The sequence below is a fragment of the Falco punctatus genome (assembly GCF_963210335.1).
Source record: "Falco punctatus genome assembly, chromosome: 5".
Taxonomy (NCBI): Eukaryota; Metazoa; Chordata; class Aves; order Falconiformes; family Falconidae; genus Falco; species Falco punctatus.
In genome coordinates this window covers 45645452-45855365 of record NC_137584.1, presented here as the reverse complement: position 1 = coordinate 45855365, position 209914 = coordinate 45645452, and the positions used below count along the sequence as shown (strand labels likewise).

At 42.6% G+C, this 209914-nt stretch overlaps 3 protein-coding genes across 6 annotated transcripts; 1 reads left to right on the top strand and 2 right to left on the bottom strand.

The window, feature by feature from the left end:
* Positions 1–1774: 1774 nt before the first annotated feature.
* Positions 1775–63502, bottom strand: IYD (iodotyrosine deiodinase). Its single transcript, XM_080389657.1, has 6 exons — positions 21283–63502; positions 20524–20749; positions 11132–11326; positions 8941–9100; positions 6295–6451; positions 1775–4326 (listed from the first exon to the last, which is right to left on the bottom strand). Exons 1-6 carry the CDS (start codon positions 21295–21297, stop codon positions 4144–4146), a joined length of 936 nt encoding a protein of 311 aa, XP_080245783.1. The 5' UTR covers positions 21298–63502; the 3' UTR covers positions 1775–4143.
* Positions 63503–75416: 11914 nt separating this feature from the next.
* On the bottom strand, positions 75417–140311 carry PPP1R14C (protein phosphatase 1 regulatory inhibitor subunit 14C). 4 transcript variants are annotated; one of them, XR_013928510.1, is made up of 6 exons: positions 139681–140311; positions 137242–137367; positions 97012–97095; positions 95600–95632; positions 81181–84909; positions 75417–80578 (listed from the first exon to the last, which is right to left on the bottom strand). XR_013928510.1 is itself a non-coding variant. In XM_080389660.1 (5 exons), the coding sequence occupies exons 1-5, from the start codon at positions 139954–139956 to the stop codon at positions 84835–84837; spliced, it is 594 nt and encodes a 197-aa protein (XP_080245786.1). In that variant the 5' UTR covers positions 139957–140311; the 3' UTR covers positions 75417–84834. The 4 variants fall into 4 exon arrangements, 2 of the variants coding, with proteins under 2 accessions (XP_080245786.1, XP_080245787.1); XR_013928511.1 differs by having other exon boundaries at positions 75417–82918; positions 83504–84909; XM_080389660.1 differs by having other exon boundaries at positions 75417–84909.
* Positions 140312–140444: 133 nt separating this feature from the next.
* Positions 140445–207652, top strand: LRP11 (LDL receptor related protein 11). The gene is made up of 7 exons (XM_080389653.1): positions 140445–188581; positions 192015–192175; positions 196093–196234; positions 198298–198423; positions 199167–199376; positions 205837–205938; positions 206217–207652. Exons 1-7 carry the CDS (start codon positions 188047–188049, stop codon positions 206369–206371), a joined length of 1431 nt encoding a protein of 476 aa, XP_080245779.1. The 5' UTR covers positions 140445–188046; the 3' UTR covers positions 206372–207652.
* The last annotated feature ends 2262 nt before the right edge of the window (positions 207653–209914 follow it).

The following is a 209914-nucleotide window of genomic DNA, read 5'->3' as shown; positions in this document are numbered from 1 at the left end:
CAGCAATGCAGTGCTGTGGCCCTGACAGGGCACAGTGGGGCCCGAGCCCAGAGCCTGCACCAAAGGGGGTGGTGAGAGAACAGTCCCTGGAGCCCGCTTGCTGACCCAGCCTGCTGCCTCAGGAGACTTGCTGCTTGCCAGGGGCAGCACCAGGAATGTTGCATGGCACCTCGAGCTGCTGCCTCTTGCTACTTAACCATGTGGGCACCACTAATGCTGCCAGGGAACGTATCAATCAAGAGTGACCAGGTGGCTCAGGGAGCAGGATGAAGGGCATGGTGACCAAGGCACCGTCTCCTCTTTGGTGAGGGAGAAAGGCCTGAGCAGAAGCAGACTCCTTCAGTGGGTCAACGTTTCCCTGTGTGGCTGGTATCACAGGCAGGGCTTGGGCTTTTCTGGCTACAGGACACTCTCTGGTGAAGAAGGTCTACTGAACAGGGATGGGATGCATCTAAGAAAGGGGGTAAGAGTATGTTTGGAAACAGGGTTGCTAACCTAGTAGGGGAGACTCTAAACTAGATAAGCCTGGGGAGGGTTGCCATAACCTTGTCAGGGCAAAAGATGACACGACAGAGTGCACTCTTAGCAAGTTGGGGGATGACACCAGACTGCAGAAAGTGGTTGTAACAGTGGAGAATGGGGATGCTAATCAGAAGGACTTGAACAGGCTGCAGAAATGAGCCAATAGAAACTTCATAGATTTAATCAAAAGTAAATACAAAGTCCTGCATCTGGGATAGAGTAATCCAGTGTCACTGTACAGGCTTGGCGCCAGCTATCTGCAAGCAGATCTTCAGTACATGTAGGGTACATGGTAGACAACAAGATGAACATGAATCAGCAGTGTGCCCTTGCAGCAAAGAAAGCCAACCACATCCTGGACTGCATTACTAAAAGTGTAACGAGCCGGTCCAGCAAAGCAATCCTTCCTCTCTACTTGGCACTTGTAAGACCATGTCTGGAGTTCTGTGTCCAGTTTTGGCCTGTTCAGTACAAGAAAGAGAGTGACATGCTGGACCAAGTCCAGCTGATGCCACCAAGCTGGCCAGGGAACTGGGACACAGAGCTGTGTTTAGTCTGGGGAGGGCTTGGGGGAGACCTAATTACTCTAATTACTGCCTGCGGCTACCTAGTTGGAAAATGTAGAAAAGACAAAGGCAGATTTTTCTTGGAGATGCACAGCAATAATTCTTGAAGCAATGAACACAAGTGGAAACATGCAAAACCTCAATTAGATAGCAGGAAAATGCTTTTTTACCACGGAAGTAACAAATAACATATGGGCTGATTTGACTGGACAAGACTTTGACCAAGCTGATGTAACCAGACCTGCTTTGAACAGAGGTCTGGAGAGAATGAATGTTGGAAGTCCCTTCCAACCTCAATTATTCTGTTATTCTAGAAAACGAGTATTTAGAGCTCAGTTTTCTAAAGAGCTCAGTTCCCATCTGAGAGGTATGGTCGTTTTCTAGAAGAGGTGGGTAGACCTAGTCCAGAGTCTTTTGGAGACATGGCCATAATGTATCTTGAGGAGAGATGCCAAGTTCCAGCATCTTTTGCTAATCCTGTCAAGTTTTTAAGGTTGGTTTTAAACATAAGAAGGGGAGGAATATAAAAATCAAATCCCTACAGGTTGTGTGGGAGACATTCCTCCCAGAATGTTCTCTTCCCGAAAAAACATTGTTCACCCAAACAAAGGAAAAAGCCCTAGTTAAGTGTAAAACAATTTAAATGCTAACCCTAATTTTATATAATAATATTCTTTATGGAAAGGTAAAATTTATTCTTATTTAATTTGTATTTAAGTAAAGAAAGTACATTTATTAGAGAACAGTGGCGATTCCAAGTACGCTTGTCACAACAGAGGCACTAATGTGATTTATACGAGACAGCCATATTATCAGCAGTTGTGATACTGCTGGAGTATTTGCATTTGAATAAGCATTTGTATAGGAGAAAAAAGAAAAGGAAAAAAAAAAAAAGTGCTTATATTTTGTGTTTCCAGAATTCCTTTCCTGGATAGAATCTTTCCCATCTAGCAGGTGTGAAGGCTTGGGTTTTTTCACCTACTATGTCTATATTAGTTTCCAGATTCAACACGGGGAGGAAAACCCCACCATTATCTTTGGTATAAAGAGTTATATTGGTATATACTGATATATAATTATTATATATTATTGGTATATATAACAATAACAATAATAATTTTTATTGTGATGATTTCTTGTATATTTTTAAAGTGGTTTAGTTCTTTGTTTTTTTTTTTTAATTATGAAACCATACTAGAAATCGCCTTATATATGCAAGCTCCTGCTGTTTGAAACATAATTCATTTTGTAAAACTTCTGAGTGCTGTTGTGGAATAAACATGCCATCTATTTTGCAGACCCAGGCCAGGCAGAAGCAGCTTTGTTTCTGTAGCTGTAGGAGAGACTTGCAAAGCAACACAGGTTCAGTACTGCGTTAACTGTTCCGTGAACTCGGAATTAAAACAACGTAACAGGGCTTATGTACATTTACAGCAGGTACAAACTGCTTTGTGAAGGGGCCTGATGCAGCAGAGCAGCATCTGCACAGAAGGAAAACTTGCTACAGCAGCTTTAATATGTATTCCTGGTAACTGGGGACCTGCAGCGGATCGGCCTTGGCTTGCTTCAGCTCATCCCTCTCTTCCTGACTAGTTTTCAGACCTTGCAAGCATGTAGACACAGGACTTCTGTTTATTTTAGTATACTTACAAAAACCCATTTCAGACTAGGTCTACATGAGAAGCTCTTCCTGCCATTGCTGTACCACTGAGAATGTGAAACGGGGAACAGGTGAGCACACAGCCATGCCTGCTGAATACCTGCAAAATGGACTGCCGAAGAGGAAAACAGTTTTTCTCACCGTGCCTCAACAGAGGCATTGACACCTCAAAAAGCTGTACCTCTGCAAAATATTATGCCTTCCACTTGCTCAGGTGACAACAGGTCATGTTAAATAGGGCTGACTTCAGACAAGGTGCAACAAGTCAACCTAAGCAACCCCAAGGAAGGCTGCAGCCAGTTTGGCTGAATTTGCCTGAAGTTACATGCAGCAGAGAGCAGGGTGGAAAGTATTTCACAGAACACAGACAGCTTCAGGGTGGTTCCAGCTTGTGCTGCTCACAAAGCCGTCTGGAACCTCAACCCCACGAGGGGGCTCTGCCCGCACGGGTATCAGTAGTACCAGCCCTTCCAGTGAGCAGCTCCCACTGGTGTCCAGTCACATCTTGCCTTTGAGTAAGGAGCATCGCTTTTGTGGGAAGTGGCCTTAAAATAAACCTAAATATGCCTGATTTGGTGTGACGTGAAAGCACCTCTCATATGGCAGGGTCTCTAAAGCAGTTTAAATTTCAGGGTGTTAAACTGGTATAGTTGGAGGTATAACAGGACATCCAGAATAGTAGTTCCCTCTGGGCTGCTTCCATTGGAAGCAGCAAATATAGAGGGAATGACTGATAGCTGCCATATGATCTAACTGTGCCTGGAACATGTAGAAAGAAATGGTAACAAGGAAATTAATTGCTTGGGTGCCTTGTTCCTACTAGATCTCCCCCAGTCCAAGACACTTGCACCAGCAATAGTTTAAGAAAGCCTGGTATAGACAAGTTTTTGAAATCAATCAAATAGGGAAAATGCTACTGTATATGAGGAAAATAGCTTTCTCCTATGCAGAATTGAACAGAGTGAAGGGGAAAGGGGTATTTAAATAGCCCACGCTGATCAAGATAAAACAGCTGAGTTTGATCTCTATATCTTTTAATACAACCTCCATTAAAATTCTGAAGTGAAAGTAACTGTGTAACGGTAAACACAAAAGTATAAGGAGAATATACATTACAGTTCAAGGAAAGATTTGTCCCTACAATGCATAAGAAAAATCAAGTGATAAAGGTAATTTAAATTGTACGTGTCCCCTGGAACAACGCCTGGTCGCTTTGGTAATAGCACCTGTCAAATGCACAGTGCTGGACTGCTCAGTATTAGTAGCTTACTAGCACTAAAAGAAATACAGGTGCAAAGAGCCAGAGCAGCAGTGGTGTAGGCGGACAATACACAGGAACAGCACTGACAGCTTGAGTGGGCTGCTGCTTACAGCTCCTTCCTCGCAGCGCTGGGCTCACATGACCACCATGACGTCTTCCAGTGGCTTTCGGGTCAGCGCAGGCACAGTAGCATCTTTCTTGGGATATCCAACGGGGAGCAACAAGAGTAGCTTCTCGTTCGCTGGGCGCTGGAGCAGCACCCGGAGCTGGGGGCCGCAGTTGAGGGGTGTGGATGTCACTGTGTACAGGCCCGCATTCTGCAGCAAGACAGACAGCAGCAGAATGAGGCAGAGTTCTGTGCTCTGTGTTTGCATCTGTTGTTTCCACCAGACCTGTACAGATTCCCCTATTGACTAGCCCAGAAATGCTGCTTCATTAGACTCTGCTGCAGGCTTTAGAACATCTGATTTACTAATAGCCTCAACGGTACCATAAAAGGTGCCTGCTTTGCTTACAGAGAAGTACAGCATTTCTCCACTGCAGCAACAGCACATTCTGCCTGACATGTCTGTGTGCTGTACAGCAGGAGCCTGCCTGCAGTGCTCAGTGTAATGGGGTACCCATGGCCACAGTGAAGTTGAGAGGCAGTTGTGGGGATATCACTGGAATATCATCCCATGAGGTTCCTCTGGCTCATACGGGGAAATGTTTCAGTCCTTGCCTCCATGTGGTTGGCAGGAAGATTTCTTACAGCTTTGTGAACATTTGTTCCTGCTCAGGAGCTGTACCTCACAGGTACACAGGGGATGGGGGGTACAGGCTCTGCCTCAGAAGATGTCACAGGAGTCTGTTGTGATCTTCTACAGTGGCCAGTGTTCTGGCTTACATCAGAATCCCAAAATAAGTGGAGGTATCTCTCCTCCCATGATACAAAAACTCATAAAAAAATCTAAACAATATGACAGACAGTAAAGACCTCACATTACCCAAGATATGACCACATAGCTGAGGTGCTTCCTGAGAGTTGCATATGTGGATTTCAGTCTCTCCCTCTATGTAATGCAAGCATTTTGGGAGGCTTTGCAATATAGAAGTCAGCCAGGGAGAGATGCTTAGGCAATGGGCCTCTCACGTTAAGTAATCTCTACCATCTTCTGCAGAGAAGAGCTTATGGTAGTGGTGCTGAACATTATGAGTCCATCACACTGTGTCCTTTAGTGTTCTCAATTAATTTCTAGGAGCTGGGAAAGAGACAGCACTAAGGAGCCTGAAAGTTAAAAGATAGCCTCAGAAATCCCACGAGTGGTGGGCTGGCTCAGGAGAAAGCAGAGACTTGTCATCCCTACTGCTTCTAAGGCGCTAGTGACACAGCGCTGGTCCTGCCCCATTCCCTGTGCATTCCCTTTGCTGCCAGCTCCATGGAGGGAACATACAGAGTGCTGTGCAACTGCAGAGCAGCAGCACCCCAGCAATGTGTTTCTGTACTGCTCACTTCTTAGATTTCCCATCCTGAAGATCCTCCTGAGGAGCAGCAATGTGTGTCACAGAAGGGAAGTGTCACTCAAAACAGAATGGAGAAGAAATGGCAGTTCCTGGTAGGAAATTGGCCTAATATAAGAGGTGGCAGCTTGCTGTAATCCTGCTGACAGGCCAAGTTAACTATCAGAACAGCTTCGCTATTTAAACACTTGTGTAGCACATCAGATACAACAAGCAGAACTGAGACTGAGAAAGCACTGAGAAATTCCAACTGACAGATATCAAACACATAGAGATTTAGAAATTGGTTCACTTTCAGAAATGCCTCAGAAAGAGTGATTGAAATAAGTACAGTCTGTTCAGTGAAATATGTCCCTGAGGGTTTCTTTCAGCATTGTGTACTAAAAATTATTTGAGGTCAAGCTGTTTTATTAGGAATTACTGAAAAGAAGGGGCCAGTGTGGCACTGCACAGCCATGCTTGGGTGGCCTGCAGACCCTGTCAGCCCTGGTAGCATAAGGCAGAAACCACAGGGGCTGAAGCCTGGGCTGGAAGAAGGTTGACAACTCTGGAACTAAGCTGCATTACATTTTTCTTCTTGTTAAGCAGTACTGAGGATAGGAATCACCTTCTCGGATGTAAGGCCTGTGCAGACTAGCTTTAAACTCAGAACTAAGACATATTGCCAGGAGTTGGAGTAATCCAGAGGACTGATAATGTTAAAATCTAAATTGGGTTCCACCCTCATTTGGGCAGAATAGCTTTGGTGTAACCCAAACCCCAGTGTGTTGGTTCTGTCGATATACCTGTAAGGCAGCAAGCAGGATACCACAGGCAATAGAAACACTGATTTCATTGTAGTAGTGGGTCTTCTTTTTGCCATTTGGAAGCTGCCCATATACCTGCTTGAAAATGAGGATCAGATATGGAGCAGTGTCCAAGTACTCTTTGATCCAGTTTGTTCTGCAAAAGATAATGTTTAAGACATTTATTCTGCAATTTTTTCATTTTCCTGTAAGTCACATCTACTGTCTGCAGGGGGACACTAAAGGTACATGACAATTATAGCAGTAAAGTAAAGCTTAGAACATTCACTGCAAAGGATTAAGTATTGTCAGCTTAAACAGAAACATTTCTGAAAAAATAAGCTTGAATAGAGTGCTCAGTTTTAACAGATTTGGCTAAGCAGTTGATTCACTCATTCTGAAGAGTGGAATTGCATATAAATAGGAGGTATGTCTTGCCCTCTTACCTATGAACTGGCCTCATAAGCACTTGCCTTTGAGATTATTTAATTCCTGGAATTTTGCAGACTTGTAGCTCCACCTGGCACTAGCAACGCCAACTTTTTTGTGATAGCAGGGAAACTTGTCCAGGTTTCAGCTGGGACAGAATTAATTTTCTTCTCAGTAACTAGTACAGTGCTGTGTTTTGGATTTAGTGTTAAAATAATGTTGATAACACACTGATGTTTTTAGTTGTTGCTAAGTAATGCTTATACTAAATCAAGGACTTTTCAGTTTCTCAGGCCCTGCCAGCGAGAGGGGTGGAAGGGCACAAGAGACTGGAAGGGGACACAGCCAGGACAGCTGACCTGAACTGGCCAAAGGGATATTCTGTATCATGAGACATCATGCTCGGTATATAAATGGGGGAGATGGCCAGGACCCGCTCATCACTGCTCAGGGACTGGCTGGGCATTGCTCACTGGTTGAGCGATTGTATTGTGCATCAGTTGGGTTTTTCCCCTTGCAGATTTTATTCCTCTCTCTCCCTGTCTCTCTCCATCTGATTATTATTGCTATTATTATACTTTTCAATTCTTAAATTGCTCATTAAATCAAATCTCAACCTACGAATTTTACCTTTTTCCTGAATCTCTTCCCCACCCCTTGGTGGGGGGAATGGGCGAGCAGCTGCATCTGTACTTAGTTCCTGGCTGGGGTTAAACCACAACAAAACGGCTGGCAGAAAATTTCAAAACTTCTTGGTCTAAGGTGTAAACCTAAATATATTCTCACAGCAAAAAATGTTATTCTGCTTCTGACTATTTCAGTCAATATTTGGTTCCCAATATTTTAATATATACAATTATGAGGTAGGATTTCAATAAGAAAATGTGTGCTTTCTATTGTACTCACTCAAAATACAAAAAATACTATTTTCCAGTTGTTTACATAGCACATACATTTACATAGCATGTAAGCACCTGAAAAACACTAACATTATGAAACAAGTGGGGCAAATCAACCCTATAGAAAGCTTTGCACATATGCTTCAATTAACAAGCCAAGACTCAGTAGAAGTTTTCCCATTGTATGAAGTTAAGCAAGTCAGTCAGACTTTGGAACAATTAAATATTGCATAATTCAGCACTTGCATAGGGACCAGCCTTGGGGCTGCCTCAGTCAACAGCAAAGCTCCCAATGACTTTGGGAGCTTCATTGTTCGGCAAACAGCAGGAAAATACTGGGACAAGAGTTATGGCAACAGATGTTACATAGGAGGAAAAAAAAAAACCCAAACAACAACAAAAAAAAAAACCAAAAAATTGAGACAAATGCTTGGAAAATTTTCAAGATTGAGAGCATATAATACCTTCTACTGGAGGCAATTTTATGAACCAGCCACCAAGGCACAATTCTATACATATTTTTAAGTTTTTCTTTCCAAACATGAATCTTAGAAATATATTATAAGCAAGAGGGAGGAAGAAATAGAAAAGGATACTAGAAGAATTTAAGACAAGCTTCTTTTACAATTTCAATTTTCTAAACTGTGGTGCTTTCAGTAAGATTCCCATCATCTTGAGGATCAAGATGGAGCCATGCAACAGGAAAGAGTGTGCTGAACATCTGAGCCACTTATTTTATCCTTCTTCTTAGTAAGATTGAAGGACACAGGCATAGCGAGCTTTTCTTTTGTGTGTATCAGTCGGGTGTTGCATCTCACCTGGCCCTTAGAACAAGGCAGTCAGAATTAACATATAAATAGTAAATCCTTTTTTTAACTCCTGCTAGGTGGGAACTTCCCTTTCCTCAGAGAGGAGTTTTTTCTTCCCAGCTGTAAATTAGCAAAAGGACCACATTACAGTAATTCTGGCAACTCTCTGGCTGGGGCAGTTTCTGCCCCACCTTCCTTCTTTTTCTGTGATCAGGACCTGGGAAATATTTATAGCTGCTTTCCTACGCAGCACCAGAGAACTGGGGAGAGTTTAAGGAGCATGGACATGAAAGAATATTTTGAAAACAAGGGGTTTAAATTGTTGACATCATTATTTTCAGTTGTTTCTTTTTCCTTCCTGAAAATAAGTGGGGGGAAGGATGAAAAAAGAAAAAAGAAAAAAAAAGAAAGAAAAAAAAAAGTATCATGACTAAAACTTCTCAATATAGTCTTTCCTAGACTAAAACACAGCTCCGTTCAAAACCCTTAGCCAAAAGACTTTTTCATACCTCAGTCTTTTCAAGTCATTAACCCATCTGTCTCCCATCCGTTTTTTGTAATTGATTTCTTCTTCTTCTTCTACGATCTCACGAATCTTATGTTTTAAGTACGGCTCTTGCACCACCACAAAGGTCCAGGGCTCAGTGTGTGCTCCACTGGGTGAGGTACCTTCATACAAAAACAAGGAAAGCTGAGAACCCAGGAAGGAGGGTGGGCAGTGAGATCCATCAGCTATTCCTGATGAGCAATTAGAAAGCAATTGGATGAGATGGGAAGAAAAGGCAGAGCAATTGGATGAGATGGGAAGAAAAGCACAGAGATAAGTTCTGGCAGACAAGCCTGTTCATTTCTTTCTCTAAGACTATGAAGTCCCATTCAATGACAGAAGTTAGTCCTTTCATACAGCCATTTTACAGGAAACCAAAGTTACGGATTTGTAAGAATTCCTTTGTGGTTCCTATGATGAGACAGTATTATGGTGCGATATATGCACACGGTAACGTTATTGCACGCAACACACTGTTTGAACTTGCACCCAGCTCCGAGGCATGCTTTTAGCTGGAGGGCAAAGCTAATGGCTTTCAGGAAAACAAGGCTAAGTGACCACCCGCAGGAATCTGCCACTGACTGACAAAGACAGGAACTGCACAATGCCGACATCTGCCATATAGCATACAGGTTTGAGTCTGTTGTCCTAAAGACAGCTGGTGTATGTAGGTATGCACGTATTAAATCTGCACTTGCTCATTCAGCCCTGATCATTACACACCAACACCGTTGGAGAATATTTTAGCTGCCCAGAGGGTGAAAGCCAGAAGCTGAAGAATATATATAGTCATCTGTGCAGGTTCACAGATAAATGGGTTAAGACGACTGTTCGTCTTAACCCCTCATACAAATTTTTAAAATATTTGAAAGTGTTGAACACATATAGTATTTGCTTACTTAAGCACTTATTTCAATTTGAGAAACGCTGGATAAGCATCTTGAACTATCTTTTATATTGAAATGTGTTTATATGGTGAACCTCGCCTCTCCTCATGTCTCGGTAAGAACCGATGACATTTAGGTTTTGCTTTGTTTTCTTTTCCTCTACACAGCCCAAAGCTTTCAGGGTTGCTAAATACTTCATCTGCACTCCAGGCTTGTTCGCTTTGCTGCATTTGCCAAACCATGCTCAGTGTTTTAATGACTCCCAGCTAATTAGAGGAAGATGGAGACTCATTACAGTGCAGTAACAAAGCTGCATACAGTTTTTAAAGGGAAAACAATGCACCTCAAATGCTAAGAAACTGTATTATTAATCCTGCTAGAGGCTACTGAACTTTTGTCTAAGGCGGCTTGCGAATATTTTCTACATTAGCAGCAGCTGGTTCATAGAATGAGATACATAATGAAGGACAAAACCCACTCCTGGCTGAAGTCAGTTACTAAAGTAGAGATGAGATTAGGCCAGGACATGATGGCAAGGATTTAAAACACATACGTTCTCAGAAAAAAAAAGAAAATTCATTTTTGACATTCAGTCAAATAACTTCTATCAGGGTCCTTAGCACAACACTCCAGCTGTATGCAATAGGGGCCTGGCACTGATCTGGAAAGGACTGGCAAGTTTTTTGTCCTAAACTGAAACTTTATTCCCCTAATAAATCCCAACCACTTGTGTCAACTGAAATAATTCACATGGCTGAAACAATTTCAACAATTGATTTAGGGGGGAAAAAAAAAAACCAAAACCAGACAAAACTCTGCACATGATAAATATCATCAAAATACATGGCATTTTAAAGCATGTGAAGTACACATGGTTTAACATTTTTGACAGAAACCACTTCAATGTTTCTATTTGAAAGACGTCTCACTAAACTGTACATCAATTTTATTTTAAATAACATCTTTTAATGCTTGAAAAAGAAATGTTTCATTTTGTGCTGTTGAAATGCTCTTTTTCCATTCTGGGTGCACTGCAAATACAATGGGATTGGGAATGCTCCAAACTAGTCCCCGACATATAGTTTTTCAAGCTGAGTAATTTCCAATCAGTCAATGGGTGCTCATTTATTATGGGTGACAGGTGAATCTAGGAAAACCATAAGCCAAATGCCAATTCCCTTGGCTTTTCCATATCACTCTTACAGAGTTGAACAGCAATGCTGATCCTCTTCTTTTTTTCAGACCTTGGACCACTCAGTACCATACCTGCTGTTCTGATGACATTATCGATAACCTCCCTGGGGACAGGCTCATCACTGAGAAACCTGACAGACCGTCTCTTGTTAAGAAGCTCGTAAAACATCTGTGACCTTTTGATCATTTCAGCTTCAGAGTAGCGCTCTGCAAAGAACGGGACATGGGCAACATTTTCTTCAAGTCCTTGCCACTCTTCATCAACCACTGCAAGAAAATAAAAGTGGTTAGGGATTTTTTTGCTGCAGACCGCTATTTATACCTTTAGCATCTACCACTGCAATGCACTTTGGCCTGCACTGGCATACGCTGCACCACTGGAAAGGCAAAGTCTGACATTCCAGTTGATGCAACCCATTGATCCCTAGCTCCAGATACTGAACACCTTGTTTAAATACCAAGAGGCAGGAGGGTCCTGGCTGGCTGTAGCAAGTGTGATCCACAAAGAAGTTATGGCCTTCTCCAGTTTGCAAGCCTGCCTGTAAAAATGGGCTACAAACTGAGACAGCAGTCAAAATGTGGCCAACCTTTCAGCCCACTTTTCTCAGTAAGTAAATGTGAGCATGTGTGTTCCTTCCTGAGCAGTCTAATAAGAAAAAATTAATTAAATTACTGAAGTTAAGGAGAGGGCTTAACTACCAATATGTGTAAAATCTCCTCTGAAGAGCTGAATGTCAATTTCTTCCATACGCATGTCTCATAGCAGAAGCATTACAAGTCTAAGCTCTGTGCAAATGTGACTTTGTGGTTAAGTTCTTTGGTTTCACGACACTTTCAGCATAAAAGGAAGTGGATGACAGGCATCTATACTTAGGATAACAACATATCAAATGTAGGATATTGTGTTTCTTGTCTTTAATTTAAGAACTCAAAATGGTTCCTCATTTAACTGAAATCTGTCTCTCTGGCTGTTTTTTTTTATACCACAAAATGCATCTTACATAGTCTTTGAGATCTCTTCTTTCCTCCCTGCGTTCCTAGAATCAGCAGGGATAGCATTTTTTGCAACTATGATGTGGAAGTTAAATCCATTTAAATTCTGCATTTTGACTAGTCAATAGTCAATAGCAATCTGCAACAGAGGGCTGAGTCAGGAAAAAAAATATTCCAGTTCTTTTTCAGCCACCGTTAGGCTGTTATTCTGGAATCACAGCAATCTCCAGTGCAAATTCAAACAGCAAATATTTCTGTGTTTTAGTAGTATGTGGTTGCCTTAGAGACCAGGCTGATTTTTTGTTCATTTTACGAACACCAGTCAAATATTCACAAGTGTGCCTCAGCATGTGCAAGAGGCTGCAGTCTCTCCAGTTTCATACGTTGCATCTAATCAGAATGATTCTGGTCCTTGAACAACATACATTTCATTTTGGATACAAAGAAGTCACTCAGAAAATTTATTTTGTTTAGCATTTCATGCATGTGTTAAGCATTCTTGGTCACAGACTGCAAGGACTTTGCTCCAGGGTAATGGGAAGCAGTGACCCATTGCAAAAATTATTTTTGTGGCCAGCTTGCACACTCAAACTGAAAAAGGAATGCCTCTTCCTAGTGTTCCCTTTGTGGTTTACACTTAGTAAATTATTTACTATTCAATACGGACCTGCCAATAGCAAAGGGCCTACAGGACTTGCCCTTTGCTAGGATTCTGGTAATCTTCTCTTTCAGAAACTTTAACACCCTCTTTTTTGCTGTTCCTCCTCCACACTCAGCCAAGGGAATACCACAGGGTTAAAAGGCTATATTTACACTAGCAAGCAGTATGATGCAACAGGAGGTTGAGAGGAAGAGCTTCTGCTGGGAACCCAGTGTTCAACATCCTACATGTATAGAGTGGTAGGGTACTGGGGGAGGGGAGGCAGGGAGACAGAGATCTGCATCTTTCTCACCTCTTCCATGCTATGCAACATACCATAGGATGCCATTTTCAAGGACCAATGTGTTATGCTGGTAAAAGCTGATATGCAAAACCTTCCACAGACAGAAGTTGACGCAGTGATGACTGGCAGCCAGAGGATTTGAGAGGAAAAAGTGATGACCCAAAAATGTGTAAAACTCCAAGGGAAAAACAGGGAGTTTGGAGATGGCAACTCATCTACCCTTTCCAACTTGACTGAGGACTGTCTGACCAGTTAAGAAATTCAGGTGGTGTCCATTGATATAGACATGACAGAAAATCATGTCAGCTTTGGGCACGTAACCTCTCCAGCAAGCTCCTCTGGAAGAACTTCCAGGCTTGGAAGCTGAGTGGCCTTCTGCAACTGTCTTGATTCGTCCAATAAAATTAATTCTCCCTCTCCAAATCCATCTTGTGTATAGCAGGGCTGAAACTACAACAAAAATATTTGTTGCTAAACCAAGATTTAGCAGTTACACAGAATGATGCACATCTCACACCCTCAAGTAAGAGGAGTTTCTAAATGGAAGAAATATTTTTCTTATGATAAAAAAACCACTTCCTGAAATCAGCTAAGGTTGTGCCTTGTCTATCAGAAGGCAGAATCTGACCAGAAAACTATACTGAAAGTAGGTATTGGATTAGTGTCTTGCTGAAATCTTCAGGTCAGACTATACAATTTGTGCTTCTGTCAACGTGCTGAAGTGATCATCCCTATCTATTTCACAAGTTTACAATGTTGAGTGTCCTAGGAAATAGAAATAGATTATTTCTAGCCTAGAAACAGTCAAATAAAACTAACTCCAGGACTCAAGAGTTCTTATGTTCTCTCACTATTTACTTTCTTATTATGAGGTTTTTATCAGAGTTCAGAAAGCAGGAAATAGCATCCATTCAATGCACCATACCTTTTATTTAGCCACTGAGGGAGGAGACTTGATGGTCCAACCTTGGCTCCTAAGCAAATCCAAGCCCTGCTTGGTCATCTTTTTTTCTAGCATTATTGCAAAACTGTAAACAATCATTTTGAGTTAGAGATACTGAGACTAGTCTATAAAATACTGAAAGTCTTCACAAAGGAGTTTTGTCAAATTGGAGTAAATGCTGGGGGGAATTTGTGTTAATCTCTGTACCTGGTTTTGAAATACAAGGAGAGGAAAGTCAGGTAGGTGATAAATCATCAATACATACATACATGAGCTCTGAGGAACAGAAGGATGAAGAGCAAGATTAAATTACTTGTATGGATGAGGACAGTAGTCAGACAACTGACTCACATGATGTACTTAATCCAAAGAGGATATTGCTTGAGGCCAGTTTAGCGCAGAAGCCTAGACAGCAAACTGGACAAGCTATCAGCATACAGAACATGAAACAAAATATGACAGGGAGGGAAGAACGAAGATGCAATAACAACAGCAATACCTGCTTTGACATGTGCAGGAAGCATACCAGTAAAAAATAGGTAATAATTGATATTGTGGTAGATTGTAAAGAAATAAAAAAGTAGCATGGCTAAAAAAAGTGTTGCTTTTTGAGATACACTGTCTTCTGGGATAGTGTCAAGCCTACAAATTCCCCCAAGGTTACATCTAAACCAGGACACATCTTTAAGAGAGTCATATTGCCTCATCATTGTTATGAAGCACTGGTGGAAGCATAGTTTCCCAGGGATAGAACAAAGAGGAAATATTATGATAATACTAGAAACCAGGCTTCCCAGCTGAAGCATCTAATACCTTGATCAAGCAACCTGTTCTTTTTGTGCAGTGACTCTTTTAGCTTTGGTTTCAGTGAGACAGGACGATGTTACCAAAAAAAACAACCAAACAAAAAAACCCTCTAAACTGAGATTAGTTAATTCAATTTAATTAACTAAATGAAAGGGTAAGGAAAAGTAGGCCTATAACTGTGGCACTCAATTTTTAAGTGAAAAAACTTGGGGAAAATTTGGGACTAAGAGTAATTAAACTGGAGAATTCAGATTAAAGAATTCAGGGATCAGGAAGCACAGATATTTGACATTTCTTTAAATGAGAGGTATAAAAATAATCTTAGTTGTAACTGGTTGAATAAACATCACAATTAAATGATCTGCAGGCAACTAGGAATGGAAGAAAAGGATTAGTTAGCACAGAAACCTAGATGTTGTAAGACAGGAAGTCTAAAACTTGCAGTACTACCTAAGGTCAAGCCCAGTTAAATTTTGAGTAGTGTGTTTGCTTGTTCTGTGGTTTATTTTTTCCCCCATGTAAGTAGAAGAGAAGAAAATAAATGAAGCTACTGCATAGTCAAGATGATTCAACTTAATAATAACACGGTGAAAAAATAAATGTATTTCAAAGATTTTGAACTTGGGACAAAGGTGAGATGACTGATGAGAATGAAAGTGTGAGAATCAGTGTATCTAAGCCTAAGTTTTGCAAGCAGAACTTAAAAATCTTAATATACTCAAAATGGGAATGCCAGCTGAGGCAGGAGAAAGACCCAGAAGTGAGAGAACGGACAAACAAAACCAGAACTCTCCTGGTAATTATTTTTTTTTTTAATAAATTCATCTATTATTTATTCTTTTCCACCATGTGTCTGCCATTCATTCTTAGCAGTTAACATTACCCATATGCTAAGCTAAAATCATTATCAGCACCATCTGTTTAGTGCATGTTCTCTATATCTTTAATTGCTGTGTTTAGACATATTCCTGTTTGTACGGTCACATACTACAATGTCTTACTTACACCTCTGTGTATTCCATCATTTGATGGACAACAGACATCCTGCTAGTCAGTCTATTATCTTGTTAGCCCCATTCTCAAGATTGCCATCAATTATGTTGTACATTTACAATAGTCATCAGGCTTCCTGCTATTTAAGCAAATCTGAAACAGTTTTGGCTCAGACATCCTAGACATCACAGAGCAGAATCTTATTTTTACAGTACTATTTCTCTAACTATCAGAAATTCCTCTCTGGATACATTTTAGGATGATGTCTGTATTCTTCCCAGCAGTTCATATGGGAGGCTATAATCAGCCTAGAAATTGTAAGAAATTTTGCCTCAGTTTGTAGCAAAAGTTCTTACTGTGAGTTTATGCTATTAGGAACTCACAGTTCCTAAACTCGCATCATTTAATTTCTGTTGCCCACTTGTCTTACGTACACTGACATTTCCCTGTGTTGTTGGCTTCCAGTTGTATGTCATTAAGAAATTTTGCTTGTACACTCCTGGGTTTTAAGCAAAGACCACTAGATAAATCGGTCCTGAGACTGATCTTTGAGAAACCTCACTGGTAACCTCAGTGTAGACCAATGTGTTTGCTTTCCAAACCAGCTCTTCCAGTTTCTTCTTGAAGAAATTTCTTCCTAAGTATAGAATTCCCCTCCAGTCTTCTATTCCAGTAGTGTAAGGACATGATGCATAGGAAAACAATTAAATGTATATAAAGAAAGCTTTCAGATCTTTGGATTTTAAATGCTGAGCAACTGACTCTTTGGGTTTTTGCTTGATTAATGATAGACTGCTACATAATCAGCCACTACAGGAATCCTAGTAGTGAATCCAACCCTGAACTGAGCGTGTTCTCACTGTGAGTAGGAAACTAAGAGATGGAGTGTCTTACTAGTGGATTATAAATAGCAGTTAGCAGGCTGACCCTGGAAACCTGAAGAGTTGGTCAGGGACCTTAAGCAACAGAAGTATCAAGTGGGAGAGGTAGACCCTGGAAGAAGGAAGCCAGCATCAAAATATTGTGGCCATTGCCTCAAACTGGAATACAGTTGCAGAAGGTTCCTTAAGATCTTCAAAGGAATAGAGTGGCTGGTTTATAAAGAGTTTTGCTGGTTTACCTAGTAAAAGGAAAGCTGAGAGGTAATCTAATTGTTGTCTGTAAACCACAGGAGGATACACACAAGGGCTGGGAAAATATCCTTTAAACTAAGAAGAGGATGGAACAGAAAAAATGGGTATAGAGTAGTATTAAGTAAGTTTGGGCAGGCAGAGCAGGATTTTTAACCCATAGCAGGAAGTTCTGGAATAGCCTTCCAGTAAAGTTAAAGAAACAGGGTCAAATAAGGCCAGCTTTCACGTTCATTCAGCTGATGACAAAGGCTGGAGGTGTCTGCAGCAGCAGGGAGGTAAACACAATGATGCATCATGTTCATGTAAGTCCTGCATTCCTAAATGACACAAAGCATGAACTGTCATTGAATTGGAAAACTAAACTGCTACTGCCTCATTCTTGTCCGTAATATTATTAAAAGATATGGGAAGACTTTGAACTTGGGGAGAGAGGAAATACTTCTAAGAGGGAGAGAAGAAATACTAAGTGGGAGAGAAGAAATACTTCTAAGTGGGAGAGGTCTATTTTAAAAAGTATCACCAGGAACAGTGCATTTTCAGAAAGGATGGAACATTTGGGCCTTCATACACTGCTTTGTAGTCCTTAAGTAGAGTACATCACCAAAGTCCCTACAATTAAAAGTATAGTAATAAAATGCCTTTCCTATTAATGTCTGCAAATGATGCCCAGAGTAACAAGGATACAAATAAAATTCAACCTCATCCTACACATCACTGTAAACTGGGTCTGTATTTACCTTATCCATCAATTGTATTGATCTGAATATATGACCCAGAAAGTGACCAATATACAATAAGTTCCCTGGGCTAAAGACTGAACTTATCTTTGCAACAGTGCAGATCTGAAGCAGTGGGAGGCGAGGCACCACCACTTTGGGGATGCTCACTACTAGAAGACAGCCCTTGTGACTCATCATTCAAGACAAGGCTGAAGAAATATTTTTTTCATCTGTATCTAATTAGTAATTGCACATGGCCCAACACAAGACAAGGCCAGATACACACGCATACAGACAGTTCTTGCCAATCCACAGCACAACAATCTTACATCCTGGATCTCATAAATAGAGTAAAAAGTTACAGGACAGATGGGTATGCAAACAAATCTGAAGTACTGCCAGTTAAGGGTTTGAACAAACGGACCGAGTGAATGCTTTGCACTTAACCAAAGAACTGGGTTTCTGGTTGCTCTGAGAAACATCCTTCTCTTCAGCTACTGAAAGCATAACACAGACAAGCTTGGGAGCACTGCGCCCTCCCCCTTCCACCCTCCACTGCCAATAAGTGACTCTACTGGGTCTCTCCAAGCAGTTCAGCTAATTAAACGGAATGCTTTGCTGCTCAAAGGTATGCCCCTCTGAGGGGCAACGTCAGGTAGGTTCAGTGCTGTTCCTACAGAGCACTCCGCTCTCCTGGCAAAGTGCCTTCGCTTTGGTCATGGACATGGATCAAAAGATTTAGTCTTCAGCTACCCCTTCCTGCCAGGGGGCTTTCAAGATTCAGCTTGTTCACCTATGGCAGCCCTAGATTCTAGTTTTAGACAAGACCATCTCACCTAACTCAAATTCTCTTCAGAGGAACCTTATAAGCCGGTTCAAGACATTTAAGTAGAAATGAGCTTTTCTGATACAGTAAGATACATTAGTAAAGTAGCAGAATTTATACAACAGGTAAAATATTCTTCATGATTAAGAAGATCTCTGTTTATGTTCGTGTTCCTATTTTAACATCTAGTGAGTTGGTGAAAATTTTAACACTGACAACAAGGTGAATAAGTTTTGAACCTTAATTACAGCACTAGCAGAGTAGCAGATACTTGCCACTGTAGCCATATTCTCTTCTTACTTAGGCTGGGCTTTCCCCTGCTGAAGAAAAACCTCCCTAAGCATGATGTCATTTATTTTTTTTTTTTCTAGAGAGAAAAGACATGCTTGTTTTGCAAAGATGTTGGTTTGAATCGCACACCATTAAGGGAAAGATGATTATTTGTTGTTAAAAGCAACATAGCAAGAAAACCTAATTTAATGTTGGATGACATAGTACACTGAGAGAGGTTTTATTTTAAAATAAACACATCTCCTTTTAGCAACAGCACAAACATATCTATCCACCTGTCAATTTTCTGTAAGAAATTTTAAAGTAGTACAGTTTTGAATTTAGCATCTGAATAAAAGGGAAAACAACTAAGACAGAAAAAAATAACATTTTATATAGGGAGCTGTGGCAGTGAGGCTCCTTTTTAAGAGCTAATAGGTTTGTTTATGTAAGGGTTCTAAATTTTTAAACTGATAGAAACAGCTGTAGTCAAAGATGTCACTGATAGTTCACAGATTATCAGTTGAACTACCCACAGGAATTTTAATTTGCAGCAGTTTAACTGAACTAGTAAGCCATTTGTGACAAAGGAAATATGGGATATTTTTATACAGAATCTATTCTGCATTGAATAATGGAGGATACAACATCTGAACTAATTTTTAAAGAAATTTTCTATATTTGGGAAATAGTCAACATGGTTTAAAATTTTCTGAATATAAATAGTTTCTGGAAACTGATACACAACACTAACTTAGAGTGCTCTGAACACTGAGAAATAAAGAGAAATAATGGTTCTTAGAAACAGCTACAAGTACAGAAAAACAATATAACAAAAGTTTCAAGATTCCTAGAAGTGGACTTGTGGAATGTGTCATTATAGGACAAAAAACACATAAAAAGCCTTTGAAAACCACCTGGGGGGGGGGGGGTGGGGTGGAGAAGGCTGTATTAACTGCAAGTTTAAAAACTTCATAGGATCAGAACTCTGTAGCTTTTTGTTTCACAAGGAAATAAAGGGAGCTTATATAAGATAGGAAGCAAAAAGAAGGAAAGGCACATTTTGTGCTTAGACTTTTGTCCAAGCTGTGCATCAGAAATCACTACTGGAAAAAAAGGCATTCTGTACAGGTTCAGATATGTGGGTGAGTGAACAGATTAGCCACACCATCATTGAACCATCACCACATTTCGTTCTCTAAATATTTGATCAACATGGCTCCCAAATGATCCCAGTGTTAATCCAGCTAAAGCTCTTACAGACATTCTTAGAAATCTCAAATGGGAGGCTTTTGTGATAACTGTAATAAACCCATTTCCAACTTTTCGGGGGGTGCTGGGACCAAATATGTAGCAGTGGACGGTGAAGTGGGATGAGATGCCTGTGAAATCAGCTTGCAGACAGAAACTTTCCGCTCAGGTCTTCCCTTTGCTTACAGCAATGAGGCCTGGGAAGAGGCATGGGGTACTTCAGCAGATATCTCCATCCCTTCCCTACACTGCCCACAGAGCCCCTCATGGGTCTGAGGTCTGCTGTGCAGAGGGACAAACAGACAGGGGTCTTTGAAAATGCTGCCCTCTTTTTTTTTTTCTTTTTTTTCTTTTTTTTTTGGTACTCTGATTTGCAGCATCTAAAGAAAATACACATTTACACCAAGAGTGATGACATGAGGAGAGCCTCCTTCCACGGAGCTGACAAGCTCAGGGCACAGCAGCAGTGTGGTGTTAGACATTGCTATCACTGTGGAGAAGCCCAGAAGATCCCATCTCCTTTATTCACATCAGCAGATAGGATTCAAACAACGAAAGTGCTCAGATAGATGAGATTTTTCTTACCTTCTTCCTCTGAGTGGTGGTCAGTGCCATCTTTTAAATCTTCATCCACCCATGGGTGAGATAAAGGCTTGCTTTTAGTCTCATGTTTTTCCTTCTCTCCATTAGTCTTCTTCAGTATTGCCCCAATCAAAACACATATAATGGCTATAAAGACTGGGGTTAGGGAAGAAAAGAGTGCCATGACTATGGAAATATGTAACCTTCCTTCCAAGTTCAGTAGTTTCTCCTGAAAAAGACGGGGTGAAAAGGGAAGAGTGGAATAGCAGTAAGCAGAAAGGGGCGGACCCAAGGTTCAGTCCTTGACCCTATCCTGCTTCTATTTTTCAGCCACCACCCCCACAATCTCACCCGTCATGTGCTCCTGCTGTTAAGCAGACCCAGGTTTATATATTTTCTGGGAAGAAACTGCTTATAAACAGCAAGCAGAGGCACCAACCATATAAAAATGCATAAATGCTGTCCAGTGCAAAGGAATAAAAATGTCTTCCAAAATCCCAGACTAAGGCAAAAGATTTCTCCCGCCTTATTTTTATCATTTATCCTAGTAATCTTGCTTGTAATGATGATTATGAGAAAGAGCTATGTGGGAATGTGACTTTTAAAAACTGATGGCATCTCTTCAATGTTTAACTCACAAAATTAGTCACATTGCACGTATCCCAGAAAATCAGAATATCACCAACTGAGTATCAGTTTGCAGTGCAGCTCTTGGCTATGCAAACAGGTCAATGAAACAGGTAAGTAAAGAGACAGCATTACCTCTGTGTGAAGCATGAATGAGATGATTCACAGAACCTGGTATTCATCCTGGATGTTCTGGGGGAAGAAAAAAGAATTCAGGGAACCAAAGAAATATTTGGGGGCTGCATATCTATGCTGCAGTTAATTTAAAAACTGGTTCAGCTGTCTTACCAAAGGAAAGATTAAAAAGTGACAGGATCCTGGTCTAATCCAAGAATGGTCAATGTCTAAATACTTAACTTGTTTTCTACATCAGCCAGCTGCTTGGGAACTGAACCGGCACAGCAGCACTGAACTGATGTCTTTATCTGGGATTATTGGAACATACTGGATAATAAAATGCCAAATGGTAGTGGGTGCTGAGGGGTGGGCTGGAGAGCAGAGTACGGGGGTATGGACTGCATGCAGCAGCCAGCACCCATCAGCCCTTTTTAGTGCCAGCTAAGTACCAGCCCTGTCAAGCCTTATCTCATGCTGCACATGGCCAGGTATGAAGACTCTGCATCCATGGCAAGTTGATCTGCATTTTGGATAAACCCACCCAAGGTAAGTGGGAGCAGTTGGGGCTGTAACCATTCCAGGAGACAGTGTGTCCCAGGGCTGTGTCACATCACGCACTATGACTAGCACCTGCTAGGGGGCAATGGGGCGGTGGGGGAGAAAACATTCCTCAGGGGGTTGGTATTTGGACCAGCACTGTTTAACATCTTTGTTGGCAACATGGACAGCGGGACTGAGTGCACCCACAGCAAATCTGCCAACACCACCAAGCTGTGTGGTGTGGTCAACATGCTGGAGGGAAGGGAACCCATCCAGAGGGACCTTGACAGGCTGGAGAGGTGGGACCATGTGAAACTCATGAAGTTCTACAAGGCCAAGTGCAAGGTCCTGCACATGGGCCAGGGCAATCCCAAGCACAAATACAGGCTGAGCAGAGAAAGGATTGAGAGCAGCCCTGAGGAGGAGGACTTGGGAGTGATGGTGGACAAGAAGTTCAACATGACCTGCCAATGTGTGTTTGCAGCCCAGAAAGCTGGGTTGCCTCAAAAGAAACATGACCAGCAGGTTGAGGGAGATGATTCTGCCACTCCACTCTTGTGAGACCCCACCTGCAGTACTGCGTCCAGCTGTGGGCCCCCAACATAAGAAGGATATGAACCTGTTGGAGTGGGTCCTGAAGAGGGCCATGAAGGTGATCAGAGGTCCAGAGCACCTCCCCTATGAAGACAGGCTGAGGGGGTTGGGATTGTTCAGCCTGGAGAAGAGAAGACTCTGGGGAGAACTTGTAACAGCCTTCCAGCACCTAAAGGGGACCTACAGGAAAGCTGGGGAGGGACTTTTTATGAGGTCATGTAGTGATAGGAGAAGGGATAATGCTTAAAACTAAAAGAGGGTAGATTTAGATTAGATATTAGGAAGAAATTCATCACTATGAGGGTGGTCAGATACTGGAACGTGTTGCCCAGAGCAGCTGTGGATGCCCCATCCCTGGCAGTGCTCAAGGCCAGGCTGGATGGGGCTTTGAGCAACCTGGTCTAGTGGGAGGTGTCCCTGCCCATGGCAGGGGGTTGGAACCAGATGATCTTTAAGGTCCCTTCCAACCCAAACCATTGTGTGGTTTCATGGTTGCAGGTCCTGCCTAGGGCACCCTTATTTCTTTAACGTGGAAAACGGGGCACACAGTGGAGCGAGAAGTTGGGGTACACACAGGTTTCACCCTGACAGTTTCTCATTCCATACCCTAGCCACTGACACCTCTCACCCCACTGGTTTTGCAGCACTGGGCACATCCTTATTGGTCACGTTTGACACTGCCACTCCAAAGGCTCCTTACTGTCCCATGCTTCAGTGCATACTGCCAGTGGCCTTGAGGAAGGGTCAGTGTGTCAGGAAGCACAGACTAATGACCAGGTTGCTGCAAAGAAAGAGAAATGTGTGGCCATGCTGGCCGGCCATGCACAGTAACAGTCCAGCTGACAGTCTGGTCACGTATCCTCTTTTAGTACAAGCTCTGAGTATTAAAAGAGGCAAAACCAAGTGAATTTCTCAGCTGTGCACCTATTGCCTAGATGTGCTTAGAGACAAAATCAAACTGCCTCACAACTTGTGCCCAGGCTGGGCTTTCTCAGCTGCCCAGCTCAGATACAAAAGATCTGCTGTTCCAGCATATCCTACTCCAACACACAGACCCCGGATCCCATTAGGTCCTGGCCCTTCCAGGCAATGAATGGGGTCTGTGTAAGAAGAGTGGCCCCAGAACCAGCCAAATGACTGCCTAAGTTCATCAGAGATGAAATAAAGAGGATATGCAAAAGTTGTGCTTAGGTTTCAATCTAATCCAGTAAAGTTGGCAATAGACAGGCACCTCCCTCTGGCTAAGAGGGCAACTTGCTTCAAAACCCAAGCCATGAATCTTCTCTTCCCTGCTCTCTAGTCAAGTTGTGACCTGGGGCACCTGCCTGGGTCATTGGTCTTGGGCTGTGTGTAGAAAAAGCTGCAAAACCCATACACTGTACAGGAATAGAAAAGATAACAATTATCATGTGGGGAAAAGAGTTAAATGTATCCCCTCTCCTCCCAGCTTAGAGCAGATATTTAAACTCATTTGTCCTGCCTGCTGGCCATCCAGTCATGGAGAGAGATACTTCACTTAATCGCAATTAGAAACATTAAACATGTTCATGTGAGTAGAATAGGAACCTGCAGTTTCATTTTCAACAGCCTACCCTATGGCAAGGAAGGAAAAAGGAATGTGGCAGTGACTGTTCCTCCCACAGGGAATATATTCTTGTTAACCTTGAATATTCACATACACGTAAATTGGGATTTGGATGTTTTGCAGCTGAGAATCCAACTTGCAGAGAGACAGGTCTGTGCTGAAAGAGCAAGAGAAGCAATATAGAAGCTTGAATTCTATTGTTCAAAATAACTACCTCTATTTGCAATGCTGGGAGCTTTGTAATCTCTCACTCTTCTGGAATAATTTTGAAAGGTGATGAGATATTACTTTTCCTCTTGTAATGCGGAGAAAGAAAGAAAGCTAAATAGAAGTCCCTTTGGTATTAACTTCAGCAAAATCTATATTTGCTGTTATATATTCAAGACTGTTAGCTTGAACTTCAGCCCCACAGAAATCCCACAATACCTGATTTTATTAAAGCCTGATTTAGTTTCAATAACTCCATAGTGTAGACATTCAAAATATAAACACAGTGATGCTCTGAGGAACTGTGGGAAGGAGTGGGTGGAAGCAGCCAATTTTTGTACAGTAGATTATAATCAGTCTTTCTGCTGCTTTTTTTTTTCAATCCAAGCTTTATAGAAATGTAATTATTATTATCTTGACAAGTTCAAGCAAATTTATTACTATTAATTCTTCTGTTCTACAGTAACCCTAAAGTCTAGCTGGATATTATTTTTTTGTTTTGTTTCAAAAGTCTCAGGAGAAACATTACAAATAACCCTACTCCTAGAAATTAATGAAGCTTTCCTGACAGATGTGGAAAGAAGCTAGAAAATTTTGATAGAAATACAGTTATTAAGAACACCAAAGTACTCAAGTATGACTGCATGAACCACTCTTAAGGATACAGAACATCATACTAAAAGCTTTTGGACCAAAAGTTCTTTCTTTGATGGTTCCCATTAAGCTCTATGCTTAATTGTTATTGTTCTGAAGAAAAAAAAAATGTACTCAAGTATCAAATATAGCCCCTTATTTTTCTCAAAGTAAAAACGTGTGACAATCAAATGTCATTTATAGGCTACAATGACACGTCTAGATAGTACCATGCAGTGTGTTAGCTCTGCACTGAGCTCGTGTGACTCTTCTGCTGAGGGCTGTGGGACTGAATTATTACCTCTCCTGTTTTACCACCCTGCTGTAGATGCACTGTGTGAAAGCAAAGCCACCTTTCAGCACCCAGCCACGAGCACAAAGTCCCTCAGCACAGCCCTCATATCCTGCCTGAAGGTGTCTTACGGCGTTACTGTGAGATCATCTCACGGCTGGGCTGGGGCAAGTCTCTTGATGTGTTCTTACGTGCATACGGGGCCTAACAGAAGAGTTACACAAGAGATGTAAATTATAGGAAAACCTCCAAATGCATAAATTACCAATGAACACAGTATTTTTATAGGGCGAATGTAAGCTATATAAACACAGAGAGGCAGAAGGGAAAGGGACTGCGAACAGTTAGGCAGAACCAAAACCGTCAGCCCTCACAGCCTTCCTGCCTGTGTTTTTCTATCAGTACTTCATTGGACAACTCTTAAGACTTCTTATGGGATGCTATAGGAAACCAGTAATACCTAAACATTCAAAAAGGGATACAATACATCTGTTCAAGTTGAATTAACTATCAAAGGCACAGTATGGTAGTTAAAACACCTAATTTAGAAAGTCTCTGAGACTTGGAAAGACATATAGAAGGAGGCACCCTTTCGCGCAGCCCTTATCATTCTGTTTCTCCCTAATCATCTACCCGTGGCCATGTACAGACACAGGCTATAGCGCTAGATGGCCTCAGGTGGGTAGGACTTGGTACGAGAATTCTTACTTTAGTCAAAAGCAGATCTGTGTAAAGGAGAGCAGTAACAAAAAAAAAAAAAAAAAAAAAAAAAGAATGTTAACAAGGAATGTACGAAAAAGCAGAGTAGGATGAAGGAGATAATTGCAATAAATATAGCACTAGTCTGTGAGAGAAAACACATTTTTGGGTGCTGATTACAGCTACCATTTCACGTGTCTCTTGCTGAACATTATCAGTTACACACCTACAAGGATCACATGCATTATTTCTGCTTCTAGCCAGTGCATAAGCCACTGTCAGAATCCTCAAATGATATACCAGTATGCGGTGATGAAAGCGTCCACACAGAAAACTTGCTGTGTTCATAGTTAGAAGCAGGAAAAAGTCACCACTGAGTATTGTCTAGAGATGCAATAAAATATTCCATTGGCATCAGGGACAGAAGTGAGTTTCAGACTGGAGTTGGTGTTTACTGAAAAATACACACACAAAAAAAAAGACCATTCCAACGCCACCCATGATCAGCCCCCAACTCAGTATATTCCTGCTATGGGCAAAGCAGAAGCACACCTGAACTACTTAATCCAATTTCCCAATAAACACAGACACACAAATGTCTGAGATCAGCTGAAACCTACACATCATCAGGCACTGGCATTGCTAAAAATATCATTAGCTTGATAAGCGTCTTCATCTCTGTGATACATCTCACACATACCCTCCTGCCTCTGTCAGTGACCATCACACAGTGCTTCTGAGCAAGGTGACCCTCACTTTTCTGCTGTCTCTTGCCTCCCCTGCACTCCACACATACAACTGCCTCCTCCTCTTCCCCTGAGTCAGCTTATGATCTCTTTATGACCCCTGGAGATATCAGATATCTCACCCTGTAGCATTAGATTTGATTATCTTTTTCATTAACTTAGCTCAGATTGCCACAAATGTTATTACTGCTTATGAACTAGCCTTTTGAAATCTGACAGTACAGCGGGTAATACAATTACATCCCATAGCAACGAAAGCAAAAGACAACACCACACAGTGCAAGAGTAATTCTTCCAATTTGTCCTCAGTATACCGCCCTTCAGTTGCAAGCTCCTTGTATTTATATATTACAGGGGAAAAGAAATAAGCTAGCAACAGACAACATGATTCATTAATATCTTTCTAAATAGAATAATCCATTTATTAGGGCCTGTGGTACCAGATAAACCATTACTTGTTCTCAGCAGGGTAATAGTGGTCCTAAAAATATTTCTGATTTGAGAAAATACCTTACATTTTAACCCAGAGACTAATTTACCCCCAGATTCATACCAGAAGGAGCAATTTGCTAGTGCTGTAGCAGTGTTACCACCACGAACATGTAGGAGTGAGTTTACCCATGGCAGGAGCCTAGAAGACATTAGCAGTACTACTCGTTGAAGTAAAGCTGCATGAATACGTTTTCAGGAGCTCAGTAAAAGTTTCAGCTCCCTAAACAGAGATTGTGAAAACATCACTGAATTTACATGAAAAATCACCAAGGGTCTGCGGATAACACAGACCTTGAAAGTTATTTGTCCCAACTATGGGGGTACATAAATACATACAGACAAAGTACTGTTTTTCCATAATCACTTTTAGGCATAAACTCATAAGATGCTATGCTAAAATCTGTTTTATTCTGTGAATTACCTTTGATACAAGCCCATTGGGAAAAGTAAGAAAAAATAAAGGGCCCTTTCTGAACAGCCACGTGGTAGGTGGGAGATCACAGCCTAATAGAAGGTGTTATAACCTCTTCAGAGTAATGGTGTAAGAGGAAGGACGGGTAGCAATGACCCACTTCCAATAGCCAGCAAGTTCAGAGTAGCCTCTTCTAGGTAAAATATGACAGCAAATTAATTCTCTGCATATCAAGCCAAAGAGGCAAAGAAGGCAGGGGCAAAATGCAGAGACAGAAATTCAAAAGGCAGATTAAGTCCATATTGCCCGATGTGTGGGGCCAAAGAATGTGTATAGGTAGACCTGAACAAGTCCCATCATCAGAGCCACATAGTTACCATGATGCCAAAGGCATGAGGTACCAGCTTACCCACAACTCTGGGCATGGAAGTACTCAAGCAGCTGCCCATGCCTGATCCCCTGCAGCTGCAGCTCTCCAGCTTTCATCCCCAGGTACAGGTACACAAAGCCTACACATGCTCTGCCTGGGCTTCTGATTCCAGCACAGGCAGCATCCCAGATCTCTCTTCCCAGTCAGTTCATGGTGCAGGAGGAGCGTTTACAGTGATTTTATGGCAGTGCCCCATATGATCAGATTTTTCAAATCACAAGGTCAAGTCAGAGTTAGCAGTAGAGAAATGATAACTGGATGTCCTTTGCAGCTGATGCATCAAAAAGACAATAGCAATGCTTCTTGCAAAGAAGAAATATGGGGTGGGGGCAGGGGAGAAGGAATGGGACATGAATAAAAAAAGGTTACAAAAAATAAAGAAAAATTAAAGTCCCCTACTTTTCAGAGGTGGATTTTTTACTTCCAGTTGCTAATATACTTTTTTTATGTGTGCTCTACAGAGAGGGAAATTGTCTTTTGTTCCATGCTGTTATGACAGGACAGCTGAATGGCAGCATGCAGCATTTAAAATCAGCATTTCAAAGCTTCAGCTATTCCTGGAATAGCTATTCCTATTACTTCACTTATTTGCACCAAATCAAAACACTGCTAGTTTATTTGAAGAGTTTCTTAGCTGATTACATCTGAGCCTCTAAAAACTTCATCTAGGAAAACAGATTCTAGCTATGAATGTGAAGGCAGCCTTGAATTCCTATGTAATCATAAACAGCGATGTTCAAAGGGTTTGAGCTTTTTGTGAGGCTTTTTGGGGTTGTTTGGTTGGGTTTTTTTTAAATTCCTCTTTACATGCTTTGAATGAATTTAATCTTCCAGCCTCCTGAGGAAATCCATCACAAGGCTGAAGACCTGTCCTTACTGCCAAGGGCATCCACAGCCTCCTCCCTTCCATGAGGTGGGTTGGTGGGTCTACTCATCCCTAGTTCCAATTCCCCTCCAACTTCTCTCCTTCACAGGGGCTACCACACTGTCTATAGTGTTGCCTGGACAGTGGATTGATCACACAGGCTCCTTGCCCAGTCTAACAGCAAGCATCTCCCCTTCTTTGCTCTCCCTAAGGGGCTGTTGCAGCCCCCTGGAAATGCCTCCAAGCAAAACCTTTCCTCCCTTCTGATCAGTAGCATCAGTGGCCAAGCATTAACTGTCACCATGACTCTGGTTCAGCTGCATCAAGGGTGATGTCTTCCAGTATTTCCCTCTCCCTTGCTCCAAAGGAAGCTTGCCAAAGAAGGTGGGAAGTGAAGATTGCCATATCCATGCATACACAGAGTCCAGATATATATGCTGACCCAGCTGTCAGGTAAACCACAGAGGCATCTCCCACTGTGGGAGACATTTTCAGGGTATCTGATAACATGAAATATCTTGGTATCCAGGGACAATGGGATAGCTGGGTGGTCGAGTCAGCATGCTCCACAGGGCCCCTGAGGCTGGAAAGCCACATGCCAAGGGATGCAGGATTACAGATCTCCTTCCCATCTCAAGTGACCCTTTCAAAGAGCAATCCCAAGCACAACAAGCGCACAGAGAATTTAAAGGACCACCAATGAGAACCCAACAGATATTTTCACCCTTTTCCCTAAGGCCAGAAAGAAAAACACTTTTCCCCCCAAATCACTGATCTAAGACTTCAGGAGATGCAGACCTCTTGCCCAACTCTACTGTTACTTTTACCCTGTGTGTAAATATTTATTTCATGACCTGCCATATCAGCTAATCAGCAAATCGCTCCTCTTGGATTGCAGTCCACCACCTGACAGGTTGCCAAGGGGTGATTAACACTTACTGTCTTCCCTCCTAGAGAAAGATGCTGCAGCTTTCCCTGGCTGATCCACAAAAAGGCAGCGTTTCTCACAATGACTCTAAGTCCCAGTGCTGTTCAATCAGTTGACTTTATTCAGCTAACACTTTCTTATAGACAGTCATTCTTTGAAATGAAACTGGGTATTAGTGGACTATTTGAAAAATGCAACTATGTGGCACAACTAAACCGTTTGAAGTTTGCTACTCCACCAGCCAGTGGATTTTACATGTGGTTTCTCCAGTGGGCTTAGATCTGATTCAAGCATACAAAGCTTGGAAAGGGGCTCAGCTGAGATTTTTCCTTCGGATCTAAATTCTTTGAAAAGCTCAGACTAATTCCATAGGCAAAATCCTCTCTGCATCCCACTGTGAAACTCTTTCCTTTGTTGTCTCATTAAAACAATATAAAAGCTGAGGCCACGACAGCCATTTGAAAAGATCTGCTTTCTGACTGGAAAAAAAATATCTGTCACAAAATAGGAACATGAACCTTGACACCAGTGGAAAAGTTCACAAAGGGAAATGATGATCAGTATACGAAAGATCTGGAGGATCCCATGTTGCCCCACCACAGATATATTACAGCTCTAGCCATTGGTATGAGGAATAGGAGGCTCAGACTCCACAGAGGTTATTTTACTTAAAAAATTATGAATGGGTGTTTCTAAAAAATATAATGTGCACCATGACTGAACAAACTCAGAAATCCAGGCATTCTGCCAGCATCCTTACCCTCACCTTGTGGTGTCACCGATATAGTGACAGAACAGCCTGCTGCCCTCCCTGATGCTCCCAGTTTATCTTCCAGCAACAGATTCCTTGTTTACTGCACATTAAGTTCCGTTTGGGACAGCTCTGCATGTATGGCTGACACTCTTAAAGATCGTCAAGGTGCCACCCCAGGACCAAGTGTCTTCCCACCAGCAATCAATCTATCTTACCTTGCAATCGGTGTGCTGCAGTCCATTACAGCTAATCAATGCTGGAGCATCTTCTCTGTCCAAAAAGATAGGTAAGATCGTTTTTCAATATTGACTGCAACTGTCTGCTTTTCAGCATGATTTCACTGCAAAATTAAAAAAGAATTAGGACTTATATACTGCTTTCTCTGTGCTACGGGTTCCCCCCGCCCCTGCTAACTGTGAAGCACTCTGTCATTGTGGAACATGCTTTGCCACCAGGTACACACACAGAGAGGATCCTGCTTTAGTGGTTTGCCAGTGATTCTTTGTAGCTGAAGAACCTAATTGCTCATTTTAGTCAGGTTCCGCTCAGTAAATAAAAAAGTAGCAGAGCTTTATCTATGAAACCAGGCAGGGGCCCTGTCCTACCCTGCTGTTAATTGAGGTGATTCCTGAGTAGCTTTACCTCACACCCAGCGCCAGCTGCCTTTGAGGTCATGCTGACAGCAAAAACAGAGCTGATATGTGACCAGCACTTGGTTATTTTCCCTTCCTCAGCCAATGCCTTATTATACAAGGCTCTGAGGGACGTGGCTGTACAACTAACAATCTGTGAAAGCATATTTCCCCAGCGGTTCCTTCTAAAGCAGCACAGAAGTGTCAGATGAGGACAGAAGCTGGCGTTATGCTACTGGCAGGGCTGAATCGCAACAGGAGCTCTGCTGTTAAGCATTTGACAGTCTAAACGTATTGTACTGCACTGTCCTGTCTGGTTTCTGCCCGGCATTATTCCTGTCAGAGAAGGTTCAGGGAGCTAATCATCCAGCAAAACTGTGTGATGAGCCTCTGAACAGACACCACACTGACAGATCCAAGCAATGGTCCAGCTGTTCCAGCATCCTGGCAACAGTCACACAAAATACCTCAGATGATGCTAAATCCTCATCTCCTTCAAGACCAGGTCCTTTCATGGCTGGTTCCTGCAGATAACTGTGACATCTGAAAATATTTCAGTCTTCCCTTCAGAAGGAAAAGGCCTGAATGACCATGACTCTTCCATCAATGAGCTTCTTGTGCTAGTAGGTGGCATAAGAAAAGGTTTCTTTTCCACACTGGTCATTATATTTGTATCAAACCCTCCTGGGGATACACTGACAACATGCTGACAACAGCAGTCATAGCCCAGAGGAAGGCAGTAAGTTCAGACCTCCCAGAGACAAGTTTCTCTTCCCCAATGTCATCCTCTGGGAGCCACTTAGCAGAAAGCAGCTCCACTCATTTACAATCTGCTTGCTTACTTGCTCCATCCCCTTGTGCTCTCCTGCTTCTCCATTTTCCTCTTGCTTCAATCCCCCACCTCCCCTCTCCTTTCATTCTTTGCTGTCCAATTCCATAACAGGTTTTCCTTTTCAGCCTCCACCACACATCCCAATACTCTTTAAAAGCACAAATACTGCCTACCCTTCCAATTAGGATGTAGGGGTCAGTGAAATCATAACCTGACCTATCTGGGTGCTGGCAGAGGAGCTCACCTTCAGCAGTCACCACCCATACCACGGATGGCCCCCAGGAAGCACCGCAGGTTCCCCAGAGCTGGTTTGCCAGAGCTGCACCGCCTGGCAAGACCCTCCTCTGAGCAAAAGAAGGAAGAAAGCAATAATGTAATGCCTCTCCTGTCATCAGTTCCCCATTAAACCCATACCATAACTTGATTAGGTAAATTAATAGTGACATTTGGGATGAGATGAGGCAAACTTCAGGGAAATTCTAGCGTCGCTGTTAATTCGGGGACCTCTATTGGTTTCAGGAGGGATTATTCTAACATTATTCTGACATTCTGCCAATAAATCTGACAAGAAACATGTCACACTCTCCTTTTCCCAGCCCCCTGGTTTACAATTATATTGGTCTTATTATTTCCACAGTATTATTGCTTAGTGCATTGCACTACCTTCAGCCACAGCAAGATTAAAGGTAGTAAGAATGTAAACTTTACATTGCATTGCTCTTGTCAGTTCAAGTTAGCTACACAATGTCATTATGTTTTTATAAAATACAGGAAAAAAAGTTCTTTTATTATTCCTTTTAACTAATTTCATTCCTTTTCTAGGCAGAAGATAGTAAAATCAATGTCTGTTCTCATAATATTTTATGATCTTGAACATCAAATATTCCCTGACTCAATCAGGATTCATTGACTCCTTATTAACAGTTTGCAGGGCATGGGTTCTTCAAGCAGACGTTTATAATAAGGCTTTGACTGTGAAATCATGCTAGATAGCCAGGAAGTCATTTAAGTTACATGCAAGATCTGGTTTGCAGGAACTAAGAAACATGAATACATTTATTTTCTTCAATGCACTGATGTGGAATACCAGCTAAAGTCCCCATAGCGTAACTTTAAAATATGATTCATCACTTTCATATATTCCCTTTTATTATGTGGTTCTGTTTCAGGTAGACGGAAAGACAGACAATCTCTCTGATCATCCTTTGACACAAGACATGAGGAAATTCAGGGTCTGTAAATTTTCAGAGAATATTTTTAGGAAATACAAGTCTCTAATATAAGTGGAACATTCCCATTAGCAATCTAAATGGTTTCTATACATAGTAATAGGGACATCTTCATTTACAGTTATATGCACAGTTGCACGTACAGTTATACAGCCTATCATGAAAAGCCCTGAAAAACCTTGCTGGATACTTTAAAAACAAAAACCAACTCTGTACAGAAGCCCATACAACCATTGTTGAAATGTGACACTAATATAAGATATTTTATGGACATTTTATGTTCTTCTACTTAGAAAGTTTAAGAAGAAAATTAATTTATCTCACTTATGAGAGCATGACCAGCTCCAGTGGTGATTAGCAACGTAAAGCAAATGAGATTAGGATCCCTGCATACAATGTGCTTCTCAGAATATGTGTTTCAGAAATAATTGCTCTCTTGAAAGAGTTAAGAGCCTCTGTCCCTTTCTAAATGCAGCACAGTAAAAACACTGCTCTCTCTCTTGCTGCAAGTATGGTTCAGTAATTGTAAAATCATTTTAAATTCTAATTCAAAGTAATTTGATTTTGAGGAAATGGCAGTAATTATGCATGCAAATGCCTCTGTTAGGTGCGGCTGGACTAATGCACAATCCACAGAGCAGGGGAGAGCACACACTTCAACGTGCCTCAGAGAGTCTGTGATATCTTTCATAATACTGAGTAAAACAATTATTTTTTTTCTGCAGATCACCACCTGCTGAAAGTAATTTCCATGTGGAAAAAAGTTTAGAGGTGTGGTTCAACATAAGGAATAACTGTACTCAAACCAATTGGAAGTACTGTTCACAGACCTGCAGCCAACATGCACTTCTGTGACAGCCCAGACCTGCTGGTATGTGTTTCACAAGCCTGGCCCTTTCTGACATCCCAGTTTCACCTCCAGATCATGAAAAAAAATCCTTCTGATCACCAACATGTCTGAAGGTATGGGTTTACAGTCTGAAGTAGGGCCCAAAAGTTCTGACTTGACAAGGGGTCAAGTCAGACAAAAATCTCCCTGTGTGAAAAGTCCTCTGTAAGGTGATGTTCTGACAAGGGAAACGGGTGCCTGTTCCATGAGGAGAGGCTGACCCTGCTGTGCTCAGCCAGGGCTTTCCAACTCCCTCCCCAAAAGACATTCCTTGCGTGTCAGCTCTCACTCAGTCATACAAGGTTAGCAACACTTCACTGCTGCTGCATGTACATTCTCCCGCCTATTTTTGGCACTACTACGGCACCAATTCCACTATTAAATAAGGTCATCGCTGTTTGCAGTCTATTTATCCAACCTTAACTCTGTGAGCTAGGAAAATCCATTATGCCCACAGCACATGCAGGGGAGAGGGGAGGAGAGAGACTAAGCTGCAGCACAGTAGGGATGGAACACCTCCCATCCCATGTGAGCACTCAGCCTATGTTCCCTGTCTATGCTTTAAGACAAAAGATGCTGCACAATATGGCTGTAAAGCCCTTCGCTCTGAGCACAGTTTTTCACTTGAGCTCAGTGCGGTGTGTCCGCACAAACTGGCCAGAGAAGGTGCCAGGACACCATCAGGGTGCTGAGCTCCTGGAGACTATCCCTTCAGCTTCAAGGTGCATTGCAACATTCAGCCACGGTTATAGGTGCAAGTGACACCAATTTTTAGAAAGATATGCCTGTCCTTTGAGCCAGGACAATCGGGGAGGTTGTAATAAAGAATAAATTCAGTGGGCCTCTGAAGTACAGTCTGCTTGGGATGATCACACCAGGAGAGTTAGCATGGCTTTTATACAGAGAAGGTCTGCCTTGGTCTCCCTGGAGATCTGCAAAGGGATCAACAAACCTGTGCTAAGGGTGATCTGGCTGACACAGACTGCCTTGAATTTCAGAAATATCTTCCAAAGGGTTAGGAGAAACCAAGCATCCATGGAAGGAATTGGCACAGTTGGGAAACACAGTAGCAGCATTTTCTCAGTGAAGAGTAAGCAACAGTTCAAGAAAGGTCTGTGCTGGGACTTGTGCTGTTCTGTGTATTTACATGCAATTTAGAAAAGGGTGAAGTGGGAAAGCTCAGCAAGAATACAAAGTTATTCAGGGTAGCAATGACTACCACCAGCCATGAAGAACTGCAGACTAATCGTGACTGAGCAAGAAAATCCCTCACAAGGCCAGAAGAACTGGAAGATATTCAGAGAAGGCAGGAGAGAAGATCAGACAGAGAAAGCTGCTGTACAAGGAACAAACCAGTGAGGTGGGACACAGCATTCTGTTAACAAGGTGACTTCTGGTTACTTGAAAAAAGCCTGCAACACCATGACCAGGTGTATGGAGGGTGGGCAAAGACTGTTTGCCCGCTTCCCTAACAGTACCAGCACTAGGGGGCATCAACTGAAGCTTATAGGAGCAAAGTTCAAAACAGCAATAAAAAAAAGGCAGCAGGAATGCCTTGACAAAGTACACTGCAGATTGTATGTTTCTGTGGCTTCAAAGGAAGGCTGGACATATTCTTACAGAGGGAACTGCCCAGGGACCACATCTAGCCATGAAGTCTCAGAGCTCAAAAAGTTGAAGGTTTGGAGATCATCAAGTATCACACATGCTTGTCTTGCTCAGACTCTTCTGCAGGTCTTCACCTATAGACAGTGTTTGAAAGAGCGCTCCGGGCTCGTTGAACCTTGGGTCAGATACCACATAACCAATGTTATCTTCTAAACCCACTAAAATCTCTCCTACAATGAACTTTCAACATCTTTATGGATTAACTGACCTCTGGAATTCTGCGTTAAATCTGCCATTTTCCTTAGCTCCTTCCCCAAACGTTTTATAATTCTGAATTGCACATTTTTTAAATGTTCATAGCTCTCTTCATAGCAGCAGCAAGCTTGGCTGCACTTCCCAGGTTCAGAAATAAGAACGCAAACACAAAAAAGAACAAACACAATTTCAACTTAACTCACAACTTCTAGGCTACTCTCCTGACGCTTTTAAGGTTTGGCAGCAGCAATAAAGGTCTGTGCACAGTTCAATTTAAACAAAAAAAAGTCCTTAGAACCAGAAAATCCTGGCACTGTGACACACTGTCTCAAGGATGCAAAAATGCTCTGAGAAAGCTGTGTGGCACACATAGGGACAAGGAAGATCTCTAAGATGTCCAAGAGATGATTTGTGGGCCCTATTTCAGTCATTCTCCTTGGCTAAAGGTTGAAAAGAGGAAGAAATGCTGTAGAAATGTGACACTATTTTACACAAGAAGTGTTTTGAGACTGGGGGGGGGGGGGGGGGGGGGGGGGGCAGGGAAATAAGTGGTCCCGCCATGATATAGTGCTGAGCAAGGGCTGCTTGTAGTTAATGATTTTTTTTCCCACTGAATTTCTGCCTGGATTCTCCAGCAAATCAGTATGCCAGGCAGGGGAGAAACCGTACTGCAGCAAGAAAAGAAGAAAAGGAAAAGGTGGCTGTCATTTTCTATTTCACATTTTTGATGCAAAAGGAGAGATACCATAGAGGTTACTCCTTAAAGCTGAACTCACTTGGTGGGTTTGGTTCTCTTCTCACAACCTTCACAGGGAAGATAAACAAAACAGCACCAGGCAGAGCTTCTGCAGGAGCGGCTGTAATTGGAAGACATCTTCCTGCTAAGCAGCAGCATCCCACCTTCTTCCCCTGGAAAAAGAAATAAAAAGGAGGGGAGAAAAAAACAACAAAAGAAAAGCAATTTAACAAAATTCTGACACAGTTACAGGTCATGATTGCGGGACCATGTGAGGTGGCCCTTGTAACTGGATGATGACCCTGGCAGCAGCCACAGGGCCAGCACTGCACAGGCACAGTGTCCAAGGAGCATTGCACTGAGATGCAGGAGAGCCACAGTGCCCAGGCTTTCCCAGGTGCCCCTGCACAGTCCTGGTCATGCCCTCCCAGCCCTGCCTGCTCTGCTCTAAGAGCCTGCTTTCATCCTCACGTGCTTTATTAGTGGAGCGAGGGAGTGGAAGGGGGCTGAGGGGGACTGAAGTATTACTTCACATTCTGGAGTGTGGAATAACACATTCAAATTGTCCACATAAATGCACAGAGATTCATTCCCCAGCTCGCTTTACACAGGATTGACAAATTCTCGCATTCCCAACAAGATTAAGAAAGCTGGGCTCCTGCTAGTTGATGTCCTTCAGCCCTAGCAACCTCTTGGTCTCAATGCACCACCTCCAGCCTGTGGTCCCCACACCGCAGCGACCCCCTGGAGCCTCCCCACACCCTCCTGGCAGTCTCCACATCCCCCCACTTCATCCTGCTCCCCTCTGGCAGCTCAACCCAGGGCAGCACGTGCTGTGAGGGGTTTGAGCCCTACACCCCGTGGGGGGAAGCTGCTGTGCTCCTGCAGAGCCTCTTCGTTCCTCCCCTCTGACTGACCACCTTCAGAAAACTTGAAACAACTCCATGTCTTTTGAAACACCATGTCTCCATCAGATTTGCTCAAGTGACCAGCGGGCTCAAAAGTTATGCCTGGCAGAGGAGGTATAGGCAGTCTAGAAAGACAGTGTAGCTGTGCAAGCTTCATTTCGTGTGGGAAGTTTGGGTAATGTTCCCACCCATTAGGTCTAGCAATCTCATTCAGCTAATCATCCAATATTCAGCACTCTAAATTTTTTAAGGGTATTATTCCACAAACTTGAATATCTTCTGCTTCCCTAGTGCTTGAATATACTCTGACTGCTGAGTTCAGACAAGGTTAGATTCTGGTGAGCAAGAGGAAATACAATAATTCTCCCTGTTTTCCCATTTATTTCCCTTTTAGAAATCCCGGTAAGAATAGAATTCTCTCAAGGAGGCCTCCAGAAATACTTGAGGTTCTTTGTTATGAACTGAAAGGACGTACAGAAAAAAAGACAGACATTTTTCATTTAGAAAAATGACACTTACAGAAAGAAACATGCAAATCTGTAAGCAATCAAGCCACATGCCCTGAAGGCCATAATTACACTGCACCTAATTTCAGCCGAAGGCCACTTCACAGAGATGTCTGATTTACTCTAATGACTACTGCTTAACTTGAGCTCTATTAGTAGAAGTCCCATGTAATTGGGGACACGTTTTTCAGGAGCCAATGGACTGTATAACATTTAGCCACGTATTAAGTAAGTGAGGAAGTTTAATCTCTTTTTGATTGACAGAGGAAGCAAAGAGCCACAAAATAGCACCGGTAAAATGCAGTGAATTTCACATTTACTCTTGGTTTCTTTTAAACTCCTTTATGTTATTTTCATGACCTTTAGGCTTACTCTATAAGACTAAGCCTAAAGTATAGGAGGTCAGACTAGACGGTCACATCAAACCCTTTTGAAATTGAAGTCTGCATAATCTCAGAAGACACTACCCTTAACTGCACCCAGGCAGTGGTGGGAAGGATTTGCATGCATATGCACCTCAGACAACAGGCTGAATGCCTACCCTCCATTGTCAAAGTGTGAGCACCTGCCGCCTTCACCAGAAACCAGGGGTTCATTTTGAAAAGCTCAAAGGCCAGGTCAGTCGGTGCCTGTGTCCCACAAAACCCCAATGGCAGCTAAGCAGATAACTGCCTCTTAAACCTTGAAAGTCCCCTCTATATCCTAAAGAAACTGATTTGGTAAACTTTGGTAGATCAACAACAAAAGCAGGGAAAAACCTCTAAGCGTAGGGGGTAAGAAGAGTCAAACCAGGCTGAGGTACAGCCACATTACCTAACCACTGCAACAGACAGTGCAACCAGTAGCCAAGGAAAAAACCCAACTGGGACCTTCTTCCAGATTCAGCACAAGAAGTCAGAACATCACTGTCCATTAAAAGCACAGCTTGCTTCAACCCAGTTTTGAAAACCGAGAGAAAACACCTTGTGTTTCTCTCCTTCACAGAAACCTTTTCCAGGCTAGCCTCCAGTCACCTAGAGTGCATCCATGTCCACATCCCTCTCTCCTGAACTTGCTCCTGCTTGGTGCTGCAGCCATCTCCAGGGAGCAAGGCCCACAGCTGTTCCTGCTGGCTGCAGCCAAGCTGTGGAGCCAGTGCCAACCCCTGCAGCACAGCCTGCCGCGGACAGGTAGGCAGTACCACCGACTCTGCATGGAAATAGAGAACACAACAAGCAGTATCAAAGAGAGAAAATTTACCCTGAAATAGAGAAGACTTTATGCATAATTTTAGGAGAGTTCTTGTCTGTGCTATCGCAGTAAACATGAGTGTTATAGGAATGCCAAGACCTACAAGTGTAGAGGAAAAAAGTGTCCAGAAGGCAAAATTATCTGTAGTACTAGACACTTGGAGTTACTCTGAATTAATGAGTTCTGCAGTTCTCAACCACTATTTAAAAAAAAAAAAAAAAAAAAAAGAGAGTGAAAAAAAGCGAGGAGGCAAAAATAAAGGCAGGGAGGGAGGTGAAAGCTTGGCAAAGTAACCATTAATATGCTGTACATTGCCTCTGGAAAAGGCAGTGTGAATGCAGCGTATGTAATGAGTTAGTCTAGACTGGGACCCGACTTCATGCTTTATACAAGCATACAAGACAGGTTTGCTCCTGCCCGGACATCTGTAGAAGTGCCTCCCTTAAGTTCCATTTGCATACTCCTGAGTAATCACACCCATATGAGGGGCTTTGTTGGGATGAACAAGGAAATGAGGTGACATTGATGCTGCTGAAAGATCATATGTACACTGAAGGAACATGTCTTTTTATGTTTCAACTCTATACAGCTAGAGGATGTGAAAAACAGTCCACAGGAGATGTTCACATTGCACTGGAGTTAAGGTGTGAATAGCTGATAAATGACGTAACCGTTAAGGTAAGCAAAATTTAACTAGTTGCCAACATCAGAGTTCAGCCAGGACACACAAAAGGAAGGAAACGCTGGCCTGATTCAAAATACGTTTCCTTAGATATCTGCAATAATTATGAACATTGAAGCAAATCTCCACAAAATGGATATAATCATGGCCTTTAAGGCTCAACCATATACCTGCTAAACATCAATACTAAATTCAATGTTGAGAAGTACCAGCTCCATTCCCAGGGTACAAGTTGGCATGATGAGAAGCAAGGTCAGCAAACAGCACAGGTTCTCTGGAACAGATCTTTTGAGATGCTTATGCAAAACATCATCAGATGTAGTCAGAGCATACAGGCAGGTGGGAGGTGGGGTGAAGTGGAGTTTTAATGAACAAGGTGTAAAAACCTGTTGGTTTCATCAAAGTTGGGGGAAAGGAAAAGAGAGTTTCCCCCTTCTAGGGGTTTAAAGCATCCCTGCTCTGATAAATACTGAATTTGAAATGCTCCAAATAATATCAGAAAGCAAAGACTGGTACCTGAATCTCCTTCATTCCTAATTGGATAAATACATTCTTGCGTCCAAAACCTGGAATTTTGGAATAGAAACCATATACAATTAGGACAATTACAAATTTTCAAACACAGCCTAAACATTTGGTTTCCAATTTGATATGGAATGAAAATGGTTTCAAAGTTGCCTTGAAACTAATTGCTACTGCCCAGCCAGCCCTAGTAGTACCAAGGAGCAGCAAACTATCTCACAGGAACCCATGGAAAATTTGGCAGGAAAAGATGGGTGCTGTGGAGATGTCCATGAGTTTTTGCTGTAAGTAAATTTTTCAGGTGTGGCAGATATAGGAAGGAACGAGTTAGAGCTTTGCTAGTTTTTTGACGTTTCTTGTCTCAGCTGATGTTTTATTTCATATTGGAATCACTCTTTTATTGCCTGATTTTAAGATTTGTTATCTTTTCTAATGATTTTTTTCAGCCTTGTTTCAGCTTTCCCTCTTCCTCTACCAAGTGTGTGCACACAGCTGCATATCTACCAGCCTTGCTTTCTTCCAGTACTTCTCTGCAGCATCTCTCTTCTACTTTCAATCCGGTTTTGTTTCTCTCTATCTCTTCTTCCCAACTTCTTTTCTGCTTTGTTCCAGCCCTCCTCCCTCGACTGATCATTTTACTCTTCACTGGCTATATTTTTTCTCTCGTAGTCTAAGATTTTAGTTCCTTTTCATTTTAATTTCCTAACCTTTCCTGCCTTAACATTTCCATCATCCACCCCCAGTATCACACACAGAGCAACCCAGGAACAGCTTTTGCAGCTGATGGGCTCCTTCATGATAAAATTTACAAGGTTTGGGCTGACTCTATTTACAATGTGTCTTTCAGAAGCAAGGAAGAGGATTTTTTTTTTCCTTAAAAAAATAAAAATGGAATACCTTGTTCCTTCATTCTCCTTAGCCTTATCATCCATCAAAGCAATCAGCCCTTTATAAAATGAGCCATGGGGGGAGTCTGTTGGCAGGGAATCTGCTCTGGCTGGGAAGCTGCCAAAGGCAGCAAAAGCACTGTCAAACATTACGGGGGAGAGAGAGAGGAGGAAGCCATGCCCAGTGTCTCAGAAATGGGTTAGTATTACAAAAGGGAAAAAAGGCACAGAGATGTGTTAGAAAGAGTTAGTGTCTCTAATGCAAAGCCATCACATTTTAGAAAAAGAGTGATTTAGAAATGATTGCTTTTCTCAGCAGTTCCCAGTCCAGAGCTAACACTGCTCCTCTCCCCTCCTTCCAGCCTCAAACACAACCAGCAGCTGCTTTTCAAATCCCTGTAGTGTTGACAGAGCAAGAACTCGGCATCAACCAAATTCTCTTCACTTGGAAAACGCCCTTCCGTCAATAAGTATTTGCAAAAACAGATGTAAAGAGTCTCCCGGAGATAACTAAATTATAGTATTTAATTCCCTCTAATTTCTTTTATGTAAAATTCCACTTGAGTGTCTATCCAATATGCCACACGCTGACATGCAGGGAGAAAGTGAGTAAAGCAAGTTAGAGAGGTGACATTTGTATGCAAGTACTACAAATCATTCGAAGCCATTTAGTTACATATGCTTCTGGCCTCCAAGTGTACATCTGTTCCCATGGCTACTTTTTCCATTCGTGCTTCTCCTTTCTTTTCAGTAGTTTGCTCTGTCCATTCATAGTATCTTGGCTTCATTAGGCTATAAATAATTTGGCATCCACTGCCCAGCACCTGGCAAACTGGGACTTCAGCACTGACAGAAGTCTGGGGTGCTATAACTCTATGGATAACTGTTGAAATAGTACATTTACTAATGAAAAAGTTGTATTTAAAAAAAAAAAAAAACCAAAAAAAAACCAAAAAAAAACCAACCACATGAAAATAGAACAGCATTTAACCCCATGCCCTTTCTTTTTCCTCTCCCTTTATCAATGCAAAGAAAGAGGCTTGAGTGAAACACATTTTTAGTCTGTACCCTGAGAGTTGTCTGTGCTCTTTATCCCAGTGTCAAATCAGTGTGAAGTTCTTATCAGTCAAAAGGGTCTACTCATTACCACTAGCAGTAGCAGCTGGGAGACACTTTGCCTGAGAGGAAGGGATTGCATGAGATGAAAGTGAGTGTCCCCCCTTTCTGGAAAGAAAACTCATAGTAAATTTGGGGGTTTCAGCTTCTCAGGAAGCTGGTTTGAAAAGCCCAGCATCCACAGAGTGCACTCAGGGTACTGTGAGGATGATCTGGCTTTAAATAGGAGCAACATAAAGGATGATTGGGAAGGCAATAGGATTTGAGCTCACTTTCCACCAATAAGCTGAAGAAAGCTCCACACATGTGCAGAGCAAAACAGAAGAAACGTCTAGGTCTTTTGCCTCCTCCTGCAGTTCACAGAGACAGCATCACCATGTCACTCAGGTCCAGAGCCTTGAAACAGAGCACTAACTAGAGTAGCACCTCAGGTAGGGACCTCTGGGTCGGCTGATGACTAATTAACAGGATGCTCCTGGTACGTGTAGAGATGATCTGTCAGTAAATCTCCATTCATGTGTCACATTCCTGTGGTGGTGCTAAATATTTTCCCTTTCAAATCTGAAGGACAGAAGCCAAGACTCAGTTAAGCCACCTCTGTCAGGTCTTGCCATGGATGTGGAGCCTCCAGCCAAAGACAACCATGAGCTGCAGAAGCTGAATACTGAGCAGATGTCCACAGGGCACTTGAATCCCAGACCTGAGTGTTCCATTCAACTGGTTGTGCTCTTTATTATGGCACAGTAATGTATTACTGGGCATACGGTATTTCTTTCTATGCCTTAGTTATTCCCAAATGATCCTTAATTTCCTGAAAATTGCCACACTTCATATTGGTTGCCCTCTTCAGACAAATGCTTCTCCAGCATGGGGTCTGTTCACCAGGTTTAATAACTGGCTTTAAATTTTTCAATGGTAAGTCCCTAGCTGCTTAAGTCAGGAATATGGTTTCTGCCCTTTTATAAAATATGCTGAATCTTTTTAAACCTCTCCTAACATAAGTTTCTGAACAAATAACTCATGACACCATCTAAAAACCTTTCCTTTCCACCAAGACTAACATTTGTGTTGATTTGTATAATATTTAGAGTATTTTTTCCTTCAAATTGAGTTTGTATTTAAAACAGATCATTGTGTTTCTGCATATTTAATGACAGTGAGTCACATAACCTATTTCATCTGAAGGTTTTTTTGTTATTCTCATGCGACTTTGCTGTTGTTATTTTTGACTACCAAACAAATCTATTTTGGTGAGGAAAGAAACTCTGAATCTTCTGGACCTCAAAAATATTTTAAGAAAAGTTAGTGTTCATCCAGGTATACATGAATAATTCATAATGCAGCCTCATTTTTAGCACCATAAAGTCAGCCTATTAATTTGTAAATCCATTTTTGCATTATTCATTTTCTTCTAATTGCAGAAATTCTTAAATAAAGTACGGAAATACTGCAGTACTAGGAATTGTTAGAAGTTAGAAACAAATATTTTTCATTTAGAACTAAACAAAGAACAGAAGCTCATTTTCCAATCTGTGATATTTGACCTCAGGGCTAAACACAGATTGACCTTTTTAGCCCAATTTTTTGTGGAAACACAGCTAGTGCAATCATACTCTTTGTGTGAGTGTGTATGTGCTAGGGGTTTCTCAAACCCACAGGCCAAGTTCAATCAAATTTAACAAAAGAAAAAAATACCCTTAAGCGGACTCAGTAATTTTCAGCTATTCCAAGTGGCTTGAAAATAGATAGCCACAACAAATAGCCACAAAGAGAGCAATTTTCTTGCTCTAGCTGAATATGTATTCCATTAGAAATTAGGAAAGCCCTATTGAAGGGAGCTAAAAAATGCCCCACTTACAAGAAAAGCTCATTCACCACTACTGACTACATCAGAAAGGAACACATATATTGGCAGGCATCAACTCTGACATATATTCACAAACATCTGGGTTTCTTCTACTATACAACCATATTCTCTGGAATAAAGCAAGCTATTACATGTAAAAGTAATGCCAATGACAGAGACTTACCCTAGTGATGCTCACCCTCTGAGTTCAGTTGCAAGTATTTCTGTCTAAAATGCAGAGACCAGTCAGGCAGTCCATATCATTCCTCCAGTATCCTGACCCACTAAAGCTGGAAGTCGCAGGCAACTGCTGCTGAAGGGATCAGGCAGGCCAATGACTCCTGATAGGTCACTCTTGTTGGCCTGTGGGCCATCTACTTTAAGCCCAGATAACATCAATTTATTGTGGCAGTAAAAAAAAACACAAACAACAACAACAAAAAAAAAAACCCACTGGAAAAAAAAAGCCCCAACAAAAAAAAAAAGACCCCACAACCCAATGAAGTATGGCTTTGCAACGAAAGCAGTGCTCCTGCTATAAAATGTTTTGTGAAGATCCTTGTCTCACACAGCACTACCTCAGGATTACACTGCGTAGAGATTTTCTGCCCCCTGCAGAAACATTTCACCAAGAAGCCCTATGGAAAACCTGCAAGCAGAATGCTGGGAAGCCTTGAGGAACTCTAAGTGTTGCTTTCAAGAAGGTGGAGAGATACCAGTTTGACTGTTACAATTGCTCATGACTTATTTAGCAGCACCTCAGAGAAGTCAAGATGTGAGTTCTAATTCACACAGGGCTGTAGCTGTATTCAGCTATTTTGGCAGCCAGCCAGGGTTACCAGAAAGGATTGATATACGTGTACTCACATGCCAGCTGTGAAAACTTGTTGAAGGCACTGGGGTAAGTATCAACTGCGTTTTATATCTGACAAAAAAAATAACAGTAATTTTAACAAACACTGAAAGCTATACCTCAGGTCTGCAACTTTGTCCCTACTGGCATCCACAGCAAGATTACCATGAACCTGAACAGGATCTTACTTTGGGCCAGTCACAGGTAATTCTCCATACACGCTGCACAGTGGGGTCAGACTCAGTACAGCCCCTGTCTGTGAAATCAGGCCAGATTTCTCTTAAGACTAAAATATTCATTATTTGTATGGATTTTGCATATCATGCTAGCAGTTAACATTTTAGATTTTCTCTCAGTCATTTCATGAAGAATAGCATATAATAAAAATGTACAATAAGAGTGCCTGGAAATATAAATGATCCATACAGGTGTATATCTAATAAGAAGTAGTATATTACTTGGAATCTGGCCCTGTAGGTCTCTGTTTTAAAAAAATATTCAGGTTGGAAGAACTCGGGGAGGTAACGGGGCTGTTACTGGCACTGTGTTGCTGCAATGGTAGAAGCACAAGGCCATGACTTGCCTTTTATTCCCTTCAGGGAGGGTGGAACCAAGAAGTAGCACTAAGTGCTTGTAGTCCTGGGTTAAACACCCCTCCCCTGCAGCCTGATCTCTTCCAGTTAAAAATATCCCTGGTTTCCCTACAAGCTAACATTAAGCTTATGCTTTAAGAAAGCATTTGGAAGAAGTCAAATGCAGTTGCAGCATTAGGATTTTGAGGGTTAGGCACCACATCTTTTAAAGAGAACTTAAAACTGATTCTCTACCTCACTCTGCACAGCTCCCACCAAGGGGCATTAAGCCTCGAGAGGCATGTCTGAGGTGTTCCTAAAGTGGTGAAAACCCAGCTTCAGCTACTACAAGGCAGTATGAGGGCCACAGATGTAGACAACTGTAAATAAAACTTTTCAGGATATGCTTCAAATGCAGAGCATACCATCCACTCTGTCCTGCTGCTTTCTCCTCACTGACGTCAGTAGGAGTAACGAACTCTGAGACCAGTGTGAAGAACACTGTCCACCAAAACGACTTGGAGGGCATCCAGGACATACCGTGTATGCACACGTGAGGAAAAACTGGGTCACTACTTCTCCTTCCTCCCTTTTTTCTTCTGCAGGCACTCTGCAGCATGAGGTAAAATCCCGCAACTAGATCAGCAGGATAACAGCATTACAAAACCCATCAATAGATCAAGTGCTCAGGGACATAGAGGCCTAAAACACATTGTGAGAGCCTTTTCTTAGCCAGCAGCCCCCCATTCATCTTATCTGCAGTTCAGTGAAGCAAAGTATTAAATCAGAATTAATTCCTACCACACAAAATGTGAAAGACTGTACATTTAGAAATCTTAGCAGAGCCTTGTATCAATAACAGGATAGTTTCTCTGCATTAGATTCAATTGCAAAAAAACAACAGAACACACAAACAGCTCTCATAGTTCTTTTGGAAGAGCCCTTCAAACCAGCTACACTTGGGCAAAGCTGCGGTCATAAAAGTGCTCTTGGTTCAGAGGATGCTCCACCATCACCCACACCGGGAAACCCCCCACAAAGAGCATCTTTTTTCCTCCTACTATAGAAGGGGCAAACGAAATATTTCTTCAAGATCTTAGTGCTTTGGAATGACTTTCTTTGGATGTGAAAATCCTCTGTGCTGAACTGCAGTTGGAAACATTTGCTGAAGGATCAGGGAAGGGGAACTGCCTACGTATAATACAGGAGTAATTTGGGTTAGCTATCACAAAAGTCCGATTTCTTTTTATTAGTAGAAGATGAGATACAGAGTCTGGGTTACACTTACTCTGCATGAACAGAGCAGGCTTTTGTGCCTGAAGGTCTGAATGTCTCCGCAGTCTCCAAAATGCTGAGAGGCCCAAGGTGGACCCCATGATATAGCTGAAGTGGCCACCTCATCCTGCAGCACCGAACACAGCCTCAGCAGTGATGCTGCAGCCTCAGCTGCTGGGCCCCCTGAAAAAGCAGAGTGAGAGCAGGCTTTTCCACCTGGAAACCCTGCCCTTCTCCTGCCCTTCAAGGTAGTCCTTGTTCCCCACAGCCTGGCCTGTGGGGCCTCATCTGCACTAGTCTCAAACTGAGTAACAGCATTTTGCATGGCTTCCAATTTTTCCTTCTGCGTTAGTTTGAGGAGGAGAAAGTACTCCATGTTGGCTTAACCATCTCCATGTGATGCAAGTGACAGAAGGATACAGGATACGGGTGAGGGATTCAAGGAGATATAAAACCCTTCCTAAAACCTAAATGCCAACTTTGGAAGGTCATCATTTGGAAGGAAGAAATCCTATATAGAACTGAAACAGGGCTGAGCAGGTAAAGCTTACATACATTTTCTGCTTGGCTGGAAAAGAACAAAGCTCCAAATCACATTTTTTGATAGAGGCATTGTACCAGGGTAAAAAAGCTTTTTTTTTTTTGCACAAATTTCTTCACTCCACTCTTCTTTATGTGTATTTTTCTGTTGTTGGTGGTTTGTTTTTTTTTTGGGGGGGGGTGGACGGGACAGGGGGGATGGGGACAGGACAGACACACACACATTTAGCTATGTAAGTAGCATTTGCTGAATTCAGACCAGAAACCCAATCTAAAACATCCCAAGGGCAAGCTGAAGGTTGTATCAGAATACTTCAAAACACTTCCCTTTTACTCCCCTCCCCAACTCTCTCTGCATGCACCAAACCTGTACCATATTCAAAATCAGTGCCTGAACGTGAACAAACTTGGCACTGAAGATTAAGGGTGTTATGCAACCTTGCTTCATGGCAAGGAGGCAAGCTGCAGAGCTGCATCCACTCCTCTTCAGCACATCACACAGGGTGGCCCAGTTGGAGGCTACCTGGAAGCCACAGTCCTTAGGAGAGTTACTGGCAGTCCAACCAAATACCAAAATTTTGGTGCTAGGCTGTTCTGAAAACTCATGCTAGTAATTTAATCTGCCTTCTAGAGTCAAATCACCACCCAGGAAGAAAACCTTATGCACTGACCAAAAGTAGAAAATTCACACTTGAAATTTCTTTCAATCATCTGCAACTTCTACTTAATAAAACCTCCAGTCATTTCAGATTTCTGAATGGCTGCCTGGTGCAGTTCAGTGAGTGTCCTCCACATAAAAGCAGTTGACACCACACTGGGGGCACGCACTGCGAATCTGTCCCTTGCCTCAGGTCGAAACAAGCCATTGGTTAAAGTCTGAACATGCTTGGGAGGGCAAAGGAGGCGCCTAATAGCAGGCTGTTTTCTGTTCATGGTGGGAGAAACTTTCTTAAAACACTGTGATGTTTGAAGAGGTTCAGTTGACCAAATCTCTTTGAAACTTAGTAGGATTTGCTAGTTACCCTAAAAATGCCAGTCACAGCTAATTAAGTGATATATATGCAATTTTACAAGTATGCGAATCTGAGGTAAAAATATTAGTTCATATAGAAACCCTTCTACTCTATGGCACACACTATGTAGAAACAAAAGTACTGGAACACTTTTTTTATGATAGCAGTCAGATATACTGAAGGCAAGAACAACACTCCACGTACTTAACATTTACAAGCTGTTCACACCACAATTCTCACTTCCATAGCCATCCTTCAGGAATGTAGATATTCAGTGTATAACATGAACATAACATTTGAAATTACTTCATATTATATTTGGGGAAAGCACTGATTTTTCTCCCATTAGCAGTTCCCATAGTAACTCATGTTAGAGTGAAGGAGGGAGAAATCCAATGCCACAGGAACCTAAGGCTTTCACATACATGGGCAAAGAAGATAAAGAGGAGGCAAAGACAGAAAGGTTTCCTTCAGAGCTGTTGGAGAGGCTGCATCGCTCTCTGCCAGTGAATAGAAGTTTGTCAGGAGAGTTTAGCAGGGGAAAAAGCCTGGTCACGTAGTTGCGTAGGCAGTCCAGCAGCCAGCACAAGATTGCTCCCTGAGCAGACTTGGCAGAGCTTTGCCTGAAGGAGCCTCCCATGCCTTTCCCACTGCCTGGGGTGCAGCACCCTATTCCAGTTAGGTTTGTGTGACTCTTGGCTCCTGCTTTAACTCTAGCCTTGAAATGCAATAGATGACCTTATGCAAGGATCATTTTAAAACAGAGTGGTAATGGTTGCTTTAGAATGTAACACACTTGTGTAATGCACTGCTACTATTAGCCATATTGAGAAATCCAGCGTTGTTGATGGCCTTCACTGCAGAACCTAGTTATTCCTACCAGAAAGCTAATCTCCATCTCAGGTCCTTGAGGCAGGCAAGAAGAGAGACAGAAGTGCAGAAGCAGAAGATTTGACTGGGATGGAACTGAAGGAGTTAGTGAATCCCAGGGTACACGTCCATGAAAAAAATGCATGCTTACTTTTGAACAGCTATATTTTTCAAGTACCTGCAGAAAGCACCAGCCATGTCCAGGAAGCTTCATGCAAGTCTTGCTTTCTTTCCACTTAAGCCTCATGCTCTCACACAGAGCATCTGATATAAATTGGTTGTTAAAAAGAAAACAAAAACCTAACAGCCAAGCAAACTAAATAGCGGAGCATCTCCGAGTGCCCTTTCAGAGACCTGTGGCACGGCAGTTGTGGAGCTCACCCTGTGGCTCCAGTCAATGGTCGTTCCACATGTCAAAACAGAAAATGCTAATAGGACCCCATAAATAAGGCATCTGAGCGGGGCTCTGCCACAGGCATTTTCTTGCCTTGCAGCACTGACTTCAAGAAATGCAAGAAGTTAGAAAAGGTTATCACAGCCACTTCTATCCAAAACAATTCCCTGTTTTTTTAAGAGCAGCCAGCTACCGTAATTAAGCAGACAGCCTATTACTAGCATTGCAAACATTTAAGTTATCTAATCATACTATTGTCTATCAAACATTCTGCACTAGGTTCAGCTTGAAGCCCAGCAAACAGATGGTCTTGCAGAATTTGGAATAACTCACACTTATTGTGAAGGGAATTACAGACTCAATTATTTAGCAGTCATCAACTCAATATGCATTACTTCAGTGCAGATATTTAAGTCTGAAGTACTGTTGTGATCAAGAAAAATGCACTGAAAGATCAACAACACAGTTGCAAAATGCAGCATCAAATTTAATACAGAAACAAGATACAGGAACTTAAGCAGGAGAAGCTAAAGGTCACTAACAAGGTGATACAAGCTCTGTAACATTTCTTGTGGATTAAGCTGGCAGAAGTTGCCACAGAGGTTTGAGCACACCTCACCCATTCATCTGTCTGAACGTGATGAAATATATACAGAAAGCATACTGTGCCTTTATTTGGCTGTGTTCCCTCTTCTGAAAGGAAAGCCTCCAGACTTCTGTGCACCTCAGGGTCACTGTACGGGGAGTTCTGAATGCGCATCAGTCCTCATACAAAGTCACCGGCTGTCCCTGTTTCCTGCACACCCACCTGCACGTGCACACACACGCCCCCTCCCCATCACTCTTGGATCCCAGCAGTGGCTCGCTGCTGGCCCCAGAGCTCTGCCTCACAGAACAGGCTGAGCCCCATACCCCGCACCAGCCCGCTTCTCTCCTGAGACTGAAATCTGAACTCTAACATCTGGTTCCTTTCTAACACAGTTAGAAACGAGCCTTGCATAGGAGCAGATCTGGTTAAATCGCCCAGAAGGGCATCAGTAGCCAGAGGGATTATGCCTGGAATCGCAATGGATCACCCAGAAGAGAGCGTTGCAAATGGCCAGTCCAGTGGTTTTATGAATGCAATCCGCAGAGTCCCCAACTTCTTTGCTTTTTCTAAAGCATGCTGTAAATCACTGCCATCTAGTTCAATGCACATACTGAAAGAAAAGGTTCATTTCTTTCTTACAGTACTGCCTGAACAGCACAAGACTCCCAAGGGCTAAAAGAAGACATAATGCATTCATGCACAGAAGTATTGTAATGGGTGCTAATCAAAGCAAAACCACAGAATGGGGGCACTTGCTTGCCTGAAATAATTGATTGAACATCTTGTTGTATCACTTGAATAACCTGGGGTATTTCCCCTCTCAAAAAAAAAAAAAAAAAAAAAAAAAAAAAAAAAAAAAAAAGCAGGGGGGAAACAGGAGGCTTCAGTGCTAAAAAACCCACAGAATGGCTTCTCAAGTCAATTTAAATCATAATAATGAATGTTAGAGGGGAAAATGCTTTGACATGCCTCTTGTACGGTAAATTTAAAATGCTGTCAATAAAAGAAGACCCATTCATTGAGAAATAGGGTTGTGTGGAGGGAAATATGTTAAAATGAAGCTGTTCAAACTGGGGGGAGGCCTTGGCTATTTTTAGGATGTAAGGAAATAAACTCCCTGCTGCAAAGAACTAAGCAACTCAGAATAATCTTCATTTCCCCAAGCTCAGTTGTTTTGATGCCAGCTGTGATCTCTGTAAGAATTTCAACCTCAGAATCCACATCAAATGTTTCTTCGCTATCCCAAGTTGCTGTAGTTTAATTTCTGCTGCCTCTGACTATCATCCCCTCCCTAGTCAGAAACTGTCAGAAGAGCCAACTCACAGAAATGAGGTGCTTAAAATCACCCTTTCTCCACAAGAAATTGTACCAATTTCGCCTCTGTGCTTCTGTCTTTTCAGTGCAATCAACATGCTCACCCCATGCTGACCCTACACCACGGTTCCCCATTCCCACCAGCAGCAACCTGGGTGCTCATCTTTGCTCTATGACCTATCTTCTGCACACTCTGGGGTGCAAGGATACAAGCCCTTTCCTTTGATAGCTGTTAGTTTGCCTTTGGATAAGGAATACAGTTGAATCATAGAATCATTTAGGTTGGAAAAGACATTTAAGATCATGATGTCCAACCGTAAACCTAACACTGCCAAGTCCACCACTAAACCATGTCCCCAACATGCATGCTAAGTATTCAGTTCCTGTCTGCAAAAGGAATTTCCATTAAAACAAACAAAACTGCTGAATGAAACTGTGAGCTAGCCTCTCTGTTCTCTCCATAACTTTTCTATATGTCCTTCTAACTCACAGCAGGGCCAGCACTCACTAACTCACCATGGGCCAGCAAAGGCTTGGTTCTGTTCTACTGAAGTATTAGTCAGGTTCAAATAACAGTAAATTCTCAAGAATCAAAAGCATTGGATAATGTACTCAGAGAAAATACTGCAAGTATGATTTCTTTTTATGTGTAGTGACTGGTACATACAGTGCCAGCAGTAAACAAAAGAACCACGAAAAGAAAACCCTTCAGAATCAGCTACTACTAATGATCTGGTGGTTTTGGTGTCGAGGACTCCTGTACCTATCTGTGACTACACACTGCTGTTAATACATTAGGTTCTGGAGAAGTGTAAAAATTTTGATGTTAATAATAATTTTCTATTGCTTTGCCAGCAAAGTTCTACAAGCATAACATTTGTGTTTTCTCCAAAGGAGCACGTGGCCTGAATTTGAATGCAGAATATATTTCTTCCATTGAAGACATTCGCAAGTGGACTGTTGATGATGTATACAACTTCATCGTTAGCCTCCCAGGTTGTTCAGATTATGCCCACGTGATTATAAACATTCATCACATTTTCAGGTCTTTAGGACCACTTAGATCTAAAGGTCATCAAACAAATGTAAATGCTAGAGGTTAACTGCTTTAATTTAAGGAAACTAAAGGTCACCACCCATCAAGGTCTATTATCCATCTTTCATACTTCAATTTACAGCAGAATCTTAATAGGTAAGCACCAATTCCTCCTTTATTGCTAAAATCATTGATCAAAACTAGCAATAAGGAAGGCATCCCTGTTAATCCTCTCTCCAAGACGACAGCATCTGCTAAGCTGGTTCATACTCCCTGATGAACATTACCACTGCAGCGTGAAGACTAAACAGATGCAACCGTACATCTACACCAGAGCCCTTTCTCCATTGAAAGCCTCTCTGCTGAATATTTGTCAGCCTGCCTTCTGCACAGCTGTGCAACAAATGGACCAAGAAAAGACTAAAACCCTTTTTGAGCCCATGTGCACCTTTACGAAAAGCTGTCTTACCAGGACAATGGTGACAAGTATGACCAGCCACCCCAAACCAAAGGGCAAAGCCTTTCTGCAATGGCCCCAGAAGGATTTACCCATCATCCGGCAACTTTCTAGTGAACTTCAGGACAGAGGCAAGATTTTTCATGGTCTTCAGCAGTTCAAAAATTGCTTCTGGCTATATTATGTCCAGCTGTCTGCTTGTCCTACCCTGGAGCTTCTGTCCCTGTGCCTGACACTGCAGAAAGCACAAGGTGACTGAAACCTCACTCACTCTCACAAGCAAGCTATGCCAAATCGCATAGGGATATCCTGCTCACTTCCAGAGGTGAGAAACCCCAATAGAAGGGGAAAGCTAACATTTTAGGACTATAATCTCTTGATGTGCCCTTCAGCAAACTTATTTTGTCTTCTATAGCCCTCATCAGCACAGAGGTGCAGCTGCAGTGAGCCATCCCCAGGGATGCCAAGGTGACCACTGATGCTGGCATCTCAGATCTTCTCACCTGAGCCCTGCAACACCCACAGAAGTCATCCAGGCATGTAGCTGCAGTGGCTGAGGTGAGGATGTGGTTTTGCTGCCTGTTGCAGGCTATTGCAGGGTACCAACTGCCCCTGCTTTCTGCTCATGGGCAATCCCACTCACGTTTCATCCCTTAATTGGAAAAGCCGAACCCAAGTGGTAAGACATCATCCCATGGCTTTTTGATAGTCTACTTTAAACAGGTGGTTCTAACACAAGTTCCCCATGTCTCACAGCTGAAAACTTCTTTCACAAGCAGAGCCAAATGGCTGAACAGATTTGGAAGCAATTTTTCCAGGCAAAACTTTCAGGTTATGGTGACAGAAAGTGCTACAGATGCTTCACCACACTATGTCACAACAGGAATACTTGGGGAAAGCTCAGTACTTACCCACAGAAGACAGAAACATGTTGACTCAATGTTCTGTCTGTTCCTAGCAAGAGGAATGGAAAGAGCAGGTCAGCACATGCCAGTTAACACGGGGAAAATATTATCTTGGGAGTAAAATAATGCACACAAGACTATACAGCAGCCTTTTATCCATCTAACTGCTCTATTATATCTATAATATATCTAATTATATATAAAATAATAAAATACATATATAATTTATATATAATATATATCTAATAACATCTATTCTGCTCAGACACAAATATGGCAAACACCCAAGTTAGTTTCAGTTACCATAAAGATCTCTCCAACTTGACTAAGTAATTACATGGGGTTCCTCCATTACTTAGTCCAGGCAACGCCACGAGAAGCAGTACGCTTACAGAGAGGTAACAGGACTGTGCAAGCACGGGAAACAAAAAATGCCTTGCTAATAAACTTACTGGCTTTGGAGAACATAATACAACAGGACTAGGTAGAAGAGATGAAGAGTAAAAACCGCAAAGGGCAGAACCCTAAAAAAAGCCAAGGAGTGCTCAGAAGAGAAACACTGAAAAGTATTCCTAATTCCTTCACTATTTGCTGAGGTTTTCATCAAACCAATTGTGCTCCTTAGTGATTATGGCATCAAGTATCAGATTGTTTTTGCAGACTAGGAATAAAAGTGTCATGCAAACAATTTCTAAGATTTTGAATGGGGTAAAACAGATGAGCAGCAAAGTATCAGTGGCACTATTCAAAGAAAGTGTCACATCAAAGAGAACACAAATAGAGCACAGAAGAAAGGAAAACAGTTCAGAAAAGGTTCTGAATTTAAAAATACTAAGTAAGAACAACATAGGATAGGAAGAAGATGGAGTCTCAGAATAATTCTGTCCACCAGCAGAATCACCTTGTACTTTTCCAGGACAGATTTGGCTAACCTGTCCTAAACACTTCCAGTAATGAAGCATTACTAACATTTCCAGTCTGGAATCTATTCCAGTCCTTTGTTACACTTATCTTAGAAAGGTTTTCCTAATGTCTAGTTTGAATTATCTCTGCTGCACTTTCAGTAGGTCAAAATCACTACCTTTTGCCCTAGCTACCAGAACCATGGAAATACTGTATTCTTCTCCTCCTTGCAAGAACCTGTCACATATTCAAAAGCTGCCCCTTTGTTCCCCCTCCATCCCCCTGCTTTGGATTAAGCAATCTCAATTCTTTCATCCCAGTAGGTGATGTTTTCTAGCCCTCTAATCACTCTCGCAGTTTCTTCATGTTCACACTCCCAGGCAGTCCTCATTTTTCTTTAGGCTTACTGCCCCAAAAGAGGTACAAAGCTCTAGCCCTGGCCTGGCCCATTCAGAAGAAGCAGCAGATATCTGGCTGATTCCTGGTGTTTCACCTTCCTCCCCCCACCAGCTACAAGGTTGGCCTTCTTCATGTCGAGCTGCTGATCCTGTTCAGCCTGTACTTCTCTGTGAGCCCCAGGTCTTCTTCTGGCAGGCTGCTACCTTGGCACTCGACTCGCTTCTCATCCCTGCATCTTCTGCCGCATGTGTTGACTGACTGCCTCAGGGCAAATATTGACTGCTTCCACTTATTAACTATCTCTGGGTAGTACCTTGCACTTGTTCTTATTGAACTGTCTCCTTTTATTTCCCAGCAATTTCTTCAATTTATCAAAATGTTCTTGGATTCCAAAGGGAAGAAAACCCAATATATACTACCCAAATCCCCACTTGATCTGTCCTTTCACTTTAATTACAAATCTTTGACACTACCTGAGAAAATGGGTACTCTTAAGTTTTGATCCTACACTACAACAATTTAATTTTGACCATTTTTTCACAGCTTACATTTAAGAACACGTGAAATAGTGTCAAATGCCAGCTCCTGCTGGTTCTTTCCTACCTGTAAGACGTTACCATTTTCTAAAAATAATTTAGACTGGTTTAATACACTTTGTTCTCGACAAATGCATAACGGGTACTACTTACTTTGTTATCTCAAGAGTGCCTATGAAATACTGCATAACTACTTGTTTCAGAATTTTTCAGACAAGTGATTGGTTAAAAATAATTCTCCTGCTTCCCCTATTTTTAATTATCAGTATCACACCTGTCATTTTCTAGTTGTCCAGGATCTTGACTGCCTGTCTCCTCTTCTTCTCTTCCAGAAGACCACGGACTGTGTCATTTCATGATCACCATCATACAAATTGCTCTCCAACATAAACTTCTCAATTCTTCCTACTAGTGAAAAAATAAATATTTAAGGACTTTCCCTACTAGTTGCTTTCATCATCCTGTATCAAAAATCTCCACCAGCACACTCAAAACTGGATAAACTACTGTGTCCTATCATCTTCTGTTTTCCATAAATGTCTGGGCTATTAAAGCTCATGTTAACAGCACATCGTGCTCTGAAGGATTCTGTGGATTCATTTTTGCTGGGACATGTCTGTTCATCCTTAGGAGCAAGCAATTTACGTTTGTTGATTTGTCAGTCTGGGGTAAATAGCTGTAAGTTCTCAAGGATCAGATCTAGTTTTTCCTTTGTCCAGTATCCAGACAAATTGAGGAAAAGACTGCCATGTCATATCACCAGACCACAGTAGCTCTTCACTTCGCACAGTGCCCTGAAACATAGAATTTATTCTGCTTGCAGAGATTCACAAGAGTTTACATCTTGTGTATGAGAGCATAAGAAACGCCCTGTTGGGTTACAGCAATGGTCCGTCTAGGTTGGTATGTTGAACCTGGAAGACCCAAGCTACAGGGTGTCAGCTAGAGCTTCTTCATCCATGTTCTCTGACACATGTATAAAACCTGAGCAGAAGAGCAAAGCAAGATCATGCTGCAGTGATGGAGACTTTCCAAACCAGCTGTGTTTATCTACACTTTCGGTGACCGTGGTTCTTTCTTACACTAACAGGCCAAGGGTCCAGACTAGATACCATCTAGTCTCAGGGACTTAACTTACCTGCTTGGTCAAACCTGATTTGGCTCCCGTGACCTTCCTGTTGTGAAGAAAGTGTTGGGTATAAGAATCCCCCCACCAGCAAAGACCAGCACAAATGCACTGAGTGCACAGATGCACTGAGAGCATCTTTCACCTTTGACCAGCAAGTGGTTCCACCAATTCTCTGTCTGGCTTCCAAGTCCTGATGCATTTGAAGAACTTGTCATGAGCAGCTCAAGCATCCCTTGCAAGCCTCTCCAAGTTTCAAGCATTTTTTATTTGCCCTCCTAATTGCCTAGTTACCTCTAATAATTTGGCCAGGTTTCCCATTTTTTTAATATTGATCCTCTCCTTGTGATAGCTTTGACTTTGCTATTAAACCTTGAAGTGGTTTTACTGGATTTATGTTTTCTTTTTAATTGCAATGCAAAATTTACCTAAACTAATACAGTAATTTCTTCTTTGAGAAGACTCCAGCTTTCTCACTTACTTGACTGTTTTCAAGGTTGTTTTCATTTTCTTTTTTTATATAAATTGCCTTTTATTTTCACAGAGTTTCTTTTCTTGAAATTGAATATTCATTTTCTGAATTCATTTAGCTTGCTTTTGCTGAAATCTAATCACGTTGGGACAGCTACCTCTTCAAGTAGGTTTCATGCACCACTTGGGACCAAACACAGATCAGCATCTTCTCTTGCAGGTTGGTCTAGGAAGCAGTCACACAGCATGTCAAAATTTTTTACCTCTGCTTCACCCTGAAAAGACATCAATCCAGTCTATAGAGGCATGTTACAACCACCCACTTTACTGTCTCTCTTACAGCTGCAGCTCCTCTCATCTCACATAACGTTTCCTGGCCACGTTATGATCAGTCCCTGTCCCAGGCATGGCATCGTCAGTATAATCCTACCACAACAACTTGTTGCTAGGGGTTCCACTGCACACCTCTTTTCCTTGGAACATTTTTATGCCATTACACTTCATATTACCCTTCAAGTACAGCATCACTCCCCCATCAATGTGTCCCGCTTTCTCTTCCTGCAAGGTTGGTAACGTGGCAACATCATATCCCATTGATTATCCTTCCTCCCACCATGTCCCTGGAACTACTGCTCCATCAGAGTTGCCATTTGAGCCCAGGAATTCTCGTTCTCCTATCTTAGTTTTAAACAGCAAGCACAGCTGTAAAAGCACGGGTATGTTTTGCCCTACCTTCATCACTGAGCATTGCCAGTCAAGGGTGACCACAGACAATCTCATTTTCCTTGTTCATTATGACTGGGCTGTTTATTTCCCTCCCAGCCTTTTCAGAGGTGCACAGCCTGGTGTCATTGTAAGTAACCATGGTATAGCCTTGAAGCCTGCACAGGTCCCTCTTGTCCCAGAAGCTTCCTCATTTCCCAAAATGCATTAATCCTACATTTCTGCCCCATCACCTCCTCTGTGCAGGCTCTTTGCCTACCTCCTAAGCTGTATTTATGGCCCTGGAAATATTTTAGACAGTGCTGCTGCAGAGGTCTGGGATACCAGTCTTTCACCCCTCAACATAAAGACAGCCCCCAGAATATTCCTTCAGTGGTGCCAATAGGAACAATAGCCATTAGCTTCTGTCAGCCACCCCAAGTGAGCAACTCAAGCCTCCTACGAGGTCCCCTACCTTTGTGCATAGCAGGCAGGTCACAACAGGCTTCACTCAGGCATCACAGATGCAGTTGTCATTCTGCCTAATATTAGAATCTCCTTTCCCATCACCCATTTCTTCCTAGCTTTCAAGGCCTCCTGGGTTGGAGGAGCACCCACGGTACAGGAGCATGATGTGACACCAGCCAGAGGACTGATCTCCTCTACAGGGTTAGACATTAACTTTGAAGCAGCCCATTTCTCCCAGCTGCTGCAGCCCAGACTTGGGAGAAGCAAGCTGCTCTCTCAGGGCCATGGCCTCCCCACACAGACAAAAACTGCCCCAGGAGATGGTCATCCAGGGTGTAGCCGTTGCGTTCTCATGGAAAGCCAACACTCTCTTTTTCTGACCTTCTTCCTGCACCTTGAGCGGGAAGGTCTCTTTGGTTTTGAATGCTTATAGAAATTTGGCTTCTCTCCTTTGATTAATGCACTCTCCCTGTACCTTACTATGCCCCGTGTAAGGCAGGTAGCAACAGGCAAAATAGACCCAACCGGGTATGAGGGGCTACGCTAACCTGAGCAACTCAAATCCGAGTCCTCACCAGCATCAACTGCCTTACTCACTGCACTCCCTAGCTGCTTGGTTACTGTTTTTCACCCTCTCCAGGCCCAGGTGCTGCCTCCCTTTTTGACACCCAAGGGACCACTTTCCAGATCTGCTCACACCCCCAAGCAGCAGCCAAGCAGCACAGCCCCACTGGCTCAGTGCCCACCCATGAACCCACCCCAAACTGCACAGCCACCCCGAAGGACACCCACTGATCACAAGGGAGAAATTCAACAAGCTTTCTTGCTTTCCAGGACCCAACCCCCTTTTCTTCTTCCTCCTCTTTTCCCTAGCAAAACTGCCTCACAGACAGCCCTGTTTGCTCTCCTTTGTTCATTAGCCAGGGAGGGAAGGACAGCAAGACTTCTTGCGTATGGAAATTGCAAGGCAAGCATCTCAATAAAAGTTTAAGTTTTATCTATCCATGTGGTCCTTGTTTCGACACCTGTGCAGTTGGATACACCAGGATAGCTTGGGTCCAGTTCTCCTGTCTAAATATAGGAGCCTCAGGCCCCCTAAGATACCGGAGTCTACCCCACCGAGCTCCACCTGCCCCTCGGTAGGGAATGGGCCACGGGTGGGCTTTGTGTCACACCTGCTGATGCTGCAAGACCTGTCAGAAACCCTAAGGCAGGACTAGACAGCCATCGTTTAGACAACTGAACTTGGCTCCTTAGGAATGCACAATTTGCCCTGGAACAGCAGAGAAAGGATCCCAAACTGGAAACACAGAGATGCTTTGGCACAGCTAGTTATAGCATACAATAGATGCTGCTTTCTGTGAGGAAATTAAGGAAAAACAAGGAAGAATTAGAGATGCTTTTTTTCTGAGCAGAGATATTCAAGTCAGTCAGTTTGATTCTGGACTCAGCTGCTAAAAAAATTAAAAGGTCCTACAATGAAAAGAAAAGTAGCAGTCAAAAAGCAGCCAGAAGTTCTGGGCTTGACACTTTCTGTTGGGCTGCCCCCAAGACACACCTTCTGGCAGGAATCAGCTTTTCTAAGCAGGGCAGTAAAGAGGGATAAAAAGTCTCCAAACTCCAGGTAAATCCTAGAATGTTCCAAGGTTTGATATCAGAGTTTTGATGATCCCATCCCAGAAAGTTTTATAGCTCTGAGATCAAGAATGTTATATGCTACACATTTTGTTATTAGCCACAAATTCTTTGTCATGAGGTTTGTAGTCACTTTTGCATTGTGTGTTGTTTTAAGCATTAAATAAGGGGTCTCAAACAGCATATCAGAAATAACTATTTCTAACCACATAATTAAGTGTCCTTCAAAGCCCTAACTTTCAGTATACTGATTGAGAGCTTTGTAGGATAATTTCTGTGCTTTTGGAGGCATTCAACATGTGCACAAAAGCACCAAAAGGCAGCAATCTTGCTGAAGAACATGTAATCTAATTTGCTTTGCTATTTCACACAGCTACAGTTTCTGCATGTCCCTTACAAATACAATATAAATTTGAAAATGCGTCATTTTTCCCCCTACAAAAATGCTTTTCTGCATGACCAAGGACATTGTCTAGTGCCACAGCACATTGTGCCACACTCTCGCATATTGTGTAATTCCTTTTCCATTAAACCATTGCACATGTTTTTTCTTTGGAGTTGAGCTCCAAGGCCAGTGAGAGCAGTGGACAGGTCCTGCTGGGTTTTCTCCCAGAATTTCATGGAGCATTCACTTTATGTTTCAGTGGTTTGAGTCATCATTCACTGATGTTTTTTTGTGGGTGCCTTTACACAGAAACATGTACTTATTGCTTGCAAAATAGCCCCTTTGTGGGATATTCAGAGCTACACATTGCAAAATGTAGGACAATTAAACATAAAAGTTTTCCTTCAAATGATGTAGCACCACAAAGTACAGGGCAATCTATACTTAAATTAGGATTAATAAAAATTAACTTAAATATGGACTAAATACATAAGTACTTCTGATTTGGATATGACCGAACTCAGAGGTTCTCCAGGGACAAAATATAAATTGCACAGCCAACCCTGGAAAGTTGATGGGGCTATGAAGCAATGACTCACCGCACATTTTACTGACTCAAATTATATTCTTAGTTCTCAAGCGTATTATAATTATACAGTAATGCACAAGAAGGCCAAGTCCTCTTTGGGACTATTTTGCAGTGTCCGTTTTTTGCCTTCTGTGAAATGATTCCTGATCAACATCAATTAAATAAGAATCCAGCCAAGGATGGGCCCTGTATTGTATGAGAACAAATGTAGCAGAGAATAGTTTCAGCAAATGAACTCTAGCCTCGACAGGAGGCTGCAGCAGTAGCTACCCAATTCAAAAAACACATATTCAGGCAATGAGCAGAGCTATTGGAGAAGGCTAGCAAATATCATTCTTGCCCTAAGCCAACACCCAAAGAAGTCATTGGATATTTTTTCATCAGTCCTTCATTTCACAAACATATTTTTCATTAGCAAAGACAAAGAAATTGCAGGTACTGCAAAAAACACCCCAAAACCCAAACTAGTGCTAGTGGTTCAACATTGGTCTTCCCTTCGCATCTCTGCTGAACCTGGCCAGGAAGATCTCTTGTTTGTTGACCTCCATGCTGAGGGAAGTTAACCCTAGTGCCTTGGGAAAATTGCAGTTTGAGTCATTAACATTCAGCCCACACAAATCCTCACTGCCGTTATGCTTGAGCATTGTACTCCCTTCACCGCATCCCATAAACTGCTGCACAAGGTTGCAACACAGCATTCAGCACTGGCCACATCCCTCTCAAAAAATGGTTTCAATAGCAGATGAAACTATTATTTAATATAAAATCTTCTGCATGAAAAATATATCTTTGGCTTTTCCAGAGTAAAGATGCATGGGATAGCAGTAATAAAATGCAAAGCTGACTGGTCAGAACTCAAAGGGGTGAGACTGGGTTTTACTTTTTGTTTACACAAACAAAAATAAGCCTATTTTAGCACCTAGGGACACTTTTTTATTATTTTTAAACACTGAATAACCTTGTTTCCAATCTAAAAACTAAATAAATCATACTTTCAAGGCAAAGAGATTATTATTTTTTTAATCAAAAGTACAAAGGAAAAAAAAAGAGGGTTGTGAGGGTTTTTTCCCTCCAAGTTACATGAAATGTGGTAACCAGGAGCTGCACAATGTGAGATTAGAAAACCATATGAAGTGGTGCAAATATGTATATAAAACTTCATCTTGCACAGCTCCACAAGGGATAAAAGTGCTACTTCTGTGAAAGATATTATTAGAATTTGTAATGCTCTTGCCATGGAAATAGCTGTCACGTCACCCACCAGGATTATGGCCAAGTGGACAAACAAGAAAAGCAGGTAATACATAAAAGCAGTAGACATGGAAGGATTTTTCAGAATTAGACAGCAATGACAAGAGAAATGAAAGTGACATGTAAGGTCTAATTGGAATTCCTTTAGTCACTTGGAAAGGATATGAAAAATCCTTTCTCAAAAGCACTCTTATCCACATGTTCTTCAGGAATTAAGAGTACAGCACAATTTAGTCAGCACATAAGCATATTAATTTTTCATTCTGTGAGCAGGTGGCAGAAAGTTTGCAAATATTAACACCAGCTCATGAGCTCTTGTTTAAGCCACAGCAGAGAGCAAAGCTGGTGAGTACCAGGCAGTGGGCTGTGCCCCATACCCAGCTCCTTGGGAGACCGTCCTACCACAGCCCTCACCCACGGGTCATCCACAGCCATGACATTGCCATACAAGCTCACTGGCCTGCTAATGCTCAGGATCATAAGACCAGGGTTCACCAGCAAGAAGCTGCAGGAACACAACTGGGAAGCTGAGCTGGAGAACTAGGAAGGGACACACAATTAACAGGGTACCTGGATTTCATTTGTGCTTCTTCATCCTATTCAACAAACCATGCAGAAAGCAGCCAAAAGGAGTATTGAATATATAACCTTGCATCTACTCTCTTTGAACACCCACTCAATCCACACACACACTGTCCCTCACTCCCAAGACAAACCCACCCCTGGAAGCAGTGGCCACCACAACAGCAATGGAGACTGATAATAAATGGCCCACAGTGGGGAAATTCACTCCTATTCACCTACAGCCCACATACTGATTAGCTTCTTTGGGAGACAGCAAGGCTGAGAAGTTATGTCTATTGGGGAAGATACTATCAAGGCAACCAGAGAAAACACTCAAGACAAGGTCCTCCTTCCACCCAAGGGCTGGGCAAGGACTAGCTCTCATGGACAGGAAAAGCTGCGGATTTTCCTTGGCCACATACAGTACATGGCGGGGGTCAGTCTTACCCAATTGCTTCTCCAGCAGAACAGGCTCAAGTGACAGAAATGCTCTGCTTGTAGCACGTATTTGTCATCGACACTCCCAGCTCAGGCAGGCAGCTTAATTGTCCTTTTATCCCAATGTCTTGCATGAACTGCCAACATCACAGCCTCAGTGAAAAGCAAGTAATGTGAATGGATATGAGGAAAAAAAATATTTTACCTTGCAAGTTCCATTACTTCTTCACAACCTTGACCAAGACACAGTGGCCCACATAGTGATCATTGCACTGGGACTAGCCTACGGTTCAGTGCTGAAAGAGAAACTGCACAAAGCATTCTCTCACCAAACCACAAACAGGCCTTGACCAACCTGACCTGATGTTGAGGTCAACCCTGCTTTTGGCAAGTGGTTAGATTAAATGACCTCCAAGTATTCCTTCCAATACAGCTATTCAATGCTATTCTTCCAATAACTCCTTGTTGCATCTGACCATTTCTAGCTGTCCCACATGGGCTGCACATCCATCACAAAACCTTGCTGAAGATTCTTACTCTTTTCTATGCTAATCCCGAGCTATAATCACACCTCAAGGTCAGTTCTCATCTGTATTGCCCTTACTGCAATTAACAGGAATCCTGACAGTCTTTGGGGTAAGTTGAACTAGAGCAGGGACTGTTGAGTTCCCTACCACAGCAGTTAGTGGAGGGCTCACACTGTGCCTTCACACAGTGCAAAATTGGCCTCTTTTGGCAGAAGAACAAGTTCTTCTGCATATCAAAGGGAAATTGACAGGACATACTGGTGTCATGAATGAGTGGGGGAAGAAACCCCTCCTTTATTAGCCCTTTTCATTCTCACTCTGAAACAAGGGAATGACAAAAAGGCTGTGTGCATTCGTCATCCAGCCTCCAAAAAAAACAACGGTTGGAAACCAGTCTAGTAAAGGTCAGAACAGAAAGTGCTGTTTTACCAAAACTAATATTTGCTGTAAAAGTATTATATTTGCTGCCTACGTAACACTGAAATGAGGGCCATGCAGTTTGATTTGTCATGAAATGAGTGTTCAACACAGATGTGCTTTGAAAAGTCAGGAACATTTACAGCTAGTTAAGACATTTCAAAATATCAATTTAAGATGTAACTGTAAAAATACTTAGTATAATTTTTTAACCAGTTTGATGGTTTACATGAGAAATTCGTATGCTCCACTAAGATGGCAAGTGGTAACAGGCCTAGGGTCTGGCCCTTGAACCACTCTCTCCAGGAGACAAGATCAAATCATCTGCACCAGACCAACAGCCACCTGGCCCAGGAACCCCTCTCCAAGCAGTCACCATAAGCAAATATCTAGGGAAAAATAAGAATGAGAGAAGCTTGTTTGATTCTTCTCCTTAAGACTATCTCACCTTTCCCCTACTTCCAGCTCAGACTTGTCCTGAATCAGATAGGAGGGTTTATCTTTTTGCAGTAACCAATGACTCTCCTCTCCCAGTAATCGTTCAGTCTCCCTTAAACTTTTGGCACCCACAAAATCCTGTGGTAAACAAAGACTTGGCTTTTCAGGTCAGCCACTTGTTGTTTAGAGGACCCCATGTTTTCATTTGTTCTGAGTCTGGGTTGATTATCTTCATTTGATGCCTCTCAGTTCTCATATTAGCTGGGTTCTATCCCTATCTAGCCTCCCCCTGATTTTGTAAACTTCTAGTCTATCCACCCTTACACATCTCTTCTCTAGTCTAGAATATTCCTTCCTGTACAAAAGGCTTACCACACCTTGGATCACCATTGTTGCCCTTTTTGGACCTTTCTAAGTCTGCTATAACCTCTTCGAAATAAGAGAATCAGAACTGTACAGAAAATTCAGGGAGGAAGTACAAAAAAAGTATACAGTGGCACAATGTTCTGTTGTGTATCCCATCATGTTAATAACTCCTAATATTTGGTAGGTTTTTTAATCATCATAGCGTATTGACCACTACCAGTGTTTTCAGGTATTTGATACAAACCCAGATCCTGAATTATATTGTTCTGCTTCTTCAGCTCTTATCTGGGTTATTATTTTATATATGGAGTTATAATTGTTTTGTTCCTATGTGCATCCCTTAACATTCATCTGTACTGAATTCCTTGTGTAATTTTTTTGCTCTGTTACCTAGTCTTATGAGGTTCCTCTACACATCTTGATAGTTGGTCCTGCTCCTTACTAATTTGAACAATTTAATGCCATCAGCAAATTTTGGCAGCTCACAGCTGACCCCCTTTTTCAGGTCAAATTTAAATCTGCTGAACTGCACAGACCCCCAGGAACTCCTCTGGCGATTTTTCTCCACTGCAAGAACCACACATTTTCTCCAGCCCTGGTTTCTGACTTTAAACCCACGTAAGCATTTTCCCTGCTGTGGGATGGCCAAAAGTAATATTCTGGGAGGTGCAAGGGACCGTCCTCCACTCTGTGCTAAGCTTCAGGTCTTCAGTTTGTTCAGCTGGGCTCTGTCTCTCACACATTACATTCAAAACTACATCTCTGAATTCCTGTAACTACCTCAGTAATGTCTCTGCCCTGCAGACAGGAGATACACTGACTGCTTGCCTACACCCACTCCTCACATACCAAGTGCCTGCTAAATGAAAAGGGGGTCTACACATACACCAGTGCAATTTTAGCAAGATGCTGTTCTCCTGGTTTCAGGGCAAAGTATAACCTGGTGTGGAAGACAGCTGCAGAGATCTTTCCTGCTTAAACCTGACTGCCTGACACTAATCACTACACCAGTGATCAAAACCTGAGAAAAAAAGGCATCAGTTCTGCTGGTTGTTTTCATTTGCTATATGCCCTTCATGATGTGACCACATCGTTTTTCCGCAGGACTCTTCCCTTATTTACTGCACAGAATAGTTGGGTTTCACTTTGCAGTTATTAAATGTTTTGGTTTTCCCTTTATTTTTCGGTATGAGGGAAAATTTAATCCCTGCTCTGGAGAAAGAATTAGTCACTTCTTCCTGTGCTTTTCAAGGCTGTCATCCGTATCAGATCTCCAAGCATATCAGAAACATTCAGATGTCAAACAGGGAAAAATTCTTGCAGACCCTGCCAGAGTTTAGACGTGCAGCTGACTGCTGCCACTCGAAAGAGAAGCACAACCAAAAGCCAAACCTGGTTTACTACTTTTATCATCTGTGGCACTGGGAGAGATGGGACATTTTGCCCAAGGCTTTCCCACATGCCTCCTGACAGCAGAGGAACAGTAAAAGGAAAAAATCTTGACTTGCCATTATAGGCTCAGAAGTAAAGGCTGCTTTGTTGGACAGTGCTTTGGGACCTAAAACCTGACCTCTTTTGCCTCTCAACTTTAAAATACAGAGACATTAACGCTTCTCAAATAAAATATCACCAGACCTTTTTCCAGCATAGTCACAGCACTGTTTTCCACTGCAGCATCACAGCACCAAGGAGATGCTGTTTGGGAGGGAGTTCATCCCCCACTCTCAGCACAGCCACATCAAGTCTGTTGCAGCTTTGTCTAGCTCAGTCCCAAAAACCTTCAAATCCCCTCAAGGTAACTTTTTCTATACAGCATCACTCTCCTTTTTCCTCAGGTCCAACCTGAACACCCCATGGTGCAGTCTGTGGGCGTTGCCCCTTGATATGCTGCCTGACACTGCTCGGGGCAGGGGGGAGTGGCGGGGAGGATTTGTGTCCTTCATCTTTGGGGCTATTTTTTTCAAGCACCTGAGCACCTCAGCCTTTTCTGCATCAACCATCACTAGGCTGCCTCACTCATCTGTGACCAGATCCATATTTATCCTGAATTTCTTTAAGCAGCTAGCATACCTGCAGGATCCCTCCTTGTTACCCTTAAAGTCTGTCTCAAGTCTTTGCTCCAGCTGGGCTTTTGTCTTCTTGATTTTGTCCTTAGATGCTTTTATACTTTTTTTCTATTGTCTGTCCTCACTTCCATCTCCTGCATGCTCCCAGTCTCATCCCAGTTGTCTTGAAACACTGTTTTTCAAAGGCATTCAGCCTGAGGCAGACAGCTGGTATGGAAAATCACAGCCCAGTCATAGCTTCTGAGAATTATAAGTAACTGAAAGATCTTACAATGAGCAGGGTCAGGAAATTTTAATAATTAGTAACTCTAGCCTTCCCACCTGTAATTATTTACTGTTGCCTATTACAGCCAGCATTCAGTATTGCTCTGGCCACAGCCATATAATCCTTTTAAGAAACCCTGAAGTGTATTTGCTTTACTCAAATAAATACGACATTGATCTATCCTAGTAAATGAGTGCTAGCACTTGCTGTTTAATGTTATTGTATTATGTACCGCCATTTCTGCAGCCCTAGTAATTCTTACTTTATTTCTATTAATTTAATCTTCCTTTCCCCCAGCCACGCCTCATTTTATGCTCTCTAGCCTTTGCTGAGTTTCTATTTGGATTTTTATTCTAATAGCACTCGCCTTTATGCTGTTCCACTTTTTCTCATTTGACCTCAAGCTGTTCCCTGCCCATAAAGCTCCCCCCTCCCTTTATTTCCCCTGCTCCACCTAACACACATGCTGCTCCCCTGCATCTCTCTCACACACAGTCAGTTCCTATCTTCATCTTTCTTCTCAGACACAGCACTTCTGGCTTGACACAAGCTCTCACCCACACCCATTTTATTCCAGCACAACTCAGTGTCACACATCTTCCCTCCTTCCATGAGGGGAGACCAAGCCCAAGTGCAGTATTCCCCCTCACCCCCATGGCCACCAGCTGCCCCGGGCAGCCTGCCATTTGGCAGCCCAGCCCCATGTGCAGACATGTCCTCCGTCCACCCACAGAGCCACCAGCCTTTTGGGACTCTGGGAGAGCTAGCCCTTGCCCCTTGGTTTCGGGGGACAGACAGGAGATGCTCTAAGCAGAGCTGTGCCTACATCCAGGCCTGAGCCGGGTGTTGGGTTTGTTGGGGAATTTTTTTTCTTTCTTCACAGTGGGGACCCAGGATTAATGTTTTACCTGCTACAAAAGCCATCAGCCTCTCCTGGAGGACTGAGGTCAGCAAGTCATACCCACTCCTCCCACTCAGCTGCTGTAAAGCAGCGCGGTTATCTGCCCCTTACTGTTTCGAGATGCCACCAGCCACAGCGGGAAGGACACAGTGCCAGGGACACTGTGCCAAGCTCCTGTGGCAGCAGCTAGGGAGAACAATAAATCCAGCAAACTCAGAGGCAAAGCCCCCTGCTCCATACTTTCTGCCTGATCTTGGGCAAGTTGTTCAGTTGCTTCCCAGTCCCTAACAAGAACAGTGCTTTCCTGAACCTACTTAGTCCCCTACTGGCCTGTGAGATACCCTGAAAACATACAGAGCACCATGAATACTGATAAGATAAATGCAACTTTGGAATAAGGAATCAAGAAAGCTGCCAGAGGATTTTTTCTATTTTCTTTGCCTGGGGGAAGCGTGATCACTATCCGTTCACTTTGGCAACATCCACTCACGCAGAAGGGAAAATAGAGGGAAGCTGGCAGAGTGAGAGCTCCAGCTCAGGTCTGTAAGGACATACCACAGTCAGGTTTGCCCACAGCAGATGCATCTTTAGAAAGTGCCTGGATCCCGTGGTGGCTGACTAAAAAGATAAATCCAGGAGCTGCTGCACAGATGAGTCTACAAGATCGCCATTCTAACAGCACCGACCATTGAAACAAATACCAACCCCACACAGAAACCCAGATCAACCAGATGGTCTCCTATCACCACGCAGACCGCTCAGTATGAGGCAAACAGCCTTTGTGCACTTGTCTTCTGACGTGTTGCCTAAGTTGTTTTTAACTGCTTAAAAATTAAGTGCATCCTTAACTCTTTGGCTACTCTTGTTTGTTTGCCTCATTCTGTTAGTAAGTACTAAATAATCAAAAAGGTCTTACGAGGCACCATCTAACAGCAGGTTCAGTTGTTGCTGTGCTGCACGTTAATAATTAAAAAAAAAAAAACCAACCTAGAATAAAAATGAAGCCTGGTATCGTGCATTAGTGTGACCTTTACATTACACCTCTGCATGCAGGCCCATGGGAGGCTACAGCAAGTGGCTTTGAGACTGCAGTGAGACGGCTCTAACTTAAAGACCTTCCCATTCACACCTCCCTCCTCTCTCTCACACTCTTCTCCCTTCTTCTGCCCCCATGACCCCGAAAATGAGCTGCCCCTTCCCCCTTCACGATTTCCTCCTTGTACCTGGGAAGGCTGCTTGTCACAGTGGGAACACAGCAGCAGCCAGCCAGTTGTGCCACCTCCAGGTAAGTGATGCTTTAGCGCCGTACCGCAGGCTGGCTGGCATTGGATGTGTGGGTGTCCCCCTGCACATCGAAGCGGTAAGAGACAGAGTCACTGCAGAGGGCAAGCTGTACATTGACCTGCCCCACTCCTGTAGAAAATTCCCTTTCTTCCAAGGGAATTCTCATGAACGTTCCAGCTTTTGTTGCTAATAACTCGTGTTTGCTCGTTCAGCAGCTCTCCTTCCACAGGCATCCTCACAGTTATCGATACACATCACCAGAGCCCTTTGCAAGGGAGCCAGATGTCCCAGACAGCTCCATGAGCAGTGCAGAGGCTTCACCCAGCCCCACAGCAGCAGACCGTGTCTCCCTGCGAGCCTCCGCCAAGGATCGGGGCAGGCATGCAAAAAGGAGCTTTGTGCCTGTAATTATTTGATGTGTCAGCTTGCCTGTACATGTTCAACAGTGTTTGCCCATACAAGCTGACAAGGAAGGCATCAAGCCACCAGGCCAAAACTAAAATAAATTAAAAAAAATAAATCACAGAAGTCATTTTGCGTACCCACAACTGAGGTCACAAAGTTAGTTTGAAGGTGCTAGAATTCTCTAAATATAACTGAGTACTTAAACCAGGCAACAAAAGCTTTGTGAAATTTCAAGTTTCTGGCTACAATTTTTTTACCTGTTTTTTGTTCTGTTTGTTTGGGTTTTGTTTTTTTTTTATTAAAAGTTAATGTATAACGTAAGTAAAAGAGAAGGGGGGGAAAGGCAAACAAAAAGCCAGAAAATTAATACAGACTTACGTGGAAACGCCAACTTTGCCTCAAGTAACCCGGCATCAGGAGGCACTGCTACAAACAACGCAGGCAGAACTTTAAAAATAGTAACACGGGAATTATTAGCACACTAGTTTGCTATTCCCTTTCAGCTCTGTAACTCAAGAGGGCTTTGCTTCTGTTGAACAAAATGCAAGGCACATACCATAGGTAGCATTAGCCTTTTAAGTACAGTACTTCCCACACTGTTAAAAATAAACTTTCTTGTCTCTATACACTGGACTTTGGGGTTGGTTTTGTTTTCTACTTTAATATACCAATATAGTTTTGAGGCGAGCTAAGAAAACTTACTTCACCAAGGTGAAACTATACGGGTGCGTCACACATCCTATTTATTGTGTTTGATCCAAGACAGTCAAGTGGCTCATGTCACCATGATGTTTTCCTGCCTCAGCTGCATTTATCCTGACAACACTCCTGTGACAAAACCAGCCTTGGACCATTGCTGCAAGGGGGGCTGTTGTGCAGAAGTGACTTTCTCAAGGCCACACAGGAGGCTGCTCACAGAACAGCCAGCTTAAATCCCAGTTTGCAGAGCTGGGAAGATCCCTTACTGGCTGCATTTTGCCTTCATTGCATCCAAGCTCATTTGTATGGTAACTGCCTTCCTTCTAAACAGGTGAGATCCTCAGAACACCACCCAGGTACATCACAGAAGCAATAGCTTGGGAGACCCCTGTAGTTTCTTGCAGAACAATGCTGTGCAGCCTCTTAGCTGTGAGCAGCCCTCAGCTCGACCGCAGACCTGCGCATCTTCCTCACTCTGTTGAACAGTGCTGAGATGCTACAGCTGAACAGAGCCCTGGGGAGGAGGAGGGGGTTCAGAAGCAGGTCAGACTGCCCTCCCCTCTGGGGCAAAGAAGGGCCACCAAAGCAGGAGGGGTGAGTGCACAGGTAGAAGAGGACAAGGACAGCCACCAGAGCCTGGGGGCCATAGGTACAGACATAGTAGAGTGCCGCAAAGGGACAAGCACAGCAGAAGCAGCATGGAGCTCCCTCTCTATCAGGTCAGGAATATTTTATTTGGCTTTTCTACTGAGCTAGATCAATCCCTAGTGCAGCGTAGGCTGGCAACATCTGAAAGGAGGCATGCCAAGGCAGCATTATGTAGCCAGACCAGCCAGTTTAAGAAAAGAGCAATACATGAAACTAAACACAGATTAAGCACCCAAGAAACCCCACACAGGCTACTTCCTTCCCAGAGCAGCTGTAGTATTTTAATAGTGCATTTGAATCACCCAGCTCTTTTCAGTCTGCCCACTGGGCTGGAAACCTTGCAGCCAGGCACTCCGGTTGCTTCTTCCCTCCCAGCTGCATCAGAAACAGCCCCCCGAGGCTGTGTACCATCTCCCATCCAGGCAAAACTAGCAGGGCTACAAAACCAAGAGTTAATGGCTTCATATATGAAACCCTTTAACAACACCCAGGGTCCAGCGTTTCTTATTTCACTCAAGTCCATTAAAGCCAGCTCATGCAGCAACTCATCTATTGCACTTGTCAGCAAACATTGCTTGAAGCTGACCTTCACTCAGGCCGCAGCATCCTGAGATCTGATAACAACTCGGGCTTCCTCCAAGCCTCACCCCCAGCTCAGAAATGCACCATTTGGCTTAAGGATTTCAAGCTCTGTTTGCTGATGGTGAACATTGCATACCTGAGCCATTCTCTTTATTCTTAGCTAGTTACCAGTGACTGCCTTTGCTTGGTTCATTGATTTATTCCCTTCCTCAGCCTGCTGCAGATGACCTTGCTCTGCACCACACACCAGGGAGGCCACACTCTGCAGCAAAGAATCTCATGTGCCTGAAACTGGGGCACATAAACACACCAAAATGCCTCCCCTCCCTTCAAATAGCAGAAAAAGTGCTGCATACACATTAGGGACAAAGGAAGAAGCAGTGGTCAGTGTTAAATGAACATTCTGTCAACTGTTACCTACTGCATTTTAAAGAGTTGTCAGGGTAACAGAAGGTGGTTTAGGAGGTGGTTTTTTTTTTTAATTTAACCCATTATTTTTATAGGGCAAAAAAGCCTAGTGCCTGTTATACAAATCATATGTTAACATTATCCTGTCAGAAACAGGCAGTTTATGTAACCATAAAGCCTGGCTTTTTATTATTTTTTATTTACTGTTATAGCACCAAGCAGCCACAGGCACTGCCTGGGTAGGTGTACACTATTCATTCATCTTGTCAATGTCCAGAAGATTTTCAAGAACAATTAGTGAGTTGGAAGCCTCAAATTCATAGTGCTCCAAGTGAGAAACAGTTAAAGAGAGTAATTATTTTTTTTAAATAAAGGTCCTTTTCAAGTGCCCCATGCTGGAACACTGATAAATCCAGGCGCTTGAAATCAGTAGTTAATTATGAATGTCTCAACCACTGGACTTAACAAGCTTGCAGCAGAATAAGGAGTGTGTGGTGTTAGTAAGAGAAAATCCTTAGGCTGGGTAAGCTTCTAAGCTAGACTATTTAGACAACAGGAGCTTTATATTTTCCCATAGAGTATTCCTCTGTGGCATAAAAAAAATGGTGTATCACTAATGTTCTGGAGGGATAAAGACTTTTCCCATTAATACAACTAAATACCTTAATCCTATTTAAATCTTTGAAATATACCTAAACAACAACAGTCCCTCAGCAGGATTCCCACTTGTTACATCTACCAAGGCTCCCTCCCACAACAGAATTTATACTACCCAGTTCACATCAATTATTTTAATTTTTTTCAAAGGTCTTTTTAAAATACCACAGTATTTATTACTCCTGCCAGTAAGCAACTGAGAGGTGATGGAGGAAAAAAAGAGACAGAGAAACATGAGCAAGGCTCCTCAGCATGAATTTAGGCATTTGCCTTGAACAGTAAAACAGATTAATCCTCAAAATTAAAGAGGTCAGTGTGCTGCTTCTGCCTCTGATGTGTTCAGCCTAGACGGGGCCTTTGCTGCCAGAAGATAGATCCAGCTGGGAGGGAAAGATGTTACAAAGCCACTGAATCTGTCAAGAGACTCCCTACACATTTGCTTCATTTTTCCAAGTCACTGCCAGCTTCCTGTAGTCTCCTCCCGGATGCTTTTCACTCCTTTAGGAAACTATGAATCAGGGAACAAGGAAGGAAAAACACTGATGCACCATTAGATACTAGCAGCATCTTATTTAGGAAACTGCTGTCCTGGGAAGCTCTGCTGTCAAAGCTATGAAGGGCACCCAGACTTGAGATGAAGATTTTTTCCTTTGCTTCTTCAGAGAGAATCACTATAATCCGTTTTGACAATGTGACCTACTATTAGATGCAGGAGAGTTTGCGTATTTGTTTTCCTACAGGCAGACTGTCCAGTACACAAAGCTTTCGGTATGTTGACTGTTAAGAGCTCGGTGAAGAGGAGAGGAAGTGGTGCTCCATCCTTTTTGACACTGCTGTTGACTAAGCACCAGTGACATGCCCGTCTGAGCTGTGTACGAGGAAGGAGCACCAACCATGTCTGGACTTTCAGCCATGGGACTTGCTGACACCGCTTTAGGCAGCCTCCGTGTGAGTGTGTGGGGATCTGTATGTTCTACCTGAATCCCAACAGGAACAAGTAGGCAGGTTGTGCTCACTGCAGCCTTTCCTTCCCTAAGCAGGGATGGATAGCACACTGTTATGATTCAAAGAGGGATAGGGCAAGAAGTAGGAATTAACAGCCAGTTTCTGTCACGGCACTGGGTTAGTGCAAAGTGCTGTCTTATACCCTCTTGTGGAAAACATTTCTTCAAGATCTGCAAAGCAGAAAACAGTCAGACAACACAGCAGACAGTAAGCGATATTTAGGTTGCAAGAGGATGGATGGGACAGAAACCTCAGGCTGCAACAAGCTGACTGGGCACCAGAACAACAGATGAAACTGAGAACTCAATTCTATTTAATTAATGACAACAAATAGGGGGAAAATATTTTGTGGTATTTACTTTGAATATAAGAATTCCCTTATTTGCCTTCCCTAAGTAAATATCTTCAAGTCCCCTACGTGCTCTCATGGAAATCAGTTACAAGCACTTACCTCTGCTTGGCTCTGAGTTGCCTGTCACATGACGAACAGATGGGATCACCTGCCCTTCTGCACAGCCCTGTTCCTTCTCCACAAACTCTTCTCATTCCCTGCATTACCCAAAGGCAGGCCGGGGGCTGGGGGAGAGGGGAGCAGTTCCCATGAACTGGAGAGTAAGATACTGTTTGTTTTCAATAACTCCCGGTGGCACTCACACACTTTTTATAAAATAATCCATGACCAGAGCTCTGCACAACAATCAGCTAATGGTTATCTGTCTTTCACCTCAGCAGTATAACAGTCCCAGATTGTGTGGGAAAGCTGTGTGGGTAACTGAACCACACAATCTGTCATGTACAGAAAAAGGATATCTTTAAAGTGTTGTCATTTTACTTTGCTCCCCCTAACCTACAAACACATGGCATAGAAAGCTGTCTGTGGATTCTCCCAAATGCCATTACACAGCTTTCTGCCAAATTTTGAGCATCAACTACCATTCATTTATTAGAGTTGTTTGCTCTCAGTAAGTGACCCTTTTAACATGAGAAGAACTCAAAGGCTTCCATGATTTGCAGACAGACCAGCATTTAACAGTCTTTTCCTGTCCCCAAAGGGTAAAATTTGGAGGTACAATTGGTTGGGGTGCTAGCTAGCCTCCACTGCACCACACTTTCAGTTTAAACACTTTTTTTTTAAAAAAAAAACAACAAAACAGCTTGCTTCTCTCTGTCTTCAAGTATTTATAAAAAAAAAAAAAAAGAGCTGTTTGTTTCTAGCACCCACCCAAGAACCATTTTTTCCACCAAAGTCTGTATGTACTGCAGCAAAGCACAGAAGTGATATATGAAAACCACCTATTATTAACCCAATTTAAAGGAACATTGCTTTCTAGTTAATGAAATGAGTAGCCTGCTTTTAAATGGATAAAGACTAAAATACATCAGCTCTAAACCCAACTGATGCCAGCATATTTTAGTTTTATCTAACTTGTCTACCTCATGGGTTTCTGTGCAAAAGCAGACGTAGCATCTTAATAGCACAGGGGGAGCTGCACAGGCTACATGGGATGCACCAAAAAGGGCATCACAGCAGAACAGGAGCATGGCCAGCTCCAGCATCTTCAAGTGTTATTTTCCTTATTGTCCCTGACCATAACATTTTTATCACAAGCCCTGCATCCTTCCCAGGATTTCAGTTCCCAAAATTGCTAGAGATGGGAAAGGGAGTTTCAGTCCTCTATCAACAGAGTGAACAACTTACAAGTGGCCCCTGAGAAAGCATCTCAAGAAACAATCAAACAATCCAATATGCATTATAAAAGATTCAGGACTCTAGCCTGAGAGTGTCTACATTACATACCTCATGATTTTTGAGCATTTGAGACTAGCAAGGTTCAAACAGGAAGGAAACTTTGAAAGAAGTGGAAGGTCAGCATACACCTGGCACCATACCTGCTGTTTGATCTGGGTTCCCAGCCCTGACACGCATTTGACAGCTGCTCCTAAATTTCTAGTTAACAAGAGCCAGGGGTTGACTACAAAGGCTCTGAACAGTCCTAATCTTCAATTTTTTTTATTTATTTTAAAGCCAACCTCATACAGGAGCATGATCCAAGATATCTGAACCAACTCCCAGAGTTTTAAGCACTTTCTTTCAGGTGCTTCCTGCCTAGAATAATAAACCCACTCTCCTAGGAAAGATCCTGCTTTTATGAAAAAGAGATGATGTGAAACTGAGGACTGGGGCTGGGCACGATAGCCTAACTTTCTTCAGCAAAGAAAACACAGCAATACTGTGGGTTAATCTGATTTATTTTCTCTCTCTAGTTATCTTCACTGTCGCTGCAGAGGTGGCATAATTTTGACATACTTGAATTTCTGTTGCAAAGGGAATGATAGCACTAGAGAGGAATTCTGAGGGAGGAGGAAACAGCTGTTAGAACAGATACCAACTGCAACCGTATAAGAAATACAAGTACTAATTTAATTAGGAAGCAGCTAACAAGATCAGAAATGAAAGTCATACTAATTTCAGGAAGCACTCAGGTTTTCTGATTTGTAAGGTAACCAGAAGGGGAAAAGTTAAACAATTATCACTTCACTCAACCCTGGCATTGAAACTTCTAATTTTTCAAGAGTTGACAATATTTTTAAAACTCATTGTCCTTGTTCCAAGGACAGAAAATCCAGCCTTAGAGTGATTAAGTGTTGAGCTGAATGCACAGCTTCAGAGACGAAGAAATAATCAATACAATATGTTAAGTGGCAGCTCTTGACCAAGGCACATCAGAGGACAAAAGAAAGAGCAGACACTTGAGGCAGACTATCAAAATTCCAAGGATTTACATTATAAAATATGCACTATGTACATTGTTGATATGGAAACAGATACCTTTGAGACAAGCATAAAGAAGGGAATATTGCAAACAAGTTATAACTTACATCGCAATTTTTCAACAGGGGATCATTTTGTGCTTAAGTCTAAACCAGCACCACAAAAATTCCCCAAAGAAATATGTTAAAGCATTTCTGATGACTGTGAAAACTATATTAAAAGAACAGCTGGAGTTTAGGAGGCATGAATTAAATGTGTCCAGGTAAATAACATTAAACAGCTTCATTTTTTCTCAAAAACAGACATTGTTAATTGGTTATAGCATACGTACAGCTATACCTATATGTAAGACTTGCTTTTTAGGTATATAAATCAGAGGAACAGTTATGTTTGGCTTGGCAATAAACTCCTGTCCCTCCCAAACAAAAAACATGCTTTTTCCTAATTTCAGGGCTGAAAAACTGCAGTATTCCTTACTGCCAGTGGCAGCAGGGACCCACTGCCAAATGGAAAAGGGTAATGACACATCCTACCAGTGCTCTGCCTGACACACTTGCACAGTAGCAGCCCAAACATTGGGTTCAGGGTTGAACAAGTTACCTGGTACATGATTACAAAAGTGTGCTTGTATCTGCATTACTCCTGAAGAACCAGTACTCACCTCTCCACAGGGCCACTGCCTGGACCCAGTGCAAAGCCTAGTAGAGCATGATGAAAGGAAGTAATCTGACAAGCGCTGAGCTCAGAAGACACTGAGGCCTTTTTTTCCAAAGGCACAAAGAAGGTCTCCATTTGGCAAGCTTGTGTGTCTGCCACCAGTTATTTCTTATTACTTGCACTGCACCCTCATGTTTCTAAGCAAAAAACATTTCTGCAGTCCTGCAAACACTACTGGAGTGTCTTCAAGATATCTGGGACAGGGGAACCAAACTAAAGGCCACATTTTTCTTTTTTTTCCCCCAGAATGTAAGAGACATTGTTTGATTAGCTCCAGGAGCTTTGTTCTCTTCTTATAGTGCATGGCTGAGTTTATGAAGACTTACTTGGGAAAGTTAAGTAAAGTAGTAAGTCAAAAAGCAAGAAAGCTCCAGCAGTATGAGGCCATAATTCAGGAGATGCTAAAATTTACAGGATCCTTTCCACACTTTTGGATTGATTTGGTATTGGCAGCAGAGCCTCTGTGGCAGAAATAGTACCAGATGACACATTCCCATTTCCACAGAGTAGTAAAAGGTCCTTAAGAGAAATAATCAAGCTGTTAAACTCGAAGGAATGAGGAAAACTAATGCAGACTGTAGACAAATGCACCATGACAGTACTGGAGGTAATAGATGCTAAAACTGATCTAGTAACTACTGCTTTGGTAGGCTTGGAGCAGACTGGAGACACACAACAGAAAACACACAGTTCATTGAGGATCATTTGTTGCAAGAAGTTGGTACAAAACTGCCTGAGGGCCCACTTTAGCACAGGTTTAGTTCAACTCCATTTTTGGTGTGGTGTGGTAGTCAAACAAGACATGGTAATCCTTACATGTCTAAGGCATTAGGCAGCACACTGTCCCTTTCTGCCCACAGTGTTGTCCAGGTACACTGGAAGCAACCCACAAGCAGCATCCAGAAGTCTTCTGTGTTGTGGCAACTCCTAGGACACACCTGAGGCCTACCTGCCTAGCCTACCACAGTGGCAGTTCACGCAGTCAGTTCTATTGCCTGTGTCTCAAGCACCACCATGGCACGCTGTCTGTAGTCCTGACACGGCTTTGACTCGGTACTGGTTGCTGGACAAGTCTGAGGCATCTGTTGAAGAGCTGTCACTCGCTTTATGAGGCTTCCTGCTCCTTTCTGCAGTAGAGGGGCCACACAAGTAGGAAGGAAGGCCCTGACCCAAAGCCAGACCCAGACAGTGTGTGGGGAAACCCCCCTGCAGGGTCTGCGCGGCTACCACTGCCACAAACCGGCTCTCTTACCAGAAGACAGCCCATACCAATGAGAGTTTCAACACGTTATCCCTGTTAGGTTTCCCTCTTTGCTGCTGGAATAACCAGCACAGTCAGTATATTAAACAAAGGTTATTCCAACCTCTTTTTGCCTCACGTTCTGCAAAACAAATGCAAATGCCGATCCTGGACAAACACAATCCTGTCACAGACCTGCATGCTCCAGTTCTTCATATATCTGACAGTACTCACTGCTCCAATCCCCACAAGCCCCAGCATGACTATGAGCTACATGAGGGGGAACAGGCCCATCCACAAAGCCAGGGCAAGAGTCCAAGCCTTGCTGACATTGACGTAGGATCCTTCTTTAGGAGGCAGGAATGCTTCTTGTGCTCTTGTCCCTCTCTGCCCCCTAGAAGGGGTGGTCAGACAAGTCTCTCTGTCCTTGAAGTGGATCAGCTCCTACATTTTAGTAACTAGTTACATGCTTCAAGTCCAACCCAGTATTAGACAATTAGTCAGACCAAAACACCTGCTAAGGGCTATCGCAGGATATTTTTGATTATGACCTTGGAAGAAAAAAAAAGTTCACCTAAAATACCAATGCAGTGAGAGAAGACATTTCAGTTCACAGCCAAACAAAACCTGTTAACTGCACCTCCAAAAGAAATTTTAGTCTTAGGTACATTTTAAAAAATAAGTTTTCAAATAGCTCAGTTGCTTTCATTTTGAACAGCTAATGTCAATTTTTGTTGGAAAACAGAGAAGTCTGTAAGCAGTGTAAGTTAATGGCTCAGAGAATTTGGTCATTAGTTCTACTGCAAAAAAATAAAGCAAATAAAGTCCCTTTAGCACTAGACAAGATTATTATAAATAGCAACTTTAAAACCTCAGAAACACTCTGTATTTACACTGTATGCTGAATAGCTACCATGGCAAAAATAAATTTTGCAGCACTAGGAACTTTCTAGGCACATTTTCTCTTTTTCACTTTAATTTCTTTCTAGCTTTCAATAGCAACTTTCATTACATTCACACTTACCATTTGCTTACTGCCAGAAAAAGAGAAGTCGTAACATGGAAATCAAGTAAGAAGTAGTATTTGTATATAATATATGTAGCTGGTACTAGTAATCTGATTTGACCACTACATAAGCATGTAATGACATAGCCACAATACATAAATATAAAAATCAGTTTCATACTTGTTTCCTCTGCTTTACAGTATTTTAAAAATAAATAAATAAATAACCTTAAAAAAAATTAAGCTGATGTCTAGAGTTTTAAGGCCTTTAATTATCTTGACTGAACTTAACTAATGAGAACTTTTCTAGAAAATCATCCAATTTCTATTTCAGAATACTAATAGACAGTGATCTCACCTATTCTCTCAGCAGCAGGCTCAAAGGGCTCCTCACCCCCACCATTGAGGTTCTCTATCTTCTTCCAGACTTTAAGTTTCCTTTCTTTATCTTTCAGGCATTCATCCTTCTCATAGCTTTTCTCCAATGCAAAAGAACCCTTACATTTCTCATTTTCTTCCCATACAGAAATACATGCAGCAAAACAAGAGTCTTCTCAGTTTTCTTGATAGCTAAACATGTAACAGGTAGGTTTTTTAGTGATTTTTTTCCCTAGACTTCCCAGCACTTGATTTCTTTTCCATCTCCCTCCCCTAAATCTCAACATCCTTTAAAAAGCATTGCACACAGTTATTCAGTACCTGCTTAACATCTGTGTGTGATGCTGGCAATGACAAACTCCATGTAGCCAAGCAGCAATTAATCCTTTTGTTACAGCACTTCACCAAGTGTAACAGGCTCTGTGTTGATGTGGCCCACATGGGTTTTTTTTAACCTGGAGGTGCATGTTTACATTAAGGCTGTCTTAAATCAGCAAAGCTGTCACAGAAATAGATTGCTGAGTAATTCCAATTTCACATACACTATTATACTTATGATGGTACAGTGCTCAAGACCCTTGCCAAGACTCAGTGACAAGGAGTTTCAAGTGCACAAAAGGAGCAGCTATTTTGCTCCTGCTTTTCTTAGTCATGTTCTCCGAGAGTAAGGAAAGCTTCCCTCCCATATTTTCCCTAGATGGTCCCTGCATGGATGGCAACTTCAGGAATAAAACCCACCATCAGAATACTGGGGGGAAAGGAGCAAAAACAAGGCTGGCAGAAGAATGGCTCACCTCCTTTCTTCTGTGTCACAGGAATATACTATCCTGTGACTGCAGCCTCACAAGGAACACTAAATATGATCAGAAGCACTTTCCTCCTCTTTCTAAGCCAACTGGAAGAGCAACCACAGGACATATCACACTGTCAGCTCCTGCTGTAAAACATGCAAAGGCTAATTACGCCATGAAGCAGACCCCAGAAACACGTGCTCTTGCAGGCAATCTTTGTACACTGGAGAGGTACTTCAATACCAAAACAAAAACCTCAGCTTCACTACATATTTATGAGAAGGAACTTCAGTTCCTTTCATTAGCCACTTAAAAAGACCAGAGGAAGCTCTCATCACAGCCAGACTCGGCCCTTCTCATGAAAGCTGTCCAGCCAACACAGTGAAGAGCCTGGGCTGTAAGATTTAATTTCAAGTTCTTTCAGTAACAGTGGGCTATTGATATGTCCCTTGAGTATTGCCCAGAGCCAAGAACACCCACACAGTATAAAGACATAAAGCACAATGAAATCTTAAGTGAATGGGTTGATTCTCCTCTCACTTAAGCCAAGGCCAAGAGTATCTCCATTAAAGAAAAAGTAGCAAGAATGAGACCCTGTAATTCTCCAGTAAAAACAGGCCATCTGCAAACAAAAGTTACTTAGTTTGGGCTTGCTCATGGACACTTGTAAGACAGCAAAACATAGAATTGGAGGAGAGGAAGGGCTTCACAGAAGTGACTGTCCCATCCACACAGACAAGAAAATAGCAAGGACTGTCCCAGTCCTTATTGTTTCTAAGCGTATCACCAAATTAACTGGTTTTAGAAGGGGTAGACCGCTACCTTCCACAGCTACATTAGTGCAAGACAAACAGGACAAAAAGACACAAATGTGTGATGTGTAAAGGGGGCAGGTATTTTTTAGCCATGTAACACAAGGGGAAAAAAAAAGGATTGTGGAGCCCGGTTTTGTGGTAGGAGGCAACAGAACTGGTGCAGTTACCATTACTTGAAATTTCTGATTTTGCACACCATTATTATAAAGGAAGAAAAAATATATATATATTTGAAATCATAAGTGAAGTCACAAAATACATCTGTGAATATGGAAATTACTAGAACCTTTCATGTTCAGGTTTGGGGCTGTTTCTAAATACCACCTGCAAAAATGAAGGCAGCTATAACCACCTCAGAAGTTGAAGAGGTGCACTGCATGCTCTCAGTTGTTTCAGCCCATGTGTTAAATGCACCTGCGTAAGTTTGAGTTAAGGAATGGCACCCACGAGCAGACAGCACTTCAGACACCAGCTCAAAACTCTAAATATTGCTAGCAAGTCTCAAATCAAAGCATTTTTTCCATTTTGGACAAAAACTTGGTGTTCACAGAAGGCTCTCAGTAGTTTACAAATCAACAGACTTTCCAGGAAAAGGCCTGGAAGTAGTACCTTCCCAGTCAAACATCAGAAGTTTGCTAGTAACTAAAACTTCTTTACTAACACCACTGATTTCTGCCTCCAGAATTGAGTAGGGGAAAAGAAAAAATAATAATCTAACAATAGTCCCCTTACCTCAGGATTTAAGGAAGCTTTTCCTGTAACTCTCTCTCCTTCAAAGGGTTATGTTGATACAAACTTGATCATTTAGATCTTGCTACATCAGATCCTCTGCAAGAAGCACAGACCAAGGAGAGACAATCTCCTTGTGGCAAGACCGGTCATTCACATGGGCCTCTTCCAGAACCAAAGACATCACACTGGTAATGCTGAAAGCAACGTTGGGAGATCCCAACACAAAAAAAAAAGATGAAATCACAATCTCCTCCCAGTTCCCCTGGAGAGCAGATTTCAAGTCACAATTTTATAAAAATGTTGCCAGAAGACTCTTTAGGAAACCAGAGCTGAATTGCAACTTCAGCAAGGTACAAGATTCAAATTTAAGATGCTGCAGGCAAACCAACAAAGTCTTTCCTTAGGGCTGCTAGAATTTCTCGAGAATTCAGAGAAAGGGAAGAAAGGCAGAGTGCCTCCTGCTGAAAGACCCCCTGCTGCCACACCTTCAGCAGAGAACTGAGTTACCCGGTGGGAGCCCTCCCCTACACTGACCTCTGGGGGAAGGAAAAAAGGAAGCAGCAGCATTTATCTGAAAGAATATCCAAGCTTTTTTTCTTTTTCTTTTTTTTTCTTTTTAAAATCCCCCAGTGAAGGAAGGACTCATCTGCAGATGACTTTCAGAAGTGAAGCTGTGCACCAGGTTACAGAAAGTTGAGTGGTACTGGGCAAGGGCTGAGTGATACTGGGCACATTAAAAGCCAATTAGGGTCAATACAGCTGGGTTCCCACATACTTACCACCTCACAGGCTTCTCTTTTTGATGAGCAAGTCCATTTACCAACCTACTCAGCAACAGTAGTCTTGTAAAGTGTACATGTAACAAGTCACAAGTTGTTCCATTTATTTGAGTAAATATCTGGTAAATAAAATCATCGGTAAACGTTACAAAATTAAATACATTTAAAAAGCTTGCCAGTATACATAAAATTCACAAACATGTACTTCTTTTGAAAAATAAAATATGTTCAGAGCACCCTTGATATAAAATGCCTGACTAACTGGTGTACCTACCAGTATGTGGTAGCTTATTGAACATTTCAGTTAGGCCATTTTCCAGGAGTGAGCAGGGATCTCTCTTCCATTCTTGTTTTTACAAGTAAGAGAGCCCAAGTTAAGAAGACTCCCCACTTCTCAGGGCAGAGCCGTAAACAAAGAGTGTAATATCGTTAGCCCACCTTAATAGGAGAGGAATCTGCATCCAATTAAGACCACATCACTAAATGCAAAACAGTGCTTGTAATCCCTTTTGGTAGCGCTGCCTTTCCTCCACTGTGAAGCAGCTTTTAAAAGGTAACGGACGTTTCTCTAGATATCACGGCAGGCCCTTATTCAGTATAGGTTAGCACAGTTCCAAGACACCATGAGGTGGAGAGGAAATGATCTGGCAAAGCATTGAAGTCAATCAAATAACTTTAAAAGTCTACAAATTAAGCCCTTAAAATTCCCAGTTCTCATATGCTGCAGTCTAAACAAGGAGATATGATGAAATTCTTCACTGGGCTGCTTTAAGGGTATTTATAAAAATGGCAGCACTCATTTTAGTAATCTAAATTGATACATTCTGGTAGCAAATTTGTAATAACCACCATTTAAATAATTTACTGTAACAATTTTTTCCTTCCATCCATGTGAAACAGTATTCACAACCCACTTTATAATTTATGTACAGACAAGCACAAGGAACGTGACAACCATGAGTTAAATGTACAGCCAACTTAAAAACGTTATCCAACTAGTTGCAAGAAGTCTCCTAGCTCTGTAGATTTACAAGATCTTCTGGTTCACCACGTAGGCTTGCTGCCCCTCGTCACTAACTCTTGGATTCTTCACTTGCTTCAGTAATCCTCAAGTGAAAGTTGAGCAGCATCCAAATTGTTGATATTCTTGATAAAAAACAAACTGACACTTAAAAAAGAACCATTAAAACACACAGAAGAAACTCCTCGCGTCAAAACTGAATGAAATCAAAAAATTTGTGGAGAAAGACAATTATTTTAATAAAGGTCTTGTATTCAAAGTCCCATTTCCCTTGCCATGTCTTTTACAGAGTGCTACTACTTCAAGTTATTTATATACTCTTCTTTTGAGGGGGACTGAGTTTCCTCATTCCTCTTATCCGAGTTAGCAGCTCTTTGATAAATTCCTAGGAAAAAAGATTAGAAGATATGAGTAATTTTTATGATCCCATAATGCCATGATTTTGAACTAAAACAAAAAAAATAATAATCAAAGCAAACCATACATTTTATTTAAGTTTTTACCGCTAAGCTGGAATTTCTCTGGCCTGATCTCCAGGAACCTTATATGCATGTTAGAAGCATGTTCTCATCACACAGTGGAAGTGTGAACAACTAGCTCTTCCTCTGCATGAGTGTTCAGGCTCAGTTGCTAGCCGTCTTTCAGGCTTTTGCTACACAAGGCTTTCTACCAACTGTTGAATCAAGCAAAATTTATGGCTGGATACAACACAAACAGTCGAAGCAGACTTTAACGGTTTCAAGCCTGCACAGAAATCAGCACTTCTGTCAAAAGAGGTGTTTCTCTCACCACTCTCCATGCTGGCATTAGCATTTTGGTTGGTTGCATACTCAGCTGGAACAGACAGCTGATCTGGGTAAAAACTCATGTTTTTTCCTCTTGCCCTGCTACTTTCCAAGCTGGCTCGGCTCTCTGACCAGGCTCACCACTCAGCCCCACAGCAACACTCATGCCAGTCTGAGGCAAGTCAGGAACAAGACATCAGAAGTAGCACCACTGGCTTATGCTGGGTGAAACTGGTTGTAGAGCTCAATGAATTAAACTATTCTGAAAATATAAAATTAAAAAATAAAAAATCATGGACCAAGTCTTTATTCACAGTGATATTTTATCTAGTTTCAGCAGATTTTCTTTTTTAAAATATGGGGAACAGAAACTTACAGAGTTGCATTATTACCCAAATTCCTTTTTGTATACAATTTATTATAACTGTAGATGCATCAAAAGCTAAATCACCCTCTTACTGTCATAATGGGAGAATAATGTTTACCCACAGTACTATGTATACACGTGCAAAAAGGTTCTTAGGAAATGTAGAATTTACATAACATAGAATGTAATTATGAATTTAGTCAGCCAGATTGATGTGAAAGGCCAGGTTGGATGGGGTTGCCAGGTGAGCAGCCTGGTCTAGTGGAAGGTGTCCCTGCCCATGGCAGGGGGGTTGGATGTAGATGATCTTTAAAGTCCCTTCAAACCCAAACCATTCTATGATTCTATGGAAGGACAAAAAGTTGACTTCCTCGCTAAATGCTTGGGGCTAAGAAATCCAGTGAACAAGGTCACCACCTAAACAACAACACAGTACCTTTCAAAAAGTCACATTGAAACATACACTACCCAGGTGCTACATTGTACATAAGGAAAGTCTCTAACTGGGTATTTTAACTTGAAAAAGAAGTCAGGTTTTCCTGGTGAGACCACAGTCCTGGCAGGTATCACCCCAACAGAACAATTTCCTTTCCTGACGCTGTATGCATGTCTATACTGTAGTGCATGTACTGTTGCACCACGGCTATCGCACTAACACTAGCTGTGGCTTCAACTAACAGCAGCAAAGGCAGAGCAGCAGACATATAGTGTGGGCTACAAACACTCACCAAGAACCTTTCATATTCTAGCCTCCACTCCTGAACTAACTAGATCAAGGCCAATACAGGAATGCATCTATGCATATCAGTATACTTCCCATCTGGATACTCAGCCTAAAGAGATGATCAAAAAAGATGATTTAAGACCACAAATCCTCCCCCCCCCTCCATCCTCTAGAAGCTGCCTTTTTCCACTGCACAGTGGTACAGGCCACTGCAACAGTATCCACTCTGTACTTGTCAGAGTACAGCACTTATCCATTCAGAGGTCAGAAAAAGGAGGGAGACTGGTTTACTCTAAAAGTTCACAGCTTTCAATGCATTGTGCGTTGGCTATATGTTATCCTTTCATCATTGTAAAGACCTACTAGATAATGCAAAACTAATGCAGCATGGTGCTGCTTGAAACATAAATACACTTCAGGATTTTTTACTATCAAACTTAAATGGAGCCTGGCAGTGAAGTCATTATAGAAATAAACTCTCTGAAGTGATCTTAAAGGATTTTTTTACTTGGGATTAATGCCACAAATATTGCCTTTTATCAGCTTTTCCCATAAAAAGCTATAGTCCCATGCCAAAACATCAGATTAAGATAACTTTGGGAAGGAACAGGCTGAAGTTCAGTTCTTCCCTTTGGAAGACTTTATTAGTCACCTGTTAAAGCCACAAATACTCTGTATCACCTTCACTCACCATCAAGGCAGCAACGAGACACTGCAACTGGAAATTGTCCAACTGCTTCACAGTTGAAAGCAAGAGCATTAAAGGAAGGGTCATCTGCAGAGTGGACAGGGAAATCTATGGTATCTGACTGTACCCATTTGGGATATCTCTGTTTGAGGGGCACCTCTGCTATTTCTCTGTCCATTTCCTCCCACAACTCAGAAGAGTTTGGAGCAAGTTTCTCTTGGATATGAAATGCAGCCGGGGTCAATTTCTTTTCAATACAACATTACAGCAAAGGGGGAGAGTTTCTCCCCTTTATACTCTGAAGTGGTACCGCAAGCACCTTCTTCTGCAAAACAAGATATTTGCTTGAAGTTTTCAAAGAAGTTTCACACCAACTAGAAACTTCTCAGTGCTGCCAAAATAAATCAAACTGTAGGGGCAATGTCCTAAGCAGATCTGAGGTAACTGAGGCTATTCTTATGGAAGAGAAGGCAGCTGTATTCACTTGGAAGTACATACAATATTTGAAAACACGTTACCCCTCAGGAACTATTTTTCTTGAAATAAGCATCGGCAGTACTGAACATTAAAACCCAACAACAGCATTTTGTGCGTGGCAAGCATTTTACATAATGCAGTAGGGCTGTTGTGCACATCCCACGGTGTGCAGACAACAGCATTGGTTCAGTACATTTCTGATTTAAGTACCATTTTACATCTGACACTTGCATGGAGTTGGCTGTCATTAACACAGTTGTGCTCTGGTGCTTGTGCCTTTCTTATTTTGCAATCCCCATCAAAGAAAGGCAGCATTCTAGAAAAGATGCACATTTTCCCTCTTGGAGGCAGGAAAGGTGACTTCACAGCATTTCAAGAAGCCTTCACTGTATAACTAACCAGCCCAGCTTTATGACGGTAAAACCCATTTGTTTTCTTTAAACATCACTCAAAAATTGCAGTTTTATTCCTTGTGGACATTTGAGTCAAGGCTTAATAGCCACATTTATCTCAACCACATACACAAAAATAATTTTACACAGAGCATTGTAAGGAAATCCCCTCTAAAAGACATGCTGAAGTTTAGCATCGTGCATTTGAAAGCTGATCATGTACCAATCTATGTTAAAAGTAATTCTGTAACGCAGGTTGAGTTATCTACTTACATAATATTTAATTCAGAGCTGGAAAACATTTACCAATAATTCAGCTAAAGATTCAAGAACTTGTGATTTATTCCTTGGAGGGCTAAGGTCAGAAATGCACAGGCCACATCTGCTTTTAATAGAAGAAAATTCTGATACCAGCACTTTGAGCCTTGGTAAATGGGAAAAAAAAATAATTATGTACGCATATCTATATATACATACACACACACATAGATACATAAACTCAGTTTGAATTCTTTTTACAGGTTTTCTGCAAGGATACCACCTCTAAATACAGTTTTGTTACAGGTATTAAGAGTCCTGCTAATTTATAATACAAAATTGTTGCTTCTAGAAGAGGTCTTTCTAATTTTAAAGGCAAATTTAAATGAGAGAGAGACTAAATCTATAGTTCATTTGAACTCATCTATATTCAGCCTTAGGCCTTTGTCTTCCACCTTTTCTAACACTCTCCTTTAAATCAAAGGTATTCAGTTCAGAAAAAGCATTCATCTAAAGCAGATTAAAACAATAAAGACTACAAACAAAGGTGAAATGATAATTCAGGAAAGGGGAGGAAATCACTTCACCTTTCTGCTTTGGAGGTGTGATTCATTGTTTTACCGAGGTCATTTGACAGACAATGAATTCCAGGCTTGCTATTCAAGTCTTCCCATTAATTCTGTAGGCTAATTAAGACTCTGCCTCTCCAGGTTTCTCTTCCACAAGCAGTACACATGTAGGACTAGTTCTTAAACAAAAATTTAGGGTTTCTAGTCCTCCTGCTTCACTAGAGCATGAAATGAATCCTAAACCAGCTTTCCTCCACAGCTTTAATTCCTTACAGCCAAGTCAAAAAAAAAAAAAAAATCAATTTTTCCTTGACTATTTGCCCAAGGCTTTTTCCTAGAGAGAGCCCAATTGGCTGGATGTAAAAAGTCAGCCTGGAGAGCAATGTCCCACAGCTACTTGGGGACAAAACTAAACAGTAGCTAAAAAATGCCATCTGAATAGGAAGAAAGAAAAGGAAGAAGAAGAGGGAACTCTACTACTAAACACTTTCCACCTTCCACACAGGCTCAAACCTGAAGCCAGTGATACAGGAAGAATGGAATGGAGGAGGCACACGTGTTTTGGGAGCACAAGGCCAGGAGCTGCCTTCCAATAGAAGAATTGGTGCAGCATCTCTGTAGCCTCACAGAACAATGCCATCCGCACAGCCTCTCCAGTGAGATCACAGGACCATCAGTGCCCACAGGCAGCAATTTGGCTTCTCCATGAGCCCTGTATGAGGCACTGGCTACATATCACAAAGCTTAGCTATGGTAAAAACACACAGTCCAGTTATTCTCTAGTTCATCAGCATGTAAACAAGCACAACTTATTCTTGTCACCATTTGCTTCTCCATTCTTATAATATTGCTATGGATATTTGTAAGTTGTATTCATGAGTACTTGCAGAAATGAAAACATGCAAGCTTAATTCCTTCCAACGCTGTAGTACAATGTAGGGCAGATCTCAGCAGGTATGTAAACAGTTTTAGTTCACTGAATTCAGAGTGGTCAAATGGATGAACAAGAAAACACATCCTTCTAGAAATGCCTCTGTCTGCATTGCTTTTAAATATGCATGTTTCTTAACTTTTTCCTCTACAAATTGTCCTATTTGATTTCAAGCAATATGGACACATAATAGAGTTACTGTGGCTTAATAATTTACCACCCATCAGCTGACCTGCAATAAATGTGTATGAGCTCCTAGGCTCACCCAGATGTTAGGTGGTACACTGCACTGAAGCTTTAGGACACATATTTAGTTACTATTGCTTCGAATGTGTATCCTATGTATTGTTGGCTTGCAATTATATTCAAAAACCAAGTGGTAACATTAACTTGAAATAACTCATAACACAGTAGGACAAAACCCATATGATCCTTCAAAAGCTGACCATTTCAGGAGGGTTGAGCTTTCTATTCATGTCTGTGTACTAAATACATACATTGCCTGAAGACATACCCAAAATATTCTTTAGTTTTAAGAACCACAGTGCCTGGCCCACTCTAAGAAGCTGCATCACAAGCCTGTCATCTGCTCCAGCTAGGAATTAAACTGGGGGAAACATATAGTTAAGCAAATACATCTCTGCCTTTCTCAAAATTAAGTGTTAAAAGCTGCTAAAATAGTCCAGCTACTGAAGTAACTGAGTAGTCAGTGACTTAAATCTCTGCCCAAATTTTCCAGAGAATATGCACAACACTTCAACATAGTTTTCTTGGAAATCATATTGAAAATCATTACTAAATAAAAGTTCCAAGCAAAACAACTTTCTTTTATCATGCAACTTCATATCCTTTTTCTTCCATTTTGCACTGGGTGAAGAACTATGCAAACAAGATGGTCTGGATAGATTTAATCCTGCCTGAGTGGGACAGATCTCCAGCCCATTTGCCTGAAGCTTTCTTTATTTCTATGAGAAAAGAAAAAAGCAAAGAAAACCCAAATCTAATTTATTTGGTTCTCTTCAAAGATGCAGACACTGTGTAGCTCAACTGCATCTTTCAGAATCAGTAAACAAAAATTGCCCACTCACTGGATTTTTCTCCCATAGTAGTTTAAGACTCTCCTTGTCATTTCTCCTGTCATCACTTTGGTAGTCCCACCAGTGGAAGCTCTAATTCACATCAGCCACAAATATGCCAGATTTTCTCCAAAGCCCAGTCTAAATGGGTGGTCTCGCTGCTACCAATAGCACAGAGATAGAATAATACAGATTTAGCCACCTCCTTCAAAATATGTGTCTTGACAAAACCTCATTGATTTCATGCCAACAACAGTCTTCCTGTTCTAAGTAAGTCTATTGTCAAGTATCAAAACACTATCATCGAGCTTACAGTTTCTATTTAAATTTCTTTGTTACATTCACTGCAAACAAGACTCAAAATTTCCTGTGACCTACATTAGGACTCTCTACTGTGTAGACCAGGGGTCCTCAAACTTTTTAAACAGGGGGCCGGCGCAGATGAAGTGGCAGGAGGTCATCTGCGGCTGCTTGGTTTCCCCCCCCAACGAGGGGGGGGGGCGGGGGGGTCTGTAAATACCGGGGGCCGGATTGAGGACCCTGGGGGGCTGTACCCAGCCCACGGGCCGTAGTTTGAGGACCTCTGGTGTAAACAGAACAGAGACAGCAACTTGACAAAAGTCTGACTGGGATTTTCCCCAGCCAACACATGGCACTAAGTGAAGCACTGGCTGCTCTGGCACGTTGGTGATGCAGAAGGATGATCCTGCTCCTTTCTAATCACAAAAGTTCAGATCCAAGATTTGTTTACAGCACTGATTTTGCCTATAGTATACCCTTTAACTTTATGCAGTCCTAAAAATGAATTACTGTTCTCACACCTCAAGCCTTGTCTTATGTCACGACTACCTGACACATACTGCTTTTGGACTAGGTATGATAGTAACAGAAGAGAGAATGGGAAGCAGAGAAGGTGTGAGCCATCTGAAGAATATTTCTAACACTGTTTAATTTTGCACAGTGGGAAGACCATCATCATGTCCTCATTCGAGATCCCAAAGCCTTGAGTCAGGCAGCTACTCAACTTCTCTTCAACAAGTGCGACTTAACTACACAGAGCAGGGAGGTTGTGGCTCAAGTAAAAGAATGTAAAGTATAGATGCAAGTCACATATTGCAGTGATTAACACCTATAAAAACATGCATTTTACATTTTTCTAATTAGAAAATATATCTTCTGGCCACTCTTTTTTTTAAAAATTTCATTTGTAGAAACAGCTAAGTTAACAAATTGTGCCCAGAAATTATTTTTAGTTTCTGGCATATTTTACAAACTAACTTTTAATGACTGAATGACACAGTTACATTGCATATGAATCTTGATTAGCAAATCAACATTTTAATTTAAGGATTATTAACATAAATTTAAATAGCACCTGAGAATCATACTGTGTGCACCTTCCTAGTTAACCTTTAGTTGCCTTGTTTGGGTAAACTACATGACTCTTCACAACAAGGTTCCCACGTTACACATTTCCATACAAATTAAAACAACAACCAGTAACTGCTACTGTAGAAAAGCTTTTAAAATTTTAGAGCGCATTCCACAGTCTAGCTATATTTCTTTTAGAAGAAAGGTTTCAATTCATAGCAGTTCCTCTTAAGTTACTGTCAGCTACTATCTTTGGTCAATTTATTAAAAAAAGCTGAGAATTCCTTCCACATTTCAAGTGACCTGGATAACTCTGCTTCTTCTGATACATGCAAAAATCTCTCAGTCTTTCCTTAACCTTTAGTCTAAGTGGAAGACACTAAGCAAAACTGACTTGAGATATAGTTTTGGGTTAGTTGGTCTGTTGTTTTTTTTTTAAACAGATGGCACAAAGTTTCAAGTTATTAAGCTTTCTGCCTGTACTATTTTTTCCTTATATTCTGAATAGTGGAGACATATTACATAATTTTTTCCCCAGTTAGGGATTACTGCCTTTTTCAAACCGTATAACTCTTGATGCTAAAATCCCTAGCGCACTTACTGAGTGTATTTGATTGCTCAGGAGAAATTCCATCAGCTCACATCCATTCTGCACAAATCTCCTAGAAATCCTTTCACAAACCTATCACCTCAACAGTTTCGCATGGTCTGCAAATATGAAAGGATTGCAGATTTTCAGGACAAGATGTGCTTCATATAGCAAATTTAAGCCAACCTAAAGGCTTCTCTTAGTCCAGAGGGTAAAAATCACTATTTTTAAGCAGCCTAAGCTAGCAGTCATGCAGTAGTACTGGGCTTATTATACTACAGATGAAGAAAAGGTAATGCTGTCAAAAGAGTCCTGGGAAATTACTCCCATTTAGGCAACCATCCTCACAGAAGAGTGGATGAAGTACTACTCCTCTCAACATGGCTATCTCCAAAGATTGTCAAGGAAGATGGATATTCTCCCAGGTAAAGGAGCTGCCTCTATCTCATCAGCAGAGGACTAAAGAGACAAGTCACAAGTTCAGTATTAAGATGTCACCTTGATCCAAATGCCTTGAGAACAGTTAAGTAGACTTAACTGTTCAGGATGTTGTTTCCTGCAAACTGCCATGCCAATTTAATTTATCAGCACAGCACAAATATTTCCAGCAGTTCTATCACCAAGCTTTCCAGTGGAAAGCTCACTAATGTCTGTCACATACCCTTATCAGAGGTCTGAAATTTGTCCTTGGATCAAGTGTCAAGCTTCAGAGCTAAGAAAAATAATTCATAGAACATGTTCAATGAAGAAAGAAGAAGGTAATTACTCGATTCTCTGTCTTCTACAGGCTAGGGAGCTGGGCAGAGAGGAACCTAATGAAGTTCAACAAAGGCAAGTGTAGGGTCCTGCAGCTGGGGAGGAACAGCCCCCTGCACCAGTACAGGCTGGGGGTTGACTTGCTGGGAGACAGCTCCACTGAGAAAGACCTGTGAGCCCTGGTGGACAGCAAGTTGCCCATGAGCCAGGACTGTGCCCTCTTGGTCAAGAAGACCAATGGGATCCTGGGGTCCGTTAGGAAGTGCATGGCTGGCAGGTTGAGGGAGGTGATTCTCCCAATCTACTCTGACCTACTGAGGCTGCATCTGCAGTACTGCATCCAGTTCTGGGCTCCCCAGTTCAAGACAGACAGGGAACTACTGGAGAAGATCCAGCAGAGGGCTACAAAGATGATGAGTGGACTGGAGCATCTCCCTTATAACAAAAGGCTGAGACAACTGGGTCTGTTTAGCCTAGAGAACAGAAGACTGAGAGGGGATATTGTCAATGTCTACAAATATCTCCATGGCAAGCATCAAGAGGATGGAGCCAGCCTCTTTTCAGTGGTGCCCTGTGACAGGATGAGGGGCAACAGACACAAACTGCAACACAGGCAGTTCCATCTGAATCTGAGGAAAAGCTTCGTTTACTTTGAGGGTGACAGAGCAGTGAAACAGGCTGCCCAGAGAGTCTGTGGAGTCTCCTTCTCCAGAGACATTATAAAGCCACCTGGACGTGATCCTGTGCAACCTGCTCTAGATGAACCTGCTTAAGCAGGGGGTTGGACTAGATGATCTCCAAAGGTGCCTTCCAACCCTGACCATTCTCCGATTCCTTATCTGCCTTCAGATAACCCAGAAATAAGAGGTCAGCACATGAGTGGCTGTTAAGCTCTTGGCAACCCTTTCCTCCCACCCACTCATGACCTCCAGTTTCTCTCCCTAGCCTGCGACAAGAATCATGTCCGGCTCCAAATGCCATATCAGTCTTCAAACCTATCTTACAAAGAACAAATGAAGTTCAATAGCATTTGCAAGAAAAGGCTGGAGGAGGCTGACAGGGGTCATCTGTAGTGTAACATTACTACAGTAAGACGTCTGAAGATTGATATTTTTATTTTCTTAAATCTAGCATCTCCATAATGTGATATGTGTGTTATCTGCCTTAAAGAAACCAAGGTACAACACAGTCCAAACTATACAAGTGTTACCAAGAGAGTCTTTCTGCGTCAATTCCCTGCACTGTCAAAAACTTAGTAGCAGCAAATGTAATAACAATTCTAGAGAATTTTACCAATCTAACACGGGAATCAATAAAAATGGAAAAGCCCTGAAGAAAGTATCTGATGGACAGGGAAGTGTCTATTTAACTGTACCACCCACTCTATTAAACACAGCATAGCAGCCACCAAGAAACTGACCCACAACCTAGACTTTTTTTTCCAGTGAGTCCAAGTTCATTACAACATTTACTCTCCCTAGTAAGCACACATTACTATATGAGAACTAGGCTATATTGGCACTGGACAAGTTAATGGATGTTCAAGTTAGAAGTTGAGTACTCTTAACTGAATCCTGCTAGTTCAGATTATGCCATGATTGTATTTAAATCCATTCACAAAAAACAATTACCTGAGCATATCTATAATATGCGTATCTACATAACAGTTCTCATAATAAACAATTTTACTGTCAGAGATAAAATTAAATGGCTTCACATCAAAGAGCACGCAATCCATCTCTCAAGTTGGAATTTCATGCAAATATAGTAGGGTTTTAACCATCTGATGAGACTTGTGTTTAGTTCTCTTGTAACATGACAGCTTTAAGCATCAGCAAAATCAATAAGGACATTACAGAAGATAATATTGATACTTCAGCTGGAATGATCAGCAGTTCCTCCACAGGGCTCAATCCTGTTCCTACTGTACTCAAGTGACAGGCGCAAACATTTACAGGATATAAAGCTCCAAGTCCATCAGCTCCCAATTAATATTCCTATATTTACTTTATCATAAGTATAAAAAGTTGCTTTAGCTTAAACACAGCTACACTTTCCACATGTAAATAGTATTTAAGAAAAGTCTTTTTACCTCTGTTGGTTTGTAGCAATCTACGAGAGTTTCCTAGAAGCAAAATACAAAAGCGTCAGTTCCAATACAGAATAACAGTGAACATAAACAAGGCCACAGTATGAAACTTGGCAAGGAAGCAGGGAAAGAAAAGGAGAACCAGGAAACACTGGATGAATATGCTACTGAAAACCAAGCATTACAGTAAGTCACCTTTGCTCCCTAGGTGGATCAGAAAGATTTGCAATAGGAGAGAAATGATGGCTTTTTCCTCCAAGTTCGAAGTTACAAAATCCCTCTCTCCATGAAAATCTGGGAAGAGGAGACTCCAAGAACATTTCCCCCAGCAATACACATGTGAAAGGTAGCTTTCTGCGAGGGCACCACAGTCTTCACAATACAGAAATAAAGACATGAGCTAGGTCAGGCATTCCTAGCAGGGCAGCTGCAGCAGCTAGTTTAGGCAGAAGCAGCAAAGCTATTTATGAATGCTGAGTAAACAGCCTGGGGCCATGCCCCATGTGTCTGTGGCTGGGCAGTGGGCACTGAGAAAAGGGTGCCAACAGGCACTGCAAATCAGATGTGGTGCCTCAAAGCACTTTAGTCACCTCTCAGAAGTGAGCTGAGGGCAAACCACTGCTCTGGGACAGGTTTCCTTCCTTTAGTGCATCTGAGAAGATTATAAGCAGAGACCCTCATATTGGTTTTCTATCTTGATTTAGATATATGTATCTTTATTAAGACAGTGATGTTTCTTTTCTCCCACTCATTCTTCCATTCAGCAAACTTTTATCTCAAACAGAATTCAGAGATTTAGAGAGCTGGTTTGGATTGTATAACTTCAGCAAACAGCTTCTGCATTTCCCTCCTAACTCCTGTTGCTGATCATCTTATCCTTTCCTCAAGCTTTTAGACAAGCTACTCCAAGATAACTTGATGAGTTCCAATTTCTAGGTAGTATAGACAGAGAAACAGTTTTCAGTATCCTAAGGACAAGGCAGGATTTCTGGTCTGTATATGCACACATGTATATTTTCTGCTGCTGCAGTGAATCTCAGAAACTACCTGGTCATCATAACTGACTCTCAGCCACATAGTTTTTCTATGTAACTGTTGTTTATTTTTTTATGTTTTCTGTTATTTATTTTAGATACTTGTAAAACTTAGAATTTATCTAGTTGTCTCAGCATATCTCCCTGTATTATTGGATTTTTGAACTTTTGTTTACTCTTGTTATCATCCACCTTTCAGAAGTTTTTTGTCCTAAACGATTTTGATTACCTTTGTACAGTCCAGTAGATTATGCTAAACTCAGACCTAGGAACTTCTCAGTTCTAGTTTTACACTTACAGTGGATTCAATCAAACACAAGATATGGACTCAGATGCATTAATTCAGCTACATTCCAATTTAAAATTAGAAAATAATATTACCTGTAATTTAAGAGCTCTCTCCTCTTCATTGGCTGCATCAAGAAGGTCATCAATGTCAATTTCTACATCTGGCATCTCTTCTTCCTGAAAAGCAAAAGTTCCCACTTAGTCCATAGAGATATCCTACACATAACCTCAAAAGCAGCCTAGTGATAGCACACATAACCCCATCTGCCTGGAGCCAGACAAGAAGGAAATCAGCAAGGGATGGTGGCTTGATTCCTTCCTCCCAAGCCAGCAGAAGGCCAAGGCCCTGTGCGGCAGGAGGAGGTGACAGCTCTTAAGCAACCCTTCCCTCACAGCTGGAAGTTGTGTTACTAACCCATGCCCAGCGGCACAAGTCATGCAATTCTCACAGTACTGGGCAAGAGGATGAAGAAGAGGTCAGGGGAGAGGAAGCAGATAAAAGCTGCAGCAAGCCACAAAATTGCTTTGAGCACATTCCTGACTGGACTGCTTATTTTGTTACACTGCGGAATATCTCCCTTGCTTAAAGTTGGCTTACAAGGATGACATACATGTCCCATCGGAGGAGCTCAGATTTCCAGTGCCTGCAGTGAAGCATGAACTTTAAGGTACAGAATATTTTAGAGGATTTAAAACTTCTCACCATACACTTCTCCCTTTGCATCACCAGCACAGACATGTTCCCTGAGTCAGAGCAGAAGTCCACACATTTTGAAGGAACCCTGAGCTATGGATTCCCAATAAGAATTCATCATTCACAGATATCACTGTTTATTGCACTTGCAATTAAGCAAAAAAATACACTGCTGGTCATTTTTTGCATTTTCTCATCATAAAAGGCACTTCAAAATGGTAAAGCAGCACCTCACTGCACACACAAAACACTCTAGTCTCAGCCTTCCCTCCATGCCAAGTGCCACCCTCACAGTGGTCTCAGTGCCACCGACACACGGCTTCGCTGCTGCCCCTGCCCCATTCAAGCCAATGGATGGGCATGCGAGTCTGCCCTCCTCCATAAGTACACCGTCAGCAGTTGGCTCACTGGCACTGCATGACCGTGGCACCTCCTGAATGAAATCAGGGACCGAAAAGCCTCCAATGGAGAGGGTGGATTTGAAAGTCAGGATGAACCAATAAGACCACTGTCTCCAAGCAGCTGCTGTCTTGTACGCCACCACTTCTCAAAATTCTTTAAAGAAGAATTTTGATTAAAATGTGGTGGTTCCAGCGATTTGCAGAAGTTTCAACAATTGTGAAAATTTAACAGCTCCAGTAGCAACTGCCACAGGTAACAACAAAATTACTCTTCCACTCAATAAAAGAAGAGACCAAACATTAGCAAGGAAGATAACAAATTAGCTCAAGTTAATCTAACAGAAGTACCAAAGTGCCAAACAACTACCTCTATCAGAATCTCCAGCTAAAATGCCAACTGCTCAACATTTATTTGGGTGTAAGGAAGGAGGACAGAAGCAGGATGATTAACTTCCCCATTTCCCATCTCTGAAGGAAAGCATGCGGGAACACGATAGCACAGCCATGCAGGCTGTGTGACCTGATGAATAAAAACGCACAAAGCACATCCTTTTCCCAATTAGCAGGTTCACTCTTTTTCAGCATGCATTTTAGTTAGAAAGGAAGTGTGGGCATTTGCTGAGATGAATCATAAAAATACTAGTTGCTGTAACAATCTGGCAATAAGGGATTTCCTAACCTAATGCTATAGATTCATTAGCAATTTAAACAAGTGGAAGAGAGAGAAAAGAAGTCTTCCACAGACTATAAAGATATTCAGTAAAAGCCATTAGAATTGAAAAGGATAAAGATTAATCCATAACAGTGGTACATTTACTTAGGAGCTTACTATTCCAACTCTACACTAATTTGCATATCACACTAAGAACCAGAAATTCCCCAAATAGACAATAAACCTCCTGAACATTTTATCTAAGCAGATCATCATAAATACTGTTAAGATAGGGTGCCTGGAGTTACCATTGATACTGTAAAATTATCAAAATACACATCTATGGACCTGCATAAATGCCAACCTGTCTGCACTCACAGTTCAGCGCAGTGAGTATTTTGTCAGATACACATTTTGAACTCTTGCCTGTCAGAGTGGCATTCTGCCAAACTGAAATGACGTTGAAAGGTGACAGTGAGAGGGAATTCCGTAGAAGGTATATAATGCTTTTTTGTGGTCACACTTCAGAGCACTCCTGAAAGGTTAGCTTTACTCTGACTGGTACCAGTCAGTCATGTGGGAGAAATCCTTGCTTCTGTCCGTCTTCACTCTTCTCTTCTTTAAATCACCTTTCTCCTACATCTTCAAGGTTCACACTGCCATCAGTCCAGAGGGAAACTGTACCAGTAATTCACTGATGCTTTGGTATAAGAGGGAACACAGCTCCTCTACATCAAGGAGTGCCATAACAAAATAAATCAAGAATAGTTCAGAAGCGAGAGACTATAGTTGTGTCTGACATACTAGCATCCAATTAAGTTACATTCTCTCTAAAAGAGCATGAGTATCTTTCATCACTTCACAGCAGATTTGAACTCTGATACGCAACACAAACGGAGGGGGGAAGCCCAAAAATGTAACTCTTGCTTTTATTTTTGACTGAATGAACAAACATAACCAAAGCGTTTTTCGCCCCCAACTGAACTACTGTGCCCGCACGATCTCAAGAATTTTATGTTAGGCATGAAAAACATGTGCTTCGGTCAGGAGCCTGACCGCTCCCCAACAGCTGTAGTGATAGAAGGAAGGACAAAACAGTCATGTGTTCTTTTTGCCTGATTTTATTGGCAAGAAGTGTGGTTGATTCTACTACAATTAAGCTGCTAGATGCAGATTAGGCTGGGGCAAGCCAAGCCTGAAAGGGGCTGTGTATAGCCGAAGGGTGGTATTTTAAGAGTCTTGTTAGTGCCACGAGGCTGTGCAAGAAAAACAAAGCACTGCCATGTTCTGCTCCAGTGAGAGGGAAACAAGGTGTTGCAAATACCAGATGATGGGGTGGGGAAAGAAACCACAAGAAACATGCTGACAGGGAGCATCCCCCAGAAAAACTAAAACAAAAAAGGAATGGGGGTTGCAGGTGCAAACACCCAGTAACTGAAACAGTTGGAGGAGGGAAGCATGGTATTCAAAAGTCAAAAAAACATCAAATTCGCTTCTGTGCTATTTAGTGCAACTTAAATTCAACCTTGCATTGGAAGACTGCCCCATGGTTATTTAGGTTGCATGACTTCTTTGCAGGCTACTGGCAAAACACCTTGGGGCACAGACACGCATTAAGTAATAAATAGCTGTAGCAGTTTAAGACATTACAACCACTCCAACTGTTTGTGATGTAGCCTCTGGCAGAGGTGATTGCAGCCCCAACAGTGAGTGGAATAGAAACAAGTGAGTATCCCTTAGTGAGTCCAGTGAAAAGGTCTGTCAGCCTCTGAAACCACCTCCCACAGCAGCTTAAGTCAAGAGCTGGAGTTTGCAAAGGCGGCTGAAGAACACTTGCACACTCTAGTATGCTGACCCTGAGGACAGCACAAGCAGGTCTGACATCGTTACAAGTATTTACTAATTAAACATTTATCTGAGGCTTTAAATTTTAAAGGGCAATAGTTGCCCTGGGTGTAACTTCCCACTATAAACCCAGCTCTCAAATTAGCCTGCTATCCCTCATCCTCACTGTCCATTCATTGTGCATCATCTCATTCATAGTGCTGGGAAATAATGAAATAGGGTTTTTGGGGTTTTACTTTAATTTTAAGTTTGGGAGAGAAAGGAAAAGTTAAGCGCAGCAAGGAAAGTTAAAGCCGTCATTTGTATAATGAGTTTGGAAGCAACCTGAAAGGACAGCAAGAGAAAGATGAAGGAAAAGGAGGCAAAGAAGAACATACGATTCAGATGTATGAAAGTTTCAGATCATATGAGAGAAATCTCTGATTCAAAGTCCTGAAAGATGGGCAGAGTAAGTGATCAAAACCAAACTAGAAAACAGGACCAGTTCCTCTGGAAGTATCCACTTAATATATGAAAAGTTTTTTGGTTGGGTTTTTTGTTTTGTTTTTTGTTTGTTTGTTTGTTTTTAAGAGAGACATCTGCTGGTTATCCAATACAGTTAGCTCTGGAAAACTTAATCGGCAGAGATGGGTGGCACTGCCCCAGTGCAAGACAATAGAATGTCTTACAAAGTCACAGGATGATAAAGGTGCCAAAAGTTAGCAGGAGTAGAAGTCATTGGTTGCATATGCAACCTAGTGGACTTACAAATGAAGTACATTTAGTACAGGAAAAAGAATACCATCAAAGAGTCATTTGTATGAAACAAAGGAAAAATCATGTGTTCCACATTTCAAAGCATTCTGTCGTTTTCGGGGACTTACAGGTCAAGCCAAAAGTAGCTAAAAATGAGACTAAGAAGAATAGTTTAAGTGATCAAAAATTTTGAATCCAGAATCAAATAAAGCTCTCTCTGACTTAAAGCTAATCCTAATTAAGTCAAGACTCAAAATACAACAGCTAAAATATAGCTCCTTGCAACACAAAAAAGCTGCTAGTGCCTATTTATTGGCATGAGAAACAGAAGGTTAGAAAAGGATGTTAAAGACAGCAAGAAGAGACTCACAGGTGCCAGGGTTGGGGACACTTACAGTAGGAACAAGTATCCTCAGTGGTACAACCCAGTTACTAAGTGACAGTATGTTTCCTCCAGTCCTAAAATATTACCAGCAGTAATGCCACAGCAGCCATGATGATCTAGTGTTAGCCATCCAAAAAAAAATTAAAATTCCATCACTTCTGTTGGTTCAAGTAAAGTGGATCATGCAACAGCGAATATTAGCTTGCATAGTTGGTGAATCAGTGAACACATTTAGGATGCTGCTCCCAGTGTGGTACAGTCCTTATCATGCAGTTACGCTCTATATTCTCCCCCATCAGACCCTTATCTCATTAGCAATCAGTCAGTTGAATGTGAAACCTCACAGGCAACACAGAATGGAAGGCCCCACACCCCTGAGCACATGCCATCCAGTCTTAGCTCCAACCAAGAGTTAGAAAAGCCTGTGTTGCACCCAGGCTGTTCCTATGATCCAGAATCTACGATCCTACTGTTTCTGAATAATCATAATTTATCTGTGGTATTGTGGATATTTAACAGAAGACTTCTGTGCTGAGCCTGTCTTCAAGCCTGACCTTCTATGGATCCAGTTAAATACCCAGAAAGGGAGGGAACACTGTGTCCACCTATCAACAGAACAGCTTACACAAGTTGTCCAGCATCTCACAGGAACACCAAGTGCATCTATATTTATGTAACATGGTATGAATGAATCTGGATAAAAGTCAAGGACACAGTGTTTGATCTATCTAGTCTAGATCTGATCTACCCTCACCACTGGAGCTAGCAGGGGCCGTGCCCATAGCCTTGTACACACACCACCTGAGGGAGGTAACACTTTACAAAGACAGCAAGGGCCCCTGAAGTTGCTGGTAGAGCGTGGAAAAGTCTACGGAGACCTAGATTCAATTCTCGGGTCTGGAGAGCAGCAGTCTAAGTTTTGCCCAAAAGCACTCATTTCCCTCTGCTTCTGTTCCTAAAAGCTTAGTCCTTCAGCTTTTACTGTCATAGCTTGCTTCCTGCAAAATCCTACCTCCTCTGCTCCTACTTTTTGGGGTATTGCTTCTACCTTCTTCCTCTATACCCTTTCTCCGCAGCTGAGGGCCAGAGGAAGGACCACTGCAATCAGAGAAAGGATTGTCTCTTGGCTCCCAGGCACTGTGACCAGGGCTCCCTGCCAAGATGAACTGCAAGAGCCCAGCCCTTCCTAGCTCCCTACAGAGAAAGCTCATTCACGTAAGACAATCTGAGCTTATTGCCAAGCTAACAAGCCTGGGCACAAGACAAACACAAGAGGAGGGGAGATGCTTAACTGAACTAAGAACACTTTCATGAACTGGACACAGGCATCTCCGACACAAAGCAAGTCAGCTCCCTCCTAAATTTCCAAGATCAGACATACTAGAGTTTCAACCGAGCTGTTGAAAGTCCTCATGCAATGCGGAAAACCACCTTTTTTTCTTCCTGATATTAGTCTCAACTTCAGAAATAACTAAACTCTCGCCTAAAATCTTTCCAAGTTATTCCAGCTAAGGCAGGCACCTACTATGAATCTCCTCGGCTCAGATTATTTCGATATGGACAAGTTCAACATTTTAAAAGTGTGTTTTCCAGTTGTTAAATCAAGGGTAACACCAAGAGCAATGCTTATGGTGCTCTATATAGAAGAATATACACCTTGCTGTAAAGCAGAGGGGGAGCTTACCTAGGAATCATCAGTCCCTGGCAATTAAAAGGATGTAACAAAGCTGTGGGGAAAGGTAATTAAGCTAGATAAGAAAGATGGACAGACAAACAGATACACACAATGATAGTGTTTACACAAGCAGGTACAGCTGGACCTTAGCTTGCTCAGCCAGCATGCATAAACCGCATAGTCCAGAAACTATAGCTGCATTAGTGCAGCTTTCAGACCAAGAGAATAAAGCCTGTTGGCAGAGTATTTGCATTCATTCATAGTTTATTAACACTGCAATCAGATTTCCAGACCAAAGCTTACCCACATCCACCTGGCTCGGAGAAGAAAGAGCTAGCTAGCTAAAGCCTTCCTGCATCTGCCAATTCACCTTATGTTGGTTAGTAGATAAATGGTCCTGAAGCTTATATTAGAAAGAGCACACCTTATTCTAAGGAAATCCCAAAGTGGAGATCTATTGGAGATTCATGTCTGAATCCAGTGAACAGGCAACATTCTCAAGCTCTCAGGTCTAAAGCATAACCTAACAGCATCCCAGAACCATGCCAGTATGCAACTTCAGTGTGTGTTGCCCCTAACCAGAGACACACCATGAGAAAAAACACAGGATTACATGTTAAAAAGAACACTGTCATGCTCCTTGGACAATTGGAAGAGCATGCCCATCCCACCACCTAGCCGAAATTCACTGATACAGCATGGTTAGGAATTCTTCCTTCTCCTTCCATCCCATATCCCAGCTGAGCAAACACACCCTTCTAACACATTCACTTCAAAATACAGATTTACAGAAATAACCTTATTCAAATTAAGTCAGTAAAGTCTGGAAGGACAACACTGACTAGGTGGAGGGTATAACAATGACTAGATCCCTTTATATTTTCCAGACTAGTACTTTCTGTATAAGATATCCCTTTAATTTATCAGCATATCCATACACATCACTAAGCAGCTGATCAACAAGTGACTCATGAAAGCATGAGTCCTGTGACCTGAAGCTTCAAAGAGCAGAGAGCTCGCTCTTGACCCCCAATGAGCAAGGAAAAAAAAAAAAAGAAAAAAGAAGACAGAAGCTTGTTCTTTAGCTTCAGATCAACAGCTCATTCATTATTTCTGGTGAAGAACTACACAGCTTTCACAGTATTGTCAACTGCAAATATTTGAAAAAAGTATATAGGGCTGCAAATCTCTACTGTCACAAGGTGATGGTAACCTGTTGGTCTAACACACTCGTCTAGATGAACAAACTAGAGTATGCTCTCCAGTAGACAGCAAAATGGAGTCAAAGGGAAAGTGAGACTAGGGGTGAGAAGGGCTTTTACTCGTATTTCATATAAACCATTTGCAAGCATTTTGGTGAAAAATACAGTTCTTTTTTATAGGCTTGATAAGATGTCTTGAAGTTAACCTTAGTTAAAAAAAACATTAGCCTATGGTGCATCTGAAGCAAATGGTTTCCCTGGCCAAAACACAAAAACCAGACAGAGGAGAGGGATCCTGTGAGAATGCCTTCTTACTGGCTGGGACTTCTACGAGTTTTGAATATTCAGGATCACTTGTTTTTTCTGATGAATATGAAAAGGGGCAAAGTTAGCCAGAGACACACAGCTCAACTGTAAGGGCAGCCTTTAAGTAGCTTGGCCTCCTCCATACCCACTAGCATCACTATTATCGTTTTCTGTTATACAGGTGGCAGACCAGTTTGAGCAATATGTCCCTTAAAAGGCAAGGGAGGGATGCAAAGTTTGGATTTAATCAGCCTCCACAATGACACATTTAGAGATTTTTAAAATGTAAAGTGATTAGTCAAACAACAGAGTCATGCTCCCTCTGTGAGTTACATTACCTGACAACATAACTTGTCAACCAGTACTCTTGCAAGCTGCCTGGAAAGCATAAATCATGAGGATCACAGGTTTGGGGGTTTGGTTTTAGGTGGTGGGAGGAAGGAATTCAAGGCAGAATAATGTCAGGCAGGACAATCCCTGTATAAGGATATCATCTCAAGCAAACTGGAACACTAATCTTGTACATTAGTGTTACCTATCAATAGCCAAGAACAGTTCAAACTTCCTTACTTAGAAACAACTATAAAGAAAAAGCACAGTGTAAAACAAATTTAAAACCACTTCTGGGAATCTCTTAAGTATAAGGGCATCTTAATGTCCACATATGTGCCAGCAGTTTGGCACAGCTTCAGAATTCAAATGGAAATTAAAATATACTAACAGGACAATGACAATACAACACACACAAAACACTTAAAATTCTAGTTATGAACCTCATTAAAGCAATTGACAACAACTTATATTTTCAATAAGCAGGGGAGGAGCACCCACTCAAGCCAAGTTCTTCCATCTCATTACCCAAGCTGGCTCTTTCTCTTCCCTCAGTAAAACCATTGTTGTTTGTTTCAAGCTGGCATTGCCACAGATCAGCCTCTCCTCTTGGCTCTCAAGCAACTGTAGAGCAGATGAAACGGACAGATGCTATTCCAACTACAAGTTCCATTCAAAGAGTCAGTCCCCCTAAAGCAGTAAAGGCAGGCCAAATTTTATTATAAAATAGTGTGCAAGTACACCAAAATAGCAACAGCACAATCCCAGCACTTTTGTGATACAGAAAGAAGCAACTCTGTTGTGCCCTTACTTCAGTTGGGGGGCCTCCGTCAGCATGGAGTGATCAGGGTTATGGGGAGAGATGAGAACATCACCCCTCAATGCAGTTCCTCTGAAAGCTCCCTTTATGGGCAAGCCTTTGTGAAAGAGGATAGGGAAAGGACCTCCACCTCCAGAGCACGGGTCCCCACCCAGCTTCCCTGAATATCTTCACCCTCCCAAGGAAGCAAGCCTGTCTGCATTGACACTCAAGACAGAGGCAGCTGCTGTCTTTGCAGATGCCACTGCAGTTTTGCCTTTCCTTCAGTTAGAAGGCAAGAGGGCAGAAAGATGATGGCAACACATCATAGTTTCCTCTGGACAAACTCCTTACAGCTACAGGCTGCCCAAATGCTGTTTAAGTCAGCTGCTTAGGTCCTGCACCAGAACAGGATTAACACGTATGATGCTTTACCCTGTTTAAGGGGTGGGGGAAAAGTAAGACAGCCAGCTGTGTCAAAAGTCAGCTGGAAGAAGGGAAAGGAAGGTTAAGTCAAAGCACAGTGAAACAGGTACAGATACTGCCAAACCATTCACTGAAGTTACTCAGGGAAGGGGAGCCAAGGCTTATTTCAGAGGGCAACAATATATATAGGCTATGTAACTACAGGTTTTTGGAATTAGAGCAACAGAAAATCTGGAATGCTTTCTTAACAGTGTTCTTCTGCACTGCAGACAGATACTACATCTAGATACAATATTATAGCATATATATATATAGTATATGCAGCATCAGATACTTCATTTAGATACACACCTAAACCACCATAGTGCCACATGATTACACCAACACAAGGTTTCAAATAAAACACAGTACCACTTAGCTTACAACAGAAGAGAAAGTAGTTGCAAAAATATTGACATACATACTTTAAGCTAGCACTTTATAATGTTAGTAGCTTGCAGTAGACAGAGTATCAGAATTTCCATGTGCTGTTTCAATGTAGATTCTGGCCTACCTACACTCAAGAGGGATGGTAATGGGATTGTCAGGTGGAGGCCTGGGGCTCTCTTTAATCAGTAAAGGCTGATCAGCCATTAAAATTCACTGTATACTTCCACAGTGTGACCACTACTGTTACGAGATGCCTCTGTGTTTATATAGACCAGGGGTCCTCAAACTTTTTGAACAGGGGGCCGGCGCGTGGATGAAGTGGCAGGAGGTCATCTGCGGCTGCTTGGTTTCCCCCCCCAACGAGGGGGGGCAGGGGGGTTTCTGTAAATACCGGGGGCTGGATTGAGGACCCTGGGGGGCCGTATCCGGCCCGCGGGCTGTAGTTTGAGGTCCCCTGATATAGACCATATGAGAATGCAATGGTGACCTCAGTCAGATGCTCTAAAACTCTCTGCAGAAGAGGAAACCTTGGTCCTCTCCACAGTTCTCTGCTCTGCTTGCTAGCAGGGCCACAAAGCTGCTATTGAAAGAATAATGTATTAGGAGAGCTAAACTGAAGTTTTATTGCACTTCAAACTCTGCCAACTCAGTTGAGACTGGGCTTGTCTAGCAGACACACTGCCTACTGTTGGTCACCAACACACCCATCAGGTTTTCTTGGCTGGAAGGAAGACTTTCTGTGCACTTTCAGAAGGCCATGCCTTTTTACTTAGACACCCTTAGAGCCAGCACGGGCTGACTGCCACGTTTCACTGGCTGCATTGTCCCCTTAGCAGCAGGGAGGTAACTCTTTACGTGTGGATGCAGCCTTCAACTCCATGAACAGCACTGGAGGCTTGTGCAGACACCTTGGCCAATAAATATAACAGATCCTTTTACTTTTCTTCTCTCTACTTCTGCTCAAGTATTTTTTTCCTCTCAGCTTTTTTTTTTTAAATGTAATTATATGAGTGTTAAGGAAGTAATTTGCAAAGAATCAACAGGAGTAACTTTTTTCCTCTAATCGGCTACTAAATGGGCTTTCATAAAAGTAAAAAAAAAAATGTATACACACACTACTTAGGTTTTGGGGGCTATTTTTTTTTTAGCAAATTAATTTCTTGGTATTCTATGTATTAACAAGTTTTCAAAACTGTCTATAATGTAGGTGACTGAAAATATTTATCCTGGGCCCTCAAGTTGCTATTTTTAGTTTGGTATTTATCTGTTGCTTGAATGGGTGACTGAAACACTAGTCAGAGGTCACACACTTGCAGTGCCGACTCTGGTCTGTCCATACACAGTAGTTCTTGTATGAGCAGCTGTTTAGGAAGCACTTGCTCAGATCTCCTGCCATAAAGCATCCAACAGTGAGAAACCAAAATAGGCTCTGACTTGGAACAGAACAGCTTCCAGGAATCTCATGCTGGCCAAAAAGCACAGTTTGGCAGCTTGGTTTGGTTTGTGGCCCCATCATTCATTTAAATAATTCCATTGGTTCATTTGGGAAATGGAAGTTGAGAGTCAGATACAGCTTATTTACTCTTTATTTTACCATACAGGTATTTTATAACTTCAGAAGAATTATGACAGCCCTCAAAAATCAGATAGTTTTAAATGTTACACCTATGCAGCTGCCCAGTACAACAAAACCACGGCCACTTCTCTTGAACAGGCAGAATACCTCTTTGTGCGCTCATCTCCTTGCTGGGAAATCCTTGCCTAGTCTATGAGGAAAAAGTCATCATGATGCCAAGGCAGATGCAGCTCCTAAGGTAGAAAAAGGCATCTTTTCTCAACATTTCTCTACAGACAAAATAGCACAAGCCAGTAAGAAGTGAACAATGAAAGCTCCACTCCTCTATCACTTGACAATTTAATAAATATCTCATCTGCAAAGTTTGTATTAATGGAAGATAGAGCAAACGAGTAAGTGCTGAAAGGTAGAAGTTGAACATAAAGCTCAGACTATATCCTCTGCCATTGGTACGGGCATATCAATTCCTTTCAAAATGGGATTTTTCAATGGAAGCATTCAGTTCTCTTTCTTGCATTCAAGCATTGTCCTCCCATTTAGTTTGTTAACCAGGATTTCTGTCTTGCAGCATCACCCCTTCTTCACACTTGCAAAAGCACCATTTCACTACCTGACATATGTCCTCACAGGTCCTATATATCATCTCATCCCATTTTAGTTAACATCTAATTGCCACCAAGTTTTAGCTTTCTCTTTTTTTCCAAAATCCTTTTATTATATCCAAATGTAGCACATTTGAAAGGAATTTGGGCTTTAGCCTTCATTTCAGGATGCCTCCATTTAAAAGCTCTATAAAGTCTAGCAAAGATGTCTTCTTGTTCATTTAGTTTCAAGTATACACATTCACTTTTTCCTGAGTGTCTCTGAAAAACAGGTTGTAAGGAGGCACTATTTTCCACATTAAGAGCACATCCTTGCAACCAAAGCACTGACTGCAAGAAGAGTTCATTGCAAAGTCGTCCAAAGCACCACTAAAAGAAAAGCTTCCAGCAAACCCTTTTGAGTCCCAACTTCTCCTGCATTCTTCTAGCTATTTCATTACGAAGGCCCCTTCATCCCTATGGGCATGTTTGCCTATCCCAAGAGAAGCAAACCTACACCAGTCACTGCCAAGGAATTGCACTCTAAACAGCCAGCCAACCTTATAAATGGTGTTGCCATCTTGAAAATGCAAACTGAGCAAGTATCATTTGACAGAGTCTGCAGATGATCTGCAACAACTGTTTTAAGAACAGCTACCAGCCTAATTGCCTTCCAAGGTAGTCTTCAGCATCAAGACCTCCCATTCCAGCTCCCAGGATCCTTAAACAGTGCACTTTTTCAACTGAATTCTCACTTTACTGTGGTCAGCCTAAAATTTGTTCTCCCTCCTGCTTCAACATCACTATTTATCTTTAAGCAGATATCAAATATATGTTAAAATATTTCTCTCTATTTTTCAGAGACACAAACATGCAAAGTCAGGACTTGTCAGTGTTCTCTAATCATCTGCATTGTTGGAAACAGTCACAGGATGAAGACAAATGTGTATTTCTCTTCCCAGAGGCATTCCAAAAGAATTAAGAGTTATGGATAATACAGATTTTTTTTTTTAAAGGAATAAAAGCTTTGTGGTTCCATAACCATAGCCTGAAGAGTCATTTAAGGCATACTGAAGGAAGAAAGTATAACAAAAATAAGATATTTAATGTTTTGGTTTGGTATAAAAGTAAAAAATCCAAAGTCGTTCTGAAGCATCTAATTTCCTCACAGATTTACTTTTTAAATGCTACAGAGCCCATGATCTTCCAGGACATGTTATTTTGCTGGCAGCAAACATGTGGCAGACCTTTTCACATTGGATAATGAAAACTTGTGGTGGGCTACATGACCATGACAGTGTTGGCAAGCCCAGAACAGAATGAGGCCAAAGTGCTGAGGTGTCCCTCTGCTCCTCAGATACATAAACAGGCAATACTTTCCAGCACAACCGTAAAAATTCCAGATGCTTATGCAACAGCTGCTAGCCCTCACAAATCACCGTAGCTGAAAGATGATGCATGCAAACATAGCAAGTCCAGGACTGAGGGCCCTTAAATGAGGTAAATTTACAGACTGGCAATATCAAGAACAGAGAAATTGCAATTGGGCTGAACTGAAAGGAAAAAAAAACCCAAAGATGTACACTAATTTTTTTATTTCCCCACTTCTTAGCAGCACAACTCCCAATATACATGTTAAAGAAAACAACTGCTTAAACTGTTTCCTATGACTGAAATACAGGTCTGGGAGAGGACTATTTTTTTAAAATCCGTACCAAGCCTAGCACTTCATTACTGGGCTGGAGCCCTGGCAGAAAGGCTGTAATTCTCACATTTTCAAGTTAAGAATAGTCTATCACTCTTTTGTTAAGTACGTTAATTAATACAGTAGGGGAAAAAAAAAAAAAAAAGGCAGGGAGGCAAAGAAGATTTTAAGAGGAGTGTAATTTTCTCAAGTATCCCTTAAATGGTGGAAGGCACCACCTTCAATTATGAGGTATAACAAAGCTCCCCAGAAAGTAGAGAACTCACATGCATACTCAAGATCTCATTTCTTAAATAAGCTTCTTGATTCTGTAGTACAGAACACACCAGGACTACCTGAGATCCAAAGTACTTTAATGTAAATCAGAGATCCTCTGCAACTTCTGGAAGTCCAGAACAGAGCAATGCTTCTGGTTAGCACTGAGTTTCCAGAGGCCGAAACAAGGCGGTGTGTAGTTAGCCACAGACAAAGTCCCTGCTAATGCAGCTTTTCAGACAGAACCCGAATGAGTACAGCAGTCTTTCAGTTTTCTCCTGAAGTTACTTACCTGGTATGCAAAGCATTTCCAGCAACTTAGGTATATTAAAAATACAGCCAAACAGTAGCTTCATTCAGGTTGATGTTATACTAAATTGCAACAGCATTTCATGTTACACCATCCAACAGCATACTATATACATAGTGTACACATATATATACACTAACCTTTCAGAAGCATGTTAATAGACCACAAATATGCACCTACATACACATACATATGAACAATTACCTGTTGTTACAGAAAGTTACCAGAAGAAAAATAATCTTGTACACAGATTTCTGCAATGAAAGTATAGGTAGCAAGGCCTTGAAAGAAGCATGGCCTGCCATAGCACTGCAGAGCGTATTAACGTGCCATCTCTTCATCATAACAAGCTCAACAGGATTCAGCTTCTAGCTGCAGAGATGCTACCTACAGCACATCCCTTGATCAAGCAGACAGTTGTTGGATATTGCCAAAGTCTTGCCTCATCCCTTTCAGAGAACATGTTATATGACTCTGCCACCTGCACAGTCTGGATTTAAAAACTGCTTTCCCAGGGGGCTGTGCCTTTGAGCAGAATTAGTCACACTAACAAGCTGCCCACAGTCTGGTTCCTCCAGCTAGAGATACGCAGACATAACCATTGCTATTTGCTTAAAGCTCTCAGCTTCTGCTCTCACCTTGGAGAAAGACTCATTGTATTTCCAGGAACATTAACACTGAAGAACATGAAATCTGTCCTCAGAAGAGATAGTGGCTCTTGAAAAAGAGACAAGAAAGTTTCTCTCTAGCCCTTTGGAAGCAAGATGACCACTCTTTCAGTTACTCCCCCCTCCCCTTGCTATGTTTCTCCCTTCAAACAGAGAAATTATGAAACAGCTGTTGCTTTTGCCAGCTTTGTGAGAGGCAAAGAGCAGCAGTCAGAAGTAGCAGCAGGGGAACAAGACTGTAATATACTCCGTGTCCCATCTGTTGAGAATGGGTAACAGAAGACAGAGGGCAAGGAAACAAACAGGGACTCCAACGTACAGTCGAACAGCTCCTTTCTCATCACCTATCTTACGTTCTTTGGCTCAATATCCAGCACCCACAGCAAAGGAAAGGACAAAACACTTCAAGTTCAATGTACAACATCAATCAATTTAGTATCTTGATAGTGTTCACAAGCAAGTTGTTTAATTAATACACTGTGTAGCCAGTATTTTGGCTTAGCTGTTACTCTGCCATGTGGCAAACTAGACAAAGCAGATGGTCAATAAGCTCTGTTAAACTGTCAGGGCCAGCTATTATGAAGAGACACAAAACAGCTCTCTGCCAGTTCCAAAATTTTTTAGCTAAGTCTCAGCAACCTCAGTGCCGTTCCTCCTCTTCGAAAAGCCAGCATCAAAAGAATCAAGTTTTTAAGCTAATAACTTTCCCAAGGCTCCAATCCTGAAGTTTAGAGCATGCCAGGCCCCGTGCTAAAAGATGCTCAAGTTCATTAAAAGGTGCAAAAATGTGAGAATAGCCAGTATCATCTGTACTACACTAAGAAACCACTGATTTGTGAAACCAGCTGTTTTGCATCTTCAAAAAATAATAAAAAAATAAGTGTAGCACTTAAGTCAGGAGAGCTAGGATCGAAGTAGAGTATTAACTCCTCAGCCTTTGAACTCTAAGGAGGGAAAACAGCACAGCATAACTCTTACTTAAAAGAATGAATCTGTTAACAAGTCAAATTTCAAAATAATTTCTGCTCTTCACTAAAAAAAAGTTGTTGTCACACTTAAACTCTGAAACAATCTCAGACACTTTACTATCTGGAGGTACGTGTGAGGTACTTTGATCCTCACAACAAAGACAGGTGCTCTGAACAAATAACCAAGCAGAGCTGAAGTCTGGTTCAGCAAACAGCACAAGCTATGCCACATTAGAGGAGAAGGTTCTGGCAGGGCGCAGAGCTACATCTTGTTTCCTTTTGCTAAAATCCACTTCTTGCTGCTACAGTAGCCTCTCTGCTTGTTCACCAAGAGACATTCATGTAGGGGCCTTGATTCTCAGGCATCTCCAGAGACAAGCATTTGTATTCTGACAAAAACACACCTCTGGCTCCCCTAACACCTCCCATGACAGCAGGCTTTCCTTCAAGGCCCTCGGGTGGTATAGTTTAACTTCTGTGCTTCACCCCAGGAAAAGCACACCATGCCGTATTAGAGCAGAGCACCATTATTACAGCCCTAATCCCAGCTGCAGAAAACTCTGCCAGAAAAACATGACATACATGCAGCTTTGGGGCTTCACAGAGCACTTCTGAAATGAATCATCGAATAAGGAGACTGGTATTTCTATAGTTGCCAAGCAAGGCACGTTGGAGTTTACCCAAAGATGGGAAGTTCTGCTTTACCAAATAAAAGCAGCTTAACCTCTACACCAGGAGACTAAGAACAACTAACTTGTTATTAGTCTCTAGTACAACTGACCGACATCTTAAAACAGAGCAAACCAAATAATTAATGTGTTTTCTTAGCATAAAGTACAAGTGAAGTTTTATCATATTTTAAGGCAAACTTTGACCACTAAAAGCTCATGCATCTACATCCATAGGCTTCACTCCCACCTACTTAGGGTATCATATTGACTATCACAATACCAGCATGTTTTGTTCCCAGGGCCATAAGGAACCCAGGTGATGCCTATGTGTACTGCTCCCTGGCCATATCGCAGCTAAGCACAAGATGTGCCTTCTGCTTTAGCACTACATCTGGCTACAGTAGCTAAAGTTTGCTTAGGATTTTAATGTTTTGAGCCCAGTTCTCCATAAACCCCCATGAAGAGAGGCTAGAAGCTTAATTGTGCCTTTCAGGCCCCAAAACACATTTCTTTGCAATGTAACATTTAGATTTACAGTAATCTTAAGTCTCCCTTTACTAGAGTCTTGAGAAGGTGTCCAGTGAGCTGATGCCCCTGTCTCTGCGAAATCATGAGAGGCGAGTTCCTGAAGTGTCCCTCTAGAAAGCCACCTCTGTGATCACAACCAAAATCAGTTAAGCCTTCTGCCACCCAGAATCTTTTCAGGGTCCAAAATAGCCCTAATCTTTAGCATGCTACTTTGAGGCTAGCCACCTCAGATGAGAGCTTTAGACTACCAACAGCTTTTGGATGGATCCTACACCAACTCACTTGGGTGCATTACAGTTCACCATCACCAGACACCTCAGCACCACATTTTTCAGGCAGTACTCTCTCTCATTTGTGTTTGCAACTAAGTGCTTATCACAGTAGGGCTCTAATCTTAAGTTACTTGGTCTTGAAAAATCTCCTGCCACAGTTGCCAAAGTAGTTTTAATCATAAGTTTGCTGGCATTATTCAGAAGCTGCTAACAAGAGAAATTAAGGAGTCAAGAGACAGATCAACTTTGTTTGTCTAAATTATAACATGATTTGTGTAGTATGGGCTCAAAATTTCTGTATCCTGAACTCAGACAATATTTACAGCAAGGAGACAGACCAGCTCGAGCAAGCACCAGGTGAGGATGTACCAGTATGGATTTCCTCCTTCTGGACAACATTGGCTAGTTTCTAGCCTCTGGCTGACTTTCAAGGAACCATTCAAAGAATTTACCTGGACTCACACTTCAGCTACTTATTCCTGTGTTTCACTTTCCTTCCACTGTCTTACATTTTGGAAACACTTTAAAGATTAACATTCTCCTGTCTTCATCTTCCCTGCTTTCAAACAAACATGTTGATCACATGACAACAAAAATTCATGCACATGAAGCCACTTAGTATGTAAGCAGTCATACCTAACTGAAGAGCAGCCATCTTCCAGAATGAGACCTTCATCTGATCAAAATAATTTGTATTGGGCAATATTTTAAAGCAAAACTACAAAAATTACTTTTTTTTTAACCAAGATTCAGGACTCACAAGTTGGGATTTCTCTCACCTGGCTATGTCTACCATCCATCTACAGTAAACAACGGAAGACGATAAAAGGAGCATCAAGCAATTATAGCTTAGAGGTCTGTCTCACAGCAGATAAATCTTACTAATGGTATCTCTCATATAACTGCATAGAAAACCTGTATGCTCCTGTTACGGGAGTAGCTAAGTTCACTGCTGCTATTTTTGATCCTGAAAGCAACATACAGTGTTATCCTAGTCCAGAAGATGTGGAGCAAATGCCCTTCAGATCCTGGTAAAGTTAGCCAGTGTACCTTGGTAAAGGTTGAGTCAGGAGATGCAACTAAGGACAGACTGTCTTGAAGTCTGGCTGATCATATTACTCACACTGCTTTGCCAAAAGAGACATGTTTCAAATCACAATTAATGTAATTTAGTTTTCCCATCTGCTACACTGTATTTTAAGACTAAACTTTTTACTACCAGATCAAATGAAGCACATCAAAAGTTCTAAAGATGGGCGCTACCAGCTGGCTACTTTGACCACTCAACAGATGTTAATTTCAGTGCCAAAAAACCCAAACAAACCCTAGCCTTCCTCAACATGCCTAAACATGCAACTTGGAGAGATTTTAATTAATTTACTCAATATAGTACAGTAGTCTTTTCTGTAGAAAATTATTTTCTACTTTCAGATACCACTAAAAGACAATCTGAGCATCTTTTCTGCTCCAGTTCTTAAACCTAATTAGGTTTTTCTCATTAGCACACCTTAGTCAAAGAGCTGACTATTTTGCATTCACAGTATTCCACCTTTGAAATCAAAGATAAGACTGAAAATGCAGAAGAAGTTTCAAGCTGTTAAACATTACAACTTAAAATAAAATGGTATGTAAATGAAAGCAGTGCTCTTACTGACACAGTGTACTTAGCATACACATTCAAATCCAGAGTCTTTGGGTGGCAGTGAAGTATGTATAAGAAACATAAGATCATTATCCCATAGGGCATAGATAAGGAATTAACTTCAAGGAATCCAAAATAAAGTCCTTCAGTGAAGCTTCTTCTCAGATGACCCAGGCCTGCAAAACACCTACATATAAACCAAATACCTTCAGCAGCCTATTTCTGTTCTAGGGACATAATGATAGCTATAAGTAATCACACACTTTCTGCAAACAGAAACCCTATCGAGGGCCCTCACAGTCACAGTACAAGACTGATGCCATCAAGAGGAATCTAGAAGTACTCCTGCACATCTTTAAAGAATCAGTTGTGTGCTAGTTTATGTTTAACACAGAAAAAACAGTTCAAAGGAACTCTGAATTCAAAGTATAATACTGGACTAAAAAATCAAGTTAAAAATATAACTGGATACTTTTCTTACAAACATTCAAAGTCTAAGATTTGAGGTCTTCAGAGATCAGCCTGGACACAAACATCTTAATGAGGAAGACTCCTATAATCTTTGCTCTTCCAGATACTCACAGGCCTGTTTGTTTCCACCTACAGATCTTCCCAATGGGAGATATTCCACGAACACCAGAGACGATCATCAAGTCTTCAGACATGAAACTGCATGAACGTGCATGCAGAAGCAGGTGGAAGGAAGGGAGTAAGATCAAAGTCAGGCACACCCTTTCCTTCCCCAAGGAGGGAGGGGGGGAAGGGGGAGAAGAGAGGAAGCTCCATGCTGCCCCTGTCTCATATTTCTGTTGTTTCCCTGCTTTAAAAGATTTCAGTCATCAAAACAGTTTTCAGCACAAACTGTCTCTAATGCATCCCAAAAGAGTTTATTTCCAAGGACTTATTGTAGATGGAACAAGTGTTCACCTAGCTCCCAGGGTAACATACAGGACCACTGGGGTCTAGGCAGGTATTTTGAGGTGGGTTGTTTTGTTCTTTTGTTTGCTATTTTGCACTGTGGCACACAAGAACAATGACTCCCTTTGCCAATGAAAAGGCACATCAAAGTAGGTTCAGGGGATGACTAGTAGCCTGAAAATAAGTCTCACATCAAAGTCTAACTTGTTACTAACAGGTAATTTTCTTTCAGACAATGTCCACTTTAAAGTGAACATAGTCTCCCAGAAACAAAACAAAAACATATAAAAAAAATAAAAATGGAACTCTGATCTGCTATGAGTAGCAGATTATGTCTGGTCTGTCAGATACCAACATAGGAGCTACTCAGAAGAGGGTTATGTACCACATTTGTGGCTGGATTCCTTATGTCTGCTCTTAACACAGAGCAGAAGCAATGGCATGGCTTCGGGAGCACCAGAGCTAAGGAAGCATGGGTTTCCTGTAATTCATGTTGTGGTTCTCAAGTGCCCAGATAAAGCTCTTCCCGTATTAAGAATATACAGGAAGCTGTAACAACTTACCTGTGTGGATTCATTGCCATCTAATAAAGGACGAAGATCTTCCCTTCAGTGAAGATACTCAGGGTCTCAAGTTTTGTGAAAAACGCAGCTAGATTATATAGTTATCATCATGCTATGATATCATTATTCCTCTGGCCAATTTCAAGCTATTATTAGAAGAGTTAGCGTGGCAGAAGACACATTTTTTTCTACTATACACTTTTAACTTGCCATTTTAGCTTAATAATGGAAACAAATATACTCAGTGCCTTTAAAATACAACTAACCTTTTTCACTCAGTGGCAGTGCAAACTGGTATTGACCAGAGAAGCAGTTCTGAGCTTGGAAAAAGTGTTTATGCCCATAAAAATAACCTGATGCTGCTCAGCTTTTAAGTACCTTCTAGCACTAGCTCAGCAGAGCTGAGTGGAAGAGGATCTCTTAAAATTGGTAGTGGTAAATCAGTGCTCACGTAGCCCCAAAACCTCTTTCTTCCCCCACAAATTAAAAGCCTGACTTTTAAAGAACTCCCCATGAAGCATCAGCAATTGCATGCAATTGTCTTTGTCCGACCTACACTACCAGATGTCTTTAAAACTCTTTTCAGACATTCTAAAACATGCTAGCATGCCACATTAGCCACAAGCTGCAAGGGATGAACATTTCTTTAATATTTTCTCTTATCAATGAACAAGTAAACAAAACAAGGAAAGAGTATAATCAAAGTGACAGGTGGATTCTGAAAATTACTTCAGGCCACAGCTAATAATAGAAAACCCAGTTTCAAATTAAAAGTTTGGATGAGTAGCCCAACACCCTCAAACACTAAAGAAACACTAGTGCTTTCCCAAGAGCTGGTCAGGGAGAGTGAGCATGCCAAACTACAGGAGCAGCATGAGAATTTTCTCATGTAGTAATTGGCCTGAATCCAACCTCCTGAATAGATTTTTTTTCCTCCAGCTAAGGGGAACAGGGCTGCACACACATACAACCTCCAAAGGCAAACTTTCCTCCAGCAAACCAAGCCAAAGCATTCTCAGCCTAGCTCAGAAGCAGCACTAGCTGGTACAGGGTCATACCAATCAGCACAAGGTGGTATCACCAGCTCCTTCCCACCAGCTTTCACTTGGTGCTAGCCCTCTTCATTATTCAAATCGACAGTGAAAGCAGAGTTTAAAGTTCACCTCACCACCTTCAGGATGACACAGTTAGACATTACACATTCCTCCAGGAACAGCAGCAACCACACTTTCCACCCCTGCACGTCCCTGTTTACTGAACATCACTGTCAGGGCAACAGCTTAAGAGGTGTCTGACTCCCTCCTGTGACGGAGGGCTTGGAAAGCTTGGGCCGTTTAAGAAGTCTCCATCTGCTGGCTCAAAGACAACAAAAAGGATTGGGGAGGGAGAACTGTTTTCTGAAAATAAAGAAGAGGAAAATGTTGAGATATTTCTAACATCTGGGCTGTGTTTGAGGACCCTATTTTCTCATTATTGCCCAAAGCTACCAAACAGCTACTTTCAATCCTCCTCAAATTCTTCCAAATGCAGATGGTTTGGAAGAAAGAAGATGGAGCAACTCCCTCAAACCCATCTTCACAGCTTGTAGAACGTACATGTAAAGGACACGGTACCCATATTCCTCCCACAGGCAGACAGCTTAGATAACGCACAAAGGGTCCAGTTCTGCACAAAGAGTGCCAAGCACTGGAGTCAGGACACTAATAAATCCTACATTCGCAATAAGCATTGCTGCCTTCCGTAACAGGAGTACACAGGATAAAGTCTACTGAATATGGAATAGGTGCAGCAGCCATTACCTAGTAATTTCAGCACAGCACAATATAGGCATCCAGGGAGCATTTAATGACCAGGAAAAAGTCTAACCCAACCTTTTTAACGGGCCTACGGAAGAGCGAGTTAAGAGAAGGTGGTAGAATCCATTGCCATTCACTAAAATCAAACGTACCCAATATTCCTTTGTTTAAAATCCCCACTACCTATAGCTGCAAGCAGGAAATGAGCTGTTCCAAGAGTACTTTTACATGTATTCCGTTTTAAAAATGCTGAAGATACTTCATATAATGCCTTTGGCATCTACCACCAAATAAAGACAAGCCCAGTCATAAGACATTTCAACACAAAAATATTTGAAACTAAAATACACAGACTTGCAACACCATTTTCCAATCCAAAGAGATTAAATAATTATGTACTTAATTAGAAAAATTAGGACAGCAATTTCACCTTATTTCTACACAGACCAGAACTCATTTCCTGCTGTGGTTTCAGATGTAGCTCTGGATGACTACTTTATGCAAAGACAGTAAGAAAAGCAGGTGAATTTTCAAGTTCCTCTGTGGTGGTGTTCTTTACAAAGAAAAAATGCAAGTGGAGAAAAAGGAGCTACTTGTTAAAATGTAAGAGAATCCAGGATGTATGTACTCCAACTGGAAATATTCATATGAAGTCCTGAAATACTTCAGATAGAAGCAAAGGCCAAATAACAGCTGCTTGAGCTTCCACTCTACAAGGAAGATTCCAAATACACAGAGGAATAAGTGAGGGTAAGTTAAAATTGCAGTTAAAAATTAGTCATCCCTTGATAAGCACAGCTTGGTGGCTTGTTATATACACATTCAACCCAGCAGTCTGGCTCAGGTGATAGGAGTTGTTCCAAGCACTGGGCCAAAGTTTTACATCAAAGCCTCTTCATATTGCCCTAGCAGCCAAGGCAATGGTATCTGTCTTTGACTATTTTTTATTCATAAGAAACTGCTCTGGCCTTCTTTTAACACTTTGTTTTATAGCAAGTCAGCTTTGGCCTTTACTCATGCGTTGGTCCCAATGAGCTCCTACCCACAGAAATAGCCCACCGTGCACTCAGCACTCCGCTCCCAGCTACCCTGCCCTATTTGGAGCTACAGGCAAAAACCCCACTGCTGCTTACTTGTGGGCTGGTACTCTTCCATCTTTTGATGATTATAGCCCTTTGATTACAGCCCTAAAGCAATTTCAGTCACTTGATGCTTTCCCACAATATCTTCCTCCCTTCCCCCTCAAAACATGCCCCAAGCACAGACAAGTTCCCACAATTCACTGGGAAATAAAGAGCAGCTCAGTTTACTACAGTAAAAAAACGATGGGAATAAGACACCAGCAGTCCTAGCAACAGGCATACGGAGCTGAAGTGCCTAGGTACACAGTGCTCCATGCTGCTTAACAGTGCACCAGGCCTGGGAGCCCAGGTTAGCCCACCTGCTCTGCATCTGCCTGTGGTTTGCGTGCAAGTCTATCTTGCGCACAGAGGAAACATGCCAATTGAACACTGAAGTTGATCATACAAGACTGCTACCCAGGGCTTGCAGAAGTTTATGATTCACAAGGAAGTGTGTTCTTGAAAGGAGTGAAAGCTCCATATTTAGGAAACAGAAATTTTAGACAGTGAATGAAGGTAGTCCTGCAATTAAACTAGATGAATGAGTCCAACAACCTTACAGTAGGATCTCACCAGTAAGTACGTGTGTGACATTGGGCAAGTCATAAAGTGATCATTTCCATCTCTGATGTGGAGGAAATACTTAGCTAGCCCTTAGTTCTCAAGCTTTGTTTGTTAACCTTTGATCACTTCAGACTGTGCTTCAGAATTAAAGCAACGTAAATATTTATCTGGGAAACGGGAAGAATAAAATTCTGTAAGAGCCAAATTAAAACCAACCTCAGTTTTGAAAAATCTGTCTTCCAGTTGCTTGACCGTCCTCAATCGCACAGTCTCAATGTCACATTAACAAGCTTCTTCCTTTTTAATTGCCTGTAATTTTTCTTGAGATGCATGCTTAATACTGGCAGTTAAATGGGTCATTAGGATTGGAAATATTCATCTCTTTGGATATGAATAGGATGGAGCACGATAAGTTTCTGTTTTCAAAGCTGCCATTAGCCTGCCGATAGTTTTCTTTCAGGCACTATTAACACAGCAGTAGCCAACACTGGCTTACATTGCTGCAAAGAAACTGTTATCCAACAAGTTTAATCCTTTTTCCCTTACCTACAAGAATCTTTGCAGGTCAGGCAGTACTCTGAATGTTATTAAGATAAATCTGGAAAACCATCAGCTTCTGTACTTCCTTGTGTCATGTGCTACCTGCCACTGCTCTTCCATTACAAAGTGCTAGGAATGGGTTGCATGGCCGATTTTTGGAGGACTACTGGATCAGAAATAGTACTTGGGCTCTTACCATCTTTCCTCCTTTTAACACCTGCGGCCAGCCCCCAGTTCCCAACAGGACTGCATTCCCTCCAGACAGCATCCATGGGCTCCGGGCTTACCCTGCCCCCTCCTCTCCCTTGCACAGCTATTTCATCCTCAGCACTGAGAGTCTGCAGCAAGCAGAATCTTTCAGCATATCACACTGTTGAGATATGAGGAAATTAAGATAAGAAACATCGTTCCAGAAACTGACATTTAAGTGTGTTTCACAGCCGAACAAAGGTGCTTCAGAAAAGCAGTCTTTACATAAAAACTAAATTAATGGCGCGACGGACACCTCCTCATCAGGGTCCATCTGGCCACTCTGGTTATGATAACACAGCTGGGTCTGCACCGACATCTTCAAATGCTCAGTCTCAGGCACGCACCTTAACACACCGCACAGCCCTGCATTACTGCCTGCTCCAGACCTGGAGCTCTCCCCACAAGGCCACACTTCCCACATCTGCCTGACAGCCTTAAAAAACACCCAGGATTAAAGGCTTTTATAAGAACGTATCCTAAAGCAAACTCCACTCGCAGGCAAGCCAGTCCCAGAGGCCATACTCACTTGAGTGCTGGGGCCCCAGAGGCCTGGCAGCCCAGGGCTCCCCCACAGCCCAGACCCCATGTCAGCCCCTGCCCCAGTGACACCATAGCAGAGCTGGGCTCCAGCTCCCCACAGCCCTGCCTGGCCATGGCCCTGCTGAGCCAGGCCCACATCCCCGTCTGGCCTCGGTCTGTCCCCAGGGGGATGTCTGGGGCTGAGGGGTAGGACAGGTCCTGGCTGCCAGGCCCTGCCCAGGCAACCTGCATGGCACAGGCACAACTGGGCGACTGGCAGCAGGGCCCATGGCTGCACACGCGCCACAGCCCCTGTGGGCCCTGCACAACACGGCAAGACCACTGCATAAAACAGGCAGCAAAAAGCAAGATCTCTCTCTCAGCAAACACCATTTTTGCAGCCAGCAGCAGAGGCATCAGAGCCAGCTGAGCTCAAGCAAGAAGCACCCTGCAGCAAGCACTGGGGAGCCAGCCGCAGGGCCGCTGCTTCTGACCGCAGCTGGTCACAGGCGGTGTTCCCCAGAGCTCAGTACTGGGGCCAGTCCTGTTTAATATCTTTATCCATGATCTGGACAAATGGATCAAGCATACCCTCACTAAGTTTGCAGATGACACAAGCTGGGTGGGAGCGTTGATCTGCTTGAGGGCCGGAGGGCTCTGCAGAGGGACCTGGACAGGCTGGATGGGCCCAGCCAACTGCATGAGGTTCAACAGGGCTCAGTGCCGGGTCCTGCACCTGGGTCACACCAGCCCCACACAGCGCTACAGGCTGGGGCAGAGCGGCTGGAAAGGGCCTGGTGGGAAAGGGCCTGGGGGTGCTGGGTGACAGCCATGAGCATGAGCCAGCAGTGTGCCCAGGTGGCCAAGGCGGCCAACGGCGTCCTGGCTGGTGTCAGAAGCAGTGTGGCCAGCAGGACGAGGGCAGTGATCGCCCCCCTGTACCCGGCACCGGTGAGGCCGCACCTGGAACCCTGTGTTCAGGTTGGGGCCCTCACTGCAAGGCAGACACTGAGGTGCTGGAGCGTGTCCAGAGACGGGCAACAGAGCTGGGGAAGGGTCTGGAGCACAAGTCTGATGGGGAGCGGCTGAGAGAACTGGGGGTGTTTAAGTCTGGACAAGAGGAGGCTCAGGGGAGACCATATCGCTTTTTACAGCTGCCTGACAGAAGGCTGTAGCAAGGTGGGTGTCAGTCTCTTCTCTTAAGTAACAAGTGACAGGACAAGAAGAAATGGCCTTAAGTTGCACCAGGGGACGTTTAGATTGGATATTAGGAAAAAATTCTTCACCAAGAGTGTTGCCAAGCGTTGGAACAGGCTGCCCAGGGAACTGGTTGAGTCACCATCACTGGAGGCATTTAAAATATGTGGCGCTTAGGGACATGGTTTAGTGGTGGACTTGGCAGGGCTAGATTAATGGTTGGACTCAATGATCTTAAAGCTCTTTTCCAACCTAAAGGATTCTATGATCTTCCTCCTTTTTCAAGGGTGCTCAGATTTTCCTTCCTTTTCTGCCAGCCAGCCTTGTCAGCAGTACCACTGCTCTGCAGCCACATTTCAACCAGAAGTCAGCTTCAGCATCACTGCTCCTCTACACTGTGCATCACAAGACTTGAAAAGGGAGGGTTCAACAATTAGGAGAGAGGAGAAAAGAGATCATGCTCCTTTTTCCCCAGCTTCCACTCCATGTCTTGTTTCCTACAGCATCTTAAACAATAAGTCAGAGTAATGCCAAATGGGCATGCCTTGCATATATTAATTCCCCTCCTATAACACACACCCTCTGCTTACTATTATTCTTATTTTTCTTACCCTACAGCAAGCAAAGATTCCTCATCTACAGCAGCAGAGCTGAAAGCCAGCTGCTCTGTGCACAGTTCCTTTGTGAGCCAGTCTTTGCTAACTCAAGGATAGCATCCCTTCTTTTTGCCTCGTCTGTGTATTTTGCCTTTTGGGGCAAGAAATTCCCAGGATAGGTTTTAATGCAGCATTCTTCACACTAATTTGCTAACTGACCACTTGAAAAGCAATTAAAAAAAAAAAAACTGAAACCTGGATTTCTGCTAAAAGAAACAATCATACAGGATGGAGTCAACATAAAAAACAAGCCAATGTGGGAAGATAGCGTCAGACATACTGCTTTTTTGCTTAACACTGCAGCTGTGAAAATGAGAAGGGAAGAAAGCTGTTTTCTCAAGGCATAGCCAGCCAGTCTGCTGCAGTGTTTCAGAATACATCCCTAGTGCTCCTGTTCAGCACGGTGGAAATAATTGCATGTATAGTTCAGGTTTTGCCTCTTTTTAAAGATTTTTTCAACAAGTCAAAAGGATAAGAAAATAGTGGTAGTCTGGAATAACAGCAGATGCCATAATGTGACAGAATGAACAGGTCACTTTGAGACTAATGTTGAAAGACCATAATTTTCTAACACTCACTGTGTATACCATAGCTGGAGTACTAAAATAAGTGTTAAGCTGGACTCAGAGAGTGGAAATTACTTCTATTAAAAATTTGCCTCATAACATGCCTCTAAGAGGCAGAGAGCACAGAACTCAGAAGTGCTCAGCTCAAAACTGTCTATATTTAATTTTTGCTATAGCCTGTATCTCAGATATTTGGACCTGGTGGTTCCTGTTTCAGGAGCAACTCCTTATGGCTGTAAACAATTTATCTTACTGAACACGTCAGCCCAGAGAAGTCTTAGGAAAAGCCATTTACAAAGACCATTTCACCTGTTGTGATAGGCTCGGAGTGAGGTGGCAAGTGCACAAGCATACCTGAAGACAATTTCCCAGATTCAATGCACAAGTTACAAAAAACATTAGACAAATTCTTTAGAAGCATTTGGGTACATCATGTGCCTTCAGAGTTAAATGTACAGACATCCTCATTCAGTGGTAGAAAGGCCAGCAGCTGTTGATCATGATCATATTACTTTTCCCTCTAACCTGCTTCCAGTGGACTCTCCAATACTGGCATTGCTTTAAGCATTATCCAAACAAGTTTTCCTAAAATACAAGATTGCAGCACCCATCTGTCCAAAAAGCAACCTCTAGACCAGGGGTCCTCAAACTACAGCCCACGGGACAGATATGGACCCCCAGGGTCCTCAGTCCAGCCCCCAGTATTTACAGACCCCCCCCGCACCCCCCACCCACCCCCCGCACCCCCCGCCGGGGGTTGGGGGGGGAAACCAAGCAGCTGCAGATGACTGCCTGCCACTTCATCCATGCGCCAGCCCTCTATTTAAAAAGTATGAGGACCCCTGCTCTAGAGCAAGAGAAGTGAACTTACAACAAACTACTGTAAATTTCATTGTCCCTACAACCCCTGACTTCTCAAGTTCTCTCTTCCACTACTGTGAGTATTTCTGCAAATCTTTAATGAAGAGAAAGACAGAAAGAGACAAGCTGGGACAAGGACTTGGGGGCACAGAAAAAACCAGGTTACTGAGTAATTACTTACATTTATAAAATTGGCACCTTCTACTGCCCATACATCTGCTGCTAGAAGCAAGCCAGCAGAGTTTAGGCAAACAGACATACACCCACATACCTGGATCTGCAGCACACACGAGTGAAAGCAATAACATGGAAAAACATAGAGGCAAGGCAGACAGCCTACCACGTGCTTTCTATATGCATTCTACCGTCCCTACCTTACTTCTGCCTCTCCAGGTCCACCCAACTTTCCATTTTCTCCTTTGCTTCTCCAGTCTTGTCTTACTTGGACCTGACAACCCAACACTTCCCATTGGTTCAGAGGCAGTTGACATTCTTCTACCATGTATTACAGAGATGGACAGAAGCAAGCTCTAGAGAAAAAGAGGAGTATTTGTTCTCCACTACTCAAAGACATGGTGTTCAGGACAGCACAGAACTTGATCTCCACTTGCTGGCAGCAAAGTAGGTAGAGTGGGAAAAATCCTCACCTCCTCCGAGCTCTATCAAAAACCGCAGCCTTCGCACTTTCTAGGACAAGGCTTTCCTAAAGACTTCCCAAGCACTCCATCCTCTCAAGCACTTAAATTTCAGAGCAGTTCTCAAGGCTGGAGGTGTGTCCTTGTGGTACGCATCCTAAGAGGGTGTCACCCCAGAGCCACAGGCAGTAAAAGCAGGGATAAAGCCAGCAGGTGGAGGTGTGGGCAAGACAAGGTGGAGCCGCAAGTTCTCTGGGATTCATGCCATTGCTACTAAATTATGGAAAACAAGCACCACAAGAAATACAAGACCAAACGCCATGAGATTCTGAATTTTGAGAACTCTAAACCTCATGGTGCCCATAATTTTGATAAAAGTCCATCCTCTGTTAACAATGGCTGTAGCTCTCTACAGTCTTTATCACAACACAGAATGAAATCAATTGGTGATATGTGATTACAGGGAAGAGATTTTAGGACATGAAAATACCTGTTTCCCAAAAAAGAGTTGTCAATAATAATACAGCACATCGAGCATTCCATTCAGCCATAAGGCTAATTAAAGAAAAGCCAAAAAAACAAAAACCACCTCTGCTTATTATGCAGAGAAAGTAAAGAATCACAGTCTGCAACTGCACTGTCATTAGTAAGCATAGAGGAGGAACTGACATCCAGTCACAGTAAAGTTTAGACTTCATTTAGCCTTCTTTAGTACTAACACTGGTATTTTACCATTTTCATAACCGAACTGTCAAACCAACTTCAGCTTATCCCAAAATATCCATAACATGCTGGTTAAGGAACTGTTGTCTAATTTGTGCATCTCTACAGAAGTCTAAAGGAATCACTAGAGTGTGAAATTGCTAAATGAAGAAGAGGCATTGATCACAAGCTACACTGAGCAGAGGAAGAGAAGCATTCAGCACTTCCTAACCATACCCATGACACGGCTCCAATCTCAGCAAGAAATCTGGTGAAAATCAAGTGCTGCCTCCAAAGCAAATGCCTCCTGTTCTCAATATAAAAGTAGGACATGCTAAGTCTATGCTTGGTTGTCGCTTCTGTTAAACAAAACACCCCAAAGCAGATAGGAAGGACACATGACATTTTTTTGTCATCATTCACTTTCACACAGGGCAGAAATAGTTTGGTATTAGCAAATACATGTTGTAGGCTAAATCACTGTTACATAGTCATCCTTGAGAGGCACAGAAGCTAAGCCACCAGGAGCTTTCTAAATGGTGGTACTTTGAGGATTATGTCAGTGGAATGACTTTCCACACAGCAGTCACAGGACATCCCTAGCTCTGCCTGATTCACAGTAGATCTCTCTCTATCCCCAGTAACGGAAGCCCAGTCCACTGCTTCCCTGCAATTTGTGCATAACTCTGCATATGGGAAGAACACGATAGTTTGATAACAGCTACGCCCATACTGTATTGTTGCACCATATGGAGGGCAACAGTGAGCCAGAGAAGTTGAAGAGAGGACTTCTTGTCTAAGAAAAAGAAGTGCTTGTGAGAGCAAGCTGCATTACATGGAAGCAAAGCTTGACTGTGCTCTGAGCTCCACAGCTAGACAACACAGGAGGAACATGCAGGGCACTCTCTACAGTTACAGGTTACCACACCTCATCCTTGCATTTCCATGCTAATACAGCTCACTTGGAAAGCACATACCATACTTGGAACTGACTTTCTAGCCTCTGGAAAGATCGATTTCCCTTTCAGAAAGGAATGAAACTTATACAGCACTAGCTTAAGAATCCTAAGTGCTGGCCTAGCACTTCAGAGGAGCCCTGAGATGCATCAGCAGTTTTGTCCCTTACTCACAAGATGGTAGTGCCATGCTCTCAGAGCATGACCCCTGATGACTAGGACTAGGACAAGCAATTTGACAGATTGCTTGCTTTTAAGACTGGAGATGAAAAATACCCAAGAATACACTTTACGAAAATATTTCACCCAAAGAGGATCAACACCAGGTCCTCTGCACTCTAGGAATTCAGGCTGAACAGCAGTGCAATTAAATAGGCTTGCCTCTTGGGGCACTTCAAGATTTAATTACTCCATCAGATCTCTTGAAAGAACACCAGGAAAAAGTACATGAAATAACGAGGCCTCTAAATGGCTCTCCTCACCTTAGCTTCAGCAGCCTTGTAAAAATAATCTGTTAGTCTCCAGTATTGATTTTCTCTGTGCCAAGCAGCTGTGTGTAAATTGGCTTCTACAATAAAAGTCATACAGTATGGGTACATCAAGCATCTGACACACTCATGGTCTTCTCACTGCATTGAAATGAGTTTTCAAATGTCAGTATTTCTTTAGTCGGGCATACTAGGTCCTGTCAGATTTGACATGGGACAAGAAGTCTCTTTCTTCTTCCAGGCAGGGGGATGTTTTATTTAGTGGTATCGAACCAAGTGCTCTGGCATCCTGCAGAATCTAGGAGCAATGCAATCTTCTTGTTGAAGAAAATTAGCCTGCAAGAGATCTGGAGGGCCTCTCATGGTTTGTAGTAAGTCATTCCTTCAAGTGGTGCCTGGGCATAGCAGTGTGCTCTGCAGAGTGAGGACTGCTAGACCTCTGCCTACCCCAAAACACTAATTTTGAGCAGCAGGCAGGCGAGGGATTGGCAGTCAATGTCTTTTGGCTCTGGTTCACTGGTGTCAAGAAATAGCAGCAGGAGTTCCAACATGTTTTAAAATGAACACACCTCCTCCCCAGGGGCCAGAGACACCACTTAGCTCCCCAGGCAAGTCCTGAACTGCAAGAGATAGAAGAGTGCCTGAGGGATCTTTAAGATGAATTTGCCAAACAGCTCCAGACCTAGGAAGTGGGATAATCTGCTGTGACTATCCCACCAAGGACAACAATCCCTGGGAGAAGGGAGCCAAAGACTGTATGGGACCCCTGTTTTGATTCTAGTGCTGCTTCTCACTGTCACATTCCCAAAAATGTATTTTGGCACACAATCCTGCCTCCTGTAATTTGCTACCTCCAATGCACTGCAAACTACTAACCCATAGTATCAGCTAATGATTCTAATACCAAATGTAGTCATTACACATTTTAAGGTGAAATCTTTTTAAAAAAAATAACAGGAAAAAGCGTTCAGAGATAGACTGAAAAAGACAACGAAGGGGAGAGGTTGTTTAGGTGTTTGCTTTTACACAAGTAGTCCTGGAAGCCTCTGTTGCAGCCTGAAATGAGACAGCCTTCAGATTATGAAGTGAAGGACTGACATCTTGTTTCCTCATATAAATACATTCTTTGTTTATCAGAATTACTTCAAGATATTAAAGAAAATCTTCTGTGACAGTTTGGTCTTGATAAACAAATAGCAGCTGATTACCTACAAGCAAGTCAAACCTTTAGCTTGTAAACTAGTACTACAGTGACAGATGAAGTAAAAGCTGAGATGTTTCTGGCTGCCAGTGAGCTAGTTCCCACCAGCATTCCTCCCCACATCAGTTTCTGCACTCAGACAAGATTCAATTTTCAATATAAAGAGGAGCAATTCAACCATAAACCAAATTTAGGGAGTTTTGTTAATTTCGTTAGAAAGAAGACTAAGCAGTTTTCCCTCACTGCACCTGAAAAAGGAATACAGAGTTTGACGGTAAGCCTAAAATGTCACAACTACTACCAGTATAACAAAACCAAGACAACCCAAGAATTTATTCTAGAACAACTGGTCTTTTCTGACCAAAAAAACCCCAAAATGCAGTATGTGCTTCAGGTGTTATCTTAAAACAAACAAAAAAAATGTGAAAGTTCAGGGCATTCTTTGTGTTTAAAGTAAATGTGTCAAAATGTTATAAATCAGTCACCTGAAGTAGGACAAATCATTTCTACTACACTAGAGTTAATTTAGATATGTACTTCAAAGAAGTTATCATTCAAGTGCTAAAACACGTTAGGATTTGAGCAGCTAATATCATATATTTTTCAAGTACTGCTAAATTAATTCCATGAAATATTAGTAAGCACATTCCTACATTCCTCCTGGAGTCTGCAGACATCTACTCAAAAGACAGGTTTTGTTATAAAGGTAGTAAGTAACCTACAGCAGAATTGCTGCCTTGATACTTCTGCCCCTCTATATTGTTGTCTTCACTTGAACTTGATGATACCCAGAGAGTAAGGACAGACAGTAAAGTACATTCACAATCTATTTAAACTTCTACCCAGAGTGAAAGTCTAGGCAAGCCCATCTCAAGCAAGAATTTGTCTTTTGTCTATGTCTTTCTGTATTTCATGAAGGTGTGGGAAAAATCCTAGTGTCTAAAAGGTATATTTAAATCTATGAAATAATGTGGAAAGAGACATCATAACACTGAGTTACTCCATTAAAAAATGATAGCACATGCAGAGAGTTTATTTGCAAATGAGAAAGTAGACCCTGTGACCTAGGAGATCCTTCCCAATTCCATGTTCTGGAAAGCAATCCTATTAAGACAGTCTGATAAGAGGATTTTCATTAGGCATTGATTGTGCCATCATTTCCATTTATGAAGTTTGACACACAGGACCAAAGTGTGTGAACCCCTTGCTGGCAGCACACACAGAATGGTGACCTCTTCTCAGTCACCACTGGCAGCGTCACCTGTAGACCAGGACCACAGCACAAGCTAGCCATCTACTTACTCATCATTAGGCCACTTTAAATTAATGCTGTCTTTTGTACTAGCTTTGCTCCACATGCTGAACAGTATTGTATTGAATTAGCTAAGCTACCAGCATTCTAATAACTCAAGATCTACATTACATGTTATGATTTTTCTCTAGGTTTAGATCCACTAGATCTGTGCTATTGATAAATATCATACGGATTGAAAAGACAGAAGATGCCCTCTGGGGTGGTGATCTGTGTGTTCCCAAAAAATATTTTAAGATACCATGTAGAACTGGTTCCTAGAATAAACATCATACTCCTGGGGGAGGGTGGGGGGGAGTAACAGTTCTGCTATTCAAATTTGAGCTTCAGAATAATTACTTATAACTTCAAAGATCTGATTTGTTTCAGTGTGTACCTCTGCCCAAACAACTCCCTGTTCCAAGATCTTTAACAGGCTAAATTTATCCTACCTTTGAAATACAGTCATACTGCTGCTGTATGGACTGCATACAATTAAGATTTTATCCCCCTCCTTCCCCGACATTAATAACTTCTAGAAATCTTGACTTCCATAATTTCATGTGTCACACCAGGGGACAGCAAAAGAAACTGGCAATGTTTTACAACAGGCAACCAAAAGTTGCAGTGACACAGATGGATGGCCATGTCTAGCCTACTCAATTTGTGCTGTCAAACAGAAGTTTCTGGAGTTAGATGTAGGGAAGGGAAAAACGAGAACTTAGCTTTCTTATAACGCACGCAAGAAACAAGGCTGCTAGATAAAATAGACTGATATTGCTGCTGCTTTATCACCTGTGGTGACAAGAGACAAGGTGACCATAATTCAGACTGAATCAGTTTAGAGACAAGATAGTATGGGTTTTTTGGTTTGGTGTTGGTTGTTTTTTTTTCCCCCATCAGCATCTCCTATGCTTTCAGCACTGTACCACACACACTATGTACAGCAACATGCAGATTAGAGGGGGTTGTTTGGCTGGATGTGGGGCCAAGTGCCATGCCTTTTAAATGGCTGGACATCAGCTAATCTGTAGAGAGAACTACAAGAATGCAAACAGAAGTTCAGCCAGCCTTTGCAAGGCATGATTCAATATAGAATGAGTTTAGTCTTGTGACAACCCTAAACTATCACACTACTTGAAAAATGAAGCCTCACTTCAAGCAGAACATTGTTTTATTTAGAAATAACACCTATTTCGAAACATTCTCTATGCCTTTTAAGAAAAGGCAGATGTGCCATGAAATACATATTTTCCTCATTTAAACAGGTTTATTTTCATTTCAGGCATTTGCTTCCATAGCACAGTTTAGATCAGTTAATGCAAAGCTATGAGAATAATGGGAGACATCCCACTCTGTCAGAATACAGGGGTACAAGAGACCAACAGTAAAGGATCTTTGAAGTGCAACACAACCAGCTCTCAGCTATCTTGGACAGATCATCCATGCTGTAGTTTAATTGTGCTGCAAGTACAGTCACATCCAAGCTAGACTCAAGTCCAACAGCAATGTAGACAAGTTTTTGTGATTAACTTGAGAAAGGGGTAGATTCATGACTGTTTCCCCCTTCAGATGTATGTTCCACTGCATGATTTGTAGCATAGCTTAAAACTATTTTTTTTAAATCCACAGTTTTTCCATTGTATCCATGTTTGTTCTTCTACCCCCTCCCCCCACCCTTGGATAATCAAGCACTGACTCTATGTAAAACAATTTGCCTAAAGGCACAAGAGTATTTGTAGACACAGCAGTTGGAAGCTGCTGTTCATAAGTACAATTATAAAAATTTAAGTGATGTAAGCGATCAATTATTTCTTTGCCTTGTTATAAAACACCCACACCTACCACTTCAGCAAAGAGACCAGTTGAATCTTGAACAGAGGGAAAGGACAAAAGATTTGCTATGGAATAGCTGATGGAAGATGAAGATTTATGTTGGGAAGCTTCTAAATTAGAAGCCAAGAATATTGCTGCTACTTAAGATAAAACAATGAACCATGACAAACACAGAAATTACAACCAGAATATATAAAGCTCAAATAGTAGAAAAATAATTTTCTTAGAATCAAAGAATGGTTTGGGTTGGAAGGGACCTTAAAGATCATCTGGTTCCAACCCCCTGCCATGGGCAGGGACACCTCCCACTAGACCAGGTTGCTCAAAGCCCCATCCAGCCTGGCCTTGAACACTGCCAGGGATGGGGCATCAACAGCTGCTCTGGGCAACACATTCCAGTATCTGACCACCCTCATAGTGATGAATTTCTTCCTAATATCTAAATCTACCCTCTTTTAGTTTTAAGCATTATCCCTTCTCCTGTCACTACATGACCTCATAAAAAGTCCCTCCCCAGCTTTCCTGTAGGTCCCCTTTAGGTGCTGGAAGGCTGTTACAAGTTCTCCCCAGAGTCTTCTCTTCTCCAGGCTGAACAATCCCAACCCCCTCAGCCTGTCTTCATAGGGGAGGTGCTCTGGACCTCTGATCACCTTTGCAGACCTCCTCAGGACCCACTCTAATAGGTCCATGTCTTTCTTATGTTGGGGGCCCCAGAGCTGGACACAGTACTGCAGGTGGGGTCTCACAAGAGCAAAGTAGAGGGGGAAAAATCACCTCCCTCGACCTGCTGGCCACGTGTCTTTTGATGCGGCCCAGGATATGGTTCTCTTTCTGGGCTGCAAATGCACATTGCTGAGTGATGTTGAGCTTGTCATCAACCAAAACTCCGAAGTCCTTCTCAGGGCTGCTCTCAATCCTTTCTCTGCCCAGCCCGTATTTGTGCTTGGGATTGCCCCGACCTGTGTGCAGGACCTTGCACTTGGCCTCGTTGAACTTCTCTTCTTGAATACTTTGAGATGTAGTGCAAATTTTGCATATAAAAAGGAGGAAAATAGCTGAATGGCGGTACATTTCCTACTAGATTAGGGTCTTTAGAACCTAAGATCAGAGTTTAGGCAGAGCATTTAGAGACAAAAGGCTCTGGCCTCACTACCATCAGGTGTTCGGCACTCTTACAGGTACTTAAACCCACTCCTCTGAAGGCAGCAGCATGCATTTTACAGGGTTGTTTTACAGCAGCACATTTTATAGGCCCTTTTGGGCTTCCTGTTTTCCACTCTCGGGATTCAAATGGCTTTCTGCGGTTGCTACATGATATAAGAAGTTTCTGCTACACCCGTGTTGCCGGTGTCCTTCGTAGGTCTCTGATCACAGCAACCCTTTTGATGACACTGGTATATTAAGCACTCTTGAGGGCAGCAATATTGCTCCAAAATTCAGGTCATACAGAACAGGAATCCGACATCAGTAATAGTTGTCCAAAAGAAATAATCCAAATACATACCTAAGAAATTTGACGGACCTCCAAATACTTTACTCCAATGCATCTAGACTATAATACTCAACTTCCTGAAGAACGAAATTCTTTATTGTACTTCCTACTGACTTGCACCCTTTTAAGAAGCAACACTGTTCTCAGACCTCTCTCTGTCTCGTTCCATTTTTGATCCATTTAGAAAGGAGTCCACACACAATTACCATTTGTGAGGTCCTGGTCCAAGTTAGAGGAAGTCCATTCAAAGAGTGGGAGAGCCAGCACAAGTTTGTTTCTGTAGCATTTTATTCAGTGGATTTCCATACAAAACACCTTTCTGAGAAATGAATAATGCATTTCAAACATTACCTCACTATAGCCTGAGGAATAAGTAGTACCTGATCATACCATCAGGTCCACATCACTAAATGGCAGCCTTAGCAGCATGCTGACCACGCTGTTTTGGAAAGGACGAGATGTTTAGGGCGTGAGGGAAAGTGTTCAGACCTGAAGTCTTTGGACCATTTTAGTCAGCATTCTTCCAAACCCAGAGCAAAACAGATCACTGGTAACTGTGGCAACTGCCTCAGACAGGATCTGTGGGGTGCACACAGCCACTGACCCATGCAGAAGGTGGTCTATACCATGCAGAAGGTCAAGTGCCCCATATAAATACAGTCCCAAATAAGTAGGGAGAGAAACAGCTGCAACCAAGTCCATCAAATCACAAGACATGCCTGTTGGGATGCAAATGCACAGAGGAACAGATACCCTGCCTCTACAGCCACCCAGTTATTCAGCATATGCAGTACTGCTCTTGGTAGACCACCAGCAGCCAGTCTGAAACTAGATTCAGTATTGAAAAAATATTTTGAAAATATAGTCAAGGCAGCTAATTCGTTCAGAGCTTAAGGTTCAATGACTAGAACTCCTCTTACCAAAATCCATCCTTTTCAGGAAGGCTAACACAAGACAGCTCACCTTCCCCACAACCCTCAGTCTACCTTTTACCCTTTGCTACTAGCTCTACCACTGCAGGCAAAACACTTGTGCAGTAGGAGAAGAAAAAGAAGGCTAGGAAGTTTTTACTTGTCTCTCTTCAGCCTAGGTAAGAGCCTTCCTTTTACCTTCCCCTATCTGGCACCAACCAGTTCAAACTGATGCACGTGCAGACCAACAGACTCTCTAAGCTATATTAGGGACAAGGTGTCACCGTTAGCACATCCCAGTAGCTTCACGAAGACAGCTAAAGAGGATGTTCTCCAGCAAGGCAGTCACAGAGCCCCTGGGGGAAAGGACCTCAGTCCATGCAGGATCAAGTTAAACTACTCCCTTTTAAAAAAAAAAAAAAAAAGAAACCAAACTTAATGGCCACAGATTAGCCCTGCCAACATGAAATCCCTTATCTATTTCAGAGCTTCATGCCACTCTCATTGTTGCAGCACCACCTCAGGAGGTAGAAGAGAATCTTACATATGACAATTCTCAGTCTGGCATGGCTTTGTACTCTTAAAGGAAATGCTTGAAGGATTTTTACGGGCAGCTCTTCCAGCTATATTTTCTTGTACACTGAATTGTTAAACAGAATTCGAGGGTATTTTGCCCTGGAATGGAAAAGGGATAAGCTTGGACATAACTCCTTGTAACTTCCAAACCAACACCATATCCTTTGCCAAGCACCAATTTCCATATATGAGTAGATACACTCTAACAAAACAGTTGATTATCCAACTAAGCTTAGCAATAACTCATATTAGAAGGTAAGCCTTATATTCAACTTTTAGAGTAAAAAAATCTAAGGGCTCATTTGACTTGTACATGCAAGTCTCGACATTAAAAAATACTCAGCAACAAACCCACAGCATAAGCAAAATTTTTCTTCATTGTTTACTCATGCTGTGCAAACTCTGTGTGTCCTCAACGTGACCATTCCATCAGCATTCTACCACTTATAGTAAATGCTGTAATTGTGGGTAGACGGGACCCCCAAGTACAGTAATTCACCTGCAAAGTTGAATGGTTTCTGGGGACAAACCCAGTGGCCTTTCCCTTCCCCCCCCTTCCCCATATAAAGTTGTTCAAGTTTAGCAGGTTCACACAACATAGAACATGCATCTGGAAAACTAGACTATCACCACTTTCATACCGAATTACAAGTTGCAAACCATTAGGGAATAAATAGTGATGATGCAAGTTGTTCTGTGCAGCATTATTATTTAGTTATTCTTAACCAATTAAGAACAGCTCAAAACTTGAAGCATCTGTGAAAAAACTAATTTTAGAAACAAGATACCTAGTAAAAGTCAAGTCAGTTCAAGTCCTGCAATTAAGGCACTGTATTTTCAGTATACTAATGTGTGACCACAACCTCAGTTTCAGCATTAATACAAACCAGAACAAATAGGTTCTAAAACTTTTTTTTTTTTTTAATGAGGCAGCTCCAGTAGCAAACAAGCCAGACTGACACTCACCTGAAGGAGTTTATGTATGTTAGCCTGACAGGTTCTGGTGCCAAACTAGTCCTCCTCAAGTCTCTCTGGTCCTACTAAAAAGTTCTACCTTGGTAACCCTTTACCACTCAAGCTGCTTATAATACTTAAAATCCCTATTGTGTGAAAGTAATCTTTCTAAAGATGATATTTGTATCACAGATCTGTGGTCAGCATTAAAAATAGTCTCAAACATCTCCTTCTAAACCACTTCCACCACACACCATTGTCATGCTTGGCGTCCAATTTTTAAAACTAAAACTGTACCACTAAAGACAAGATCCACTGGGGAAAAAAAAAAAAAAAACCAAAAAACAAAACAATCCCAACCACCAAAACTACAAGCAAACCTGTCTCCATATTTCCCAAACTCATCTCCTAAACTTTGTCTCCAAGCAAAGACAGGCTTACAGCTGACTTAACTTGCAAGTACTTGAGAGACTATGAATACATGTTTAGCTTTTAATAAAGGAAGTCTTTCCGCAAGTATCCATTCACTGATGAATCTCAACATAATCTAATAGAAAATACTATTTAAATGAAAAATAGCAAACAGTCACTACATTTATGCAGTCCCACAGAACGACACCCAGGTCTTCTTGCAGACTTCCCGTGCACTGCACTGTAAGCGCCCTCTACTTACTTCTGCACTTCCCAGGAACGGAGCGCATTGCTCCTTAGAAACAGAGCTCTGAATCAGAATAGCGATGAAACACTGACACTGGTTAGCTCTTCCAGGATTAGCAAGTCGATGGCTATTTCTGATGTTCTGGAAGATTTCAGATTGTTTCAGAACTTAAGTGTCAGGAAGTTATGGTGGATCTTCCACTGAAGTTAAAGCAAGCGGTTCCCAACCCTCACCCCCCTCAAGCTGCCTTCAGACAGGGTTATTAACTGTCTGCATAGGTGATTAACTTTCAGCCTGAAAGCTGCATCTGTAAGCCTAAAAGTAATTCAAGCATATTCAAGCAAAGCATCTTGCATTAAATTGCTATTGTCTTTAATCAATACATTCATCATGCATCTTCAGCTTTATTCTGATAGCATATTAATCGCTTGACCTTTTCACTACTGTCATCCATGCTGACACTGGACAGAGATAATGCATTGCAGCAAAGAGCAGAAGACGACTTAAACATTTTGCCCTCAACCCTCAAAGCCAAAAACATTTTAACCTGTTGTGTCAAACCATTCACTCTCCCCAGAGACACCTTAGAAACCAAATCATCAAAAAAGTTTTTTTATGCAGCCATATATGGTCCCCATCTTAATGGGGAGCACTCCTCCTAAAGTAGACCTCCTATGTCAGCTGGAGGCAGCAACCACAATAAGGAAAAGAATAAAAGATTTTTTTTTCCTCCGTCAAGCCAGTTATTTGAATACTGTGAAGAGCAGCAAAAATCCCTCTGGACCTTGCTTTGGTCCCATGCATCACATCCTTTCTTGTGTACAGAACAGCTACGCCTGTATGTCAAAAGCACATGTCTGGTGTTTTTGAATGAGAGTCGAACCAGAGGCAATAGCTCCAGTAGGCCAGCTACCAACTACATGATCAGCTCACGCAGACACAAAGTCCCCAGTTCATGTGAACAGCTGTAACTACTTCTGACCGCAGAGAAATTCTTGCAGCCTATAGTCTGTGTGGCCTAACAAATTCAACTGCTTATTTTTAAAAAGAGTTTTCCATTTGTATCTTTCCTTCCCTTAGCTCATGGATGTGAATAGTTAAGGAGATTTAACTTGTCACATGCACGTTTTTTATGAGGGCAAGTCCTTCAACAAATTTGCTGATAAACTGGTTTTGAGATGAAAGGAAGTTTCTTTAAACATTTGTATCATGGATGTGCTAGATAGTCAGGCCAAGTTATTTAGGCCCTCACACCCACACCTCAGGGGCTGTCAGGCACTTGCCTTCCTAGCTCCAGAATGCCCCCCAGGAGCCCTGGGGTGAGGTGCTGCCCCCAGAGCCGCTAGCTGCAAAATTCACACTCAGCTTCAACAAATCTCACTTCAGAAGTCTCTAACAAAAGTGAATTAGACTGCTGGTGGGAAAAGTATATGCAAACCCGAGTTTAGAGTCAACATTTTGATCCTTTGTAACAGTAACTACCCGAGGTGGCAGGGAAGTAGATCCCCTGGGGACCAGAAGGTCTACATTTCTAAGGATGCTTTGACAAAACAAAGTACTGGCACTTCCTTTACCTACTACGTTGTCATCTCTATATGGTAAATAACAGTTACTATTTCTCTGAATAATCTTGAAAAATCCGTCTGTTCACCTGCCCTCTACGGCGGCGAGGGTGGGGGCGGGAAATTATTCTGGCCACATTCACTTTTTGCCCAGAGTAACAGAAAGACAGGTTGGATACCTGCAAATTAGATACAAACACACACTCCCAGGATTTTCGATCCTGATCCCACTGACCTTCTAACTGCCCACCGGGATTTCCTGGCTGGTACCCACCCCGCTCCTGGCGCCGGGGTGCCACAAAGCCTCGGGCTGGCGAAGCCGCCCCGCACCGCGGCCCTTCCTCCTCCACACCAGCCGCCTCCGCGGGCTCCCCTCCTCCCCGCCCGCCGGCACCCCGCGCTCCCCTCCGGCCCACGGCCACGCCGCGCCTTACGGCACCCGCATCCCCCACACACCCCCGGCCCCGGAAAGCCGCGGGGACGGCGGCTCCCGGCACACACCGCCGCGGGGCGCACGGCCGCGGAGCCCCGCACCCCCGGGAGGAGGGGGGCCGCTCCGCGCGCGGCCGTAGCCGCCGCCAGTCCCCAAAGGGCCGCCCCCTCCTATTCACCTCGGGGGGGACGGGGGGGCGGGGGAGACCCCGTCCCTGCCTGGCAGGGCACACCTTCTCCCCTTCCCCGCGGCAGGGCACTGCGGAGGCTCGGGGCAGCGGCAGGGAGGGGGCGGCGGGCCGGGAATGTCATTTGGAGGTGGCGGTGACAGCTCCCCCCTGCCCGCTGCCGAAACGCGCCGCGGGGCGGGAGGAGGCTGCCGGGGGCGAGGGAGGCGGCGGCGGGCGGGGGATGCGGCGGCAGCTGCCGCGCCGGAGACCCCGCTACCCCGGCTCCGCACCTCGCAGCCGTAGAGCTGCCCCAGCTGCTCCACGATCCACTCCTCCAGCACCAGCCGCTTCCGCAGCTCCTTCCGATCGTATTTCACCGTCACTTTCCCCTGCTGGTGGCGCCGCTGCTGGACCTGCACCGCCGCCGCCGACACCGAGTCCTCCCGGGAGGAGCCGCCGGAGGAGCCGCCGCTCCCGCCGCCGCCGCGGGGGCTCTGGAAGAAAACGCGGTTCCCGCCGCCGCCGCCCGCTGCCGCCGCCTCGCTGCCCCCGGTCGCCACCGACATGCTCCGCTCCGCGCGGCTCCCGCCGAGCCGAGCCCAAGGCGCCCGCCCGCCGCTAGCGCCGGGCCGCAGCAGCCGCCGGTTGCGCGTATGCTTCCCTCCCCCGCACCTGCCGTTTAAAGCCTCTCATGGCAGAGCGGCGCAGTCGGCCCCGCCGCCGGGAGGGCTGGGCCCAAACCGGCAGGGGGCGGGGACAGCCGAGAGGCGGCGCGGCGCGGCACGGCACGGCACGGCACGGCACGGCAAGGCTCGGTCCGCTCCTGGGTGCCAGCCCCGCGTCCCGGCCCCGCTGCCGAGCTGAGCACGGCGCACGCCAAGGGAGCCGTGGGGCCGGTGGCGGAGCCGCGGGGCCGTCCCGGTGCCGGCGAGGCGCGGGCGGCGGCTCCTCGCCGCCGTCGGAGCCGGAGCCGCAGCCGAAGCCGGCGCGGCGTGTGCCCGCGGCTGGGCGCTCCCCGGAGGCTCCCCGGGGCCCTCGGCGCCCTGCGTGCCGTACGGCTCCATGGTTTTTAAGGAAATGCAGTGTTGCCCCGCCATGCACATTACGTTTATAAATATTGTATATCTGCAGCATTAAAACGCTGAACGCGATCGTTTTCTTCTGTTCGGGGGTTGCGGAGGGTGAATGACTTCGGGGCGGTGAACCCAAACAGAAGGCGAGTATCTCGAGCTCTCAGCAGCTCCTGTAACAAGCGGCCTCTCGGAGGTGGCTGGTTTTCTGCAAGGCACCGCCGGGCCTTAGTGGTTTCAGGACCTCCGTGTCTCTCGGGTGGCACCGGCAGCGGTCCGTCACACGCACCGAAACGTGCCTGTGCCAGCAGGCCAACTGCGACACAGCGCAGGGGTTGCTGAGGGCCCCGGGACCGTCCCCGTTAGCAAACAGGTTTGGCGGTGACGAGGGGCAGAGGCCAACTGCACGCGCCGACCTGGCACTGGAAGCGCCTGGTGTCCCAAAGCTCGGGCTCGGCTGTGGGGACCGTCCTCTAACACACTGCTCTGGGGGGTGATGCCTTAAGTCAGCCGGGGGCGGGGGGGCATGGATGGCCAGCCCTGGTTAGCCGGGCACATCTGCTGCGGTCAGACCCTTGCTGCTGTTTGCCATGGCAGCGGTGGCATCCCAGCCTCATCCGCTACCTGTGTTGGACCTACCACTGAACACAGAGGCTGGCAGGAGGCTTCTGAGCCTCATCAAGCTATTTAGGTAAAACTCAGCTTGTGCCCCCGAAGAGATCATAATCTAATATAATCAAGATAAAATCTTATTGTTGGCCTTAAATGCTATGATAGCTTTTAGATTTTCATCTTAAAAAGTGCCAGTTCTTCAAAGCAAAGCATATAAGGTTAAGCTCCTCATCAGTGTGTAGCGACCACATGACTCTCAGAGATCCTGAGCAACTGCATGTAGCATCAGTGTCTATCACAGTTGAAGTCTGGGCTGCAGGCAGGGCTTGAGAGAAAGTCACATCCCACAAGTCTGAGTTTATGCGAGGAGCCTGTGCTACCCACCGGGCAGCCTTCCCTGCCACCAGCCCAGCAAATCCCGACTTCCAGCTGCAGCTGGGTAGTGCTGCCTGCCTGGCTTTTATAAATCTGGCCTTGTGTAAACACAGTAGGAAAACACCATCATACCATTGTCAACAACTTGTTCTTAGAGAAACCAAAAAGATGCAGAGGAGTTTTTGAAAGAGGGGAGCCACTCTCTTTTGAACTTATGTGTTTGGCGTGGCCTATAATTTGGGTCCTCAGCTCCACACGTCATGTTGGAAGTCTGGTGCTGACGTTCTTAACCACAAAACCTGAAACTTTCCTGTTTAGGGCAGGAACATTATCATCTTTATAGGCTGGTTTTGTTTTCAGTGGCTGAGAAAAAAATGGATTAATGCAAAAGGTGGTAAATATTGCACGAGAGGCTTTCTAAAGCCATACTAAGCATCATACTTGCTGTTCCATGGGATATAAACCAGGAATACCCAAACTGTCACCATAACAGCATATTTTCTGGAGCCAAAAGAATGCTGAGTTGTTCCACACTGCACCTAAGCTGGCTGGAAAATATTGAGATTTTTGTTCCCTGATGAGGTAAATATCAGGTGTACAGATGGCTAAAATATTCTCACTGACTTCGAGTGTGAGAACCCAAAAAGTCTCAGCTGAATGACTTTTTCAATAGTATTATTAATAGGATATTATAACCACTGCAGGCATTTAAAGCTGGCACCCGCTATTCAAATAGCACTTCCACAACACTCTTGAAGTAGCAAATGAGGTGCTGGTGATTAAAAAGCATGTCCTCAGAGGTTATCATTTCAAAGTTACAACTCTAACATAATGCATAGTGGTTGGTAAACGTGGGTGGATGAGGAACTGCCAGCATTGTCATAAGGCAGTTTTGTATGCCACTGGGTTTTCATTCAGTTTTTAAGCAAGTGCATTCCTCAGGAAGCCAGGGCAAAAAGTGCTGCCAAGAATCTTTCCTGCAATGATTTTGCTTCATTTGAAAGAAAGGTCTAGTTGTTTAAAAGTCAAAGTTGAGCAAAAACGTTTAGATCTGCTAACATCCTGAGAATGAGCAATGCAGCCCTGTGTGGGCACAATCTCTACTTTACTCCTACATGACTGGAGGCGTATGAGAGCATTTCTTGGAGTGAGAAGTTTCTCCACAAATACTTCTCCATACCACAACAGAACCATTAATGGTTACACCCGTAACAAAGACAAGAGTTAAGGTGGCAGCAGAAGGAACAATCCTTCCCAACCCTTCAGCCCCAGTTTCAAACCTGCCTTGAGGAAGAAATTCAGGGAATAAGAGATCAGGCTTCATGGGCAAGGGTCTTCCAGCAGCTAAGTCAAAATTACAGTGCTGCATTTCATCTAAAGCTAATGGTTGATGAATAAAACCAAAGGGGAAATAAAATAGACCACCACTGAAATATTGTGCTCTCTCAGCATAATCACATCCAGGTCTCTCTCACACGAACATTGCATCGGGTGACAGGGTGAGTAAACAACAGACAAAGGCAGAGGAACACTTGAATCACCTGCACTTCCCTACATTTCTTGCTCAAACAGTGGATCTGGGAATCTCTTGTGAATGTGAGTGACATGAAACTGTATCCACTTCCCATGCATGTATTGCATGGTCCTAACCTGTTTTTCAGTCAAAGAAAATATTAAAGGGCATCTGGACCAACTTTTCAGGAGGCTTACGCAGTCACCCTTGAGGGTTCAAGGCCCTGAGCATTAATCGCCTGTTCACCTTTGGTAAGCCCATTTGCAGCAGTTCTGTTCTCCTCTTAAACAGTTGACACTTCCATCAGGGCTGGCCACAAATGTCAGTGTTGACTCATTTCTGTGGCTGAAAGGTTCTTCACTAGGCAAGCTTGCTATTTAGGAAACAAAGTTTAGGTGTGTCATCTTCAGTGATAGTCTAAATCCCCATTTTCCTATGCTGTCAAATACGACACTGGCCAAAACCAAGACCCCTTTTTATGCTGCTCTCCACAAGTTTTCCTTCCTCGGAGGCTGCTCGAAGGAAGGACCCCTTCAGCTTGCCTCTTCTCCATGGCTTTCCACTGTTTCATAGCAGCTTCTCCTAGAGGTTTCCATGCTCTCTTCTAAACAACTTTGGAAATAAGAAGCTGCTGGACTCTGAAATGTGTCATGAAATTTCATTCAGTTTAGCATCTGTTATTTTCCCAAGGCATTTGCTGTTTAAAGGATTCACATGTATGTAATTTTGCTGGTTTCTTCTTCACATGACAATGTGTTCAGGAAGAAATCAGAGTCAAGTGAAAGACTCATAGCTGCAGATTTTCAGCAACCCAGAATTGTTTAAAACTGGAAAGTACACACCAGTTGGTGATTTAATTTCCTTATTGAAATGCACGTTAGCCTGTACATGTTCACAGAATCATAGGAGTCGTTTCATGCTTGTATTCCTTGGCTTGCTAACAAAACACTTGAGTTAGGAGTTGCCAGGGAATCTTCTGCATGTATAATGATAGGCTCCATTATTTTTGCAATGCTAGACAGTCTTTGTCTACAGGCTACCCCGCCATTTAGGAGCTCCGCGTGGCATCTTGGTGGTGAGCTGTGAGACTTCACTTCGGGCACACTAGCGAAATTCACTGTCACAGGGCTTCTCTTCTGCACAATTATTGGAAACTTCCATCAACCAGACAGTCTGTCTTGTGCCTGGTGACTGCATCTGAGGAGTCTAAAGACACTGTCCTGAGTTATTTAATGTTGGTTTTGTGTGAGAAAAGTGTTTCATTGATGAAGAGCCTTGACATCCCACTCAGCTCCGAGGAGGTTTCACCCCTGTGGTGTGGGCACTGGGGTCACGCTTGTGCATTGCCTTGTCTGGATCAGTGTTGCCGTCCTCCCCATCAATAAGCAAAAGCAGGGGAATACTGCCATAGCTCATAAACCACTGCAGAACTAAGCTTTGCTTTCATCACAGCGGTAGCCTGTGTGTGTCAGACAGTGTGTAAGCGCCATTTGTGTGCCTCCTATTTGAATTTAGCTTGGGGCTATGAGCTGTTAATGGATTCTGTGTCTCTAAGTGATTTTCTACTTTGCATGTCCTAATTAATGCCCCTCCCTCTGACTGGTAACTTCCTTGTCTCCCCAGACGTATTACGAATTTGTTTTCATTTTCAATCGCTTTTCATCTGTTTGTGATATTGATGTTCCATATTCCAAAGACACTGTGTTTGCATCTATCTATCATTCTCAGCACTGCTGACTTTTTCTTCTTCCAGACATCCTTTTGATGCTCCAAACCCCTAGCTTTTTTAGTTTGTTTTGCCTTTACTAAAAAGCTCCTCAGAGCCTGGCTCTTACACATGTTTGTTACCGAGGGCTGCCCTTTCCTTTTTGTCCTTTCTTGTAAAGGAGACGCTACTAGCTCGTTGCTCAACCCCCTGCTGCAATACCTGTGGTCAAAGCAGTAATTCTAATACTAGTTGTGCAAAACAATGACACAAAGCAATTATTTGTTACATTGGAGTGTTTTCTCTGGCCCCTCTTGCTTATGATATAATCCATTTATAGCTTGAGATTCTCTAATAATGAAACTTTGGAAGGCTTGCATTTCAAAAGATCATTGGGTATTTGTGAGTTACACAGGCCAAGGTACATTCAGGTAGAAGGTAAACACTAGGTGAGAGGGAGGAAAAATGGAAGGAAAAATGAATTTGTATGCATAGATGTATTATTTCCTACAAAGTAAGTGTGCACAATTACAACCTCTTCCCATCTCAGAGCAGAGATCTAAGTAAGCATGGGGTGTGACTGTAGGCTCGTTTCTCCCCTACACCAGTAGTGCCTGGAGACTGCGATGACCTGAAGTCTGCCAGCGGTGACCATTCCTCTGCAGTGGAATTCCTCCAGATTCTCACCTTACACACAGAGTGTACGACCACGCAGGGCATATGTGTAGCCTCTCCCAGACGAGAAGGCTAATTTGGACCCCTGTATGCTAGTTGCCCATAGGAGCCTCCTCTCCTTACCCCAGTCCTGCCTATGGCTACCCAGCTGGCGTCCTCAGGGAGAAACCTGCCCTTCGGGCTCCTCCTGAGTGGACGTCTTGGCAGTGTGCATGGGACCCAGGTGCCGTTTGTCTCAGGCTCTCACAGCTGCTCTTGCAGCAGCGGTGGTGTGAAAGGATGACAGGTCCACTAGAGCACAAGATCTCTCTGGAAGAGCTTCAGTTTGCAAAAGTGGGCAGTCTGGGTGCCCACTACCAGATCTCAGAAAGGAGCCAGAAATTCTGAGGGCTCCCAAGTACCAAGTACAACATCTCTGATCATCCCTGGTGCATGCTGTTCAGTCATGTTAGGATATACAGGCTGTGCTGTCATGGTACTTTGTGTTGAGGGTAGGTAGCGACTAAAGAAGAAGTAGGTAACCTCTGTTTGCTTGCACTTACCCTCAATAACATCAGCAATTCCTGGTACAAATAACCTATGATTGTTCATCTGAGCACCACCACCGAAGCTGTCACTTTTATTTAGAAAGATGTGGACAGCCTTCCTTTTTTTCTGGAAGGGATTAGCAGGGAGGTAGAGAATCAATAAAGGAAAAGATTTGGAAAAAAAAAAAACAACAGCAAAACAAACCATGAAGCAGAGATGGACAATTAACATCCCACAGCCTCTAGTAATATTGATTGTTGTTTTGCCCTTGAATCCCACTCTGCTTAGATGGAAGTATTAACCCTTTGATAAAATACAAAGTGAGAAAATGAGTGAACAGATAAGGTATTTGTATTAGTCCATAAAAAGAGACAAACAAAAGCATTAAAAGAAAGTAGGGATTAGAGATTAAGGCACTCATAATATGTAGATTAATAATATCCTGGATCACTCATCTCCCAGAACGGTACCTGTCACCTCTGCTACACACTCCATTTCACTTGCACTCAAGAAAAAATGAAGAATGGTAATAAGTTAGTCTGCATACCTTGGCCAGCCCGTAGAGGAGGGACGTAATTGGTTTTGCCCATTTTGCTTGGCAATTAGCGGTGAGTGATGGCACTCAGGTGCTTGGATCTGGAAAAAAGAAAAAAAAAAACCTGAAAAAACTGAAAGCTAGACAGAAAGCACTTGTTTAGCAATTCGGGTGCCAGCAGTCCTGCTTTGCCTCACATCCTCTCATCCCTGCACCCGTCTGAAAACTGTCATGGATGTGCAGCTAAAACCTAGCGCTGTTCTTGGTTGTTGTACAAGAAAGATATGCTAAACTTCCCAAGTCCGTAGTTACCTCCTTGGGAAAGCAGGAACGATGCTGGGCTGTTTAGCATGGAAAGAGCCTGTGGTCTCTCTGGCTTTAACAAAAGAGCACAGAACTGTTAAAAGCATGAAGTAATTGATGCCACCCCAATGCACGTTCTTTCAAGCTAAAAGCTATTTTCGTGGAGTAAGCATAAACAATCAAGAGGGCTAGCTAGTGAAAGCTATCAGCTATGGTTTGAACAGAGAACAAAATGAGGAGCAAAAGCAGAACAAACTCTACTGCTCAGGTGCCTTTCTGGAAGATTTTTACTAGAGTGCTGAACACACATTTAAAACCTTAAGGATATTCCAAGCTGCCACTCAAAATCTAGTAAATGAAAAACATGGAGAATGCAGGCATTGAAGAAAGGAGATCAGCAAAATGTAGAGCAGCAACAGAACAAGTTCATCAGTTTTGTATGTATATCACAGGATGCAATTCAATAAAAGAAATGCAAACACTCCATATTCACCTGGAGTAGTCAGCTGCACAAATACATGGCTGGAGAACGTGAATTTCCCAGCAGTTCTACCAACAAGGACCAAGAGGATCTGAATCACAGACTAAGCATGAGTCAGAAACATGCTGTGGTGAAAAAAGCTACATCGCAGTGGGATGTATAAAGAAGGTCGTGCATATGAGACATGAAGTAACTTTACTGGGCGAGATTCTGTGGGTGAGGCCTCTGTTAAGAGTGTGAGACTTCAGAAGAGATTGGACCAATTTGGCAGAAATGAGAGAATCAACTGGTATGATTGGATGTCTAAAAGACATGCCCTTTCTCTAATAACCTACAGGGAAAGACTAAAGGAACCAGAAATATTTCTTTTATAAAACACAGAAGTGTCGATAAAGCTGAGGGAAATAATGTGCTCTTGATCTCATGCGGTGAGCACAGGGAATAATGAGCTTAAACTGAAGCAAAGGAGATTTTGATTAAACGTGATGAAAAAAATTCTAATGGCAGGGATATAGAAGTGGCAAAATACACTGCCTAGGGAAGCTGTGGAATCCATATCTTCAGAGGGTTTTCAGAAGGGAAAAGGCCAATATTTGTTGTTTATTTATTCCTCTACAGGGAGAGTTTATCCAGCCCAAAGACAAGGAGATGAACCAGGAGCCTCTCAGGCTGCAACTATCCCCTAAACACTCCAGGGCCAGGATCAGGCTCAAGCACTGGTACCCAACTACTCCCTAAGCTACCAGTGGCATCTCCATTGGAGGTCAGCCCTGCACTGGCCATTGTCCTGGGGACCTATTCTCCAGAAATTGTCCCCAGCAGCCACTCTGGACAAGGCTATCACATTCAGGGGGAAAAGCATTCAAGGGCACCATGCTATTTGCCCTCAGGGTGAAAGAAGAGGTCATCGCCCTGTTTCTTGTAAAGGCATAGCCTAAAAGTGCCCTCCAGTTCTAACTTCTGTGGGTGTTTCTGTACCAAGCTATTTTTAACAAGAAGAATCCAAAAGCCCTCTCTAAATACGTGCAATTTAAATGAATAAGCTTCTATGTGTGCAACAACCATCCAGCTCTGGGGCATTCATGCAATTTTGCTGCACTTAGCAGCTTTGTATAAATAACATAAAAAAAAGTTCCATGTGCAAGCATAAGATGTTCATAAATACAAAATAGTTATAGTAATTCATTGTAATATTACAAAGATGAAAGTCCCATTATCCTAAGTACTTTTATGTATCTGTAGCAAGAGACACACTCCCTGTCCCAAACTTTGCATGGTATGGTTTTGAGACAACACAGCAGAGGTTAAAGACACATGGTCATGTCAGGCATTTGGTTACATAAAGGATTTTATTATTTTTTTAAGTGAAAAAATAAGATTGCCCGTAGTAATTTTTAGTATAAGGCACAATTTGGCATTTCATTCCCCCCTCGGGCTTAAGTCTTTTTCCAGGAGCTCAGTAAGGCTTATACAATGACCGCTTCAAAATTTAATTTTCTTGTACAAATATACATACTGGTTAATCTGTTAAATGCCTGTCTAGATTGCCTCCATTTAACAAGCTTCAAAGAAGTGGGCAGTACAGGGATAAATTCAGGAGCTTTTCTCTACAGGTATTGTCCTATATTTAACTTTCTAATTATAATGGGAGGAGAGTGAAACACTGTCAGGTTCAATAAACACAAGTTACTCTTTTTCACTGTAGTCAACTTTAACGCTATTCTGTCATTCTGGCCTTGCATGTTTCTAAGCACTACTGAGAGTCTGGGTATCAGCACTTCATAAAACTGCTTCCTAAAGTGAAATTCAGAGAAATGTTGCAATAATGGGCCCATATATTTCTTGCAGGAGTGAAAATATCAACATCAGGTTATTTTCTTTTCCCTTCAAACCACCATAAGAAAAATACCATAGGCATCAGCTAGTTAGTAACCTCTTAGTGCACTGACCTGTTTGATGTTCACAGGAGGGTTAGTCAATATATCAGCCTTAGATAGGGTACCATTAGTAATTTATGCATTAATTTTGTTACATAGCTCAATCTTCATCTGCCCCACAGCCAGCAAATGCCCCTCCACTACACACTACATAAAATGTGAGTTATGAAAAAATAGAGTTATTTATTCTATTTATATTTTGGTCCTATGCAATGTGAAAGGCATGTTATTGAGGTATACTTGCAATATTTTGTGCTTAAAAAGTGGTAGTATGTTACTACTTTAAATATGGCATCTTAGCTAATGATAAATTAATCATTAATTATTTAGGGCCTTTCTAATGATTTTTATTCCTAAGCCCCTCTGTACTGATTTTCAAAAATTTACTAGGTTGACCTCAAAAAGAACCCTTGGCATTTGAAGAAATCACATGTAGATATATGCTAGCTTCTGTGGGTTAGTACATTAGTAATTCATCTCTAAAGAACAGACAATAAAATGTCCCTGGTATGTTGTAAATAGGAAAAGATTGCAATCTGCCATGGATCATCCTGAGAATGGGAGAAGCAGCTTGGTGAATCAAAGAAAAACCAGGCAGAAATTGAATTTGATAAGATACACCTGTTAAATTATGTGCTTTCTGATGATGAGGTTGGCTCTAAAGCAGCTGTTCTAGAAAATGTAAGGTGGCTAAAAAACTAGAGAGGCAGAGCATATGAAAAAGATTGAACTGATGTTTGGTGCTATGTGAAATGATCCTTCAGCTCAGGCATGCTGTTGTTGAATTATCTATCTATGCCTATTTTTTGATATATAAGTGCACTTCACACTCATATTTTTTTCTAGCAACAGTGCATTTATATTCATCCATCTAAATTATTCCTGGAACGATACATAGTACAGCTCTGTAGCACTAGGAAATGAGGCAATTATAGGTAGAGTTAATAAATCCACTTTGACTGTCCTCCCCTTTCAGAGCTGAATCCCAAGCCCGTGGTTAGGTAGCTACAGTGCAGGAGGCACCTCAGAAGAGCAATCCAAACCACCTCCTGCTTTTGCAGAAGATGCCCAAATTGAGTCCGAAGTGGTGTGCCTCGTTCAGAATTCCCTTGGCCAATTCTGATCAAGAACCAGCAGCAGCACAGCAGTATCATTGCAGCTTTTTATTTGGGTTTATATACCCCGCTTCTCACAGCGTGCCTTCAGCGGAGGCTGTGGGGGCTGCACTGGCGCTGGGGTGGCTCGGGCAGTCCATTGGTTGCTATTTAGATAGTGGGAAACAAACATTTACTCACTACATCTCCCTAGCAGCCGGTACCCACCATCACACCCTACTATATTTCTGCCACCCGTTGTCTGGAAAATACTGTTTAAAAGCCTTTCTACAGATTTTTAAGTGAATAGAAGTATTGCAGTCTTTCCTGGCTGGAGCCAGTGTCTCCTGTTAGACTTTCTCAGTTTTCCTCACTAGGATTTTGGGCCATAGGATTTTGGCTGATGTTAGAGAAAAATAAAAGACCCTTACATGAAAAGACACATGCCTGGCTTCACCTCTAGTGTGATGTACCTGCTAGCAGAAGTACATCCCTGCATGACTGAAAAGAAGGCAACACAGTGCTTGTCTGAGTTATGTTTTTAGGAATGTCTTTTTAAAAAGATAAAAAGAAAAAACAGATGTTCCAGATTGGCTGAGGAGTGGTGGAGAAATTAATTCTGAATTTACTCTGAATTGATAGTACTCTATATTGTGCTATACCCGAATGAATATAATAGACTGTGCTGTATTATCATTGTAAGAGATATGATATTAATGGCAGTAACAATTTTACCATTAAGTAATTCAGCAATAACCAGCTGTTTGCTTAACAGCATTTTTACCTGGCTGATCTTCGTCTTTCCTATATTAGCTATGGGATTTGTGAATCCTCCAGATTAATAAATTAACATGGCGTGACATGTTTCTTTGTATGTCAAAACGTTTGCAGTATATTTCTCAAAATTAATAGAAGGTTTTAAATAGGACCCTCTCCTCATAAACATGGCTAGGTTGTTTATTCCTGATTTTCTTATGAGTACTGTCATTAAATTTTGTTCTTCATAGCAGAGTCCTCTGTATTTTCAGTAAAGGCAGATGAAGTGTTCTCCTTTAGTGTTCGCATTAGCTACAACAAATCTCTTGCTGCCTGTGCATGCTCTGACTGCCATTTCAACACTGACTCATGACTGAGAAGAGATTAAGACTTTGACTCGACAGGTTGTAATCCTCTGCCTGCAACAGGAATGTCTGCTGCCTACTGAGCGAAGCAGTGCTCTGCTATCTTACAACTGCCAGTCAGTGCCTAAGGAGGCATGATGGCCCCGTCTGATGTAATTCAGCTTGTCCTTATTAGATAGCAGGGGAAAAAATACACACATATCTAATTGAAGCATGAAATTTATTTTATTGGATTACTAATGCATTTGGAAAATCTATGATAACATTTATTAAGCATTTGTTCGTATGTGTACCCTGGCTCACTTCATTACACAGGATGAAGATTGGAAAGTGCATCCTGTGAAGTGCTTGGACCTGTTCTTGATTGCTGAACAGGCAGCATTTTTCATGTTCTTTCCAAATCATCCTTATGATTCACAATGATCTTCTCTATCTTTTGGGGGCTTTTTATTATTGCACAAATGCTAAGAATGGGACCTGTTCTACAGAGCATTGCCAGCATTTTAAAATGTGTTCCAGCATATTGCATGTATTAAAAAAAATTACCTTAAATAAAATGTAGCAATATTGTTGCACAAAACACACCTCATGTATTTTCTTACGTGCTTGGTTTCCTACCATCTGTTTTGTGTATAATACTCATGCTTGTGGAGCAGCTTCCAGGATTTTGGCATTTCTGTTGCAGATGCTTGCTTCTTCCCTGTTACAACGCCAAGCTTTTCTTTTGAAAAACAACATTCACAGGTTATACAGTAGCTGACAAAGCTGAAACAGTGTAATTGAGGAATAACGATTTCCGCAGCAAACAGCTTAAAAAGCCTGCTAGGGCTACATCATATCAAGGTGGCAGATACTAATTCTCAATTTATATTTAACTGTCATTAATTGTGAGGCCACATACCTATCTAATTTAGAAAAATGCCAGGAACGTCCTGAGGATCATTATGAAAGCACAGTTTTCATTAGCACACTTCAGAGTGTGGAACTGTACATTGTGTTTTGCTTCCCAGAGGGCACAGCAGGGGGGAAGACAAAAGCAGATTTATGGCACCGATGCAACGGGGGGACCCTGCTGGCATCAGGGCACTCCCTGAAGCCACTCCATGACCCAGGCCACACTGGGTACAGGGCATAGGCCACGTCATCTCTCAGCACATCTACAGAGCTGCATCTCTGGTCCATGTTTGTGTCATTTCAGTAAATACAGCAAAGTATTATTACCATTATTACTATTGTTATTATTTCTAATATTACCTTCTCAGTGGGAAAAATACTGGTTTCATTATTTCCGTTATTATTCCTAGGACTTTTTCTCCCACGCTCCATTCCCCACACAGTTTTGTTTGTCTGTTTCTGAGCTTTTTACAGTGATAAGTTGCTTCAGAGAACTACAGAGCTATCTTTATTTAGCAGAGGACTTTGAATTAGGCAATTAAATTGGGCTGTTGTTTGCTTTGCAGACTGCCCATTTTCTCTTGCTTTTTTTTTTTTTTTTTTTTTTTTTTTTTTTTTTTTTTTTTTGGCAAGCTTCATGTTGATTTTGTGGCTGAAGTTCTGCAGTGTTCATCCATGTCTGTGCTTGTCACCTGCCTTTGCATCTAACAGTACAATTCTGTGTTCTGTGAAGTTTTTCCCTAGTCTTCCCCTCAGCCGAGGGGACCTTACACACAGAGGGGAATGGCTGCATCATTGCATGTTTGACCTGGAGGTTGCTCCAAGCTGGGCCTGGGGAGAACTGGGAGAAAAGTTGAGCTAAGAATAGGTGAAAGGAGAAAAAACCACAACCCAAAACTAGAAACAGGCCCTGAAATTTGGGAAATAATCCCAGGGCAGCTCTATTTATAACTCATTCCTGACTTGTTTCTGCACACATCCAGAAGGTCCTGCTCTCCCCGCGCAGATATGGGAAGGCTCACAGCAAAGCCATGCTGGGGCGCTGTTTAGGGCAGGTCATGTTGGTGCCATCTGCAGACACACGTGGCAGCTTCAGATGTGCAAAGCACTGCTATTTCCCCACAATATTACACCTATGCCCAGCGCATGCTGGCATGCCTGGAGGCTGCAGGGATGGGCAAGCCACAGCATAGCTGGCAGAAGTCTTCCCACACTACCTGTTCTTCAGAGGTCCATCCTAACCTCACTCCTCTTCTCCATGCCTGGTGTAAAGCCTCAGGATGAAATCCAGCCCCATCGAAGCCCAAAGCAAAACTCTGCTTGAGCAAATGCAGTTCAGCCAGTGCCTGGAGCCACACAGTGGGTCTCCTTGTTCTTAAAGCAATGCCCCAGCCTTACCATCTGTGGAAAAAAGGCTGAGTAAATATGCAACTTTTGAGCAGTGTGAAGGCTTTGAAACAGAAGAAAACCACTTTTCCTTTTGATGTGATGCGTCTTAGGAGGAGGGGAAGCTGGCTTGCAATGTCCAGATACCTGGGCAGTACTTAAGGGCCACTTTCACAATAGGCTGGCAGTAATCCAAGTCCATGCCTCCACACCCGTGGCTGCATAGCCTTACTGCTGCTGGTGCCAATGTGAGCACTCCTGCAGCTGCAGAGTCATCCAGACCAGGGACCTGATCCACCAGAACACATCCCTGCCCTGGGTCAGGTAGGGAAGAAGGAAAGATTTGACCCCAGTGCAGATGATCTGGCATGAATACCCAGGTGGTAGCAAGCAGAGATATTTGGACAGGGGCAGGACCAGGTGAGATAGACCATTTTGGAAGTATCTAGTGCTTCAGTCAACATAAAATGATGGTAAAATCATGTATTCAGGTAGCAAAATGTGTGCACCTGTCATGTTTTCAGAGCATAATGCTGGATCTCACCAAAATGAGGTTATAGAGCATACTGTAATGTATCATCAGTCAGCACAATATCAATTCCAGTACTCCTATACAAGATTCACTATGAAATTCATAAGGGTAATGAGTCACTCAAATTGATTGCTCTAAGGAAGCATCTCCCTTTGTGGCTATTTAAGAACAGGACAAACATGGATGAGGTGCCACCCTGCTTCCCAGATACCCTTTTCTGTGATTCCACAAAAACAAAAAAACCAACCAAACAAAACAAAACAAACCCAAAACCACCATCATCAAGGTATTCTAAAACAATTTCTACACCCGAATGCCTTCAAATATATCAACATTTGTCTCAGCCAAAAAAAAAGCATCAAAGCCATCAATATATTCTTCAATAGCTACAGCTTTGTCCCCATGCTTCACTGGGGACATCCTGCATGTTCAAGGCCTGGCCAGCAGTAAGCACCACATAAAGTCAAAGCAGCTACCTGGTCCAAGCACCAGTAAAATCCTTGAAGTCATCTTTCTTCCTCTCCTAAACACTTAACATTTACTGAAATCTATACCTGAGACTGGAGTTCAAGGACAGCTTTGCAGTAAGTTCATCACAACTACTCCATTTGTGGCAGTATGGTCCCTCGGCGAGTCGATCACTCATGTCTTCCCTTGCACACCATGACCATGGGAAACAGATGTTTGGATTTCCATACCACATATCACTTCCCAGGTCCACTTCATTTGCTCTCGCTAACAATGGAACAGGTTTGATTTGGAGCAAATTTAGCCTTTATAGCCAGCTAGATCAAGGAGGTATCAGGTCTTTATTGATTGTCCTTTTGAGGTTTTTTTCCCCATTTATTTAGCCGGGAACCATTTCACATATACAGGGCTTTTCTTACATTTAGTGGGCACTGGAAATCAATCAGAGTGCAGGAAACAAAAATCTTGATGGTTCATCAATATTTCAGGCCACATCAACAATGCATTCAATTTTATTCAGAAAGGGATTGGAAATTTTGCTCAGTTTGTGGCTTTGAGGCAGAGCCAGTCCGGTTCAGCGAAACCAAAGCCTTGAGTAGGTGACAGTGCCAGACGCTCCTGCTGCCCCTCACTGCCATCCAGCCCAGCAGCTCCATGTACAATGCCACCCCTGTGACCAGAGGGCTGTAGAGCAACAAGGGGTTTACATTATTTATTTCCTCCTCCTGCACTTAATGTAGCAAAGGGCACAGACAGTGTGGCAGGATGGAGGGAGCCGGCAATTTCAGCCTCTCTCAGAGACTTTGGGCCAAAGCTCTTGCCCTTCTGCCCTCACCCTGCTTACAGATGGCATTGACCACTGGGAAAGCAAAAATTTAGAGCCTTTACTGGGAAACTCTTACTCCTCTGAGCTGGATTTTATGTAGCTGATTTATTTTTTGCCTCAAAGACAACAAAACACTATCCAGAAGAGCCTTCATCTTCAGAAAAGACAAAGGCAGCAGTAGGTCAGGCGTAACAGACTCAAAGGTGTTTAGAAAGATATGAAAACATTTCTTTGCAAGAGTGCTACAGCTTTCAGTTCATTTTTTTTTTCTTTTTTTTTTTTTTCTTCTTTGCAAGATTAATGCAGTTTTATCTTTGATGAATAAATGGTGCCATTTCTGTGTCTTGGTCTACAGTAGCATTTTGAGGGCCTCTAAGGCAGATCAACAGGATCATATCTTGTCTCATATTTTCTTCTCTGCAAACTTTAATTTTTAAAAACTAATCTCCCTGGTTTCTCTCTGTATTTTCTGTGTTAGTTTCGTTTAATGCTCAACAGTCTTCAACCTGTTGAAAGGGCACCAGATTGACTAATGGAACAAGCATCATGATTCTGGAAAAGTATTTCCAAAGCATGTATATTCTTGTTAGGCTCACGGTGTTTCTCTCAGTGGGAGAGTTACTATGCTTAGACGAACATGTTATGTACGAGTTAGTCAGGTACCCTGCTGACTACACGTAGCTTTTTAAAGGAACATCACACCTTTTTGTGCAGTTTTGACTTGCTTTTATGTATTTTTTTAGTAGCTTGCTCCTTTTCCTTTCTGCCCCCCCCCCAAACTGCACCATTGTTTTCAAAAGTCTTAGAAAATTAGATACGAATGTTTTGATTTTATTCTTCCCATTCAATAATTATGTATTTCCCTTTCTATTTTTGCTTTCTTCCCATTCCAATGTGATTAATGTACAGCAACACAAAAATAAATCTTGCAATTACTGAAAACGCAGTTCAGGGCTATATTTTACAGAGATCAAAAAAAGAATAACCCACAAAGAAATGGACACTTGATTTTTACTTTCTGGCAGGCAAGGCAACAATGCAGAATCAAACGTATACTTAGGATCTAGCTAAGATGGTAAGCCACATCCTTCAAGAAGAGGCTGCGTGGAATTGTTCTTCCCTGCAACAGCCCAGGGAGGGATGCTTCTTGAGGCAACCGCAGGGAAACCCTGGACAGAGCTGTGCTGTTAAAGGCAGGACACAACACTTGTTTTTCCCACCATGGACATTTTACATGGTTGGACAGGGGTGCTCCCTCACTGGCTACACACCTGGTGTGATTTTCTCTGCCTGCAACTGTACTGGGGACCTGCTCTGTCAGCTGTGGGAGGTGGGTTTGTCAGTGACCCTGTGCCATGGCTCCTACTGCCCTCCTTGGGATAAACAGGGATCAGGTTGCCCAGAGAGGCAGGCAGATTTGGGAAGAGATTTGGGCTTAGTCTTTAACCCTTCCCAAGAAAAAAAGGCTTTTTCTTTATTTGGGGGAAATAATGGGCATGTAATAAATTTGCAGGAGGGACTGGGCATGGCAGTTTTACTGCAAGCAATACTCAGTGAGGTAAAGCACTGAACTCTGCCTCTCCCTCTTGTCTCCAAACACCCTTTCAGGTTAAACTCCTTTATTCTGTACTGAAGCTACAGGATCTTATCCACACATTTTTTGGTGGATTTGGAAAGTCAACATTTGGGAAGAACTAGCAGTTAACCAGGAATATCACAGGACAGAGTAGCAGGAAGATGCTGAAGATGCTTCTCCGGGGCCAGAGAAAAGCCTGGGGATGTGGAGAGGGCCTAAGCTTCTCCATTTGCAATAGCACTGTGGAGATCACTGGTGGATCAAGCCAATTTATAGGTGAGGACAAAGAGAAAGACTCACCAGGGAACACTGAATGTATTTACATGACATATATTATGGGATACATGCAGGTAGTTACACAGACTTTTAAGAGTTAACTCCACACCCTGAAATTCCCTTATAATAACAGTAAGTATCACACACAGATAAAATCTGCTGTGCCACATCATTCTTTCCATCCCCCTCGGGAAGAGAGCATGAAAGCTGTCAGGGCTGGCATCCATGCAGTCCAAAGGCTGGTTCCCTCTTCCGCACCCCCAGGCTCATTGTGCACACACCTTCCTAATGGACTAGAATTGGCTTAATTTGATCTTGACAAAATAAAATTAAGTAGGCACAAAACCACTAAAGTTATTAAAAAGAATGTCTTTCTGAATCATATTTATCTTCATGCCGTGCCAGGAGATAATCTCCAGCTAAATCCAGCCTCAACTGAAAAGAAACATGGAACTAATCCAGCTGAGTATACTTCAGATCTCAACAGCACAGTAACTGCAACCACTAACCACTCTTCTCAAACCTACTCCTTTCCCAGGCTGTTTTAGGAAGCTAATCTGGATAATCACCCTTGAAATTTATTTCAAATTCCAGGTGTAGTTGACTTATTAAATTCAAAAAAATATCTTTTTCAGAGCTCTCTCATCTACCATAGGTTTTGTTTGTCTAAACATGGCTATCCTGCCGTGTTTAGACTGCCTGTTCAACTGCCTGTTCCACTGCTTTCCTAGTTTGTTCAAGTCGATCATACAGAGATGGAAAACAGTTTTGTCTTTGTTGCAAGACAACGAGGTATAAGGGTATTCAACTGACAGCAGTTGTGATTAAATTGTGATTAAAATAAATTCACATTCAGATGTCACATCAAATCCTGAGTAAGTGTAAAATCATTATAATCCTGTTGAATTCATTGAATTTCTGCCCATTTTCATCAGCTGAGGCTCTGACTAGAGCTGGATTCTTCTGAGTAATCTTCAGATCTCTATTACTAACAAAACTAGTAATTTGCTTTTCCAAACATCTTGCAGTGTTTCTATCCATTCATTTAAGTAGAGTTCCTTTTCAATGTTTCTTGTAGCTTGAACATGAAGCAGGGATCCTGTACCAATTCTTGCTGAATCAGGGCTCAGTGCATATACTACCAATCACTTTTCCTACAAGGGTGCTTAAAATAGCAGCTTCAGCCCATCCTAGCTCACTGGGAAATCTGTCAGCAAATTTCATGCTTCTATTATTACAAGACCAATTTTAGAACCAGAAAAAAAAAAAATCATAGCAGGGATAAAGCTTCAGAGGTTTTTAAAAGAGTCCAGGTGGAGATGGGTCAGCCCTGCAAATACTTTCACAACCAAGTGCTGAAATTTCAGGGTGAATTTACTTTCAACATGTTCATACCATCTTGAATTGGTTTTCCACAAACATTTGGGCAATTAAAATATTGATTGACAGCAGTGTTTACACTTCATTTCTTATGAAGCTGCTTATGCAAGTATTCATGGTTAATGAGCTTTGCATTATCATTAGCAATTACTCTTGACAGAAATGTTCTCTCATTTCTGAGTTTAGGAGAGCAGGTAGGTGTCCACCTAGGTCCATCTCTATTGTGGCAAGTACCAAAGTGTGTGCTTACATCCCAAAGACTTCCTCCAGGCACAGTTCTAAATTCATCTATTGACATGTGAGACCCCAGAACTGAAGCTGTAACGAGACTGGGAGAGGTGGATACCGGGTGCCATATGACTTACGGACTAGTAAGCTGAAATAGCTGACACCTTGCTATTGTGTCCAGAAACTTGAAAAAAATATAAACACTAGTGGTTGAAAAATTACTAGTAATACATTTTGAGAGAAATCACAAGTGCTTGTACATGTCCTATAATTAAGGAGCATCCGTTATTTAGTCACTTCTGTCAAAAATCACTTTAAAATCAGACCAGTCTAGCACTTGGTGGGGTTTTTGTGTGATCAAGACCTTTAGGGTGAGTGTCAAGAGGATGGCGCCAGGCTCTTTTCAGTGGTGCCCAGTGACAGGACAGGGGGCAACGGGCACAAACTGCAACACAGGCAGTTCCATCTGAATCTGAGGGGAAAATCCTTTACTTTGAGGGTGACAGAGCACGGGAACAGGCTGCCCAGAGAGGTTGTTGGGTCCCCTCTGGAGACACTCAAAACCTGCCTGGACGTCATCCTGTGCAACCTGCTGTAGGTGACCCTGCTTTAGCAGGGGTTGGACTAGGTGATGTCCAGAGGTCCCTTCCAACCATGACCATTGTGCAATTCTGTGAAGCCTTTTTAGACCAGACTGCAGGCACACTGGTTAATAGCAGAAGATAAAGGAGTTCTGACACATTCCTAAAAGAGAAAAGTGGAGAAAATTCCTCAGCATCTATGAGCCCTATGTAGTAGTAAAACATAAGGTAACTCCTAATGCCTTGGCTAGTTGTTGTGTGAAGGGAAAATCTGATTTAAATGTACACACCCACATCCCAGAATAGTTTTCTGGGCTCTTTAGTCCTATTTCAACCACAGTCTGAAGGGTGTTGTCTTAAAGTCCCTCCCAGTGCAGCACAACACTGAGATAGTCACAGCACTGCTGCTGAACCGACTCACTCTTGAGACTGCAGCGGGAAACCAGCCAATACTTGAAGAAATTTTAAATAATGTGGATAAGTGGATGATTTCAGTTGGAAACTGAAGTAAAAAACAGAATTAAATTCTAATAACTTGCCACACCTGTGAAACTTGAAGCTGAACCATGCATTGCAGATACGTCATTATGAAATATGACTTAATGGTTCTTCATGGATGTGGCCCTCAGGGACCAAACACAACGCTGCACAGATCGTTTCACATTTGGTTGACTTTGAGCAAACCTGTATAATCTATTACTTTTACCACAGTCGGTGTGAGAAATACAGATCATGAAGAATGTATTTAAATATTTATTATTAGCTTTTTTTTTCCCAGGCTATTAAGGAGGAAGATGATAGAGAGCAGAGTGTTTTACATTTACGGGCAGATTTTTGGTGTAATTTTGTGTTCCAATCCTAGGGATAGGCATCAGGACACAGATTTATGCATCAAAATTTTGAAGTACTACTAATAAACATGCATAAATTATTTTTTAAATGCAACAGTAATTAGGAACCTGAACAGTGCATGCTGTTATAAAATAAACAACCTCTCCTAGGGCATAAAACCTTCCCTTACCCATATGCTTGTTCAAAGAAAATGGAATTTGTAGTCTCTAGGTATTGCTTTACAAAACTGATGTCAATAGAGGAGCAAGACCTGAAGATAGAAGGAATTTACAAAGAAATGTTAAGAAAAAAACCAAAGCTAACAATTGTAGCTGGAATCTGAATGTTCTGCTAATAAGCAAAAGAATTGCTAACTGGTGCTGCTGACTTGTGCTGTTCCTGCTGCATCTGCCACCATATTATTATTATTTTGCCTCAAGCATTGATGTGGAGCTTACTTTAGCTAATGATCATGCAACTAACAGTCTGTCAGCCTTAGTATCTGTGGGAAACAAAATGGAGTTTGTCCCTACGCTATTAGCCATGCTTTCTAAACACACTTTCTTTGGCCATATGTATTGAACATTACATTTAATGGCTGCTTTACTATATGCCTACTGGATACGTGCAATAAAGACAAATATTATAGGGCAGTGGGTACAATGCTACATTAACTTCTTTGGGATAGCCTTGAAATACAAAACCACTTAGATCATTGCTCAGTTTCTGGAGTAAATGCAAGAAATGAGAAACAGTGGGTCAGTAGACCAGCAGCCAGAAACAATGCCAATTTATCATAAGACACAGTTTTTGCCTGAGGTCCTCTAATTACATGTATTGTAACCACAATGTGAAGTAACACAAGGACAATTAAAGCTTCCATTCTGAGGAGGTAAAAAAGTCTAAATCCAATGTGAATCAAAGGGGACTAGAGCTGCAGTAAAATCAGAAAGGGTTCCTGATCCATGAGACTTATAAAAACAGGGAGGGATTAACCTCTTTAGGGATAGCCACCCTAACCACCACTGCCCCTGAAGTGACGGGTACTGAGCTGTGTCAGGAGAAATGCTGGCTGCCCATTCATGCCTGGAGCAAGCTGGGAAGGCTCAGAAGCCCAAGTCCTCGCTTTGTTCTGCTGCATTTGCTACAGCGCTGCTGAGATGACCCATATGCTACGGTGCTGCTGAGATGACCCATTTCTTATGGCAGTGAACTAATTCGTGAACTGTCAGGAAAGCACAAGAGAAGAGAACTGGGGAAAGCAAGCAGTGGATTCCTTTCAGGCAAACTATTGCTGCGTCAGAGTCTGTCCCTCTAGACTGTTTCTCTGTTCCACAAATAGCTTTGCATTAAAGAAATCAGGAAAAGTGAAACGACTACATCTTGGGTTTACCACTGTTTCTCCCTTTCTGAATGCCATTAACATTTTCACTCTCCGGTCACTAGTTTAATTACTCAAATTTCACCCCCTTGGCTAAGAAGAGAAGTACTTGACATTTACTGGTTCTTTTCAAGTGTTCAGTGACAGAGACAGGAATCTGCCTGTTGACTTGGACTCAGGAAAGCTTGAGTTTAGGACCTCAACATACATCCAAATGAAGTGCAAGGAAGCATTTGAACGCATAGGGATCTCTAGTTATTCTAACCCATAAGGATCTCCAGTTATTCTAAAACATGGCTCAAGGAGTAAACATAAGACAACGTAAGGCTTATTCTCTACACCTCAGCTCTACTATTTTCCAGCAATCAGGGTTGGGGTCCTGAGTAGATATTCCCATTTTGAAGAAAGTGAAAATACAGCCAATGCACTGATAGTTGTTTTAGTTAGGTTTAGAATAAGACTAAAAAATTTAATTTTTCATGCTGTAGGGTACAATCACCAGGAAAGCTCTAAAAGGACTGAGTACTAAACAGGTAGGCATATTAATTCTCCACGTCCTTTAATTAGCTTCATTTCCATTTTTACATCAGATTCTACTTCCTTACACCTGCCTCAGGGTCTGGTCTTACAATATGCATTATAACTCTCCCCGCATGCTGCCACATTTTTCTTTGTACCAGCTTTCTGCCAGAGCCAGTTTGTGCCTTTCACCTTTTCTATACCCATCATCCATTCCCATACATCTCACCAGTTACTGGCATTTTTGTTCAGCTGAAAGATTTCAGTTGTGCATCTACACTCCCTTAAAAAAATTACCTATAAAACCCCTACAAAGAAGATTCCTATGGAACCTTACTTTGCTGTCCTGTGTATATTTGGTTATGTATTCTATGTTATGCCATGTAGCTATGTATTTTACTGATGTAGCTTCAGAGATTAATATCTCAGGAATAAAGACAGTCTTGTGGAGGAAGAGGTGGTGTATGTAAGCACTCAACTGGAGTACTGTGTACAGCTGTGCATATCACATGCTTTAGGAAAGATGGAGATCACCTGGAGTAAGTGTAGGGAAGGCAACAGGAGGAGTTACGAGAAAAGTGGGAAAATGGGGTTTGTTAGTCTAGAAAATGGGCGATGTGAGAAGTCTTTCAGTATTAAAAACGTTATTGCAAATTAACCCGAATGAATTAATTTCCGTGTGACCAAAGACAAGGGAAAAATGCAATGGGTTTACACTGCAGCATGAGAGATTTAAGATAACCTTTAGGAAAATCTTTCTAACCGTTAATGGTAGTTAAGCACTGGAGTATCCACTGGGGAGGGAGTGGAGTACTTAACTGAAGTAACAGGGGATAAATCCCCTGGGTTTACAGTGGTCTTGACATAAGATTATTATAAGTTTAAATGTGTTTCTCTAGAACATCCATCTCTTGCCACTCGGTAAGGCAATTGGCTGTAGATGGCAACTTCCTAGGGAGAAGCAGGAGCATATCTTCAGCACAGTGAAATATTGCTACTGTAGTCTGCTCTGCTGCAACATGCAGGGCTGTCTTTCTGTTTACTGGTTAATAAAAATTCTGTGGAACAAAACTATGGACCCTTCACTCTTTCTCTTAAGTGGAAAAAGTCATTCCAGTATTCAGGTGGCAAGTGACTTGTTCAGCTGGTTAGTAAACACTGCTAATTATGCTGTGGTTTTGAAGTCTTGAAACCATAAATTCGCACTACTATACTTGAGACACCACAACAGAGGCTTGAGGAAATTAAAACAAAAATGAAAAGCAAGTTTTTCCTTTATAAATCACATGCAAAATCATCAGAGTCTTCAGAAGTCCTTTTGGGTTTTCAGAGACGTTATCTCAAGGTAGATCTTTATCTTCAAGAGTTTCATAAAAATTGAAATAAGAAAAAAGTTTAATGTAATAAGCAGTCTGGCAGAGCACCCAGGAGTTATACTGCCTGAATGCTCTGCTTGGTCCCAAACCACCTATGTTAACCTCATGGAAGTCTGATACTATAGTCTTTTATTCATTGGAAAAGTCCCTTAGTTTAAGCAATGCATTAGGTTACAAGTCTCACCTGGAGGTAAAAATATTCAGCATCTCTACAGTAGAAATATCAGAATAGCAAAAGGCATAGGAGCCAATCATGCCATAGTTGAAACCAGGGTGGGGACATTTTGGTCCACGAATGAGGGTCCTGGAGAAAGTTTAATTGTGTACAAGCTTTATGAGACATGGAATGTATTCATTTTAAACAGTAAATGGCAAACTAAATGCAAGATTAAATATAGGGCCTCATAAATAACTACATTTGCAACTTTATATTTACATTATGAAAATAAAATTATTGCTATATTGTGTCAATCTTTGTTACTATACAAATTTGAGTGAATAATTTAATATTCTCACTGGTGGTTAGGTTCTAAACACACACACTTTTATTGTAGCAAGAATTGCTGTTTTCATTTCCATTAATTGTTAGGATTATAAATGTTTGTACTTACTACATCCTTTTCTCCGGAAAATTAGCGGAAGTGGTAGACATACATTTTGACACTAAACAAAATCTGCTTAAGCTTAGCAAAGCATCTCCGTTGTACAGAAAAGAATATACATTTACACATTATGACAAAACGAATGCGGAAAAATCCATTTGCATTTTATAGGAATGGTGTGCGCTGTTTAGAAAAAAGGGGAAATTTGAGTCTGCCCAGTACTTCTGTCTTTATAATAACTCTGCTGTATGGGTACTTCTTCAAAACATAGAACAAATGGGGCTTACAGTGGAATAGGGCACTTAGAACATGAAAGAACACTAGAATCTTGATGTCTGTTTCAGTTTTTAAAAAATAAAGTTTACAAGCTCCTATTTGAAGTTCCAAATTTAAAGCAAAAAGCACTTACAAGTTAACTGTGGGTGCATATAGGAATATTGACTAATACTGTAAGTAAAATAATTAGTTTTTCCTCCTGCTCAGAAGTAGGTAGGTATATTCTTTCTGACATTTTCTAACCATCTCACTGGTCCCTGCTATGCTCTGACTTAAAATCAGTATAATTTACAGAGCAATCAATATCTCCATTTTTATAACAAAAGGACATCTTGTGTCCAAATGAAAGATCTCAAAGATCTGTATCAGCATGGCAACAATCAAATTACTTCATTGCTCTGTATCACAAGTGGGGAACACATCACAGGAATAAGGAGGGGCAGTCACACACAGGTGTAATCTGCTAGTCAGGGAACAGCCATAGTAACAAGCCTATGTGAAATACACACTGCTCAGCTTTCTGCTTCCAAGGGCCCAGTTAGTTTCATACACTTCGATGCTCAACATCTCCACTTGTCAGTCAAGCTACCATCTGCTCCCACTTACTATAACCCCTTCCTATGTTGCCTACGTACTACCATGTATCTTCAAATCTCTTCTACTTCAAAGAGTTTGAGACAACCTCTGATCCTTTCCCTCCTGCTTTGAGCCTGTCCCAGCTCACATTATGCAGGCGGAGAAGTGCTGGCCTGTTACAAGGTTATGTCTACATTGTATTGTGAAGACAGATGCAAGTTTGCTTCAAGCTGGTAGGAAGCAAGCCAGTTTGGATGCAGAAGCCACGTGACTTCATTATCAGCACAATGCTGAGCTTGATGCAATAAGCCTGACAGAGAAACGGTATATATTAGCTGAGCTCTAGTCAGTGCAGAGCAAGGCAAAGCAAGCTTACATCTGTCTGCAATCTGTCAGGCAGTTCCATATTGTGCCTGATTCGCATAATTCCCCCTTCAGTCTTATTAGCCCACACACAAACTGAAGTAGGGACAGAAAGCTCTTCTGCTTGCTTTCTACAGATGAATTTGCGGATACCGGGCTTCTGTCAGAGACAGCACACCTGCGTGGTGGGGGTTCGGCTCTGCTCTGCTGTGCCGCCATTTCTATCACAGATACCAGGTCTACATTTGCCAGAAACCCTTTATACTCCACATCTACATTTACATTTTTTTCAGTTTACCAGCAAGAGATTATTTTCTGCACTGCTACCTGTTTCCACCCACTGAGAATCAGCTTACAGAGCCCTGAAACATTTATTACAAAAAAAAATTTGCAATTCTCTTTCCATTTTTGGTCTGTCCAAAAGCACAAGCGTGCTGATAATGTAAGACTTGCAAAAGCACTGCTTGCTTTCAGTGGTCTAGCATCACTTAGGATGAAACCCACAGCCATTTTGAAGCACATAAACATCGTTAGACAATAAAGAGACTTTACTAACCCTTAGGAACCATATACCCCTGGGAGATTTTACACACAAACTTTCCCAAGTCCCATTTTCAATGTTAGATCTATTATTATCTATTTATTACACATCTACATTAATTATACATCTATTATAAAGGCTGCACACACTTTTATGAGGCCAGCTGCCAGAAGCTCTGGCCATTGAGTTCCCTTCTTTTATAAAACCTTGAGGACCCCTGGTTTAGCGTTCTCTGTCCACGGGCATTTTCTCTTTTTTTTCCCCCAAAGAGTCCTTGATATATAAAAATGTCTTCCTCAAGGAGACACAATTCTGCTGCCTGCAGCATTGTGAATCGATCCCTGAAGTGGCCACTTAATGCTTAGGTTGCAGCACTGATTATAAGACAGCCTTGATACCTTTTTACATGTTGTTCTCCAACATATCTGTAAATTCCTTTCTCAAATCACAGAATTCATGCTGGATCACCATCTGTGCTGCTTTCTTCTATAGGAAGTGAGTGTGTTACTCAATAAAAAGTGTCTAGCTTCTCAACAGGGCAACAGGGATTACTGTCTTAAGTGGCACCCAAATTCAATGAAAATAAGAAAATTAGAAGATGCCAATGGTTTTCCAAGAACAAGTACCCACTGCAAAATCTAACATGCAGATTTGCCCCCCTCCCCATACTCCCAGAAAGATCCAGTGGCAGTTGGTCCAGGCTAGAGCAAACCATAGGACCAATTCCAGGCTAAAGGAGAGCGCAACGGTACCAGCATGTCCATGGCTTGGCATTATACAGTACTCTTTTGTGAATCCTGACCTCATTTATTCCTGCAACACAGGATTTATCACCTCTCTTGCAGGCACATGTATCTGGCTTGACTGAATTTCCACTGCATCAATCTGCTTCTCAAATTCTTTCAGCCAGTGAGGAACACTGGTGATACCTGAGCAGAAATAGACAAAGCTAACAAAAAATGCTCAGGACCATTTTGCAATGGGAAGTTATTTCATACTGTTTTGCTCAGAAAGGTCTGAGAAAAAGTCTGCCCCTAGAAACTTCCCTGCCTGCTGTCTTACACAGCTTGCTAGCTAACCAAAAGGGCACAAATACTTAAAGTGTGAAATAATTGCAAATATTTTTCTTCCAGAGATTGTATTCAACCTTATATGAAAGACTTAGATATCTGAACACCTTTCTATTGAAAAAACAGTCTGTTCAGTCTAATATTTGGACTGGAGACAGACAGCTGTTAGTTTGCTCTTGAAGTATCATCCTGTGACTGTACTCTGGTGTCCTGCAGACAGCCCCTCAGGCTGGAGCACCGCTCCTGCACTGTTATCCCAGCTCCATAGGCTCCAGGAATGCTCTGTGGCCCCGTCTACACAACAAACAGATACCAGGGACGACTGCTTGTCCTCGCAGCTCTTGGAGAGTGAGACGGAACCTCGTGTATCCCCATGACTCCCCACAGACACCTACCAGATTTCCCAAGCCTGGATTCATCAGCACTCACCAGACACAAGCCATGGTAGGGAAGGGATCAGGAAAGGTCCTCCTCAGGGGCAGCGGGAAGATGAGACACACAGGTGCGGCCATATGCATTAATGCTGGTAGGAATCCACCCAAGTTTCTTTCACCTAGCACAAAACTTCTATCTCCTGAGTAAGAAATGGGGTACAGGCAACATATCAGCATTGGTCGCAATGCCCAGGTGCTACAAAATCAGTTTCCCAGACCCAGCTGGAGCGTGCTGAGACAGTTGCTTGGCCAGAAGTGAATCCTGCTTCAGCAGAGCCCTGGCCAGGAGCTCTCCATGAGGGTCCATCAGGACAGGGCCTGGCAGCCAGGGCCCGTCCCAGCCCCAGCCAGGGGCAGGCAGATGGGGGCACTGGGACAGCCCCAGCCCGGGCATCGCCCTGCGGACAGGTTAAGGCCAGGCCAGGACGTGGGCCCGGCTCGGTGGGCACCATGGCCGGGCAGGGCTGAGGGGAGCAGGAGACCGGCCCTGCTGCGGCGTCGCTGGGGCAGGGGCTGAGGGTCCCTGGGCTGGCATGGGGCGCTGGGCTGGGGGGGAGCCCGGGAGGCCAGGCAGGGACAACCAAGGCTGGTGGTGCCCCAGGGGCCCTGGTATCAAGATTTTTGTATAAAATTGCTGTTCTCAGAGACCTTTCTCTCATTTGGACATGCTGATGGTCTTTTGTTGCATCTCCCTAAGCACTCCTTGACCAGGCTTGGTGGCACTTGCTCACCAAGGATCACACTCGATCCCTAAAGCAGCCAGCCTCTCTGAGACACCCACATTGTGCTCCTTATTGCCCAGCCACGCAGCCCTGCCGTCGGCCGGAGGGATGGGTGCTGCAGTGCAGGGTGTGCTGCCTCACCCCCGCCTGCAGCTCCAGGGAGAGGAATTCCCCGCCTTTTCCCCCCCTCGGTTTCCAGCTTTCTTCTGACTACCTCCCCTGTCACTCGCAGACTCTCTGAATCAAAAAAAATTCCCATTGCCTGGGCTCAGAAGTAGTCACTGCTCTGCCTCCCTGGGCTGCACCTGAGGGACCATTTCTGTGTCTCCTCGTCCACCAGCCGCCATCTCGACTACAGCTGCCCCTGCACTGCCATGCCCCAGCAGCATTTCACACCTGTGCCGCAGCTCCCTGCCTCAGCACCGGCCGCGTCTCTGCTTTATAACCCATCTTTCAGCCATCGAGTTGTATCGGAAGCTTTCTGCTCCAGGTTACAACGGCTTCTTGCCAGACACCTACTCATTTACAAGCCATGGGTTAGCCTTCCCCTGCCTTACTCACTGTTAACCCTCTCTGACTCACGCTCCAGTTCAGGGAGTTCAATCCTGTTGTGTTCTGGTGACATTTTATTTTAAATGCGTCAATATTTTGAGCGGAGTGACCTACTTTTAAGTTAGACAGAAAGAGAGGTGGAACTAAGGTTCTTCCCAGCAAAAAGGCCAACCTTGATAAACCCAGGGAACTAGGAGATGAAGCCCATTCAGCTGAGGATCTCAAAGAACTGAATGCCCACAATACTCCACAGTTTTTAAAGTAAAAGATGAAAACTTATCTAGAGGTTGTTTTTTCTTAAGAAAAGGAAAAAAAGCCACTGGAAAGCGATGTGGACTTCAGTGAATGAACAGGCATGTCAGAAAGGATATTAGGACTAGGCAGTGAGACACAGGGGATGGATGGGAATGATCACTAGAGAAAGCTGTTTCACAACATCAGCAGCAGAGTTGAAAAGACAGACCGATAACCAGGCAAGCCAATTTAGCTTACACTAAACCTGAGTTCTGATGAAATGGTCATTTCAGTAATATTTTGTAACAACGAGTGCTATGTGACAGTTATGCATTTACCCTTTAGTTTCACGATTCAGTGTTTTTAAATATCTTTTGTTGCTCTTAGTTTGATCGCCCCTAACATTAAATCACCACTGCTCTGGCATTCAGTGCAGAACTGCCTTGTGACATGTCTCACTTGGTAATTGCCTCCACTGCCCTTTCTTCCCAAGGCCATCGTTACTCTTTTCCTCCCAGGTTTGTAAATCTCCCAGGGGCCCCCACAGTTGTCTCCCAACCGCACATTTCAGTGACCTCATCCCTGCAGGCCACAGTCTCCCTCATGCTTGACATCAATAAATCCACTCCCCAAAGCACAGCTAATTATATTCCTCTACTGCCAGGAAGCTCCAGCACATCGCAGTGTATCCCAAATCAAATGTGGAGCAAACCTAGATCTTTGCAAACAGGTGGGCTCTGTAGGTGTCTGTGCATCTGCAGTCTGAATACAGACGTCCTTGCAGCGTGCTTGTGCAGCAGCAGTTTGTCTCAGGCATCCTTTAATGATTGTTGGGAGAGATGGCATTTTTTGAATTGTGACAAAAAAGAGTCAGTTTGGTCCTATATCCACAGTGTCACACTCAGTGGCTTTCAGATACAAGCAATGTTCAAGTTCATCTCAAAGTCATTAAGCTGCATTTTCAGTGGGATAAAGCTAACCTGAAGCTAAAGGAGCTAAGCTGCAACGGGATAAAAAGAAAGTAGTCTCACAGAGAAATAAATGGTTAAAAGATAGGACACAAAGGATAAAAGTCCATAGAGGAAGATTGCCAGTGGAGTCCCACAGGAATACACTGATTGATCTAGTCCTAAGTCACCTGGAAACTGGGACTAGATAAAGTAATGGAGTTTGCTGACAATACTGAGTTATTCAAAGAAGCAAACTTAAAGCCAACTGCTAAGAGCTGCAGAGGGATGTCATAATACAGAATGACTTAGAAATAAAAAGGCAGCTGAATTCAATATTGATAAATACAAAGTAATGCACACGGGAGAAAAAAGCCCAACTATACATATGCAATGATAGGCTCCAAAATAGCTGTTACCACTGTGGAAAGCAATCTTGAGGTTATTATAGAGAGGTCTGTTAAAATGTCAGCTCAGTGCTCAGCAGCATTTGAAAAAGCAAATCAAATGTTAGGAAAGAAATGAAAACCAAACCAGAAAATATCATGAGGTCACTGTGCAGATTCACAGTGTGACTGCATTTAAATAGTGTGTGCTGTTCTGTCCCCATCCTCCCAGCTTAAAAAAGTGGGTGGGAAAAAACAAAGATGCTCCAACGTCCGGAATGGTTTTGATGTGAGAAATGGTCAACAAGACCAGAAGTCTTTGGGAGAACAGAAAACCAGGCAGGGCACAAGATAAAACACTAAACAATCTTAAGTGGCTAGAAGGATGCAAATGGTGAATACTGTTTGCTGTCTTCCAATATAACATCAAATGAAATCAATAGTGATAGTTTCAAAGAAAGTAAAAGGAGGTAGTTCTTCAAACTACAGTTCAGCTGTGTGCCTCATTGCCACAGGAGGCTGCAAGCACAAAAATTCTCTGTGGGCTTAAGAGAGTTGTAGAAAGGGAATCCATTTGAGAGTTACTAGATACCAAGACTCAGTTTTTCCCAAAGATGCAGATCTTGGGAGTACAAGAGAGGGGTCTGGCAGCATGCCTGTGTCCTTGCTCTGTTTCTGCATCCTTTTTCTTGCTGGGCATCCATTATTGCCCAGTGCTGACAAGTTGTGATGGGAGCTGCTACAAAAGTTCTTGTGTTTTAAGATTGTCCCCTTAGGGGATCAGAGTGAGCCCCAAAGCTCACCCTTTCCTCCTCAGCAGTGAGGCAAACTTAGCTCTGATGTGTGTTTTGTGCTGGAATAAAATATAGTTTGGTCTAAGTCAGAAGGGAGGTGTAAGCTGTGTGACTTGGATTAATTTGGCATTCAGTGGGTGTACAAATGATGACATACCCACCAATGGAACAGATGGTCTGGGCAGTAGAAAAAATAACTAGATAGCTATAAAATAAAGCAAGCTGCCTCCAAGCAAGTTCTGATCTGCATTTCACCAGATAAACCTGAAACAATTTCATTGAAGGGAAAGAGCTGTTTAGCTTTTTCACTTGAGGTATATAGTAGGTCTTTGCCTAATTTGGCTCCTTGCTGGAATTTACTTGCTGGAAATTCACCTCTTTCCTCCAGGCTGAATTTGGGTCCTTATGTTATTAAGTGTCTTGTTGAATATTTTATACAGTGTCTGTGGAGCTATACCTCTCTTCAGCCCTGTGAATCCTGGGGGTGGCAGCTAGGGTGAAGAGGTCCTGAGGCCGACAGGGCAGGAGTCATACTTGTGTCTCTGCAGGCATTGCTCAGCACCATGGGCAAGCTAAAAACCCTGAAAGCTCTTTCACTTGATCTAAATCAATCTTGAAGCTGTTGAAAGCCAGCTAAGGTATCAGTCTTTAAATAAAATCACTACCCTAGACTGCAGTAAAAATATATCCCTAACAGATGCATGCACAGCCTCTCCTTTTCTTCTCTTGCCCTTTCAATGCACGTCACCATAGCTCTCGTGCTGTGGCTGCTTTTGTGTCAGAGGTGGTGACAGGGAATGCACAGGTAGCACCCAGTATTGCACAAGGAATTTATCAGATGGGTCCCAATGCAAAGACACTTTTTATATGCCCTAAAGTGACAGCAAAATAAATAACAACAAGGTGATAAACAGAAGTATTCAAGTTTTAAACAAAATACTAAAATGGAGAGCTCAGTGACAGAGCTTTACCCTAGAATAATATTTTCCACACTGTAGAATGCTATTTTCTGGTTTCATGTAATCTGATAAACACAGTTTCTGTTATCATAAACATGAATGTTTGTCAATACCAACTTTAAATAATAACAGCTGATTTGGTTGCAGGAAAAGAAGAATGACTCATCCAGCTGCACGTAAAACGCTGCATTCTTGTAAATGTATCCTGTATATCTGTATACTTAAGCAAGCCTAAGATAAGATGATGCTATATTGTTTCCAAGTAGAAACAGTATCCAGATCTCTGTGTGGGTGGATATAATAAAAACCTCTATGATGTATTGTACATATCCCTCTGTTGTTTTCAAATATGGTTCTGAATTATTAATACCTAAAAATGGAATTGTCCAGTTCTGCCCTTGTGCATCATTGTTTACTTCAATAAACCTAAATTTAGTAGGAAATGCTGAATATTTAATTGTGCAGCATAAGCAAAGAAGATTCCCAACCATTCTGGAAAGTCCCTGTTTCAGAGATGGCAACAGTCTCAGAGTGAAGTGCCTAATTTTGGTTTTTATTGCTGTAATCTCCTGCTAAAGTCTTCTGATTCATGACTCAGCCACTTGATATGCTGTGATTAACCCCTCACTTTCACAAACCAGGGTGTAAAAAACAGAGGGGTCTCTGATCCAGAGCATCAGTTACCAAGCAGATGTGAAAAAATACCCATCAGACATCCAAATTTAATTTTGGCTTAAACTTTGGCTTACCTTTTCTTTTGGGACCCACTAGTGGGAGATGCTGAGTCTTCTGCTTATTGTTTCCTTGGTTGGTTTTTGCAAACCAGGCCTGGGTGCCTGCCCCATCCGTGGTTTTCCCTTTGGGTGCTGCCTGGAAGGAAAGCCATGTGCCTGTCCATGGGGGAGGCCCCGTGCATTTTTGTCTGGCACCCCAGACAGTGTGGGGACAGCTGCCTGTGCTGGGAAGGTACCCTCAGAGCCAGCCACGAAGTGCCTGAGGTCACTTGCAGACCAAGATCTGCCCAGCTTGTGAGAGCAGGTGCTAGGAGGTGCGCTGACAGAGATGTTGATCTCCTTCAGGTTTTGTCTGTAATTCTTACGCAGGCTTTTTTCCCCTTTGTTTTAGCACTGGCACATGTCTCCGTCACTGCCTTTGATCTATACCTGAGTGTTCTGCAGTTATGAAAAGCGTGTGGTTAAGGCATAATTGAGCTCTTTCCTTACGCCAGATCTCCAGGAAGTCCATGGCCTCTTCAAAAATCCAAGTGGGATTCATAACACTAGATTACTCAAGAAAAACATACAAACGGGGTGCATCTTGTTGTGGGCCGCCATGCAAATGTACAGCTGTACACAGTAGGGCTGTGCTGGGGGCAATTAAATTTGTTAAAATCACAGAAGCATCCTGTAAGAGTTGCTAAGCACCTCCAGCAAGCTCTGCTCTTCCCTGCCCCATGGCAGCCCTGCCCATCCCTAATGCAAGGGTGTTCTGGATTAGTTGGAGGCTGCACAGCCCCTGCCTGTCCCCTAAAAACATCAGGATCCCCTGCCACAGGCTCATGCAGGAACCAGGGCTGTGCCTGCCCCTTGGGGGCTGCCTAACCCCCCCTCTGCAGCTCAGGGCCTCTCCCACTGCACACATACACATGCCTGGGGGGCACATGATCCCAGCCACCCATTTAAATAAAACAGCCTCAGATCCTAGTATGCCACTGCCCATCTGGAATACTAAATAAAATCTGCATTTTGGTGGTCTGGGTTGATTTATCCCTATATATGGAAGGGCTTCACCGCTCACCTGCTCCCTATTCTGTCTAAACCGTCATCTACCTCACTGACTTTACCCCTTCTTTACTCACCACCATACAGATTTTCTTCACTAGCTATGGATAGGTAGAACCAGAGAAAACTGCACATTTATTGTTTAAGAAATTCTAAAGAATTTTAAGAAATTTTCTTTTGAAGAGAAATTAAGAAATTTAAGAAAATTTCTTTTTAAGAAATTACCTATGTGCCACTGTATGAGTCAGCTGGCTGGCTGTAGATGCAACCTCCCCTTCCCAAAATCCATCAGCCACAGGGCAGCATGCAGCTTGGCAACACATTTGTGTTGGGATCGTGAGCATGGCTTGGGTTGTCAGGGAGGTGATGTCAGGATAAGGATTCTACAGGATAGATAAGTAGATACAAGGGCACACTGACTGTTTCTTACACACCAGATCGTATCTTGAATCCTATCAAGACTGAGCATCTAAGCAATTGTGAAACTTCCCCAAGCTAGCAGAGCTTTCTGCATATCATTCTCTCCAGAGCTTCAGAGATGTACAGATGCCACCTTCTGATTTTCATTCACTTGTCCAAAACTTGGCATACAAAATGGCCTACCTAAAAGTAAAAGTATTTCTAAAACCTATTTCTTAAGCATAAAGGAAAAATCCCTATTGATTATTGCTCATTACACTCACACCCACTTTATATGTCCTTCCAGTGTAATGCAAATTATGAATCCTGTAATTTCACACTTCCATTTGTAGAAAATTATAAGCAATTTCAACATTATAGTTATAGATGCACACAGTCTGGGTCAGATCTGCAGCTTCATCTCCAGTAGAGATAAAAGTGTTACATGTGCCTATTGTAGCACAGAATCATATGCATACTATGTAACTTCCAGAGGGAGTGGACTGAAAGCAGTGCTTAAGTCAGGAGTTATGAAAAGGTGTCCGAGTGTGATTGTAAAGCTAGAGATTGACAGAAAAAAAAGATTGGAAATTAGTAGAGAACATTATGAATAGCAGAAGCTGCAGGGACTACTACATAATTTGGAAGGCACTTTCTAGGACCTGTTTAATCTTTGTCTATAAAAAGAAAGGGAGCAAGAGCACCTGTTAACCTGGTAACAGGGCATATTACTGTGCTGAAGAAGTGTGAAGCAACAATAACTGAAATTTGTTTGAATTATTCTTTCAGAGCCCACTGAGGAATGAGCAGCCACAGAGGTAATACAGAGTATGGTAAAGATAGTTTACAGCAGAATGTTGCAATTACAGGGCACACAATTATTGTTTAAAATGAAAGGCTTTAAAGTCTATACTTAGAGGTGCTGCACTATGTGCTGCATGACTGCTTGTAAAGTAGATAAGTTGCCTAGTCTACAAATAGCTTGGATGCTCTCCACTCATGTATAATACATAGTTCTGCCTTCATACAGGTTAATTACAATGTCTGAGGGCAGATAGGAAACACTTCTTCTGAAATACCACAGTCGTCTTTTCTCGCTGTCAGGTAGCTTACACCTCAAATACAAACCTGCCTTGTTTTTTAGGAACTCCTTCAGCCAATACTGAAGTCAAAAGTCAGCCTGCTGACAGAGCTGGCTGATAACTTTTTGACTACTGACAGCATCCCAGCTGATGATGGCTACCAAGGGCCTACACTTCTTAACAATAATTCCAGGGTTTTTGTTGTTCTTTAAAGGGACGTGGGAGGGATAGCATAGTTTCTTGTGCATTTGTATCAGACTTAAAGACTGCAAGTTAACAGCTCCGATCCTGAGAAAGAGCGACAGTTTCCACTGTGAGGGTAAAGCCCACCTGTCAATATAATTTTCAGGACAGAGCCTGAGGCTAAAGAATGAACTCTTGCAGCCACCAAGAACCACCTGAAATATTACCATCCTCCACCCATCAAAAAAACCCATTCTTCTTGAGCTTTGCCTTCTATGAAAAAAAATATATACATATAAGTACATTTACATAGATTTATACATGCAAGTATTCGTATTCTCCATTTATATATATGCAAAACAAAAACAAGATCCTATTAAAGGAAAAACAACACCCTATTAAAACAAAGCATTACTCCAAATGTGCAATTTTCCCCAAGAGAGTGATAAGGCTGAGCTGTAGGAGGCAAATAGCAGATCCATCATTTCAGGCTTGTGCTTGAATATTACTGTGAAGAAAGTAAAACGAAAAGCCACCTCAAGCATAATGAAGCACTCATGCTCCACGTGCCAGAACCACCGACCGTGGAAAGAGGACACCCTCATAAGAATGAAAGGTTGGCACAGCTTTTAGCTAGACCTCCAGGCTGACTGCATGCTTCAAGTACCAATGTGCTGGGGTAAGGATTACGAGGTTCTTAACCCCATCCCAAACCTGCAGGTATTTTGCAGCTCCTGAATTGAGGACGAAGGGGACCACAAGATTTTACCCACCAATACAGAGTGCACTTATTTCCCCATCTTCAGTGTACAGAAGGGCAGCTTCTCTGTGTCTGTAAGTAGGTCCTGTACCTGCTCTTCCCCCAGCAAGAACCTGATGGCTTTGTAAATGTCATGTTCACATCCAGCCTTCAAACCCAGCTTTGCTTCAACTCATGCCAACACAACTGCGCTGTGCAGGCAACTGTAATGTTGCCCCAGCTCTCGGAGTGTTTTGGCTGCCTGGCGGACAGGGTGGCTTTGTGTGGAAGTGGTGCTAGGTGGCATCTGGGGGACAACATGCAGGTTTACAGGTAAAAGTTCAGGGTGGGGTGGTGCACATTTGTAGGGGGTGGTTAGGTGCAGAACTGGGGCAACCTGTGTGGGGCAAATGGGTTGGTGCAAAAAAGTGAATTCAGGACACAAAGACTCAAGACCCTTCAAGGGGTCTTCAGCTGCTTTCTTTCAGCTTGACTGAGCTGAGGATGGTCAGGCTTAACTGAAGTCTTCTCAAGCACCTCAACGCACCATGGCAAGCCTGACCCACATCCAGTTCAGGAGAAGGGATGCAGAAAGCTTTGGTCGCAATCTGTAATGTCTCCTAAACAGACTGGGAGTTCCTCTCTCTCTAGAGCAGACCAGGATAAAAGTGCTATGTTGTCCTTCCCCAAATGAATCACAAGATTTGTTTCAGCAGAAGGTATGGCAGATTATCAAATGAAATTACTAAATCCTTATCCCATTATTTTAATATAATCAAAGTTCAGAAGGATGTAGGAACTTTGTCTTAGCTAAACAAGTAGTACAACACCCCTGGAACCTTTGTGAGGAAGGAAGCAAAACACAGCTTTTTCATGACCTTGGTGAGTATGTTAATCTACTCCCTTACCTACCACTGTACTGTATGTAACAACCCTGAAAGTCTCTCTCCTCTTTTTGCATAACCAGAATAAATCAAATAAGGTATTAAAAAAAAATCAGAATTAAACCCAGGTCACATTTAGCTGGGAGAAAGATATGGGTTTGAAAAGAGGTGCAAAGGCGCACAAGCCTGGTGGTCTGGTTGCAAGAGCTGGTCCCAAAGCCCAGGGGAAGGCAGAGGAAAAGAGGCGCAAGGGTTCTGTCCTGTTTGAGAGAGGTGGCATGCGCTGTGGGAGGTGGTGGAAGGGAATGAAGGGTGAAAAGTGAATAAAATGGTGGTGTCCTGCTTGGGAGAGTTGAGGTGATACTGCTGGGTTATGGAAGGAGACAACAGGCAGAAGGGTTTTGTCCTGTTTAAAAGGGACAGAGTGTGCAGCTAGGGAGTGGGGAAGAGCACAACAATTGTGCATTATGTGGATTTGGGGTGTGAGGAATGAAAATTTATTTCTAGTATAAATTAAAGCTACATCTCGAAGTGCAGGGCCAGACTCTTTCAACTGATCAAGCTTACATAGTATCCTGATCTGGAACTGCGATATCCTGGGGGAATAATCGCACCAACTGCACTGAGGATTTCCTTCAAGATATGAAAGGTACCCAGGAATTCACTTAGAGGAAAAGTCATACCCTTAAACTGTTGAACATGGAAGTTGTTTAGGCAGATATTTTCTTCATGCTTATTGTCTAGTAAGTGCAATATCCTGTAACTTGAGTAGGGGGGGAGAAGAAAAAGATAAACAAAAACCCCAGTGTGCTATTTCTTAAATTCTGAAGCTATAGGGTTGTGAGGTATGTTGTGTCTCTGGGTTTGGAAAGACAACCTGGATTAGCATGCCTGGATGGATGTCAAAAGGCCATGAGCTAGCTGGGGCACTGCAGGGTGACAGTTGGGCATCCATTGCAAGGATTTGGTGGGTTTGTTACAGAAGAAAATTATACTGGGTATTTATGCAGGCTACTGCTAAGCTGTTTAAAGCAATACACAGATTAATAAATAATTGAAATAGCTTAAAGGTATAGGAGGATAAATTTATTGTAATCCAGTAACAAATGATGCAAAATATGGCAGGATCCCAAACCCCATCAAGAAAAGGTGTGTGACTAAGTGGTATCTTAACCAAATGCATTGCCAGCCTATGGATAGGTGTGTTACATTCACTGAACAACCTACAGATGCTTAAGCAATACTTAAATGTATAATATGTCTGTCATTCCTTTCTGTGTCAGACCACTGAAGAGACAAAGGGCAAATATCCAGTCTCACAGGAGGCCACAGAAGACCCAGATATCATGGAGTAAAATACCAGATTTTAAAAAGTCTTTACCTTGAGAAGATATTCCATCTCAGGACATACCGAATAGTGAGAAACACTGGGGAAATGATCCTCAGACTTGAAATTTCAACAACAGCTCATGAAGAGTGAGCAAGCAAAGCTGAAATGCCCTATTGATAGCATAGCTGACAAAACAACAGTAAAGTCTTTCCCTCTGTGTCATGCACAGTGTAACTAAAACATGAACTGGCTAATGGAATCATTCTTGAAAAAATATTACATTAGTATTTTCCAGGAGGATGCTCACTTGTAAAAATGGTATTTCTACATTCAAACAAAGGAGAGTTTTTCTGCAGGAACTGAGAGAATTTTCTACAAAGTATAGAAATTACCTTAATATATTTCACCTATTTTCTTCCTGAAAATAGGAGCTGAGTAACAGTTGTAGAAATAAAATGTTATTATAATATAGTTAAAATACTAATTCATGTAAGCATTGTTACATGATTCTCCTCCCCCTCTTATTGGAAAAAGAGAGCATAAACACATTCTTGCCTCCTCTGGATTAAAAAAGTTGCTGGCAGAAATGAAAAAGCTAAGGAATGAGAGATTTTTTTTTAACATCGTTAAACAAAGCACATAAGCTTTACTGAGAGTTGTTCAAAGATAGCAGAAAACCCTATAGCACATACCATTATCACTTTAATCTACCTCTCAAGTAAACTGTCAATCCCACACACTATCCAAACTTTCCATACCATCTGGCAGAAAGTTTATACAGAACCTGAGAAAATTCCTCTGATTCCAGTCCGGATGGACCTAACAGTGTGATTTGTGAGGTTGATCTAACTAAGCAATGCATTTGGATACTTGTCCCACGCATAGCCCCATTTCTTGGCCCTTGGAGAATACATTCAGGTTTTATTGTGAGAATGGGGAATGGAAAACAAAAAGTATGCTTTCAGGAACCTGAACACTTGTAGACTGTATCAGCAGGGAGCGGGAAGGAAGAGGTTGAAGTCTTGGCCCTGCTGGAAGAGATCCAGCAAGATCTTTTCTACAAGAATTACTTTGATTTGAAGAACAAATAAATTCAGTAGTTTTATCGAAATGAGCTGTTGCACTGTATGCATACTTTATAATCCAGCAATAACAATAATAGTCTACAATCAAGCAGTTCTGCAATACCCTCAGTAACACTTCTGGATATCATCTGACTTCCAGTTAGGAGTATGAGTTACAAGCCACACAAATCTCACTCAGAGTTAATTTATTACACTGGTGATATGGTCTCAGGATTAGTCCTCTCCAGCTTTTCTGTAGGTGCTGGAGATGTAAAAATATGGGCAGGTTTTCACCTCCAGCAGTGCCAAGCATATATGCACTACACAATAACCTGACTGTGCAGGGAAAGCCTTTTAAAATGGCTTCATGATACACATCAAATACACTCTTCTTGTGAATTGCACTGCTTCTAATCACAGTTTCCAAATTTCACATATAAATAACTTCTGTACAATATTAGCAACAAAAAACCCACCTGAGTGAAAAGTGTACTGCGTAATGCATAAAACCTGCATTCGTTCACAGCCCCTTATACCGACTGAAGCAATATCTGGTTCAGTAGGAATACAGTATCTTGATCAAATGTATATACAAAAAGTCAGTATTGTTCAAGTCCAAGTATTTTCTTTTTCTCTCTCTAAAAGAAACACAAGAAAGGGCAAACTGGTTTGGTCAAACCATGAATCTGTTGGAATCTTTACCTCCTGCCAGAACAGAGCTTCAGGGGGGTTGCTTCTGAGGGTCTGAAATAAACGTTTTTCCACTGCTAGTTTCCAGATTAGTCCAGATAAAAAGTGCAGAAACACAAAAAAAAATTAGTTATCACAATATTTCCAGGCCACATTTGAAGCAAGAAAAAAAACACCTCTCATTTAAGAAACATTTTTCAAGAATATTACCAGCCAGTTCTGGAAATTCATAATATGCAATAACTCAGATATGTGTTCAAGCTCTGGGGGCTAATTAAATTATAATGCAATCTGAAATGTTGGGGAAAACTGGAAACTTAGCTCCCTGAAAGAAAGTCTATATCATATTTTGGACCTTTTTTAGTTAATGCAACCAGTATATCTTCATTGGATCGTTACCCTGGGTAATCTGTATCTGAGCCCAACCAAAATCCAGACACTTTCCTATCACAATTTAAATACTATGATGGCATTTCTATTGTAGGTGACCGAGACAAAATGACTAGGGTTTTTTTATGCTGATACTCTCTCTTATATTTGCTTAGCCAAGTTTGTCACCTGTGAGGAAACACATGCGTCCTCTGAGACACATATGGGAGAACACAGGGAATAACAGTGGAGGATTATCTGCATTCAAGTCATTTTGCGTTAAGCTTCACTACAAAATGTGTGATTTGCAGCCCAACTTAAAGAAAATCCCACTCTCTCATTTCTCTAAGTTAATTTAACAGCCCTCCTGCTTTGAAGTCTAGAAAGACTTTTTAAATAAGGATAGAAGTAAAATGCTTGGGATAAAATTCATAGAAGACCTAGAGTTAACAGGCCAGTTATGACACCCCACCATTAGCAAGCCAGGAACACTACTGAACCATACCACTGATTCCGGTTGAAGACACTGTGTGTGTGACCTACAGTGCAACAGTGACAGCAGTTCTAACGTGCCAGCAGCCAGAAATACAAGGGAACTGCTACAATTTACAGTCAGGGTGCTTCAAAAAACCCACACAAATGAAAATATAGTAATCACAGGTAAACACAGTCCGCTTAACATGCAAAAGAGGAACTAGATTGTACTGTGAAAAAAACAGACAATAATATTTTTAATTGTATCCTTTAATTATTCAATGTAATGACCTCAGAGTGCTATTAATGTGAATTATTTTTTCTATTGCAGTTCTCCTTTTGTAAATATCTATTAGTATTTTCAATTTGCAAGTAAGAAATGCAGATTATGAATCTGACCCAAAGCCTACTAAAGCCAGAATAAGTCTTTTCTCAGAGCTGGGAGGGTAAGCTATGTGATCTGCTCTGCAAGACAGAGAGACAATCTACTGATCTTGTCTGTACAACTTCAGAATATGAAAAAATGTTGTGCTTCCAGCTATCATGGGTTCATTTTTTATGCCTGCAACAGAAAAATACATCAGGTCCTACTTCTGTGACAAAATAATAGCTAGGCAAACCATAAGCTATCACTTCTATTATTAAAAATTACATGAAGACCTAAGAACAATCTTCGGCTATTTTTGAACATCAAGGCATCAAGATTCCGAATTGCAACAATCCTTTACGTGAATTTTATTGTCTTTCCACCTGATCATGGCTGCATACACTTAAGACAGTAGAAGAATATGAAAGCAGCAATGCAGGCTGCTGACTGAACTGAACCGAACTGCACATTTTCCCCACATGAGCTGATTTATTACACTAGCCAATGCATTCTCAGCGTTAAGAGACAAAGCTTCATCCAAGAAACCGCTTTGGAAAAATCACTGGGAGATCTGTCAGTGTAACACGATGGGTTAAAATTATTCATAATGGTTGCTACTCTCATTTCTATTGTTTAACATCCCCAGGAAAAAATACAGAGAAGTGTCTGGGAAGCAAAAGGAAGTAAATTTGAGTTTACAATGAGTTTCATATTTTGCAATGGAGATTAAAAGGAAGCTTTAAAAAGAGTGGAATGAAGAAGTCTGATGTCTTCCACTGCAGATCAAGCTGTCCAGTCAGCTCATGATTTCTGCTGTTGCCAGTAAGTTAAACAGTATCATCATTAAATTTCTGTTTTCCTGTAGAATCAGTAAAGATGCAAAGGGTCTGCTGCCCTTGTAAACATTCCCAAAGCCCTGTATTTTCTGAAGAATTTGGAAACTGCCAGAAAGAAAGAAGTGCTGAGAAGTTTAGAACTGTTTATTTAAGAGCAACATACAAAATTCCAAGTGTCTAAATGAAGGATTCTGTAGAAAACTGCTCCAAATGACCAACAAATTGGCTTCTCTTTACCCTTTCTGTGAAAACTCACAAGGGGTTGCTAACAGGAAAAGGAGTGTTGGTGGTCACGTCCACTTTATTTGCTAATTCAGCGGCATCTGCAGAGCCTGCTATTATTTTGTAACCTGTTATAAAATCTTGAACATTATTGATCAACATCAAGGCTGCCACCAGCTTCCATTGGCTCACTGTTCATGAGCTTATTACCCAATTGATTTTTATCAACATACCATACAGCAGAAGAACACATGGCTGAGATAGCAATGAGTCATTTTTTCAGCTAGACGTTTTCCTTCTGGGAAGCAATGCTTTGTAGTTTTATGCATATCAAAGCTTCATGTATTTCAAAAAAAACCCAAGCAAAAAGGATTTAGGCTGTCAGTCATATACTTTCAGCCAGTACATGAAATAGTTTTCCACATTTTCAATATGCAGTAGGAATTTTTTTCATTGACTAGTGGACACAGATTATACAAATCTTTGCTTAGCTAACACCTTGGAGCACAAGTTGTTCTACTCCACTACAAATATAGGTAGAATCAGTGTCTTCAAAGGTTATAATATGCTGACTGTAAAAAAAATGCATGGTATTGATGCATCTTCCTTCTCTCAGCCATTCCCCTATTACTGGTGCTGTTTACAAGCAAAATTACTTTTTTCTACTCCTAGAAAACCTGGGCTCTGGCTGTTAAATTAGGTTTTTACTGTTTGTACATCAGTGGTAATTTACATCTACGGAACTGGCTGAAATTCCAGTTACGAATCTACTGCTCTCGTATTGCCTTTCCCAGAGAAGTATTTTAATCTTCCTTTTTTTTTTATAAAATCACAACTGTCCTTCACCTCTCAGACTGCAATTTTACAGCCTTCGTGCCCAAAGAAGCAGCTATTGCACTGACCAGAAGGATGCTGAAGGAGCATTTGGTGGATTCCAAGTCGAAAAGAAATGTGGATTTCCAAGATCCAGCTAAAAAATTGATAACAGTGATACTACTCTGTCAGCAATACTAGGATTTCTTTGCTTAGCCTTATCCTACCTCTCTTTTTTCCATGCTCACATCCATGCATTATTTTGATTTTGATAAAAAATTCAGGTCACCCTAGTACTGCCTCTACCTTAGCATCAATGAGCATGATTATTGTGACCTCTCCTCTCACAATTAATTTCACCTTACACCAAGTAATAAACACAATTAATAAATCCACTTTACAGAAATGGCTCCCCCCTTCTAACCCCTACCTATCCTCATTCTTTACAAGGAGGAGTGGCTTTTAAAGATTTATTTCAGTACCAGAACCTTAGTGCTTTTTCCATCAGAGTATCTGTGCTCATACCATGTGGTGCCTGGCTAATGCTGTGCAGTCAATTATGCAGTATCTGGGCAGAGAAGCAATCACAGCACGTATGAATGTGATGTTAATCACCTGATGTCTCTTTCTTAGCCTAATCCTTACTACTGCTGGTACTGGGAAACGGTCTCTAAAAAAAAATGTCATGCCTTTTTTTTGTTCTCTGTCTCCTTCCCTGTTTTAGGAATATACTTGTTTTGTCTTAGTCACAATTACAGTCAGGCATATCGAAAGGAGGGGATTTTATTAATAATATTTCACTTCATCAGCTAGTAGAGCTCTCACTTTCTGTACATTGATATTTAATAGAATAGTAGAAAGACAAGCACAATTATACACAGTCACACACATTGCGAAGACTGGGCTTGGCTATTTTTCTCTTCTTAAAGAGGGCAAGGAAAACTGTTTACCATAATTCAACTAAAACCATCTCAAGCTGTAACTGGTCATACCTTTTTAACTTGCATCACTGTGGGATATACATATAGTCAATATGATATGAAACATTTTCATGATTACATTACATTCTTCATTTAGGAGTTTGAAAAATGATTCCTCCTGTTGTTTTCATAACACTGGCACCATAGCATTACACGATTTTGCTTGGGAGGGATGGTAAATATTAAAAAATGGCAAAACACAAAAGCTCCATTATATACCTGTAATTCCTTTGCTCCTGCTGCTAACATTTACCATCCTACCCTCTGCAATTTCTGCTGAACATCTTGGCTCTCAGTCTCATGGTCAGAAACCTGAATTTTCAAGCTGCAAAGAAAAGGTTATCACTTCAGCTCAGTTGTGGGCAAATTGCTCCAACTCAGCTGTCAATCAACAGTCCACTCCACCGTCCGAGCTGATTTGTATCTATCATAGGTGTTTACTTGACAGATACTCACAAGCAAGCTAGACCAGAGAAAATGTGTTTAATGACAGCATCATGCTGGTGACACGTTTTCTGCAGATAACATTTGCATTATGTGTTTACTGTTTGCAGAGCATCTGGAAGACATCAAACAAAAAGGAAGATATATTTCTTTCTCTGAGCACATATTCCAACAAAAAAGAAAACATGTGTCCGTAGCAAAGCACTTTAGATGGGGAAGCCTGGATGTAACTTTGCCTTTTCTTCCTGTTCCCTTTCTACTTTCTCCATTTCTTTCCATCCTACTCCATTACCTTTCTGTCCCCTGCTTTCTTTATTCCCATTCTTTTACTTTGGAAAAAAATATATCTAAAGGAAGAGAAAAACAGATGCACTTATATCTTACTCCCATAGTTGCCATGATTTATGAATTTTGAATATGAATAGAGATTGAAACTAATCAACAGATGGTTGGAAACATGAATATGCATGAATTTTGCATCCCTGTATTACTCCACCAGGTATTGTTTAGATGTAAAGAATACACATGTTGTCTAATCACCGCTTTTGGAACAGAAAGCTAGCAGCCTCTTTAACTGTCCTGTGTCTTATACATTTTGGACAACAAACTGTGGTAGATGTATATATCCTTTGAAAAGGGAAAAGGAACTAAAACCTGACAAATATATTTATGAATCCCTAACGACCTTTGCTTGAAAATCAAACCATCAAATTTCTCTTCAATGATAGGCAGGAATAAAATATGTTAAGTATTACTAGAAAGTAATAATTTCTATTTGCAGCTCCACAACCTAAAGAAAATCTAAGGCACTCACAACAATAAATCAGTAAATAAATGAGAAAAAAAGTAGAAGTATAAAGGCAGACCGTAACATCTAGCAGCAGTCTATTTTATATGAGTAATAAGATGCTGCCACCTTCTGAAAAAAGCTCAGCATGACTAGAAATGTTACCTTTCCCACAAGGCCAAGTAACGTGAGATCCACATTCTGACCCAAGAAAATAAGGCAACAAAACAAGTTCTGCTCCAGCATTAATAAATAAAAAAAAATAATCAGCTGTACTTACATGTTCTTGCTCAAGAAGCTAATCTGAGGGTGGCCTCAACAATTCCAAGTACAAATGCAAGCATCTCATCTTTATCCCAGCTCAGGAAAATGCTTTGACATCTACTAACCACCAAACAGGCAAAACTGCCACTGAAGCAAGCCAGCAGGACAGTCACCTCTCTTTAGCCATACCCTTCTTCACCTCTTAAATGCCCACCTGTTTGAGGAAGAGTCTACTCTCCTTGAGGACAGATTCCAACCACAGCTTCCTTGCTGTAAAGTGACAGAAAGTCAACATTTCTTTCAGTGGTTTCTTTGAGAACAATCTGCCCCTCCAGAGGTGTGGTCACCATCGCTGACAGCCCGGGGCCACCTATCTGGTAGAAACGGATACACCAGGGGTGGTGGAATGAGCCACCCTCCACGCCCTGTAAACAGGCCCCTGTTATCAACACTGGCCTTGTGCTGATACAGAACTGGGAGCTTCTGCTCAAGCAGAGGAGTTCCAAATCTTGGGTAACTCTCAAGAAGCAATGACCTGACACGTTAGCTCCCTCTGCCAACTTTAACCTTTACAATGGTAGCATGAGCTTTATTTATGGTTTATTTATGAGTACAGCCGCAAAACGGTAGCAAATCAGTGTCACTACTAGCAAATCAGTGCTTCACAGTCAGTACCTCTGTTGTGAATAGATTGATCACCTTCTCAAATTTTTTCCTAAAAAAATAAAGTTGTGGCATTTTACCCTGATTTTCAAAGCAAATGAGGATTGTATCATCTTACTGTCTAGCTGCTCCATCCTATAACTTTTGAATGCATTGACCAGTTTCAAATAAAATTAATAGGAAACCAAAAGTCTTAAAAATATTATTTCCAAAAGTTTAGAGAACCCCTAGGGCACATAGCCAGAGGAAAGCGATCTCCAACAGCTGCACTGCTAACAGGCCAACCTGCTTCAAAGAATCACTGAACTAGAGCCTCGTGATTTGGGGGAGGAGGAGAAAAAATCATAATCTAAACTATAAGACACACGTGAATTTCCTGGGCAACACCTAAGGGCCCACAATGGCAGAATATCGAAGTAGATTTGTTTTGGAGGCAGTTCTGAGTTCTGCTGGGAACACGGCCTAAAACAAGCAAGAAATATGAAGGAATCAAAAGATGTCTTGAAGCCATATCTAATACACTTTTTTTTCCCACCTATTCAAAACACCCTGCCATAACAATAATTTTTTGATGCAGCTATTAAGATGTTTCCAGTAATTCAAGAAACGTAATTCAAGAGTCTATGCTTCAGGATGCTTGCAGGCATAAAGCAAACAGATATGGAAACACAGAGCTCCCTCTTGACCTCTTACGACACCCTTTGCAGGCAGTGCAAAGCCCATCACCCCTCTATACATTTACTGGCACGTCCATGTTTCCCGATGCTAGTGGGGAGCTCTGAACACGCCACTCCAGTGCTTTGAGGCTCCATCCATCTGCCAAAAAAATGACGAGGCAGCTGTTTTGGGGGTTGCTGGGGGGCAGCTGGGAGGTCGTACTGTTGTTGTGTCACAGAATCAACCTTGATTTCATGATAAACTTACAACAAAAGTTGTGACAGGTGTAAAGCTGATGAGTTTTCATTGGAAGCATTTCCCCAAAACTCATTCAGCCTTTACTTCCAAGCCTTGCACAAGTTCTCCGCCATCTCAGGTGGCCAGGATCCCATCTGGGACTTTTTGCTGAAAACTAAGGAAGTCACAGCTTTGCTCGCTCCGGTTTTGACTGTCGGGCCTTTTTCCTTTAATTTCCGAGCAGAGCGCTAGGCTTGGGATGGAGCCCTCCACCACGCCGGTTTTGTCCGTCGCCGTGTGCTCACACAGCCGCCACCTCCCCCGGTTACCTGCAGGCGTTCCCCCGCCGCGCTTCCCAATAGCCATGCCCGGCGGCTCGCGCGAGCGGCGCGTGCAGGGGGTCCCCCGGCGCCTTTGCCGGGGCGACCCGCTCCGGGCACGTCTCTGGAGAGCCCGCCGGGCTACGGAACCTGGAAGGGCCCGGGCGGAGGGGCCGAGGCGCGCCGGGGCCGGGCGGGGCGGGCCGAGGGCGGGGCCGAGGGCGGGGCCGAGGGCGGCCCCGCCCGGCGGAGCTGTTCAGGGCGGAGGGTGCTGAGCGCCGCCGCGCCGCCTCGCGCAGCCGGGCGGGGCCGGCGCCTCCCCGCGCCGCGCTCGCGGGTGCCGGCGGGGGGAGCCGGTCCCGCCGCTCCCGCCGCCGCCGCGCCCGCCTGCGCGCCGCCGCCGCCTGGGGCTATGGCGGCGCTGGTGCTGGTGCTGCTGGCGGCGCTGGGCGGGCGGGCCGTGCTGCCGGGCGGGCGGTGCGCGGCGCCGCTGGCCGACCTGCGGTCGCAGATCTCGGGCGTGGAGTCGCTGCTGGAGGAGTTTCGCCGGCAGCTGCAGCAGGAGGAGCCGGGACCGCCGGCGGCGGCGGCGGGCGGTGACGGCGGGGAGCAGTGCGGCGGCGGCAGCAGCTTCTCCTCCAGGCCCGACTCCATCATCCGCACCAAGGACTCCATCGCGGCCGGCGCCACCTTCCTGCGTGCCCCCGCCGCCGTGGCGGGCTGGCGGCAGTGCCTGGACGCCTGCTGCGCCGAGCCGCGCTGCACGCTGGCCGTGGTGCAGGGGCCCGGCCGGCCGCGGGGCGCGGCGGCGGCGGAGCTGGGCTGCTATCTCTTCAACTGCACGCACCGCGGCCGCCCCGTCTGCCGCTTCGCCCCGCACCGCGGCTACAACAGCTATAGCCGCCGGCCCGCCGGCTTCGCCCCGCCGCCGCCCGCCGCGCCGCCGGGTAAGGGCCGCCGCGGGCGTCGGGGCGCGGGGCCTGGCCCACGGCGGCTTCGCGCGGGACGGGCCGCGCCGCGCCCGGGGAGCGGCCGGACGGCGGGGGGGAAATGGCGGCAGCCGGCCCCGGGCGCGGGGGCGGGACGGGGACGGGGACAGGGATGGGGACGGGGCCGCTCTCCGCGACGCCGCCGCCACTTGGCGGGGCCGCCAGCGAGGGGGGAACCTGCGCGCGGCTTCCCCGGCGCCGGGAACGGGCGCCCGGGTCAGGAGGCCTCGGCCGCGGCGGGGAGGAGGGGAGCGGACGTGGCGGCCCGTCCGTGCCGGGGGTACGCGGGGAGCGCCCCTTCGGGGCGGCCCGGCCCTCACCCCTCGGCCTGTGCGCAGCCTCGGGAGCCGGCGGGGCTGCCCTGGGCGGCGGGAGCGCGTCCGGGGGGCCAGGCGGGTCCCGGCCGCGGGCCAGGCTGCCCGGGGCGCCGCGGTGCTGGGCAGCCCGCACAGCCCGAACGGCTGCCGCCGGCGCCGGGAGCGGTAGCTGAGGGCAAGCACGTACCTTCCGGGCTGCTGTCCGGAACGGATCAGCGAGGCAGGGTTCCCGGCCGCTGAACGCGGAATTTTTCCCTCCTATGAACGTTAGAGCGGGGCTGAAGAAGACCGGCATAGCTCACCGGCAGCCCGGAGACTCCGTACCCGCCGCCGGAGCCTGGGCCGCATCAGAAGCCGCAGTTTGTTCCAGCCTGAAACATATTTAAGAACAACATAATCCAGAGCCAGCAGCTGTAGATAAAAAAATGTCTGGGTTTCTCAATTTGGAGTCTGTTTCCTAGCAGCTGACCCAAAGAACTTCCTCGCACTCCCCCACCGCCTGTTGTTAAACCTCTTCCATCTTAACTAATGCTGTTAATTTCAGTACCTTCTGTTGACAATACTTACCTAAATTATCTTCAGCGATATTTCTCAACTGTAGTAAATTAGTCATGAAGAAAACCTAGCGGCGGTGTTAATGAAAACTGTGTGTGCAGGTGCCACCTGCTATTACTGCTCCCTTGGCACGGGAGACCTCAGGCTTCAGGTCCACCCAGTCCTGCCTGTTTTACGAGAATGCCAATGGGAATTCCCTGGAAACAAGAGAGAGCAGCGGCTCAATTTTTGGAGAAGTTACGGTGCCTAAATATTGTTTTCCAAGTGCATGGGCAGGTAAACTAGACAGCTATAGGGAGGAATTTATGGCAGTAAAGATGAAACAAGCTCATCTTTACTAGGAGTCCCAGAAAAACCCAAGGAGTATTTTTGACATTTTCGATGGGAAAAGTATTAGTTCCACAGTATTATTTATGTAGCAACTTCTGGGTAATTGTGGTTTATAACCCTGTATGCACTTGCAAGATAGAAGGCTTAAAGCTTGATTTTAGGTCAAAGTCACAAACAATTAGGCTTCTTTGGAAACCTTTGAAAATATCCTTCATGAAAATGTCCTTCATCACTTTGAACTGCCTTAATTACATTAAAACCTGGCCCTAACTTAGAGTGCAGTTAATAATGGCACAATATAAATAATACTATTGCTCAAATGATACTCTACCTATTAGAAATCCTGGATTTCTTAAGTTCTTGAATTCTGGCATGCCTTGTCTTTTTGGAAGCTTTCATGGCTATCAGCACTGGGCTTGCAAGGCAATTTCAGTTTCTAATCTGCACATTGCTCTGTGTCCTATTGGGTTTATTTAAAAGTCCGCCTTGAGGGTGATGGTGCTATCAGAAACAGGGGATTATGACTTAATGCAATTACACCGGAGCTGAAGCAGAGCCACGAAGGAGAATGAACTTTTATTCAAACATCTGTCAGCTGTGACATAGACCAGGAGAGATAAAATTAAGATTGAATTATTTTGCCATCTGATGGTATGTTACTACTCAATTCTTGAATTACATTGAAAAATTGATCTGGACAACCGTGCGTCATCACAGGACAATGAAAACACATCTCTTTTCCCTTATGTCACCCCATAATTGAATTTAGGAAATTTAGAAAAGAGCTTTTCACATCAAGATGTTCTTTCACCAGGGGATCACGTTTTACCTGTTCTTCCCCCACACACACCTCCAAGCACTATGGTGTTGAGTCTTCTGCTGTTCTCTTTTTGATAAAACCAAACCAACATCTGTTCATAAACGTTGTGTCCTCGTAATTTGAAATTTTTTCTGGGCATTAGTATACAGTGATCTCTAGGATGTTGTGGTTTCATTTATGTCAAGGATCATCAGTAAACCAAAACAAATTGCTTATTTAATTCTGGAAGCAACTGATGACAGATAGGTATCTCTCAGATCAGGCATATCTCTGTGTACTTCCAGAATGGTCAGCGGTGGGATGAGTTTTTGAGATTGAACATTTCAGTGTAAATCCAAGTCCTTCATTTTAAACCCCATTTGTGCTGGTTTGACTGTGGATTTACTTTGCACTTCCGGACAGTTTGTGCTGTGTTACCAATTGCCTGTACTGAAAGAAGTCATGGGTTTGCCTTTGTTAGGCAAATTTTTAAATTTTTGACATAGAAAGAAAGAGGACTTGAATGCCTCACCACAAATGCCTGACTTTCCTTCTGTGCTAGTCACTAGGGATGAGCAATGGGAGGATTCAGCATTAAGGTAAACTAATATCAAAGCCATTCAGGAATCGGCAGTGAAATAACCTTTCATAACAAAGCTTTCATTCAGACAACTAGCTGGCAGCTTCATTATTGCCAGGGTTTTGTTAGTCTAACCTGAAAAACTTGTGGTCTGATTGGCAAAAGTACTTAGTACTCACAATTTTAATCGGTAAGAACTGTACTTTGAATATAGTAAAATGCTACAAATCCTGAAGAGTCTGAAAATCAGGCTTTGAATGTCTTAAATTAGGCACTTAAAATTGGTGGTAATTTCTGATGATTTTTAATCATTATGTGCACTGCTTCACTGGGATGCCAGCTTATGTTAAATAAGTCTTTCACTCATATAATGATGCATTATAAAAGGAAACTAAAAGCTTGTTAGGTTATACAGAGTACTATAAAAGGTGTGCAGTAACTGCCATCTGAATATTTATGTAATTCATATTTAAATCCATTTTCCTTAGTTCAGATTAAAAAAACTACACTGATTATAACAATGCTGTTTGCTGTATTAGTGAGACATCCCTGTACGTAGAGTGGTGTTCTATGCCATGTGCTTTTAATGTCGCAGTTATTTCCTGAAGACATCACTGAATACGGAAAAGTTAGCTAAAATTTACGTAGATAATACCTTGCTTAATGAAATGTGTGCTAATGAACCTGTCCTGTCTTTCAGGAAGTTGCACAGTGTTAAATAAATACCTTAACCAAGATAAAATATGTTTTACATAAATAATCACTCAGCTTCCCCTCATAAATAACTGAGCTTCTATTTTTTTATTGAAGGAGAATACGATGAGCCTCCACAGTGCAAGGCAGGACAAGATATTGTGCTGCAGTCACCTGTCGACTGGGTGCTTTTGGATGGCCGAGAAAGTTTAGATGACCATGGGATTGTGCAGTATGAGTGGACGCTGCTGCAAGGCGACTCATCGGTTGAAATGAAGGTACCCATGCAATCTCGCGCATGGCCAGTTACTTGCAGATTGTTGTGTTCATACAGTTTTAAATGTTAAGTGTATTCAGATGGATATGGCTACCAGGCACCAAAACTAGGATGACCGTACAACTTGAGTGTTTATTTCATAGAAGTACAGAGCAACCCAGTTTGGAAAGGACCTCAAAAGATCATCTGGTCCAACCTTTCATGAGATGAGGAACCTAGATGAGATTATTTCATCTGTCCAATCATATTTTGAAAACCTCCAATGATGGGGACTATACCATGTCCCTGGGAAGTTTGTTCCAGTGATTATTTCTAGCGGTTTATACAGTTCGCCTCTGTCCAGGATGGCACAAGATGGCCAGCAGCAAACAAGTAGATGCTAATACTCTAGTGTATTTCAGCTCTGCTGTCTTTCACCATTGTTTGTGCTCACTGCACTTGGTTTTCTGCCTCTGTGATCCAGGTTACGTACACCTCAGTAATTGAGTTACTAAAAATAATAAGGTATTTAATAAGATCAACAGTCTTCTGTCGATGTTTATGGAGAAACTGCAAAGAAATGTGTGATGTAGACCTTGTGAGGTATCTTGGGATACTATTTTATTACATCCATACAATTTCTGCTGCAGTTTGTTTTCAACTTAACCATCAAGAGATGGGTTCTCCATCCTACCATTCTTTGTGAATGCTCTAGGAGCAGCAGAAAAGGTAAGGAAAAATGTCTCAAACCCATAGACTCTACTCAGTCTGTTCACAGCCCACAATATTCAGGGTGCACCAGGAACTCCACCTATAGCAGGAGTGACTTGTAAAGGGGAGAGCGTGTAGACCATAGAACTTGCTGAGATGCTGCCAATGGATAGGAAGAGTTTAAACAGGACAGGATCAGCAAGAGGAACAGTCCAAAACCCAAGAGGCCACTTGTGCCAGTGCCACCACCATGAGCAGTACTTGACAGTTGCTGCTTATGTCTGTCCAGCTCAATAATATGAAAGACAAAATACCAGTATCAACGAAGTTAACTCCAGATGTGTAATGATGGAACAAACCAGAGTTTCACCTAACACAAAGAGAAAGCTGAATGCATTGAAATCTAAAATTGTCACCCATGGAAAAACCCAACAGAGCAACTGGTTATTCCTTAGTCTCCTGGAGGACAGTGTATGTAATGTACGTACCTACAGTATGTAGGTAATTGAAGATCACCATGTCACAGTTAAGTTATATGCTGCTGGCTGAACCCAAAGAAGACTATTGGGTTTCTCTGGTGAATAGTTACTAAAATTTATGCATAAGAAACTTTGTAAATGTACTCCTCACAGAAAACACATCAGGGTTATTCAAAAGTGTTACTAAAGCCAGTTCTGCGTGCTTTTAAAAGTTCTGTCTTCTACTGCAAGATCCATATCTTTGGAGGGGTGACTGCAGTCAGCCAGTTCTGAATGACCTGAGGTTGTATTGCAATTTGAAACTGTCATTTCAAAGACCACCGGGATCTTGTCTATCTTCATTTATTATTTTATTGGCTTGAAAATTAAAAGGTTAAAAGGCTTTGATAAAGAGTGTGAACAGCATGATACATAGAAAAGACTTGCATGAAGCTTTAAGAATAGTTGCTAGATATCATGAATATTTTATTATCAAGAGTTGTTAATCTGACCCTCTGCAGCATTGTTTTATTTAAATAATAATTACTCTTTAAATTAATCTTTTGTGTAGTAATGTATCTAGAGTAAGACAAAAAAAAGTTAATTAAAAAATGTAAAGTTCATGTTTTTACTTTTACTCCAAGTCATTTCATAAAATAGAGACAAGTCTTACATCCATTTTAACTTACAAAATTCTCATTAATCTTGATGATTTCTTTATATTTGGTAATGGAAAAAAAATTGACACACATTCATGCTTGAATATATACTTTCCCATTGTGTTCAAATGAGCAGGGATTTCTCCAACAGATAAGTACCCTGATGATTATCCATGATAATTAAATTTTTAGAGTTGAAAGAATAATTGTGATTTTTTTCATACAATCCTCAGTTGCTGTCTCTCTAGTACTTCAGTTGCTGTCCTGAAATTACTGGATTTCATGTCATTTATTCTCAGAAAACAATATATGAATCCATAGCTACAAGGGAGAATGGGACTGTGTTTAAATAAGAGGCAGCTGTTGCATTGCACTTGTGTACCAAAGAATAAATAGAAGGCAGAGGAGGCAGGACTGCTATAAAGAGATCTTAGCCTATTGTAGGAGGAAGCTAGTGGATTTTTTTTTTCTATTGTGACTGATTATTGCTTCTTAGATAATTAGCTTCTCAGATTGCTACCACATACTGTAACTGTGCAGCTCCATGACACTTAGGGGCAATTATGGGTTGTTTTTTAAAAAATCCTGGCTATCTGGAAATGTACTGTCAAGTTTGAGCCAAATTCTGTAAGAAAGCAGGTACAGTCACGCATTCTTCAGGGCAGGATGGAGATAAAAAGGAAAGCACAGAGGTTTCCAGGAGGAGTGGCAGCATATTCAGAAGTCAGTGGCATTTCTTTGGCTTTGCACTGAGAACAGTTGGACTCCATGGCTCATGAGTTTTAAATACCATATTTTCTCTCCCAGCAGTCATGGTGAACAGCAGCAGGTGTTTTTAGAGCATATTTATTTCTGTAATACACTAAAGAATAAAATCTAAGGGGTCATATACTCCATCAGGAGGTAATCAACAGCATGATCAGTTAACTGAGTGCATTTGTGTAAACAGAAAAAGAAAGACATTTCAGTTAGGAGATTCACTTACCAAAAGAGAAAAATGCATTTATCAATACACCCTACTGTAAAGGTAGGTCTAGGACTCTATTATGATATTTATAAAAAAATCCCATTCTCTTTTAGGCATGAAAAGCAACTTTAAATAAGCAAACCAAAGAATTTTGGTTTTAATATTAACGATAATCACAGAGGATTTAATGTACCTTTCAGTTATTTATAAAAATATCCCTGTGTGCTTCATTTGTAAAAAAACGATACATATCCAATAAACATGGAGTGCTTTTTTGTAGTTACTGAAATATGTGTTACTGAATTCTCAGACAGCTGGAGTTACTCGTGACTGGTAATTGTCACAAGGTTAGAAAACATTCAACATTTTCAAGTATCACATTCATTTAATACAAACTTACTTCTAAATGGCTGTGGTACTAGTAATGCCAGTTTGTTACCTGGCTTAAATTAAAATTTTAAAATTTAAATTAATTTTTTTTTAAATTAAATTTTAGTTGAAGTACTTTCTGTATTTGTATCACATGACTTTCTGAAACCTATTGTTTAGGTCACTCACTATAGATGAACTTAGTTCTGGTTCAGAGCCAGGCATGGAAATGCAGTGTGTGGCATGGAAAAATCCAGTCCAGCAATTGTAAAAGTTGTACGTGACTACATCAATGTCATGCTGGACAGAAGTAGGCAATCTTATTAATAAAACAATGCTATCAGTTACCTTATCGTAAATAAATATATAACAAAAGTAACTTCTGTGGATACATGTGTACTGTCTACTAACTCGATAGAGGGCAAAATACTCCAATATTTCACTGCCTGCCCTCTAAAATCACATTTCTAAGTACCGAAGAACTAGTCAAATGTACGTTTCCATTTATTCTCCAGTGCTAAGATCCACAGCTCCAGGTACCATGAAAAACAGTACAGTTAGCAAAAGTTAAGTGTGTTTATTTTAACAAGAGGATGCAGAAAAAAGATCAAGCCGTTACATGTTGATGCATATGTTGGAGTGGGCTGGCTAGACTTAAAAGAAATATTTAATCTGTGTGAAAAGCATTGTACAGAAGTGAGCGCCCTACTCCTAGAAGTTTATGGACAGATCCTTTATACCAATATGGATTTTTTCGTTGTGTGTCTTTAATCAGGTACCGCAACCAGGAACACTGAAACTGTCTCACATTCAGGAAGGCGGGTATATTTTCCAGCTAACTGTGACAGACACTGCAGGTCAGCGGAGCTCTGACAACGTCTCTGTGACCATTCTGCCCATGGTTCATTCTGCAGTAGGTGAGAAAATGACTGGAGCTTTGCCTGTGTGACACCCAGGGTATGGTATTCAGAGCAAGGGTCTTGATGGAGGCAGAAACCTTATTCTCCATATCTAGTGCTTTATTTTGCCCTTATTTATCACATAATGACACCTCTTTCAGCTTTGAATTGCTGTTTCAAAGTGAGAAAGTGAGCAAGTGTCACTCGTATGTTAGAGCAATATTTTCAAGCATTTCAGTGTTCATCCTTGTATTGCTAATAAGCGTGCAGGGTGGGAAAAATTAACGTAACAACAAAAAGTATCGTAACAATGACTATACATTTCATTGTATAGTCAGACGGTGTGTGTGACATGACAGGGCTTGTGCTATTGGGAAGACCCAGTTAAAATCAGTTAATAGTATGTGTGAGACACAAACTAGTAATAGTATTGACCTGCATCTGTAGTCCAATCATTTCTGATAGTTTTTTCCAGTTTTCACGCACGTAAGCTTTTCTGTGTAATGGTTGTTATCAAAGATTTATGTTACTGGGGAAACAGGCCCATCATTTTTAAACTCTGAGCTCAGGAAACATGTAAAAAGCATAAAAGGTACAAAACAAGTTAGATTTCAGTGGCTGTCAATTCTGAACTCTTTAATGTAATAACTTCTAATTACATTGTCATTGCCAAGTTGCTAATACGATCTGCTGCCCAGGCACAAAGTAAAAGTTAAATTGCATCATCACTATGTTCAGCTGAACCAGTGAAAATTTTGCTCTTCAAAGAAAGTATTCCCTCTGGCAATAAATTGGTATTACAAAAATCCAGTTATGAGTCTGCTTAATAATGCCTGTATTCCAGATAATGGATGACAAAGTTATATTCATTAATGTTTAATTTAGCTAAAGCAGCCAGAGATGTTTGCTGGCTAATTTATTTACTGCTGTGGTATCTGTGGTATCTTTTGGATGGAGCACATAGAGGATTTGCTGCCTTTTTTCTTTTTCTAATTCCCTGAGTAGGTTTGCAATTCAAGTGCTACTGCTGTAGTTAAACCAGTGCCTGGTGCCTTAATGCATGCAAGACCTACGCTATTTTTAGTGCTGAGTTTAGGAGATGCATTTTCTAAGTATGATTTTAGGGGTTTTAAATAGGCGCCTGTGTTTCTGCCATACTTCCTTAGCGTTGTGCACCTTTTTGTACATAGCAGGATAACATCCAAAGGCTTCCTTACGCAAATCGATTTGCTGTTACAACATTAACCAAACACTGAATTTGATAGCACTTTACAAAGCAATGAGCTACGCTGCTGCTGGTAAGACAAAAGCATAGATGTAAACACTTGATAATTACAGGGTCAGAACAGGTTTCAGGAAAGCTTTGAGTATGCAAAATGAAACGTCCAGAGACAATCTCAATTTCCAGGGGAATCTAAATATTAAAGCAGGCAGCAATCAATTCATTCTGGTGAAGGTCACTTGTGAGACCTTGTGCTTAGCCCTGCTTTGGCATGTGCTATATTGGAGTCAATGGATTGCTGGTGTAAATAAATTATGAGCATTCTTTTCGTCTTTAATTAGGTTGCAGAAAACGTGCCATAAAAGATCTCATATAGTCCATATGCATGTATGTAAAATAACATATTGTCAGAAATACAGAATGGGTATGTAGTAGAAGTTATGTGTTGGGGAGATGCAGTTACAGACATAGAGATTTCATTCATCTATTTTTAGGACTGTCCTGGGTCTTTTAAGCCTGGGAAGATCTCCTTTCAGCTTGGGCCAGCAGAGTAAAGTGCTGTAGGAGTGCTGCACAAGGTTGTAAGGTGCAACAGCCTCCAGGTTGAGTATTCCTGTAGTAAAGAGATTGCCAGAATAGTGATGAGGGTGCCTGGAACAGCTATTAGCTATATTAGCTTTTGTGTCAATATAGCATCATGTAGCTGAGCCTGGCCTTTCTTCAACTTCCTGCCTTGTTCACAGTCCTTCTTGGCATAGCATGGCTTTGCTTTTTCCTTGATGCTGCAGATTTTAGTCACTGAATCAGTATTTACTGCTGGGATATCTCTTTTGGTAATTTGGGAATTGTTTCTTAACAGCCTGTGTTGGGGTCTGCTCTCGCTACCAGTTTATCTGCGATGATGGCTGCTGCATTGACATCACATTTGCTTGTGATGGTGTGAGGCAGTGCCCTGATGGATCGGATGAAACCTTCTGCCAGAACTGTAAGTGCGCCAGGCCACAGCGTAGATTGTGAAAGTAACCACAGCCTGAACGACCAAAGGGGAATGATGCCCCTTCTGTGGCCTCTTTTCCTGTGGGCCAGCAGCTTGCTCCGACCATAGAGCCTTTCATTGGAAATAGCACATGGGAAGGTTTAATGTCCACATACAGCAGATGCTCAGAAATTAACTCCCATTTTTTCAAAGCATATCAAAACTGTCCCCAAATGACAGATTTTGTGTTGAGTTCTTGACATTTAAAAGATCAATTCTATACTTGCATGGTGATTCTGGAAACAGAGACCCTGTTCCTGATCTGAAAAGGTGTCTCAGATGTACACTTCAGAGTGCACTTACACACCTTGCAAGAATCTAAACCCTGGAAATATGGGAACCAGTGGATTCACCATCTCTTTGCTTGCTTCCATTACTCATCTTCAATATAAGCCCATGCTCAGCCAAGTGAACAAAAATCATCAGAGGGTGAATTGGCACAACGGCTAACCACCTCTTCATTGATATTTCAGTTGCTGGATTTCACTGTAGAGTTCATGAGTACACTCTTGTTTAACAGCTGGCAGTGGGCAATTGGTAACTTGCTTCGTATCTGGAACTCACATTTCGTCGTATGTCTGAAACTGAGAAGTGGTTTAGCCTGCTTCAAGGCCCATATCAGAGGGCCTTCCATCAGAACACTGTCATTCCCTTCAATTCTGTACAAAAATGATTTTTGTTTCTGTTAACAGTCAGTCCAGGTCGGAAGACGGTAACACATGCAGCTCTTGGCACTACCCAGCAAAGGACTGTTGGACTGACCGAAAACACTGATGAAAACTCTGCAGAAAAGACCCTGAAAGCCACCGCCAGAAATCAATCACTTCTCTCCGTGGATGCAGACATGTCTAACCAGTCGCTTTCTCAGGGACCAAAGAAACAAACCAGTGGATTTGTGCCAGGTGAGAACTGAAACGTATCTGTTTCAATAAATCATTCTCTTTAAGGAAAGAAAATGTCATGCACCTTAAACTTACTTAAATTGTCTTTTGGTGCCTGGCTAACAGTAAAAATTTGCAAATGTGAAAAATACAAAAGAAGCTTGTAATAATGAAGTTACAAGTAGGTATTGCTTTATAATTGTCAAGTCTGGTTCTTACCAGGTGCAGAAAGTTAGTTAAAGTGTAGGAATGCTAGGAAAATAATACAGTCTAAGGAACAAAACCTGTGGTGAGCTAAACACAAATTCTGCCACAGGTTCAGCTGTATAAGCTGATATATAAGGCTCTTTAAATCTGTGGGGGAGTACCTTCAGGAGAACGTAACAAAGTACTGTTCAGCTTGGGTGACAGTAATTGCTTTTCTCCTGATGCCAACTGATTATATTTTTTTTCCCCCAAAGTAATATCTTGATTATTATGGGCGCTTTTTTCTGAAGTGTGTCTCGAAGGCAGGAGAAATCTTTCATCACTGTAGAGAAGGCTCAGTCTGGTATCAAGCAACACCAGGTCCCCAGTAATATTCTCCATAGAGGCTGCAAGCCTGTTGTGAGTCAGCGTCTAGTGTTGTTACAGGCAGAGTCCCCAACACTTGCCTTGGTAAAGCTCCAGAAGCTTCAATGAAATTGGTGTGTCTTTTAAGGTTCCTGCTGGTGAATGAAAATGATCTGAAATGGCGACTGAATGAAAGCAAAACTGTGTGCACAAAGCCTAAAATGGGTATGAGACCTCACTTTTATTTCTTCATGGTTCAGTCTGACTCTTGCCCCCAAGGTGCAACTGTTTATAAACAGCTTTATTTTCTTGTTACAACAAAGCAATGCTCAGTGCCCTCTGCTGCTGACTCTTGTAAAGGGCATTTCCCTGGTTGACACCAGTTTTCTTCAGATGCTTGTACTCCATCTGTGGAGACTGCAAAGGGAGAGAAAACAACATTCTTCAAGAATTTACCTGTCTTAGTGAATGACAGCAAAATATGCTCTCAAATATTTCCCTCTTTTCTGGCAGTGTAGATGCCTCAGTGCTCCTTATTGGAATACAGTTCTGAAGACTGCCCCAAACCCTTCTTGCCCACATAGTCCCGAGTGACAGCTGATATGGGGCCACCCAAACTAACCATCAAATTGCCAAAGAGCATTGCAGGCTTCAGTGGAAAGTCAGCTGCTAAGTAGGTCACAAAAACCATTGGGTTTGTGAATCCAGAAGTGAAACCAGAACTGAGGTCACCAACTTTGGCAACCTGTAATCAGAGGTTATTATTGGAAGTGCATGTAAACGCATGGCACTTTTGCATAGTCATTTTCTGTGTGTACCCATTGCACAATGACTTACTTGCACCATTTTTGCTCTCGAGGTAGCCTTTTGCACAGCAGTAGACAGTAAAAGAAAAAATTTAGTATAAAACTAAAAAAATGTGATGGGGCTTCAGTGTACTACTAGAAGCTGTTATAATCTCTTTAATTTTAAGCAGGCAAGATTTCCAGCTGACCGTGTCTGGTTTTAATTCTTGAGATTTTAATATTGATCTTTTGACAAGACTCGGTCAGAATTTAATGTCAGTTAAATGATACTTAAGGATTTCCTTGCAGAATAGAAGGACCCAATCCTTACTGACCCAGGAGTCCAATGCTTTTAAGCAAAAAAGCAGAAAACAGCTCAGTGAGTTTTTAAATCACCTATGGATCAGTTCCAAGCATGTGGTGGGACATAAAGAGGTGCTAGTTACCTGCCTCCAAAGGGAAACTGCCAAAATCTGTTCTGAGTTGCTGTCTGCCCATGCAGATATTTAAACTCCGTAGGAATCACATGCTGTATGTTAATGATTCCCAGAGGTCCAGAGAGGTTCGAGTCCTGACCCAGTGGCAAGCACCACAGTCTTCCAGGAGTTGAGGAGACAGGCATCTAACCTATTCCTAAAAATCCCTCCAGAAGCATTAATGAGATTTCTCTCCATCACTGCCATCTCAAGGAGGTTACAGACCAAATCTAATAATTAAGTGCTACAAAAATGAGAGACACAGAAGCACTGGAGCAGCTCCATGAGGCCCATCTGGACAAGTGTTCGGGAGGGCAATAACTGCTAGATGCATTTTTCAGGAGAGGTAAGCAGCACTGAACAGAAATCATGCCAGAAGCCTCAAAAGTTTAGCAATTTCACTGGCAGAAATCCTGTTCTGGGATGGACTTTCTGCTGAGACAGCACCAGGTTTGCTGCTGCCGCCAAGGCAGAACCTGTGCCTCCAAGTCACAGTGTAAAGGTAAAGACCTTGTTGGACCGAGGCAATAATGTTACTTGTTGGCCTAGAGTGGACTTTGCAAGCATCCAGACTCCTGATATACCATTATAAATAAATTTCAAAAATAAGCTTTAATGATTTCAGTGTCAACATGGTGAAAAGCTGCCTGCTTAAGATATATATTAAGGGGTATGGCTTTACAGCGGCAGGACAGGTTCCAGCTTTTCACTTGAGAGCACTCCATTCAGGGCTACATTTGTCTTGCTTCTTAGCATTTGCAAATCATGATGGAAATACAAGCCAGGAAAGAAAACATGATGCTCTTGGATCCAGTGACTGCAAGGCAGAGCAAGAGGAGGTGTTAATATTAAGGGTAATGTCTACCAGAGACAACACATGGCACGTTCTAGGTGGCTGCTAGACATGATTCTTGATACAGAAGCTCTCAGCTGACTTAACAGAAGTTTTTCACAAGAAGTTGCAGGACTGGGGAGTTGTTTTGTTTTGGTTTTAACATTTGTTTTTATTACAGTGATGGTTACAGTACCAATAAAGACAGGTCCCTTCTGCTACTTACCTCCCCGTTAGCAGCTTTCACATCTGAGAATCCAATAAAGATGTTAAATAAAGGGACCTCCTTGTCAAGGACTACCATATTTATCTCTTCTCTATTTTGAAAGGAGCTGGGCTAAGCTGTAGTGTTTTGGACTGTGAGATAGTTCCTCGCAGCAGGAATATGAGCTTTCTGCCTGTGAGGGTAATACTAGGGGAAATTTGTCCCAGCATCCATTTTCTCCTTACAGTTTCTCTGTTCCCAGTTCCCCTTAACCTGCTGTCTTTACTCCAGTAGCCCCTCATTTTTGTCTCTGACTTGATACGAGCTTTTTAAGGATTTACACTTAGGTATGAAAAGGCGAAAATACGCAAGTCCGAGGTAAGGACTGCTTAAAACTTCTACCTGACTTAGCAAGGGATCTATTCACAGTAAAAAGAAAAAAAAAAAAAGCAACAAAACCCAAACCCTAAAACAAAACCCAAAAGCCTTTCATTGTTGACAGCGAGTGAATATTATTCTGCACTCCTGCCTTTCCACTGTGTTTCCTCTGCAGTAGGGTGACTCCAGGGGAACACCGAGTCCAACTCAAGAGAGAACCTCATCAGGCACTCAGGGCATGGGGTCTTCTGCAAGAGGCTCATGGTTTACTTTTGCTCAAGCTGGCAGGCCAAACATTTTCTTCCACAGTTGGGAGTGGATGCAGGAAGAGGCCTCTGGTGCCGATAAAGGAGTCTTTTCCTTTTGCAGACACACCTCCATAGTGAAGTAACCCAGACTGCATCTCCAGCGCAGCATTTCTGCATGGCTGCCTCCAAAGTGCCCCGGTCTCCTTCTCCAGGGAAGTTTTCAAGCCCAGCTGCATATTCTGGCACTGCTGCACTTGCAAATGAATGTACCAAAAATACAGTTGCAGCAAAGCACACTGAAGTGAGCCATGGGCTGGTTTCTAAACAGCAATAGCCAGTCTAGCAGACGGATTGAATTCACAAGCAGCCTGAAGATTTGCATGCCGCAGCATAGCCAACTCAAGTGTATAAATCACCATAACAGCTTTGCATTCCCCTGGCACAGGGTCTCTGCCTCTCCCCAGGCTGCCCGCGCCAGCTGTTGTGCAGTACTGCTCAGGGCTGGGATTACAATGTTTGACTGAGTGCCCAAGCCTTGGTCATGTTTTTGCTGCGGAGGCATTGACAGCAGTAGCCATAACTGAGAACTCTAATTTAGGGTGACTGGAAAGGGCTACAAATTGCCGTGTCCTAGGCACGGACTAGAAAATGAAGAGAAAGTGAAAACAAAACAAAACCCACGTAACATGCTTTATGTCAGGCTTCTAAACTTGTTTAGGGAAATCTTTCTTTGTTGTAAGATATTGAGCAGTATTGACTCTGATAACCCCTCCAGTCCTGTAAGAAGTCTTAACAAAACCTTGTCATACAGGCTAGAGCAGCTCTAAGAAGAGCCGATGTCTTTTGGGTATTTCTAAAATAAAGACAAATACTCATTTCATTTACAGAAGACAGAAGCACAAAAGAGCTGCTGGTTTTGGTCCCAATTACATTCAGGTTATTTTTCACAGCTCCAGTATCATACAGGTACCTTAAAGCCGGTACAGTTTACACTTAGAATTTCCTTAAGTCCTCTTTCCATGCCAGAGCATGGCTTGAAGAGCCTGAATGAAAACGAGGACTGCAGCTTCTTTCTAAGGCATTTCCTAGCAGGTGAAGATAGCATTTAAGCCCTCCTACCCATAATGGCATGGCAATAAAGCCAGAGCCTGGGAGGCTGTGCTGTGCCTTGGCTTGGGGACGTTAGCACTAACCTTATATCAGTATTGATGAGTCATAGAATCATAGAGTGGTTTGGGTTGAAAGAGACCTTAAAAATCATCTAATTTCAACCCCCCTGCCATGGGCTGTTCCAGTGTCTCACCACCCTCACAGTAAAGAATTTTTTCCTAATCAAAATCTACCCTTTTTTAGTTTAAAAGCATTAACCCTTGCCCTATTGCTACAGGCTCTGCTGAAAACTCTGTCCCCATCCTTCTTATAAGCCCCCTTTAGGTACTGAAAAGTTCCTACAGGTCTTGGAGCCTTCTCTCCTCCAGGCTGAACCCCAACTCTCTCAGCCTGTCTTCATAGTGGAGGTGCCCCAGCCCTCTGATCACCTTCGTGCCCCTCCTCTGGGCTCGCTCCAGTGGGTCCATGTCCTTCTTATGCTGGGGACCCCAAAGCTGGATGCAGCGCTGCAGGTGGGGTCTCACAAGGAGGGACCAGAGGGGGACAATCACCTCCCTCACGCAGCTGGCCACGCTTCTTTTGATGCAGCCCAGGACACAGCTGGTTTCCTGGGCTGTGGGTGCACATCACCAGGTCACACCGAGCTTTGCAGCTGCCAGCTGCCCCGAGCCCCGCTCCCCAGGGCTGCTCCCGATCCATTCTCTGCCCAGCCTGTACTGATGCTGGAGTTGCCCCGACCCAGGTGCGGCACCTCGCACTTGGCCTTGTTGAACTTCGTGAAACAATTTAAGCTTTAATTAACGGTTGTGGGTATTTGCTGCTGCCACTGACAGGGACGCGTTCTGCCACTCTCCCGAGCCGCTGGTGGTGGGTGGGAGTTACACGTGATGCATGTTCCGAGCTAATTGACTTAAACACTTCCTTAACACCCACCACTATAGGCAGTTCCAGCTACAATGTTTCACATTCATATTTTACAGATCTATGTTTCCACTGGCACTGTCACAGTTCTGAGGGCTGCCAGCAAATGTATCACAGTACGAAGTGCCCTTCAATATTTATGTTATCCATAAAAACCAAACATAGTCATTACATTTAAAAACATAGGTGGATTTCGGATTTTTGTGAGGGTGTTGGTGGATTAAGCTGTCACTCTTGCACCAAGTGTCACCATAGCTACTGCTGTAGGAGTTCAGTGGGAGGGCTGGAGGGAGTCCCAGCCGAGATGCAGCAGAACTGCAGCCGCCTGCACTCCCAGGGTGAACACTTCTTGGCAGCGAAGAACGCCTTGTCTCTTCTGGTGTAGTTACAATGCTCTGTAATAACTTCCATACCACACAAAGCTGAAGTGACTCCAAGTCATCCTCTTTGAAATGTTTTCTGCATGTGTATTTATGTCTTCCAAGCGCGTAAGCTCTGCATCCGTGTGTGTCAGGTACCGGGCAAAACCAAGGTGATTTGTGCCGCCAGCCTCTGCATTTCCTGCTTTACAGGTTCCAAGGGTGAAGAGCAACACAACTTGAAATGGCCTCATTTTCAACTACATACAACTGTTCTAGTGATGTTTTAGCTCAGTTTGGTCTATACCCCATTAGAGATGTTTGTAAAAGATAGTTTGTATCCATCTTTTTTTTTTTTTTCAATGTAAAATGACCCCACTTGGATTTGGTTGAGATGCATTGTGGTTTGCAGTGCAAAACTGAATTTACATTTTAGCTTTAGTTTCACATTATTTCAAAAATTCAAGTTACACAACTGGAGTCAGAAGTTCTTAAATTTTTTTTTTCCTTCCTAAATCTAAGTGCTTTCACATTATTTAATTCTAGTCTCCTGTGGATAAGACTTCTTGAGTCACTGAACTGCAATACTCATTTATCTTGCTTGACTTCGTGCAGATAACAGTTCCTCAGGGAAAAGAACAGGTGATCAAAACGGGAATGGCATAATGGTGCCAAAGAGAGGTCAGCTTGGAGGTGGTCGTCCAGTCCCAGAAACAGGTAAGACCAACCACGTGAATTCATTTTTAATTAGGTTAGTTTTCCGGTGAGATGCTATAGATCCAGATACTATAGTCAAGAACTGAATAATGTACTTCCATATTCTGAACTGTTCCTAACATGTATGATCATACAGTTTAATTTCACAGCATGAGTTGCTCCAGATATTAGCGCCCAAGTGACAGACTAGCTGTATTTTTAAAGAAAAGTTTAAAGGTTTTCCCTACTGATTTCTCAATATATTGAATAAAGTGTCATTTGTCTTAACCTTGTTGTAGGTGCTGTGTTACCCTTAGCCTTAGGCTTGGCCATCACTGCTTTACTGCTGCTTATGGTTGCTTGCAGACTGCGTTTAGTGAGACAGAAGCTTAAAAAAGCTCGACCCATTACATCCGAAGAGTCCGATTATCTCATCAATGGGATGTATCTATAAAAGCTGGATTTAGGTCAGTTGTTTTCTCCCCTTTCTCCTGTGTCCATGAACCTCTGCCTCTATAAAAAGACCAAAACCTTTAGTTAAGTGTCAAGTGTAGAAGAAGCCTACAAGATGAGGAACATGTTCTTCCCCTTCAGTGATAAACAAGCGGGTAGATGCCCGTGCTCAGAAAAATAGATGCATTCGCACTCCAGAGAGTAGCTCCAGTCGGCTATTGCACAGAAGACACTGCAAGGTGGGGAAACCCCAACCTGGCTGTGGGGTGCCCTTGTCCTCCCCACAGCAGTCAGGGCCCCAGCCGCAGCAGAGTGCGCCCCAGGGCCAGGCACTAAAGCAGCCCAGGCCCAGCAGCCCCGGCTGGCCGCGCTGGCCAAGGCGCAGAGGGAAGCCTGTGCCACCCTGCTCTTAGTGCTGCCACCGCTGTGCTCCACTCTGGGGACCAGGACGCTCCAGACCAATGCGTTACTTCACTGTCCAGCAGAGACTGATTTGTGTACTTTCCACCTGATGCACTGGGAGTATTTCCATTAAAGAATTTGTCTTGCTTTGTTAATTAAAAGCGATTGCTATCTAAGCACCAGCTTTTGTAATGAAATTTGGGATTTAAGGGACAAAGCATCTTTTTTTTTTCATTCGTAGTTTAAACCTCTGTGCAGCTAACACAGAGTCATGCTTACTAAATGCTAAAATGAAAAAATACAAGCCCTCAGCAGACAAGTTTGGACATACCAGTGTTCGACAGCAGTCATGTGCGATCCCAGAGCTATGTCTCTCCCCGGAGCTCAGGGCTTGTTCAGCCTTTTCCACCCCAGCTCAACACGCTGCATGGTGTGAGAGAGCAGCACGCAGTGGCTTTTACCTGAGATGCCGGAGTGCAGGATTCCTGCTGGTTATCCCTTAGCTCCCTGCAAAGCTTGAAAGCTTCGGCGACCTGCCCTCACCCCAGCAAAATTCTCATAGAATTAAAGCAAGTAATTTATATGTGTGAGTGAACTTCAGACGTGTTAATAGTAAAATGTGTACAGTACCTGTTATATGTACATATATATACACACCCCGTGCTGTCTATCTTGTTTGACTGTCCAAGGGCATCACGTTCATCACAGGTCCCAATAAAAACAGTCAAATGAGGCATGCATCTTTTTGTATGTCGTCTTTTGTACTTCAGTAACATCAACTTCAGCAAAAATATTGCTGTGGTATACAAATAGTTTTTCAAGTTGCTCAGTCTTCATTCCTGTATGTAAAAATAGCTCTAATAAACCTATTTTATTCTTATATTTCTTGCATTGCCTTTATTCCCAGCTACCAGCTAAATTCTGTGCTATGGACCACAGCATGAGAACAGACAGAAGTACATTTCTCCTTTCTGTGAAACAACCTTAAAAGAAGCTGGAACGTTTGCACTGGGGGGAGTTGAGATATTTTGGGTTAGGTGAGACTGAGAAAAACAGGGCGTCCACCTCCATAACCTGTCTCTTGAGCAGACCCTGGGCTGAGCAGGAAGCAGCCGCAGAGCTGGCTGTGCCAGCCGCTCAGGGGACCCAGCTGCCAGCGCTCCCTGCTCATAGCCCTCCTGCCACATTAGGCAAGGTCTGGTTGGTTGTACGTCAGTGTTACATTGGGTCTGGGAGACCTTCTGCTGGTGCTGCCCATTTCTAACCTGGGAGCGTGGCCCTTCTTGCATCCTAGCCTACAGCAGGCACAGCAAATAGCGAAAACTCAAAAGATCACATTTTAAATACAGCCTTCCAGGAAAGCCACGCTGCCCCTCTGGTTGGGGTTGTTATTTCCCATCATGGAAATCTGTTTCGGGTTTTAATTTAGTATCTAATTCTCCTTCACCATCTCACCGCAGCAGCAAGAAAAGTAGCCTTGTCTCACTGTGTCTATAGTACTCCTATTACCAAAACCTATCACTCTGGCACGCAGCTGGCAGGAGAACAAAAGGTTTGTTCTTGCTCTTCCGGGCAGGACAACAGTGAGATCCTGCATGGAGCACAAGCCAGGCAGTACAGCCATGGTGCAAGAAGCCGCTCAGCTTCCCAGTCACTTCACCCAACAGCAGGTTTTGTTGCTGTGCTGCTGCGAGTGGAATCAGCCTTCATGGATTTTACATATGACAGCCAAGAATCAACACCTCCAGGCAGAGCTCAAGCGAGAGCGGCAGGCAGCAAGCTAGCACAGGAGTCTGGCTATGGCTGTGCTACAGCTGCCACAGTCTTCCCAGGGACTCTTCTTTCTAGGAGGGGAGATGGTGACAGTTGTTGCTGTGCAGACCACCAGCCTGAGGCCTCTTACTTCCTATGTAGTTGCAAACTCCACAGCCGAAGACTGAAATAGATAAATAAGTTTGCCCACCTCACCAGAAAGCCTGGGCATCATCAGCTATATGAAGAATAAGACAAAGTTAGCAAAGTAACAGATTGGGTTGGCAGCTCCTGTAATTAGTACACACTCATTTCAGTAACACGTGCCTGCACTTTATAGCTTTCATGCTATTTGACTTCAAAGAAGTGATACTCAGCCACTGAGCCAGAGCACATCTGAGCACTAGCGGAAAAAGCTGTGGCAAGACACCCCTGTCAGCACACTGCGGGTGCTGCCGCCTCCTCCCCAGGCTGCCTCCAGCCCTCACCTCCCACTGGCACCGCTCCTGTCTCCCCTGCCCAGCTGCTCCCGAGGCTGGGGATCGCTCTCTCCCGTGGCAGAGGAATGTCAGAGCAGATGCTGCTTCTACCCCATCTTCACGGTTGCATTGCTCGCTGCTGCTGTCATGGACCTTCATGCAAACCCCAGGAGCTGGGGAGTTCTCTACAGTCTTTACAGTGCAGCAGCAGTCAGATATTCTGTGTGACAATCATCACTCTCTAAGATCTGCCAGATGTGGTTTCCCTGTCCTAAACGCTGACCTCTGTCTATCCACACATCTGGGTATATGCTCACACCACCTATTTTTACTACCAGCGTGCTTTTATGGATTGCTCTGATAGCCTATACCTGTGGATATTACACCTCTGTGTATTAAGAGAGGTCATTACAATGGTTTTTTATTAGTGTATTTTAATGTTGATCAAGATACATATTTTGGTTAGATGGCTTTTGTATTTTCAATTGTTTTGCCCTTCAGGCCAACTTCCATACACTTAAAGGTACAAATTATTTCAAAGTAACAAGCAATACTTACCCGAGTTTTGTCTATGATTAGAAGCCAGCTTTGTCTGTGATGTGGGTTGCTTGCTGCCCACTTTTGCAGCAGATCCAAGCCTGAACATCCCTGCCGTAGTCTTTCCATAGCACTGCAGGATTATACCAGGGGCAGTTCCAAAAGCACATTTGCAAAACAAAAAGGCTGAAATAGGTCAGCGTGATGCTCCATTTGCTTTTTAAATCCTAGATAAAGCATAAGAGTTTCAATCCCAAACTCTGCAGAGGGAGCCAGAGGCACGAACCAATAGCAACACAAACACGCCACCCCAAAACAAAGGGCGAGCCTTTCTAGTAAGCCCCACAGTCATGCATCGCTGAGGTCTATGCTTG

Bases quoted from the DNA above. Each gene is read 5' to 3' on its own strand.
- IYD (XM_080389657.1), bottom strand. The intron at 11,327-20,523 runs GTAAGAAAAATC...ATTTTCTTGCAG, and splicing joins CCACCACTCAGAGGAAGAAG to TGGTTGATGAAGAGTGGCAA. The intron at 6,452-8,940 runs GTATGAAAAAGT...TATCTTTTGCAG, and splicing joins AATGACTTGAAAAGACTGAG to AACAAACTGGATCAAAGAGT.
- PPP1R14C (XM_080389660.1), bottom strand. From the start codon at position 139,956: ATGTCGGTGGCGACCGGGGGCAGCGAGGCGGCGGCAGCGGGCGGCGGC. The intron at 137,368-139,680 runs GTGCGGAGCCGG...GAAATCTTCCAG, and splicing joins GGCAGCTCTACGGCTGCGAG to AACATCAGAAATAGCCATCG. The intron at 95,633-97,011 runs GTAATATTATTT...TTTTGCTTCTAG, and splicing joins AGAGAGCTCTTAAATTACAG to GAAACTCTCGTAGATTGCTA.
- LRP11 (XM_080389653.1), top strand. From the start codon at position 188,047: ATGGCGGCGCTGGTGCTGGTGCTGCTGGCGGCGCTGGGCGGGCGGGCC. The intron at 196,235-198,297 runs GTGAGAAAATGA...GTTTCTTAACAG, and splicing joins CATGGTTCATTCTGCAGTAG to CCTGTGTTGGGGTCTGCTCT. The intron at 198,424-199,166 runs GTAAGTGCGCCA...TTCTGTTAACAG, and splicing joins TGAAACCTTCTGCCAGAACT to TCAGTCCAGGTCGGAAGACG.